At 44.5% G+C, this 222808-nt stretch overlaps 5 protein-coding genes and 1 long non-coding RNA gene across 13 annotated transcripts; 4 read left to right on the top strand and 2 right to left on the bottom strand.

The window, feature by feature from the left end:
• Positions 1 to 2192: 2192 nt before the first annotated feature.
• On the top strand, positions 2193 to 136603 carry HIC2 (HIC ZBTB transcriptional repressor 2). Of its 6 annotated transcripts, XM_089489753.1 has the most exons (5): positions 2193 to 2219; positions 39961 to 39994; positions 66714 to 66762; positions 87854 to 87974; positions 98934 to 110193. In XM_089489753.1, the coding sequence occupies exon 5, from the start codon at positions 98971 to 98973 to the stop codon at positions 100696 to 100698; it is 1728 nt and encodes a 575-aa protein (XP_089345879.1). In that variant the 5' UTR covers positions 2193 to 2219; positions 39961 to 39994; positions 66714 to 66762; positions 87854 to 87974; positions 98934 to 98970; the 3' UTR covers positions 100699 to 110193. The 6 variants fall into 6 exon arrangements, 3 of the variants coding, with proteins under 3 accessions (XP_089345879.1, XP_089345878.1, XP_089345877.1); XR_016277271.1 differs by lacking the exons at positions 2193 to 2219; positions 39961 to 39994; positions 87854 to 87974; positions 98934 to 110193 and adding exons at positions 14041 to 14189; positions 119962 to 120122; positions 136394 to 136603; XR_016277270.1 differs by lacking the exons at positions 2193 to 2219; positions 39961 to 39994; positions 87854 to 87974; positions 98934 to 110193 and adding exons at positions 14041 to 14189; positions 119962 to 120122; positions 136388 to 136603.
• On the bottom strand, positions 8427 to 11418 carry LOC149290003 (uncharacterized). Its single transcript, XR_016277287.1, has 3 exons — positions 11272 to 11418; positions 9949 to 10178; positions 8427 to 8964 (listed from the first exon to the last, which is right to left on the bottom strand). It is a non-coding gene; the product is annotated as an uncharacterized LOC149290003 (long non-coding RNA).
• A 24668-nt stretch (positions 136604 to 161271) lies between the features above and the next one.
• Positions 161272 to 178712, top strand: UBE2L3 (ubiquitin conjugating enzyme E2 L3). Of its 2 annotated transcripts, XM_089490077.1 has the most exons (5): positions 161319 to 161363; positions 170588 to 170811; positions 172107 to 172202; positions 173739 to 173925; positions 175277 to 178712. In XM_089490077.1, the coding sequence occupies exons 2-5, from the start codon at positions 170797 to 170799 to the stop codon at positions 175429 to 175431; spliced, it is 453 nt and encodes a 150-aa protein (XP_089346203.1). In that variant the 5' UTR covers positions 161319 to 161363; positions 170588 to 170796; the 3' UTR covers positions 175432 to 178712. The 2 variants fall into 2 exon arrangements, with proteins under 2 accessions (XP_089346202.1, XP_089346203.1); XM_089490076.1 differs by lacking the exon at positions 170588 to 170811 and having other exon boundaries at positions 161272 to 161363.
• A 147-nt stretch (positions 178713 to 178859) lies between these two features.
• YDJC (YdjC chitooligosaccharide deacetylase homolog) lies at positions 178860 to 195690 on the bottom strand. 2 transcript variants are annotated; one of them, XM_089490073.1, is made up of 6 exons: positions 195626 to 195690; positions 190096 to 190274; positions 186063 to 186222; positions 185557 to 185656; positions 182113 to 182290; positions 178860 to 181409 (listed from the first exon to the last, which is right to left on the bottom strand). In XM_089490073.1, the coding sequence occupies exons 1-6, from the start codon at positions 195656 to 195658 to the stop codon at positions 181055 to 181057; spliced, it is 1005 nt and encodes a 334-aa protein (XP_089346199.1). In that variant the 5' UTR covers positions 195659 to 195690; the 3' UTR covers positions 178860 to 181054. The 2 variants fall into 2 exon arrangements, with proteins under 2 accessions (XP_089346199.1, XP_089346200.1); XM_089490074.1 differs by lacking the exon at positions 195626 to 195690 and adding an exon at positions 190477 to 190528.
• Positions 195691 to 199521: 3831 nt separating this feature from the next.
• Positions 199522 to 207489, top strand: CCDC116 (coiled-coil domain containing 116). Its single transcript, XM_089490048.1, has 4 exons — positions 199522 to 199581; positions 200414 to 201016; positions 203932 to 204783; positions 206542 to 207489. The coding sequence occupies exons 1-4, from the start codon at positions 199522 to 199524 to the stop codon at positions 207487 to 207489; spliced, it is 2463 nt and encodes an 820-aa protein (XP_089346174.1).
• A 2778-nt stretch (positions 207490 to 210267) lies between these two features.
• LOC149289998 (stromal cell-derived factor 2-like protein 1) lies at positions 210268 to 214992 on the top strand. Its single transcript, XM_089489808.1, has 3 exons — positions 210268 to 210555; positions 212222 to 212418; positions 213943 to 214992. Exons 1-3 carry the CDS (start codon positions 210336 to 210338, stop codon positions 214219 to 214221), a joined length of 696 nt encoding a protein of 231 aa, XP_089345934.1. The 5' UTR covers positions 210268 to 210335; the 3' UTR covers positions 214222 to 214992.
• Positions 214993 to 222808: the final 7816 nt, after the last annotated feature.

Genomic DNA, 222808 nt, shown 5'->3' with positions numbered 1-222808 from the left:
TCGGAAATAATTTTGGCCAAATTTGCACGGGGTGGGGGAAGATGTGGGTCATGGAGATGTAGGGAGGGAGAAGCCATTTTGTGGCTTTAGGCAAAGGACCAGATGGTTTCCCCTCCAAATATGGAAGCTGAGTAAACTGGTAGTTGACTCTTAGCAGTGGCACAGGGATTAACAACTCTGGAGGGCACCAGGTTGGGGAAGGTTGCTTTTAATCCAGCATTCATTCAGGAATGCAATAGTGGCATAGTGGAGATAATGCTCGCTGAGGGGTTTATCACCTAAAGAAGATCAGGAGTTTATCCTGTGAATATCCCAGGGAAAAAAACCACGGAATTGCGCGTAACGATTTCACACGACGTCGCACAAAACCCGCCATTAAAGTGGTCACAAAGAAGCATCGATGCCCATCTTTTTACTTTCAGGATTTCAGTGACAATGCATTTCCGATATCCCTTTCTTTGCGCAATTGTGTGTGATAATCATTCGGGCAGTTATTCACCATTTCCGCTTCATTTGCGGAATGCTTGAAATGTGCTTTAATCTCTCTTTAATGCCGAAACCAGCCCCAGTGTGATACCCTCCTCAGGGTGCTTGGATTTAGTTGCAGTTCTGACTTTAGCGTTGGGGTGAGGTGGGATTTCTCTAGCAACAGTATATTGTTATGCACTGCCCCTGTTGGTAAATGAAGGTGAAACAGGGCATTCTTGAATGGGCAACGAAGGCATAGCATACCCACCAACTGCCCCAACCTGGCAGGGACAGTGCCAAGGAATCCCACTTTTTAAGCTACTTTTAAAATATTCCAGTTTCTGTCTCCTCCTCCCCCTTTCCTCTTTTGTCCTGAGCTTACCGTATAGACTCATGTATAAGTCGACCGCATGTATAAGTCAAGGGCAAGTTTTGGAGTCAAAATTATGGATTTGGATATAACCAGTCAAGGGTAAAACATAGGGGGCATGTAACAAAGGATGTAAAGGAGTAAACGAAGGAAAGTAATACCAAAGAACACCACTATTTTCCCACCCAGGCATTCAAAAGGGTCAGAAGCAGTGTTGCAACAGAGCAGTGGTGGAGGCCAAGAGGGGTGTGTGTGTTTGCTACCTTTTGCTTCTTCCCCAGTGCCCTGGCTCCCTTGGTGAAGGGAGATGAAGAGATCCAGGGCAGCAGAGAGACTGGTGGGAGCATGTGGCCTGCCACCTGCACTGTCTTCCCCACTTCTGTGACTCCCTTGGCACCAGGGAGAGCTAGCAGGGATGTGCACCCACCACCGTGCGGGAGCAGCACCCCCGACACACAGCAGGCAGGGTGCCAGACCAGGTGCCACCCTCCTCTGTTGTGTCTCCCAATGTGGGCCACAACCCCTGCATGGCCCTAGTGATGCCACTGCAGTGGAGACAGTAGAGGCAGTAGATGCTCCTTTTAGGTTCTCCCAGGATGGACTAAGCTCTCGCCTTTTGCCACTGTCCTCAGAGAAGGGGTTGGTTCCTATTTCAACAAGGTACAGTACTTACATTGACTTGTGGCTAAGTCGGCCCATGGTTTTGGACTAGATTTTCTGACTAAAATGCCTAGACTTATTCATGAATATATGCAATTCTTTAATTGCTACAAATGGTGTTCAAAGTCGATTCATTCAGCAATGGGGAGAGGAAGAGGTGGAATCTTGCCGTTCCCAGGAGACTCAGGCTGAAGCAGGCTGCTGCAATTTTCTTCTAGCTTGCATTTCACCAGCCTGATCACACTGTCTTGTTGCCTGGTCACACATGTCCTGGTTTTCATTGGTGAAATGGTGGATGCCAGGGTTTTTTTTTTTTGGTCTCATCTTAGGGGCATGTGACTGTGGGGGCTGTCAGGACGGATATCATGATTTGCACTTCGAAATGTACAATTGCATTCAGGAAAATTTCGAGCATTATAGCCACACCACATGATGGGAAGCATGTGCCACCATTTGCAAATACTTCTCTAATTCTCAGTGGTTTTTTTTTTCTGCATGGCTTTCCCATCCACAGCATCTTACTCCTGCTCTATTTCCTCCGCAGGCCTAGAGAGGGCACAGGTCCCACGTGTGCCCGCTTCACACTCTGGTTAGGGTGAGATCCCGCTGAGTTTCCCGTCTGGATAACGGAAAAATCCGCAGCTTAAGAAAGAACAACAACAACCACAACACTTCTCACAATGGGGTGACGTCGTTCTAACGGCAGTGAAACTATGATGAGGTACGTTGGTTGTTCCCCCATGCATTTCTTCATAGATCAGGTTATGTTTGTTTCAACTTTTTCTTACTGTATATGCACCGTATGTACTTCTACCAGGCGACTTGGGAGCGATGGTTTGGGTTTAAAGCACCAATGTCTTGAGAGGGTGCCCCTTGTGCCTTCAGAATGGGAAGGCAACAATGAAGATCAAAAAATATTGGGCCGAGGAGACCTATCCCCCAGAGTTTGGCGCAAAGACCCATAAAATGTTGCTGAACTCCTCTCCAGTCTATAATCGGCCCTCTGTTTGTTGGGGGGGGGGAACCTCACCCCCAACTCTTTTCCTCTTTGTCCCGTCTTCAGTCGTCACCTTGCATTACACGGTGGCAAATAATGTGCTTTTTGGCTGTGATGAATATTCAGTGCAGGAGATGGCTCAAACTGCAGCTTCATGGCGTTTAGACCCTCTTTTAAAGCAGATTGTTCAGCCTCGGCCTAATCCATCACAACTGGAAGCCATGTGGGGGCACAGACTGGGGCTTGCAAGGGAGAACTGGACAATATTTTTAAATACACTTGTCCCACCATATTCGCTAGGGTTAGGGGCACAAGACACCCCCCCCCCCCATGAATATGGGAAAACCGCAAATAACTAAAACAGCCATGTTTATACCTGAGAGGACACCTCTCTAGGAATCTCTAGGTCCTCCAGGGCAACTCTGTGGTCAGACACACAGACCATAGAACTGCGCTGGAGGTGCTACAAAGGCCTAGTAGAGTATTCTCTCTAGGAATCTCTAGGTCTTTCAGTGCAACCTTTGGTTAAATTTGACCACAGAGTTGCACTGGAGGGCCTAGTTATTCCTAAAGAGAACATATTAATCAAAACCGTGAATAATCAAATCCACAAATATTAAAGCCACAAATATGGAGGGATGAGTGTGTATATATATATATATGTATGTATATATTTATATATATATTCAAAGAGGCTGTTTTCCAAGAGCAAACTGAAATCAGATTGAAGTGTAGGAATCCTGCCTTGTAATGGATCAGATCAGAGGGAAGACTTCAGCAAGTATAAATAACTGGTTTCTTCTTCACCTTTCCATTCTCCTCCTCATTCTATTCTTTTATTGCCATCCTTTTCTCACAATGATGGGCTTCAAGGCTGCTGGCAGGTTATCCAAACCAGTACATATTAAAAACATACAAAAAACATCAGTAACATCTATAGGTTTTTTGGGCTACTTGGCCATGTTCTGGAACAGGGGTAGGCAACCTTTTTGAGCCAGGGGCCGGGTTGCTGTCCCTCAGACAACTGGGGGGCCGAAGCCAAAAAATAAATAATTAAATATTTTTTTTAAAAAAAAATTAAATAAATAAATAAATTGGGACAAATGTAGGACAAAATTTTCAAATGGTAGACACTTTTTTTAAAAAAAGTGGAGGACACGGAAAAAAATTTGCTGATTTTTTAAAAAATGTTAACATAAATGCATGTTTCTGAGGCTTCTATAGACAATTGCCCCTGCGCGCGAGAGGCCAAAGGCCCCGGCGGCAATCGGCGGCAGGACCGGGCTGGGGCCGGTCCCAAGGCCTTGCCGGGCCGCATCCGGCCCGCGGGCCGCAGGTTGCCTACCCCTGTTCTGGAAGAATGTATTCCTGATGTTTCGCCTGCATCTGTGGCATCTTGGTTGTGATGCTCTTGACTGAAATGGGTTTCCTTTGCCTCCTTAGAGGTGCATGTGTATGTTAGCAAATGAAGTAATGTGAAGTTGAAGGCTTTCATGGCTGGCATCCATAGTTTTTTGTGGGTTTTGGGGGCTCTGTGGCCATGTTCTAGAAGTGTTTATTCCTGACATTTGGCCAGCATCTGTGGCTGGCATCTCCAGAGATACCAGCCACAGATGCTGAAGATGCCAACCAGAGATGCTGGCGAAACGTCAGGAATAAACTCTTCTAGAACATGGCTACATCGCCTGAAAAACCCATAAAAAACTATAAATGAAGTATTACTGTCTAAAAGGGAAAGTTTCTCTAGCTGATAGATCAGCTCTGACATTTCATGCTTTAAATCTCTTTAAAACTGGTGGCAGGCTGAGTAAGACCACTTACTTTGTGGCTCCTTCCATTCCAAGACTCACCTGCCGCTGTTTTATTTTACTACAGATCACCAGTTTGTAGCATTTAAAGTTTTTGAAAGGTTTTAAAAAACCTATTGAATACAGTTACTTTCGAAAAAAGCAGTCGGGTAACTTTCAAAAATATAACCCTAATGGTAACTGACTACAGAGGAGAGGGTTCTTTGGATCTGTAGTAACTGTAAATAAGGGCTAATCTGCACTGCAGAATTAATGCAGTTTGACACCACTTTAACTGCCATGGCTCAATGCCGTAGAATGCTGGGATCTGGAGTTTTGTGAGAGCTTTAGCCTTGTCTATCAGAGAGCTCTGGTGCCACAACAATCTACAAATCCCAAGACTCCACAGCACTGAGCTGTGGCAGTTGAAGTGGTATCAAACTGCATTATTTCCGCAGTACGGATGCAGCCTAATTGCTTTATGAAAGTAACTTTCCAATCTCAGATGAAAGATCGGCTTTATTTTTTCAGGAGAACCCCAAGATTCGCTAACCAGAACCAGGTTAAAAGGGACCTACTTAGAATTTATTAAAAGGGCAAGGTGCACAGAGTATATGAGCATCAGATGTGACCTGAGCTCACACTTTTTTCAAACCAAAGCCTATTCTCAAGCTTTCTTTGGGTGGGAAAAGTCGTTTTGCTGTTGTTTTTGCTTAATCCCCCCCGCCCTGGAGAATCATGCTTTTCGAAGCCCTTGCTGCACCTATTGCAAATCATCCAGAGATCTAGTAAAACAGATCCCAGTCTGCTTTCTGCCTATTGCTGGTTTAGGCTTCCTGAAAATAAATTCCACCAAAAAAAGGAAGATAGAGGTGAATTCACATGTATAGCAGAATAAATGCGTGTATATGTCATCTTTCCTTCAGTGAAAAATTCATCCCACTGGTTCATTTGCTCATTTTGGATTGCATTCTTTTTCTACCTTAATCTGGCCAATAGATTTTTTTGAGGTCCTTAATCTCGCTGTGCATCTTGGTTCTATCACTACGTTGCTGGATGTCTGCTGCAACCCCCTGAGGCCTTATTAGTGCATGGGCTATGCACTTGCATTCATGTGTGTGTGTTTGTGTACGCTTGCACACGCACAGAGGAATCTGGCTTGTGAGCCTGCTGTCTCTTTGGAATACCTTTTCTGGGGAGGAAAAATGCCATTTCTTCCTTCGCTTGGGGCTGCGTTGGCCAAGGGGCCACCTTGGAATCGACACACCCAAGGCAAGTCTCCAAGCATCATGCGCGGTGTTCCTGAAATTAATTTCTCTCAAAGCGCTCAGCTGGCAAGCTGTTGGCGATTCCCTTGCCAATAATTAATTCTTCCCTTGTAAACTGCTACTGTTGGAATTGGCGCTTTGGAGATCGCAACGATCTTATGTAATCTGGAGGTGGGGAAAGTCAATTTGAGTTCTGGCGCACCGTGGCAAGTCGCTCCCATCTCAGTAGTGTTATCGAACTCGGAGCACTGTTGTTCTGTGAGACGTTTCGCCCTTCTGTGTCGGAGAGGTCCGGTACCCCAGCAAAGTACAATTCCCAGAATCCCCTAATGCTGAGCCAGGGCAGTTAAAGCAGTCTCAAATAGTGTGGTTTTGGATCTGAGAGTAGCATACGCTTTCATAGATTTAGGCCTGGTCTACACTGGAGATATAATGCAGTTTGACACAAGAGAGCTAGGAGTTCTGACAAGCACCGAACCTAGCTTCCTAGGCTGCTGCCACACAGCTGAATTAATGCAATTCGACACCACTTCAGCTGTCACAGCTCCATCCTATGGAATCCTGGGATTTGTAGTCCGTTGTGGCACTCTCTACCTTCCTTTAGCTAGCAGCTGGAAATCGTAATGCTTTTTTTTTTTGGTATTTGCAATGGAAATCTGTCAAGCTGCTGTTTTCTGGGAGGCTGAAGATCTTCTGTTAGAGATCAGTGGGTTTTCCAAGTTCAAGCTCTGAGTAGTCAGAAGTAAACACTGCGGAGCTGTTACAGTAAAGTGAGGCTAAAAAGATATTAAAAGCTGCCATTAGCTCTTATTTTTAGCCTGTAAAAAACATGTTTGTTATGCTAGGGGTGCATCCATGCTGTAGAAATAATGTAGCTTGACACTCCTAGCTCCATCCTACAGAATCCTGGGATTTGTAGTTTGGCCGGGCATCATCCCTCTTTGGCAAAGAAGGCTAAAGACCATGTGAAACTACGAAGCCCAGGATCCCATAGCACTTAAAAGTGGTGTCAAACTGCATTATCTCTCCAGTGTCGATGCACTCTTGGTTACTTCAAACTTGTTCTATTACTCACAGACACTCCTCCTTTCACTTTGAAAAGTTTTTGTTGCCAGTAGCAATGTCTTGATCCTCCTCATGTTGGCTGCTGTTTGATTGTCTTAGTGCCCAAAACACGGTGCCCATTCCAGGGGATTCTGGGGGGGAAAACGTAGCAGCTGCCTGAGAAAAGGTTGGCCCCTGCTGAGGATGGAGACACACCACTTTGTTGTAGTTGCTGAAATGTTTCCCAAACAGGTCGAGTCTCCCTTATGTGAAACACTTAGGACCAGAAGTGTTTGGGATTTTGGATTGTTTTTGTTGTTGTTTGGCTTCTGGAATATTTGCATCTACATCATGCGCTACCTTGGAGATGGGACCCAGGTCTAAACACACAATTTATGTTTCCTATGCACCTTATACACATAGACTGAAGGGAATTGGATACACAGTGTTTTAAATAATGCTCATGAAATAATGTTGGTGTACACTGAACCACCAAAGCAAAGGTGTCATTATCTCAGCCTCTCATGGGGATGATTTTGGAGCATTTCAGATTTTGGAATTCTGAATAAGGGAGACACAACCGGTACGAATGTAGGAGGGACCTTCTGTATGGTCATGCTATCCGTCCATCTATGGCGCCGCCATCAGACAGAAACCTTTCCTATCACCTGCTACCTGATCTTTTTATAAACAGAGATGCTAGGAGATTGGATTTGGGGAAGAGAACATCCTCCATCATTGCTCAGAAAGTTCGGTCCAAAACACAGAAATAATCCGACTTGAGACCGTTTGAACTGCCCAGGCTCAGTGCCAGGGAATCCTGGCAACTAGTTTGGTGAGACATTGAGCCTTCTCTGTCAGAGAGCTCTGGTCCCACAATGAACTACAATTCCTAGGATCTTCTAGCACTGAGCCAGAGCAGTTCAAGTGGTTTCAAGCTGGATGATTTCTGCACTGTGTTTTGGACTTAACTTTTTGGAACTATAGTTCCCTGGGAGATTGGGAGAGGTAACTTCAGCAAACCTCTCAAAGCTGGTTTGGTAGTAGTTCAATTTTTGGCACTTCTGACAGAGGTTATATAAGCAGAATGCCGCCTCCTTGAAATGGAGCTTCCTTTTTCTCCTGCAACACTTTGCTGGCGAAGTGTGAGAAAGGAACTAGAATGCAGAGGGTTACTTTCTAACAGTCAACGGTTACAGTCCAAAAGCCCCTGGTTTGGTGCCATCATTACAATTAGTTGCTTAAAAGCAATTCTTATGGGAAAGCAATGAAAAGAGAGGTGCTTTTTCATTTGTGGATTTTGTTTCTTTTAAACTTTTGCATCACTTTTGAATTATTTTATGGTGTTCAATCTGGGAATTTTTTATTGGTTTTAATTGATTGTAAACGTTTTTAATTTCCCTTTTTTGGAAGCTGCCATCGTGGGAGAAAGATGGCATGGAAATGAAGCACTGTAGAAATAATCTGCTTTAACTGCTCAGTGCTCTAGGATCCCGGGAAATATAAATTTGGTGAGCCATTTAAACTTTGTTCTGGTACTACAACAAACTGCAACTCCCAGAATTTCACAGCATTGAGCCGTGGTGGTTAAAGTGGTGTCAAGCTGGATTATTTTGGCAATGTGGATGCGGCCAATGTGTGCAGGAACCACCAGAACAGAGGCAAAAAAACACTACAGTGGACTCTTGGTATCGGCTGGGTTTTGGTTCCAGGACACCCTCCCCCCCCCCGGGTACCAAAATCTGTGGATGCTCAAGTCCCATTAAATAATAATAATGCATTATTATTATTTATAATAATAATAATATAAATAAATTTATTTATATCTCGCCTCTCCCTACAGATCGAGGTGGGTTACAATACATTTCAGTAAAACACAGAAATATACAAAATATACAGAATGCAAATTATAAAACAAAAACCAACTCTACACAATCCCCTAACCCACTCCCATAAACAAAAACAATAAAAATAGTGGTGTCCCTTATATAAAATGTCAAAATCAAGGTTTGCTTTTGGGAACTTTCCGTTTTTGGAGTGTTTTCAAGCCTTCGGTAGTGGAATCCGTGGACATGAAGGGCCGACTGTATTGTCATCCCAGTTTTAATCCAGTTTTTCCTGGGAGTATAGGAACGTATCCTAGATAGGCCCAAGCTTTGCTTTAAACACAAACACTCCCTGATCTCAGTTTGGTTGTCCTATGTCTGGAGGATTCTTCTTCTCTATGTGGACAGTAAGGCGACTAAAGGTCGGGGCTCTTCGGACACTGTTGGTTTCTCTCTTATCTTTTATTTGTCTGGGCAGACAAAGCAGACTGAGCTTTGTGCTTTCGTTTGGCACAGACTGCCCAGTAACGTCGATGTGTCTCATCTTTCAATTTGTCCAAAAAGGAACAGGGAAAACAAGCAAACAATACATTCAAAATACTTTTAAAACATAAGCCTTAAGGAAATTAAAACAAATACCGAGGCAACTGGGGGGGGGGGGGGTGGAGATGTTGAAAAAGGCTCCTCTCTAAAGGTGTTTCGGTGAGCGCTTCGAAAGGGATTGAAAGCAGCCGCTCGGGAAAAGAGCAGCGCCTGTGCCAACTAAGCTTTGTTTGCCCTTAGCAATTCTGGCCCCATGCCATGTTTAATTGCCTATGCGGCACTGCGATGCCAGCTTCTTCTTTACACATCTCCGAGGTTCAATATTACTTATTAGTTACGTATATTTCTTGCCTGTCTTCCAGAGGCTTCAAAGCAGCATCTCTTCTCCCCTGCTGTTGATCCTTACAACAACCCTGTGAGGTGGGACAGGCTGAGGAACAAAGTGTGTCTGTGTGTGTGAGAGAGGGACTTGTTCAAAGTCGGCCAATGCATTTCCCAGCTGGCCAGGGATTTGAATAGCACATTTTTATCGCTGTACCACACTAAGTCTCTAGTGCGCTGCAAACATTCATGGCACTACTGCCCAGGAACTAACATTCTCACTCCTTGGCTGCATCTGCACTGCAGAATTAATCTGGTTTGACTCTGCTTTAACTGCTATGCCTCTGTGCTATGGAATCCTGGGATTTGTACTAAGTATGTACTAAGAGGGGAAAGGGATGGCATTGGAACAGGAAAGTGTTGTAGTAGTATGCTCTGTTACGCTGTTCTGTAGCCTGTTGAGAATGACACTTCCCTCCTAGGATGCATCCGCACAAACTGGTTTGATACCACTTTGACTGCCAAGGCTCCATGCTAGGGCATTCTGGGAATGGTAGTTATTTCCCCAGTGCAGATGCAGCCTTCGAAGAAGCCTAATATGATTGGTAGTCCTAACTAGAGTAGATGTATTGAATCCACGCTATTTACAGAAGTGTCACTTTACCTTAGTTTATTGTGGGTTTTTCGGGCTCTGTGGCCATGTTCTAGAAGAGTTTCTTCCTGACGTTTCTGTGGCTGGCATCTTGCCCACAAAAAACCCACAAACCCAAAAAAACTATGGATTCCGGCCATGAAAGCCTTTGACTTCACATGTTGCTTTACCATTCTGCAGTGGGTTCTATACGTCTAACTAGGTAGGATTCAGCGCTCTGTTTCTGACCTCAGTGTGGCCACCTTTGAACAAAAGAATTTCAAAGACAGATTTTGGTGCAAAAAACCCGCTGAGCAAAGAATTCACAAAACCTTTCAGTACCATCTCCTATGGCTTGAATGGGGACAAGTTTGCTTTTTTCTGTTAAAAAAATAGCCCGTGCTGCATGTGGGAATCAATTCATCTGAGCAAGGATGTTTATCTTAACACCTGTTTGTTGATGTCCAGTGTTAGGATAACCACCACTTCGTAACTTTTTTGCATTTTGCTTCTCTCTGACCCAATTCTTTAACCCCCCCCCCCCCCCCCCGCAGGCACCCAAGTATGTACACTTGGCCCTCCACATTCGCTGGGGTCGGGCACAGGACCCCTGTGAATGTGGTAAAACAGCAAATAACAAAAACAGTAAGAGTGAATACCTCTCTAGGAACCTCTAGGTCCTCCAGTGCAACTCTGTGGTCAACCTCTGCCAGACATTGACCACTGAATTGCATTGGAGGAACTACAAATGCCTAGTGGAGTGTCCTCTCTAGGAATCCCTAGGCCCTTCATTACAACTTTTGGTTCAAGTTGACTGCAGAGTTGTGCTGGAGGACCTAGAGAGTCCTAGAGAGAACATATCAATAAAATCCATGAATAATCAAATCCGCAAATGTGGAGGGACCAGTGTATATGATTCTGCCAACGGAGGTCCTACTTTGCTGCGATTCATGCCATACAAAACAAGTGTTGGGCCTTCAGGTGTTTGAAAACGGTTGGTTTTGTGTGTGTGTTTTTTAAACTTCTGTATTTTTAATACAGTTTGATATGGTTTTAGCAAAATTTTAATTTTGTTTTCATTGTCAAGTCTTTGGTTGAATTTATTTATTTCACTTCCATGCTGCCTTTCTCCCTCCAAAAAAGACCCAATCCTGAGATTAAACATTATTAATAGTGTTAACTGTATTGTTCCTTTAATGTTGTGAAGCTGCTCTGAGTACCAGTTCTGGGAAAAGAGCAGGATAATCATCATCATCATCATCATCATCATCATCATCATCATCATCACAAGAAAAAATAGTATAAAATGAATACAAAAACATACAAAAAGTTTAAACGATAACTAAAAATACATACCCCGTGTTTTTCACTGATTTTATTATCTGCGAGCCACTTTGGGTTCCTCTCCAGGAGAAAGACGGTCTAGAAGGGAAAGAAACAAAGAATAAGATGTGAAGTCGAAGGCTTTCATTGGTGGCATCCATAGTTTTTTGTGGGTTTTTCGGGCTCTGTGGCCATGTTCTAGAAGAGTTTATTCCTGACGTTTCGCCAGCATCTGTGGCTGGCATCTGCAGAGAATGCTGGCATGGAAGAGAGTGGGGTATATATATACTGTGTGATCCAGATTAACATGGGAATCACTCCTCTTTACCCAGGATCACACAGTGTATACACACACACACACACCTTATTCTCTTCCATGCCAGTATTCTCTGAAGATGCCATCCACAGATGCTGGCAAAACGTCAGGAATAAACTCTTCTAGAACATGGCCACAGAGCCTGAAAAAACTCACAAAAAACAAAGGATAAGATGTTGTTGCCTGTGACTGTTATAAGTACTGCTTTTACAAGTTGTCACCAAACGTTGTGCAAAAATGAGTCCAAAACAAAAAAAAAAACCGAGTCCACCGATGCGAACAAACAAACAAACTCAAAGGTTCCCCTCTTTCCATCTCCTTAAGTGTTTTCAGGGCTGCCCTCCATCATGAACCACTTACCCCGCAATTCTCCCTCCTTCCCTCCATCTCAAGTGTTTTCAGGACCACCTTTCATCTTAAACCACTTTCTCCCCAGTTCTCCCTCCATCTCCTTAGTGTTTTCAGGATTTCCCTCCATTGTGAACCACTTTCCCTCCCCATTCTCTTTCCTTCCCTCCATCTCCTTAAGTGTTTTCAGGATCTCCCTCAACCATGAACCACTCTCCCCTCTTTCCCTTCCCCACCTCCTCCTTCAATGTCTTCAGGATCAGCCCAGCTCCTTGAAGCACTTTCCTCCCAATTCTCCATCCCTGTCTCCACCTCCTCAAGAGTCTTCAGGATTGCCTTTCATCTTGAACCACTTCCCCCCAGTTCTTCATCTCCTTGGTGCTTTCAGGATCGCCTTCCACCATGAACCACTCCCCCCATCCCCAATTCTCCCTCTGCCCTTCATCTTGAACCACTTTCCCCCCAAATGCATCTGCGGAAGTGGGCTGAAGCCTGGGGAAGCCCCTGCTGCCCACTTCTTTCTTCCAGTGAGTCTCAAAGGGGCTCCAAGGCCTCTCTATAGACTCATAAGGCTATAGCTTTGCATTCATTCTTTTGTTGGGTCTCAAAGATCTCCATAGCTTCCATAAACTTCGATGTACCTCCTCAGATACATTTGGAAGTGAACTGATGCCTAGGAAGGCTGCTGCTGCCAACTTCTTTCTTTTGCCGAGTCTCAAAGGGGCTCCAAGGCTTCTCTAGGGACTGATCCCAGAGACTCCCATGGCTAGAGCTTGGGATCCTACGGATACATTTTGGTAGCTTGAAGATGTGGAATGCATCTGAGGAGGTGGGCTGAAGCCTAGGAAGGCTCCTGCTGGCAACTTCTTCCTTTTGGTGAGCCTCAAAGGGGGGCTCCAAGGCCTCTCTACAGACTAAGAAGGCCATAGCTTTGAATGCTTCCTTCCAGGGAGTCTCAAGGGAGCTTATCACACGGGAGGAATGTCTCTGAATTTCGAAGGAAAAGAAAGTGGGGCCAGAACGCATTTATGTGAATTTGCTAGTCCAGCGAATATACGTGAATGTGAATTGCATTTGAAGTGACTTCCCATTGCCTGACAAGAGCTTGCCACTGCCCGAAATTGTGTGTGGCAGTCTATCACGCAATAACACGAAACCCCAGGATTGTGCTTGGATTGCCATTGGATTAGACTTCCAATTTCCCTGGTCTGATAAACTCCAAAGAGGCTCCAAGATCTCTCTGCAGACCGACCCCACAGACCCACAGAGCTTGGCCTTCGACCAGTTTCTCCCCAGTCCTCCCTCCATCTCCTCAAGTGTTTTCAGGATGGCCTTCCACCACCAGGCACCCCTTCCCTTCCTCTGCCGCCTCCTTCAAGCTTTTCAGGATCGCCCCAATCCTGTCTCCTGAGGCGCTTCCAGGATGGCCTTAGCCACTCTCCTTCCCTGGAAGCCCCCTTCCCTCCGGCCCAAAGACACGTGTCGGGGGGGGGGGGGCTACAAGAACAATCCCAACCACCACCATCCCAATGAATGAATGAATGAACTCCTTTCTTCCTTGCCGATCGACCCTCCCTCCCTTTCAAAGGGACGAGGAAGATGTCGGTGTTGATCACACGAAGGCGATCGGGGCTTTCTCCCCTGAATAGAGGCAGATCGCTTCCCCACGACCAAACCCGCCCTGAAAACGCTGGCTGAGAGGCATTAAGGCGCCTCTCGGGACTTTCGGGAGCTCGGAGCGAGCGCACTTTCTTTGCGCGCCAGCCTCCTTGGCGCCACGACGACTTCGTTTGCGGGCTGCTCTCGAGGCGCGTTCATCTCGCTTCGAGGCCGATCCAGTGGGCAGAGGGCCTGAGCCAAAGTCCAAAGGCCCGCTGTTGAAGCGTTGAAACATTGGAGGAGGGAGGGAGGGAGGGAGGGAGGCCTCCTCTGGGGCTGGGAAGCGGGGCCAAGGCGCCCCTTCTTCTTCTTCGCCTCCGCGGGGAGACGCAGGGGCAAAGCTGAGGCGAAGAAGAAGGCGCTCCCGAGGCGGCGGCCATTCTTTGGGGTCAGGGCTGAGGAGGAGGAGGAGGAGGAGGAGGAGGGCGCCTGAGGCCCGGCGGCGGCGGCGGCGACGTCACGCGCGGCCAAGATGGCGCTGGGAGGCCGGCGCTGAGGCGGAGGGAGGGCTATAAACCGGGGCGGCCGAGGGGGCGTCGTCGTGGTGGCGGCGGAGGGAGGCCACGGCAAGCGGGAGCCCGGGAAGAAGGCGCCGCCGGCGGGGAGCAAGCATGCCCTTCTTCCAAAGGTGAGGCCAAGGGGGCGGGAAGAAGAGGCAGCCCCCGGGGCTCTCTCGGAAGCGGACTCGGGCTGCCGCCGCCTCTCTGGACACAAAGAACGGAGGGCGGGCGACAAGGAGAGGGAAGGGGCTCGCCGCTCTCGGGGCAAAGGCTGAGGGGAAAGGAGGCACCCCGAGAAAAGCCCCACAGACCTCAGCTCCCCTTTGAATGAAATGCCTCCCAACTGGTGAGGAAAGAAGCAGCCCCCTCAGCAAAGGCAGCCCTTGGGCGGGCGAAAGCGGGTCCCACGCTCTCCCCCCGAGGGGGGCACGGAGGGAAGGGGCACACACACACCCCTGCCCCCTCCACACCCAGCAGAGAGAGAGAGAGAGAGAGAGAGAGAGAGAGAGAATCAGACACACCCACACCTTTCCCTCCTTGGCTTGGCATGCTGGGCATGGGGCTCTGCCAGGCTCTGGGGCTGAGGGAAAGAAGAGAAAGGGGGCACCGGGGGGGGGAGGAGAAGGACCTGCCCCCCCCCAAGCACCCCTTTGAAGGGTTTCCCCTTTGCCCCCTCGATGCCCCTTGAAGGGGTGGCACAAAGGCAGGAGAAAAGGGGGCATACACGTGGAAGGTGCGGGGGGCATTTGTGTGGGAAAGGGTTAACACGGGTTTGGGTTTAACCCTCCCCCTTCTCCTCCATCAGAGAGTGGTTGGCGAGGCTGGCAAGGCAAGGCAAGGCGAAGGACCCCCTTCCCTCCATCATTTTCTTTTCTTGGACCATCTTTGAAGAGAGCCCCCCCCCCCAATAAGATGGCAAAGGGAGCCATGCCCACGGTCTGGTCCTTTTATTTTTTTGGGGGGGGGCACCATGCCCAAGAGCCAAGTTTGAACTTTTGCCACCCGCCTCCTTCCATCCCTTGTCCCTCTCTGTGTATCTCTCTCTTTCTCTGCCTTCTCTGCCTCCATCTCTATTATAGAGTCAGGGCTTTGTTTGGTTGGGTTTCCCTTTTGTGTGTGTGTGTGTTGTTGTTGTTGTTGTTGTTGTTGTTGGCAAAGGACTCATCGAATCCTGGGAGGCGGCAAAATTCTGCCCCAATTCAAATACAAAGAACTGTATGGTCAGCGCCAGAGAAAAGCATGGCAAAGGAAGGTACTCTGACTAACTGCTCTATAATAAAATGTCTCTTTGGGACTTTTCACTCTCAGCCCAGGCAGAAAATGGCAAGGGTTGGCCTGAGGCTTTGGGAACTTCACATCTTAGCCACTTGCCCATGTGGGCCAGGACTTGGGAAATCTATAGTCACCAAGGGATTCATAGGATCCTAGAGTTGGAAGAGACCCCCCAGGGCCATCCAGTCCAACCCCCTTCTGCCATGCAGGGACTCACCATCAAAGCATCCCCAACAGGGATGCCTTGGCGGTCTCCCACCCAAGTGCCGACCCAAGCTGGACCAGTTTAGCTTCCCAGATCAGTCAGGTGGGACCTGGGGCCATTGAGGCACTCTTTGTGTGCCCCTGGCGTTTCTTGACCCATAGGTTTTTCAGAGGGTTTTCTCAGGCAAGGACTTGGCACCTGGGCAGCCTCCCACCCTAGGACTAGCCAGGGCTGACCTTGCTTAGCTTCCCAGATCAGATGCCTGTTGTGTGTGTGTGTGTGTGTGTGTCGGCCCATAGATTTTCCATAGGGTTTTCGTCGCCAACGAATCCTCAGAGGTGGTTTTGTCTGTTCTTTCCTCCCACACAGAGTCTACTGCACCTGGGATTCCTTGGCGGTCTCCCGTCCCAGTCCTGTCCAGGCCTGACCCTGCTTGGCTTCCAAAATCAGGCAGGATCTGGCGTCTTTAAGGTGTTTGTGTGTGTCGCCTGTCAATGTGTGGCTACCACATACATTTTTCCTTAGGTCAAGTATCTTTAGGAGGTGGGCTTTGCCAGTGCCTGCCTCTGAAACCAAGCCTCCAGCACCTGGGATTCCTTCGCAGTCTTCCTTCCAAGGGCTAACCAGAACTGACCCTGCTTAGCATCCAAGCTCAAAGGGCAATCTGGTGCCTTGAGGTGTCTTGAGGCTAGTCTTCCATTGAAAGGGACTACATATTTTGGCAGTGTTTGCTGTCAGTCTGCTCCTGTGTGCCAGACTCAGCTTTTTCGTTTTGAAACTTGAACACACATTAACTCCACCAGGTATTAAGCCAGCCAGTCTATCTATATGTCTAGTGAAACAGGCATAGTTCCGTGTATGAGAAAAAGAGAAGTTTGCCAACTTTTGACCTGGAGGCTAGCATCCAAACACAGGCTTTCATGGGGAAGATTCATAAGCTGCTACTTCTCTTTCTCTTCTTCTTTCCTCCAGTTGCTTTTGATGCTTTAATGAATGAAATCCCTTTCTGCATGAGAAAAGCCTCCATGGGTCTCTAACTAGAAGACTGATAGTTACAAGTGAAAGCTGCTTCAGTTGTGGGATTTTTTGTTTTTGTGGTCGCTGGGCCAGTTGCTGCTATCCTATCTGCTCTGGTTTAGCCTTCCTTCTGTTGGTGAAGTGGGAAAAGAAGGTAGGAAGGGCTCTCCTTGGGAAGTTACTTCCACATAAATGTGGAGAGGTCTGGCAGCATCTTTGAGACTCACTGAAAGAAAGAAATTGGCAGTGTGAGCTTTCCTAAACTTAAGTCTACTTCCCAAATGCATCTGAGGAAGTAGACTGAAGTCTCGGAAAGCTCTCTGAAAGCTGTACATACTGATTCTATAGACTAACATGGCTATATCATTGAATTCAACATAAATGTGGGCACTGGGATATGCAAAACATGGGTGCCCATTTTCTCTTGCCCACCACCAATGCCGGCTCCATTGTCTCCACACCAAGGGCCATTTTTTTGCCCTCCTTTATCAGTCCTTCCAGCTGGCTTCTTGTTTAGTCCTTTGGCAAAGGCTGTTGTGTCATTGCCTTGGGTGAAAGGGCCACAGAGGGAGCACTGGAAACCTTTAAACATTGCTTTTATAAAAGAGAGGATGAGAACCGAAGCCACTGTTTTGTCCCAGTTAGGGTTGACCCATTGGAATTAATGGAAGTATAGTTGGCCCTTGGTATCCGCTGGGGTTTGGTTCCAGGACCCCCGTGGGTAACAAAATCCGTGCACCCATTCAATACACTGGCATAGAAAATATATAAAATAGCAAAATCAAGGTTTGCTTTCTGGAATTTATATATATTTTAAAGCATTTTCAAGCTGTGGCTACTTCAATCCGTGCATAAAAAAATCTGTGGGTAAGGAGGGCTGACTGTAATGAGTTGTGTTCGTTTTGATGCTGCTGCTTGAGCTGGGAGAGAGCCAGCATAGCATGGTATGATGGTTTGAGTGTTGTACTCTGATGCTAGAGACCAGGGTTCAAATCCCTGCTTGGGTTTGGAAGCCCACTGCGTGACTTTGGGTGAGTTGCACCCTCTTGGCTTCAGAGGCAGGCAAAGACAAAAACCCCTCTGAACAAATCTTGCCAAGAAAATCTTGCCATGGCAAGGTTGCCTTAGAGTTGTCGTAAGTTGGAAACAACTTGAATTCTGTGATTCTATGAAACACAACCAACTGTGCCTGCTTTTTTGTAGATGTGTATTCTCCTAGATGCAATCTGTTGAAAAACCCATGTCCTGATACTTCATGCGCTCCAATAATAGCCAATTGGGGCTATATAGGGGACTGGAATATGTTGGTTGAAGTGGATGGGAAATGTTTGGTGACCAGAAAGCAGATTTTATTAAGTTTACCCAGGTCCAAAGCACACTGCAGAAGTAATCCAGTTTGAGACTGCTTGAACTGCCCTGGCTCAGTGCTAGGGCATCCTGGGAGTTATAGTTTATTATGGCACCAGAGCTCTCTGATGGAGCAGGCTAAATGTCTCAACAAAGCTAGAGTTCCCCGAATTCCCTAGCATTGAGCCAGGGCAATTCAAGCAGTCCCGAACTGGATTGTTTCTCCAGTGAATTTTGGACCTCAGTTTCGTTAAAGTAGTTACTAGCACAAATAATGGTGGGAAAAGTGTGTGTGTGTGTGTGTGTGAGAGAGAGAGAGAGAGAGAGAACAACTTATTTTGAACAGAGTTCAAGTTGGAGTGTGTGCTTTTTTCACACTCAAAACACTAGCTTTTATGGTAACAGGTCAGGTAGGCACTGTAAATGGCTCTTCGGGACCAGGGCTCTTACACTTCTGCCTGCCATAGAAAAGGCAACTGACTTATTTCCACAGTTGTCAATAGCTGCTTCAATGCCTTTTCATTAAATGACTGAGTCCTAAAAGTACTGGAAGCAATTACTTTAGGTTCAATTATTTGAAACCAGTTTCCAAAGAAATAGACATGCTAAATCTGTTGGCAGCAAAAGCAGCAAGAGTTCAATGGTACCTTCAAGACAGATGCATAGTCAGTGTCAGTACATTCTTCATTTAATTTCAGTCTGACATCAATATAATCCCACCCAAACCCTAAATTTCTGGATCGTGCTTCTTGCATCCAGTAAAGTGAGCTAGAGTCCACAAAAGCCCATGCTACAATAAATGCTAAACTTGAAGGTGCCACAGGGCTCATGTGTAGTCTGTAGAATCAGTACATAGAGAGATCTTGTAGCATCTTTGAGACTAAATGAAAGAGAGAAATTGGCAGCGTGAGCTTTCATAGAATGCACCAAATGTATCTGAGGAAGTAGACTGAAGTCTACAAAAGCTCATGCTGCCAATTTTGTTCTTTCAGTTCGTCCCAAAGGTGCTACAGGATCTCTCTACATACTAGTTTTAGACTAGTTTGTCTTCTGAAGTCACAGCTGGAATATGGGGTGGTTGCTGTGTTTCTTTTAAACATGGGCACAAGTCCTGTTACTTTCAGTGGGGTCTACAGGTAGTTCTTATTGAGTGCAGTCTTTGTCTCTTTTTTAAAAAGCACATCCCTGGGCATCTTGCCCCCACCTCCAACTGTATCCTCAACTAGGAATCAAAAATAAATGTAAGAATGACCTACTCTGCATTTGTTAAATGCATAAATGCCTTGTTTTGTTGCATTCTTTACACATGTGTGCATAGCACCCACAGACTTAAATACACCTTCTGATGTGGGCACACCCACTCATTCTTTTAGAAAAATAACCTTAAACATGGACCTTGAGTGCATGGCTACATCATTGCAAAGAATACCAAGAAATGGAGGTGTGTGTACCTACCTTTGTAGTTGCTTTTGTGTCCTGTTTAGGAAAGGAATGCGCATATGCCAACATGGGGGTAAATTCCCTTGGCGGTCTTTTGGGATCTGCATGCCATTGTTCCCATGGGATACTTACTTTTTCAGATGCAGCTGTACCCACCTTTAGTTTTCAAAGGTGGGTGCAGATGCATCTGAAAATGTCTTAGAACAGTTTTAGAACAAGGGTGGCCTGGGTTTGGGGCTTTTTGGCCAAAAGGTCAGCTCATACTCTGATATTTAAAAAAAAATGTAATTGGTGTTTAAAAAGGCGGTCTGAAGTAAAGCAGTCCTTTATAAGGAAGCTGGTATATACAGAACTACTTGTGGTGAAAAGGTGGCTGAAGGCCCCCTGAAATATTGTGATAGCCTGCAATGGGCTGGAGCAAGACAACCTTGGCTTGTTTAGTAAAAGAAATTGTGTGGTAAGGTTGGATGGGATGGGTGGTGGTTTATTGTTTGCTTAAGTCTGGAAAAGGGTTTATACCCAAACTACTCGGCTTTCTGCTTCTCTCAACTTCTCCTAGAGAAATAACGAAATTGTGGAGAAAGAAAGGCAACTAGAAATGCCAGTGTGGTGAGGCGATGGAGTGTGTGTGTGTGTGTGTGTGTGAGAGAGAGAGAGTGAGAGAGAGAGAGAGAGAGAGAGAGAGATACGGCTGATAACAAAGCTCCTTAAAACATAAATTGCCAGTTGCCTATTCATAAAGGAAAATGAGGGAGTGGAAAAGCACATGTAGCTTTGTTCTGACGCCTGGGTGGAAAATGAAATGAGGAGAGCCGACGGAGAAGCCTACTTTGGCTTTCGGGTCAAGATCAAACTCGGGGATGTGAGTTTGCATTGCCAGATGGGTCCTTCCAACCCTGTGCCATCTTGGAGGGGCATCTTCAAAGCTGAATGAGAGACGTAAGGCCTCACTGCCTTTACAAGAAAACGAACATTACCCTCACAACGCACGCATGGGTACATATGTGCATCTTTCCTGCTGTTTGCACTGGTACTTAAATTCTTTTTTTTTTTTTTAAGCATTTTTGCCTAGGCGTCTTCTATTGCCTCGAAGCATTTCTGGGTTTTAGTGAGAACTATGGAAGCTTTTGCCCCTGAGAGTGCCGTGGTTTCAGCAACCCAGTAGCAGATGTTGCCTTGGAAAGGTTTGGTGGGCGCTGTGGGGGGAGGAAGAGGCAGAAACGAATTGCATTTGTGATTCAGCCATTATGTGGGCTCTGTGACAGCTTAAGCTCAATGGGGTCTGAAGAAGAGGGGGAAGGGCTGGAGAGAGTGCGCAAGGGTGGCGGTGGTGGTTGTATTTCAGCCTAGCTGGGCATGCTTCCCTGGTTGGACTTGGTGAAAAATTAACAAGGGGTTCAGCTGTTCCATTTCTTACCAAAGAAGCCAAGCCTAGCTCTGAAGCGGGAGATTTGCCTTTAAAATAACTGCATATTGAAACCTAGCCGTATTCTGTTTGCCTAAAGGAGAAAGCCATGCTCTGAACTGATAGCTGGGATGGAAAAGTGGTTTAAAACCACCTTTTGGAGTTATAATTCAGGCGATTGTATTGCAGTCGGAAGCTGAAGCTTGATTCAAGCCATGCTGGGGCGTTTTTTTAAAAGGGTGCTGGCATTTGTCCCAGTTCTCTATCTTGGGTTGGGGCAATCCAAAACGTGAGCAGTTCTGGGGTGCCTCACATGCTAGATGTGAACCTTTCTTCTCCTTTGCGCTCTCAGTTGCTGGCCAGTGAGAAGTTTCTCTGTATCACGCAGCCCTGATGATATTGATTTAACTGGAGCCGGCTTCGAACAGCCTTGTTGCGGGACAAACTTTCTCATGCCGCCTCAGATTGCCGGTGAGAGATCTCATGCCCCAAGAAAATGAAAGAACTTTTGCCATGCTTCTACAGGCCAATACTATAGTCTTCTGGAATGTAGCTATAGTGCGGTAGATATTTCATGTCATTGTGCTGCAGTTACTATGGCAAAGGAGGTCTCCTGATGTGCTGTATTAACAATATGTCTATTCTCTTTCTCTCTCCCTTCCTGCTCTACGTTTTAGGATCTGAAGTCCCCCAAATCCTTTTCATCATCCTACAAAAACTGACGTAAAAACATTTCTAACTGGTCTGATGGTTGCCTCCTGTTGAAGGAGCTAAACTTCTGGACGTCCAAACTTGTCAAAATTAGTTATGCTTTGAGTGGCAATTCCTAGAGAGAGAGAGAGAGTTATTCTTCTTTTGGTCCCAGGGTTTGGGAGTACAAGGGGGAAACCAAAGTGCACAATAGTCCAGGCTTGGATAGTAAATGGGAAATACACTTGAAAAAGCACTGACTTGCAGTGGGAGAGATGTCCCAGTGCAGCTGTACCTGCAGTGATAGGTGGGCAGAAATACTCATGTTGCTTTGTCAGTCTTTGGATGAGGGCCCAGTGTTGGCTACAATCTCTGACACAGGATTAATCTCCACAATAGTGTTTTCTTTCTATATATCAGATTTCTCATTTTGTTAATAACCAATGCCTAGCTGTGTGCTTGAAGTCAGCTGTTCTGGAGGAGAAGCATCTGTGTGCGCGCGTGTGCATGTGTGCTTGTCGTCATTGGAATGACAGCTCTTGTCATGTTCAGTAGCCCATATTGTCTGCCCCAAGAACTGGGTGGTTTTTGTACTGGGGAGGTTACAAACAAGGAGTTAATTCCTTGAAAACCTTAGTTTGGGGGATGTTTTTGGTGGCTGTGTTTTTGTTTTCATCCACAGAAGAAGGGAGAAAGAAAGAAAAGGGCCAAAGCTTTTGCCCAAAGCATGAGGCATCTAGGACCTGGATGGGTAACACTGGCTTCCCAAGAGTTGTTGAATTTTTGCAACCACCATAATTTCTTGCAGTTGTCTATGCTGGATGGGTGTGCTGGGATTTGCAGTTCTCCAACATCCAGGGGGCCTCATTTACCAACTCCACTTTAAGACCATGTACATGATGATGTCTTGTCAGTGGAAAGAATCCTTGACCCCCTCTTGCTGGAGTACTTAAAACATACATTGTCCATCGCACCTTCATGGAGAAAAGAGAGGGAGTGGAAACGCGCATGTAGCTTTGGTGAGATCAGAAACATTTTAATTTTTCTGCCTAGGAATTGGGGGGGGGGGCAGAATTTCTGGCTTTATATGAAGCTGATACCTAAGGCTCTCTAATCCCCCTCCTACTAATCGTACATTAACAGGCATATGTTAGAGTTAGACTATATAAATTTTCTTTTCTTTTTATACACTTGCCATGCCAGGTTACTTTTTCATTCAGCCCAGTATGGTCTACTTTGATGAGTAGGCAGAGACTTGAACAGAACAGTTTTCCCATTGCCTACTCCAGGGATGAGCATTGGTGTCTATGGATGTGTTGGGACTGCAAATGCCACAATACCTGGCTAAACACTATTAGATTATGAGAGTTGCTGTTCAAAGTGACTAGAGGGCCAAAGTTTCCCCGCTCCTGCTATAGCTGGATAAGGGGACTGAAGTGGGGTCCTGGATGCAAAACATGTGTTCTGCCGCCAAGCTATGGTCTTGGGTGTGAATTCATGGGAGGCCTGTGGTTCGCCTCTTGCCTCATCCAGCCTGTCTTTCAGCTCCCAGTTCTTTGCAACTATGTGAGCTTGCTCAAACCTTCTCATCACCTAGAGCTGCCTGGCTCCTCTGCTCTCGCGTGTCGGTTACACTTCCCAGCTCTGCTCAGCTCCTGTATGCATGGCACACACCACTATCACCCCTTCCACATATTCTTTAGTTTCATCTGAAGTGATGAGGGCCTCATGATTCTATGTTGGCAGGTTCAGAAGACAGGGGACCAAATCCTTGCCACATGTGGTTGGCATTTGACCTCACCCATTTTATGGGTGCAGTTATGGATTTTTCTTTCTTTCAGTGAGGAGACCTGCTGCTTCTGCAAGGTTCCAGGAGCCATGAATTTCCTCTAAAACAAGGTAGAGGCATGTGTAGTGTGCATACGGGGCTTTTCCTGACCCTATAGACATGTTTCCAATAAGATGCACAATGTATATGTGGCACACACTCAGAATGTGCACACCCTCTGAGCTTCGTCCCTGCCCTGTTCCGAGAAGAAGCGAGATAAGAGGAGAGGGCTAGCTTACATCTTTTACTCTTTGCCAAATAGTCAGAGCATATCTGCATACTTTGAGTGTGTGTGTGTGAAAGCGAGAACTATATCATATAGAATAGTAACTATTTCTTGTTTAGAGAGTGTGCAAAGTTGTTTATCTGCAGATGTATCTTCAGTTACCTCAGGCACACAAGCCTTGTGACTGCCAAGGGACTTCAGATGGCTGTAATGTCTGAGGACTTTGAAGGACTTAGGAGACCAGCACTCTTTGACTTGAGATCACAGCTCATGGGTCACCCTTTCATGAGCAGGCTCTTTCAGTATGTTGCTCTGATGCAAACCAAGTAATTCAGTTTGCTGCTTGGCAGTGGCGGGAGGAAGGGGGTAACTGTTTATTGGCCCCCAAGGGGCATCTGTCCAACATCATGCCACCAAAGATGGGCTTCTGATCATGATCCACAGCTGTATGGTTAGTGTAAGGCAGCCTGAGAATCATGCAGCCCTCCAGTTGTTGTACTGTAATTGCCAGCGTTTCATACCATAGGCTATGTTCGCTAGGGCTGTAGGGAGTTGCCATCCAATAGCATCTCTGGTGTAAGGGGAAGAGATTCACTGACCTTTTCCCATGAGCCGTATTCTACTCTAGGCCAGTGATGGGAAACATCTGTGTCAACAGATGTGTTGGCCTACAGTTCCCATCAGCCCCACCCTGCAGGGAGTTGTAGCGCAAAGCAGCTGGAGGACTCAAAGTTCCCTCACTTTTTGCAGCGAGCTTTGTAAGCAGTCTCAGGGTTGGGAATGTGTGCGTTCAGGGCATTACAGTGACCCTGGGTGTTGGCCAGGAGGGAAAGGAGCAAAAAGATATATTTTTTAAAAGGTGATGGAATAGCTCTTTGGCAAAGCCATTGCATTTTTCTTATTTCACTCTCTTGTGCCTCCCAACCTGGAAAACAGGACATTTTGCCACCTTTGCTGCTAAAGCATTCATGGGTGCCTCATGCCTGTTTGAATAGGCTGTGTGTGTCTTTAAGGTTGTGTTTTGTCTGTCTTGCCTTCTTAGTTCCTGTGGAATTACGGTGAAGTGGCTAGATGTGTAGAACTTGTAGCTCTGTTGGTTATCTTACTCAGTTTTCTCCGACCTAGTACACTCTGGGGGCATTGGACTGCAACTACCATAATGCTCAGCCAGCATGGCAACATGGGCTAGGCATGCTAGGACTTTTAGTTCAGCAGATCTGGACATTCCTAGAAGTGGAAGGTTAGTTTTTGACATAGCCATGCCTTGTTTGTGACATGTGAACCAACTCAAGCTAATGTCTCCCTCTTGCTCTTTTAAACTGCTTTCTAGATCTCTCTTCCTATCAGTGTGCTTATGTGAATGATAGAAATGCAGCTGTAATTGTGGCTTCTTAGTTTGATCAATGGCTGTGCAGGAAGGTAGCCTTACAATGCCTGTATCTGTTCTGTTGCTAGTGAATAGATGACTTCTGTATCTTAAGCTGATAGTTCCTTCTCGCCATTCACCTACACACCGGTAGACTTGTACATGTTGAGAATAGTTTCTTACATGATCTATTCTAAGCTCTCCATCATGTATTTTTGTAACAGAGTGCTCCATGCATCTGATGAAGTGGACCCTAGCTCATAAAAGTCTATGCCATAATGGGCATGTTAGTCACAAAGTTTCCACAAAGCTTGCTTATTGTTATTATTTTGTAGTAATAACGGTGGTTCTCTTCCCCAATGCTGTCCTTCTTTCCCCTCCACTTGCTTGATTTCATTCACCATCTCATTCTTTCAACTCCGGTGAAATGGAAAGCATCAAGAGAAAACCTGCTCATGTCATCAGTAGAGATTCCCCTCTCTTCCCTGATTCAAAGGAGTGTGTTGCTGCATCATGGTTATGTTTCAATTAAAGCAGTCAACCCTGAGGAAGAATGGGCGAAACTGATACAACTTTCCCCGACTTCATCAGTTTCACTAGTTTCATTTAGGAAACCAACGGGGAGTGGATGGTGAGGGGGAAACCATGGAGGTATGGTGCGTGTGAGGAGGGCTAAACGCTATCAGACTAACCGGCCACATGTGATGGATTTGCATCCAAGTCTACTCACAGCATGTGAGAAACGTCTTCAGGGTCCTTTCTCGTGCTAGCTTGAAGAGCTGTGGCGATGCAACAAAGAGCATAACTTGTGAATGGTGGTAAATGTGACTAAGTAGAGGAAGGTTGCCAAGAGATTATTCAAGTGATGTGTATGACGGGGTGGGTGGGAATGCATTTTGTTGACTCTTGCTATAGCGCTCTTGGCATGCCTAGTGCCTTACAGAGTACAATTCCCTGCCCTGGAGGGTTTACAATCTGTAATCTGAGGTGTGTGTGGAAGGGAGAAACGGAAGACCTCAGGAAAGTGGAGACAGATCAGCAGGGGAAGAAGAGGTGTTTCTGTTGCTGACCGATAGTAGGGAAGGGCAGAGGTACCAAAGTGTTTCTGAGAATGGTTGTCTTTGAGGAGATGTATCAGCACTAGAGGTGGTGAATGGGGAAGAGATGGCCTTATGTGAATGCTCTGAAAGGCAGGGTCCAGCCTGGGCATAAGAAGGAGCAAGCCGGGAGTCACTTGAGAGAATATGAGTTGGGGGAGCAGATGGGAATGCGTGTGATTTTTGCCCCTCACCTTTTCAACCTATTGAAGAGAAGGTGAACTCGCTGAAGCCCCCAGCTGACTATTGTTTCACTCCTTTTCAAATTTGATATAGGCACTGGTAAGTGGGAGCTACAATAATTTTGCATTGTGAAGTGCTTCTATTCAGAGGCTCAGTGCTTCTGTTCCATTCCCATCCCGTTTTGTTTTTTCCCTCTTTACCCTTTCAGGGTCAAGTAGCATCCTCTGTCCTCATTGACTATTGAGTCTCATTTGACTATTGGGTCTCATCTGTCTTAATAGTTTCTAAAGGTTTTTGGGGGGGAGGAGAGGTACTTGGGTCTGTTGATACCTCCTTTCTAGTTTGCGAGTGGTACAGTTTTGGCTGCATAAAGGCAATGGCATCATATCCTGAGGTCTGGAAATGGAAGGAAATTATAGCTGGAAAGGTATTTATGCCTGGATTTAAAAAATGGGGGCAGAAAAGGACCTTAGTTCAGATAGGTGACAAGAGAGCACATTTCTGTGTGCAACCATACAAACAAGCATGGTTCAATCAATGTTCTGGAGGGCAGGCTGTATAAGCATCAGATTGCAGATGAAATAACAAAGGTGGGAGGGGGGGTTCTTCAAGGTAGCTGCCCATGCCCTTTCTGATTCCATAGGTCCAGCAAAATTCTTCTTTCTGATGGAATATGCAGTACAGTACCTTGTGGGATACTATCTAAGCAGAGCCTGGGGAAGTTACTGTAACTATCTAAGCAGAACCTGGAGAAGTTAACTAAAACTCCCAGATCCCCCAGGTAGCATGTTATTGGAATTATAGCCCAACATTTTATTTTTCCAGGGTCTGCATCTAGGTAAGTCCAAAAAGGCAGGTGGGGGTATTTTCTTTGGCCAGCTTTGAATAAATGTATTGGCTTTCTCTATGATGAGCTTGCCACAATAAAAACATCAGTGCCCTCCGGCTTCTTCCTTTGAGAAAGAAGCTACTTAATGCCACCCGCTTTCCTTGAACATCCCTCCTCCCTTCTGCAAGGGCATCTATCCCTTTTCTGAACCTTTGTGAGAAGCTGTCTGTTTGTGTCTTGTTTGTGTCCCTTCCCCTTGGGTTATGTGGTCTGGTGCCAGCATTCAGCGTGACTCAACACTTTGAGAAAATTCTTGGAAAAGAACTTCCGCTCGCTCTAGGTCAAAATCATTTTGGCAGCCAAGTGGGCTTTGCTGTCTTTTGTCAGACGATAAACTTGCACAGAATTTTTGATGCCCATAACGGTAACAATTAGAGAGCCAGTGCGGCGTAGTGGCTTGAATGTTGGACTATGGCTGTGGAGACCAGGGTTCAAGTCCCTGCTCAGCAAGGGCAAGTCACACTCTCTCAGCCTCAGGGGAAGACCATGACAAACCTCCCCTGAACAGATCATGCCAGGAAAACCCTATGAGAGGGTCGCCCTAAGTCGGAAACAACTTGAAGGCACACAACACACACATACACAACAGTAACAATTACAGCACAAACTATGTGCAACCTTTCTAGATGCCCAAAGGTCCTCATTAGTCAAGAGGAGAAGAGTTCTCAAGATCTTGAAAGTTTGCATGCATTTATTTTTTTTTTTGTGCTTGACCTTCCTTGGCCAAATAATTTGATAAGTTTTCTTATGCCCAACACAGTCACCTCTGCTTTTTGTAAGACGTGTTCATGTGTGTTGCGACCCTGTGTAAGTCACAGAAGTGGTTGTAAGTGCTAGTCTTCTGCGGAATCAAATGTGTGGTTTAAAGACTGTCTGTTCCAAATAACTGCTTAGGATTTGCCATGCTAGGTTGCAGGAGTGGTCTGTTTAACTCCGTCGAGTCCAATAGTAAGCCTTTTCTAGGTGGATGTATTACAAATGTCTGGATTATTTTTTATAAGAAAAATCCTTGACAACTAGTGTATTTTAAAATTGTATGCCCGTGACTTCGAAATTCACTGTTGGGCATTGTGGCTAGATGGTGCGTGCTTATTGTATCAAAAAAGACTTGTACTTGCAAGGCTAAAGAGACAAATGTTGACCATCTATTATTCAATGGATGGAGTACTCTAACGTTTTATCTTTATTTTATTTTTATTTTATTATATTACACTGGACCAGTAACCACCACCTTGAGACTCTTAGTCTCAAAGGTGCTAGAAGGTCTCTACATATTGATTCTACAGACTAACACGGCTATATCTTTGAATTCTACCACTTCGAGTGACAGTGATTTCAATCATTCAGTTCAATCCTTTGGAGAAGGAATTTAAATTGTGCTCACCCCTACTTCATGGATATTCCTTTCTCTGAAGCTCCCTGGTTTATTAATCCCCTAACCTCAAAAGGCAGCCTTTTTTGGCCACTACTATCCTTAGTTTTTGGGACATTTTTGTCTAGCGTTGTTAAAGCAGTTGGAAGTCAAAGAATCTTGCCTGTCTGCTACAGATGAAATCTGTCAATAGATCTTGTTGTACTTTCTGCTCACCCAAGTGTATAGGATAGGGCCTCCTAGTATTCTGCAACCATATCCTCCAATGCTATGTTGCTCCCACTGGTGGGAGACAAAGGAGGGCCCCCTCAAGCCAACCTGGGGCAGGCATGTTTAGGGAGAAGTACTACTTCAAGTATCAAGTGAGCAACCCATTTGAGGCTTTGAATGTCACTACCAGCACCTTGAGTTCAGAAGAGAAATGCACTGTCAACCAACGTAGCCTCTTTAAGACTGGTGTCATACAGTGGACCCTTGGTATCTGCTGGGGTTTGGTTCCAGGGCCCCCGGGGATACCGAAATCTATGGATACTCCAGTTGCGTTAAATACAGTGGCATAGTAAAATGGGTGTCCCTTATATAAAGATGGCAAAATCAAGGTTTAGCTTTTTGGAATTCATATTTTCTGAAATATTTTCAATCTGTGGATATGAAGGGCCAACTGTAGTGTCTCTATACCAGAACTAAAATCTTGAATCTGCCCAGTAGCAAACACAGTCGGTCCTCTGTATCCACATATTTTTTATCCATAGATTCAACCATCCACAGCTTGAAAATAGTTAAAAAATAATACATAAATTCCAAAACTGATTTTGCTATTTTATATAAGAGACACCATTTTACTGTGCTGTTGTAAATAATGAGACTTGAGCATCCATGAATTTTGGTATCCATGGGAGTGGTGGTGTCCTGGTACCAAACCCCAGCAGATACCAAGGGATACCCAGTGTAGGCAACCATGCAGCAGCTCCTGAAAACAGCTGGGCAGCTATCTTTTGTACTAGCTGCAGCCTCAAGAGCATTCCCACACACAGTGCTTTGGAGTAGTTCAGCCTTGTGGTTCCCAGTACCTGCGTCAATGTAACCAAACCATCCCTTATGTATTGATTCAGTTGCAAGTCCCATTGTCTTCGGTGCAACCCAAGTAAGTATACACAAGTCTACAGCTTTGATGTGGCTTAGATTTTACAGTCCAACCAATTCAAAACTTGACTTGGAAGTTATTTTTATTGGAATAATTGTCTGTTTAAAAGCGTGGCTATTTGGAAAGATGCACTTCCCCTTCCATTATATAAATTTTTTGGGTGGCTGGGTGGGTGGGGGAAGCATCATGAAGAATTCGCATTATAATTTGAGCATGCCTCAAAGAGCTGTGCCTTAAGGAGAGGGAGAAATTATAGCTGTTTAAAAAGTAATTTACAATTTTTAAACTGCCCATTTCTGGAAGAGAGCTATCTGGTGTTTTGAACAATTGCCTTGATGCAGATGGGCGTCGGAAGAAAAAGTTTGCACATCCCAAATGTAATGAATATCTTAAGATAAATAATACAGTGGTGAGTAATCGCTTTGACTTCTCTGAGCCTTCCAACCTCCTCTGGGTTTTATGACAATCTCTTTCCTACAGATTTTCTTACACCTGCTTTTTCTACCTATATAGGTGATATTTTTTTTTATTTGTGAGATTTATAATGCTTGGTAGTAATGCTAATTTTGAGATTTAGTTATTTGTGGGTATTGCTCATAATGGGGTAGTTTTGAGACTTACAATCTTATTGGCAGTGTGTATATTTTGAGGTTTATGGTGTTGGGAAAATTAGAAGTGTCTAACTCTGAATCGTTGGCTTAAAGATGCTTTGTAGAGATTGCTTTTTTGGGGGGTGTGAGGGAGAAACTGAGCTGTGTATGTGAACCATCTAAAGCTAAACATTTTCACTGAGTTTATTTCCTTTTTTTTAAAATGGAGACTAGATACAGTCGCAACTTTCTTTCCTCTGTAACAACTAGAAACCATGGGACCTATCAGGAGAAGTTGTAAAATCTTCCCATGATATGCTCTGTGTTGGCTTTTGTTTCCATCTGTATTTTCCCTTTCTTCAGCGACTTCAGGGCAATTGTATGTCGCTCTCTCCTTTTTGCTTCTTTCACAACAGGCTTGTGTAGTAAGTCAGGATGAAAGAAAGTCTCCTGCTGAACTTCCTGACTGGATGGGAATTCAAACCCACATCCGGGAGTCTTCTTCAAGCACTCTTTACTACTGTTCCATACTGGCTCATGAAGTGTTGTGTTCCGTGACACTGTTCACAGAACGGTGACATACTTCTATACCACCATGTTACAGCCATGCCGAAAACACCAATCTCATCTCATTTCAAAAGCGAAGCAGAATCAGGCCTTGTTGGATGGGAGACCATCAGGTAATACCAAGTCTCTCCAGGTAGAGCTAGGAAAGAATCCTTTCTGAAGCCCCAAAGAACTTATAGCGGCCAGTGTTGACAGTACTGGGCTAGATGGACCAATTGTTTGACTTGATATAAGAGAGGTTCATCTTTCTCCTGTCCGGCTGCTCCTTAAGACTTGTTCCTGGTCAGAAATGGGAGAAAATACTACTTGTTACTCTTCTGACAATATTTCAGGAATAGCTCACCTCCTTGCTAACTGCAGTGTTTAAGTATTTGGTGATTGTTGGGTGTCCTTATGAGTGATCTTTCAAAGAACTGCAAGGTTACTGAAGTAATGTGTCCCTTACTCAAAGAAGTAAGATTTATAATCATTTGCTGCCCTGCATTAGTTCCAGTAATACAAGGAAACTAGCTCTTCAGATGTTTTTGGATTGCAGCTCCCATAATCCCTCACCTGAGGAGTAGGCTGGCCAGGCTGATGAAAGTTGTAGCCCCAAAGCATTGGGAGGACCACATTTGACTAACCTGTGACCCATTCATATCTCTGAAATCTGATTTTGAGTAGCTTCATGGCTTTGGTCTAGTGGTCTATTGACTGATGGAAGATTATGACCATATTTCTTGCCAGTGTATTCCAACCAGTCAGATATTCTGTGGATGTAGTATATGGCTTCAGACCCCGCTCTGTGGCTATAGTTTGACCAAGTTGCTTCTGAACCAAATGCATCTGAGGAAGTGGAGTGAAGTCTACAAAGGCTCATGCTGCCAATTTCTTTCTTTCAGTTAATCTCAAAGGTGCTACAAGATCTCTCTACATACTGATTCAACATCTTTGAATTCTACCAGGTTGTCTGAAATCATAGAATTATACACTTAGAAGAGACCACAAGGGCCATCCAATCCAACCCCCTGCCATGCAGGAACTCTCAATCAAAGCATCCCCGACCGATGGCCATCCAGCCTCTGCTTAAAGACCTCCAAGGAAGGAGATTCTACCACTCTCTGAGGGTGTGTTCCATTGTTGAACAGCCCTTACTGTCAGGAGGTTCCTCCTAATGTTGAGGTGGAATCTCTTTTCCTGTAGTTTGCATCCATTGCTCCATGGTGTCCTATTCTCTGGAGCAGCAGAAAACAAGCTTGCTCCCTCCTCAATATGACATCCCTTCAAATATTTAAACAGAGCTATCATATCACCTCTTAACCTTCTGAAGTGAGCTTTACCCTCTACACTATAAATTGCTGCCATACTGTTAAGTTGAAACTGCAGCATGAAAAGCACGACCAAATGAACTCCTAAAGAGTGTGTGTGTCTGAATGGGAGAAGATCTGGCACTATTCCTCCATCTTAAGAAGTATGCCACTGTGTTTTTAAGTATGTGATTTCCCCAAGCATTGCTGACCTATCACTTATGATGGTTGAAGGAGGTCTGAAAAAAGCCAACCCCATAATTATCAGTAAGAAGCAGCAGATAAACCCACACCTCTTCACTTTTGATGGGTTGGCTGCTGGAGTCATGCCTTGGGGTGGTACACTCCCACTCCAGCTTACAATACTCATCGTTTGCTTGTCCAAACCAGGCTCTCGGTTCTGGTAGGTCGAAGTCAAATGATAATTTTTGGAGACCCTTGCCAAGGTAAACAGTATGGTGATGGCAGTGCATTGCATACACAGGGACTTGGATCGTATGGAAAACTCCATGTAGTAATATTACCACTTTTGATAATGGTCTCTGCCTCCAAAACAGTCTCTTCATTGAGTAGCTTAGCTACCTGGATCAGGTCCTGTATTTGCTCTTTTAAAAAGGACAACTAAGTAGATTAAAAAGTATTGAGCATTTTTGACAAGTCTGAATCACTGACTTTTCTCATTCCTCGGTGCCGTGGCGGTAGTGGCAGAGAGGTATCGTTTTACCTGCAGACGCAGCTGGATCTGAAACCGGCCTCTTTGTAGGTCTAGCTTTTAGGAATGCTTGTTTGCTTTCTAAGAACAAGCACAACAAAGGTATTTCTCACAGTCTGTGCCAAAATAAAGGATTTCTGTTCAATGAAAGTGTGTGAGAGAGAAAAGACTAGAGCAGTAGTACTGCACTGTGGCTCTCGGCCCTTCCCTTCGGCTGTTTTAAAATAGAAAACCTATCTATGGGGGTCCTGTATGATAAAATACCTAATGATACTGGGGTGTCACTACACACTTTTGGGGTGTTTTTCATTGTGTTTTGTTATGGCATGCAAGTAGGCTTGGGGTGAGGATTCCTTGGCCTTCCAGATGTTTTGACTTACAGCTCCCATCAACCTCACCTAGCATCATCCGTAGTGAGGACTGTGGGAGTTGTCTCAACCATCTGGAGGGCAAAGGTTTCAAAATTTGAGAGTGTAGCCTCAAAATAAATTTCCTGCACTCAGATTTTTAAATTTTCAGTTAGGTCTTTTCTTAACATCAGGTTCCAGTTGGTATATCTTGGGGTTACTTTTTTTAAAAAAGATAGATCTTAGAATACAGAGCCAGGAGATTTGCCATTGTCTTCCTTTTAGGCTTCAGACTTCTTCTGAATAAATGTTGCTCAGAAAATCCTAGAAACGATGTTGCCATGAGTCAGTAGTAAATCCAAGAGTTTTGACTCTGTCGTGGGTTTGAGCAGATGCAGTCGCATCAGAGGGCATGGCTGTAAATGGTAGATTTGGTAGCGTGCTTTGGGTGGAAACTGGAAACATGTAAGTAAGTACAGTATAGCAATCGGTGGGTTTTCGATAAGAATATGGTCGTGAGAAGTCTGTTGTGCAGTTGCATAGTGTGTCATAAGTCAGAAGCAACTGGAAGGCACATTGTAGCAGCAAAGCTTTTGGGACTCTGAAATTATTCTCTCCCTGAAATAAGATCTTAAGGAACTGGATATGTCCAGGCTTCAGAAAGTAAGGAGATATAAATCCACAGATAGATTATTTTTGCCCCCCTTGCCTGAGAATGGGGAAAGGAGTAATGGAATTCAGTCAGGACTTGGAAAAAGTTTCTGTTAGAATCATAGAATCGTAGAGTTGGAAGAGACCACTAGGGCCATGCAGTCCAACCCCCTGCCATGCAGGAAATCTCAATCAAAGCATCCCCGACAGATGGCCATCCAGCCTCTGTTTGAAGACCTCTAAAGAAGGAGACTCCACTACACTCCGAGGGAGTGTGTTCCACTGTCAAACAGCCCTTACTCTCAGGAAGTTCCTCCTAATGTTGAGGTAGAATCTCTTTTCCTGCAGCTTGCATCCATTGCTCCGGATCCTAGTCTCTGGAGCAGCAGAAAACAAGCTTGCTCCCTCCTCACTATGACATCCCTTCAAATATTTAAACAGAGCTATCATATCACCTCTTAACCTTCTCTTCTCCAGGCTAAACATCCCCAGCTCCCTAAGTCGTTCCTCATAGGGCATGTTGTGAACGTGTATACCCAGAATTTTCCAGCTTAGGTGATTCTGGGGGTTTTGTTCACAAAACGAACTTTTCAAGTTCTGGCTGAATTCGGACTCCTTCCTGGCTCTGGATTCAGCATACAGAGTATAGATTTAAAGTCTGCATCGTGATGGAACAAGGCTGCCAATGGGGCTTGTGGAATCTCATTCTTTGGATGCCTTCTAGACAAGGTTAGACATGTGTTTGTGAGGCTTTGAGTAGAGGGTAAACCTGCCCCAGGACAAAGGGTCGGACCTAAATACCCAGCTGAAGCCTTTTGAATGGTTCATTTTGTATAATTCAGGGTAAGAAGCTGAAAGGGCCTGATGGAAGGGGCAACCTCATAGCTAACATCTCTTTGTGGAGGCAGAGCATAGAAGTGTAGATTTCACGTATGTAATGTTTCCTGGAATAAAGCAGTTTAAGATAGGAGGTGGGAAAGGGTGCATATCTGAAGGTGAGCATGTTAGCCTTCTGAGCTGTTACTCATATCACTGTCTCCATGTACCTGATACTTTTATTTTAAATGAGAAGGCAAGTCCTTGCACCACTAAACTTAAAATCTAGCTCTATGCCATGAGAGAAATGGAGGAAGGGAAGAGAAATGGAGAATGCTTCATAGCTGCTTCACCATTCCTAACAATGTCCAGTCTGTGAGGTGTATGGAACTATATTTGAGAGCTAAAATCCTAAAATTTTAATACAGTGCCATAAATAACCACTTGTACACACACACATAAACCTATGTGTTCTTGTTTGAGCAGATGTGTACCACCGTAAGAATTGTTTTGCTCCCATCCCTCAGATAATGTCACCTCAAAGCACTTAGTTCTCAACCAGCCCTTTTTGGATTCGATACACAAACTAGGTTAAAAAGAGCATAACTGGCATTGGTGAGGAGATACACAATTGTGTTCTACCCGAAGCATTTATCCAGTGTATCTGTATATTCTTTTAACAATATATACACCTGAGCATAGACCTGAGCCAGGTATTGACAGAACAGGACTAACCTGGGGGAAGTTAAAAATGCATATATTTTTCTTTAGAGTTGGCACTTCTGGAGTACAAGTATTGGAGGTTATGTGGCTGTTTCATTTGCACAAGGCTTTTGCTTAAATTTGCCCCATCTTTGAAAAAATAGCTGTCACCAGACCTGTTTGCATGCTGAATTCCATGTTTTTAAAGCATAATAATGTACTTCTTCACAGTATGTTCCTGCACTGTGAGGCTATGCCTGGGACTTGCCTGCCAACTGGAGTGTGGTGGGTGACTGCAAAGAGCAGGGTCTTTTGGGTCGAGATGCCAACAGGGGTTCTATTTGGGCATTTGGTACCCATCATTGTGAAGAGACTCCTATGTGTGTCTACATGGCCCCCTCCAGATTGATTCCAGACACATGTCAGGCTAGTACTTATGTTGGTATCTAGGGAGTGGAATGAGTTTGTGTGCTCCTGCCCAGTGTCTTCAGGTGCTTTGTATCTGAAGGTTTCAAACCCCCAAACAGGTCTCTTGTGGGCTACACTCCTAAGAGTGACCTGTTGAGCAGCACATTTTCAGATGCTGAGTTAAGATGTGGCTTACTACAGATACCTTTGCCAAAGCAGCTTGTTTTTCTCTTAGCACCATTTTGGGAGTTCCCTGTGGTTTGCAGCTGCATCACTTTGCTTGTGACTGGTTGTATCTGCTATTAAACCAGGGCTGGGGAACCTTTGGACCCTTCAGATGACGAGTGACTCCAGCTCCCATTATCCCAAAACTGTTGGCCATCTTTGCAGGGGTAATGGACACTGAAGTCCAGCAACAACTGGATGGCTGCACGCCTGAGTTGCTGACTGCTCTTTCTACTGTTCCTATTTGTTTTATTTTATTGTAATGTAGTTTGTTTCTTTTCATTGAGGTTTGATTTTAGTTTGTTGAAACCTGCTCTGGTTTTATAGTCGAAGAAGAGTGGCACAACTGTCATTTACAATAAACAGCTCACGGTAATCCTATCGCTCACTTAATCCTCACTTCTCTTAAAAATCTAATAGTGTCTCTCATAAACCTAAGTGAGAAGTGATGAGATGCGCAGGGGCAAAAAAAAAAATAAATCAATTTTCCTCTTGGTGTTCAGTGTTAAAAGGCTTCTGGAAGCCGAAAACACAAGAGGCTAATAAACAAAATCAGATCCTGTTCAGTGCCAATGAATGGGGAAGCCCTTGCGGAAGGTGGCATCTGATATTTCTTTACTCGAGAGTTATGCTGGTGTAACACCCCAAGAGGATTCTGATCGTTGCATTGAATGTCTATAGTTTAGAGGGGCAGTTCTGGACAGTTGGAGGGGAGTCAGTTGGTGTAGCTAGCTAAACAAAATAAATAAACCAAAGTGAGAAATAAATGCCTGTTGTTGTTGTGATTTTACTATTGATAGCGGTAAGACATGAAAAGGAAGAGCCTCATTGTGTATGTTCTGCTTTAATTATTTTTTAGGCTCATTAGTTGGAAACATGGGAAGCTGGCATACTTGGAGTAATGCCAAAGAGCACCCAATGCCATTTTTCCTTGATCTCTCCACAAATGAAAAGGCCAAAGAGTCTTGGTTTGGTTTTGGTTTTTAATATGAGTTGTTTTTAACATCAGGTAAAAAAATAAAAGGCAGAGAAGTTTCTGGACCATGATTTCCATGGTTTTCCTGCAGTCCCCCTGTGCCCACCTCTGCCCACCTAGGAATAGCTGCCTTTGCGCATGCGTGCAAGAAAATCTTTAATGACTTCATTTCCCCCTTGCTGTTCTCTTCTAGCTAGAGTTTTGATGCTGGTGAAGAGTCAGAAGTCTCCTGTTGAGTGTTTCTCAGGGCTAGACATAAAAGCTGGCAAAGTGAGGCAACTGCCTCAGGTGACAGTCCCAGAGCTGCTCCACATGAGGCCCTGCCCATCTCCCTCTGTTGGATGACCAGCACCATCTTGTTTGTCTCAGGCAGCAAAATGTCTTTGGCCAGCTGTAGTTTCAAGTCAGAAGATCTGCTGTGGCTTGACTCCTGAGCATCTATTCACACAGTCACCTTCTACAAACCTCTCTTTGACATACCTACATTCTTTACCTTCTTTTTCCTTCTACTTTCACATACCCCCTTATCCTCTCATACAATTTGTCACTACCATCCATTACTTTCTTCACTTTCAACTCTTCCATTTTTTACCTTCCTTCACTCATCTTTGCTCTCACCTTCTCCTTACCATACCTCCCTATTCTCTCATCTCACATTGTTCTTCAGCCATCCAACATCCTCTGTACCCTCTGCTACATACTCAAACCTTCGCTTACTTACCTAATCCTATCTTTCCATTCTCTCCCCTTCCGTTCTTCCCTTCACCCTTCATATCATCACACATACCAACTTCCTCCCTTGCTTTCTTTAGCTATTATTTACATGTGTTTTGTTCCTCTTACACCGCATTTGACATTGATACCCTGATCCTGTTAACAGTGTCTTCAATCCCTCTGGAATTCTCTCTGTTTTCCTAACAAAAATCATATTTGTATTTAATAAATGTTTGATCCACACTGGTACCACAGAGGCAGAGGGGAAGAAAGTCTTGATTCCACTGCCATTGGATAGAAGAGTACACCATTGGCTCTTGGCCATTGGTTTTAAGGTTTATTGATATTGTTTGTATTTTCAAGTTGAAAATCTGCTTTGTTAGAGGATTTACCCTGCAAAAAAGGACTGGGACTATATCTAAGGGTAGAAGTTCCTCTTAGAATTTCTGGCTGATCAAAACAGCCCATTCTTCATTCCTCCATAAGGAGCTTAGACTACTTAAAGTTGGAATTCAGTGGTCACCAGACGATGATGGGCAGTACTGACAAACACATGACTTGCACTGGTTGGCCTTAGGAAAAGTGTATATTTTTCCTATTTTAAAATGCACTTTATGTTTCTTTGCCAATGAGGGTGTCATTAGATGGTGTTTTAGACAAACCATATGGCTGTCTTCAAAAGGCACCATGTAGAATTTCATGCAAAATTGTTTTGGGGAATGAAGTGGTCATGACTTGGAAAGATAGATGCTTCTTTGTGTACCCCCCTCTGCCAGCTCTACCCCCACTCCTCATCCTGGAAACATGACATTTGGTCACATGCATTTAAAACTTGATTTCATAGAGAACGGACAACTTCTTAGCTTGGCTAGTCAAATGAAATGGGCTGGGGGAGGCATGTGATAACTGATAATTTAGCTCTATTCTCTCCATGCTGGCTGGCTCCATTCACCTACCTTTGCGTGTCGACTGAACAGCTGATGTATTTAAAATCTTGTAATGCTTTCTGAGTTACTTGGAAAAAAACCTTAACTGTTTCTCTTACCACAACTTGCCCATAAGAACCAGTGGGAATTAGGCCTGCTTCCATCACTAGGGGCTAAAGCTCCCATCATCCCCAGTTAATGGGACCTCCAACAGGATCTGGAAGGCCACAAGTTTCCTAGCTCTGAAAAACTGTATAAAATATACCCTGAGAGGAAAATAGGTTTGGTAATGGCAAAATGAAACAGAATGATAAGTTGCAGGAAGCGTAAGGAGATGATTTCACCTATTTTTACCATCATTCAGCCTTAACAACAACAAAACCACTTCATTTTTAGTCACTGCATAGCTGGCTGTTTGCAAGAAGAGATAGTTTCATGTAGACCTTGTGTTGAATGGCTAAAATTCAGTGGCTGAAAAGTAATTTACAGGTGAACAATAGCAGTGTATAATTTTTTCTAACCATCTGGATGTACATGACTAGAAAGATCCCACGGTTCAGATATTGCTTGCTGATGCCATGGGCGTTGGAAGTAATGTCTTGTAATTCGTGGATATACATAATGATTTTATTTGCATGTTCCAGCAAACCATGGTTAGTTTATTGGCATTTGTCTTACTGTGGTATGTAAATGCATCTCTGCTAACAAGCCATGGTTTGTTGACCATCTACAAACCACAGTCTGAACCTGCAGTTGAGTTTGTCACTGGCTTACACTGTCTTGTTGAAACAATGGATTTTTTTTACCACTGAACCTAAGAGTGGCTTGTCTCATGCTGGTTTCCCCAGCTGCAGTCCATAAAACAGAAACTGACAAAATGGGTCGGAGAAACAAGCAAAAGTTTAGAAGAGAAGCCATAGCATCTTTGTCTGCCCCACAATATGTTATTGAATCAATATACCATGATTGACATAAATCATGGCTTGTAATGTGAATTTGTACCCATTGATAGGCCAATACAACCTTCCCCCGACCTAACACCCTCCTGTTGTGGTGGACTACAACTCCTTTTATCCCTAGGCAGTATGACTATTTGGGGGGGGGGGGGGGGGGCACTAGGTTGAGCCAGGCCAACTTGTAGATATAGAAAAGGATCGGATGAATGTTTGGTGCAAAGGCTTTTACTATCCATGATAGTTCACTGAAAACTCTGTTTTTGAGATGGGATACAAAATGGGGGCAAAATGTAGTTTTGCCTGCAGCACTTTGTGTTTGTTGTCAGACAGTGTTGACAGTACTGGGCTGGAGGGACCAATGGGTTGACTTCATGTGAGGCAGCCTTGTGTTTCTGTCTTGTCTCCTTAGCAGAGCTTGGGGAATGTGCCTTTTTTGTTTTTTTGGACTGCAACTTCCAGAATCCCCCAGTTTAGTCAAAAGAACCCACCCAAGCTCTGCTTCTTGAGCAATGATCTGACACTCTTCTGTTCTTTGACCGCAGAGCCCTGCCAGAGGAGCTAACCCAACTGTGCAAGGTAAGAGAGGGCTCTTCCTCTTTGCTGTACATTTATTCGGGGAGGGAATGAAGCCAGAGACTTCAGGGCAGATATGCAAAACACAGATTTGCATTGGTGGGAATCCTGGAGTTGAAACCTGGAGAGAAATCCCTCACTGCGTATATTGAGACAGTTGTGCGTTAGAACTGGATCAACATCTTTCCACACGTCTCCCTCTTCTTTCCCTACTCTCTAATGAAAATGGACACTCGGGGTGCAAGTTCTATACATCCCTTCCCAAATATGTGTATATTAAATGATTAGGCATTAATAAACCATGGTGCTTCTCTAACACAGAGAGACACACACACCCTGCATAAATTTATGTGGTTCTGGATAGAACGTATAGGTGGAGAGCGGGTGACCTGCCAGAAGTTGATGGGACGTACGGCCCGTAATGACCAGCGAGAGATGGTGAGAATTGTAGTCCGACACATCTGGAGGGCGCTGCTTTCTAATAGGGTGGGGCAAAGGGCCCAATTCTCCTGGGCAAACAGGAATTGTTGAAGCACACAGGCATTTTGCTGAAGGAGCAGCAGCCAAGATTGCAGGCTTATCAGTCAAGATAAACAAGCTGGGCTTCCAAAAATCTAGTGCCTTGTCCATTTTTCTCTGGGATCCTGTTTCAGAGAACAGAGGGAAAGGCAAGATGTGCTTGGAGATAGGGAGAAGTTTTCCAGGGGAAGATAATTGGCCAACTGACTTGGTCTGTGGTTTGGGCTCAGTGCAGGAGGGTATTGGTTTACCCTGTTACGATTCTTGTAGCCAAGACTCCCTGAGCTTTCCCACCCCAAGCCCCTTCCGTCTTGCTTCGAGTACCGGATAGCTAGGCCAGAGTTGGGGCCTGTGGGGGCAGATGTTTGCGCAACTCCATGGATCCCTTGCCAGCAGACCGAGTAGGGAGTGGTGATGGGAGTTGCAGCCCAACATCTGGACAGCCATGTGTTCCCTATCCCTGGCACTGACAACGTCAGTCCGAGAGTTTTCTCCCCCCTCCTGAGAAAGAGCCTCTTTCTCCATGCTTGGTGCCTTGAATTGTGCCATGGGTCACCATGCCCTGCGTGTTTCTCACTTCCCGAATTTGAAGCCTGTCCAGTCCTGCATCCTGTTTCCTCCTCTGGCCAAGAAGATGCCTCTCACCAGGATGGGGAATTTTTGGCCTGCAGATGTGAGGCCTCCCCTATCTGTCCCGTTCCTTCCCCTCCTCTGTGTAGGGAGTATGTTTGTTTCCAAAGCTGCTCTTGGTACCTCCAGAGGCTTTTTGAGAAGCCTATTCATGTGGTGTAGTGGTGGTTATGAAACCCACTGGGTGACTTGGGCACATCACATATGCTTAGCATCGGGGGAAGGCAATGGCAAGAAAAAACCCATGATAGGTGTGCCATAGGGTCCCCATAAGTTGGGAAAAGGACTTGAAGGTACACAACGACAACCATCACCATTTGGAAGGGAGAAGCAAGTGGAGAGTGCTACAGCTTCACACCAGAATCTGCCTGAATTTGGAATCTAAGTAAGGTCAACCCTGGTTAGTACTTGGATGGGAGACTGCCAATGAATTCTAGATGCTGGTATACCCTAGCTGGTATTTCAGAGAAAGGAACTGGCCAGACTCACCTCTGTGGATGCCTTGCCTAAGAAAACACTACAAAATTCATGGGGTCACTGTATGTCAATGGGTAACACAAAGCCACATACATGCAAAGCTAGTATCCAATGACTGAAGATGGGATTTTAAAAAATATTTGAGATGGCACTAATGGATAAATTCCCCACATTAAGGGAAAACTCAATAGATGACCTTTGGGAATGTTGAGAGCCTTTTAAACAATTTTTAAGAGAGACAACATTTGCAGGTTTTTAAAATTAGTTTTTATCTTGTAAATGAAAAGTTGTAGGGTTTGTAAATCAAGTAGCTTCTGTTTATCTCAAGTCTGTATTTATGCCTGTGGTAAAAAAAGCAGGAATTCCTTTTTTTATTATGTGTTTAGTTTAGTTTAGTTAAGTCTATTATAGGTTTAGTTTTGATAATTATTTGTTTAGTATTGTTGAATAGTTAAATTTTATAGCTTGTAGCTGCCATAGTTTGCATATTTGTATTGTAATGTAGACATTTTAAGCATTTAAACAACACACAAAGCATATGTCAGTTAGACGTGCTTCCCACTGAACTCAGTAGAACATAGTGAATTCTTATATAATTTTAGTCTTTAGACTGAATAGTTTTATGCACACCTGGCTACTTTTAGGAGGCCATATTTATTACTTTAGTTGCGAAGTATATTGCTTAATTTTGTCTCCTCACAAGAAAGAAAACCCCCCTGGCACCCCATGCGTTGCAACGGCTTCTGCTTTTCTGATAAGTTGTTATGTGCCTTCCAAGTCGAGTTATATTATATTTAAAAATTAGCAAAATAATAATGTACTAGTAACGTGCCCCTTTTCTAATGAGGGGTAATGAAGTGCTGTAGTGAGTACCAAGCTACTTTTGAAAAGTAACAAGCCCTGATCAGCATCCTGGAGGGTCGGTGAGCAGGGCCTTGCTCACTGGCACTGGTTTTCCCTCTCGCACCCTGTCCCCTATCTATGTCTTTGAGGGCAAAGTCATAAGTCGGGATCCTATTACATGAAAGAAGACTTTGGTGTAGTGGTAGGAGTGTTGTATCAGGACTCTGGGAGACCAGGATTCAAATCTGCACTTATCCCTGGAAACCCAATGGTGGTCCTTGGGAACATCACACTCTCTCAGCCTAAGAGGAAGGCAATGACATGCCTTCCCTGAATATGTGAAATCGAAGGCTTTCACAGCCGGCATCCATAGTGTTTTGTGGGGTTTTCAGGCTATGTGGCCATGTTCTAGAAGAGTTTATTCCTAACGTTTCGCCAACATCTGTGGCTGGCATCTTCAGAGAATGCTTTCTCTGAAGATGCCATCCACAGATGCCGGTGAAACATCAGGAATAAACTCTTCTAGAACATGGCCACATAGCCCAAAAAACCCACAACCCCCCCCCCCCCCCGAATAAATCTTGCTAAGGATATGCTAGGACAAGCCTATCGTATGTGGGAGTTGACTTGGAGGAACATAACAGCAACAGCTAGCACATGAATATCGGCTCCTTGCACAACTCTGATTTTTCATCCTGTGCCATCCACACCTTCAGCCAACAGCTTTGTGGAAGAGCTTTACTATGGAGGAAAACAATATGCATAGCATGGGCAACTGAGGCCACCTGTGACTTTTTACATGGGAATGCTTTCGCGTAAGTGGCCCAAAGCCGGGTGCCATTTCTGAAATCCATCCTCGGCTCCTGTCCGTTTTGCCCCCGAGGGCTGATTGACAGGAATGTGTGTGCATGTCTCCCTTATACCAGGCTGGAATTAAATTTAAAAATCCTAACATTTTTGGACCGTGACAGCAGCTGGTGTGGCATTTCAGCTTATATTTTAGTTTATTTTTTTTTTTAACTGAGTGGTACAGGGGAAAAAATGGAACAAAAATACAAAACCAGCTTTCAGTCTCGAAGAAACAGTTTACACATCTCTTTTCTGTTTCTGAGACTTAATGTGAATGTGGGAGATTTTAATTAGAAAGAAGAGTTGCCCAGGTTTTAGACACTTTTTACCTTGTTGCGACAGGGATACCTCTATGACCCGTAGGCAAACTAAAGTGCTGTGTAGATGGAATTTTTCATACCTTTGTACTGTGTTGCTGTCTCGAGCATATGTTGAGTGTGGCACTTTTATTTTAATCTCCTTTACTGGCATTTTGTGCTCACATATGGTTTTCTGGAAAGGTTAGAGTTTTTCCTCAAAGTTTTGCCACCTTGATGGAATCTGAATTGTTACCAGTCTGTTTGATCTGAGTTGGTCTATGTAAGGAAGGGTATAAGGGGCAAAAATATTCTAAAGGCATCAGGTCCTGTCTGAACGTGAAAGTTAAACAGGGTCAGTCCTGGTTAGTACTTGGATGAGACCCCACCAACGAATCCCAGGGGCTGTAGGCTCTATTTCAGAGGAAGGAACTGGCAAAACCACCTCTGAGGATTCCTTGCCCAAGAAAAGCTATGAAATTCATGGGGGGCACCACAAGTCATCAGGCGATTTCATAGAATCATAGAATTGGAAGAGACCACAAGGGCCATCCAGTCCAACCCCCTGCCATGCAGGAAATCCAAATCAAAGCATCCCCAACAGATGGCCATCCAGCCTCTGCTTAAAGACCTTCAGGGAAGGAGACTCCACTACACTCCGAGGGAGTGTGTTCCACTGTTGAACAGCCCTTACTGTCAGGAATTCCCCCCTAATGTTGAGGTGGAATCTCTTTTCCTGTAGCTTGCATCCATTGCTCCGGGTCCTGTTCTCTGGAGCAGCAGAAAACAAGCTTGCTCCCTCCTCAATATGACATCCCTTCAAATATTTAAACAGGGCTATCATATCACCTCTTAATCTTCTTTTCTCCAGGCTAAACATCCCCAGCTCCCTAAGTCGTTCCTCATAGGGCATGATTTCCAGACCCTTCACCATCTTAGTCACCCCCTTTTGGACACGCTCCAGTTTCTCAATGTCCTTTTTGAATTGTGGTGCCCAGAACTGGACACAATATTCCAGGTGGGGCCTGACCAGAGCAGAATACAGTGGCACTGTTACTTCTCTTGATCTGGACACTACACTTTTATTGATGCAGCCTAAAATTGCATTGGCCTTTTTAGCTGCCGCATCACACTGTTCACTCATGTTCAACTTGTGGTCTACTTGGACTCCTAGATCCCTTTCACATGTTGTCTCCTTAAGCTAGGTGTCCCCCATCCTATATCTGTGCATTTCATTTTTCCGCCCTAAGTGCAGTACCTTAGATTTCTCCCTGTTGAATTTCATTTTGTTAGCTTTGGCCCAGCTTTCAAGTCTATTCAGGTCATTTTGAATTTTGATCCTGTCCTCTGGAGTATTAGCTATTCCTCCTTATTTGGTGTCATCAGCAAATTTGATAAGTATGCTCCCAATTCTGTCATCCAGGCCATTGATAAAGATGTTGAATAAGGCACATATACACACAAGATGAAGGCATATATACACACAAGATGAAGGCATATATACACACAAGATGAATAAGCTTTAGAGAACGGAGTAGCTAGAGCATTGGAGTGGGACTTGGGAGATCTAAGTTCACATCCCAGCTCAGCCTTGCAGCTCAGTCGGGCTTGAGTTTAATTTACTTGCTTAATTTACACCTGTGTGGTACCCAATGTTGTTGCTGTGTGTCTTGAAATCATTTCCAAGCTATGGCAACCTATCCTGAGGTTTTCTTGGCAAGATTTGTTCCGAGGAGGTTTGCCATTGCCTTCCCCTGAGGCTGAGAGAGTGTGACTTGCCCAAGGTCCCCCAGTGGGTTTCATGGCTGAGCTGGGGATCGAACTCTGGCCTCCAGAGTTGTGGTCTACCACTCAAACCACTATGCCAGGTGGCATCCAAAGCGGCTTTCAATATAAGTGAAAACAAAATAGCTAAAACAGTGTATAGTACAAAACATCTTTTAAAAATTTAAACAATCCAGCTAAAACTTTGGTAAGTTGATCAGTCCTTGAGAACATTAGAAGAAAGACAGGGTAGAAAAGTAACATATAAGAATGGCCTTCTAGTGTGCAGACTAACCTTATCATTTTCCACGTCACACTACCATCCCCACACCGCCTCCTGACACTTTAGAGCAACGCACACACAAAAGGCGGAAGAAGTTTGGGGCTATCTCCTTTCAGGGGAACACAAACTTGGAAGCACGAATGCTGTGCTTGATTTGCCCCTAACCTATCTGCCCTTTTTTCCCTTCTGCTTTCTTTAAAATAAAAAGCTGATCTGTGCATCGCCTCCGAATGTGCAAGCCTTGCAGTTAAAACTGGGAGACTGGTAGCCTTGCAGTCCCGACCCCCTTACAAAATGCCGTGTCTTACATTTGGAGCAAGCAAGACCCATTCCTTCCCAATTTCATGTTTTCAGAAAGAGATCACCTAACTATCCCTCTGCCTGTTTTTATAGTTATTGTAGAGTTGGGTGAGAATGCCATTCTAAAAAGTGTGGGTCTTTTAGTTCTGCAAAAGCAGAGAGGTGCCAAGAGTAGCTCTGAGGTGGTTCAAGAAGCCATTTCTTTATACATTCCATCTTGTAACAAGAGGGGAAATGCCTATAAAACTACCACAAAATTGTGATAAGCTGCCATCGATAAGTGCAGCAAAGTAGAACCAGAATATGCCCATTCTGTGCAGCCTGGAATGCTTTGCTTGCACATGAGATAGCTAAGTTTAGCCTGCTTAGGATGTTGATAGTATACATACGGAGACTGGAGTTCCTCCACTTTCAGCTTTCGCCTCTATCTAGAAGTTTAATCTCAGAGTAATAAGCATAAATACCTCTTGATTGGATAAAAGGCTTGGATAAACTCTGTGCATTTCGAAATTTATTAAAATCTCTTCTTTCTCATCCCCGTAATTTGAGCATCATTGTCGACTGCAGGCTGTTGTTGCCCAGTCAAAATACCTTGGCCCTTTCAGAGACATCCAAGTTGGCTGCCGATGCCATCACTTTTTTTTTTAGTTTTAAATTCTGAATTGTTTTGAATGGATTTGTACGCTCGCCCCTCCACATTTGCAGCTTTGACTTTTGCAGATTTGATTATTCACGGATTTTATTAATATTCTCTCTAGGAATATCTAGGTCCTCCAGTGCAACTCTGTGGTCAACTTGAACCAAAAGTCACACTGAAGGACATAGAACATTTGTAGCTCCTCCAGCACAATTCTATAGTCAATTTCTGGCAGATGTTGACCACAGAGTTGCACTGAAAGACCTAGAGATTCCTAGAGGGATGTTCTCTCTGGTAAAAACATCGTGTTTTTGTTATTGGCAGCGTTTCCACATTCACAGGGGTCCTGTGCCCCTAACCCCGGCGAATGTGGAGGGACAAGTGTACTCTGATCCAAGATCCTATGATAGAGGATGGGATATACATATTTTAATATCGCCAGATCACCATTATTATTATCGATGATGATGATGATGATGATGATGATGATGATGATGATGATGATGATGATAGCAATAGTTTATATACAATAACTCCAGTGTTGCTTCACATATCTGTAAGTCAGTACTGGACTTTTTCTAGATCAGAAAATGCCCAGTTCTAGGCAACCTTAGTAAGAATTGGTGGCTAAGTGAAAGGGCAAAAGACTGTCTTTGACTAGAGGTGCATCTACACTATAGAAATGATGCAGTTTGACACTGCTTTAACTGCCATGGCTCCATGTTATGTAATCCTGGGATTTGTAGTTTTGTGAGATATTTGTCCTTCTCTGTCAGAAAGCCCTGGTGCCACAACAGACTTCCAGGATTCCATAGGATGGAGCCATGACAATTAAAGTGGTGTTGAACTACATTAATTCAGCAGTGTGACAGCAGCCTAGGAAGCTAGATTCAGTGTTTTACTGCTGGCTTGTCAGAATTCCTTGCTCTCTCTGTCTACCTGTTAAAGAAAATCCTCAAACCATGCTAGGAAGGACACTTTTATTTCTCTCTATTATCTGGAAGCTATGCAGATTGTTCTTCAAATGCCATCTCTGAGACAAGGGGAAGGAATAGACCAGAGTCCTTTGGCACAAAGTTGAGGCTGCCTATCTCCTTTCTGCCCCTGCAAAGTCTCCTTTCCTAAGGGAGGGCCGAGGTGAGCAAGATAAAGCAAGACTGGCTCCCTGGTGCAGTTATGGACTTGTTTGCTTTTAAACACCCCTGTTTCACAACTGGTCAAAAACCTTGATCCTCGTAGTCTTTGTCTCCCCCCCCCCGCCCCTTGTTTCTTTCCTTCCCTTTCTGCTGTTGTGGAAACTGAAAAACTGGGAGGCCGTGAAACATGCCCTGAGTCACAAACAGATGAGGTGGATGTTACCCAAACCCAGCTGTGAGCTATCTGATCAAACCGTGTGGTTCTCTCCCCCAGCCCATGCCCTCAGGGCTGCGCAATCTGTTATCTTACCCCTGGACTCTAGTTTTTTCCACTCTTCTTGCCTTGAACTGCAGCTCTGAAACATCTCAGTGTTCTTGGGTGGGTGAGTTGGGGTTAAGGTCTGAGATACTTTCATGTGCTTGTCTACATGGAGACCACACCTGTGCCCTTAACCCTCCGTGCGCTTGGAGATTGATTTTATTTTCCCCCCAAACTTGCTTTGTATTCTTTTGTATGAATTGTGGAATGTTTTTTGACCCTGATGAGAATCGTCGTCCTCCAGACTGCCAAGTATTAAAATGCCCTGTGTCCAAAGGAGTGTTTCTCCATGCAAAATTGAGTGCGTTCCACCCCGAGTACACAGAGCCAGAAAACACAAGCAAGGATAGAAGTCAAATAAAATTGGATAAATTAATCAAATGAAATGTACACTTCATTTATTGTGGAGTATTTCTTAATCCCAATGAATAGCATCCACTGCATTTGGAAGAAATTTCTTGTCTAATTGGCAAATAGGCAACATACTGACAACCAGGGTCCAATGCTTCTGTTTTGTTGCATTGAGGTTTCCTGGAAAATGACATGGGGTTTGTTGTTGTTTTTTATAATGTCCCAATACATTATATTGGCTGAGACAACAAGAGAGTCCACTGTCAAAAATGAGTTGATTTGTTGGGATATTTTTCATCTGAGACAAGTTTTGTTCACAGGAGGGGGAAAACGCTGTGTGTCAGGTGGCTGTAGTTTAGGGACATTTGTAACCATTGCACAGGTGACACTGTTTCAGGTAGAATGCCAACATCGTAGAGCTTGTTCTGTATGGATTCTGCAACAAAATGGGTCTAAAATATCCTGTGCTGCTGCGAAAGGGTTAAAGATGGGCAGCAAGAAAGGAGCAGGATGGGAGGAAAGAGGATGGCCAGGGAGAGATATAGCTGGATAAGTAATCACCTATTTGCTTTGCCCAGTCATGCCCAAAGGGCCGCAGGAAGCCACATGAATCACTAGTATGGTATTTATAGCTTTGCCCTCTGTAAATGACCTTGCCGGGTGCCCTGTGGCACTAGGTCTCCTTTTAATGGTGAGGCAGCACGTGAATTCTCGGAATGGGGAGTTGGCCAAGATAAGGGGCATCTTGCGGCATTTGCAAATCACTCCTACGTTTTCTGGCCAGTCACCTTGGTGAAGGAGAGGGCTTAACCTTTTTATCCATTCCCCCCCCCCCCCCCACTCCTTACTGAGATGCCAATCTGTTGCCTGAGAGTTGCCCTCTGCCCTTCCTTTTCAACAGTACCCTACCTTTTTTCTGGTTTCACTCACCTAGCATTAAGTTGTGGGCTTGGTGTTGGGGGATGCCTGTTCAAGGCTGCCTTGGTAAGATTTGTAAGCGGCTGGGCATTTGTGATCTAGTGACGTATAATTTGGAGAGGAAGGAGGAAAACCAGGGTGGTGTTGTGGTTAGAGAGTTGGACGAAGGTTTGGGAAATCCACACTCTTGTCCACCGTGAGCTTTGAAACTCACTTGGCTGACCTTGCTCTCACTCACTCTGACCTACCTTACAAAGTTGTTTTGAGGATGGAGGAGGACAGCCTTGAGCTCATTGAAGCAATGGGAGGATATAAATATAAATAAATAAAATAGCTGAAGGCAGGATTTGGAAGCATTTGGTCCTCCAGATGTTCTTGGAGTGGAACTTGCATCCACCTTAGGTAGCATTGTCGGTGGTGAAGAACAGAAGTTGCAGTTGAGCATTTGGAGGGCCCCACATCTCCACCTCCCTGGTTTAAAATGGCCATTGGCTATAAATACAGCTTGTCTGAAATAGCTTAAGATTCAAGTGCTTAGCCTCCCATTTCATTAGCCAACATGAAAGATGGATAAGTCTCCTTTTGCACAGTTCTCCCTTGATGTGTCTCTTGTCAAGATATCTCCATTATGACTGTCAACAAGAATTCAGCCTGGCTGTATAAGGTATACTTGGGCACATGAAACGAAGACTGCTGCACTTGATGTGGGGACGGGGTTGGAACTGTTTGGAAGCTGTGGCCTATTGCAAGACTTTGGGCTGTTCTGAAAAGCCTGCAAATGGCTGTTTTAATTTATTATTCCTTCATTTTTGTTTCCACGGCCTGGGAAGGGTGCTTGTGGCCTCTTCTGCCTCTTTGTACCAAAATAACCTGACTGGCTTTTGGTACTATTCACTTATGGTGGCAGCAAGGAGCATAGGAATGGGTGGCTCCTTTTGCTCTTCCCTCTCCCAGGCAGCAAACCATCTTGGGTTGATCTGCATCATCCAGCAAATGCTGGTTTAGAAAGTTCTTCTTCCTTCTTTAACCCAATTTGGCTGTGCACATTTGGTCACCCGTGCCATCCCAATGAAAAGCCAGTTCCAAACAAGCTAGTTCTTGGAAGCTGGAAGGAATTTGTTCCAACAAAGAGCTCAGCTTTTCAACGTTTCCTACATTTCGTTTTTGAATGAAAGCTAACCTCCTGAATTCTGCATCCCTATGTTTGATTGTGTGCATTGGAAGATATATATGTGTACCTTCAATACTGGAAATTGGAAAGGTTGGTACTTTCTCGACTCCTAAACGCTGGAATATCCTACCAAAGCAATCTAGGGCCTAAATCCAATTGTTAGTCTTATCTACAGTAGACCCGTTGAATCAATATGTAAACGTTGGAACCATTTAATACCTAGATTACTTTAGCGGGGAGTTCCAAAGGTTCACTGATCTGAAGGAGATCTAACTGGTTGCAGACTGATTATGTCTCTTATTTTTGGATCTTTAACCGAGTTGTCTTTATGTTACATTTGAATCAGCATTTGCTCTTCATCTGTACTTTATTGTTATCTGCCTTGAGTGCCTTTTTTGGGTGGAAAGGTGGGGTCTAAATTGAATAGATGGCTGAAATTAAATTGTGTGTGGGCACTGGTGTCTTTTTAAATGGCCTGTATGCAAGAGCTTGGATGGTCGCTTCTCCCTCCATCCATAGCGCTGCTGTGTTAAGGCCAGGAGGTCACCCCTGCTGCAAGCTGTACCCGCCATGTGTCCATAGCGGTACAATGGTGCACGATGTAGCTTTGTGCTGTTGCCAGGGGTCTTTGTATACATTTTCTCCTCCTTATGAATGGCTACCTTCCATACTGGGCCTTCTGGTTTGGGTCAGAAGATGGGTATCAGCCAATTGAAGGAAAGGGGTGTGTTGGAGAGGTTTTCCTCTACCCTTCGAAAGGGAAGTGGTTGGGTAGCAGTGCCCTTTTCTCTTTTGTATTGCAGCATCTTTCCACATCTCATTCATTGCAGTGGAACGGGCAGGGCCGGATCGACTGTACAGGCTGGCTAGGCAGCTGCCTGGGGTGGTGTGGTTCACAGGGGCATGTGCTGCGAGTGGCAGGCAGAAATGGGCGTTCGGGTTGCTTTCTTTGCCCTTGGCTCCCCCCTGGGGATAATCTGAACAGGTATGATATAAATAAGATTATTGTTATTTTCAGTACGTAGAGAGATCTAGTAACACCTTTGAGACTAACCGAAACAAAGAAATTGGCAGCATGAGCTTTCGTAGACTCTAGTCTACAGTACTTCCTCAGATGCATTTGGTGGAGTGAAAGCCAGGCACAGACATATGTATGCCATTGGTATGTGAGGATGTTAATTCGAATTACAAATCCTTATTCCATTTTATCTTTCCTGCCAATGGACCTGAGTCAGTTTAGGGTTAAATCACTGAAATACAGTTAGCATATAAAATGATTAAAACCCATTTTTACAAGCACCAGTAGCAGAAAATGCAACACCGACCCACCTAAAAGCCACTTTCGTGACAAGCGAGGACAATTTGCCGAAGGCCCACCTGAATAGAAAGGGCTTTGTTTGTGCGGGGAAAGACAACTAAGCAAGAACCAGCCTAGCCTGTCCTGGAAAGGAGGAGGTCCAGGTAGTGGATGCTGGGGGTGGTGGTGATAAAGGTAATAGTAATAGTGAGGTTTTCTTGGTTTTATCACATTTCTTCGAATACCTGTTCTAAAAAGGGAGAGAGTGAGAGAGAAAAGACACCAAGGGTCTTACATTTAAAAGATGTGAAAGCTAGAAAGAAAAGCTGTGTGTCCTATGCAGTAGCATCTCCCTCCCCAAACAAATGATCTGTTGGCATAAGGGCAACGTTTAAAAATGGGCCAGTGACATTTTGTGAAATACCCCTGTGAATGTGGAAAAACTGCAAGTAAAAAAAAACACACTATTCTTTTCACCTCTTTTGGAATCTCCAGGTCCTCCAGGGCAACTCTGTGGTCAACATCTGCCAGAGGTTGACCATAGACTCATGCTGGAAGACCTAGAAATGCCTAAGGGACTTGTAGGTTTTCCAGCACAATTCTATGGTCAACTTCCAGCAGAATTGTGTGAAGACTTAGAGATCCAAAACCGCAAATAGTCAATTCTGCAAAAGTCAATGCCGCAAACGTGGAGGGCCAGCTGTAGTTTTCTCTATGAAGACCCTGCCCTGTGTCCATCTAAAAGCTCACAGGTTATGCTTTGAGAATCTTTAGCTCTGTGACTGTTTCTCCTCACAGTACTTCTTTCTTCCATCTACTTCAGATAAGATTGTTCATTTAGTCCAGGATTGGGTGGTGTGTGGCCCTCCAGATATTGTTGGACCGTAACACCCATCATCCCTATGTAACATGTTAATAGTGGGGGATGGGTGTTGCAGTCCAGCAACATCTGAAAGTCCACCACTAATTTAGTGTGAAATTTATCTCTCAGGCGTTTGACAGTTGCCTTGAACAGAGTGGAAGGAGTTATTTGCTTATCCCCGACTGCTCCCAAGGTTTGATATGCAATTGCAATTTGAGTTTTCTCTTTGTACCTTTACAGCTAAAATGATGGGGACTGTCTGTCTGTGTATCTTCTGTTTATTGCTTTTAGCCGGCTTGTTAATGAGTCCACAAACTAGCCTGCAAAATGTTTTTACTAGCCTGATGGAGAGCAAGCAAAGGAGGGAGAAAGAGGGTTGTGTCGCTTTTCTTGTGCTGCAGCCTTTCGCACTGGGGTTGGGGCAAGGTGCTTCGTTCCTCTGCAGTAGTTTTCAAATAAATAGTGGCCTTAGTTTGTTTTGGCATAAAAAGACATAAAGGAGTCCAGTGGCCCCTTTTGAGATTGATTGGGAAAAAGACGTTCCTAGCATAAGTCTAAGTCTAAGTTCACAAAAACGTCTCTTTCCTAGAAATATTTTTCCCCAGTTAGTCTCTGAAATGCTTTTAATTGTTTATAAATTTATGTTGGTAAGTGTTTAACAAATTGTACCTGTGAGCCACTTTGGGTACCACTCTGGGAGAAAGGTGGCATAGAAAATAAAATGAATGAATAAGGGAGGAAGGAAGGTAGGAAGGAAGGAAGGAAGGAAGGAAGGAAGGAAGGAAGGAAGGAAGGGACTCTGGGAGTTGTAATCGAAAGACGTTAATTTTCTGGGCTCTGATGCTTCCCCAAGCAGTCATTTGGGCTTCTTTAGAGAGCCAGGTTTTTCTTCTCCTCCCCCACTACCACCTTTCAGGAATATGCATTTTCAGCCCATTTGACCTGCCATCCTGTGAGTTTTGCCTTTCTCAGTCTGTTTGCTGAAATTAATTTTGGAAGACTATGGCTTGCCCAACCGTAGGGTGGAGTTGGAGTCAGACAGAGAGAGAAGCCAGCGAGGAAGAGGGAAGTTCTCAGTCCATTTGTTGAGCCACCTCCACCTCATGTTCTGGCAGCCAGCTAATTTTGGAGATGCTTACACAGCTATACACTTAACTGTAGCCTTGGTTCTTTTAATATTTTGAGGATGTTGGGTGGACTGTCATTTCATAATATCGCCATGAAATGTGAAGATTGGTGATGTGTTGACATTCCAGAGGCATTGGAAGTAGGTAGTGAGACGCTTGGAAGTGACAGAGCTAATATGCTGTTACCAGCAATTTCTCTAACTTCTTATTCTATTGTATTAATTTATATCCCACCTTTCCCAATAGATCCCAGTCTTCCTCAATAGATCAGATTGTGAAAGAGTAACTGATCCAAGGTTACCCAAGGAGTTTCATCAGGGAGTGGGGACTAAAACCAGATCTCCCAAGTTCCCATTCCAACACTTCAAACTATACATCATGCTAGCTCTCTAATAATCACTGAGGCAGTTAGTTGAGCAAAACTCGCACAGGTGATCCGCAAAGATTTCTTTTCATTTTGATGACAGCCCCGGTTTTGCTTCTGAGCAAATGTTTTTCAAAAGAAAAGTTGTTGATGATAGAGGTTCTGGGGCTGTCTGCCCCGACTTTTTGCCCACAATACTCTGTAGGTGCGTGTGTGTGTATGCACATACATGTGCAGTATTGTATGAATTCTGCAAATAAAGCCTGAAAGCCTAAAAGTGCATTGAATGTGCAGGAGTGTTCACCAGCACTGCTGAGAGCTATTTGGTTGTGTTAAGACACACACAGACACACACAGACACACACAGACACACACACTTGAGCTTGTTTTTGCATTTGTCATTTCCTTTGGTGAGAAAAAATGGATGCATAATTGGCTGTGTGCTTTCTAAAAGATGAATGCAACGTCATCTTTCACACTTCTTAGAGATGATAAAAGTCCTGTACTTTTAATACTAGTGACCTGTAGATGCTGAGACTTTTCTTTCCCCACAGCAACCTCTTGGTCTCCTTTGTCGGAGCAAAACTAACTAACTGCTGTATGTGCTAGATGACATGATCCTCATCCAATTTATTGTGCGTTTGTGTGATGAAGGGCAAGTGATTTGTTATCTCATCGACACAGCTACTGTCCAAACTTCCCTAGTCTCTTTGGCCATTTCGAGGTATCACGTTTTGACTTTGTCTTGGGTGTCTTCTCCTTGTACTTTTCCCTTTTGTCTTTGAAGATGTAGGAACAAAGGTGAATTCTGTGCAGCCTGCAATTGTGCTGCCAGAATTTGAACACTATGTGGGTCAATGGAAGTGTTTTCTGCCTTGGTCTATGCCCTCGGTGTGACTGGCAATGTCAGCAGAAATGGAAGCAGAGTGCCTCCTTTTCTGCTAGATCAAAGGTTAGGCACCTTAGTACCCTCCAGATTTTTGGACTATAGGCCCCATATGGCTATGCACCAGGGCTACTGGGAACTGCTGCTCATAGCAGTACATGGCCAACACAGGGGACTGTGATTTTGATTTTCATAGAGAGGATGGCACTGTGCAGGGCTGATATGAATTCTAGTTAAAGAAAATAAACTGTGGTGAACTCGGTTGGCTGACAAATGAGGCTGTCAGTGTCCTAAAGCAGTATTCCCAAACGTTGGTCCTCCAGTTGTTTTGAACGTCAACTCCCAGAAGCCCCAACCATTTGGCCAACAGTCGGGAATTCTGGGCGCTGAAGTCCGAAAGACTTGGACGACCAAACTTTAGGAACCACGGTCCTAAAGGAATAATTCTGGCACGTACAGTATGTGGATAAGTTACCTTTTTGTACTCCATTCAGTCTGGGGGACTCTGGAAGTCGTAGTCCACAAAAGTAACTCTTCACAAGCTCTGGTCCTGCTTCTGGAAACAAATCCTTATCACACACTGAAATAGCTGGCAGCTGAAGACTTTTTGCTCAGGCAGGCTATGGGCAAATAGTTTATTTTCTGTGGATGTGGGTGGTGTTCTCTAATTGGTTTTAATTGGTTTTTCTGTTTGGATAACATTTATTTCATTTGACTGTACCATGTTTTAACCACCTTGAGTGCCATTCTTTGGACGAAAGGCATGATATATCTCAGTGTCTTGTGCCAAAGCTTGGGAAAATAGTTGGACTACAGCTGGCCTTGCTGGCTAGGGTATCTTGGAAATTATAGTCCATAAAAGTGACTTTTCCAGGCTCTGTTTAGTGCCAGCTGAGCACAGGGAATGGGGGGAGGAGAAGAAGAAAGAGCCTAACTTTCCCGAAGACTGTTCTTCGGGAAATTGCGCAACGGGATTGGCAAGAGGCACCATTGCAAAAAGATGTCTTGGGGTTGACCACCCTCTTGTTGAAACATGCACGCCAAGCCAGTGGCTGGAGATTAAAATCTAGTGCTTCGTTTGCCTCATTCTCTCTCTCTTTTCTCCTCTCCCTTCTGCACAAATCCAGGGGTTAAATCCAGATCTAGGCATGTACCCACTGGACTGGCAGAAGGAGGCTCTCTTGTGCCTCCAGACAGCAGTGACTCCAGCCCTTGAAAAAGCTGCACAGAGGGTCTGGACCGTCTTGGGAAGAAAAAGATTCCCCCAAAATCAGATGGAGGCCCCTTCCATGAGCAGCGGAGCCCTTCTACCATTGGAAAGCAGCTCCATGAGCCAACCCCAGGCTTCTCAATAGGGGGAGAGAGGTGGAACAAGGTAGAGAAAGAGTTGCCTCCCCCCTTCCTCATTGAGTCTGACTTTTAGTGTGTTGCTTTTTTCACGGTGCCCTTGTTCAGGGGTGTGTGGAAAGAGGCCTCCACTCCTTGCCGTGCCCATGTTGCTGACTCCGAAGAATCTCCCGGTACCCACCCTCCAGAGGAGGAGGGGGGGTGGGAGCCAAAGAGAGCCGAGGTGTTGCAACCCTTGAGAAATTGGTTCTCTTTTATCTCTTGCAGCTGCAGCGTTGTCTCTTCCCCACCCCCAAAATGTGGCTGGTATGTCTGAGCCATATCCTTCAAAACCAGTTTTCTAAGGAGATTAGATGGGCAGCAGAGACAGCTATGCAATCGGGAAAGTATGTGTCCTCCTGCCTGCCTTTTTGTGAAATGGGGTTGAAGTAGCCAGCCTTTACCCACCTGGGTGGGGTTGGTGTGTATGTTCATATTTCTCCTCCACAAAACGCCAACATGGTGTCCATCCAGTGCTGGGCCAGAGCCTCCAAGTAACTAATGGCAAATATTGCCGCATGATTTTTTCCCCCTCTATAACAAAGGTGTTACAGCATCACACTATATTTATGATGCGGGATAACTTGACTCCTTTTGAGATCCAACTCACTTTTCAGTTAGCTCTGGAGGGTCTGGTGTGCCTCACCCAATGGTGGTGGTGGAGTACAACATGGTTCAAGTGCTGGCTCATGCTATACTTGTGTACTTTGTTGTGGGTGTTGAGGCAGACAGGAGGATAGTGCTGTGTATATTTCAAAGATATAGCCATGTTTGTAGAATCAGTATGTAGAGAGATCTTGTAGCACCTTTGAGACTAACTGAAAAAAAGAATTTGACAGCAGGATCCAAATGTATCTGAGGAAGTAGACTGAAGTCTACAAAAGCTCCTGCTGCCAACTTCTTTCTTTAAGTTAGTCTCAAAGGTGCTGCAAGATCTCTTTACAGTGTTGTGTAGAGTCAGCCCTCCATATCCATGGATTCTTTATGCACGATTTATCCATCCATGGCTTGGAAATATTCAAAAAAGATATAAATTCCAGAAAGCAAACCTTGATTTTGCTCTTTTATGTAAGGGACACCATCTCACTCTGCTATTGCATTTAATGGGACTTGAGCATCCAGGGATTTTGGTATGCAGGGGAGGTCCTGGAACCAAACCCTTGCGGATACCAAGGGCTCACCATACTATAGTCCAGTTGCTTGTAGGTTTCCGGTTTTTTCAAAATAAGGAAAGCTATTTCAGTTCCTTTTGTGCGATTATGATGGTACCCAACTACTGGGTGTGTCAGCATGCCAGAAGTGTAACCAGTTAGTATTAAGAAATAACTTTCCAAGCTCAGGGCTGGACAGATGGGCAAACAGGGATTTATTTTATTTACTTCTTTACTGTATTTATACCCCACTCAGCAGCTGGGCAAGCTATCAGAGCAGCTTAGGTAGCCATAAAAACGTGATGACCCATGCCCCTAAGCTTCCAGTCTAAAAACACATAACAGAAAAGAAAAGGAGGTGAGGAGGGAGAAGGAAAACAAGAAGACTCATGCACAAGTTCTCCATGTTTTCAGATAATGCCCTGGTATGGCAGGCCCACGGCTAAGGGTGGTTGAAGGAGGTATGTCTTGGTTGTCTGTGAAGCAAGATTTATGTACGTATTTAGTGAATGTAGCACCATCTGTGTGCATGGCGCTTTACAGGGTGCAAGAGGGCAGCTTCCTCCCCCAAAGAGCCTTCAGTCTAAAATTTAAACACAGGAAACAGCAGCAGACTAAGAGGGAAGCAGAGGCAAAGGAAAACAGGGAAGGAATATGCCATTTATTTTAAACACTATGCGCTTAGGCCTACGTACAGAAAGATTTTTGGAAGACTGTTTTTGACTGAAGACTATTCCAGACTGATGTGGATAGGAAGGACCAGTCAGAGGAAAAAGTAGTGAAAATATTGAGGTAGCTTTTTGGAGAGGTAAAGATTCCAGAGGACACCACACTGACCTGAGTTCATTTTCCCTTTGTGGGCTTTTTGAATGTTTGGATAGCTCTGAGGCTTAGGAAGAAGTACTCCCATTGCTCTGAGCAGCGTCCTACACAAGTCTTGTAACTCCAACCCCACAGGCAGTTTGCTCACAACTGGCCTGTGCATACTCATTTGTTGTTTGTTGTAAGACCCAAACTGGATGAGTTAACTTTTATGGACTCCAGTTTCCAGGATCTTCAGCCATTCTGGAAACTGGGATCTAAATCTTCTGGAATTCTGCAGTCTGGAATTTTGGATTCTGGTAACTAGTGTCCAAAAAAGGAACACCTCCATGCTCTGAAAGACCAGTGAAGACCAAAATATGTAGTTAGCGAATGTGTTATTTTCCTTTTTTAAAAACCTGAGGTGTCAAACTCTTCCTCAGCTCCACATCTCAGGCACTTGTTTCTGCAGGAGTTCTTCCAGCATGGTTCTTGACTGCTTAGATAGGTTGGATTTTTACGGGTCAAGGGTAGACTGCTGATGAAGAGAAAACTGTTATGACCTGCTTAAACAAATATAAAACAGTGATAAAGCAATGAAGTTTTTAAAAAAGTTTATTATGGTTAGCACTAGAATAGTTGGGTGGACTTCAATTTTGACCTCCAGGATCTGGTCTTCAAAAACATCATTGAGTCTTTGTATCCTCTATGGGACTGTAGCCCTCCAGATGCTGTTTGACTAATTTTCCATTATCCCTGACCACTGACCATGCTAGCTGAGCCTAATGGGAGTTGTAGTTCAACAGCTTCATGGGCTACATGTTCCTCACTCTTTTTCTGTGGAAATTTGAATGCTTGAGGAATTCACTCTTTGCAAACTCTGATGGGAGCTCACCTATTCTGCTCCTCCGGATCTAATGTGTGGATTGGAATGTAATTCTCATTCAGCTTTTGCTCTTCTCCAAATTTTCTGGTGCATTTCTCAGCTTAAATGTACCAAAATGCAATTTGGATTTGCATCCTTTGAGATTAAAGTACCTTCAGGAAATGTGTGCATTTAGATAAAATAATTGTATAAGTACATTTTGTAAGGAATTACAGTCAAAACCTATATATTTAATATGCTGATTTTTGTCCTGCTTTTTACAAACAAAACACACTAATGCAAAAACAATGTGAAAAGGCCAGAAATAGACAGATCCGTCCATCTTTAGTAGGAATCTGGCCCAAAAGCAGAGAGTGTTTGGCCTTCCAGATGTTGTTGGACCTCAACTGTCGCCATGCCTGAATGGTGGCCATGCTGGATGGGAATGAGGGAAGCTAGAAACCTACAATACCTGGAGGGTTACAGATTTCCCATCCCTGGTGGTGAGATGTTTCTCTTCCATTACATGTAGTCCCTGTTCTTCTATGTGGCGGTGTTGGCGTTGGTTGGGTGGTTCAAAGGCTCCTCGCCTGTCACCATTGGTGTTGAGAATTATGCACATCTGTCTGTCTGTCTCTAGCTTTTCTTGGAGTTTTCTATTTATATACCACATTCAATACCTTGCCTCAATCCCTAGTGCCCTCCAGGGATGCAGGGTGCTGATTAAAGGGAGGATTGTGTAGGGAAAAAAACCCAAACAGGCCTTGGTTCCCCCTCGGAGCAGGTTCTGCCAGTGGCACTGCCTCTACATGACTGACTGTGTTTCCTTGTCAGTAATTATTGGGTGGATGGCAGTGGCTCAGTCATTAAGGGAACCTAGCATGTAAATATCACCAATGGAAAAATGTCCCTCTTTTGCTTTTCAGTGTGTGCACGCGCGTGTGAGTATTTCTGGGCAGGGTCCCAGGCAGATGTGTCGCAAAGACAGTACAGTTGCTGTGTTTGGGAATTTTGAGGGCTATGGGTGGGGCATTGAATGGCGCTCAATCCATTGCTCCACATGTTTTCAAGTTTTTCAAACGTGGCACATGTGGGATTATCACTCCTGCCATCCCCTAACAATGTGACCAAAGGATGGAGTGATAGGTATTGTAGTCCAAAGTATCTGGCTGATGTCAGGTTGGTTGAATATTTCTTTCATCAAAGGCACGCGTGTACAGGACCATGTGATGAACGAGCAAATGGCCAGAAGAGAGAGATCAATCTTTCTGCCCCCTTACTGCCAGTCCACTTGGCTTTTCTGCTGGAGACCTGGTGGCTGTACAGATAATGTCAGACTACAACTTCCATCATTCCCATCCTTGGGCTGGGCTGATGGGAGGTAAAGTCCGACAACATCTGGAGCATCTGGCCTGGTGCCTCTACAGACAGCATGTTAATTCAGGATACTAAAAGAATCTTTAAGCTGCTGAGTTTCTTTGTGACCGTTATTGCTGGCTTACCCTGACTGCGAGCATCTTCCACGGTTCCAGACTTTCAGCCCCACTTGGAAATGCCAGCGATTTGAAAACTTGGGCCTTCTGAATGCAAAGCATGCGCTATAACACTGAGCTACAAGGCTACCTCTAGTTAGATTGTAGGTTCCTTGGGGGCAGGGGGGCAGTCTACACTCCATGTATCAGTTGGCCATGTGCACTGGCACAATATAAATGACAAAAACCTGTGGCTCAATTTGACACGTGCGCCATTGGCTCAGTCTCAGTCTCTGCACTGCTTAAGCTGGCTAAGGAGCGTTTCACGCTCCTCCAGTTGGCCCAGTTTTGAAAATGAAATGAAGTGGCAATAAAAACCCACAACTTCTTCCGTGCTTTAAAGCAATTTCTTGGACACAAAACGTACGTGGTGTCGAGGTAAACGGCATTTAAGGAACTATGTGTTTCTTTCCATTTGTGGAGGCTTTAGCACAGTGGATGCAGAGTTCTGAAGGCAGTTGTGTTACTTATTGTAGACTCTGCTATACATGTTGCCCTCTGACTTTCCTCCCTCCCTTCTCCTAAGCCAGTCACTCTAATTTTGGGGTTGATGGCTATGTGTTTGTGTGGTTTGCCTTAAATCTTGGTTTGAATCCACAGGCTCTCTTGTAACAGCAGCCTACTCAAACTGGATCTTCTTTGTGAGTATCCTGATTCTGTGTGGTCTCCCTTTGTTAGGTTGGTTTATGGTCTCTGAATGCTCAGGAAACAAGGCATGGTGTGCCACCTGCTCCTTCTTCCTGCAAGAAAATATTTTGCATGTGGCAATGGGCTTAAAAAAGCCAAATGCGGTGTAAGGCCCCCCCCCCCCCAATTAATATCTGTCACCATCATTTTTTAATTCTTTTCCTCATACCTTTAATGTGTATTTCCTCATGCCCTTTTGAAAAAATAAATTTGAAGCCATATTCTCTGAAGGCTGAGTGGCGTCCTCCGACATAGAACAGCAGCCTAGTGTTAGGAAATAATTTTAACAATAGACCATATGGGAGTCCTAAACTAGCAGGCTTTTATTATTCAGAAGGCGGAAAATGTGGTTTGATATTCAATTCATATACGGCATAAACGAGAGCCACAAGCCAGCTTTGCTTGAGCTGGGGGGATTCAGATGGTCTTTTGACTATAATAACTTAACGTTTTGGCCCGGGTCCATAGAATGCATCCCAGCTGCTGGTTGTAAGCCAAGAAATAGTACTTGGTGGTTTTGGCTACTTGCTCAGTCACTCTTAATGTTGTGCTCACCCCATCCTCAGTCCCCACTTTCATAAATGTATTTTTTTATTCCCTCCCTCTGGCTTTTTTTCTCTCTCTTCTTCTCTCTTCCACTTTCCTTCTCCCTTGCTCTCACACATTCTTTCTCTTTTCTCCCTTTCTCTCTCTTGAACCCAGTCTTTCTCTCTCTTTCCTCTTTCTGTTCTTGATCAGAAGATACCTTTTGCATTTGCTGCAACGCAGACACAAGGCCTACTTTTCCATGCCAATGCTTTGTCCTTAAGCTTTCGGCAACATGTTTTCCTCCTGTACAGTTCTGTATTGGAGAGCTCTGCTGTGGTGTAGCAGGTAGGAACTAAAACCCATATTGAAACAGGATTTGCATAGCCCTAACTTTACATTTCAGTTGTTGCTCACAATAGGATCTTTATAATGATAGATTTGCTCAGTACTTCACTGTTAGTACACGTGCACTACATCTCTAAAACGTCCTACAATCTTTCCTGTATTTTCTTTCGTGGGGTCATTGTTTTCTTTTTTGCCATGGCCTTGTCTCAGGGATGGGCTCTTTGAGGTATGTGCAGATGTCCCCACACATAGGTTGAATGTGTGGGTGAGGAGATGGGAATGGACTGCAGCCACTGTCCACACCCCTAAGCACCCATGCGCTTGCTGGCCACACAGCTCAAGAGCTGGTACAAATGGGAAAGGGCCCTGTGGATGCTGGAGGGCAAAACTGGGCACAGGACCAGCTGGCATAGGCCTGCTTCCACCTCATGTATTCAGTGGCTACTTGTTGTCTTGTGCTTCCACATATTAGTCTACACAGTTAGCCCCCTGTATCCATGGATCCAAGCATCCACAGCTTGAAAATATGTTTTGAAAAACATACATTCCCCAAAGCAAACCTTGATTTTGTCATTTTATACAAGGGATGCTATTTTACTATGCCATTGTGTTTAATGGAACTTGCACATTCATGGATTTTGGTATCCTTGGGGGGGTCTTAGAACCAAACCCCAGCAGATACCAAAAGCCCACTGTACTAGTGCAAAGCCTATTCCATAACGTTTAGAAGGTGAAGTGGGTAACAACACAGTTTCGGTGAGGGGAAGGTGACAACCTTTCTGCTGGTGTTGATGGGAATCACTGGTAATCGCTGAGATTTCTGTCACTGCTGAAGCTCACCAGCCGCTCCAATGTCTTCCTGTGGTGCAGGAGGGTGCAAGGGAACGAAGGGAGGGAACAATTGTCACTGCCAAAGTTTTGGTAACTAATTTTCAGCTACCAAGAGAAGTCATGGCCACAAAAATGGACGGGAAGGATGACAAATGTGGCCCCTGTGCCATGTGTTCCCCACCCCATTGACCAGATTTAGTCAAGGAGCTAGGCCAGTGGTTCCCAAATTTTGGTCCTCTAGGTGTTTTGTACCTCAACTCCCAGAGGTCCCAGCCAGCTTGGCCAACAGTTGAGAATGTTGAGAGCTGAAGTCCAAAACATCTGAAGGACCAAAGTTTGGGAATCGCTGAGCTAGGTCTTTCCCTTCCCCTCCAGTGATAGTGGTCTCTTTTGTGACTTGACATCCATCTGAAGAGCCTGGGGGCTTAGTTCTTTCTGTCATCCATATGAATAGCAAAAGGCACCAGATCCCATCTGATCTTGGATGCTAAGAGAGGTCAGCCCTGGTTAGTACTTGGATGAGAGACCACCAACAAAGACCAGGTGCTGGAGGCTCTAGGAAGGAACTGACAAAACCACCTTTGAATATTCCTTGCCTAAGAAAATGGAAATGGGTGATGTACAGTCATAAGCACTCTGAATTGCAAAGGCAGGGCACCAAAAACAAAATAGTTAGCGGCCAGAACAATAAAAAAACAGAGAGGCAACACACAGTAAAAGTATACAGCCCGTCAAAGCAGGGGTGAGTTTCTTCCCATCGTACCCATCTTTGCTGTGGGTCCAGCAGCAGCCCAAAGTCCTTTCCCTGCTCTGGTTTCTTTTATAGCATCCAAACACTTTACAAAGTTCCCAAATAAGCCGGTTTGGCCTGTGTTTTGAACCCTGCTCCAAAGTGATTTATCTAGTTATATTTATGTCCTGCAGGTGGGCTTGTGTGGGAAGCAGGATATTTAGGAACAGATAGATGTTTGGGTCTGAACCAGCAGGGTTTATTCCAGTAGAATAAACATTAAAGCCTAGTGGTCAAAACATGCTGGGAGAAAAATGCCACTTGGTTTGAAGATGAAAAATACAACCCGAGATCGCCAAAGTTCCAGTCCACCACTCTAACCACATGGGTTCTTCATATTAGTGCAATACCTTTATGACACCAGACCAAAAGCAAATAAAACACATGTGTATTTTCAGGCTCTCCGGCTCTATTTGTCAAGCAAGGTTTTCTTTTTTAAGGTGGAGAGTAATAGAGAGAAGCTGACTTCATTGAGTCATGGTATTTGCATGATGTCCTGGTAGGGAATGAGACAGGATGCCATATTGTAATGGAGCTTTCAGGGCCAGTGCGTGACATCTCTTGTAGAAAGTGACTGTCCTATTTCAGGCTGCTGTTAGCAGTGTCATTTTTGAATATTCACTCTTTGGGGAGTAGTGGATGAAATTGTCTTCAGCCTAAAACTCAGCAGAAAAGACAGCTTTGCCTGCTCCCTGCTGTGCTAGCTTTCTGCATGCAGGGAGTGCTTGGGATTGTTATTTGCGAGCTTGGAAAAATTACTTTTTGGAGCAGTCATGTTGACTTGAGGCTTTTAGGAGCAGTCATCCAGAAAGTAACTTTTTCAAGGTCTGATTTTTTTCCTCCAGACCAGAGCATTCAAAAGGAATTGTTCCTTCCTGCATCCTAAACTGGTATAGTTCAGTTTGCTTTGCCACTCCTGCTTGCATATACAGTTGGCCCTCCATATTTGTGGCTTTGACTTTTGCGGATTTGATTATTTGTGGTTTTGAGTAATATGTTCTCCCTAGGAATCTCTTAAGTCCTCCAGCGCAAATCTGCTGGAAATTGATCATAGAGTTATGCTGGAGAACCTAAAAGTTCCTAAAGAAAACCCTTCTCTGGGCATTTGTAGGTCCTCTGGCATGATTCTATGATCAACCTCTGGCAGATATTGACCATAGAGTTGCACTGGAAGACTGGCGATTGCTAGAGAGGTGTTCTCTTAGGTAAAAAGTGTAAGGGTTTTTTTTATTTGCGGATTTTCCATGTTCGCGGGAGTCCTTCACCCCTAACCCCAGCGAATGTGGAGGGACCACTGTATACCAATCCTAATGGGGCCAGGTCTTTACCAGGCAGAGCTCAATTGAATATTCTAGTATAACAGGGACTGTTTGCTACTATATATGAGCAAGCGAGAAGGAGTCTTTTGTGTGTAAGTTTTGTTCAGGGAGCATTATATGTTTTTCTGCCACCATGGGATAGGAACGGTGGTATGAGACCTTCAGCTTGTTGGATAAACATTTGAAATCTGTGTGCAAGCTTTATATTTCTTAAAAGGTTTTCAAGCTGCTCTCTTGGATCAGTAGTACATGACTCCCCAAAAGTCTCTCTGCTTTCAAATGGCATAAGGGAATCCAGCCACACCTTTGAGACTAAGAAGAAATTTCGAGCAGAAGATTTTACGGAATCAGTCCACTGCATCCATTGCATCTGAGATCAAAGAAACTCATCCCCTCCTTTAAAAAAAAAAATCCTAGATTTGTGAAGTGTGTGTGTGTGTGTGTATCTGGAATTGTGAAGTGTATGTGTGTATCTGGAATATATAGAAAGGAGCTTTCACTCTCCCCCTCAACAGTTGCAAACCTAATGTCCCTTAAGAACAATTAACTTTGGTTACTTTTCACTGCCATTACTTTTAAAGGATTCATTACAACAAAACCCCAAAGATAGGGCCCTACGGTCTTTATTGACGTAAAGGTGGAGGCAAGTTGAGTCTGAATTTGCGGGGGGGGGGGGGAATCTTAGGATATATTAGCAAAATGGGGCTTCAGTTTGCTTACTTTGGAAACCGTGCTCCCCATGGGATTTTCAACGGACCTTTGGGTCTTCATTTACAAAGGAGTAGGCCTAAAAGAAGTTCCATTTTTAGCCTGTTTAGTGTAGCCTTTTCTTTTTCTTTTTTTAAAGAAAAGACAATTACCCGGGCATGGCACATTGCATGCAAACTTGTTATGCTAGAACTGTGTTTGAAATGGGGATGGTAATGTCATCTTTGGGTTTTTCTCCCCCCCCCCCCACCAAAAAAGCTGGTTAGCAAAGCGAAAAGCAAGCAGGACTCAGATGGCTTATCGGCGGCTGAGGGTGTGCGGCATTGCCACTTAGTAGTGAGAAACTTGGTGGGCAAGGGCTGGGCTGTAATCTAGTCAGGATCCTTTGTGACCCTCACCCCACCCCCTTTGCATACCATCCGCCTGACACTCTTGCAGGGAAGACAAAAGGCGCTGGTTTCCAAATAGGTCTGGCTCGCTGGCTGGCGCTCTCTCTCTCTCTCTCTGTGTCTCTATTCTTAGCACTTGAGTCCAGAGGTGGGAAGCTGTGGCCTTCCAGGTGATGGGAAATTCTACCTGTGGTTGGGGATGGTGAGAGTTATAGTCCAACAGTGGGACACAGTGTCACCTACCACTGCTTTTTGGGGGTGCTAGTGAGAAAGAGGTGGGAAGGCTTTGACTGATTTGCGGTGTTTGTGCATGAGTAAAATCAATGGAAAGTTGACTTCTCTCTCTTTTTTTCCCCTACAGGTAATGTTGCATGTTGCCCCAGGGAAAATTCCCCCTGTTGGTAGCTGAGGTAAGAAAAATGTGTGTTGTGTGTGTCTTGTGTGTTTAAAATTGCTTGTGAATAGTTTCTCACACTCGCCTGAGATGGAGCTGCTGTGTGCCATGCTCCCGAAGTTACTCTGATCTATTACTCAATGATACTCTCCAGCCGCCCCTTTTGTACCTTTTAGCACAGCAGCCTTGCCAGCCGATAGTGGAATGTAATGTTTTTCCCCATTTCAACTGGGTGCCCTGAGTGGGCAGAAATGTGTAGCTTAGTCTCCATGCTCCCAGCTTCCTGTATACTACTTAGACTGGCATTCCTATCATCCCCAGCTGACATAATGATTTGGGATTGCAAATGGTCGACCCGCAACATGTGCCAGACTACAGCACCCACCGGGAGTGCTAGGAGTTGTAGCCCACCTCTGGACATCAGTAGCCTAGGAACTGCATAGTGTTGCTGTGTTTTCCTTTGATAATCATATATTAAAACATAGGAAAATGCCATGTATCTGGTAGGATCATGGTCACAGCCTGGCTGGTGGTGCTCCAAGTGTCACAACACCTGCTACCCGATCCTTTTTAATTGGACAGACTAGTAATTGACTGTAGGGCTCATCTTCTGCCCGCACAGCAAGTATGCTTATCAGTGAGTTATAGTCTCTTCTTATGTATATATTTATATGAAACATCATGCACAAAGTGCGTTTCAGTCTAGATGATGGGAACTGCAGTATGGTTGCCAGTGGAGGTGCTGGGTTGCCAGGAATTGAATTCTGGTGTCTAGCAAGGAAAGCCTCTGTTACACTTCACAGAAGTGGTAGGTGGGTGAGGGTCTGAAAAGTTTCTGGTCTGGTAGCACATGGAGTGAGAAGATGGTCTCCTTCAGAATCCCTGTTTGTTATGTATGAGCTGGAATGCAGTATTTGTGTCATGGCTTGGAGGGGGACGTTCCTATATGCGCATACATCTTCTGCTGCTTTTAATAGCTTCTAAAGAAAACTCTTCATTAGATAACATATACATGGTGGTTACATTTTCCCTGCAGTTCAAGAAGTGAAAAAGTTTGAACCTTACCTGCACCTCAGTACACTGACAGGCTACCAAGCTCAGCCAGAACTTGTGACTTTCTGAATACAGCCTTTCTTTATTTTTACTTTTATTTTATTTTTCTTAAATGTTTGTTTCAGTATATTTTAAGAAAACTCTCTGTTACTTTTTTTTTTTTTACTGTTCCACTTTTGAAGGATAAAATTAAACATTACAAGTATCCGGTAGAAAAGATGGTTTGTGCATTAATAATGTAGTGCATAATTGTAGGTTATGATCTTTTTTTAATTTACAGCAGAAGTGGGCAAAGCGCATCTCTCCAGGTGTTGTTGGACTCCAGCTCCCAGCAGCTGTAGCCAGCGTAGTCGGTGATGAGGAATGCTGGGAACTGTAGTGCAGCAACATCTGCAGTACCCAACCAAATTAAAAGCAGGAGAGTTGCACCTTGTTTAAAATAAAAAAGGAAATTTTTGAAGCCTTTAAAGGACAGTGATGAGACAACCAGCCAAATCGCCACTGGTGGGTGTTCCAGAACCACTGAAAGGCCATATGCACCCGTTTTGTGGCCAATAATTAAGTTGCAATTAAAATCTAAAGAAGCAACAGCTCTTTTAATGTGTGTATTATTTGCATATAGTTACAAACATATATGAACAGGTTACATATTCAGTAAATTTCACTCCAAAAATCAACATGGCAGAATACAATGCTTAAACGACCCCAGTGAGAAGTCTCTTTTTAGACTAGGGTGTTTGAAAGGCTACCTTTGCTTATATGAGCTTGACTCTCTTGACTATATTTTCAGTCGAACATCTAAAATACTAGGGCCTTATCCCATCTGACTCCTGTAGTCCCATTGCTTGCACAAGTAGCATCCTTTTAGATGGGCTCCCATGTCAAAATAAGGATTCTGCTTCCAGGATTCAGTCTCTGGAAAAGTTGTGCACATACAGTAGGTAGCATCACTCAGCCTTCCAACATGTGTCTCACTCAGTGATGACAGAAATGACCACTGGTCACGTCAAAATCTTGTCTCCGTGTCCTTCAGTCCCATAACGTATTTTGTCTGTTGCCACTTCTGGCGTACAGTTGAAGCCTCAGTCTTTGTGATCGTTTTGCTGCAAAAAGCATTTGCAGCCAGTGAAAACATGGGGCAAGAGAAAGCTGCACAGTTGATGCAGGGGCCCCGTAATTCAGGTGAGGGAGCCCATATGTGAAATCCATAACCAAGATGTTATTTAGTGCTGGTTGCCATAGGAATGTTTTTGGCCAGTGTCGACTCGTCCTCTTGGGCTCTTTCCTGTACATTTCCTGCAGAGAGCATGTGTTACATCTTTCTATCCAAGAGACACATGTTTCATATTTTCCCATAACCTTCTCCTGACCCTTTTGGCTGAGGAAAGGAAATGCAAGATGGGACTCTCCCCCCCCCCCCCGTGATTGTGATTACTTACACGGAATGGAAAAATCCTGTGCTGCTCTCTTATCCGTGTCCCCCCCCCCCACCGCTTTTGTGTGTGTGTAATATTCCCTGAATCCATAAACTCTAGTGAAGGGTCAGCCAAGTTACAGAGTAGTTCCTACACCACTCCTGAGATGATTGTGTGTGGTTTCCCATTTGAGGCCTGTTTCTCTTTTCCTAGACCTTCGTATGAAAAACGTAATGGGCAAGTGGTTCTCAGGTCAGAGGAGCAAAATTAAAATGATCATTCCCCAAAGGTCAGAGACACAGACCCTGGAAGGACCTAGAGGTAGAGAGATCTTGTAGCACCTTTGAGACTAACTATAGCAAGACATTGGCAGCGTGAGCATTCGTAGACTTCAGTCTGCTTCCTCCAGTGCATTTGGAAGAACCTATTAGCTCCTTTCTTTTATGGATGCTTTAATGTTTTGTAGCAGCGGCCGAGCTGTACGCAAAGTAACAGCCCATTGACAAGATGTCCTGCAAGGTCTGTAGCTGTGCCGTAGGGACAAAAAGTGGCTAGCACGTCACACAGCATGAAGTATTTCCATTTTTGGAATTTCTAGTATTTGAGACATTTTTATTCCACCTTTCTATCTCACTGACACTCATGAAATCTTACCAGAACATTTCACCTGGTAAAAATGTTGGTAGTGTTTTCCATAAAAATGGAAAGTCGCCACTGTCTGTGTGTAGATACAGAGGGAGTTGCATTATCCCTTGGCATCTCTGTGGGGAAAACACTACCTGCCTTGCGTTAGAGCTCAGTTTAGCATATACAGTTCATATCCACAGATTCTTTTACCCACAGATTCAAGCATCCACGGCTTGAAAATATCTTTAAAATGTATACATTTCAAAAAAGCAAACCTTGATTTTGCCATTTCCTAGAAGGGTACCGTTTTACTATGCCGTTGTATTTAATGGGACCTAAGCATCCACGGATTTTGGTTTCTACGGGGGTTCCTGGAACCAAACTCCATCAGATACCAAGGGTGCACTGTAGTAGGAACTGTCCTAATACATGGCTAATCTTTGCCTGTGAGAGGGCTGTGCCATCTAAGCCATGTGAGCCTCAGCCTAATTTCAGTTCTCCTCCAAAAGGGATCATTTTGCACCTCTGACAGGAGAGATCTATTCCATCAACCTGTTTTAGGAGGAGGAGGAAGGGCAGGGAAAGAAAAATGAGGAAACTGCAGGGGGAGGGAAGTTTCGCAGTCGCCCCACCATTCGCCAGCATGTAGTCCCTGGCAGTTTATTTAGCCCCCAAGTGATTCAGCCTTCCTCATGTTAGTGCCTTCTAGCAGTGCTGCAACAACTGACACCAGTCAGCATGCGGATGCCTAATCGACATCATCCAAGGGAATCATGTGATCCTGGGACTGTGTGATTTACAGTATTTAGACAGGGAATCACACCACAGTGAATGCATCTCTTTTCTTATTTGAAAAGAATCCTTTCAGTGGGGAAAGTAGGTCATAAAGTTAAAGGACTTGTGGCCAGCTTTCCCCCTCTACTTCTATTCCAAGTACAGAGATTATTCTTCTTAGGATGAGGAGCATTCCACTGAGCAATTCTTTGCTGTCTGTTTAGTGGAAGAGGTAGTATTGGTACTATGTAGGACATATAATGCGTTTCTTCCACATCTGACATGTTGCATTTAGGGCAGAGCTTCAGAAAATAACATTTTTGAATTACAACGCTCATATTCCCTTAGCCAGCATAGCAACTGGCTTGGAGTTATGAGAGTTGCGTTCCAGAAATGTCATTTTCCCAAACTCTGGAAAAACTGTATTCAGGAGCTACACATCTTAGGAGTAGAGAGGTAAAGACTACCCACCATAGCTTGTTTCTGGTCCTCAGCAAACTGCAGCATCATGAATATTGTGAGGAAGCCTGTGGCTTATGGTTGAATCCTGGTCTAAGAAGAAGCCTGCCCTCCACAGGTTAAATGCAAAAGACTGGGAACATAGTTTTTTTAAAACTACAATTCCCAGAATCCCCCAGATAATTAGAGATAGAACAGGACTTACTTCACATACAGGCCCTGCTTTCAATCTGGATCTCTAAGGAACAGACAAAAGGTCATGGGGAAGATCATGTCTTCTGAGATCCAGATGATTTGCTACGATCAGCCGGACTGGGCAAAAATCTGATGTTTCTTCAGCTTTGTATGTGCATGCCCATATAACATTACATTTGTCTGGAGTAACCATCCTGCAAAGAGCAACCTTGGAAATAGTGTATAAGACTGAGTGATAGAGGAATTTTTCCCCAATTGGAGAGAATCTCATGTTGCAGAACATGGAAAAGAGTTACTTGTGTGGACTGCAATTCTTGGAGTCCCACAGCCAGCGTAACAAATAACGTTTCCAAGCTCTTATCTTATTGTAGTAATGCTTTTTCTTCTGTGTGCTAGGTTTAATCCCATTCTGCACCTCTTTCTCCTTTTCTGCTGTTTGTGCCTATGGCCAGATTCGGACACAAACATTTCCAAGGCAACATTATTGGCCACCCCCCCCTTTTTTTTTATTTCCTTTTTTCTTCTTTTCACGTTTTCATTGATCCAGAATTCCACCGGACTTTAAAAACCCCTGGCATACACACAGCTTGAGCCATCTTGTTTACCTAAAAGCTTCTGCCCTGGGCAGTATTTGTGTGCCTCTTCCTTGTAAAAATATTCATTTTGGCAACTTTGTTTGAAATGATGTTTCCTTTTCACATCACACCCCACACTTGTTTCCAAAGACGCTCATCACTGCGCCAGAATTTTTCTTCATTTCGCTTGTATTTTAACTTCCCTCCCGGTTCCAGTTCACCCTTTGTCTTAGTGCATCATGTACGCCAGGGTTGTGTGTTCCAGTCAACCTTTCCTTCCCGGAAATGGGCATCAGCAGAAGCAGGGGGATAATTTAGTGCCTTTTTTGGCTTACAACTCTTATCAGCCCTTTCGGCCCAAGCAACACTTGTGTCCAAAATATCAACCCTTCCTTGACTTGTTGCCCTCCAGATTTTTGTACAACTTCCACCACTCTGATACTTTTCACTGCTCTTTTTGTCCTCATGAGCTTGTTAGAGAGGTCTGTGCATCGCTGTTGTGTACCACATAACTATCACACCTTGCCACTGCACCATGCTGACCACACCAGATCCCATCCGATTTCGGAAGCTAAGCAAAGCTGGTCCTGGTGCTTGGATGGAGACCATCAGGGATCTACAGAGGTGTGTACATGTTCCAGTCATGTATTGACTTATGGCGACCCCATGAATTTCATAGGGTTTTCTTAGGCAAGGAATATTCAGAGGTGGTTTTGCCAATAGGGCTAGGGGAAAAAATCCTGCATGGCCCTTTTGGGAGCCACTGCTAGTCGGAGTTGACAATACTGGACCGCATGAATCATTGAAGTCTGACTATATATATATAGTCATATATATACTCAACTATAAGTCGAGGTCAGGTTTTGGGGCCAAAATTATGGATTTTGATCTGACCCGTGAATAAGTCAAGGGTAAAACTTAGAGGCATGTAACAAAGAATATAAAGGATGAAGCTAAGGAAAATGATGCCAAAAAACGTACAAAATTCTGGCAGGCGTAACTGTTTCTACTTTTCCAAATCGAGCATTCAAAAAGGTCAGAGGTGGAGCCATGGGGGACAGAGTAGAAGGGGTTGGGGCTTCTTTCAGGTGCTCTTGGAATGGACTAAGGTCTCGTCTTTCACCATTCTACTCAGAGAAAGAGAGTGGTTCCTTTTGGGGGGGGGGTCAATTTTTTGATTACAATTTCTAGACTTATACATGAGTACATACAGTATGTGTGCTTGTGTATATATACAGTGGACCCTCCACATTCCCTGGGGTTAGGGGCACAGGACCCCCATCACAATGGAAAAACCGCAAATAAAAAAACACTACTTTTTTAACTGCAGGAAACACCTCTCTAGGAATCTCTATGTCCTCCCCCACAACTCTGTGGTCAGCATCTTGAGAGGTTGGCCATAGAATCATGCTAGATGACCTACAAATGCCTAGAGAAGTGTTTTGGCTAGAAATTCTTAGAGAGAACATATTAATCAAATCTGCAAAAGTCAAAGCCGTAAATGTGGAGGGCTGACTGTCTATCGCACACCCCTGTCCTATCTTATGTAGCTTTTGGTTGTGAATGCTTCCTTTTTGCACATCACACCCCACCATTGCTCCTATGGTGGTTGTATCTCAAGCCGGCCATTTGCTTTCTCTCGCGTGGGTGTGGGGAGGGGTGGCGGTGGGTGAGGAAAAAAGACTGTGCACATTCTTGCACACTTTTGGAGCACAAATGTTCCCTTGCTTCAAACATTCCCTGAGGTCATAGGCCAAGGGGGTGCTGTGTGCTTTTGAAAATAACTTCCCTTTTGAGGGCAGTTATCAGATACCCCTATGGGGTGAGCTACAGCTGGTGTGCCTTGGTACTAACATAATCCTTAGAATGGTGTCTACGGGACACAAATGCTGCCTCTCAGTATATTTAAAGGGACACACCTGTTTGGTGACAGCTATGAGATGCCTTGGGAAGGGAAAGAGATTTGATTGGGGAAATGAAAAGGGTTTGTTCCTTTTTAACCCATACTTTGTGGGTCGTCTTCTTCCTCTTCCTTCACATTTCTGGTCAGAGTCGAGCAAAAGTAATCTCCCCAAATCCTCCTCATTTTTTGCAGTTGGCAAAGGTGAAGAAGAAAGTTGGGAAGTAAAGTTTCTGTAAATTCTTGGAAGAGAATTGAAGGGATGGACAATGGACCTCTTCAACAGTTTTGGGTCACCATAGTCCAAAACTGTATGGTCACCATAGTCCACTGTATTAGGAGAGCACTGGGTTGGGAAGGCCATGCTTGAGGCAACTCATTCTCAAATTACTCCCCTCGCTCCAGGATTATTTGAACCTATGCTTTCAGTTAGTGACATTTAACTCCAAGTGCACATCTTTAGTGATTTGCTCACAAAATATCTCCTTGTCCTTTACTGTAGCTGGAGAAAATATTTGGGGTGAAAATAATTGACAGATTGTATTCCCATGGGGATAGCTATCCAGCTGTGTTGCTCCAGGGAGAGATGCTGACTACGTTTTGTCCTGACCAAGGATAAGCTTCCATTAGATCTGCGTTTGGATTTGTGTTAGGGTACAAATGTGTACAAATTAGCGTAAAACAGTGCATTTCTGAGCATGTTCAGACCTCAGGCCTCTCACATATGACAATGCATGGATTTGTTTGAATTTTATCCCACTTTTCAGTGAAGACAGGGGTGCAAAACAGTATTAAAATCCATCCCAAGAGTTTTAATATTAGAAATGAAAGATACTGTAATGGTACTGCAATGGCAGTTTTGTCTGGCCTTTGACAGTTACTGAGCTTAATCCAGGGCTCTTTTTTCCAGAAGTCATGGACATGGAAGGAGATTTGATGGTAAAAGATGCCAGGCAGCAGCATGCATTCAGTGGTTGCGCTTCTGGAGCCCAGCCATTGTTAACTTCTGCAAACAAGGGAAAATAAGTGAAAAAGGATATGAGCACATACATCCATGCACAAAAGTCAGTCTCTTTTTTTCTGTGTATGGATGCATTGATAAGAAAAAGAAACCATGTAATTTAATTTCAGATCTTTTTTAGTTTTAGTTCCTGCAAAAATCCTGATAACATCTGAGCAGAGTTTGATGAATATTGCCCTCATTAACATACATAGAATATGGAAGACTACTCAAAACATCCAGATTAACTGAATTCACGGTAACTTAAACACGAGCCATTTTTGAGCTGCCTTGGTCCTCTTAATCCTGATTTTAAATAAATCCAGATGCTCTTCGGTCATTTGATTTTGTTGGATGGGATTTTCACCTTCACTGATTGATTGGTTTGTTTAAAATATTTGAGGCCACCCTTCAGCAAAACCTATTGGGTCAGCATATGAAAAAAGATGATAAACACCAGTCTAACATGATAAAATCTGAGGAGTGCAGTGCCCTGTATGGTGAACATAAACTTAAATCCTATTGTCCTCATGAAATGAGTGAGATTAACCAGCGTGTTGAGTCACCATTCAACATTTAATTCAGGACTAACTTGAGTAGGTTCAAAGTACTTAGGCTTATATTGTGGCTGGATTATTTCATTTTGTTGACTATATCTTTCCTTCCATGAACCCAAGGCTTGTGTAGAAGTCGGCTTTCCTCCTCTAACTGTATTTTCATGAAAGCTCCATAAGAAGTTCAAGCCACCTGGGGCTGATCCTGAAAGGAGGTGTACTTGTAGATGTCACTTGCTGGGGAAGAATGGGGAGACTTTGTATTGTCCTCAGAAGCTTCTGGTGGGCACCAGTGGGAGACGGGAGTCATGCTTGACTTGGTGGCACCTGTGGTCCAAGCCACAGACCTGCTTTCTGGTTCTCATGTATCAAGGCAGCTCCAGTGTTGAAGCTTTCAATTATGGCATCCTGCTAAGTTTCAAACTTTTTCTACCTCCAGTGAAAAGTGCTTTAAAAACAAAATATGCTTTCTTCAACTTTTGCATGGAAGAGCAAGTGGACTTCGTAAAGCAGAAAATTGCTACCGTTTTGTAAGTTGTGTCTCATGGGCATCTTCATTTAGGCTGGCATCCATCCTCATGGTTGGTCCCAAATAGAGTAGACCCATTTAGTCGGTCATTGAATGATGAGTCCACATATTTAGTGGGTCTACTCTAGGCAGGACTAATAACAGGATTTGGGCCTTGGTGTGTGTGAAAAATCCTTTCAGATGTTTTGATCTAGCGCATTTTGTATCTGTATAATCTTGCCATCATGGTAGAATTCAAAGGTATAGCCATGTTAGTCTGCCAACTTCTTTCTTTCCGTTAGTCTGAAAGGTGCCACGAGAGCTCTCTAAATCTTGCTTTGACTTTATTCCCATCCAAAGTCTGGAGAAGTTACGTGTTTCAACTACAGAATCCCCAGCCAGTGGCCATGCCAGTAGTTCAGAAAATTACCTTTCACAGCATCTACTTCGGTCCCACCCTGCTGAAACATAACCGAGATCAGTCCCAGTTTCTGTTTACTCATTTCTGCCATTCCCCTGCCCCCTGCACTATTATGTGGGAGTCCGTGACTTCTGTTTTTTGGGAAAAGCCCGCAATGGGATAGCTAATCAGTTTGATATAAGGAGCTTAGCTAGTGTTTACCGGAATCATGGGACTCAAAAGCCCTAAAAAGTCAACTCCTAAATACCGTCACAGAAACTAGATGCCATCTGTAAGCCTGCCCCTGCTTTGCCATGGAGGTCAAACTGGTTTAGCTTGCCTGTTGACTCGGCCGCAACCCTAAACATGCCACTGGGAAAATTTTAAAAAGGTCCCCCCTTGACTCAATTGTGTAACTGCTTTAGAAGCCTCAACCTGCATTTGCTGCCATTTTAGGTCATAAGGTATATGCCACAATATTTAGATTTAAAACAGGCTGCATTAATAACCCAAAGAGCCTCAAGGTGGCCTAATTCCCCCATCCCCTCAAAAAGCACAGCTTACATACAAAAACCTTATACCAATTTCATATTCTTTCGTATACATGTGCAACAGCTCTTCCCAGCATGTACAGAGAATGGAAGATTGAGATCAGTTTGATTCATACCATGCTTTCTCCCTGAGAAGCTCGAAACAACGTACATGCTCCCTGCCCAGTATTGTTATCCTCACACAGTTCCTGAGGTCTCATGCTAAGCAAGACATAGATGTCCCCTTCCAATATATTTCCCTTGTTTTCATGGACGCAAAGCTCAGTGTAGATCAGTGATTCCCAAACTTTGGTCCTCCAGATGTTTTGGACTCCAGCTCCCAGAATTCCTGACGGTTGCCCAACCTGGCTCAGGCTTCTGGGAGTTGAAGTCAAAACACCTGGAAGACCATGTGGGAACCACTGGTGTAGATCAACTGAGCCAGTGTGGTGTAGTGGTTTTAGCGCTGGACTACGGCTCTGGAGACCAACAGAAAGATAGAAGTTGGCAGCATGAGCTTTCCTAGACTGAAGTCAACTTCTCGGATGGTTTTGATGTTAATTCAGATTCAAAATTCTCACATACCTATGACATATATATGTCTGTCCCTGGCTTCCACTCCACCAAAAGCTTCTGAGGCAGTAGACTTAAGTCTACGAAAGCTCATGCTGCCGATTTCTTTCTTTCCGTTGGTCTCAAAGGTGTTAAAAGATCTCCCTACATACTGATTCTACAGACTAACATGGCTATATCTTTGAATTCTACCACTCTGTAGACTAGGATTCAAATCCCCACTCAGCCATGGAAACCCACTGAGTGGCCTTGGGCAAGTCACACTCTCTCAACCAGAGAGGAAGGCAAAGGCAACCCCCCCTCTGAAAAAACCTTTCCAAAAGAACCCCATGATAGTTTCACTGTAGGGTTGCCATAAGTCAGAAATGACTTGAAGGCCCTCAACAACAACCAAGACCAACTTCTCTCCTTAGTGTCTGTGCCATGGTGGAGTCAAAGGCAGATGGGAGCATAGCTTTGGGATGTCATGTTCCTCCCCTCCAGAAGAATTTATGGCATCTGCTGGAGTGCCAGGGGAACAAAGGTGCCCTGCTTTGGAGTGTGGTGATAATGAAGCTTTCAAGTTTGACTATTGCGAACAGATCAGCGTGGAGGAAATCAGAAAATGAAGGAGACCTGCAAGAAGATCAAGCAGAGGCTAGATTTTTTCCCCTTCTCTTTTGTTTGACTGAGTTCTTGCTTCATCCTAATTGGTAGTTTGAGTGTTAATTAGACATGCAAGGCATGCATGTCAACGAAACATGCAAGATTGCTTGTATTCCTAATTACAAATGGAAGGTTGCATTTCAGTTGGCTGAATGGGCCTTCCAAGTTTGAATCTCAGCTGGAAGAAGTCAGCGCTGTTGAGTCCAAAGAAGTTTACTCCAAGTTAACTTCACATGGGTTCATAGACACCCCCTGTAAACTTAAATTGTACAATATTATTAATGGTTTGAAGGGGGGTTGGATGTGTGTCTTACAGTGGAGTTTTGTGTTGGCTTCTTTGACGTAAATAATAGAAAGCAGGCTGTGGGTTCTCCTTAGGGCTTTGGGGCTATGACAGTGGGGGACTACTAGCAAATCCATGCCTTATATATTTGACTGCATTGTCCCCTGTTGCCACATGTCCCATAAGGACTGCTAGCGATTTGTAGGAAAGGTATTTTGAGACCTCACCCGAGGATTTTAGAACTCTGTCAATGCTTCATCCTCCACTGTATCACCCAGGACTGCGTTCAAGGAGAGCCTTTGTGAATTATTTCATTATAAGTTCTAAATGTAATTATAACTTCAAAAAAATCTTACTTGTCAGACACAATGTTGCTTTACAAGCTGGGTTTGCCGAGATTTCCCCATGAGCCAGCATAGAATTACCATATATAGGTGATGGTGATGATGATGATGATAACAATCTTTTATTTATATCCCACCTACTCCAATTAGGACCAAGGTGGCTTGCAGTAAAATGATAATATGATAATATAAGGTGAGGGTTGAGATGGTGGCTTTTTCTTCTTTGCCCCCTTTTTGCGTGCTTTCCTCTTCTCTTTCCCTTAGCAAATTAATCTCAGAACACGGTTCTATTTTTAAGCCCTAAAAAGAGGTCTAAAATAGCTGGATCTGATATCAGCCCAGTTGGGGGTCATGGCCTTTATCAACAGTTGGGCTCTCCATCACAACTAAGGAAATAATGCTTGATTTTCTTCCCGTCCTTGTGACCGGAAATAGACATTTTTTTCCCTCTTTTTCTTTTTCTTTTTTCTTTTGAGCTGCCTGCTTTTGAATGCCAAGTATTTCTCAGCGTTTTGAGCCTGTGAAAGAAGTCCTTCTTGCTTGTTCAGCCCTCGGGGTGTGCAGGTGTACCTGGGTAGAAGTTTTCCTTATTAATCCTGGAGCCGTGGGAAGGGGCTGTATTGGGGTGGGGTGGGTGGGGGTTGTCTGCGCATACCTAGGCACCAGTACTGCACCCCCCTCCTCCATTTCTCTTCTGGTGTATTCATTTAGGAGGAACCACCAAGAGGAGAGCAGATACAAAAAGAAGACATAAATTTCCCTTTATTTGTTTTCTACAAGTATAGCAGCTGCAGTCTGTGGGGCAAGGGGTGAGAAATTTGTATTCCTCCCTTTCAGGCCCAGAGCATAGTGGTTCTCACTCCGTGGGTCTCCAGATCTTGTTAAACTGGGACTCCCATAATCTAATCAGTTTGCCAAGCTGACTAGGGCTTCTGGGAGTTGAAATTGGAAAAGATTTCAAGGGCCTCATTCCCACTTACAAACCAGTTTGCGATCCGAATCGATGGATCGATTCGACAGCAGAGCGTGGTTCACACTACATTTGCCCCGATCGCATTTTTCCCTTGTAAAATAACCCACTTGTGGTTCACATTCACGAATGAATTTGTTCAAAATGGACCCGCTCCAGCCGGTCGAAGGGCAAATTTAAATCGATTCCAATCTGCATCTGGTTCACACTTGCGCTGAATCGATTTATCCAAAAAGACATGGAAAATATCAGCGTCAAAAAGACGCAGGTTAAATGGGTCTAGCACATCCCCCCCCCCCCCCCCCAGAATCGCTTCAGCGATTCATTTCAAGTGGTAACCAGGGTCATTTGAACCGGTTCAGACTGATTTGCGATACGGTTTAAAAGGTAGTGGGAATCAGGCCAAGGTTGGGAGCCACTGATTTCAGCTGAATATGGTTAAGGTTGAGGATACGGTGGCTTTAGTGGTTAAGATGTCAATTCTGATGATCAGAAGATCGGAAGGTTGGCAGTTTGAGGCCTGAGTGCTGCATGATTGGGTAAGCTCCTGTCACTAGTCCCAGCTTCTGCCAAGCTAGCAGTTCGAAAGCATACAAATGCAAGTAAATAGATTGGTACCACTGGTGCAGTCATGTTGGCCACATTACCCCCAGAGCAGTCCTCAGACAACACTGGCTCTTCAGCATAGAAACAGAGATGAGCACCACTCCTTATAGTCAGTTAGGACTAGACATTCATGTCAAGGGACTACCTTTACCTTTTTCTATGGTTAAGGTTGGTTAGGAACGAGCACGGTGCATTGGTTGGAGTGTTGGACTAGGGCTCCAGAAGACCCGAGTTTCAATCCCTGCTCATCCACTGGGTGTTCTTGAACAAGTCACACTCTCTCAGCCTGGTAGAGGAAGGCGGTGGCAAATCTTTGAAAAAATCCTGTCGAGAGAACCCTAGGATAAGGTTGCTATAAGTTGGAGTCAGCATAGAGACACATTACTGCTGCTGCTACTACTACTGCATGGCTGAAGAACCTTTGACCCTCTAGTTCAGGGATTCCCGAACACTGGCCTTCCAAGTGTTTTGGACTTCAGCTCCCAGAATTTCAGACCATTGGCCAAGATTGCTAAGGCTTCTGGGAGCTGCAGTCTAAAACCCTTGGAGGAGCAGCGTTTGGGAATCACTGCTCTAGGTGAACGCAAATTCCCACCAGCCCCCACCAGCCTGGTTAAGGGTTGAAGGATAAATGTGAGTAATAACTCATCATTATCTTGAGAAGCACCAGTTCTCCACCCATGCCCTATCATCTAGGGCAAGGCTGGATAACCTCTAGGACAATATTAGAAATCCCTTTGTAAATAGTTAATTCAGAGCACTGGCAAGATCTTTCTGCCCCTTTTATAGCAAGATCCACTGGGTGGGGGGGGGAGGAGAGTCCCGGTCCCCTTTTGGTTCCCCTTATTTCTCAGCCGATTACTCCAAGGGCTTGCAACCCTCATTGGAAAAAAAAGGGTTCAATAGCCCCGGTCTAGGATCTAGATCAGGGTGGGCAACCTTATGCTGAATTTGCCCTCCTGAGACCACAATCTGGCTTTGCTCCTTTCCCTATGACTCTGTTGTTTGATGGTTTCCTATCTTTTCTAACGTTCTGCTCTCCCCATTCTAAAACCTCGATAGGCCTCTCCTAAGATGTAGTTGGTGGCAGCAAGCGTTTTATCCAAATGGGAGGCTGGTGTGTTTTTTTGTTTGTTTGTTTGTTTTGTTTTGTTTTGTCTTTGGCCCTGCCTACTGCTGGAATGTAGCCCCCTGAGAATTTCTTTGAAATTAGATTTGGACCGTGGGCTGAAAGAGGTTCCCCAAGCTGGGCTCAAAAAAGGAGTGGAAATCGTGCGGCACATCTCACACATTCAGCTCCCAGTCTGTTTTTGTGCTTTCCTAACCTCCTCTCCCCTGATAAATTTTACTTAAAAATGAGAGTCCCTGCACACACAAGCCTCTGGGAGCAAAGATTCTCCTCTGCAGCAAGGTGTACCCCTGTACACATGACATGCCACTCCATAATATATTCCCCCCCCCCCGCCAAGTTAGAAATTTCTTTTATTTTTTCACATGGTTCCTGTGCAGGGGCTGGTGTTGCTTACGTGTTGTGCACCGCCTTGAGTCCCTATGTTGGGAGAAAGGTGGGATATAAGAAAATAATAATACTCTACATCTCTCCCTCGATCCTGCTTTACATCCTCTGGAAAGCCAGAGAGGGTCAGAAACAAAATCTGCAAGCTGTGTCCCATTTCCATTTCTGAAAATATCAAGGCCAGCTGCAACTCAGTGTTTTCAGACTAAATTGGGAGACATCTTTCCCCACATTTGGAAGCCTTGGTCCATGCCCTGTTGCTTTCCAGGTCATGCTTGACTGGAGTGTGGCAGAGCAGGGCCTTTTTGGTTTTAGCACTCAGATTATGGATTTTCCTAAAGAGATCATGCCCTCTCCAAGCTTTTGGGAAGATGTGAAGATTAACACATACACCCAATTGGACTTTGGGCTTGTGCTAAATTTATTTTTCTTTTTTTCCCCTTGGGTAGGTTCATTTGTGTTTTAGGTGGTCTCCCTTGTCGGGTTCAAGTGTATTTTGTAAAACCTGATTTTAATTTTGAATTACTTTACCTTGTACATTTGTTTTGGAAAGTTCCCTTTATAAAGAGTGAATGCTGAAGCCGAACATAACTGAGCCAATGATAGGACAATTAGAAATGTGAAGGCCGGGTGGGCTAATAGTGATGGTTTCTTCTGGTTTTTTATGGGTTTTTTATTTTTGTCATTGTTGCTTTGTTTTTGGCCAAAGAGGTTCCTTATAGTTCAGGTCTAGTTTACAGTTCAGGACCTTGTAGCTCCATTTGTAACCACAATAAAATAATAGCTTTGTTTTCTTTAAAATGGCAGTTAAATTTGTAATTGTCTTCTGAATAAACTGTACTTCTAATGTATCAGCATGACAAATTGATGCCAAACCAAATTACGTATAATGCAGTTTATGTTCCTGAAGTAACAAAGTGACTTTCAGTCTGTAAAGAATGCTAATGTATTTTTCAGGCTTTCAAAAAAAAAAAAAAAATTCCAGGGCAGGGGTCCTTTTTTTTTCCTCCAAAGGTTTACAAATTTCTGGAAATTTTACATCTGGAAGGATGATGCTTTGAATTCTGTCCTACCATGAGTAAATGAAAGGGTCAGCAGCTCATCATATCTTTATTTTTTATGAAGGACACGTTGCAAGCTATGTTCTGAGACCCTACGTCCAAAGAGCTGGATCTAGATATTTTTATTACTAAGTAAACTTTCCACTCTGTAGCAAAGGTTGCCGAGAAACCCTGTGGTCACCTTAACATATATTTCAGGGCTGTTCAGCAAAAGTATGGGCAAAGGAGTGGTGTAGTGAAGGCGGATTGTGTAGCAAGTATGGCAATGCTGCAAGGATGACGTCTGGCGAGGTGGGCATGACAGTGGTTAAGGCCATGTGAGTTCTTCAAAACTGGCAAGTGGAGAAGTGGCAAGAGTGGCACTGGGCATCCTCATCCTAAGCGTTGAAGCCACAAGGGCAAGAGCTCCCACAAACACACCCACCAATAGCTGCTCTCCTCAAGCCTTGAGATTACAGGGAAAAAACATACAAAATCCACAGTGAAGCCTGCGATTGGCACCTCATTTTCCCTTGGCAGTTGTCTAGTACCCCTTAGGGGTCACCCATTTGCCCTGGGTCCTCACACCAACCTTGGCCCAAGGGCATCTACATCTGACTAGGCTCCCTGAACCCTCACTACTAGATCAGTACTACATACCCAAGGGCCAAGCCACTGCAGGAGGAAACTATGTACATTTTCTGCATCCTTCCAACCTTTGATACCATTATGGTCATGCACAGATGTGGAGCATTAAATCTGAAACCACTAGAACATAGGAGCCATGCTGGAAGAGACCAAATGCCATGGTCTGGCGTTGTGCTTGCAAAGTTGTTAGCCCACCAGCTGAACATCAGGGTAATAGCACCTTTCACCCTGTGTTCCCCAGCCACTGTTGTTCAGAGACACACTGTTTCTGGTACTAGAGAGAGCATACTGTATATACTCATGTATAAGTCTAGAAATTTTAGTCAAAAAATTGACCCAAAAAACCTGAGTTGACTTATCCATGGGTCAATGTAAGTACTGCGCTTTAACTCATATAAAAGAATGAATTATCCCTTGGTGAAAGGCAATCTGTACTGGAAGCACTGACCATCCTCTGTTCTCTCATCCATCTAACCTTAAGTGTCAGCACAAACAGTTATGCATGCTAGAATCTTATAAATTCTTTGGCATTGTTTTCCTTGCTCCATCCTTTAGATCCTGTTACCTGCCCTTAAGTTTTACCCTTGACTTATCCATGGGTCTTATCAAAATCCATAATTTTGGCCCCCAAACCTGCCCTCGACTTATACATGCAGTTGACTTATAGTCGAGTATATACGGTATATTTCTCAGGAATAGTGGCCACTGGTAGCTGCATCCTCCATGAATTCTTTGAAAGAGCCTGAATGGTGAAACAAATTATGATATAGCTTAGTGAAGTGGTTCTTAACCTTTTTTTTTTTTTTGGGGGGGGGGGTGTTCTGTAATCTGGACCCCTCCATTGAAAAACGCAAGTAGACAAATATACTGTACACAGTCTTTTGCATGCCATTTATTTTATCGCACTGGAGATTGATTCCCTTTGTATAGACTAGTCAAGAAAGAAAGAAAGACAAATCACAGAAAACACACTCATTATTTTACTGTAAAATCCACCATAGCAGGAGAAAAAATCCAAAGTAACAGGAAGAAAATGGAAAGAAAACCAGTCATTGTGCCTGGTTCATGGATCCCTTAAGCACATCCATCCATGGGTCCCAGGTTAAGAACTCTGACTTAGTGGGAAGATATGTAATGCCAAGGTAGAAGTTCCTACCCTGGTTTTCTGATGGGAATTCTCCCTTTCCCTTAAGTTCCCACAAGAGCAGGAGACTTGCAAATGTCTCTGAAGCCACGGCCATATTTTTAAGAGCTCAAAGCCCACTCCTCAGCCGCCTGTGAGAACTTTGCTACGAAGAGAAGAGAAGGCCCAAGCAAGGATTTCTCTTAAACTCTGACCTACAGAGAGCATATTGCCAATGTTTGGCTTTGGCAAGTAGGTGATTGTTGCACAAACAGTCCAATAAAAACACCATCCGTTGACTCTGTACAGGTTTTATGAGTCTAACAAGTTGTCCAAGTCTGGAGATCTCGTGTCGTGTTTGCATAGTACAGTTTTCACACACTGATCTAGTGCCATCTCCTCTATAGGTGTTCGCTGAAGCTGTTCTCTAGGCCTTGGAAGCGAGGAAGGGAGAGCAAAACTACTGTGGGTTAGGATCTAGCTAATGTACATGTGTGTCCAGTCTCTGGTCAGTTAACGAACCTGACATATGTAGACCAAGCAAACATGTTACCATTAGTCTTTAAGAAAGAGATTTGGGTAGAAATTCTCTCTTGTCAGGTTTACAATTGGTTATTTTTTTTAATGTGAAGTTGAAGGCTTTCGTGGCCAGCATGCATAGTTTTTGGTGGGTTTTTCGGGCTCTGTGGCCATGTTCTAGAAGAGTTTATTCCTGACGTTTCGCCAGCATTTGTGGCAAGCGTCTTCAGAGAGGCATCTTTCTCTGAAGACGCCAGCTACAAATGCTGGCAAAACGTCAGGAATAAACTCTTCTAGAACATCGCCACAGAGCCCGAAAAACCCACCAAAAACTATAGTTATTTTTTGTGTGTCTGTATCCAAAAATGCCACAGTTACCTCTTTCACTGAAACATTTCCTGGGTATTCTATTTATCATCATCATCATCATCATCATCATCATCATCATCATCATCATCATCATCATCATCATGTTAATGTTTATTTATATCCCACCTTCCTCCTAGTACAGGGATTCTACAAAATTCATTCTTCTGGCTTGGCTTGGCCTGTCCTAAAGCTTCCCCCTATCCTAGTCCAGAGGCTCCTACTTTGAGCATAAATGTCCTGAAAGTTAGTCTAGAAATACTTTAAAACAAATAGACAAGTTTGCTTTAATTTTAGTCTTTGCTAGCCTCTTTCTTTCCTTTTGTCCAGCATTCTTCTTAAAAAGACCTATATTTAGGTGTTTTCCGCCCAGTCTTCCTCTTCTGTAATCCCAAGAACGTGTGCCTGCGTTTTCTTCTTTTCCTTTTCCCTCAATATCCCTTTTTCCTTTCGTATCACACCCTTTTAAGATTATAGGCCTGGGGGAAGGGATTGTCTTGTCTTGTTTTTATTGATATAGAAGCCGCTCAGAGAGCTTTTTTCAAGTGTTCAGCAGCACCCAAATGCTATAAAATCCTTTATTGGTTTTTAATAGAAATTCTTAGGCCAGGGCTTTTCATTGAGGGGGTAAACGTGTGTTTAGGCTTTATTACCTCAAATTATAGTATAGGGGTTCACCACAGTTGGGGGTAATAAAAGCTAAATACAGGTTTATTGAAGCCCTTCCTGTTAAAAATTAATTGAAAATTGAAAATAATTTAATTTTAAAAAAAAATAAGGAATGGTCCTCCATTTAAAAATTGCTGCAGATGGAAGAGATGAGCCAAACTAAAGCTCAGTTATTTGCCACACTGTTGTTGTAATTGCAGGGATAGCTTTCTGTAGAGCAGTGGTTGTTCCCAAACTTTGGTCCTCCAGGTGTTTTGGACTTCAACTCCCAGAGCCCCCAGCTAGTTTAGCCAGTAGTAAGGCATTATGGGAGATGAAGTCCAAAACTTATGGAGAACCAAAGGTTGGGAACGACTGCTGTAGAGAGACACCATCATCTGAGTCCCCACTTGCAGGAGGAAAGGGGTACAGCCTGTGAGGACCAAGCTTGGATCCTTCAGATATTCTGGATTTGAGCTCCCACAGTCCCTGACTATGTTGGGGAGGACTGACTGAAGTTGTAGGCCAAAGTATGCGGGGGGGGGGGGACACAAAATTTCCCTGTCCGTGATAAAAGTAGTGATGGAGATTATAGATGATGAGATATGGAAATGCCAAGAGAAAAGAAATTCAAAGTACAGTCTGCCCTCCACATTTGCAGCTTTGACTTGTGCGGATTTTATTAACACATTCTCTCTAGGAATCTCTAGGTCTTCCAATGCAACTCTGCCAGAAGTTGGCCATGGAGTTGCACTGGAGGACCTAGAGATTACTAAAGAGAACAGTTGTCTAGGCATTTGACGGTCCACCGGTACGATTCCATGGTCAACCTCTGGCCGGTTGTGCTGAAGGACCTAGAGATTCCTAGAGAGATGTTCTTTCAGGTAAAAATATTTTCAGTTTTTCCACTTTCATGGGGGTCCTGTGCCCCTAACCACAGTGAATGTGGAAGGCCCACTGTAAATTTAAATGAGGTGACGAGAGGAAGAAAGCGCAAAACTTGCATCTTTAGTTTATTTAAAAGCATAACCTGTTTTTCAGCAAAACATTAATGTTGAATATTTCCAAGAAAACCTGAAGAGTGTGGGGTTTGGTTTTTTGGGGTGTGTGTGTGTATATGTTTAGTTTTGAAAGATGCTGAAAAAGATCCTTCTTGAAATGGCTGGTGTCTCTTTGTAGAATGGGGGCTGAGGTGTGCCGATCCATTGGTGGGAGAGTTGAAGCTAGGGGTCCTGCCTTCTGATTTTTGAAACTTGGCATACTTTCATTCTCGAACACGAAGACGTTTGCAAGTCTGATCAATTATTCAGAAGTGAGCTACGGGGAGATTCTTGCCTATCCCTAGTTGAGACAGAAGGCGGTAGTAGAGACTTGAGGACCATTGTCAGATAAAAGGCTTGTGTAGCATTTGAGCATCTTAAGACCGTGGCCTGAAGTTCTGATTTGTACATATAAGACGGCTTGCTAGTCTCTCCAGTGATATATCTGAATGGCAGATTTTAGTGACCATACCCCTGTATGTTTCTTTGTTCTGTGTATTGACGCGTTTTTCAGGGTCTGCAGGGTCAAGAGTTTCATTAAATATATGGCTGGAGATGGGCAAAAGCCCTTCCCTCTCAATTCCTTTTCAATTCCTAAAGCTTGAGAGGGGTTTGCTAAATTTATAGCAACGATTTGACTGGTGTCTTAGATCATCATTTCTTTTATTTTATATAAAAAAAGTCTCTCTTCTTTCTTTCTTTCTCTCTCTCTTTCTTTTTCTTTTTTTAATGGATATTTCAATTGTGATTGCGATTAATTGCATTTAACAGTGATCCCTGCTGGTGGTTCTTTCAGCATCTGTGCAAGCCCCGTTCTATTGATGGCCTGTTGTGATTTCAATGGAACATCATGGGATATCCCTGGCCCGTCAGGCAGCACTGGATGGAGGTGCCTTTAGCCCCATGTACCTGGCATGGTAAGCGGCAACAAAGTGGGGTTAACCTGCATTCCTAACGCTTAGGGTCTCCCCTCATGCAGTAGGGCCACCTTCATCCTCTCCACCTTCCCTTCTTCCTCCTTCATCCCCTCCACCCCCGCTTTGATGCAGCTTGTGCACCAGTTAATTTTGCTGCTTCTTTTTGTGACTCTGTGTGTGCGTGTATGTCTTGGTCTTGCTTGCTTTTCCCGGACAAAAGTTCAAGGCTTCATTGAGTTGCTGCCTTTCTCCCCCCCCCCCACTCCCCAAGCTGCCTTTGTGGGCTGTTTTTTTATTATTAGCTAATCTTTCCATGGTTATGTCGCACCTTTGTACGTTGGGGTTTTGCTGTGCTCGAGAGCTGGAGGTGGGACGTCTTTTCCAACCCAGGAGCCAAATTCCAATTTGGGAACAGGTCCCTGGTTAGCGCTTCAGCAATGGCTGGAGCCAGGTGTCAAACTGTTCAATTTGGACATTCCCCCCCCCCCCCCCCGGCATCAAGCCTATTAAGACCAGCTCAATTATATATTCAATTCTACATATTCTGTATTGCACTAGGGATTACTAGCGCAGCAATTTCTGGGGCTGCAGACTGGAGGTCTACACAGTAGAATCCTGAGTTGCACACAAGCTTTTATCTCCAAACACTGACTGGACCTTGTGGATGGGCAATCCCTGTGCGCCAGATAGGGAACATCTGTGGGGCACATGACGCCTGCAAGATGGAGGTTTCCCTGGGAAGAGAAACTTGTTTGAAGAGCTGAGCTTGCAACTCTCCCTGAGGTTGCTGTCAGTGCTGTCCTCCATTGCTTCCTTTGATAGAGCAACCTCATCTAGGGGAGAGGGGTTGAAAGATGGTTAGTTTTGGCTATTGTCAAATGGAATCAGAATCTCTTCAAGAGGACACCACCCAGACCTCTTCCATCAGATCCAAATCTACCTCTTCGGCTGTCCCAGCTAGGGATCAGTGCCAAATATTTCATAGAATCAGTCCCATACATTGGTACTCTCATGTGGCCAATTGTCAAAAGTCAAGATGGCTTCCAGTCTGCCTCACTCTGTGGCACTTTGTAGTCCTCAGTGACAAACTCTCTTTGGGGACCTTGTTATCTAGGTGTAGGAGATACTTCAGTGCGAAAGGGATGGTGCTCCATCAGGCTTATTACTATCCTCCCTGTAGTGTCATTGCATCAGGGACCTTAATGGCACCTTATCCTAGAAAGGAGGGGGGACATACTCTACAATTCAGACCTGTGTGAGGTTTTCTCCCTGTCTTCCTCACATAATGTTGGCAAGAGGCACATGGGAGGGGGCTTTTGACACACCCTGCAACACTACAGATTCCTGCCACCCCTTTCCCCTCCATTTCTTCTTCTCAACAGAACTTGACAGTGTTACTTTTTGGTGTTGCAACTCCCAGAATTTCCCACCACCATGGATTCTAGCCATGCTGGTGAACAGATTTTGGGCAGTCCAAAGTAAAGGGAACCTTTACAAGCTTACTTTCTGAGCATCTTCTGCCTTAGACTTGGTAATGTGCTAGCCATTGGTGCAAGTGTAGGAGAAGGGGAGGATGCAAGCAATGTGAAGTCAGAGCCAAATCAATTTGGCAGAGAAAGAGCGAGCTCCTGCCTTTTTTTCCTACAGTCAGCAAATCCCACAGCAGCCATCTGCTTTCCTCCCACCCCCACCCTCACCACTTCTTAAAATGGTTGTCACTGTTGGGTTTCACTCACCCTGTGGATGCCACTGAGCCTGTGGTTTTTCGCTGCCCAGCATCATTATGTTGCATGCCCTGCTGGCTTTAAATGGTTTTCTGTGATGAGTGAAGGCAGCCTTAGTTTCTGGCTCTGTTTCTGACTATGACTTCCTTTTCAGTAAAGCTCCCATGGTCAGGAGGTTATTTTGCCTTGACTTGAAGATTCTGCAAATTTTTCCTGTGTCTTTCAGTGTCTGGCTCCTTGGATGTGTAGCTGTGAGAGCCAGGAAGCTACACCTTGTTGCTCTGTTCATTTCTTTAAGCACTTTTAACCCTGGCTGTTCAGTCCAAACATCTGTCAAGAGTGGCTTCCATCACATCAGTTCTGCCCTCTGAGCTAATCCCACCTGGCCTCGAAATAGAGAGAGATAGCTCACTGTGGAGCATGTCCTTGGCATCTGCCATTGAAAGGATCTTGGGGGGAAACCCTTCTCTGACTACCCTGGAGAGCCACTGCCAGTTAAAGATGAAGAAGGGCAGAAGACCTCATGCCCTTGAGATATTTTGGGCTACAACTGTACAGCATGTTGGCTGGAGCTTGTGGGAGCTGGAATTTAAAACGTCATACCCAGTAAACAGACAATATTGAGTACAATTGTTCAACCCTAATAAAAAGCAGCTTACTTTGTTCTCAGGATGAGGGACTGGCACCCTACATGTGCACATAAACTGTACATTATTGTTAGGATGCAGCTATTGTTTTGCTGTATTTTGGATTTCCACTCAGCCTCAGTTCTTGTTGAGGCATATAGTCTTCTAATATGTTCCCATGTCATCTGAAGAGGAGATATACTGACTGACCACACTCCCTGCTGCTGTGTTCCTGGTTCTATCACCCGCCACACAGTGAGGCCAAAGTTTTGGTGTGGGGAGCCTACTATGTTTGTATGATTTAAAGTGCTGCATGATAGGAGAAGCAGCTAAACAGGGCCAAAGAGAACAGGTTCAGTTACTTGGATCCTTTGTATTCTCTCCGCTTGCCCACTCCAGGTTACCAGTGTGCAGTGGTAACAGCACCAAGAAGCAGTCTTGGTGGATTTCTCAACCGATTGTACGAACATGCTTTTTCTGTAGCATTTTACTGATGCACAGCTGTCCCTAGGCAAAAGTGCACAAAGATAATCTCAAAATATATGTATGGCAATTTGGTTTCCCTTAAAAGTTACTGTGTAGTTTTCATTGTTCACAATAGTATTGTTGGGACTGGGGTCGGCACCATCAAACTGAAAGCTGCAGTGGACTGTAGGTGCACAACAGTTTGTGCTACATTTGGAAATGAAGAAACAGCCATGACAAAATTCCACAATGTCAGTTGTGCTTCGGGAGCGTGGCAACATAATCGGCGCTCCCAATTCCAATACAGAGAAATTCAGATGAAGAGAACTATTTGGTACCAGAACTGATATTGCTCCTAGCATTACTGTGGCAAATGCTCTCAGCGTTTGCTGCTGTGTCTCCTTACTGCCAACATGGCAAAGGCTCCCGCACTCACTGTGCTGCACTTAGAGAAAGGACCTTTCCTGCAAAGTGGGGCTTAAGTATTCCTGTGTGCCCTGCCACAGCTCTTCCGCAGTAGCAAATGCTGTTTAAAGTTAAACAATATTTGCACAGCAGTAAAAGCTTCAGGGCTCTACTGTGAGGATGTGGACAGTAGCAGCAGCTGGGTGGTGGTAGCATGGCGGTGGCAGCAGATGGGAGGCATAGTTTGCCACCTGAGCCTCATGTCTCATGATAGGGCCAGCCCTGTTTAGTACCCATTGATCGATATTTTGTATGGCTGAGGGGGGAAAGCTTCCTTAGGCCTGATTTTTTTTTAAAAAAATTCAGAGTGGGGTATGCCTGCACCACTGGCACTCTCCTAAGCATGCTGATACCTCTGTTTTTGCCTTAGTGCGCTGTTTTTAATTTCCCTCCTGTTGGCACTCTCACCAACTGAGTTTGCTTTTAGAGGAACTGGTTGTGTGTGCGATATTATTAGCATTTTTATGATCGTTTCTTTGCTTATGTGGTTGTTCAACCACTTTGAGTGATGTGGTTGAAAAGCACTGGACAGGTAAATAAAATTAGGTGGGGGGGAAATCCAGATCTAGGGGAGAGCATGGGATGCGCTTGGCGAAAATTGCCCCCACCAGCTCGCTGACTTTCACCTAAACTCAGTCTGTCTTGGCTCTGCTGTAATCTTAAGAGACAGGCATTCTCTGCTTCTGCCTTGAGGTCCAGCGTTTTGCCTGCGCTTGCAGAAGAAACCTCTTTGCTATAGCAACGTCAGCACAAGTGGGCCGATGCTCCTGCTTGCTTGTCTGTTCTGTTAATTGCTTTGCCTTTGCTGCTGATCAGGGCCTTGGGGAAGCAATGGCAACATCTGCACGAGTGCTGAGGCCTGGCAAGACGTACAAAGAGCCCTGCTAGCTCAGACCAAAGTCCTGTCTACTCCAGCATCCTGTTTCCCATCGGGGCCAACGAAAAACCTCTGTAAAGCCCACAAGGGGAACATGAAGGCAATAGCCACTGGTGCCTCCTTCTTTCCCAGCTGTTGGTATTTGGTAGCACGAAAATTTGGAGGTTCCATTGAATAACAGCTATAATAGGAGCAGGGAACCTTTTGCTGTTGTTTTGGACTTCAGTTCCCAAAAGCCCCAGCCGTCATGGCCAACAGTAAAGGATTAGGGGAACTGCAATCTAAAATATCTGTTGGGCCAAAGATTCTCCCCTCCCTCCCTTCTTTCTTGTACAGCGGGTCCTTGGCATCCGCTGGAGTTTGGTCCCAGGATCCTCCATGGATACCCAAATCCGTGGGTGCTCAAATGCTGTTAAATATAATGGCATAATAAAATGGTGCCCTTTCTATAAAACAACAAAATCAAAGTTTGCTTTTGCAAGTTGGATTATTTTTTGAATGAAAAAAAACCACAGATATGGAAAGCCAACTGTATTTATGCATCATTTCTCAAACTACCAGGGCCTCTAAGGCGATGCACAGAGAATAGAAAACATTAAATATAAGAATAAAAATAGTTAAGGAGAGACCCTGGTCATGGTTGACTTGAAACATTTTGCTGCTTGAAGCAAAGGACAAGATGGCACCCGCAGCATTCCAGAAGAGAACAGGACTGGCAACTGTGCTTTTTTCAATCCTGGCAAGGGGGCAGAGAGGATCCACTATGCCTGAGGGTAGTTGAGGGGCCATCCCTAAAGGGATGCCGGTCTACTTAACTGAAATTTACAAAGCTATAAAGAGAGGGGTGGATTCAATTCTGCCACCACCACTGCCTCAGTGCTAATCCATTTCTAAAAGCGGTGGCTCTTACAAATCTTATTGAGTGATCGTGGGGTGGAGTGTGCTTCCTGCTTTGAGAGAAAATGAAATACAATACAACACGTATAAGTTTAATGAAATCTTCAAAATGGTCATGTCTGTTTCGTTTATAGGAAACTGCCTAAAACAAGGTGAGGTTTATGGCCAAGCCAGTCTTGTATTGTCTACTCTGATGAACAGCCGGGGCCGTTCACATCACATACTACCGGCCAGTTTAAAGTGGAGATGCTGAAAGACTGGACCTGGGCTTGTGGAGGTTCAGTCCTCACTCTTCTTTCTCCTTGCTTTTGGTCTCAAATGGAACTTGATCACCTCCCATTTGATGATGTGGCTTCCCTCTCTCGATATTAGATTTTTATCTTGAGCAAAGCCAGCTAGGGATGGTAGCTTTCTTAGCATCCAGCCGCTGCTCCCACCCACATGCGTGCTTTCTTAAATGAAACTGTCAGCTTTACCTAACTTTCTGATGATAGCTTGTTCATTGCTTCACTCAGTTGCCCTTTTGATGTAACGCTTAGGCTTAGACTTGCACCTTGACCAACAGAGCTTCTAAAGTTGTCTCTCTTATATCTGATTAGACTGGCAGAGTCCTTTGTGCCCCATTCCAAAAACATTCAAAATTCCAGACCAGGGGAATGCCTGGATTTTAAATACAGTTCCTTGGTGTAAAATAAGCACATAAAGATGCTTACCTTGGGTTAAAGATTTGTGTGCTTTTGTTTAGATCCTTTCAAAGAATTTGGAACTGGGGACAGGGAGGGATAATGTGAAGGCGGGGAGATCTAGGAATTGATATTTTATTTTATTCCCACCTTTCTGCCCACACAAGACCCAGAGTGGCTTGTAACAAGTTTAAAAAGCCAGGGAACATGGTTTGTGTGGAAGAAACATGACCAGGGTGTATTTGTTTCAGAGCTTGGGAAATCTGCTTTGGGGGGATTACAACTGCCAGAATTGTCCAACCATCACTGACCAGGTTTGTCAAGGGATCTGGGGAGCTGTAGTCCAAAAAAGTGTAGTTTCTAAGCTCTGGTTTCTTCTGGATTTTTATTCTTAAAAGGCAAGGACAATAGCTGAGTGACAGTGGCTGCGTCTGCACTGCAAATATAATCCTGTTTGACACGGCTTTAACTGCCATGGCTCAATGCTATGGAATTCTGAGAATTGTATTTTGCTGTGGCACCGGAACTCTCTGACAGAGAAGGCTAAATGTCTCACAGAACTACAATTCTCAGACCTCTATAACATTGAGCCATGACAGTTAATGTGGTGTCAAACTGGATTGTATTTGCAGTGTGGATGCAGCCAGAGCAGGGCATTTAATGTAGCGGGTCCTGCTATGTGGCATGCTCTTCCTTCTGAACTTTGGCATGTTCCAAGCATACTTAATTTTCAAAGCATGTAAAAAGCATGCTTATTTGAGCAAAACATCCCTGTTTAGTCCAACACAATGTTTTTATGGGACTTCAGAAGAATTTCTGTGGGTGCATTTTGTTCATTATGTAAATTTTACTTTTTATTGATGTATATTACTTAGGAATATTTTTGGGTAGAAATATTTGTGGAGATGTGTTTCCTCCATTCTGCGTGATGGATGTTGAAGGAGTGCTATCATGTCTCTCCCCACCTTCTCCAGACTAAAAATACCCAATTCCATCAATCCTATTCTCTTTGGAGTTTGTTTCTCCAGGCATTCATCTCCCAGCTCACGTCTGGTACTTCAGTCAGGTTAGACAGAAACTGAGTTTGAGCGATGGTCAATGAAGAGGTAAAGTATCAGAAGTGGGGGGAATTTCATGATCCATGGTGAGTAGGTCATGAACATACATGGCATTCAACACCATACTAAGGAAGCATGAAATTTTGTACTGGGCACAGCATTCAGCAAGTTGTGCATTCATTTTCTGTTTTGTTTTGTTTCACTTTTCTAAGAAAGTTTCTTTTTTTTCCCCAAAAACTTTTTGTCCTACTCTTCTACTTTTCCAAATCAAGACTCCATTTTGACTTCATTCAGTTGAACCATAAAACAACTGTGACCCAGAGAAGCTTCAAAATCTAAATAAGCCTAAAAACAGAGTAGGCGATCGCTGCTGGAATTTTGGAATTTTGCCTCAGCAAAACTTACAGATGCTCAAAGGCAGTTCATACCTGTTGGCTTGTATTAAAAGATTTCAGGACTCCAGAGAATAGTGAGAGGAGTCTATAGTAGTTTTTTGTGGGTTTTTCAGGCTCTGTGGCCATGTTCTAGAAGAGTTTATTCCTGACGTTTCGCCAGCATCTGTGGCTGGCATCTTCAGAGAATGTCAGGAATAACCTCATCTAGAACATGGCCACACAGCCTGAAAAACCCACAAAAAACTATGGGGGTGTTCCCACTCGCTTATACACCAGTTTACAAATCGAATCCAAGGTGTATCGTTCCCACTCAATCCTGAATTAACTCTAGAACAGTTCTAGATTAACCCGCAATCGTTCCCACTGCGATTCGAATCTGATTCGAATAGTAACATTTAACCCGGATTAGACGCCTATAAACCAGCGTAAAAAAATACTAGGGTCTACCCTAGTATTATCCCTTGATCCGAGATAGGAATCGCTGTATTTAAATGGGAACGTTTCGGCGTCTGATTCAGGTTCCACAGGATGGGAGGGGCAGCGCTCAAGGGGCTGGCCTGGGGGTGTCACCCTCTTTGGTTTCTTTCTGCATTGCCGGCACCATTTTCTTCCATTCACATAATAGCCTTTCCTCCGGTGGATTGCAACCTCCCCTCTGCTCCTCTTTCATAGACCGATGTGTGAGGAGAGCCATTGAACACCATTTTTAGCTATTCTTTTTTTCTTTTTCACCTCTGCCTGAGCACCAGATGGGCTTTGGAGGACAGCCCAGAGATCAATGGGGTAGGCAAAGCGAATTTGGGGAACCGAGGCTCTTTCCAGAGGAACTATGGGATGGGTTTTGCAGGACATCCCCACTTCATGGCTCCCAAGACAGCCCAGGGAGCAATCTTCCCCAAAGATTCTGTCCCCATGGGGCGGCCAAAGCGAATTTGGGGAACCGAGGCTCTTTCCAGAGGAACTATGGGATGGTTGTGTTTGTTGTGTTTGTGAGACATTTATCCTCCTCTGCCAGAGAGTGCTGGTGCCATAATAAACTACCATTCCCAGGATTCCCTAGCACTGAGTTATGGCAGTTAATATGGGGAGACACAGAAGAGGACGAATAAGTGCCTCCTGATTGGCTCTTTTAAAAAAAACCCACGAAATTTATAACGAATTAAAAACGGCCAGGTAGTGGGAACGCAGGTACAGGCTACATCGGTGTATGTTCCTTCGAATTAATGTGATGTCATGATGATGTCGCTTTGATTGACAGCCGAAACAAGTGAATGTGAACGAAAAAGTAACAAAACCGGTTTAAATATACACCGATTCATCCTTGAATGGGAACGAAACAGGGTCAATTACAGCGAATTAAAATAAAACGTTACGTAAATGGGAACGATACAAATAAAGCGATTTGAAAAGCGAGATAATACTCGCTTTATTTTGAATCGCTTTAAAACGAACCGCTGTATTTAAATTCATTTTAAATTGCAAGTGGGAACGCCTCCTATGGATGCCATCCATGAAAGCCTCTGACTTCACATAGTCTTGGGCATACAAGTTGCAAGCAGTTACCAATGCAGTAGTGTGTAAATAGTAAACTTTTAAAAATGGGAAGGGGCAAGATTTGAGATTCTACTGGGCATTTCTTCTCATATTCTCCCATTTATCCCCAGCTTTGGGAATGGAGGTGTTCTGGAGCTTATCTTTATGGCTGTATCAATGTTTGTTAGGTGTTTTGCGTTTTATCTTGCCTTCTAATTATTGCATGCTACCTTGGGGAGTCATTTATTACATTATTGAATTTTTAAAAAAGAATTGCAGTTGCCTTGGTGGATCAAGGTGGTCCTGCAAATCAGTCAAGGCATGCTCCCTAAAACTATTGGGAGATATTTTTCTTTTATTGGCTGCCTTCAGTTTGGATCAGTTGGAAGGACAGGCACAGAGCACCATCATATTCCTGTTGTAATGGTGGGCTGCCCCTCTACCAGGCAAGTTTATGATCCACAAGCAATGACGGCCTTCCATCTTGGAACGTAAGCCTTTCATGTAGAGCTCCTAGGCTGCCTTTCATACACTGAACAAACCCCAAATCCATTCCCTTTCAGCTTTAGCCATATCATCTCCTCTCACCCTCTGGTTAAGAACCCCAATGTAGATGTCTGCCTAGTTGTTTAGAGCCATGGCCTGAAACCTTTCATCTTGCCTGTTAGTAGTCTATTTGTTCTTATTTCTGGCTTCATTGTCATGTTCCCATTTGGCAATGGTGTTTCTTTTTAAAGCTGGGCACTTATGCTAACACCTCGCTTCTGTTCTTTTTTTCTTCTTCTTTCCTTTCATATTTCATTTGCGCATCGCCCTTTTGGCAAAGGGCCAGTGCTTTGGTGTGCGTCTAATGCAAATGCAGCAAGTCTTGTAGGGCCATTAATGCAGCAGGCAGCCTGGCTGTACATACTCCCTCTCTGGCTCCATTTTGTCCAATGTAATGGCTCTGTTTGCAACACAGATGCTTTGATGGCTGTCTATTTACCGGCTGTCCAGTACAGAAAGCAGTACAAACAAACAAGCTTCATTTATATACCGCTTCATACTGCCTAAGCAGTGTCTAAGCGGTTTACAACTGTAAGCTAATTTGCCCCCAACAATCTGGGTACTCATTTTAGCGACCTCAGAAGGATGCAAGCCTGAGTCAAGCTTGAGACCTTTTGCTGGTCTTGAACTCGCAACCTTATGTTAAAGTCTTTCCCAGAGGCCTTGCTCCAGCTAGCCTTGACTTATGTGGCCCAGTGGGTGCCCACCCTCACAACAAGGGAACCAATGCTACCTCTCTAAGGAGTTCTGCCTTGCTCCTTCCCGGTTGTCCTGCCCTTCACATACTTGGATGTTTTCGAGAACGCATTCTTGCATTCTGTGACATACTGGTTTATATTCTCATTTTTAAATGGAAGGGCATTCACAAACTGTTAGTTATACAAATAGTTGCAAAATAAACCAAGTGGGAGTAAAGGGAATTATAAGGGCCCTTTTAGAAATTTGGAACCACAATACGTACAGTTTCTGATGGAATTGTCTGCCCGCACATTTTGTACTGCAGTACCCATGATCTCTAATGGCAAGCTCTGACCAGGCTGGCCAAGGCTGATGGGAGCTGTAGTTCAAAAGATCTGGAGGAAACTGTATTTCAGGTATAGGATCCACCTTTTTAAATGTCACATGCTCCAACTTCCTGCTGTTCTCTGTTCTGTTCCTCTGTTCTCTGTTCTTTTGATAAATAATCATCCCTGTTTGGGGATCTTTGTTTGGGAATCCCTGACAATTGGGTTACAATTAGATGAGATTCTGGTAATTGTAGTCCATTCTAGGCTGAGTTCAGTCTTGAACAGAAGGTTACTGCAACATTTTATTGCAGGCCCCACTTGTTATTTATCTATCTATTCACTAGATTTATAGCCTGCCTTTCTCCCAGGATGGGCTCCAAGGTGTGATATCAGACTGTGATTAGGTCTGTTGTGAGACTGACATTACATTTAACAAACTTAAGTTTTCTCTTTCAAAGGCAATTTTTGAAAAATCATAGTCATGCAATTGATTTATTAAGTAGCTGTGGAGTATATGCAAGAATGGGAAATTTGCAGGTACTGTTTATTACTAAGAGAACAGGGCCCCAGTTGTATCTAGTTGTGTCTGTTTTTAGCTAAGCAATGTTTGGAGTATATGGAAGCAGATGTTGGCACAGATGGAAAATGTTCACTATTTCTGTACTTTCCGTCTTTTTCTCCAGGTGATAAGGTGAACAGTGAAAGGAAGAGAAGGTGGAGATGGAACTGCCAAATCATGCCAAACAACTGCTGCTGCAGCTAAACCAGCAACGAGCCAAAGGTTTCCTCTGTGATGTGATCATTGTTGTAGAAAATGCCCTCTTTCGTGCCCACAAGAATATCCTGGCTGCCAGCAGCATGTATTTCAAATCCCTTGTCCTGCACGACAACCTGATCAACTTAGATACAGACATGGTCAACCCAACCGTGTTCCGGCAAATCTTGGACTTTATTTATACTGGCAAGCTCTTAATGACCGACCAGCCTGGTGAACAGAACTTCAATGCTCTCCTCACCGCCGCAAGCTACCTCCAACTACCTGACCTGGCAGCCCTTTGCCGAAAGAAGCTGAAACGCAATGGGCGGTCTTTCGCTGGCAGGGCTGGCGGTGCCCCCAGCCTTGGAAGACCTCCTCGTAGCCAGAGACTTTCTACTGCTTCAGTCATCACTCGTTATTCAGGGTCAACTGAGGGGATGAAGGGCTCTCACTCAAAGGAGATGCCAAAGGGAAAGATCTCAGATGATGAGGTCTTCATTAGCAGCTCCAACCAAGAGAATTCTCATGCCTTCAATAGGGGAATTAGTAAGAATGGCGGAGACGGAAGCAGCAGCAGTGCAAATGGGAGTAGCGGGGACCAAGAACTTGGCCTCGACCTGTCCAAGAAGAGCCCCTCGCTTCCTCCAGCACCATCCCAGGATGACACACAATACAGCGAAAGCCTGCGTGGTTCCCCGCAACCTCCCTCAGCCCCTGCAGCCAACAGTGCCTCACCATTTGAAGAATCCATCGCCGGAGCTCCCCCTAGCCTAGCTGACAACTGCGAACCCATGGACATGGACTTGAGCGAGGACCGCCAGTCTCTTCTGGAAGGCAGCCAGCGAAAAAGCCTGCGCCACTCATCGCGCAAGAAAGAGTGGATCAAGAAGGACAGCATCTTTGACAGGAAGGAGGGTGGTGGCAAAGGCAGTGAGGAGAGCGAGGGCCTCCCCAATGGTATCCTTGTGGGCCCCTTGTGTAAGTCAGCGGAGCGGAGCCTCAGCCTGGGTGCCTATGGGTCAGAGCTGCCATTTGGGTGCAAAGATGATGTGGAGAATGGCAAGGAGAACAGTGACGACAGTGGGCAGAGTGAGAGTGAAAGCGGTGGGCACACCAGCGCCAACTACGTCTACCGGCAGGAAGGCTATGAGCCAGTGGCCTTTGGGGACAACCTTTACGTCTGCATCCCCTGTGGGAAGGGCTTCCCCAGCTCAGAGCAGCTTAATGCCCACGTAGAGAAACATACGGAGGAAGACCTCTACATCAAGGAGGAAGGGACATATGATGATGAGAAGGAGGAGGAAGCAGAGGATTTGTCCAACCCCAACCAGCCCTACACAACAGAATCCCGCCCCTTCAAGTGCTCTGTGTGCGAGAAGAGCTACAAAGATCCGGCCACCCTACGGCAGCATGAGAAGACTCACTGGCTGACACGGCCTTTCCCTTGCAATATCTGTGGCAAGATGTTCACGCAGCGGGGCACCATGACGCGACACATGCGCAGCCACCTGGGCCTCAAGCCCTTTGCTTGCGAGGAGTGTGGCATGCGCTTTACCCGGCAGTATCGACTGACGGAGCATATGCGCGTCCACTCAGGGGAAAAGCCCTACGAATGTCAACTGTGTGGCGGGAAGTTCACCCAGCAACGCAACCTCATCAGCCACCTGCGAATGCATACCTCTCCTACATAAGCCAAAGACTCTGCAATGAGCTCGGAGCCCACTCGCCATAAACATAACCTTTTTCTAGACTTGCTGCTTTAAAACAAAACAAAACAAAACAAAAAACAAGGGTCATTCTGTTCCCTGTTCAGTCATAGGAGGTCTCAACCAAACAAACTTTCTCTTTCTTTCTTTCTTTCCTTCCTTCCTTACCCTCCTGGTTGTTCCCCTTTTTCCATATTTTTTTAATATATCCTAGTTAACAGTTAAGCTCCCTCACCCTATTTTTTTAAAGAGTTCTTTCCCCCCACTTTTCATCTCTTAGGTCACATTGTATCACGAAATGCCACAGCCCTCCCTTGGCTTTCTTAGCACTTTGGAATTGCAACGAGAAAACTCAGCCACAGGTCCTCATCTCTTTTTGCCCCTGGGCCACCTTTAGTTCTCACTGACTGTACGCCTTCACATTCTTCATGACAGTTGTCCTTACGAGTTATTTTTTTTAAAAAAATTAGTGTTTTTTTCCCCCTAAATTGATAGACAACATATAGCTCCTCTGAGAAAGACTGAGGCTACGGTTGAGTCCCGAGAAGGACATGGTTTGGAAAGATTCTGCCTGAAGAGTCTTTGGATGCCATGCAGGGAGAACTGTCAAACCTTGGAAGGCAACGTTTTGCAGGCATACATTCACATTCACACACACACCTCTTTGGCAGTCTTGGTGTTCATGCTTTGTAACTCCCATCTTCTCTCCTTTTCTCTGCTTTTCTTTCCTTCAACCTCTCTAGCTTTTTCCATGGCTGAACAGGGGCAGGGTGTCCTCCCCGGAATTTCTTTCAAGCGAGCAGGGGTCATCTTTATGTTTTGTTTTGTTTATTTTCCTACTAGTTTCGTATGAATACACTTTGCTTACAGGTACTTGTGTTATTAAGAGGAAAAAAAACCCATACACACAAACACATGGTTAACATTTATGTAATTGTTGGAACTGGAATGCATGAGGTTACTACGGAGTGGGCAGGGAGTGGGTTTGCTGTAGGCTGGAATTGCTACGAGTTCCTTTTGGTACTTTTAAAAACAAAATTATTTTGTTTGTGTGCGTGTGTGTGTGCGTGCAGGGTGTGTGCGTGTGTGTGCGCATTTTCGCCTTTTTTATTTGTTTGTTTTCTCCCTCACTAACGGACGGGTCAGTATGGATGGCCCGTTCCCTTTGCTACCTCTTGAATTCATGAGAACAATAAGATGGTTAGTGAAATATTAGGTGTGGTGTTTTTTGTCCTTCTCCCCCCCCCCCCCCCCCCATTGTAAGTAAGTGTACAGAGTAGAAACTAAATTAAATGTTAAGGGATTTTTACCACCTCGTCCTTCCATCAAGAAGTCAGCTAAAATAAAGATAGAAGCAAAAACTTGGCCAAAGAAAATAGGTAGATTATAAGCCAAAGGCCCAAGTGAATAGCCCTATAGTGGCCACTGGCTTTCACCAAATTACCATTTTTTCCCCTATCCATTGAGGAAACGTTTTGTTTTTTGTTTTAAATAAAAAAAGAGCTTTTGGGCTCTTTCCAGCCTTGTTTATTGAACCTGGATGCTATGGGAGGAAGATGTCTCTTCGTCCGCTGCTTTCTGGCCACGTCTGGGTTAGGAGGTGATACATCAGACCGGAGAAGAGCGCAATGATGTAGCAGGCGATATCTTAACTAGGATCCAGAGTGCAATAAGAATGTGGGGGAAGCCCAACCAAAGTGTTTTCATACCCTCCCTTTCTGGGGAGGGTGTGGGTGTGTGGTTTTCTTCTTCTTTTTATTATTATTATTGTTGTTGTTGTCGTTGTCGTTGTTGTTGTTGTTACGGAAATCTTAATGCATGCACACAAAGAAGTTGGATAAATGGAAGAGAAAATGCTCACTGCGTCTGTAGAAGACATCACCGCCAACAGCTGCTATAGGTTTAGGAGGAGAGGACAGGGTATCGCCTGCTATTTTATGGCCCCTCAACTTCGTTGGCGTGACCTTTCATAAAAAAATAATAATAATGGCTCCCCCCCCCCCTTTTGCTCCCTGCGGGTGGAGTGCGGTGGTAAAAATTTCGTAGTCCCTTTAGAAACGATCCTGTCTAAATTGAGTAAGGTTTACATATTTTTTGTTGTTTCCTCTTTAACTTTCTTGCTCAAAACCATTGTTCTTTTTATTATTATTATTATATTATTATTATGATTAATATTATTATTATTATTATTATTATTATTGGCAGGGCTCGCCAAAGGCCTGCATCTTTTTTTTTCTTAAAAAAAGAAAAAAGAAAAAAAACTTTTTGTCTTTAAGTTTAGACCAAAAATAAATAAAGTAAATAAAAGTGAGCGCGTTTCAACTAAAACAAAGATAACCTTTCATTCCCCCCCACCACTATAATTTCCCCCCCTAAAAAGCCGATCCTGTTAAGAAATAGTCTTTTTGTAAAATATTTGGAAAAAATAACTCAGTTCCAGAATTTCGTACAGTTCAGATGAAATATCACCACGTTGAGCCTGATCACGTTGCAGGGAATCTGCCCCGCCATATAATCCTTCATAACTTTACCTCACTTTTCATGAGGCTGGGTGCTGCTTCTGAACTCCATACAGCCCCCTGTTGTAGTGCCACCCTTTAGTTTTCCTCTCGGTTTTGTAGGCCGCTCTCAGAGCGCTCATCTGAAACCGCTTTCTCCTAGCTTATCCTAAAATGCTCTCTCTTTTAGGGAAAAAAATCACTCTTTTTAAAAATACGATTTGCTTTTGTGGGAAGCAATGAAGTCTAAACCTTTGCCTTGAGTTCTATGCATAGTACACACAGAGTTCCCAAATGGCGGTGGGGATTCGGCCCTTCTTTTTCCAGTGCAAGGGGAGAAGCCCATCTCTTACTATTTTCTAAGATGTTCCCATCCCCATGAGCTGCAGGTGAACATCCTTGCTGGCAATAGAGTCCCATGCCCTTACCCACAAAACTCAGAACTGGCACAACTGTTGTGCATGTGCATACTCAGCCGCTGGTGCTTGCACCTATTTCTGTGGTCAGATTGTGGGGAAATCACATTGCACCACCATTATTCACCGCTTGTGGGTGTTGCTGTGGCAACATCCTTGGTTGGGTTGGTCCATTGTGTGCCAAAATAAGAAAACCCCACATCAGCTAATCTGTGACTGAGGATCATGGGATGGAAACCTTCCACTGCCAGCATTTTGCCAGGAGCCCAAAAGGAGAAGCGTGAAATGTCAGTTTCTCAACAGCATAGACCATCAGAATTTGGTTTGATCCAGCCCCAACCTTCTCAGATAATGCAGATCTTTTCTGCCTCTTGAGATGCCTTCAGAGCAGAGTCCTGAGCCAGAAATCTGGGGGCTGAAGTCAAGCGTGGCGGTTCCTACCTCCCTCCAAAGTGACAGTGACCGTCTTCATTCCATGCCATAGTTTTTTGTGAAGACACACTACCTCCATACTTTCTCAGTTTTTCCAACTGGGATTAACCATGCATTAGTTACAACCAAGCTGAAGAGCTGGTGTTAAGGCCTGATCAGTAGACCTGCTGCTGAGCCAGGATAGCAGATGAATTCCAAGTGGTAGCTTAGAGACATAGTTGCCTCCAGAGCTGGCCATAGGTAGCATCTACCCACTTACTTGGTGGCAAAGCCGACACCATGGGACCCATGTCCTTGTGCGGTTGTATGCCCATCAGAATAGGTTGCTGCTTGGTAAACGTCCATCATTTGTTATCCAAAGAGGAGCCCCCAGGTGTAGCTACTGCAGAAGTATACTTCATTCCCTCCGAATTGTATTAGACTTAACAATAGTTGTGTGTGGTGACGGGTGGGTGAAGGTATTAGGGTTGGTTTGGAGTTTGTTTTGCTTAAGGTTTGAAGTTTGGGGATCTTGGCGTTTCAGGATCCGATTTTTGTTGGGGGGGTTGTTCATTTTTTAAAAAAAATATCAAAGCAGCCTCCTTTTTTATTATTTCTCCCCTCAGCACTTAAAAAATGCGACAAAAAGTCTGTGTACAGCGCGAGTATTGTACAAAAAATGAGAAAAGTGTCTCCTTTTTTCTCCCTCCCCCCCTTTTGCGAACATAGTTGTGTAGAGTTGTGTTCTGTATGCCGAACTGATGACTTTCCCCCCCAAATTGTGACAATAATAATGAAAAAAAAAAACCTAATAATACTCAAAACTTCAGGGACTGTTCAGGGCTCATTTGAAAGGGTCCGGGCACTCAAAACTGCATTTGTACGACATAGTATTGTATCAAGCATTTTCTGTATTTTAATGAGAAAGCAAAACACTAGTTTCATATTTAAGATTTTAAGAGTTCTAGGGTTAGGGTGGGGAGGGAATTGCATTTTTTTGTTCTTTTGGTTCTGTTTCTTTTCTTTTTTGTTCTGTTTTTGAGATACAAAAAGAGCCTCCTGGGGGGATTTTTTTTTTTAAATGTAAAGTTTCAGAGGCCTGGCAGCTTAACTATATGTTTTAGTCAGTTTAGATCCAGAATGTTTTCGGAGTAACAGGAGAGGATAATAAAGAATAAAGTTAGGGGGGGAAAAGTTGTATTAAAAAGATAGCTCATACCCAAATTCACAAAAAAAAAACCTATTTTTTAAACCAAAGCACATTTGAATGAGTATGGAACCTCACTTGGCTCAGAAAAAAAAAAAGAATTAATATATTTATCTCATTGTTTACATAAACTTTTACAGTTACAGACCTCAACAGATCTTAGGGGCCAGTCAAAATTAATCTTTGCTTTTTCCATTGGTTTAGCTGTCGGGACAATTGGGTCCGGGGAGGGAGTTGATCAAAAATGGGAAACACCTCGCAATTCTACCGGAAGTCGTATTTGTATTCTGGCACATTTTGATGTGTGATTTCCGTTTAGAGATGGACTGGATTGCGTCATGGGTGGAGGGCCTTTTGCAAAAGTGGGCTTGCATTTACTAAGACACCATTGTGCTGGAAAGAATGGTACCTCTTTTCGGGTTAGTTATATAAGGTACCAGGTGAAGAGGTGGTCGAGGAATGCAGAAAGTTGATGGATGTTTCATCCAGCAATCGGACCTCAGAGAGGACTAGTGGGAATGGCAAACGGTAGATAAAAACCAACAGGAAGGCATCTTTAGAGGGGAAGATGTGGGCACTTAACACCGGCTATAACAGCTGGACTGTCCTTTCTAGCCCCCTGCTAATGGGGGAATTGCCAAAAAACCAGCCATGGGCTACTCAGGAGCCACACGGCATTTGCAGAAGGCACCAAAGAGCTTCTGAGAAGTAGCTTTATCTTGGGCATGAGTCACCAAAAGGAGCGCGGGCCTCCTGGCTGGTCCTCTGTGCCACCCTGAACTGCTTGCCAGTAGGAAAGGGCTTGGCAATCCAAATGAGATCTGATCTTGGATAGCTGGTGCCCTCCTTGGGTTTGGAGGCCTGGGTTCTTATACCAAATTGGTTAGATTCTGTCACCCTTTGACTCACGGGGACGGACACACACTCCGATGGGACGCTTCTTATTGTTGGTGGGGCTTTTACGTGGAAATCTTGGAAACCGGAGGCCTGCCCAACCCAGTTCACAGTCTGGCACACGCTCCCCAAGGTGAACCTCACTCTCCAAGCAAGGCCTTGTGTGTGGCGGGGTTCTGGACAACCTAGCGCACAACAAAAGACTTGAAGGCCATTGAGAGCCATGCCTTACCCTGCGACGGCAGTACGTTTCTCCTCTGACGGCTTTATCAGACTGTGACCTGGGTTGGGTGGATCTCAGGTTTGGAGTCCTTTTATGTGTGGAAGCATTCCTTGTGTATTCTTTTTTTTTCCCCTAAAGGAAAAAAAAAAAGAAGAATCCAACAGACGTACAAAGTATTTCTGTGTTAAAACGGCATGCTTGGTTTTGCATTGTTTCGGTAAAAGTAAGAATGAGCATTGAAGTTTCCGAAGCACCTGCTCCCCCAAGTCATACAGGATTCCCAAAGCGGCAGCTCTTGTTTAAGTGAGCGCTGTTTTTATCCTACATGTTTAATGCCAAAGCCACCCCATCTGTCTATAAAAATCTATGGGGTGAGAAGCGTCGGGGAGAGGCTTGATGGAAAACAAACGCATTAATTTTGCCTGGTCTTGAATATCTTAACAAAGAATGGTGCAAACACTATTTGACAGTGTTGTTTTTTGTATCAATATGTATGTGCAGTAATGAATGTATTTATTTCTCAAGATTCTGTATGCACAGTTTTGCAAGGAGAAGAAAAGAAGAAGAAGAAGAAAATAAACTCAGAGCATTTGCAAAAGGAAAAAAAAAAGATGTGTCCGCAGGGTCTTTGCTACAGGATTTAAAAAAAAAAACACAAAAACGAAAAAACAAAAAAAGTGTTTAAAAAAGTTTTAAAACTTAAAAAAAAAAGAATCTCAGAGACTCTCAGCATAGCCATAAACCATAACCTGTGAAGACAATACAAAGACTGGACTTTTGTAGCTTTTTTTTTTTTTTTTTTGCATAGAAGACAAATTTGTTTTTGCTGTATTTAAATGTTTCCAGTTACGGTGTCACTCTTATACAATTTCTTGTCTTCTTTTTTTCCCTCTCATATGTCCGTATGTGTGCGCGTGTGTCTATGTGTGTGGGTGGGTGTGAGCAAGCGTGACAAAAGAAAAAAGCACTGATTTTGAGCGGTGCAGGTCAAAGTCTGGGTTAGCAGTATTTTTTATTTTTCACCATGTCACTTCTGTTCTGAAACACAGGAATGTCAGACCTGAAGCGGGAAATGCCTTGGGATGTTCTGTAAACGAAGGGGAAAACATGAGATCTGGTGGAGGTTTTTTCCCCGCCCGTTTTCTGTTTGGTTGTTCAATGGAAGTGTGGCAAAACTGGAGGAGAGAACAAGCCGGCACAGGCCTCATTTGCCTTGGCTCTTTTTCTTTTTTGGCGTCTGAATGAGGGAAAGGTCCGAATGCCTTCCAACCTGCTCCTACCATTTTCTTAAGCCTTCTCAAATGTTTACAGCGCAAGCAATAATGGTCAAATGTTTTGACAGATAGATGGGGCTCCTTAGAGATTAGCGGTGAAAAAAAGTTTTTCGTTTTTACAGTGGTTGTGCGTTGAGTTGATCCTCTTCCGCAGGGCTTCCCATCCTACCCATCTGCTCAGGGGCTGTATCTGGCTTTGCGTCATCGGACAACATTTGTCCAGTTTCCCCCATAATTCACTATAGCTATTGTAAGTGTCAGTGGACCGCACCACATATCAGCCTGCCTGGCTAAAGCTGGGTGGGCCTTGGTTGTCGGTCTTTCAACTCAGAGGTCTTGTGTGGGATGCGCAGTCTGCAAAGCGACCCTGCGTTGCATCTAGATGCTGTGCTCTTCTGAGAAGAACCAAGCCGATCCTAACCTCAAACTGGAAATGGGGCTGCTTACGGCCAAGCAAACGTTTTGGTCAGTGTTCTGCTTTAGACGTTACGTTGAAAAGATCCTAGGTAAACGTTAGACACAAAGATGCAGGTGACTATCAAGGTGGCTCCCCTTTCCTCCAGCAAAACAATCCCTGTCTTGGGGATTAATAGGGAACAGAGAAGGCTATGTGTTTAGGACTGGCCTGCCCTTACCCTGCTCTGAATTCGAGTCTGCAAAGGGATGTTGTAGCACCTTTGAGAGTTACTGAAAGAAGTTGGTAGCACGACTTATAGACTTGAGTCTACCCGAGCGTTCGTAGACTTGAGTCTACTCAACCTTTCATAGACTTCAGCCTACTCAAGCTTTCGTAGACTTCAGCCTACTCAACCTTTCGTAGACTTCAGCCTACTCAAGCTTTCGTAGACTTAAGCCTATTCAAGCTTTTGTAGACTTGACTCTACTCAAGCTTTCATAGACTTGATTCTATAGGGAGCTATGCATCTGAGGAAGTAGGCTCAAGTCTATGAAAGGTCATGCTACCAACGTCTTCCAGTTTGTCTCAAAGGTGCTACAAGATTCCTTTGCAGACTGATTTTTCCAGACTAGCCCGGCTATGTCTGGGTTGAATCCTGCTCTGAATTGTCCACCTATTCTTTCTGGACAGGGTTCCCAAGACATCTTTGCTTGGCAGGGAGAAACAGCCAGATGGGAAATGTCCCTCCTCTCATGTTTCTCAGCAGGCAGCTCTTGGCTTTTTACAAGGCCATCATGATCACGTCCTAAACGTCGGCCCAGAAGAAATCAGCCCTTGGCCCATCTCCATGGTGGGCCTAAAGGCAATAAAACAATCCAAGGAAATTAAGGGAATATTTATGCAAAAACTCTTGTCCGAGGAGCCTCCATCCCCCAAACTTCTAAGGGGGGGGGGGGACTGTTTACTGCAGAGATTTTTAAACTTAATAGATGACTTTGCAAGGAGGGCAAAAGAGCCTTTTCATGTTCCTCTGCTAGTTTACATTGCTACCGCTGATAAGGGCCAAAACTCTTGATGCGATGTAACGCAAGCTGATCTCGGGTCACTCCGTCTCTTTGGTCTCCGTGTTAGCAACCTCTGTCTTGGCCCGATTTTGGGTCCCAGGCCATCATTACGGCTGGCTCCTTTCTCCAATTCTGGAACAGCTTCCAAAAAAACCCACTCCCTTCTGGGAAGGAAGAGGCTACTAGGCTCTGGAGGGAGATTTCGATACTGTGGCAAGCTTCCTTTCTGTGAGCATGTAGCTTCATGTGTTATGGGGAGGAATCCCCTGTTCTACCTCACTTTACCTCCAGTGGATGTTGCAATACTTTATTGTTATTCCTCTTCTTCTTCTTCTTCTCTTCTTCTTCTTCTTCTCGTTTTAAAACTCAGAGTTCTCGGAAAGGACCTGGAGAATGGGAACCCCTTTTTGTAAGCGTCCGACTCTTCCTTTCGGAATGCCCTCCTTTTCCTTCCCAGCGACATTGATTCGTCGACTGGCATATCTCAGTTCATGCAGGAATAACATGGATAACCCTCCATTTAAAGAAAGGCAGGTTGGGGAAAGTCATAGTTAGTCGTTTTGTAGCATTTGCTTTTACTCCCAGATAAGTGATTATATATATATGGCTTTTTTATATCAATTACCTATAATTTGACCAGTCACAAGGTATTGGCAGTAACTGCATGGGCCCCGTTTTGACTGTGAAATTGTGCATATATATGTATTTTTCTCCTTCAGGGAGGAGAGAGCAAAGGCCTCATTCGGATTATTGCATTATTATTTTTATTTTATTTTTAAAGTTCAGCTGGAAGAACAACGATGTGCTCCCCCCCCCCCCCCCGTCTCTCCTTTTTAAGCCTTAACTCTCTCTGTCAAACCCAGAGCCCCAGATGTTTCCTCAAGCATGGCTGACATTCCTGTTCCAATGTTCTGTTCATTTCCTTCAAGAGCTTGAATTCAGGTCAAGAGTTGCAGGACGCTGTGGCTGCAACTCGAGTGTCATACGGGGAGGGGGGGTTTAAGAAAGAAAAAATACAGAAATTATAAGATGATCTCAGCATTCAGTAATTTGCAGTCTTAATGTACAGTGATGAGAAACTGTTATTTTATGAACTTTTCATTAAAAGGTTGATTGAAAATTGCAATCTTGGCTTTGCGCATCTCTTTAAACTCTGTGGTGGGATGAAAGGTGGGATTTGGGCATTTGCCTTTATATTATATGCTGCTTGCAGGCTTCTCAGAAGCATCATGCTAGCCATTGGGCAAGGCAAAGGAGATGCTGTTCTAGAGAGCCTTTAGGATCAAACCATGTTTGTGTTACAAACCATGTTACAGATCTCTCCCTACCACTGCCATCCTCAGTCTCAACATGGCATATACCAGTAATTTCCTAAGAGATTTCCCATCCCAGCAAGAACCAGGTGTAGACTCGAGGCTAAATCCAGTTTCAGTCCCAATTAAAAAAGAATCATTTATTTACTTGCAGGCACCAGATCCCACCTGATCTTGGAAGCTAAGCAGGGTCAACCCTGGTTAGTCCTCAGACAGGAGACTGTCAAGGAATGCCAGGTGCTGGGGGCTCCATTTCAGAGGAAGGAACTGTCAAAACCATGTCTTGAGTATTAATTGCCTGAGAAAAGCCTATGAAACTTATGGGGGTCACCACAAGTTGGCAAGTGACTTGGCGGTGGCAGGTATACACACAGAGGAATGGGGAGCAAGCGTTGCATGCAGCCCCAGGCCCACACTTTGCTTGCCTCCATTTTATAGGGAACTCGGCAATATTATGAAAAGGAGAATGGTGGGGAGAGGAAGCTTGCACATTTCCTATTAAATCCTCTCCCCATTTCCACTCTGCGGAGTGTAACTAACTATTTTGGGCTTCCCCTCTAGTTGCATGTAAATATGGCTAAATCTATGATTTAGCAGTAATAATGCCTGGGCATGTTTCCAAAAGATCTCCCCAGCATCCAAGTGTTGGAAAGGCGGCCAAGAGCAGCCTCACTCTATATATCTCCATCTCCAAACCAGAACAGTTCCTGTCCTGTCCTGAAGTTCCATTCCCTACAAGGTCATGCGACCCAAACACAATATTTAGAGATGATTTCCGGTGTTGTAATATTGCCTCAATGCAACGCTTCCCCACCAGCCCCTTTCGCTTTTACTCCAGCTGCCTCTAACAATCCCCAACAAGCCGTCTTCCAGCCCTCTTTCTTTAAGATGCATTCATTTCCCTCCCCCTCCAAGGCATCTGCAGGGCCGACTATATATTTTCAAGTGAGTATAGGAGCTTTGCATGTAGTCAGTTAAGTTCCCCCTCCCTCCTCCCCATTCCTGGCAGGTTGCAAAGTCAGCAGTGCCTGGTTTGAAAATCCACTTTATCTGTCCTTGGAGATGTGCTTCACCCAACAAGGTTAAAGAGAAGGACAGGGGGAATAAGATGAGGAGCCATTGCAGGGTTAAGGGGAGGAAAGCAAACAGAGGAGTTGGGCTGAGACCCTTGAAGACTGTGTGCATGTACCCACATGCACCCCTTCGTTGTATAATGGGAACAAATCTTGTAAATCCCACAGTGGTTGTGATGTTACCCATTATTGAAACATAGGTGGGGTTGGAGGTAAATCCCCCCCTCCGCCCTTTCCATCCCTTGCAAAGCCATTTTGAAATATCTGCATCTTTGTTGCGTAAGGACAGTAGATCCGTTCAGACAAGCCCCATTACTCATAAATGTCAATGCTGGGGCAGTAGGGTAGGCTTGAACCTGCTCTTACCAATAGGCCTGCAATTGGCAATTATGGGCCCAAACAGACTGGCCAAAATAAAACTGCTTTGGGTCACCTTGGAGGTATGCTGTTTAAATGACACACGTATCTTAAGAGGCCAGAAGCTGTGCCAAAGCTGCGCTCTAGTCCTTAGGACTGGAGCATGGCTTTGGCATGGCTTCTGGCTTCTTAGGACTCATGCAGCATTTAAACAGCATACCTGCAAAGTGACCCGAAGCAGCTTTATTTTGGCCTGTCTGTTCGGGCCCTATGAGATGGGACCCTACGTGTGGCCATCAGCACTGTCCACACACAACCTGGTGTACAGTGATGCTGCAGTCACAGCATTGTGAGTTCGATCCCAGAGGGCTCCAAGGTTGACTCAACCTTCCATCCTTTCGTAGGTCGGTCAACTGAGGACCCAGCTTGTTGAAGACAATTGGCTAGCACACTATAAACTGCTTGGAGAGTGCTGAGTTCACGATGAAGCGGTATAGAAATGTAGATGCTAAATGCTACAGTGGGGAACCTTTGGCTCTCCAGATGGTTTGGACTTCAGCTCTCAGAAGCCTCAGCCAACATGGTCTGTGGCACTGGTTTGGTAGGAATTATATCCCTCTCTCTTCTGGAGACCTAAAGGTTCCCAACCTCGCGAATTAAGTATTTAAACTCCAGGATTTGCCACCCTGCAATGTTGTGATGACCACTAACTTGGATAGATGGCCTTCATGGAGGTGGACCAATCCATGGAGGAAAGCTCTGCCCAGAATAACTGAAAAGATTGAGATTCCCCTCTAGTTGTTGTTTTTTTCCTTGTTGCGTGCTTCATTTTGGACGAATGGTGCTCCCAAGGCATACCTGGGTTTTCTTGGTGAGATTTGTTTAGAGCAGAAGGGGATTTGAACCCTGGTCTCTCAGGGTCCTAGTCCAATGCTCAAACCACTACACGACACTGACTCTTTTCCTCCAGTATGCCAGTTGCTGAGAAGTACAAGCAGAAGGGTGTTGTGATGCTCGTGGGCTTCCCTGGGGAATTTGTTGGCTACTGTATGAACAGAATGATCAATGGGCTTTAACCTGGCACAGAGTGAGGCCCATTCATACCTCCCTTGGAGTCCAGAATCTGAGCACAACCATGGCAAGGCCACTTCTTTTGTACCTATATGAAGTATTTCTTACTGGGGGAACTCCCAAGAAGGGCATTTTTCCCTCTCACAATCTTAATGGGCAAATGGGTTGGTACGGAAGGAGGTGGCCTTTCAGATATTCGGATGCCAACCTGTTCAGGGCTTTAAAAGATCAGTAGCAGCACCCTGAACTGGGCAACTAGGCAGCCAATTTCATCTTTTCAGAACTGATGTGATATGAAACCCATTGGAATTCAAGTCCTGGATCGGACTTCCAAATCATCTCCAAGGGTAATCCCACCTATAATGCATTACCTTTCGCAGTGGTTCCCAAACTGGCCTTCCAGCAGTTTTCAACTTCAACTCCCAGAAGCCCCAGCCAGCTTGGCCAACAGTCAGGAATTCTGGGAGCTGGGCCCCAAACATCTGGAGGGCCAAAGTTTGGGAATCACTGCATTACGGCAATCCAGTCAAATAATCCGTCACTTTTACATGTGCAGAGCTGCCTTATATTGTGTGATGCCAGCTGCCAAATTGATACTACTTAATGCTGGCATGTCTACTTTCTAGCACCGCATTAAAAAAATGTTGCTGTCTTTTACAGAATGTTCTTGATCATGCCCCTCAACTTGGCTTTTGCTTTGCTTTTGCAAAACCCATGTCAGCATTTCCACAAAGGGCAAAAGTGTGCCAGTTGTTGCTTGGCACTGAGTTGCCAGCTTTGCTTTAAGGAGAAGCCATTCATTATGTTTCTTTTAGATACAGTGTACCAGGGCTTGCTTTCTTCTTAGACTTGTTTAATTTCATTTTCCGCTGCATCAGAGCTGAGCATCAGCCTTTTCCCCATGTGTGTGCGCATGCTCTTTCAAGTCGCCTGTGGACTTAGGGCAAACTCATGAATTTCCTAGGGTTTTCTTAGTCAAGAAATACTTGAGAGATGGTTTTGACAGTTCCTTCCCCTGAAATATAGCCTATAGCACGTGCGAATCATTGGCTGTCTCCCATCCAAGTACTAACCAGGGCTGAGCTTCGCTTCTGCGATCGGACAGAATCTGGTGCCTTTAAGTGTGTGTGTATATGCCTTCAAGTCTCCTGTTGACTTACGGCAACACCATAAGTTTTTCATAGGGTTTTCTTAGGCAAGGAATATTCCAAGGTGCCAATTCCTTCCTCCCAAATGTAGCCTACAGTCCCTGGGATTCCTTGGCAGTTTCCCATCTAAGTATTAACCAAGGATGATCCTGCTTAGCTTCCAAGACCAGGCGGGATCTGGTGCCTTTCGGGAATTTGGGCCTTAAGATTTTCTCAGGCAAGGGAATACTCGAAGGTGATTTTGCCAGTTCCTTCCTCCCAAATGTAGCCTACAGCCCCTGGCATTCCTTGGTGGTCATCCATCTAAGTACTAGCCAGGGATGACCCAGCTTAGCTCCCAAGATCAGATGGGATCTGGTGTCTTTCCCTATCCTTCCACACAGCGATTCACATCCCTCCATCAGATAAGTCTTGGTCCCAAGGCTTCTCCGCTTGGCCTTGCTGGTACTTTTCCTTCCCTCTTGAGCAACAGCCTGTGGCTTCTTCATCTCAAGCATCCCATCTTTTACAACCCTCCTTTTACAAGCCTCTTTGGTACATTCACCGGCTGCATTTTTTCTTCCCCCTTGCCCTCTTCCCAGCATCAGCATAAGATCACATTTTTGGCGCCTGGCGTGGCAGTACCTTCGGATGCTCTGGATGCTTTGGAAGGCCTTTCTCTTATTGAGATGGAGCCTTATCGAGATGGAGCTGTACATGTTGGGCCCTGGAAGGACAGCAAGAGCACCACGCATGCCTGCCATGTGGCCCAGGGTGGGGGCCATCCGGACGGGGATCATCTGGAATGTGATACTTTTATTGGACCAACCAAAATGCACAAAAGACATGATCCCCAAACAGTGATCACTTTATTTGACCAACCTTGGGGTTGTTCCCACTAGGTGAAACCCCGTGTTCTGAATCGAATCCAAGGAGTGGCGTTCCTATTAGGATCCGATTTAAACCTAGAACGGTTCTAGAGCAACCCGCAATCGTCCCCACTACAAATCGAATCGTAGAGCGGAATAAAATTTTGAATCGAGTTTTTGTCATTTAACGCGCGTTAAAAAAGATGTAGGGTCTGACCTTCGTTTTTCCCTTGATTCGAGTTAGGAATCGGAGCATTTAAATAGGAACGACAGCCTTTGAAATCGGGTTAGCTGGATGGGAGGAGCGGAGTGCGATGGGGCTGGCCTTGGGGGAGTTGCCCTTTCTGTCCCCATCCGTCGTGGCTGTCACCATTTTTGCTTCCCTCACCCCTTTGTCCGCTGTGGTCTTTCAATAAGAGATAAGGATTATTTTTATTTTTTATTTTAATGGTTTACAGGCGCTTAATCTCTTCAGCGCTTTAAGCGCCTGAAGTCCCGGCTGCTCAAGCGCCTGCATCTGCCAAAGGAGTACAAGGCTTCCCCCGGTGGATTGCAACCTCCCCTCTGTGTGGGGAGAGCCCATTTCTAACGGAGGAGAGGCAGGAAGGCAAGCCTCCTCTCGAAGAGGCATCCCCTGCCCGCTTGGGCTCTGATCTCGCCCAGGCAGGGAAGGGAAGGCTCCTCGCGAGGAGGCATCTGATCTCGCCCAGGCAGGGAAGGGCTCTGATCAATGGGGGGGGGGGGGAATAGAGCCTTTCTCCCTCTCTTTCTCAAACGGAATCTGCCTTCTCCTCCAACCCTGGAAAGAGAATCTTTGGGAAGAGTGCTCCCTCCCTGCTTTTCCAGCAGCCTCCTTCATTGATCTCTGTGCTCTCTGAAGGGATTCTCCCTGGCTGTCTTGGGAGACATCAAGAGGGGATGCTGTCCTGCAAAACCCATCCCCATAGTTTCTCTGGAAACAGCTTGGGCTCCCCAAATTCGCTTTGCCAGAAGCCTCTCCCATTGATCTCTGGGCTCTCTGAAGGGATTATCCCTGGCTGTCTTGGGAGACATCAAGAGGGGATGCTGTCCTGCAAAACCTATCCCCATAGTTTCTCTGGAAACAGCTTGGGCTCCTCAAATTCGCTTTGCCAGAAGCCTCTCCCATTGATCTCTGGGCTCTCTGAAGGGATTCTCCCTGGCTGTCTTGGGAAATGAAATGGAAACGATGCCAAAAGTTAAATCGCTTCCAAATATTCCGGATTAACGTTACGTCATTCTGACGTACTATTGATTGACAGCCCCAAATAAGGCATGGAGGAGAAGAATCGATTTATTTAAACACCGATTTCATGCCAAGTAGGAACGCTTGCAGGTAAAAACTTAGATTTAAATAACCAGATGGGAACGAAGAATAACGTGTTTTGGAACGCGAGATAACACCAGGGTTATTTTGAATCGGTTTTATTAAAAACGTTGTATTTTAAATCGTTTCAAATATTAAGTGGGAACAACCCCCTAGAGTCCCTATATTGGGAGAAAGGCAGGATATAAGATAATGATGATGATGATGATGATGATGATGATGATGATAATAATAATAAACAACAGTAACCAAAATGCGCAGAAGACATGATCCCCAAACTGTAATATCTTTAATTGACCAAACAAATGATGTGTCGTGTATTTTGTGCATTTTGATCAGTCAAATAAAGGTATAACTGTTTGGGGGATTTGGGATGTTATTGTACTCAACATTCCCAAGATGCCCACAGGTCCCAAAAGGCGAGGGAGCCTGAAGATAGCATACAGTCTTTGACATGGCATTTCCTCCTCACATCTGGCGCTCCAAGAGGCCAAAGGTGGGACCCTTTTGAAGCAGAGAGCATTTTTCCAGAGACGTTTGTTACCTCCCCAACCTCTCGCTTTAGGACTCTGTGACCTTTTTCCAAGACTTTTTGTGGTCACCAGATCCTTCGGGGTGGAACTGGATCTGTTTGACTGGCAGTGGCTGGTGGCCAGCCGCAGCTGCTCTGCCTTCCACCCCCTTCGCCAAAGGCCGACACAGTGGAATTGCACAACCCAAACCTGATCTGTATTTTCCACTGTTTTTGCCTGGCAAAATAGGCCTCCCTCCCCCCCACTCCTCTGACCAGCTGTTTTCCATCTTTACGCAGGAAACATGCATCTTTTTTAAAACACACACACACAAATCCACTTTATTTTCCTCCCAAAGCTCTTGGCTTTATGAGAAAAGTTCTCCTCCAGGATGCTGGGGGCAGGCCATGGCACGGGGAGATAGCTGTGGAATAAGGTGCCATGCCAAGCCTTGGCACTGCCTCCAAAAGTTCAGGTGAGCCTATGGTCTGGGCTCCAGGAGCAAAGGCCCCGAGAGGAGTTGCCATGTGTGTTTCTGCTTCCATCTCGAAACCATCTCTCAACAGCAGCTCATCATAAGTGGCGCAAACTGGCATGTTTTCCTAATCCCCTCTTTTTCAGCCACAGAACCAAGAACACTTGGAAGACAGCTGGCATCATAGCGTGCCCTGCTCTCCTTGGTCCATTTGCCACTTGGCTCTGTCCTTGAGTGCAGTGGCCAACCTGGGTCAGGGCTTGAAGGGCTTCCAGTCGGTTGTGAAATTCGCTGCTGCTGTGGGTCCAAAGTGCCCGCCATATGGAAGGCATGGTTGGCAACCCTTCCTTTGCGGCAAGACTGTCATCATCATCAGAAGTGGGGCAGAGGAGCCCTAGGTGCACCAAGGCAGGCTGGTCAACCTTTTGAGATGAAGGAGGCCATGCTATTATCCTATCAACTGGGGTGGGGAAGCTCAGGCCCTTGGGCCCAGGGGCATCATTAGAGGAGGGCAGGTGGTGCGGGCCACACTGGGTGGCACCCCAGAGAGGGGTGTTTGCTTTCTGATTTGGACTATATTGCCATGGCTCTCCATGGGGACTGCCAGAGACTGAAGGTCCTGGGAAGGACCCAATCTACCCACCCAGAGGCACCTGGGATGCTGTTGGCATGCCATGGCAAACTTCTGGTGGCCTCTCCCATTGCTGAATGGTTCTTAGACCCCCCCTTTGAGACCTGCAAACAAGACAGGTAGATCAGAACAACCTGGGACACAGATAATCCCTTCGGGTCCCCCGGTCCCCCAGCCATTGGTGGCAAGTAAACCAGAGACCTCCTTTTGGATAGGTGTCATCCATCCTGTATCTGAGCCTTTCATTGATTTTTATTTTATTTTTCTCTACCCGGATGTAATACCTTACATTTCTCCCTGTTGAAATTCATTGGGTGAGTTTGGGCCCAGTTCCCCGATCTGTGAAGGTCATTTGGAATCCTGATCCTGTCCTCTGGGGGATTGGCGATCCTTCCAAACTTGGTGTCAGTGGCAAATGTGAGAGGCGGGCACCTTCTCCGAGAGAAATCATCTGTCCAGACCAAAATGACAACGCGTCGAGAGAGAGACTGGCTGACTCTGGGAAGCAGCCTCACTTGGGGACCAGCCTTCTGTGGGTAGCTTGGCTCACTCTAGGACTCTTCCTTTGCATACTTTGGTGTGGCCAACCCTCCCTTGGAAAGCTGGCTCTTTTCACACTTTAGGCGAGTGGCGCAGCAACATTCCTAAGCGAGAAGACATCACAAGTTGCCCTCTCAGTGAATGGACCACCACATTGTGCCCAAGGTTGTGCCACATGCCACTTGTCCTCGTGGCTGAATCTTCAGGATCTTTAGAGACTGTCGGCATTTTCTTTCAAGGCAAAGATGCATTTTTTTAAATTTAATATTAAATAAGGAAAAGGTGAGTGTTTTTTTTAAGTGGGGGGATAGTTTCACAAGGGTTCCCCATTCCCGGAAAGCATACATTTCCAGAAATCTCATGACTTCGAAAGCAGCTCTACTTGGTGTTTGGCTCAGCCTCTGCCAGCCTTGTTGTTGTTGTCGTCGTCGTCGTTGTGTGCTTCAAGTTGTTTCTGACTTATGGTGACCCTAAGAGGGTTCTCTTTAGCAAATTTCTTCACAGGGGGGCAGGTATGGGGCAAGCCTCATCCCAGAGGGGAAGCAGCTGGCACGCCTGGCTCAGAAGAAACCAGCCCGGGTGGAAATGCGGCGGATTGCATCATTGTCTTGCACGGAAGGTTATTTCCTAATGGTTCTCTGGCAGCATCTCTCCTTTAGCCCAGAGGGAAACAAAATGGGCCATTGTTCATCTGCATCTTTTATATATATATATATATATATATATATATATGGATACACCTGTGGAAATTGCTTGAGTGCCAAGCTCCGGCGCTTGCAAATAAATTGTGCTTAACACAAACCGGAGCTGCACCCAAATGTTGCTGAGCAGAGTGATGCCCGTGCAGAATGCCAGCCATCCCCTTTCCAAAATGCTCCATCACATTCCCATGCCCTCCCAAACAGTATTTCTGTATTTGTGCAGCCACAAGGTTGTGAGTTCAATCCTGCAGGGCTCCAGGATTGACTCAGCCTTCCATCCTTTCGTAGATCGGTCAAATGAGGACTCAGCTTGTCAAGGGCAATTGGCGTGCAGATTGCCAACCGCTTAGAGCAGTGGTTCTCAACCTTTGGGCCTCCAGATGTTTTGGACTTCAATTCCCAGAAGTCCCAGTCTGTATGCTCATTGCTCAGGAACTCTGGGAGTTGAAGTCTCAAAAATCTAGAGGACCAAAGGTTGAGACTATGAAGCAGTATAGAAATGTAAATGTTATTTCATTCCCACTGAGCAAGAGTTTTCATTGAGCTGCTGGTTCTTATCTCCTTGCTGTTTCAGTTTTTCCAAGAAACCTCATGATAGTTTCACCTTCAGATCTCCAGAAGTGGGAAATTACTTGAAGGCACACCACCACAACATCTCTTTCAGATATTTCTCTGGCTATTTGGACAGAGATTTGCGGAGTGTGGGACCCAATTTTGCAGTATCGCCCAGAGTGGTGGACTTCCCCAAGGTCACTTTTTGGTTTCCAAAGGAGAATGCACTGTGCGCATGATGTGCTTTCTTTCCCTGGTTTGTCTCTGGATATCTTTCATTCTCTTTTGTCATTCAAAGAGCCCAGCCTGAGAAACTGAAGGAGGTCGGGAAGATCCTTGGAAGGAAAAAAAGGGACAGAGAAGAGGAGATGAACTGCAGAGAGAAATGTCGGCAAGGAAAAGAGTAGAGATTGCAAGCAACGCCGATACCGGAACGGTGTGTTGCAGAGAGTACCTTTGGTGAGTTGTTATTGTTTTCAAAAAAGTATCAATTATGTATGTAAGATTCAGATTTTTTATCATGGGGCATTGTTGATGGGAACGGATGGTTGTAATGGTCTGAGTGTTGGACTAGGACCAGGGTTTGAATCCCCACTCAGCCACAGAAACCCACTGAGTGGCTTTAGGTAAGTCACACACTCTCAGCCTCAGAGGGAGGCAAAAGGCAACTCTCTCTGAGCAAATCGTGCCAAGAAAACCCTGTGACAGGCGCACCATAGAGTTGCCATAAGTTGACTTGAAGGCACGCAACAACCATTGTTGACAGGGAGAGCAGGATGGCTTTGGCTTCATATAAAGGGGTTTATTTATTTATATTTATATTATTTTATTTTTATCCTGCCTTTCTCCCAAAGTGGGACCCAAGGCGGCTGACAACATACGTAAAACACATTAAGACAACAATTCAAATTGTACAATTCAAATCAAAAAAATATTTTTAAAAATTACAAATATAAAAATTGAAAACATACCAAGCTAAAAATAATAATCTAAAACCAACCCTCTGTATCCTTTCTTTTTTAATTCATAGAATTACAGTTTTAAAAATGAAAATTGACACCCCCCTTTTGAACGTAACATGATTAATATAAGGGGGTTTTTTTGGCCCGTAAATGTCACATCGCAGAACTTGTGATCTCTGGAAAGAAGCGCACTCAAAGAAAGTGGCATCAGTGTGCAACGGGTGAGGAACACATGTGCATGGATTGCACCTGGATTGTGAAAAAACCTGCCTTGCTCCCTTTGCGCAGTCCCTCGAGCGCCGTCGCAGTGAGACATTTGTTTGTTGCCAAGTTTCTGCAGTTGCTCAGGCCATCTGCATCTCTCTTGTCGAACTGGCTTGGTTCTCCTCACCTCCGACACACACACACACACCTTCGGTCCACACCTGAGCGCAATGCTTGTTTGCCAAGCTTCACGCCTGGGGTGAATTTTTTCGCCGTCAAATTGTCATGCTCCTTTCCCCCATTTCCTCCCTTTGCTCCCTCAAGTCATTTATCTGACTGTGACGCTCTCTTAGATGTGTTTCATTCAAGAAAGGGAAGTAGGAAAAACAGTGGGCTCTCCACGTTCGCTGGGGTTAGGAACACAGGACCCTCATGTAAGTGGAAAAACCGCAAACAAAAAACCTGTGATAACACCTCTCTAGGAATCTCTAAGTCCTCTAGAGCAACATCTGCTGGACGTTGACCATAGGATTGCACTGGAGGACTTATAAATGCCAAGAGAAATGGTCTCTCTAGGAATCTCTGGGTCCTCCAGATCAACATCTGCTGGAAGGTGACCATAGAATTGCACTGGAGGACTTACAAACACCAAGAGAAATGTTCTCTCTAGGAATCTCTGGGTCCTCCAGATCAACATCTGCTGGAGGTTGACCATAGGATTGCACTGGAGGACTTACAAATGCCAAGAGAAATGTTCTCTCTAGGAATCTCTAGGTCCTCTAGAGCAACATCTGCTGGAGGTTGACCATAGGATTGCACTGGAGGACTTACAAATGCCAAGAGAAATGTTCTCTCTAGGAATCTCTAGGTCCTCCAGAGCAACATCTGCTGGAGGTGGACCATAGGATTGCACTGGAGGACTTACAAACGCCAAGAGAAATGTACTCTCTAGGAATCTCTAGGTCCTCCAACACAACTCGATAGGTCAACATCTGGACGTTGACCATCGAATTGCATTGGAGGACTTATACATGCTTAGAGAAGTTTTCTCACTAGAAAGCTCTGGGTCCTCCACACAACTCTATAGCAAATACCCTTCAGTACAAAACCTGTCCTGAAAAAAGAGACAGCATGGCACAGTGGTTTGAGTGTTGGACTATGACTCTGGAGATCAGGATTCGATATCTGGCTCAGCCACTGGGTGAACTTGGGCAAGTCACACTGTCTGAGCCTCAGAGCAAGACAACGGCAACCCTCCTCTGCATGAACCTTACCAAGAAAACCCTGTGATAGGAATGACTTAAAGGCGGCCACCATCACCATCACCAAGTGTATGCTATACCTTGGACCCACAGTCACTCCGGATCTGAGCTGCAAAAACCTCTGTGTGATAAGGGCCATTGGCATGGGCAAATATACTCAGAGGGGAGCCAATGTTCACTAAGGATACCTATCCATAAATGGGTGGCAGTGGCACATCCAGGTGCGCCAGAAGTAATATCCTGTGACATCCTCTGACTTCACTCGGTCACCCGCTGACTTGGTCCCCATACGGAATACTCTATGCGCCCATCTCTCTGGGTTCTTTGATTGATTTGATCATTTTTATAATGGGATGGTCTTTATTGTTATAAGGGAATTTTAACTGTTGTGTCGGCGTGAGGGACAACGGGTTTATTTTATATTGTTGTATATTGATGCATATTGTACACCACCTCGATCCTGGTGGAGAGGGGGATAGAATCATAGAATCATAGAGTTGGAAGAGACCACTAGGGCCATCCAGTCCAACCCCCTGCCATGCAGGAAATCCAAATCAAAGCATCCCTGACAGATGGCCATCCAGCCTCTGTTTAAAGACCTCCAAGGAAGGAGACTCTATCACCCTCCGAGGAAGAGCATTCCACTGTCGAACAGCCCTTACTGTCAGGAAGTTCCTCCTAATGTTGAGGTGGAATCTCTTTTCCTGTAGCTTGCATCCATTGTTCCGGGTTCTGTTCTCTGGAGCTGAAGAAAACAAGCTTGTTCCCTCCTCAATATGACATCCCTTCAAATATTTAAATAGCGCTATCATATCACCTCTTAACCTTCTTTTCTCCAGGCTAAACATCCCCAGCTCCCTAAGTCGTTCCTCATAGGGCATGGTTTCCAGACTCTTCGCCATTTTTGTCGCCCTCCTTTGGACACGCTCCAGTTTCTCAATGTCCTTTCTGAATTGTGGCACCCAGAACTGGACACAATATTCTAGGTGGGGCCTGACCAAAGCAGAATACAGTGGCACTATTACTTCTCTTGATCTAGACACTATACTTTTATTGATGCAGCCTAAAATTGCATTGGCCTTTTTAGCTGCCACATCACACTGTTATAAAGAAATTATTATTATTATTATTATTATTATTATTATTATTATCATCATCATCATCATCATCATCATCATCATCATGCTGTCGCATCCTATACCATAGTCAACATTTATTGATTAGCCCGTAGGCCATCTCAAAGTACCACAATACAGAATACAAAATATAAAATAGATAAAATTCTATATAATTCTATATAAAACTCTGTGTAAAACTCTAAATAAAAGAGTTATATAAGAGAATATACAAGTAAAATATATGGGAATAAGAATAAAAATATAATAAAACTATATAGCTCCCTATTACCATTTTCAGGTGAACCAATGGTTGGGTGGTGGACTGTTTGGAGTGGAGGCAAACCGCCATGTTTGGGGTCATTTGGTTAGAAATTTGTCCCCAAATTGTGCTGGAAATGGTATTTTGCAAACTAGAGGGGGGCTTTGAGGGATGGCAAAGGCCACAATGTTGGGTTGGGGGGTCAAATGGTGGCCACATGTCTCCCTAGCTCTTATCCAACGCTGGATCTCGGTCAACCATGGCTTCCTCCCGAATGAAGAAGGCCCTTGGCACCCACCAACCAATCTCACAGCAAATGCTTTATTTCAAAGGCGGATGCCACCGGACAATCTGCAACCCATGCAGTTTGCAGGGCTCCAGAGGGGAGTCAGAGCAGAGCCTCCATCGCTTTCACAACAGTTTCCTGGAAATCTCTTGAGTTCCGGGAGCATTGCCCAGTTTCTGCGGTTTCTCTGCCTCGAAGCTGGATCTGCAGTGCTGGCGGGCTGTGTATTTCAGGAATGTGAAAACCTGGCACGCCAAAAGGCTTCAAGACGCGGCCAAGATGATGTGTCGGGGCAGGGCTGATGTTAATTAAAAGAAGAAGAAAGATGCACGCCACAAAAGGAACAGAAAGAGAGAAAAAGCGGGCCTTGTAAACATTTAAAGAGGCAATTAGTTTTCCTTGTCGATGAGGCGCCCGTGCCAGAACCTATGAGCCAATGCAGCCGTCCGTGGGGGGGGGGGACTTGGGAAAGTGACTACAACTCCCAGAATCCCCTAGCCAACAAGTCCAAAAAGGCCACAGCTGCACTGTGCAAATAATCCGGTTTGTCGTCACATTAACTGCTGTGGCTCAGTGTTACAGAATCCTGGGAAAGGCTGAAGGCACATGACAACATAACAAACATTGACTGGGCATGATCATCCAGAAAGAGAATTTGAGGCATGAGTGCATGTGTCAGAACCAGTTAAGATCAAGTATAATATTAGAACTATCCATTTATTTAATATATATATTGATCTAGATAGTTCTGTGTGTTGAGATATTGCATAGTGTGGGGGGGTTGGGAAGATAAGGGTGAATATTAAGGGTGAGGTTTGGCTTGTGGATGGGATGTTATTGCCCTGTTCTCGCCGCCGTCGCACTTGTTAAAATGCAATGGTGCCCTCCTTGTAAGAAAGGCAATTCAATTAGATTTTGTAGCTATTCGCTAAACACATCGACCGTTTCCTCCTGACTTGCCTCCCTGATCTAGAGAATCATTTAATCCTTTTTTTCAAAAATCATTTTGCTTTTCTTTTCTTTACATTTAATGCCTGTTCAAGATTGTTAGGATGCTCTTTATAACTTGTTTTTATTCCTTAGGTTTGAGAGAACGGATAGCGTAGCAGCGGGGAGCCAGAGGTACACCTTTTTCAGCCCCATTGGCTGAAAAATAGGTGATAGTACCGCTTTCGATGGTTATTCTTCAGATTGCAAATTGTTCGCACAAAGCGCCTAGATCAGTTAAAAGTGCTGTATATACGTGTGTGTGTGTGTGTGTGTGTGTGTGTGTGTGTATCTGTGTCTTCGACCCGCCTGTTCACTTATGGCGAACCCATGAATTTCACAGGGTTTTCTTGGGCAAAGAATCCTCAAAGGTGGTTTTGCCAGTTCCTCCCTCTGAAATATCACTTACAGCACTTGAAATCTGTTGGTGATCTCCCATCCAAGTACTCACCAGGCCCAACCCTCCTGTATACATGTGAAAGTATTCTTTTTCTATTCTGGAGCTTAAGATAACATGTAGAGAGAAGTCTCATCAGGGGTTGATTCAGAAGGTGTGAGCTGTTTGATGGTAGAACATGTTCCCTTGGAGTATGATGGAGTCTCCTTCTTTGGAAGTTTTCAAACAGAGGCTGGATGGCATGTCCCTGGAGTGCTTTGAGTGTGCATTCCTGTATGGCAGGGGGTTTAGACTCGATGGCCCTTGAGGTCTCTTCCAACCCTGTGATTCTATTTTTATTTTATTTTTGAGACTATCAGCTTGAGAGCACTGACTGCGTTGTTGCTGATCTTTGCAAGCTAGCATGAGCAAGCTAAGAAGCGAGTGGGGCAAAAAATGAAATAAATCGATCTGTTTGGGAAGACGCTCTCAAGTGGTCTCTGGAAGGTTCAAAAGGTTTTTCTTTACTTACGCAAGACTTGCCTGGCCTGGTTGTTTCATTTCACATGTGCCTGTTGTTTACTGAAACGCTTACACTCTTTGGTCTACTTTCAAAGTAGTGTTTCCAGAGGGCCTTGTTGTTGTTGTTGTCCACCCTTGAGTCGATCGCAACCCATGGTGACCCTGTGGATGAGACATCTCCAAGACCACCTCTCTTTCATTGCTCTGCTCAGGTCCTGCAAACTCATACCTGTGACCTCTTTTATAGAGTCCATCCATCTTACATGCGGCCTTCCTCTCTTTCTGCTTCCCTCCACTTTTTGTAGCATTAATGTTTTCTCCATTGAGTCATGCCTTTCCCTGATGTGGCCAAAATACGGCAGCCTTCGTCTAGTCATCTTGGCTTCCAGAGAGATTTCTGGTTTGATCTGTTCTAGTATCCATTTATTTGTCTTTTTGGCCATCCATGCTATCCTCAGCAAGCTTCTCGAGCACCGCATTTCAAATGAATTGGTTTTCTTCCTAGCCGCTTTCTTAACTGTCCAGCTCTCGCATGGTAATAGGGAATACAGTGGCTTGTATGATTCTCACTTGCATGCTCAGTTGTATATCTTTACATTTTAGGATTTTTTTCTAGTTCTTTCATAGCTGCCCTCCCCATTCTTAGGGCCCAAACAGCAAGGCCAAAATAAAGCTGCTTCGGGTCACTTTGGAGGTATGGGGTTTAAATGACACATGCATCTTAAGAGGCCAGGAGCTGCACCAAAGCTGCGCTCCAATCCTTAAGACTCGAACATGGCTTTGGCACGGCTTCTGACCTCTTAGGACCCATGCATACCTGCAAAGTGACCTGAAGCAGCTTTATTTTGGCCTGTCTGTTCGGGCCCTTTGTCTTCTTACGGTTTCTTGACTGCAATCCCTACTCTGATCAATAGGTATGAGAACTCTTTTACTATTTCTATTTCCTCATTGTCTAGGTTGAATTTGTGTAGATGATCCATGGTCATTATCTCTGTTTTCTTTATGTTCAACCGTAAGCCTGCTTTTGTACTTTCTTCCTTGATCTTCCTTAGTAGGTCTGTGATGCTTTCTGCTAGTAGTATGGTGTCTAGGGAAGAGTTAATCGAGGGCCGTTTCCATGCTTGTGCTCTGTCAGCCTAGAGAAGGGCACGGCAGTTGCCGCTTGCTAGCATGTGCGTGAGAGAGAAGGCAAGCGCTTGGCACCGAGAGCCCCCCTGCCCAGGCCCTGGAGGCATCTCCCTGCTGCAGGCCCCACACCTGTTCACACAGCCCTTCCCAACCATGCACCTCACTGAGGTCTCCCCATTGTAGGTCTCGACAGGGTGGGGTGGGAAGCCTGCCCTGGTGCATCGCTTGCCGGCTCAACTGAGCCGAGGCACTCAAAAAGAGCATTTGGGGAAGGGTGGTGGTGGTAGTGGTGATGGGCTGCCCTGCAATCTTGCTCTATCTACCCTTTAAAAACAGCTTCACTCTTGTGAAGTTGAAGGCTTTCACAGCTGGCATCCATCACTTTTTGTGAGTTTTTCGGGCTAGGAGGCCATGTTCTAGAAGAGTTTGTTCCTGACGTTTCGCCAGCAGCAGTGGCTGGCATCAACATCTTGCAAACGTCAGGAATAAACTCTTCTAGAACACGGCCTCCTAGCCCGAAAAAACCCACCAAAAACTATCTTCACTCTTCTTTTGCAAAGGCTTTGGGAGTGAATGGCAGATGGTAGGAGATGAAACAGGCTTTGGGTTCTTCTGGAATAACCCTCCTTGGTCTCAGAGCACGTGCAGAATTACAGCCTTCATATCCATGGATTCCTCATCCACAGATTTAAGCATTCACAGTTTGGAAATATTCAAACAAGATAGAAATTCCAGAAAGCAAACTTTGATTTTGCTCTTTTATATACACAATTTCACTGTGCCATTGTATGTAACGGGACTTGAGCATCCACAGATTTTGATATCCACAAGGGGCCCTGGAACCAAACCTCAGCAGATATCAAGGACCCACTGTACAGAATGTACACTGGCAATGCCATCTGCTCTCCCCTCCTCACCCCCCAACTCCAAGGATCCCTCTTTTCCGCTCCTATAAAAACTATTTAAATGAGCAGCTATGCTGGGATGTGTGGGACAGTGTGGGTTCAATCCTATGCTGGCTGCTGAGGCTTTTACCAATGCAAACTGGGAGACGGGTGGCCAAACAGCATCTTAGTGTGGTCAAGAGGACAAATGCTATTAATAATAATAATAATAAATTATTTATATCCCACCTCTCCCTTGGATCCCTATTAATGCAGAAGAACAGACAAGCTAGAAGAGGCTGCAGCCATTTGCTTGGCTGTCCCACTTTCTCAGATGCTATTAAAATGTCCTGGTTTCTCTCTCCTTCTTCCACTTTCCTCCATTGTCTCATCACTGCAAACTGCGTTCAAAGTGCACAAGAAGTTTGCACTCCATGAATTCACCAGGAGGGAGAGGAAACAGTAGAGTTTGACCCTTTCCAATAAGCTAAGGTTGGGTTGTCTAGATCGGAGATTGGAAATGGCCTTCCAAATCCTGTGGGGCTGCAGCCTTAACAGCATATAGGGATGTATGATGGGAGTTGCAGTCCGACAAAATCTCAAACATCACATGTTCCCCATCCCCACGGCCAGTCCTTTGTGAAAGAGCCTGGAGGTTGTCCATCATTGGCCACACTCGTTGGGGATGATGGGGTTTGTACAAGGGCAGCAAAGGCCAACTTGTGCCAAAGGTCTCCGGTTCAGCCTTCAGACCCAGCAGGTATAAAGCTTCAGGATATTGTTAAGATTTTGGTGTGACAGAAGAAAAGGATGTTAGCCAGGAAGGAAGTAGAGACCACAGAAGTGAAGCGCAAGTTGTGGAAAAGGTGAGGCGATGGTCTATAAACCTTTCCTCTGCTTGACTTTAAGGCATCTTTTTTTTTTACAACACACACACACACACTTCCCAGTCTCTCATTCCATCTATTTTATATTTTGTAATTGGTCCCAGGTGTAACATTTATCACCACATCTGGCTTGCCCCCCCCCCCAGCCTCCCCTTTCCAATATACAAATCGCGAGGAAGCCAACAATTTGCGTCTCAAATATTTCACACTCCGCCGTGTGCCAGAAATACAAGACAAATGTGTCTTACATCTGTCTCTCGGTTAAGCAGCAACATATTATCCGCTGGCCCTGGAAAGCAAAAGCCAAGCATTTCGTTACCAATGCTTTTGCCATTTTCTCTCTTCTAAACCGAACCCTGATAAGGAGGGTTGGAAGCGCGTTTTAGAGATCATTCCCACAAGGAGTGGGGAAATGAGGATCAAAAGAACAAATAAAATTGGGGTCAAGAAATTAGCTGAATGGAGCAAGAATCCTCCGGTCCTTGGAAAGGCATCCCTGAGGCTGTGAGACAGAAAGGATCTCATTCTCTGCTAGAATTGGACATTTTCAGTTATTTCGCCCATGCTGCCCAGAATAAATCATCTCAGCCATTTTCCTTCCTGCTCCGGGAGAATATACCTTTTTGTGAATACCCCCAAAAATTGTGCACAATTTTTTAGCACTATTCCATACTTGGGACTGTGTTTGTGCAAGATGTCTGGGTGCAGGGGAGATGTGTGGTTTTACGCAAAATACACGAATCCTTGCTCAAAAACCCTGGCTGGCATTTTTTGTTGCAGCAACAAATCCACAACCTCAGGGTTATGCAGACGGCGAAAAAAATCCCAGATGAACGTGGGCTGAATCTGCGTTGTTCACATTCATTTCAAATGCGTCCGCTGAAGATTTGGGGGGGAGGCTACTCAAAAACTCTTCTCATTGGCCAAGCTGCTGTGATGTAGTCATGCCTTCCTTTGGAAAAGGAGCCTTGCATGAAGAGTAGAATTGTTAGGCAATGGTGGCTAGATGGACTCTGAAGAAACTTTGCAGTTCTGAAGGCCAGGGTAGGACTCTTGTGAAGGCATGGGGGAAAGAGGGGAGATATCAAAGATGGATTGATCCAGCCAAGGAAGCCATGGATGCCCTGAGTGTGCAAGACCTGAGCAGGAAGGCAGTTGATGGGTGGGGCTCTTAGACATCTCTCATTTACAAATCAAAGCCAAACAAGATGACCAATAACAACCGCCATTAAGGAATCATCTTGCCCTAGAGAGGTTGCGGGATGGCAACTTCCGACATTCAACATTTGAAAAGTTCTGGGCCCTGCACAGAGAAGTAGCACATGAAGCTGCCTAGAGGCCCGGTAGAGAACTAACTCTCCCAAGCCTTCCTCCAGTCTTGCCTCTAGTATAGATTACCGCTGCCTTGTGTCTGACAACAGTATTGCAGACCAGCTTTAATTAAGTCAAGTTTATCCATTCATTTTGAAAACCAAACAATCCCAAGATGCCAAAGGGTCCCTTGAATAGCTGTGCCATGTTTTTCAAGGGGTTAGATTTCACGGAGTTGCAGCTATTCCGGAGACAGACGGCACATGCACTTTCTCTTCTATTCATACAGATAAAGCCTTAGCCTGCAGTTCTCTGGATTGGGACTGGAGAAACCCATCTATATGCAAAAGAAGAGACCGATCTATCCTGGGGCTGCAAGGGTTCAGGAGAGTAGGAGGAAGGAATTAAATGAGACACAAGTGCTGATACAGACATCGCCCTTTGAGTCCAGGGGCCCATCACAACTCAACTCCATATCATTATCTCCCAAGGGTTAGCAAATACCGCATTATTCACCCGGCCGGGCTCTTGGCTGGGCTTCGCACTGTTTTTATTACAAAACATGAAAGCAGCCCTTTCCAGCTCCAGAAAGAAAAATTCTGACAAAAGAGCCAGGCTCGCGATGCCAAAAAACGATCGCTGCTTTGGCAGGAGTTGCGCACATTGGGGTTGTGTGTGTGTGTGTGTGTGTGTGTGCGTTTTATCGCTTGCAAATGCATTCCAGATGTTGGCTGCAGAAGGCAGGGCTGGCGACTTGGCTCTTGGCCACAGTCACTTTGTTAAACTCTTGACCTGCTGCGGGTTAAAAGCAGCAAAGGAACAGGACTGAGTCACCAGAAGGGCAGTCGCCTTGCACTGCAAAGGAGGGAAGAGGCCCAGCTCAGCCATTTTTGGCACGGCCACAGAAATGTTTAAGGTAGACCCTCCATGATAGCCACACCAAACCGCCTCTGGAACCATCAGCGCTACGGTCTGAAATGCTCTGTTAACAAGGGATATGCCATTTTGAATTCAGGAACTGGTTGGATGAATCAATATAAAAGTGAGGGTCCCTTTGGACCATTCAGACGCCATTTTTTAGTGCAACAATGCGAACAATCTCACTCACTCACGCATCCTGGATTTGTTATCCACACCATGCAACCGCATCTCTGCATGTTCAGGTTACTCAGTGCTCAAATAAAGATAGCGGCGATGATGCGAATGTATTCAAAATGCTTTCAAGGCATGCAGAGTTTTATCCCGGTATATTCTGGGTCTATTCGCATCCGTTATTCACACTACTGACAATGCGGATCTTTTTTACAAATTAATATATTAATTTTATCTATATGTCTGTGGTTTTTTTTTTCTCCTCCACTTTGTTATTTGTGTTTTAAAAAATTTGTTTTAATGTAGCAATTGCTGCTTTTGAATCTGGTTGGTCGAATCTGTGGATCCAGATATTTGGTGGGATCAAAGTGCTATAAATGTGTAGAGTGTGGGGTGAAAGGAATACTGGAAGGATGGGAGACTTTAAAGTCCCATATATTTTTAACCTACAGTTCCTGCACTTCTTTACCTTTGGCCATACAGAGTAGGACTGATGGTAGTCTTTCCCCAACACCTTTCATTGCTCACTCATGACATCTACACAGTAGAAATAATGCAGTTTGGTACCACTTTAAGCACTGTAGCCCCATCCTATGGCATCCTGAAATTTGTAGATTTACACGGTCATTAGCCTTCTCTCCCAAAGAGTGCTGGAGCCTCATCAAACTACAAATCCCAGGATGCTGGAGGATGGAGCGACGTCAGGCTGCATTATTTCTACAGTGTAGATGCACTCCCAATGACTTTTCCTCCCTAAATGGCAATACTGCCGAAATGTCCGTTGCCCAAGGAATGGACTTTTGTGTGAGCTCAGTGCAACTTTTGGAACCAAAACAAATTTCTTCGGTCGGCACAGAGCTCGGAAAAGTGACTTTTTGGACTACAACTGTAGAAGTTATAGTTGCCAAGCTCTGGCTCACAGGCGTCCCCTATCCTCAAATTTTCCGACTGTGTCTTTTGTATTTGGCTCAGGCTGATAAATCTTAGGGCAGGAGATGGATCCCGCAAACCTAAAGTGTCCCCATCTCTGCTTTAAAGAACAGGACTCTGCTCTTTCTGATCGGCATCCTTCCATTTTGCAATCTTGGAAAGCCCATCCAAACTGAGCTATAAGCAAATTTTCTGACTGTATACCTATCCATACCCTTGGAAGCCTAGCTTGAAATCACATCCCAAGTGCCTGGATTTTTCCCTTTACCTGCCAACCAGTCAGATGTTTGCAGCTTTTGTCTGAAGAGTTCAAATATGCCTCTTTGCCCCACCTTCTATCCTTGCTGTCTCACATACCAGACTTATATAGTCTGGGCAACTAACCAGAGTTGTGGGCAGTACAGGAATCAAAGACCTGCAGCCAGGAATCTTTGCATCCATCATTTCCGCTTTCATGCCAAACCTGAAGTCAAAATGCAGTCCATCCGATAGAAGCAGCAAATACTTTTGGAAAGGTTGCAAAGTGCTCCATCTGTTCCTTGTCCATGTGGGTCAAATGCGTTTTAGGCAAGGAGACCAATAATCAATTATTTTGGGGTTGCTAATTAATATTATTTATTTATTTACTTATTTATTAACTGTACACCTATCCACAATCATATAGGTGTACCATTAATAAATGAGTCTATTCTGACATATTATATTATTATTATCATTATATTTATTTCTAACCTGCCTTTTCCCCAGATCGGGACTCCGAGCAGCTTAGAATTTAAAAAAAGACATTGTTAAAAATCCACAAAGTACAGAAGTTAAAATGCAACGAAACAATCAGAAAAGAGACAAGGGCCTCTCCAGAATATATGAAAGCATGGGCCGCTTCGAAAGAGAGAATACGGTCCTTCAGAGAGTTTTTTGTGGGTTTTTTGGGCTCTGTGGCCATGTTCTAGAAGACATTGTTCCTGATGTTTCGCCAGCAGCTGTAGCTGGCATCTTCAGAGAATGCTGGCATGGAAGAGAGTGGGGTATATATTGCCATTCAACAACAGAACAATACACATATTAACGTGTGTGTGTGTGTGTGTGTGTGTGTGTGTGTGTGTGTATGTATGTGTGTATATATATATATATATATATATATATATATATATATCTCCCACCCTTTCTGCCAGCCACAGATGCTGGCGAAACATCAGGAATAAACTCTTCTAGAACATGGCTGGAAAACCCAATAAAAACAATGGATGCCAGCCATGAACTCCTTCGACTTCACATTGGTCCTTCAAATAGTTACTCACTGGCTCCTGTGGTTTCATATTTGCTTCGTCTTTCCTTCCTCCACTTGGTACCTGTCAGATGTGTTTGACTATGCCTCCCATCAGCCCCAACCAGAATGGCTGGGGAGTTCTGGGATCTATGTGCCAACCCATCGGGAAGGCAAAAGTTGGTTTAATCCAGCGCGGGACACATTGGGTCGTCCAGATATTCTGGGCACCAACTTCTATAAGACGTAGATCTGGTAATCCCTCACATCCGGGCATCTGATTCACTTATTATGCAGATTATTATGATTATGCATGTTATTAATTTGCATTCTAATTCTGCAAATTCAACACATTAGTCGTTGCAATTTTTCTCCCGTTATGTTTTAACCTCAACCAGCCGGGACATTTTTAGTCCCTTCAATCCGGGATTTTCCAGGTTTTCCAGGACAAATAGCAACCCTAATCCATAAGCAATCCCAAAGCAATAAGGAAGCGGTTAAGATCTCAAACCTAGAGAAGTTACCCATTCTAAAACATCAGGTTCCTCCAGATGGTCAAACCTTTCAGAGAGTTGCTTGATCGGTTGCTATAATTCCTCGGGAATTTTTTTTTAACCCCCTTCTTTTAAACCGAAATGATATTTTCTGTTGTCCTGGACTCTTTTCTGGCAAGTCTCAACACCAGCTGCAATAGTTTATTCCCACTCCGGGAGTTTCTTTTTAATACCAAGACACAACAGAACAAAAAAAGGCTCTTTTCTCATCCTCTCTTCCTCTCTCTCTTTCAAAAAAGCAAAACCCTTTTTAGCTTTTGTACTTGTTTTGTAAATGCTTTGGGGGCTTGCGGCCCAGAAATGTTTGCATTTTGATTCTAAACGGCTGCATCCACACCACAGAAAGAATCCAGTTTGACACCACTTTAACAGCCGTGGCTCAAGGGTATGGAATTCTGGGAGCTATAGTTTGTCGGGGCACAAGAGCAGGACACAAGTGGCCAGGCAATATCAGTGTATGCTCGAAATGGGGGAAAATATATTAATGAAAAAGAATGCATAACCTAGAAAAGGCTACAGTTGTTTAGACTCGTCATATTTGCAGCTTTGATATTTGCGGGTTTGACTATTCACGGATTTGATATGTTCTCTCTAGGAATCTCTAGGTCCTCCAGTGCAACTCTATGGTCAACCTTAACCAAAGGTTGCACTGAAAGACCTAGAGTTTCCTAGAGAATACTCTACTACGCATTTGTAGCTCCTCCAGTGCAACTCTATGGTCAGTGTCTGTCGGACGTTGACCACAGAGTTGCACTGGAAGACCTAGAGTTTCCTAGAGAGGTGTCCTCTCAGGTTAAAAACATAGCATTTTTGTTATATGCAATTTTTCCATATTCACAGGGGCCCCTAACCCTAGCGAATATGGAGGAACAAGTGTACTTTTGCCTGAGCTTCCTGGGAAGGGCATAACATGGCCTTTTCCACTCCTCTCTCCCTGACTGACATAGTAGAATCCCAGCTTTCGCACTCAGGAGCAATTGAAGCAAATTGAATTGAAAAGTAAGGGCAAAGGCGGGAGGAGGAGAGAGAAACCAGGACATTTGAACAGCAGCTAGAAAAGTGGGATGACAGAGGATTAATCAAGACAATCCTGCCAAACTGGGACAGTTGGAGGTTATGGAGGACAATTCAGGCAAAAGAAGACCACATGTTTTCAGTCAAAGGATCGGTTGGTTCCAGAAAAATGGTATGTGACATTGGCCAATGTTGTTGCATGAAGATGCACCCATTTCCCCTCCTGTAAGGTTGTCCTTCGAGAGCCAGCGTGGTGCAATGGTCTGAGCATTGGACTATGACCCTAAAGTCCAGGGTTCGAGTCCCCACTTGGTCATGGAAACCCACTGTGTTCCATGAGTCACACACTCTCAGCCCCATAAAACCTCATGATAGGTTTGCCTTGCTGTTGTTTGTGTGTGCTTTTGGGTTGCTCCCAACTTAGGACGATCCTATGGCGGACCTATCCAGGGGCTTTCTTGGCAGGTTTCTCAGCCACATCAAACAACGAATCCCAGGATTCCGTAGCATGGCACCATGGCAGTTCAAAGTGGCGTCAAACCGGATGATCTCTGTAGTGTGGATGCTGCACTGGTCCAGATACATACACATACATATATATTTATATATATGTATACGTGTGTGTATGTGTGTATGAAAGGATCATATTGTTGGGGAAGTTTCAGGATCCAGCATGAACAACACCCAACACCAAGGCTGCGATTTGCCTCCTGAGCCCCACATTGCTCCACCAAGCCATATTTTAGCTCCTGACACGAGTGCTGATTCCACCACAACCTCAGGGGTTTTGTCGGAGGGGGACAAAAGGGCCTTGTGAAGAAATATCAAGCAAACCCGAAACTCTGACAATTCAACCAGAGTGGAAATGCCAGTCTGTCTTCCCCACCCGAAAGCAAACAAGAGCTCTTCTCTTTTTTTGCCTTTTCGGTTGGGAACCGGCTGCAGGTTGTCGGATGGAAGACAGAGAAACCTTTTTGTCATCCTTTCCAGGTCCCAGCCCACAAGATTTGGCAATGGGCATTAGGCAACATTTAACAACTTCAATCTGAATCGATGGATTGATTTGACAGCGGAGTGTGGTTCCTGCTCCATTTGCCCCGATTGCATTTTTCTCTGTAAAATAACCCACTTGTGGTTCACATTCACGAATGAATCGATTCAAAATGGACCCGCTCCAGCCAGCTGATGGGCCAATTTAAATCAATTCTGATCAACATCTGGTTCACACGTGCGCTGAATCGATTTATCGAAAAAGACGCAGAAAAAATCAGCATCAAAAAGACGCAAGTTAAATGGGTCTAGCACATGGCCCCCCTCTCCGAATTGTTTCAGCGATTCGGTTCATGTGGGAACCATAGTAATTTGAACCAGTTCAAACCGATTTGCGATCTGGATTAAAAGGTAGTGGGAATCAGACCACTGTGATTCGAACTCTGGCCTCCAGAGTCATAGTCCAACACTCAAATCACTACTCCACTCTGGCTTTCATAGACACCAGTTAAACACTGTTCCTCAAGTATTGGTATTGTTGAACATTTTTCAAAGGCAACCGATTATATTCTTGCACTTGCATTGTAACAGCATCCCACCGCTGCCTCCAGCAACTACTTACCTTCCGTTTATTTCCCAGGTTATATGAATGACGTATTGATAAAATCCATCCGTTTCTTTTTCATTTCTCCAGACACAGAACTGGTCTTCCAGATTTGTTCCATAACAAATTTCAAAAAGATATACTCAACTCAAAGTCCGTAAGTCATCCTCATGCATAAGTCGAGGGCAGGTTTAACTGCTTGAACTGCCGGGGCTCCAAATCCTGGGATGCACTGTTTGTTGTGGCCCCAGAGCTCTCTGACAGAGGAGGCAACATGTCTCATAAAACTACAATTCTCAGAGAAAAAACAACAATTTTAAATAAATTTTAATTGACAAATTTTAAATGTGGATTGTTTTAATATGTGCACGCCTTATTTGTCCTTTTAAATTGATGTGTGTTTCAACTGATGTGTTTTACCTGATGATGTTTGTTCACTGTTGTTGTCCATTGGGAGAGACAGGTAATAAATTATTATTATTATTATTATTATTATTATTATTAGTTTTTTGTGGGTTTTTTGCGCTATGTGGCCATGTTCTACAAGAGTTTATTCCTGATGTTTTGCCAGCATCTGTGACTGGCATCTTCAGAGAATGCTGGCATCGAACAGCCCACTCTCTTCCATGCCAGCATTCTCTGAAGATGCCAGCCACAGATGCAGGCAAAACATTGGGAATAAACTCTTCTAGAACACGGCCACATAGCCCAAAAAATCCACAAAAAACTATGGATGCTGGCCATGAAAGCCTTCGACTTCACAGTATTATCATCATCATCATCATCATCATCATCATCATCATTGCATAGCATAGAGCCATGCCAGTTAAAGCGGTGTCAAACTGGATTATTTCTGCGGTGCAGCCACAGCCGTAAGCAGCAGTAAAGAATTCCAGCCTCCTTCCACCTCCTCTTTTCTATCATCAACATTATCATCATCATTATCATTATTATGAATAATAAAATTATGGCTTAACTCTCCTCAGTTTGCACAATGGAAGGATACTTTTTTAAAAATACAGCTTCCATTGCCTCTGCCCCCAAAATTGATGGTTTTCTGGGGAGAGAGAAAAATCCACAGATGTGCAATTTTATCAGATCAGGGCACCGAAGTTTAGTGCTTCTGGGCTTCTGCCTCTTGCTCATAATGTCTTGGGTTCTCATGATTTTCTTCAAGGAGCGACACACACCCTATTGCTGCATCGTGAAATCAAACCTTCTTTTTATTTTTGGTAACAAAAGCTTGCAGCATCTTGATGCTCGCTCGCTTCATTCCCGATGCCCCTTTGCTCACGCTCGCCGTACCAAAGGCGAGTCCGTTGTTTTCGCCTGTGCCAGCAACCTGTCCCTTTGCAGGTATTGGGAAATTCAAAATGGGCTTGCAAGGCCGCTTGCCGGTCAGGGCTTAGCGAAAATTAGGTAAGATCCCATTACACGGGAACACAAGTCGGGCTGCAATCCTATCCCGACTTATCCAGGAGTAAACCCCAATTAATTCAGCGGCATTTACTTCCGAGTTGATACGGATAGAGTTGCAGTGCTTAAGACTGTAATCCCATGCAACAAAACATTTGCATTAGGACTAACCGGTGAACCCAAGTGGTAGAATTCAAAGCTATAGCCATGTTAATCTGTAGAATCAGTCTGGAGAGAGATCTTGTAGCACCTTTGAGACTAACTAAAGAAAGACTTTGGCAGCAGCAGCTTTCCTAGACTTAAATCTACTTTCAAACGCATCTAAGGAAGTAGACTTACTGTACATACTCGACTATAATTCGGACTCATATATAATTCGAGGCCAGGCTTTGAGGCCAAAATTAGGGATTTTTTAAAAAATCATTTAAAAAAATTATGAAACAAATTAAAATTAAAAAATGCTACATCCATTCCATCACGTTTTAAATAGATTTGTACATCAAAATACGTCATAATCATGTCAAAAGACGAGAAGAAATAAGGTGAAGAGAAAGATACAAAAGAATACATCATAAACCGATTCTATGGTGAGAAGAGTTTCTTGCATTATTACATTTCAGCTATAATTCTCCATCATAATAAAATGATAATCACATCTTTTTCCAACTGTTCTCATTCAAACCTTATCCTCTTTCTTTACCTCCACAGTCTCTCCATCCTTTCTCACTGTAACCAACTCCTTTCCAAAATTATTTTGATTAAACTTGTCAAGGGTAAAACTTAGGGACATGTAATGAAAGATGGAAAGGATGAAGCAAAGGAAAACAATCCCAAGGAACTTATAAAATTACAGCAGGCACAACTATTATTGTTTGTTTGTTTGTTTGTTTGTTTGTTTGTTTGTATCCCGCCCTTCTCCCAAGGCTGGGACTCGGGGTGGCTTATAACATCAAAAAACACCATGCAGTTCAAAACATAGAAAAATAGCTAAAGTTGAACCACAGCTCCCAGAATCCCCCATCTGGATGGATTTGGGGAGTTGCTGGCCAAGATCCCGCATCAAACAATCTGTTCGTTCCATTTGCCTATACTGTACATTACAAATTTTATCCATATGTTGCGCATGGGTCGAAACAAGATTTGGAAAGCAGGGAGCATCTGCTCTTTGTTTTCAATGTGCATGTCTGTGTCATGTGTTACCTTAGAAGAGGCATTCTTTCCCATTTGTGAGGAATGCTTCTTTTAAGATGGTGCTGGCTGCATGCTTTTATTAATAATCATACTTTCTCTGCCTCCAAAAAATCTGCTGCTTGGTCCAAGGTTCCTTTTAGTGGATTAAATCAGTTTGTTTCATCAAATCATCTCATTGCTGAATCCATGAAACATTGGCACCGTTGTGAAAAAAAACAAAGCTCCTTCCAGAAAAGGGAAATTTAGAACCAGTAAAATGGGGCGGGGGAATCTTTCATTCTTTTGTCATCCTCCACTTCTTGACTACATCTTTGATGAAAGATCTTGGCCAGCGACTCCCAGTATCCATTTGGATGGGGATCCTGGGAGCTACTAGCTGACAGAGTTTGGACAAGGAGTTAGCTACAACCTATAGTTTGGATGGAGAGTTTGGATAGGGAGTTGGCTACAAGCATAGCTACAACCTCACAGCTATGTGTCTGATGCAGGATCTTGGCCAGAGACTCCCAGAATCCATCCGGATGGGGGATGTTAGGAGCTGCTATCCAATTCTAACTCTTTTTAAAGGGTTGGCAGCAAAGACCTAGGTCTTGTCTGCATGGTGGATGTAACGCAGCTTGATACAGCTTCCATGGTATGGAATCCTAGGATTTGTAATTTGTGGAGGCCCCAGCACACTTGGACAGAGAAAGCAAAACAGCTTGCCAAACTAGAAATCCCAGGATTCCATAGCATGGTGCCATAGCAGTTAAAGCGGCATCGTTTTTGCAACATGGATTCGACCCTAGTCGTGGAGTGCCCTTGGCTGAAGCACTGTTCAGAAGCAAAAGGAAGAAAGGAGGCTTTGTGTCAGACACCAGCCCTTGTCCGCAGCCATCTGGGGCTGCATCCCCACTGGAAAAATAATCCAGTTTGATGCCTCTTTAACTGCCATGGCTCAAAGCTATGGGATTCTGAGAACTGTAGTTTGTTGTGGCAGCAGAGCTCCCTGGCAGAGAAGGCGAAATGTCTCGCAAAGCTACAGTCCCTATAATCCCGTCGCATGGAGCCATGGCAGCTTAAGTGGTGTCAAACTGGATTATTTCTGCAGTGCAGATGTAGCCTAGGATGAATCCTGGTACTGCAGACTCCATCACTCTCCTTTGGTATTTTTTGCAGATGGCCAAGGCTCTGGGACTTTGGATTTGAACCCTAAAGCCTGACTCTGGTAGATGGCACACCTCCATGTGGGGAGAGGGCAACGTTTCTGTTTCCACATCACGAAATGGGCTGATCGCGCATGAAAACCATGCCTTAGCCCTGTAGCGCTGGGGCCCACATATTAATTATAAGTCTGCATCCATCATCCCCCATCATTTTTTTGCTGGGTGGCAACAGCCTTTTCGGCTGAGAAAAAAAAGGAGGGTTTCTCTTCAAATGAATGCAAAATGCCAAGAAACTTCACACCCGAGCCAATGCAGGCAAAAAGCCAGCGATGTGGCTGGTTTCGCTTGGGGCGTGCATAGGTTTGATGATCTGCAATGCAAACTGGTGTGTGTGTGTTGAAGGGAAGCGGGGGGGGGATTAATACTAGACAACATGTTGCAATGCACCTTGTGGCCATAAATATCAAGGGTGTCATTTCTTTCCCAAAAGGGGTTTTCCCACACTTGCGAGGGAAAGGAGAAGTTCAAAAGGCTACCTTGAGCTTGATGGAGGTATGTGCCTTTTTGATTAAAAAAAAAATTAAATTAAAATAAAGCAGCAACGAAGAAACCATTTTGGTGGATCAGACGGCATGCGTCGGAGTGTCCCTGCACATGCATCTATCCGAAATTCCCAGCCTGACTTGAGAGACTTTGTCCTTGAAATTCAAAAGCAGATCCTTCAGTAAACTAGCAAATGTTCAGGGCGACCATTCCCAAAATTTTACCAGCTTTCAGATTTGCTGCCTGTATTATTATTTATGCAGAAGCTGCCTTTCAAGGGATAACAGAAATATCGGGAAACTGCAGTGAAATGCAATTTTGGGCCCCTGGAACCCCCTGATTTCCACCCGGCTCAAAACATCGAGGAGAAAAATGGCTGAAAACTGCCCAAAAACAAAAAGCAGATTTGAAAAATATGGTCTGCCCCATATGGTTTGTTATGCTATCCAAATTCCTATCCTAGTCACCAAACTTGGGGGTTATTCAGACTTTTTTTTAGCGCCACTTTGTGAAAAATTGCATTCCGGTTTTGTGGTTCACGCTATTTTTTCATTGGAATCGCATCTCTGCGCATATCACGCATGTTAGTACTCATATAAAGGTTAAGTCAATGATGCCGATGCATTCGAAGCACATTCAAGGCACGGAGAGTTTTATCTTAGTTTATCCCAAGTTTATTCGCATTGGTTAGTCACATAGCTGACAATGCAAATCTTTTCAGAAAAAGACCTCCTGATCACACTTTTGCAGTATTTCTTGCACTAGGAAACCCATTTCTGAAACAAATTTGGCCCAACTTGATATTTACATTTAGGGTGACATCCCAGTTCTTTTTGTGCACGTTTGGCACTAACTGGCGGTGGTTTTTTAATAATAATAATAATAATAATAATAATAATAAATATGCCGGGTGGTCCATTTTGCATGGTACTTGGTGCGAAATTAATTTTAAGGATTGCAAGTGCTGCTGTTCGAAACGTTTGTTTCCTTCAAATTAGAAGTGAAAACATCATCCCAGACAATGCTGGGTCCATTTCCTAGTACTGTATTATAGTTTATTCGGGACAACCATATACAGGTTATAGCCATCAAATTACCAAAAATGATTTAAACCCTTTAAGACTTTTACAGTCACAGTTTGGTCTGTAACATATACAAAACAAAAAGTGTAAACTGGAATTACAAAAAGGTACTATATACAGTCGGCCCTCGCTATCCACTGATTTTTTTATCCACAGCTTCAAGCATCTACAGCTTTAAAGTATTTATAAAAATACATAAATTCATCAGCAAACCTTGGTTTTGTCATTTTATATAAGAGACACCATTTCACCATGCCGCCTTGATCTCATGGGAGAGGTGGGGTATAAATAAATGTATTATTATTATTATTATTATTATTATTATTATTATTATTATTAATCAGACTTGAGCATCCATGGATTTTGGTATCCATGGGGGTCCTGGAACCAAACCTCAGCTGATAACAAAGGGCCCACTGTATATATATTGGGGGGGAAATACTATACCTGATTTTCTGCATCAGCTACTTCGGCTGCATCCACGCTGCAGAAATAATTCAGTTTGACACTGCTTTAACTGCCAAGTCTCCATCTTATGGAATCCTGGGATTTGACATTTGGTGGCGCACCAGCACTCTCTGACAGAGAAGGCTAAATAGCTCACAAAACTACACACTGTAGGATGCCATAATATGGAGCCACGGCCATTAAAGTGGGGTCAAACTGGATTATTTCTGCAGTGCAGATGCAAGCAAGAGACACATCCCCTGATGGGAGGGATGAAGCTTCTCATCCAAGAGGCCCCTATCACCCGAAAGATTTAGCATTCCTAATCCTAACATAGAGCTATTCCGTCTCTGTGTTTGGACTAGCAAGGCCCAGCTTGGGTATACTTCAAGCACCCAAGACATATGGCCCACGGATGGCTAATAAAACTCGCTTTCATTACACTGGCTCTCTTCCAGGGTACTCAAAAATGCTCTCAAATGCCAGGACTGGCGCAAAGAACGTCAGCAAGGCCTCCGGTTGCACAATCCCAGAATCTTGTGAAACCCATGGAAATGTCACCATCTAAGAAGAGGCCGCAACGATTTTTCTTCCTTCCCTGTCCACCAAGGATTCTGAGGTCTAGGTCTAACCCTTAGCATTTGACATTGAATGGTGGGTGATCGGAGAACCAAATATTTCCCAAGACAAGGAAATCTATCCTTTGCACGGGAGGGTCGTTCATGGCCTGTGCAACACATGACTGCACTTCACAAATGACCCTCACGTGCAAAAGGTCGATTTTCTTGCCTTGAAAAATATTTTGTTCTCTGATCACCCTGCATTCGACAACAAATGCTAAGGCTTGGATCTAGATTTGGGGTGCGTGTGTGTGCAAGTGAACGTCCCCGATTCTTTCTGGCACCCTGAAAATGCAGCACTTTAAAGAATGGCCTGAGCTGCGGAAGGAGAGGGGAACCCCAAAATGCTACATGGAGACACTTTCGAGTATATAGAAGACAGATCCTAGATCTGGACTTCCATCTCAGCCTGCAGCAAAGACAAATGCACAAACATTACCCTGTCGGTTGCAAAAATGTTGTCTCTAGCCATTAAAATGAGAGAGATCTTTCAAAAACGGATCTTTCACTGATGGATTTTTGTTTGGATTCATCAAAAAAGGGGTCTGACATTATTATTATTATTATGTTTATTTTATACCCCGCCTTCCTCCCAGTACAGGGACTCAAGGCGACTTGCAAATTTAAAACAGTCCAAGTTAAAACACTATGAATATGCAAAACGCTAATGGCAATATGCCCTATACCTATCACTATATAATCAATAATAATCTCCAGTGTTGTAACTCAATCTGATAGTCCAGTTTTACGTAAACTATTTGCATCTTTGATGTAGCCTTTCTATTTTATATGGTTTTAAGTTATAGTGTGTGTTGCTGAGTCATCAGAGATCCAGCCACAGATGCTGGCAAAACATCAGGAATAAACTCTTCGAGAACATGGCCAAATCACCTGAAAACCCCACAAAAAAATATGGATCTTGAGATACAGGGCCAGCGGAAAGGAATTAGGGGTCTGCCAGCAATCCCACAAATGCATGGACCAAAATGAAGGACTGTTGGATGTGTGTGTATAAACTTAAAATATAATTTCCATTCATAAACTCCAGATCAAGATCGTAGACAAGAAGGCATATAGCAAGAGTGAAGGTATATAGGTTAATTTCTTGGGTTCTGCTCCCATCTAGTGGTGCACTCTATCATTGCCGAATGACATGAAGATGAAGAGCCCACTTTATGAAGAGCGCACAATGTTTACAGTCCCTATTTGAGTAGACTGTGAAATCAATTGTATTTAAGTGGACACTTTTCGGGATTGGGGTCAGAACAGACATGTCCTTCGTAAGTGGTACTTTATAGATCTGATGTAGATTTCTCCAATGCCGGCCATGACTATTGGTCACGCTGTCCAAGGCCGAGGGAAACTGTACTCCAAAACGTCTGGAAGGCACCATGTGGGGAGAGAATAAAATAAGACTGTTTGCTAACAACAGTGATGTAAATTTGAAGGCTTTCATGGCCGGCATCCATGGGTTTTTGTGGGTTTTTTGGGCTATGTGGCCATTTTCTAGAAGAGTGTCTTCCTGATGTTTCGCCAGCAGCTGTGGCTGGCATCTTCAGAGAATGCTGGCATGGAAGAAAGTGGGGTATATATTGCCATTCAACAATAGAACGATACACAGATTAACATGTAAATTGCATGCATATATATATATATATATATATATATATATATATATATATATATCACACAGTATATATCTCCCACTCTCTTCCATGCCAGCATTCTCTGAAGATGCCAGCCACAGCTGCTGGGGAAATGTCAGGAATAAACTCTTATAGAACATGGCCACATACCCGAAAAACCCACAAAAACCAACAGCGATGTCCCTAAACTAAGATGCGTGTGAACCTTCTGTCATTTGTAGTTTGTCGGATGGTATACCAACCTGCTTAAAGGTCCAGCAGAACCACGAGGAACACACTCTCCCATCCAGTTTCCAGCAGAGGATATCCACCAAAGTGATCACAGCTATCTCTATCCCATGGCTTCAATGTCCATGGCTCCGTCCTATGGGATCCTGGGACTTGGAATATGTGGTGGTACCAGAGCGCTCTGGTTAAATAGCTCAGAGAACTACAAATCCCGGGGTTCCATAGCACAAAGCAATGACAGTTAAAGTGGTGTCAAGGTGCATGAATCCTGCAGTGTAGCTGTGGCCCCAGTAGCTCAGGAAAGGAGCCTGTTGAGCCTCAAGATGGTCCAGTTGTTAGGAAGGATCGAATTAGGGGAATTTTAATTAGCTCAAATGTTATGAGAGGTGTGTCCTAACAATGCACACAGTGGGGTCGGGTCCCTATGTGTATACCAGAGGTCATCTAGTCCAACCCCAAGAGAGAAAGAGACTCAAAATGCCAATGGGTTGCAATTAAAATATAAACATTTATTAAAGCCACACAACAAAAGGGATCTCACACACACACACACACACACACACACACACACACACTCAATGCTAAAGCAAGGGAGGGGTGAGTTTGGGAGTAAAGGAGAAAGGATAGAGGCACCGTTGGGATAATTACCTTAGGAGTCTTCTCCAAAGCAACAGAGGTGAGGGATGGTGGATGATGACACACAGCCGCAGGAACGGGAAAGTAAGCGGCGACTGCGGTGGCTAGGAGCTGAGTTCCAGCGGGCAAAGCTAACCAGAGGCCCGAGAGACAGTGAGCATTGGCTTAGCTCTAGTGATTCCAGTAGAGCCCAAGGCTCAGGGAACTCAAGCCTGGAGTGACAGCTCAACAAGCAATGTTTCAGGTTTGGAACTCAAAGCTCAACAAGCCCACTGGAGGCTGGAATCGGGGTTCCTTTTATACCCCTGAACGTATCCTCAGGCTATGGCTACCTAGTGAACAAAGGTCTTGACTGTTATCTTTTGTCTAAGCTGAAACCTACACAATGGATACACAAAGAGGAGGTCTGGCACTTTTCAGGGGAAGACAAATATCTAGATGGCAGAGCTGTTAAGATAATCACTCGCTCATTGAGAAGGAGGCTACCTCTACTGTCTTCTCTTCTTTGGGGTAGCCTGCGAAACTTGTAGGGCAACTCCCAAAACTGCTTGCTTAAGGTTTAAAATGTACCTTTTTTCCTGTGACCAAGCCTAGCAAGCTTGCTGGCTACGTGGTCAGCTCACTCTTAGGGTAATGGCGGCTTGCGATGGGGTCAGTCAGGGGTCATGATTTTTAATCGCTTGGCACCCAAAATTTATATAAAACCAAACTTGGTAACACAGTACACCAAAATAATTCCTCATCTCTTTTGGCCAGCCACCGTAAAATGCACACACCGAAATCAGGGTTCGAATCTTGGCTCTGCCATGTAAACCCACTGGGTAACCTTGGGCAAGCCCCACTCTCTGTCTCTCAGGAAGGCAACAGCAAATCCCCTCTGAAGAACCTTGCCAAGAAAACCCTATAATCGGTTTGCCTTAGGATCACCATAAGTCAAAAAAGACTTGGAGGCACACAATTATTGTTACAACAGTGCCCCCCTCTAGCTTACTTCCCCTCCCAATTTCTCCAAGTTGCACTCCCCCCCACCTTCTGCTGGAAAGAAAGATTACCATTTGCATGTAAAACCAGTCACCTCCTGTCTCTACCACTTGATCTTAGCTAAAAGGTCAAGCATCTCAAGTCCCCCAAATTCAGATCAGAATTGTATTTGCAGCCAGTGCAATGCCTTTGAAACGAGCCTCTTATAGTTTTGATATGATGATCCGGTCAGCCATTTAGTGGTAGAATTTGGCACGCCTTGCAACTTCTGAGCAGTCTTCAAGGGGAGCCCAGGTAAAGTGCATTGCAGTAGTCTAAGCAAGAAGTTACCAATGCATGAGCAATTGTTGCTAGATTATCCCTGTTCAGGAAAGGATGTAGCTGGTGGACCAGCCAATGCTGGCTCCAGGTGCTCTGAGCCACAAAGTCCAACTGGACCTCTAGTGGCAGAGATGGATCTCCAAGTACTCTAAGGCTCCTTCACAAGAACATAACTCCATTTAGGAAAGGGTGCTTACCCAGTTCCTAAACCATCCATCCACAGAGCTTCTGTTTTATCAGGATTCAACTTCAGGATTATTCAGTATTGTGCCCTCACTGATTCCCTTACAACATCCAAGCACTGGCCTGGCATCTCCACTACCCCTGTCGATTCCAACAAGGAGACGTTCCAATCCCACAAATTTGGTTCCCAAACTTTGGTCCTCCAGGTGTTTTGGACTTCAACCTCCAGAGGTCCCAGCCAACTTAGCCAACAGTCAGGAATTCTGGGAGCCAAAATCCAAAACATTTGGAGGACCAAAGTTTGGGGACCACCATCATAACACCTTCCCTTCACAGCTTTATAAAAATATCCTGAACCGCAAGTGGGAAAGGATGCCACCCCACAGCTATCTGGTGAAACAGGGTTTCCCCAATACCACTCTCTGGAACTAGCTCTGTAGATATGACCGGAACCACTGTAACCCAGTGCTTCCAAGCTCCCATTCCACAGAACTGGTCCAGTAACCCAGGATCGACAATATCCAGAGTTGCTAAGGGATCCAGGAAGATGAAGAGGGTACCACTCCCCCATATTTCACTATGATTTTTTAGGATCAAATCTTCACTTGAAATCAATGGGTGCCGATAGTCTGTTTCCTCTAGGAACATCCAAAGTGGCCTAACCACTACGCCTTGCCCAAAAGGGAATATTAGACATGAAACTATAGTTACGTCTAAGTTCAAGAAGGTCCTGTTTTGGAAAGGGTGCCCTGTGGGCTGCTTTCAAAATGGCAGGCCTCAGCCTCTAACAAAATTGGGCATTCATCCTAATCCTGGATCAGCATCTTCTCAACCAAGAGGGGCATGGGTGAAATTTACATGTGATGGGATGGACTGATCCAAGCGCCTGGTCCACAACATGGGATGCTTCACCAGACCTGGCAATGACTTTGGCTTCCAGTTCTAAGCGAGCAGAGGGCACCTGTTGGATGCTATGGAGCCACAGCAGCCCCACAGGGGGCACTGGAGAACCATGTATATGTGCATGCGCCTTCCAGTTGCCTGTCGACTTATGGCCACCCCATGAATTTTCCATCAGGTTTCCTATGGAAGGAATCCCCGGAGGTGGTTCTGCCAGTTCCTTCTTCTGAAATATAGCCTACAGCACCTGCGATTTGTTGGCAGTCTCCCATCTGAGTATTAACCAAGACAAGTTTCCAAGATCAGAGGGGATCTGGTGCCTTTAGGGCATTTAGGCCTTGGCAAGCCCTACAAAAAAAACCCCAAGAACATTTTTCTTTGGCTCCAAACGCCCACTAGAGGGTGTGTGGGACATTTCTGCCGCATCTTTAGGCATCCCTGAACCATCCCCGCAAGAGGCCCTTTTTTTACAACAAAAGTGAGTGGGAAGTCATTTCCCAATAACTTCCTGTTCACATTTCGTCTTAAAATAGCCTGTCTCCCCTCAAAAGCATGGTAAAAAAAGACCCATATACCCCCTTGAGGACATTTGGGGGCATTTCGACCCCTGGTCAAACCACAGAACTCACTTTCCCATCTGTGCTAAGCAAATACAGTGGACCCTTGTTATACGCTGGGGTTTGGTTCCAAGATCCCCCGTGTATAACAAAATCTGTGTGTGCTCAAGTCCCATTAAATACAATGGCATAGCAAAATGGTGTCTCTTATATAAAAATGGGAAAATGAAGGTTTGATATTTGAAATTTATACTTTTTAAAAAATATTTTCAAACCGTGGATGCTTGACTCTGTGTATAAAAAATTCATGTATAAGAAGGGCCGACTGTACAAGCATTTTTCCTCCTCGAAGGTCTTTAAATTCTTGAGAGACTACATTTTTGGAAGCCACTCCATTAATAGAAGAGAGTAGTTTTTCAGATCCCTGTTTGGCAAGTTCTTCCTTGGTTTTTAGGCACAGTAATCCCCTGTCTTTAAATCCTTCAGTTTAACTATCTTGCCACTAAGAATTTGGCTCACTGCATGGACTGTACACTTGGAGCCAGTGGTGGTACAAGGGTTTGAGTGTTGGACTACAACACTGAGAGACCAGGGTTCAGATCTCCTCTCAGCCATGGAAACCCACTAGGTGACCTTGGACAAAGCATACTCTCTCAGCCTCGGAGGAAGGCAATGGCAGACTTTCACAGAATACCTTGTCCCAAGAAAACCTTAGGATAGCATTATCAGTCAGACCTGAAGGAACAGAAAAACAACACTTCAAAATTGCAAAGAATATTACATTTATTCTTTTTACATTCATCTCTATAAAAAGCATATCTGTCACCTTTAGAATCTGGCCTAAGCAAACCTATAAATAAATCATGTGAGGTGCAACCTTATACAGTATGACCAACCTCCAAAGTGAAAAAGGTTTCTCAGGAGATTTGCTTGGTTATCTTTACTGATGAAAGCTGGTGAGACTTCTTTCCTGCCATAATGCATGGTAAATACTAATTTTTATTAGTACCATTAGCACCATTTTATTATTGCCATTCTAATGCATGGTAAATATTAGGGGCCTTATCTAATGGCAAGGCTTCTCCATGTTAACTAAATAGTAGGTTGGTAGCCTGTATTCACTTTGTCTGTAATAGGTCATTCTTCCCTAGCTGCTTCAGACTTAGATGACATAGGCTGCATCTACACTGAAGAACGAATGCAGATTAACATCACTTTAACTGCCATGGCTCAATGCCATGGAATCCTGGGATCTGTAGTTTTGTGAGATGTTTAGCCTTCTCTGTCGGAGTTCAGGTGCTACAACAAACTACAAATTCCACAGCATGGAGCCATGACAATTAAATTGGTTACATGCATTCTGAAGTGTGGCAACAGCCAGAATAACATCTTGCTAGATCATAAGTACCCAAATCTCCTGAAATAAATGTTAAGGAGCTGGAAAGGAGCTTGTAACTTGTGCGCTAAGAGTAGTGAAGCCAATCTAACAGTGGTTTTTTTCCCCTCCACTGGTGGCAATCCAACCTCAGAGAGCTGACTGAGACAACAGTCTTTGACAATAAAAAAACTAGGGATTTTCAAGAGGGTTGAGGCTGGCGTGGAATTCTCAGATTTCCGAAAGAGGGGCATGTTCTTATTAAAACCTTCTAAGACCCTTGGGATATATGTGGTTGAAACACCATCAGTGAAACATTCCCAGCTGGTGGTGAGGTGTTTTTGTCTTGTTACTTGTGTCCACAATATATCTGTAGACATAGCCAATGACCTTCACCAAACAGAATGATTGTGTTGCATCGAGTGTTACTGATAACACTGAATAACTCAAATGTTTGCCAAGGAGCCAGGTTGTGCTTGTACACCAAGGGAAGCATCAGCGGCTCCTGCCGATGGCATAGTCAATGTACTGTATATACCCATGTATAAGTCTAGAAATTTTAGACCAAAAATTGGCCCAAAAAACCTGAGTCGACTTATCCACGGGTCAGTGTAAATACTGTACTTTAACTCTTATTTTAAAAAGGGACCATCCCTTGGTGAAAGACAAGAAGGTAATCTGTCATGAAAGCACTGAATCCTGTCTATTCTCTCATCCATCCAGTCTTTAGTATGAGCACAGTTATGCCTGCTGGAATTTTGTAAGTTCTTTGGCATTGTTTTCCTTTGCTTCATTCTTTCGCTCCTTTGTTACATGCTCCTAAGTTTTACCCTCGATTTATCTACGGGTCATATCAAAATCCATAATTCTGGCTCCCAAACCTGACCTCGACTTATACATGAGGTCGAGTATATACTGTAATTGTCACTGATTTCTGCTCCAAAATCTCCATAGGAAATACTGAGTCTAACTTACGAAGCAGTGTTTCCACCTTTGTACTAACGCAGAGTGCTGGATCCGGGGTTTGCAGGGTATCTCAACTGACTCCTGGCTTTGTTGTGTTGTATTCCTCCTCAACAAGGTACACTGGATGGGTAGAGTCACTATTGCTTGGTTACCAAGGGATTTCTGCTGATGTTGCAGCAATGCGTGGAAGATCCAGGAACGATGGTGCAATATGGAAGACATTTCCTAAAAGACAAGTACATTGTATCACATCAGACTTTCCGTTCTCTGTCACGTTCTTAATCGAAATCTGAAAACAAGACAAGTGTAAATCCAGGCTCTTAGTCACTGCTTCCAACTGCTTCACACAGTGACAAGAACCCACACAGAATTTTAAGTGTATGCCTTTTATTACATTGTTGTTGTTGTATGCCTTCAAACTGTTTCCAACTTATGGCAACTCTAAGGTGAAGCAATCATGGGACTGTCTCAGGCTGAGAGAGTGTGACTTGCCCAAGGTCACCCAATGGGTTTCTATGGCTGAGCAGGAATATATATACAGTGGACCCTTGTTATATGCTGGGGTTTGGTTCCATGATTCCCCATGGATAACAAAATCCGTGGATGCTGAAGTCTCATTAAATATGACATAGCAAAATGGTGTTCCTTATAAAAATGGAAAATCAAGGTTTGATATTGGAAATTTATACCTTTTTTTTAACATTTTCAAACTGTGGATGCTTGAATCTGTGTATTAAAAAATCGTGTGTAAGGGCCGACTGTACACACACACACACACGTGTGTGTGCACGCGCGCACACACACACAGTGCCCTGCATGTAAAAAAAGTTTTGGGCCAGACAGGAGTCAATGCCAACTCATAGAAAAGTGCCTTCTGGATTTAACAGGGTATGATTTGGGGTATCCTACACCTTATTTTGGGTGCAAAAGCCTAGTCCCTGGTTGGTTGGTTGGTTGATTCTGTCATACTGGGCCCTCTTCATGCATTGAGCGAAGATGGTTAGGTTGACTGGACAGAATTATCTTTTATCTTGAAAGGAAGTAATAATAATAATAATAATAATAATAATTATTATTATTATTATTATTATTATTTATTTATAACCTGCCCAATCACCAGGAATCTAGGCAGGTTACAGTAATAAAAGTTTCTGGTTAACATGTGATGTGGGGTAACAGAAGCACAATTTACAGCGCAAGGGCACAAACCTTATGTCCCAATGCAGCTGAACGAGTTGTGTTTCAATGTATTGCATAAAGAAGGAACTTGGTATAAGGAACTGACTGCAGCCGCCTGTTGTATAAATGGTAAAGATTTTTTAGGGAGCTTCCATATTATTCTGGACGAGCAGAATGAACAAAAATGATGGTGGCACTCTAAAGGCTATCAAATTTTATTTGGCATCGGCTTCCTTGCAACCCGCACACGCTGACGCCAAATAAAACCTGCTCGCCTTTAAGGTGCCACAAGAAAACAGGTTTTAGACAGGCAAGGTACCAGGAAGTGATTCTTTTTTTTGTTAAAAATCATTCTACAGTGTTTCTAATTTAAAGAATCCCTAAAGAGCCTTACTACACCTCCATAAGAAAAACTCAATAATCCAACACACTGAGCAAGTTCACTGCTGAGGAAAGGAAGTGTTAAAGACACCTTTTCCCAAAAGGCATGCACAGGTTGCCAGTTCTGCTGGATTAGGACTTGTAAATTTAAGAGATAATATTTTTCTCTCTCTAGCAGAGTAACTAATAGCAAACGGAAATGAACAAGGTAACCTGCCCCTTCCCCAACGGCACTTGAGAAAAACAGTCTCGTTTCAGTAACGTATATATAAAGTAATTTGTTCAACATCTCATCCACGCGTACAAAGACACAGGCTTGGTTTGTGGGGGGAACAGACAAGACTTGGGTTCCCAAGTTTCAGTTACTATAAGGGAGCAGCTGCTGGTCCAGATGGCAGCTCAGAGCCATGCAGAGATCAGAACTGCCAAGACAAAAGGAGAGCAGGGAAAGCAAAGTAGAAAACCCGACTCTGCCTGCAAACCTAGCCTGCAAAGTGGCTTACTTCAATATCCCTTTTCGAATGTGTCTTAGCTTTTCCTCTGCCCCGAGGTCTTAAAAAAGTCAGAGGGCTAGCTAACCAGGCACTCCTCCACTCCTACTCACTACCTACACATTCCCTGTGCCCTCTTCATCCCCCCCCCCCTTTACCCAGGAGGGAGACAGAGTGAGGGAAGAGCCCTGTGTGCCAAACAGCCAAAAAGCACCATGAGGTTTAACAGAGGGAAAGAAAGCTTTATTCTCAAACAAGAAGGATCAAACCAGGTTTTAAGGTATCATGCAGCTTGGTGCACCTTTCTCCTACTTACAGCTTAAGAATTTGCAACGCTACATGAAACAAATTATATTAAACGCCACCTCGGAAGTGAAAACCAACACGAGGAACACACAACAAATATCCCTGCACGCTCCCCAAGGGAAAATGGGTCTCTGGCCACTTGCACAGCAGTCAGTGCCGACTGGTAACACTTTGGATTACTATCTGCCGGCAATTTTATCTTAAGGTCTGTTGTTCTCTTGGTTTGTGTAGCTAGCTACTCTTTTGACAGCACTCCAGACTGAACAAATCTTGCCAAGCTAGTTTTCCTACACAGAAATCCTATAGCAGCTGCTATGCTAGCTCTAGCGTTTAGAGAAGTACAGTAGCTTCCCTAATGCTGTTCTGTAGAGGTCATTTGGCAAAATAAGCCCAACATCTTTATTTCTTGTTTTTAGGGAAGTATGTCACCATGGGTATTGCTACAGGGTTGGTATCGTGCAATCCTTCTGGGGCAATGTCTCTAAGAGGTCAATAACCATAGTTTTTTGGGGGGGATTTCAAGCTATGTGGCCATGTTCTAGAAGTTTATTCCTGACGTTTCACCAGCATCTGTGATTGGCATCTTCAGAGAATGCTGGCATGGAAGAGAGTGGGCTCTTTGATGCTAGCATTCTCTGAAGATGCCAGTCACAAATGCTGGCAAAATGTCAGGAATAAACTCTTCTAGAACATGGTCACATAGCCTGAAAAAACCCACAAAAACTATGGATGCTGGCCATGAAAGCCTTCAACTTCACACAGGTCAATAACCTTTTATTTTGGGCTTAGCAGGAAGGAGTTGGAGCTTTCTCCTTTCAGTTTGAATGCCTAGGTAGGGTGCATGTGTGTGTTGTGTGCCTTCATTTTCTGACATACGGCAACCCTAAACTGATCATGGGGTTTTCTTGGCAAGATTCACACGTTTGCCCCGTCTTCCCCTGAGGCTGAGAGCATGTGACTTGCCCAAGTGGGTTTCACGCCCAAACAAGAACCAAATCCTGGTCCTCAGAGTTGTAGTATAGCTAGTATGAAGCGACACACAAATGATGCCATCATCAGCTAAGCAGTGTATGTAAAATTAGGAAGCTATAGCATTCTGTAATTCCATAACACCCATAACATCCACTGTTTTGTTGATGGGGCACCATTTGTGTGTAGCCTTCAGCTCTTTGTACTGCCACAAACCATCACTACAGGCCAGAATAAAGTTGTGTCTATCTGTGTATCTGGTGTACGGCATTCGTCTGCTTCACCTTGCCTGAAGCCTTGCTCTTTAACCATTTTTCGCACACAAAAGCAATCAATGAGAAATCATCAAAAAGTGGTCTCATTAAAAACACCTTTCAGACAAGTTGTATTTTAAATTTTACAATGGGTCCTTGAGATCTGCTGGGCTTTGGTTCCAGGACTCCCAGTGGATACCAAAATCCATGGATGCTCCAGTCCCATTAAATACAATGGTGTAGGGAAATGGTGTCCCTTATATAAAATGGGGAAATCAAAATTGGCTTTCTGGAATTTATATAACCTTTTTCAGTATTTTCAAGACGTGGATGGTTGAATCCATGAATATGGAGGACTGACTGTATTTTGTTTCTCACAACATTCGACTTTCCAGTGTCTTTCCCCTTCTATTAATAATCTCAGGTAGTGTTCACAATGTGTTTTGTATACTGGCACAACCCAGACCACTTCCCCTTGAAATCCCTTTCCCTCAGTCTCCCTCAGTCTCCAAACAGCCTCGCCTTCAAGCTGTCTGTCGTATGGTGGCCCCATGAATTTCATAGGCAAGGAATCCTCAAGGGGTGGTTTGGCCAGTCTCTTTCTCTGCAATAGAACCTGCAGCATCTTTATTTGTTGGTGTTGTTTCCCATCCAAATATTAACTAGGGCTAATCCTGCTTAGCTTTAAAGATCAGATGTAATCTGGCACCTTTAGGGTATTTAGGCCAGACATCAGTTGCTTTTCATTTGTGTGGAAACCTAAATTAAATGGTACCCAGCAGAGGGCACTGCATCCAATAGGTCATAAATCAATTTTTTGTATTGGAACTACTGAACAGGTCTGCTTCAAAGAAACAGCTACATTTCCAAACTAGAGCAACACGTAATTCATTGAATTCACACTGTTTTCCCATTTTGCCTCCGACGGTGTTATGTCACGATGTATGTATCTATGTTCAGAAAATCTGGGCTGCCTTTGAAGCTGTGGCTATTGTTGTTTTTAACATTTCTCGCTGTTGTGGGCCTTCAAGTCCTTGCCAACTTATGGCGACCCTAAGACAAACCTATCACAGGCTTTTCTTGGCAAGAGTTGTCCATTGCCATGCTCTTGAGGCTGAGAGAGTGGTACTTGCCCAAGGTCCTCCAATGGGATTCGAACCCTGGTCTCCAGAGTCGTAGTGCAACATGCAAACCGATACACCACGCTGGCTTCAAGTTTTGTTTTGACTTGAACACATATTACTATAATTCACTGTAGAAGGGAAAGACGGTTATTTAGAAGAAATACAACTGTGCTATATTGGGATGCAAAGAAAAAGGTGGCAGGCAGCGGTCCTTCCCATCACCTGCTAAAGTGAACCTTTATCAGAAACACAGATTGTAGGTACGTGTGCAGTAAGCCCAATTGTGTTCAATGGTTTTAATCCTGCTTTCATACTCCCAGGTTAGCATATGTATCAGAACGTAGGCGGCCACTTTTGCCAAAGGATGCTCTGCAAGGGACAAACTCTTTCCCAGCTCCTTACTTGGGGGAGAGAAGGGGAGGGAAAGATTTCAAAATTGATAACCTGGGAGTATGAAAGCAGCATTACAACCACTGCACGCCATCAGACTTGCCACAACAAACTACAATTCCCAGGAAAGCATCTAAGGAAATAGTCTTTAGTCTAGGAAAGCTCCTGCTGCCAATTTCTTTCTTCCAGTGAGTCTCAAAGGTGCTGCAAGATTTCTCTGCAGACTGATTCTACAGACTAACATGGCTACATCTTTGAATTCTCTAAAGACTGTATGTAGTGAGGGTTTGGGACCGTCATGGCTGGACCTACTCAAACAAAGAAACCATACTTACCCATAGGGAATCACCGGGAATACTTTTCCACAGGGAAACCATATTTGTCCATAGGGAATCATAGGAGAATACTTGCCACACAGGGAAACCATACTTGCCCATAGGTAATCACTGGAGAATACTTGCCCATAGGGAAACTATACTTGCCCATAGGGAATCATAGGAGGATACTTGCCCATAGGGAAACCATACTTGCCCATAATGAATCATTGGAGAATACTTGCCCATAGAGAAACCATACTTGCCCATAGGGGATCATAGGAGAATACTTGCCCATAGAGAAACCATACTTGCCCATAGTAATCACTGGAGAATACTTGCCCATAGGGAAACTATACTTGTCCATAGGGACTCATTGGAGAATACTTGCCCATAGGGAAACTATACTTGCCCATAGGTAATCACTGGAGAATACTTGCCCATAGGGAAACTATACTTGTCCATAGGGAATCATAGGAAGATATGTGCCCATAGAGAAACCATACTTGCCCATAATGAATCATTGGAGAATACTTTCTCACAAGGAAACTATACTTGTCCATAGGGAATCATAGGAGGATACTTGCCCATAGGGAAACTATACTTGCCCATAGGGAATCATTGGAGAATAGTTTCCCATAGGGAAACCATACTTGCCCATAGGTAATCACTGGAGAATACTTGCCCATAGGGAAACTATACTTGTCCATAGGGAATCATTGGAGAATACTTGCCCATAAGGAAACTATACTTGCCCATAGGGAATCATTTGAGAATACTTTCTCACAGGGAAACTATACTTGTCCATAGGGGATCATAGGAGGATACTTGCCCATAGAGAAACCATACTTGCCCATAGAGAAACTATACTTGTCCATAGGGAATCATAGGAGGATACTTGCCCATAGGGAAACCATACTTGCACATAGGAAATCATTGGAGAATACTTGCCCATAGGGAAACTATACTTGTCTATAGGGGATCATAGGAGGATACTTGCTCATAGAGAAACCATACTTGTCCATAGGTAATCACTGGAGAATACTTGCCCATAGGGAAACTATACTTGTCCATAGGGAATCATAGGAGGATACTTGCCCATAGAGAAACCATACTTGTCCATAGGGAATCATAGGAGGATACTTGCCCATAGAGAAACCATACTTGCCCATAGGAAATCATTAGAGAATACTTTTCCATAGGGAAGCCATACTTGCCCATAGGGAATCATTGGAGAATACTTGCCCATAGGGAAACCATACTTGTCCATAGAGAATCATAGGAGGATACTTGCCCATAGAGAAACCATACTTGCCCATAGGGCATCATAGGAGGATACTTGCCCATAGGGAAACTATACTTGCCCATAGGGAATCATTGGAGAATACTTGCCCATAGAGAAACCATACTTGCCCATAGGGAATCATAGGAGGATACTTGCCCATAGAGAAACCATACTTGCCCATAGGAAATCATAGGAGGATACTTGCCCATAGAGAAACCATACTTGCCCATAGAGAAACCATACTTGTCCATAGGGAATCATAGGAGGATACTTGCCCATAGGGAAACCATACTTGCCCATAGGAAATCATTGGAGAATACTTGCCCATAGGGAAACTATACTTGTCTATAGGGGATCATAGGAGGATACTTGCCCATAGAGAAACCATACTTGCCCATAGGTAATCACTGGAGAATACTTGCCCATAGGGAAACTATACTTGTCCATAGGGAATCATAGGAGGATACTTGCCCATAGAGAAACCATACTTGTCCATAGGGAATCATAGGAGGATACTTGCCCATAGAGAAACCATACTTGCCCATAGGAAATCATTAGAGAATACTTTTCCATAGGGGAGCCATACTTGCCCATAGGGAATCATTGGAGAATACTTGCCCATAGGGAAACTATACTTGTCCATAGAGAATCATAGGAGGATACTTGCCCATAGGGAAACCATACTTGCACATAGGAAATCATTGGAGAATACTTGCCCATAGGGAAACTGTACTTGTCTATAGGGGATCATAGGAGGATACTTGCCCATAGAGAAACCATACTTGTCCATAGGGAATCATAGGAGGATACTTGCCCATAGAGAAACCATACTTGCCCATAGGAAATCATTAGAGAATACTTTTCCATAGGGAAGCCATACTTGCCCATAGGGAATCATTGGAGAATACTTGCCCATAGGGAAACCATACTTGTCCATAGAGAATCATAGGAGGATACTTGCCCATAGAGAAACCATACTTGCCCATAGGGCATCATAGGAGGATACTTGCCCATAGGGAAACTATACTTGCCCATAGGGAATCATTGGAGAATACTTGCCCATAGAGAAACCATACTTGCCCATAGGGAATCATAGGAGGATACTTGCCCATAGAGAAACCATACTTGCCCATAGGAAATCATAGGAGGATACTTGCCCATAGAGAAACCATACTTGCCCATAGAGAAACCATACTTGTCCATAGGGAATCATAGGAGGATACTTGCCCATAGGGAAACCATACTTGCCCATAGGAAATCATTGGAGAATACTTGCCCATAGGGAAACTATACTTGTCTATAGGGGATCATAGGAGGATACTTGCCCATAGAGAAACCATACTTGCCCATAGGTAATCATAGGAGGATACTTGCCCATAGAGAAACCATACTTGCCCATAGGAAATCATTAGAGAATACTTTTCCATAGGGAAGCCATATTTGCCCATAGGGAATCATTGGAGAATACTTGCCCATAGGGAAACTATACTTGTCCATAGGGAATCATAGGAGGATACTTGCCCATAGAGAAACCATACTTGCCCATAGGTAATCATAGGAGGATACTTGCCCATAGAGAAACCATACTTGCCCATAGGAAATCATTAGAGAATACTTTTCCATAGGGAAGCCATACTTGCCCATAGGAAATCATTGGAGAATACTTGCCCATAGGGAAACTATACTTGTCCATAGGGAATCATAGGAGGATACTTGCCCATAGAGAAACCATACTTGCCCATAGGGGATCATAGGAGAATACTTGCCCATAGAGAAACCATACTTGCCCATAGTAATCACTGGAGAATACTTGCCCATAGGGAAACTATACTTGTCCATAGGGACTCATTGGAGAATACTTGCCCATAGGGAAACTATACTTGTCCATAGAGAATCATAGGAGGATACTTGCCCATAGAGAAACCATACTTGCCCATAGGGAATCATAGGAGGATACTTGCCCATAGAGAAACCATACTTGCCCATAGGAAATCATTAGAGAATACTTTTCCATAGGGAAGCCATACTTGCCCATAGGAAATCATTGGAGAATACTTGCCCATAGGGAAACTATACTTGTCCATAGAGAATCATAGGAGGATACTTGCCCATAGAGAAACCATACTTGCCCATAGGGAATCATAGGAGGATACTTGCCCATAGAGAAACCATACTTGCCCATAGGAAATCATTAGAGAATACTTTTCCATAGGGAAGCCATACTTGCCCATAGGAAATCATTGGAGAATACTTGCCCATAGGGAAACTATACTTGTCCATAGGGAATCATAGGAGGATACTTGCCCATAGAGAAACCATACTTGTCCATAGGTAATCACTGGAGAATACTTGCCCATAGGGAAACTATACTTGTCCATAGGGAATCATAGGAGGATACTTGCCCATAGAGAAACCATACTTGTCCATAGGGAATCATAGGAGGATACTTGCCCATAGAGAAACCATACTTGCCCATAGGAAATCATTAGAGAATACTTTTCCATAGGGAAGCCATACTTGCCCATAGGGAATCATTGGAGAATACTTGCCCATAGGGAAACTATACTTGTCCATAGGGAATCATAGGAGGATACTTGCCCATAGAGAAACCATACTTGTCCATAGGGAATCATAGGAGGATACTTGCCCATAGAGAAACCATACTTGCCCATAGGAAATCATTAGAGAATACTTTTCCATAGGGAAGCCATACTTGCCCATAGGAAATCATTGGAGAATACTTGCCCATAGGGAAACTATACTTGTCCATAGGGAATCATAGGAGGATACTTGCCCATAGAGAAACCATACTTGTCCATAGGTAATCACTGGAGAATACTTGCCCATAGGGAAACTATACTTGCCCATAGGGGATCATAGGAGGATACTTGCCCATAGAGAAACCATACTTGTCCATAGGGAATCATTGGAGAATACTTGCCCATAGGGAAACTATACTTGTCCATAGGGAATCATTGGAGAATACTTGCCCATAGGGAAACTATACTTGTCCATAGGGAATCATTGGAGAATACTTGCCCATAGGGAAACTATACTTGTCCATAGGGTATCATAGGAGGATACTTGCCCATAGAGAAACCATACTTGTCCATAGGGAATCATAGGAGGATACTTGCCCATAGAGAAACCATACTTGCCCATAGGAAATCATTAGAGAATACTTTTCCATAGGGAAGCCATACTTGCCCATAGGAAATCATTGGAGAATACTTGCCCATAGGGAAACTATACTTGTCCATAGAGAATCATAGGAGGATACTTGCCCATAGAGAAACCATACTTGTCCATAGGTAATCACTGGAGAATACTTGCCCATAGGGAAACTATACTTGCCCATAGGGGATCATAGGAGGATACTTGCCCATAGAGAAACCATACTTGTCCATAGGGAATCATTGGAGAATACTTGCCCATAGGGAAACTATACTTGCCCATAGGGGATCATAGGAGGATACTTGCCCATAGAGAAACCATACTTGTCCATAGGGAATCATTGGAGAATACTTGCCCATAGGGAAACTATACTTGCCCATAGGGGATCATAGGAGGATACTTGCCCATAGAGAAACCATACTTGTCCATAGGGAATCATTGGAGAATACTTGCCCATAGGGAAACTATACTTGTCCATAGGGAATCATTGGAGAATACTTGCCCATAAGGAAACTATACTTGCCCATAGGGGATCATAGGAGGATACTTTCCCATAGGGGAATACAGTACTTGCCGATAGGGAAGGCATCCCTGTCCCTAGGGAATGATGTATAGCTCCATGGTTTGGGGTGTCTCCCTGCCCTTCCTTCTCCCTGGGCCCTGGCTGCCTGGGGCCAGTCTCCTTGCCCTGGCTGGCCTTCCCTCGGGCTCTCTGCCAGGGCCGCGCGGGGCTGCCTCACCCGGCCTCCGCCTCCTCCTCCGCCTCCTCCTCCTCCTGCTGCTGCTGCTGAGGCGCCGCCTGGGCCTTCCCTCCTTGGCCTTTTCCTGGGGCCTCCAGGAAGCGCCGGCTCGGCCATCATCATCGCCATCATCATCATCATCGCCGCCGCCGCCGCCGCCGCGAAGGATTGTGGGGCAGCGGCAGCAGATCCAAGATGGCGGCCAGCAGGAGGCTGATGAAGGTAAGGGCAGGCGGAGGCGCCCCAGCTGGGCCTGGCTGAGCGGCGGAGGCCCGGCCAGAGGCCCAAGGGCTGCCGAGGGGCCTGGCCTCGGCCTTTGCTGGGCCCCGGCTCCCTCCGCCGCTTGGCCTTGGCTTCCTAGGCGCCCCTCGGGGGACTAGGCCGCGCCGACGGCGGGGCGCCTCCGGAGAGGCGGCCGAGGAGGCGGAGGGGGCTCGCCCGGGAGTGACTCGGCAAAGGCGGGAAGGGAGGCAGGAAGGAAGGAAGGAAGGGCACCCCGTCCTCGGCTCTCTCCGGGGGAAAGGGCGGCGGCGGCGGCGGCGGCGAGGAGGGCGGCTTCCGAAGCCACAAAAGAGCCCCGAGCGGCCGCCTCTTGGCTCCTCCATCCCCACCCGCCTTGGCTGCGTCCGCCTCGGAGACACGATTCCGGTTCGAGCCCGCTTTAAGAGCCTTCTGGGAAACGGGAGCCACAGCGGCCTCGACGCGGATCGTGTCTCCAGTGTGGACGCACCCCTCGAGGCTCCTTGGCTCTCTTGTGGGGTGGCTTTTCCGGCCCCGTTGGATAGTCCTTCGGAGCCTTTGGGGGCTCCAGAGGGGCTTCTCCCTCCATCCCTCCCCCCCCCCCCGGGATTGGAAGAGAGTGAGGATGAGTCCAGCCCTCCATATCCGCGGATCCAAGCATCCACGGCTTGAAACTAGTATGTATGTATCACACACACACATATTCCAAAGAGCAAACCTTGACTTCCCCATTGATAACAGACACTATGTTACCATTGGGTCAAATGGGACTTGCTGGGATGGGAAGTTGGATACAGTCTTGAGCCTGAGAGGGCTGGCACCTCAAAACTACCAATCCCAGGCTTCCCTAGGGCTTGGAGTCAAAGCAGGGCTGACAAGCGGTGTCACTCCTCCAGTGCCGATGCAGGTTGACCCCACTTGAACTGCCCCGGTGCCATCCTAAATCCCAGAGGATAGACTCTAGAAGTTATGCCGGTTTGACACTACTTTAAGTGCTGTCGCTTCATCCTGTGGGATCCTGGGATTTATAGTTTGACGGGGCCTCGGACCTCTGCCTCACAAAACAACAAGGCCCAGGGTTCTGCAGGTAGTGGAAGATGTGTCAAACTGCATTGTATTGACAGCCCCAAGTGTTGCATAGATTCCTAAAACCTTGCACCTATAGGACACAAGTCCTATAAGGAAAAAGACGCAAGCTCTATTGAATGTGGGGAATGAGCAGCTATAGGACACAAGGCTTATAAGGAAAAGAAGGTATGCCCTACTGAATGCAGAGAGTGAACACTTTAGGACACAAATCCTATAGGTCTTCACTCTCTGCATTCAGTAGGGCTTGCTTTCCTTTCCCTGCCAGTCTCTTAAGTGTGGTTTTGCTTGAGGACTCTTTCCCCTGCTCTTATATATACAGTCGGCTCTCTTTATCCACAGATTGCTTTATTCAGGCATCAACGGCTTGAAAATATTCCCCAAAAAGTGCACATTCCAACTAGCAAGGGACAACATTTTACTGTGTCATTGTATCTCATAGGACTTGAGCATCCACGGATTTTGTTATCCACGGGGGGATCTTGGAACCAAACTCCAGCGGATACCAAGGGCCCACTGTATATAGGAATAAGAACATGACAAGCAAAAAGTGTGTATGTGTGTGAATATATACATACATATGTATTATATATTAATTATATGAGATTAGATGACAGACCTAGTTAGGATCCTGAAAATACTCCCTGAATACGGTTTACTTGCCCAGGCGTCAGGAAATTCTGAATTCAATAATGGTGTTATTGAAATGGGTTTATTTCTTAGGGAGCAGGCTTCACTTGAGTTTGGAAACTGAACATTTCCCCATCCTTGGGGTAGGCTAGAGTACACAAAAAGGGACTGAGCTCCTCCAGAAAGGACCGGGCAAAATTGGACCGCCGATCTCGACCGTAGTTGAGCCTCTTCAGGAATGATCGACCCGAAGGGTACTAAATGATCAAGCATGAAGCAATATTGAAACAGTTGTTGTCACTGATCCTTCTCAGGAATGGTAAAGGCTGCCTGGACGCTTCTACATATAGATTACACTGAACACATGGAGGATACATCTCAGTAGACATTGTACTTGTAAGAGTATTTCTAAGGATATTTCAATGCTAATGGCTAGGGAAAGTAATTTGCCCTCCTCCTGCAAGTAGGTGACTTATTTAAGCCTTGCTTGTTTCTTGCAAAATAAAAATGACAGCGGTTGTGTTTTTAGGAAAACAGCCTGTCCTAGCTTATTTTGTCTTTACCCCTTTATTTCAAGTCACTCGCTGTGGTGTTGGTATGCCATAAGGACAGTCTAGTCATTTTGGAGGGCAACAGTAATTCTCAGGAACAACAGAGAGTATTGTTTCGTAAAGAACACTGCCTTTCCGTTCTTAATCTCTGTATGCAGTCCTTTGCATCTTTTAAAACAAATGGCATGCATTCTTTGCAACAGTTACAACAAAGTTGCCTACAGATCGTAGTTACACTGCAAACCAAAGTGTGCAGGACTGTTAACCCAAAACAGACAGACTTAAGGCGGTCGCTTTGACACCCGTTATAGGACCAGTATTAGACTTTGCTATGTGAATACTAAGTAAGTTATTTGAAGGGTCTCCAACTAAATGTGTGGCAGTTCAGTGAGTGATGCTGCCCCTGGTGCTAATCACGTAAGGTACAAAATACTCCTGCTTCTTGTGTGTAAAGTTTTTGTGTTGTGTCTCTGCCCATGGATACCCATTTGCTACAGTGAAGGAGTTGGTGTAGCCAGCATTTGCTTTCAGATTGGGAGACAACCAAGAAAGAAGGTTGCTCTTCATGGGAAAGGAAAGTGAAACTTAAAACTCTTGCCTGCTACTAACTAGAGGAAGAGTTGCTCCCCAAGGTTTGCCCTTTGCTTGGTACTTTAATATCTTCTAGTTATAGAACAGATACATACAGCTATCGCTTTGAAGCTGTGCACTATTATTTGCAGTTATTCAATTGCCAGTTATATTTCTCAGTGCTTCTATGGCTTAAGGCTGTCTTCTTTTAGTAGTTATTTCATTGGGATCTTCAAGGGATAATAAACACCAGGGCCTGTGTCGCCTTTTTGAGTCATGTGCCCATAAGGAACTTATGTGTCAGCTTGAGTCTTACTCTTCTGAACATCTTTGGGCTCGGGTTAGGTTTTGATCTGTAAATGAACAGTTGGCATCACATAAACAGAGGAGCATCACTATGTCTTTCCTCAAATGTATGCCTTTAAGTTGTTTCCAACTTAACAACTATCATGGGATTTTCTTGGCAAGAGTTCTTTAGAGGAGGTTTGCTATTGCCTTCCCCTGAGGCTGAGAGAGTGTGACTTGCCTAAGGTCACCCAGTGGGTTTCTGTGGCTGAGTTGGGGTTCACATCTTGGTCTCCCAGAGTCCTACTCAAACCACTACACCATCTTTTCATTGAATAGCAACTTTGCTTTCTCATTCTCATCCTCTTATTTACATAGGTGCAAAATACACTGCAGAAATATCCAGTTTGAGGCTGCTTTAACTGCCCTGGAGGATCCTGGGAACTGTAGTTCATTGTGGCCCCAGAGCTCTCTGCCAGAGGAGGCGTGATAGCTCCTAAAGCTACAGTTCCCAGAATTCCCTAACATTGAACCAAGGCAGTTCAAACTGGATTATTTCTGCAGTGTGTTTTGGACCTTAGACATTTAAGTGAAGGTTAGGATAACCTTCGAGTTGAATACATCTGCTACAAGGGAAATCTTAAATCTTGATTTCTGTTGTATGAAATAAACATAGTTGGTTTTGGTAGTTAAGAACAAGTGCTTCTGGTCCTTTTGTCCATGGCCTGACATAGCTGGTATTTATTGTGAAGCTAAGTTTCTCAAACAACCTGTCATAAGATGCTTTCCTTTGTCTGGATTTGGAGACTGTGTAATACTGAAGGAATATAAATGATTATTATTCCCACCCCGCGTGACCAGTAGTTGCAGAGTATGGAAATCATAGCCCAATACCATTTGGGCCACCACAGATTCCTCACCCCCGCCTTATGGTAAAATATATTTTAAGATGCTCCATTATTTGCATATCGTGGTTACTTACGGGAATGGCGAGGCACCTGGCAGAAATAAGTAAAGGATGTCTGTGCTGTAAAGCCGCTTTCCCCCAAGATTGCATTTTTGCTGAGAGGTTATCTTGCCGTCCTAACAATATGCATGAATGATCACTAGTGCTTGGGAGATTAGTGTTTGTTTTTCTTGGAGGCTTTTGCCTCTGATTCTCTGTAACATCCAGCTCAAACGTGCCAAACAAGGTTATTGCTACCACTCTGCAGCACTGACCTGGTATTTTAAACGGCCTGTTTTTATTTTGTTTCCGGGTTGTTGCTTTCCTGATAAGAAGTAAAAAGCGATAGGAACTTTTGCGTGCAGTTTTGGCAGCCATTTTGCCATTACTTTTCCTGAAGGCCTGTATCCAGTCAGCCCTCCATAGCCACTGATTCTTTATCCACGGATTCAACTAGCCACAGCTTAGAAATATTCCAAAGAGATATAAATTCCCAAAAGCAGACCTTGATGTTGGCATTTTATGTAAGGGACACCATTTTGCTCTGCCATTGTATATAATGGGAGTTGAGCATCCATGAATGTTCTTATCCATGGGGGGTCCTGGAATCAAACCCAGCAAATACTAAGGACCCAGTATATTTTATTTAGCCATTTGATGGCTGTGTTTTTTCCTTTACCAGCAGTGGAGTGTTTGTATATCCTGATTTCAACTAAACAGCCATATATATATGGTATTGCTGTGTCATGTATTTGTGCTTATGGATCTGTGCTTGCAGCCTGTGCTGTGTTATATCAGGGATGGGAATCGTGTGGTCCTCCAATTGTTGGACTACTACAAGTCCCAGCAACCTAGCCAGCATGCCTAATGCTGGGAATTGTAGTCCGGCAATTACCTCAAGAGTTGTCATGATTCCCACCCCTGCACTATACAAATAATGTTTTCTGTTTGTATTTTGGGTGTAATCTCAGGTCTCAGTACGAGCTGCTCTCTGTGCCGCATCTATGAAAGACTTGTCATCTGAATGCTGTGGAGGCAGAGCATGGGAGAAGAAGATATAGGCCACCTAGTTCTTTTGCAAAATGCAGGCCCTTCCTTTGGAAAGGTAGCGGCAGCCTCGGTTGCCCCACTGTTATGTTAGAGGACATCCCGCCATAGGCTTTTATACGATTCAGAGCAAGTGAAGAGCAGGGTGGCATCAACATCTTGTGATCCATCTTCACAGTAGCCAGGTAGTCTTCTACTCCTGATGGTCACACAACACCATAGGAAGAGGGATCCCCTTCTTTTCTGGAGCAAGTGGGCCAGAAATACTTGAGTCTAGCATTTTTTGTTTCACCTGGGTCCAGGTGACTTTCAGCAGCCTCATGTATTTCCAAGCCCCTTGCATGAGGGCCACCACATGTCCAAATGATTCTGTAAAATGTTCTTTTGAATTGCTTTTCCGTTCACAATGGAAGCAACAGCCCATGTTACAATGAAAGAACCTTTGGAGCATATGTGCTTTGTGCTTTTACATTATTAGTAGAGGTTGGTGCATTAAAAATGATGGTCTGATTACTATTAATGGACACATTGGCGTGCTTTGCTTTTTATTGATAAGAACCAGGCTCAGTAAGGACCAGGACTCCGGAAGGCCAGGGTTCAAATATCCATTCAGCCATGGAAGCGCACTGGGTGGCCTTGGGCAAGTCGCACACTGCCTCGGAGGAAAAAATCTTGCCAAGAAAACTTTATGATCGTGTTGTCATAAGTCAGAGTCCACTTGAAAACAAATAACTTTCATACGGTGCTGGCTTTTTGAAGATGCATGTGAGCGCTCAGGTCCGGGCACATTGACTGAATCAGTCACTGTTGTTTGTATTTCCTCAATCTGAAGTGCTTAGAAACATTTGACATGTTAATATCATTCCTGTTTGAATTTCTGCCTGAAAGGCAAGAACTAGCAAACCGGTTTATTTTTTAAACCTGCTTGCTTGCGCAGCTACATTGTCAAACATTTACTCAGCTGAACCTCTTCGTAAACTAAAAGCACCAGCCACACCTAGTAACTAGCCTTGAGCATTTACATTCAGATGTGTGCGTCCAGTCATTGAGGAAAGGTTTATTATCGTCTTGATAGAAATGCTCTCCTACTTCCTTGAATCTGATGTGTATGTATTTTGTTGGATGCCCAAATGTGACGGGCAGTGTCCCAAGTGAGTCTGCGTAGGTCATATAGTCTGTAATACTGAGATGTGTTTGGATCACAATTTTACACTTTATCGATTGACTCAAGTAGTGGTGTCCTATATACTTCACCACCTGTTCTTTTATCCAAAGTCCTAGCAGGTCTGACAGGCAAATCTCTGAACACACTGTTTGAAAGTGAATATAACTTTCCCTACGCCATGCTGTGATGGGAGTTTAGGAGTAGTTGCTCTTGGAGCTTAGGTGTAAGAGAACCCTTTAGATTAAACGTTATAATCTGGTTTATGGGAAATGAAATGAGTTTGAAAAGCAAGTATCTAATCCCCGCACCAGTCATTGTACATAAGACTATGTCTTAGTCTAGCCTTAGTGTCAGCTAGTGGACTATTTTTAAATGCACATGCAAGCATGTGTTAATATTCTGATTTATGCAAAATGAGCTAAGTATATGTGTATCTCACAAAACACTGGTGCAGAGTCACTACCGCTTGGGGGCAGTGGAGGTTGCAGTTAAGATCATTGTTCGCATCAGTATTTGCTTGTCTTGGAACTACATGTCACATTCATGCAACATTCAAAACAGGACATAGAAAGATTTCCCCTCAGTCAAAGATAACAATAATTCAATTCTGAAGTCTTTTTGTGGATGGTGAGGGTCTTTTTGCATCACTTCTAAAATCAGGTGCGGCAATACAATCCATACGTTGCACTCGGTTTCCAGTAATTTTTATGTGTCCCACAGTCTAACCGTAGCATTTCACTGCTTTCTTTTACTTTTTGCCAAGCAATCTAGATGGCTTGTGAGTTCATGACTTGGATTTAAAAAGGTAGAATGAGAAATTCAAATGTATTTGTGTTTTAGATTAAATGTGTAACTTTAAATATAGAAGCTTAGTAAAAAAAAAATGCCATCCTAGTTGGCAAAAGGTGATTCATTCCTTGTTTCTTAAAGAGGAAACGGCAGGGAAAGTGCTGAGTAAAAGATGTGTGGCTGTTGTGGACAATAGAACTGAAAAGATTTTCATGGTGAAGGAAACAGTCTTATTCTCTTTCCATGTTGCCATCCGGCAATGTTGAGCTACTGTAGCTAGCATTGCGTAAAAATTACACAAGTTCTCCTAAATGCGCTACATTTCCAGCCATGCTATAATATTCACATTCATTGTTAGCTGGTTACTTCCTTCTGATTTGAAACATATTTTCCATTTATTCATTCGAGAAGAACATGTTGCCCCTGCTGGAATGGTCCCAGTAACAGAGACTCTGTAGAAATAGCTACTAAGCAGTGACAAATGTAGTATTGTGTTTTAACACTACAGGCTGAACCTTATTTGGAATTCTGAAATACTCCAAAGATCCAGACTTTTTTCATGGCTGAGAGAGTGAGACCCTTGCTTTCTGATGGCTCGGTGTACACAAACTTTATTTCATGCACAAAACCATTAAAAATGTTGTATGAAATTACAGTACCTTCAGGTTATGTGTATAAGGTTAGATGAAACATAAATGATTTTTTATGGAGACTTAGGTCCCATCTCCAGGTGAGCTCATTATGTACATAAGTGCAAATACAGGTAGTCCAAAATCCCAAAAAATCCAAACCTCTTCCAGTTACAAGCATTTCGGATAAGGAATGCTCAACCTGTACTAGCTATTATAAGTCTGAAACCTGAACTTCAAAATTGAATTAAATAAAAGTGGGTTCAGCACTCAGTCTCTACTCTTCCAGTGTCTGGGTGACACACCTGTCATTTTATCTGTGAAAAAAATCACTACTGCTGAGTTAAGAGACCCTATTTACTTAAAGCACATTTGTTTTGCAATCTCATTGCTGTCCGTTTGCCTTGCCTGCCAAAATCCATTTACTGTGTCTGGATCTGAGCATCTCCTGTATACCTCTGAACTCTCCATCATGTCAAGACCCCTTCCTATGTGCCACACTGTGCCCCCTTGAATGCCAATGTACAATGTACTCCCACACTGATAGCTTGCATGGTTCTGCCATCCCAGTCTCATTCTTTGTTTGTAATAAATCACTCCCCCTAATTCCAGTCTCTTTCCTTCTTGACTGAAATGAAGCCAGATTTGGTTACTCATCTAGTCATCTGTGCTGTTTAATTTTAATTTAAAGGGAGGGGGCTAGGCTTGGTGGACCAGTGGCCTGACTTAATAGCAGGCAGTGCAAATTGTATGTCGTAGTTCAAACATTTGCATACTGTGAGGCAGGCCTTGCTTGAGAGGCCTGGCACACTCTTGGGGAAAGACTGGACTACACAAGGACACTAATATTTCTTTGGCCAGGGGGGTATCGCAGAGCCAGTGGCCAGTATCTTGGTGGCATACACAGACACAAATTGCACTATACATGTGTGATGTTTTGTGGGGAAAGAGCAGCAATTCACCTGCATCCAGCTGACAGTGGCAGAAGCTCCGATGTGGAACAGTTGTGCATTGACGTTCAGAGAGTCGTGTGCAAGTGTGTATTATGCTACATAATGATGCCCATGCTCAATGGTTTCCAACATGCATTTATTACATTACAATGCCATCCACTGTAGGGACAGTGCATGGGAAGCAGAAAATAATTCTAATGATAGTTATTTATGGTGGATGCCACTTATCATAAGCCGCCTTGAATCCCATTTGCGGAGAAAGACGGGACATATATGCAATAAATAAATCATGAAGGATCTTACTCTGGTTTTGTAACATTTTTGCTTCTTTACAGTCAGCCTGTCAAGATCTTCCATGTGTAGGACTGGAGAACAGTCAAGCTATGATAGCTACAGTGTATCTTGAGAATCTGTTTCTGTCTGTTTGTGCCATTTGTTCGTAATTTGGATGTGATGCCTTTAATGCCTGCTTCTGTTATTTCTACCTATATATTTATTGGCTGGCAGCACTGGATTCTGAGAATAACACTGCTGTTTGCCTCCTCCTTATTTCAGTGAATACACCTTGTGATTCTTGGAGAAATAGTAGAACAGGTTGCCTGTTTATCTTAAATTACCTGTAAATGAGCAAGGAACTACTGTGGAAAGGAATATGCCTTATGAACTACCATGGCTGAGTCAGACACAAACACATTGCTCCATCAAACTGTGCCGCCAGCTTATGCCATAGCTCTGTCTTGATCGTGTGCATCATAAACAGACGGATGTATTGGAACAATGTAAGGATGAAGGAATATGCCTTATGCCAAAAAATAGGGTGGCCATAAGATAGGGTATGCCTTATGCCATAAGATAGACTGGCATTTCGAGTGCCATCCAGCCTCTGCCTTTACTCAGTCTCTCATGATTAGCCAGAGCCTGATATCTGAGACCAGTGATATAAATATGACAATAATATTCACTCTGTCTCAAATGCCTGTTGAAATTAGTCAATCAGATTAATGTGAAGTGCTCCCATTTCAGTCATTTACTTGGAGAGTTAAGCACCTGCTACTATCTTCCACTGAAATCAGTTGGATGTGAGTATACGTGTGTGACGATGTTGGGGTTTTATTAATGCTACTTCTATTTCGTCTGCCAAACTAATGTAAAAAAAAGTTAGCATAACCTCTTTCAGTGTTGTACATGATTCCTTCATATATTAAGATTCAGTTTTTGCTTCAGGGTACTTAAGAAATACAGTTTATACACAGATAAGTGTGTGTGTGTATATGCTCATTTTTCGGTCCCAGTTCACTTGTTGGGCTATTTCAGACAATCATTCCAGGCTTTATAAACCATGGTTTATACATTCATATGATGTATATATTTCATCTAGACTTGAAGTTAAGCATTCTCCCCTCTGCTGAGGTCCTGCCTTCAGCATGAAGAAACTGCCTTATATTAAGCCAGCTTTCTTTGTTATGTGTGAAATGGAGAATGAGTTTAATGTTGGTTAATGAAACACTGGACAAATAAACCAAGAGCTTTGTGTGTGTGTGTTTATCCTGGAGAACGAAGATCGAGAGGAGATACGATAGCCATCTTTTAAGTATTTATGGAAGATGGAGTAAGGTTGGGTAGGACCTGAACCAGTAGATTCACATTACAAGAAAGTAGACTTCAACTACAGTAAATATTAGGAAGAACTTTCTGACAGGAGGAATGGTTTAACAGTGAACACATTGGAAGATGATAGATTTTCCTTTCTTGGAGGCTTCCTTCACTGGAGGTTGGATGACCTTCCATTGAGGGATGCTTTAGCTTTGGGTTTCCTGCATTGGCAAAGATTAGACTAGATTATCTTTAGTATACTTTACAACGCTGCCATTCTGTGTTTGTAGGATGAGGTCTCTGTGACAGTAGGCTGCGAAGGGAGGACCGCACAGGCCCGGTGTTTGTCCTGGGTTGTAGTGATAATCCACACTAGGTCAGTGTGAAAGGAGATAGATCATGCGATGTTTCCTGAACTGTAACAACCATTTGTTCTAGCTGTTCTTGCTAACATGTTCTTTCTGTTGTGCTTCTTTTGCAGGAGCTTGAAGAAATCCGCAAGTGTGGAATGAAGAACTTCCGTAATATCCAAGTTGATGAAGCTAATTTATTGACTTGGCAAGGGCTTATTGTTCCTGTGAGTGAGAAAGTGACCTGTTACCATTTTGATGTACTGCACAGGGCATCTGTACTTGGCGATGCATTTTCTAAAGCAAACTTTTATAAACACATAATTGTAAATCTGGCTGGGTATCTGTATTGTGCTATACGGATAATTTAAAAATATAGACGCTTTTAGCTGGAGGGACGGTAAAAAGGAGTGGGAAGGAAAGAGAAAGCAAGCAAATACGTTTATGTATTTCCTAAAATTAATCTTAGAGTCACCAGCTGGAGTAGCCCCTAAAAGGACTATTCATATGATGTAGGCTTATTTTGAATAACAAGCTGAAAATCTAAAAATTCTGGAATATGAGTACAGTGGGCTTTTGGTATCCGCTGGGGTTTGGTTCCAGGACGCCCTGTGGTTACCAAAATCCGTAGATGCTCAAGTCCCGTTATATACAGTGCGGTCGTAAGGTGGTATCCCTTGTATAAAATGGCAAAATCAAGGATTGCTTAAATCAAAGATTTAAAACAATTTTTTTAAGACATGGATGGTTGTCTCCATGGATGCAGAATCTATGGATAGAGAGAGCTGCCTGTTTATGTCTAAGCTTGAGTTTATTTCAAGAATCTGAATCCTGTTTTCTGCCAGAGATTTCTTGTTTTCCTTTTCTGGTCAGCTGTTCTCTGGCCTAAATCCTTTTGCTAGTCCAAATCACAGTATACCCATTGAATCAGTGGGATTTAGTGGGGCTACTCCAACTGGGATTTGTAAGTCACTTTAGACCTGTGTATCCTTATGTGTTACATAGCAACTATACTTATTGCCAGCATGACTTCCTTTGATTGAGACTAGAAGCCTTTCATAGTTCCCACAGCATCCTCAGTTTTTTATTTGTATTTTGTGTTCCTTGAAGCAGAATGGCAGTTCATAATTAGGTCCTGCCTAATTGACCTGAAACCACATAGAAATGTTTTAGCTGCCCCAGAAAACAGCAAAAATAGTGCCCTTGCATAAGATTCAAAGCATGTCCAATGTATTTAGTATGTATATTTCTAGGAGATTATTCATGTTAAGCTTTAATATATATACTACTATGGCAGCTTTGAGCTGCCATAGTGGCTCTCTGATCCTTCCTCTCCCCCCCCCATGTATGCCCACTCACTTTTCTCCTGCACCATTATAGTGTGCCCACGTCATACGCGGGCGCTCTTTATGCAGCTTTTAGCATATGCTGAAAGCTGTGTGGGGAGGAAGGGGCGGCGTGTCCCATAGGGACTAATGGGGCACGCACACCGCTGCGCTGCCGTGTGCATGAACCCCATTCATTTAAATGGGGCTCAAGCATACTCGAAATTTGCTTTACGCAGGGGAGTCCAGAACAGATTTCCCCCGCATAAAGCAAGGGCCCACTGTACTATTAATTTTGGGATTCTAGTTAAAACAACCACCATCTAGATTCTTACACCCCGTGTGCTTGAAATCTGCTCATCTGCCAGAGATGATCCATCTGAATGCTATCTCTATCAACTGTTGGTGCATTCTTGTTGTCTTCCCTTTTTGTTGCAGGACAATCCTCCATATGACAAGGGTGCGTTCAGAATCGAAATCAACTTTCCAGCAGAGTACCCATTCAAACCTCCTAAGATTACGTTTAAAACAAAGATCTATCACCCTAACATTGATGAAAAGGGGCAGGTTTGTCTGCCAGTAATAAGTGCTGAAAACTGGAAGCCAGCCACCAAAACTGATCAAGGTAAGGCTTTTCAGCAGTGACTACAGTGTCTCCCAAACTAAGACTGGTTACAAGAGGCTCAACAGTTCTTAAGATTGCTGCCCGCACATGCTAGGCTGTTTGGATCTGTGATGAAAAAGAGGAAGAAGAAAAGCAATTGATACATTTGGTGAAATGAGTTTGTTAAAACATCTTCTTTTGTTGTCCTGTCCCCGGTCCCCCCACTGCAGTTTTTTACTTCCCTGCCCAAAGTTAGTCAGGAAAGAATAGTTCTCTTAAGCTTGGAACACTAGACTGTATATTAGAACAGTCATCTTGCATTAAAAATTCCTTTTTAGGCAAATAAATTGAAGTCTATTTGTATAATACCAAAACCCATCCAGACCACTGTGCAGCTTTAACAAATAACCAGCATCTGCCTACAGTGAGCACAGTTCTTTGGGGTGGCTTCTGAACGAGCAGGTTATATAATATCACAGGGGTGTTAATGGGTTTTGTTTTGTTTTGTCTTGAACGGATATTAGATGTGAACAGATATTTACGGTGTCGTTTCACTTGGCCTCCCCACACATACACACACATTATTTGATTTCCTTAAATTGCAAGCCAGGGTCCATCATCAAGAATGGCACTTCATAGCAACAACTGTGCAAGAAGGCTTTATCTTGGTTTACTTTACTGACTAGTAACACTGCTCCGATTCCCTGAGTATAGATGGGGCGAGATATAAATAAATTTTATTATTACTAGTCGACAATAAGACCTGGCTATAGTAGCCACAAAATTAGGTACTCCCATGCTGTAGATTACTGTTGTTCCACAAGCGGTAGCCACAGCTGACTCCAAAATGCAGAAAGACGGCATTTATAGTTTTTTGTGGGGTTTTGGGGCTCTGTGACCATGATCTAGAAGGGCTTATTCTGATGTTTTGCCAGCATCTGTGGCTGGCATCTTCAGAGAATGCCAACATGGAAGAGAGTTGGGTATATATATATGCTGTGTGACCCTGGGTAGGGAGGAGTGATTTCCATGTTAATCTGTGTATCAATACAGAGATGCTGGCAAAACGTCAGGAATAGACTCTTCTAGAACATAGCCACATGACCTGAAAAACCCACAAAAAACTATGGATGCCAACCATGAAAGCCTTCAACTTCACAGATGGCATTCAGTTTAAAACTAACTCTGGTAGATCAAGGAGTCCAGCTTCACCCCATGAAGCATCTTTCTTTTCCCACTGACAACCATTAAGAATTGGCCTTCTTTTCCTTTGGATTGCTATGCAACCTGGCTGAAAGTGCGCAGACTAGGACTTTGTGAAGGACACACACCCGTACTGACATCTTTCTTGCTTTCTTTCCCCCCGTGACAGTAATCCAGTCCCTCATAGCACTGGTGAATGACCCCCAGCCCGAGCACCCACTTCGGGCCGACCTAGCTGAAGAATACTCTAAGGACCGTAAAAAATTCTGTAAGAATGCTGAAGAGTTTACAAAGAAATATGGTGAAAAGCGACCAGTGGACTAAATTAAAAAAAACAAAACCTGATAAAGCTGATGTCAGCAATGTGTGTGAGAAGACCTGGAGCAGTGCATTTCAGACACACCACAAAGCAGGACTCTATGGAAAATTGACAAGTGTCACCTCTTGGTGTTAACTTGTGGCTGTTACTAACTTTCTACAGTTTCTTAATCAAAAGTGGTCTAGGTAACCTGTAAAGAACGGATTAAAAATTAAGATGTTCTAGTTCTGCTTTCTTTGTTTAAAATCACTGCTTCAATATACTTTAAAGGATGCTGTTTCCTTTTTTTTTTTTCTTGTCAGAATTTATCAAAAAATATCTTAGACTTAATCTGCCCTTAAAAGTTCAAAAGGTTGTGGCTGTTATTTCTTATTTTCCCCTGCGACCCCTCCTTCCCATGTAATTTTCTTTTTCTTCTCCTCCCCACCCACAAACCCACACACTTATGTCTTAGCAAAATTATTTTGTCCCGAGGAAAAAAAGAAATGAGAAAGAGTCGAATGTTTTGGCCTTTTGCTTCATTTCCCCCTCTTCAGTGTTGCACTGCGCTTTGTGGAACTTGATCCCAAGTTTCTCTTAACTTCAGTTTGTAACATAATCCGCCACATGTACTCCATACACTTGGGCCCCCATCCTTATATGCATCTTTCTGATGTTACTACAATAATGTTTATTAAATGGGGAACGTCAAGCTTTGTGTGCTTGAGTGAATTACAATACGGCTTATGTCCTTTTTCGGGGAAATTTTTGACACAGGACGTTCTGTAGCAAAGTAATAGTGGGATGTGATTTTTTTTTTTAATTAATTTTTCAATTGTATTCTTAGTATCTATGCAGAGTACCTAGGATAATTACTCAGAATAGCATTGCAAAGCAGTTTGGAAGAATTTAAAATTAGGGACCAAGAGGTACCAAAGTGAGCAAACAAAAGTTCCCCCATCCCTAGCCCTCTTGGGAGGGGAGCCTTGCAGAAGGAGTACTCCTTGAAATCTTCAGTTTTTGAAAAACAAATTTGTAGTCATTGGGATACGTGTATCTTATCTTTTTACCTGTCTCCTGCGGAATGAAAAACATACCTTCCCATTCTAATGGATTGTTGTGAAAACGCAAGGAATTTCCATTAAGCAATAAGTGGCCAGTAGTCAGATGCGGATGCTACTGCTGTTCATAAAATACTTGTATGAAATGCAGCATTCTAGACTTAGATGAGTTAATAGAGTTTCTTTCAATCTGAAGAATTCCTGCTGAAGTAAAGTGACATTCTTCTCATTTAGGACTGAATAGCCTTTGCCTTTTAGAATTGATATTTTAAGTTTAGGATACCAAAACAGTCTAGTTACATTACCAAAGGTGGCTTCCCAGCTTCCTGTTTTAAATCATACATGTTTTTGACCTCATCCCTATGACATCTTAAGAGAGCGAGAAGTACATATCGTTTTATTTTGCAGGAACTTGCATTAGTAAAACTCTCCACACCTAGGTAAGAAATCTGGAACTAGTCATTGCCCTTGCCACGTTTTAGGGCTAATTTCAGGGAAGTGGAAGAATAACCTTTTGGGTTTTTAATGTTTTGTATCCACCCCTCTCTCCTTCCTTCCCTACTCCAGCTTTTGATTTAAAACCGTAAAAGATTGACAGCCAAGTACCTCTGCTGAAAAGTATATTTAAAAAAGCTCTTTCTTTATGGGGTATGAAGCATCTCTGTTTTAAGTGTTCTTAGGGGGGGAAATCTTTGGGAGGCAATTAAAGTTTAAAAAAGAAAAAAACTACCTTTACTTAATATGGACACTTGCATTTCCTAAGTGTGTGTGTTCAGGCTTGGTGACCAGCACTGTCTATTACCAAAATTTTCACATATTTTTTTTTGTGTCCTCATTTGCAGAAAGTTGGTATTGACTTTGTTTCATTCACGCTACGCAGATTCAAAATAAACAGAAAATGCCAAATTTTATCTGTCAAACTGCAGTGTATGTAAATCCTGAATCTCATTGCAATGAACCCATGTTTGTTTGTCCCCTGTCCCATCGCATCTGTTGGCATGGTAGCCTCTTTTTCCATACACAGCCCGTAGACCCATTTATCTGTCACTGTTGTTACTTTGACAAAATCTATATATAGATAGATAGATATCTCTTTTGAATTGTAAACCTCTCAGGTCCAACTGCATATATGTGAACTGGTGCTCTGTGAAAAAGAAATGGAAGAGCCTGGGGGAATTTTAAATCTTTCCCAATCACCTAGCGTGTACCAAAACATAATTATTATTATTATTATTATTATTTTGTCTTTCGTGCAAGGTTTGAATGTTTTGAACATTCTCTGGGCAGTGCCCCTAAAATGCAGGGCTTGTGCCGAGAATCTTATGTGTGATCCGGAGCCTCCACACAAAGCAACTTTTGTAACCCTGGGTGCCCGCTTTAAGCTCCCCTGGTCATTGAAACCACTTCTGTTAGGCCACAGCTCTATTGGGTGACAAGCAAGGTGACCTGACATAGTTGTGGCATGTTGTCCATCCCTAGGACAGTTGAGCCACACCTGACGAAGAAAGTCCTAAAATGTTTCACCCTGACCGCTTCAAATTCTCTTTTATTAAGGGTACTTGCCTTCAGCTTGGCTCCTCAAGACTTCCACTGCCAGTCCCCAAGAGGCGAGGCGTTTCAATTGTGCGGAAGGCATGCGAACGGACAAGCCTTATTCCAAAGATGAAGTTGAAGCAACGTAAAATCTGAAACTGGTAGGGCGCTCCCTAAGAGCTCAGCCTCCATAACCGAGGCAGGTTTCCAGTTCTATACCATAGCTAATTTTCCAACTATTGATACTGATTCTTCCCTCCTTTCCTCCCAGGGTTAGTTGGGGAGCAGACCTTGGGGTCTTCTACTGGTCCTATGGCTTGCGCTCAGACATGAGTGACCCCTTGTTGAAAATCTTGGTCCCCTATATACTGATAGTAAGAGAAACTGGAGAATGAGGGGAGTAAAAGCCCGCAAGTCCCAAGGCCTGTTCTGTTTTGCACACAAAGAGATGTGGATTGGGGAGAAGTCACAGCCAAACAGTCCCTTTAGTACAGCGTATCAGGCATGTGTGAATTAAACAGGAATGCAATGAAGCAGTGTCAACTCAGGCATTCACGCTCCTTCCCCCCTCCTTTGGTTCTGTCTGGTTCCCGAAACAAAGCTGAATTCTAAACATGTAGTTTTGAGATCTCCAAGTCTACACTTATCTTGTACCGATATAGGCTTTCTTGCAATTCCATTCTGCTACCCTGAATAAAAATGCTCTCAAAGGCTTTGTGGCATGGTTTACTTGCATTGTGAGAGGAGGTTGGTTTGACGTGTCGGCTGAGCAAAGGCAGGCCCTTGGTATCAGCTGGGATTTGAATCCAGGGCTCCCTGTGGATACCAAAATCCATGGATGTTCACATCCCATTAAATACCGAGGCACTGTAAAATGGTGACCGTTACATAAAATGGCAAAATCAAGGTTTGTTTTTACCAATTTATTTTTTTTTTAAAAAAAATCTTTTCAAGCTGTGGATGGTTGAATCCATGGATATGAAGGGCCGACTGTAGTCTAAAGGACAAAGACTCCTTTCGTGGGCAGTTAAAGTATATTTTGCAGGGAGGAATGTTCTTCAGACACACTGGCTGCATCTACACATTACATTAATGCCATTGGACCGCTGTTTGACTGCCATGGCTCAGTGCTATGGAATTTGTAGTTTTGTGAGCTATTGACCTTTGTCAGAGAGTTCTGGTGCCCCAACAACCTACAAATCCCAGGATTCCCTAGCATTGAGCTATGGCAGCTAAAGCAGTGTCAGCCTGCGTTATTTCTGCACTGCAAATGCAGCCACTGTCATTTAGTGCTTTCTCCACTGCTTTGGAGTATGCTTGTTGGGGATGGGGTCGAACCTTTCATAGCACATACCTGCACATAGTGTGCAGAATGTCCTGCGTTCAAGCCTTGGTATCTCCATTAAAAAATAAAAAAACAACTGGGTGCATTTCAGAAAGTGTGCTATCCCAGTAGAGCTCTTTGCAAATTCTCCAGCAGAGTTCCTGCATGTCATGACAGTCCTAAGCCAAATGCAAGAGCCATCATGGTGTGGTGCTTTGAGTGTTGGACTATGACTCTGGAAACCAGTGTCTGATTCTCTGCTCAGCCATGGACAATATCACATGTTCACAGTCTTGGGAAGGCATTGGCAAACCCCCTCGGAACAAAATTTGCCAAGAAAACCTCAGTCAGAAACCACTTGAAGGCACACAACAAGCCAAAACTATTGCAAGGTTTTCTTGGCAGAATTTGTTCAAAGGAGGGCCATCCTTTTCTTCCTCTCTGGCTGAGAGCATTTGACTTGCCCAGGATCACCCAGTGGGGCTTCCATGGCCAAGCAAAGGTTTGTATCCTGATCTCCCAGAGTAGTAGTCCAACAGGTAAATCCAGATAATTCAATGGGTCTACTTGAGTCGGACCAAAATAGGATTTAGACCACTCTACAGGTGGACAACATACACCTTTATGAAGGATCAATTTACAAAGTGCGGCTACCTTTTGACTTGTGGATTTTGGACCTTGTGGATCGACAGTCTCTTTTTGCATTGAAACTGTAGATCTCTAGATGCAATCCCAAAATAAAACAGTAACCGCATTATATTTTAGCAGTGTCTAGCGTTGTCCTCATTGTCTTAAGATCTGTGCTGTAAGCTATGGCCCTTTTCAGGCAAGGACATCAAAATGCAACCATGGCAGCTGCCTTGCTGAGTCTCAAAGGAGCAAGACAGAATTACCTTAGAGAGGAATAAATTAGGTCAAAGATTCAAAGAAACCTCTTTTGGGATCCATCTTGTCTCTGTCCTGTGGCCAGCCCAATAAAGGTCTCACTCACTTGTGGATTTTGGGTGTTATTGTGCTTTGCAGTATGCCCAACACAACTACCCCTGGATAGGTTTTCCCAATCTGGGGGTTACTGCTACCACGTTGGCAACGTGGAGCAGTAAAGTAGAGGTGCCCCATAGGGCAAACTGGCTCCAAGACCCACTGAAGTTGCCACCCCTGGAGCAGGATTTCAACTGGTCAAGATGCAGAGTTTTCATCAACGTCTTGCACCTCCAGTATGATGGCCGCACACCTGCGTTCCCATCACTGGTACAGATGGTAGATTCCTCTTGCCACCAGCATGCCACCTTCATGAACTGACATTTTATTTTTGCGTTGAATCGACACAGGCCTCTCTACCCATTCCCCAGTCCTGATGGCTAGAGACTCCTCTAACATGCGGAAATTCATCCACTCCAGCTCATAAAACAGGTTTTTCCAAGCTGGTGTTGACAACAAATAGGAAACCACAACCCTCCCAGAGATCCTTGCTCAGACCCGGGGCTTCACACATGTCAGGTTGACTAGTGGACAAATACAGCATCTTCTCCTCTCTTTTGTGAAGTGGGATGAGCTAAGTAGACCTCCTTGGAGAGGCAAAGACCTGAATAGTACTGACCTCTGCAACAGAAATGGCCATTCCAAGGTCTCTCTATGTGTTTGGGGCTGTAACACCTATGACAGCCCAGGCGTGACGCTGGATCCGGCCCTGCCTCCACCGTCCCAAACCAAAGCATCCACTCCCATAAGTCACATCTCAAGGTGTTGAAATGCGCACAACTCAATGTTCCTTGCTTTGTAATGCCTCTGCAGCTCAGGATTCTTCAGGGTCTCCAGTTCATGCAAGCGTTCCCAGGACTGAGAGAAATCATCCGGTCCTTCGCCACAGCCCCCGACCGGCGGGACGCTAGGGTACCCCGGATGAGTCATCAGTTCAATGGTTATCCTTTTGACTTCCGGATCATAGCCCAAGGAAGAACTCCCTGGAACAGCGGGCTTCTCTTCAGCCAGGTAAGCTGCCATTGCATTATCAATGGCACCAAGGATCTTGACAAGAGACATGTTTTTCCCCATGGTGCTCAGGCCTATATATATATCTGGCCACCTGTCAAGAGAGAAAGAGGAACACTAAACCCCTTGAATACAGTTGATAGGTTTCCTTGGACCTTTTTTATTTCTTTTGTGTCCTCTAAAATGTCAATTCTTTATAAAGATAGAATCCTAGAGTTGGAAGAGACCACAAGGGCCATCCAGTCCATTCCCATTCTGCCATGCAGGAACTCAGAATCAAAGCACCCCTGACAGATGGCCATCCAGCCTTATTTTAAAGAGCTCCAAAGAAGGACTCTGCTGCACTCCAAGGGAGTATGTTCCACTGTAGAACAGCCCTTACTGTCAGGAGGTTCCTCCTAATAATAAAAAGGATCTCTTTTGCTTGCATCCATCGTTCTGGGTCCTAGTCTCTGGAGCAGCAGAAAACAAGCTTATGCCATCCTCAGTATGACATCCCTTCAAATATTTAAGCAAGGCTATCATAGCACCTCTTAATGTTCTCTTCTCCAGAGTATATCTCTACAACTGGGCCTCAGGGGGAAGGAAAGGAGAAAAAAGGGAACTCCCTTTGCATGTGCATGCATTTGTATGTACACATGTCTGCTCATTCCCCTGGACCATCATAGTTTCATTTTTGCTGGTACGCCAACTATACCATCTCTTGGCTGGAAAGCATCTCTTGATGGAAATGATTTTTTAAGGCGAGTCCAGAACTGGCACACCCAACGGTACGTCCAAACCATGGATGCCCTCACCTTATATGATGCTTCCGGAACACATCCACTGTGTCAAGCGAGTCCTTCTCCACGCTCCGATAGAAGGCCATCAAGGGAGGGTCTATCCAGTCGCAGCGGGGAAGGTCCGGTTCTATAGGGATTCGGGTATATGTGATCCCATATTCTTCTAGCACCTGGGCAAATATATGTCTGATCTCTGAAAGGAAGGAGTTAGGAAGGAAGGAAGGAAGGAAGGAAGGAAGGAAGGAAGGAAGGGGAAATAATTACTCGGATCTTAATGCCAGTTCTAAAGTAAGATTCAACAGTGCAGTCAGTTTCTGTACATAAAAACCATAGGCACCTTCTCTTTTGCCTCTGGTGGCAACTTTCCTTACATCAGACCAGACCTTGGTAGGAAAAGGCCTTTCCTTTCTCCAAAATGGGGATCGCCCTTCCATTCCTAGATGCCCCATGGTTCCCAGTCAAAGTGGATAAGATTCATCACATACCCAGTTCTTCTCCAAAATATACACTCAGACTTCACACTGCAGAAAAGAACCAGAGCTGGGGAAAGTTTCATTTGGAGGGGTGAGAGTCAAAAAATAGAAAATTTCCCCAGCGCTTACAACAACAGACACTACATGGCTACACATTTGTGTTGTCTGCAAGATGTGGTCTCACTCAACCCTAGAAAGCCCACAGGCAAGACATAAAACACAAGTTTTATGCATCGATGTGCATCTGAGGACTGAAGCCTAGGAAAGTTTATGTTGCCAACACCTTTCTTTCGATGAGTCTCAAAGGTGTTACAAGATCTCTCTACATGCTGATTCTACAGACTAACAGGGCTATATCTAAATACAAGAATACCTTCAAACTTTCCCTCTAACCATTCACCGGTACTCCACCTTATGCTATGGCAAGTTGGGTACAAGGTGGATCAATATTGACTTATGTTGACCTAAGAGCTGGAGCCTTCCAGAGTTTGGAAGAGTTACTTTGGGTGATACTAACTAGTGGATTTGTGGAGTTGTAGTACAAAAAGGGAACTCCCCCCTCGCGCCTAGTAAAACTGATCATGCAAACCATTTATTTTCAAGCTTAAATGTCTTCATGTGCATTTTTATGCGGCCTGTTATACTTTCATTACCAAACATTTCAGCAGGTTGCAAAGGTGTTAACCCTCCCATCAGCAGGGGCATTCAGCAATAAATAGCAATTTCCCAGATGCACCTTTTGAACATGCACCTTAATTTTTATTAGAAAATGGCCTTTCCTAAGCCCTGATGACCCTCCAAAGAGATCAGAAATGCCCTTCTGTTTCCCTGGCAAGGCCTCTGTGGGTTTAAGGCTTTGCAGGTCCGATGGGTGGATGGAAGAGAAGACCAGACCTTCCCTGCTCCAGTTGTCACTGAAACAGCTGCTCTGGAGCTTGGAAAGCAATAAAAACAAGCCCCTCCAGCAAACCAGCTGGAGGGCAACCTTATCAGGACAGGGAACTTGATTCTAAGCAGCTGCCCCACAGATTTGTGAGTGCCGTACCGTAACCCTTTCCTGGTCCTTTGCTGTGACACAGCCCCTGCTTTCTGGGCCGGTTAAACACCATTTTGCAGCCCCACCGACATGGAGCCCCAGAGTCATGCCATCAAAAGAACCTATAAAAAGTCAGGCAGCTGTGTCAATCCATTACCAACAACCCTGGGCATACACAGACACACACGCACACACACTACCATAAATGGGCAGGATCCTCTTGGTGTTGCCTTCCGTTTGACTCTTGACAACCCTATCCTAGGCTCTTCTTGTCAATATTTCTTGGGAGGAGGTTTGCCATGGCCGAGAGAGTGCGACTTTTACCCAGTGGGCTTCCATGGCCAAAAAGGGATTTGAACCCTTGCGTTCCAAAGTCCTAATCCAACCCTCAAGCCACTACACCACCTACACCTACACAAGTTCTCTGATGTGTGCGTTGTACTCTTTTGGCTGTTGTGAAACAGTCATGCTGAGTGCACAGTTGCACAAGCTCAACTGGTGCCCATTCTTGGGCCATTGCATGATTGCTTATCAAAGCATTCAGTTTACACTTGATTTTTCTGGGATTGCAGAGGCATCCCAAACTGTTGCTTTGTTGCCTCCTGATAGCCATGGCACATTGCCCAATAAGATAACAAGCCAGCACACCGGCAGATGCATTATTGGTTTCATAACCCCAAGAAAAGGGGTGTAACACTATTGCCACAGAAGACCTCGACTAATAAATTCTGCTCTCCATTTCCTACATATTTAATGGTGGCAGTTGGGGTGGGGGGGGATTGACTAAGATGGTGCATCAGAAGATGTTTATGTCTCACATAGCTGTATCTCTTGATGCTACCAGCCTCAAAGCCCACCTTGTAAGCCTGTTCTGCCATGAAACCCCACCGGGTGACACTCTCTCAGCTTCAGCAGAAGGCCACAGCAAACCAAATCTTGCCAAGAAAACCCTGTGATGGGTTCGCTTTAGGGTTGCCATGAGCCAGAAACAAGACACACAACAAGAAGCCATACGCAAACACATCCAAACACGGTGATTTCCAGGTTGTCGGGGAATCAGTGGCAACACTTCCAGCTGTACGTTGTGTGCTTTGGATTTACACAATTGTGAATCACTAACAGGAAACCAGTCCCTGTTTTTTTATCCTCTGTAACTTAGTGTCTCATATTTTCTAATAGAAAAATGGCATAAAAATCAAAATACGTTCTTGGGGGAAAATCTAAGCAGATGACAAATAAGTGTGTGTGAGAGAGAGTGTGTTTCTGGGTGTGGGTGTGTGTGTTGCATGCCTTCAAGTCATTTCCAATGTATGGGGACCCTAAGGCGACCATATCACAGGGTTTTCTTGGCAAGATTTGTTCAGAGGAGATTAGCCATTGGTACTCTCGGAGTCTGAGAGAGTGTGTCTTGCCCAAGGGCACCCAATGGGTTTCCATGGCCAAGTTAAAAATCGAACCCTGTTCTCCAGAATCAGAATCCGACGCTCAAACCACGACACTATGCTGGCTTCCAGACAAAGAAGTGTTCCATGTAAACTATGGTAAAATTAGCTTTTGTGGGTTTTTCAGGCACTGTGATCTCTAGAACATGGCCACAGAGCCCGAAAAACCCACAAAAAACTTTGGATGCCGGCCATGAAAGCCTTTGGTAAAATTGCTCTGGAAAAAAGCAGTAATATGAGTCAAGGTTTCTTCTTCCTCGGATCTGGATGCACACCAATGTTCTGTATCTCCACACCAGACATTCCGTACTCTTCCATCCCTTAAATCTCAGGTACTACTACTACTACTAATACTAATAATATTTATTTGTCAAATGTCAGGCATCCAGTGAAACCAAAGCTGCCTCCCCCTTTCCCTGCTTCATGCCAGAAAAAGAGACACAGCTGCATGCATTACTGAAAATGGAAGGGTTGCAGGAGAGGTGAACACAGGGGAGATCCACCCTACCTGGGAGAACGTGGACATGTTGGTGTCCATCCATATGAAAGGGTAAGTGACCTGTGAGTTCACGGAACAACTCCACTTGGGCTGTTAGCTCTTGTTTCACCTAAGAAGAGAAAACAATGAAGGAAAAGGGTCAAGAGTTGGTGCTTCCCTAAGTTGAGTTCTTCCAAAGCAGCTACTATCAGAAACTGCAATGAGGATGCTGAGTCCTCTGCATTTGTTCGGGATGGACATTGCCAGTTGCGCCCCTCCGTTTCAAGGCAATTTCTCCCCCACAATGATCTGAGCCCATGTGCGGTGTGTGCCTTCAAGTCATTCCCAACTTATGGCGACCCTAAGGTGAACCTATCATTGGGCTTTTTTTGGCAAGAGTTCAGAGGAATTTTTGGTGGGTTTTTCAGGCTACGGGACTGTGTTCTAGAAGAATGTATTCCTGATATTCCACCTACATCTGTGGCTGGCATCTTCTGAGAAATCTTCTGAAGATGCCAACCATTTCTTCTTCTCACCTCAGACAGGTTAAGGCAACCTTCTGCCAATGCTGCCCGGATTCCCATTTTTCCATGCAAGAAGCCGTCTGCGTTGAGTAGCGAGGACTTCTCTTTCAGTGCCGGGCAAACGGGAGAGCCCTCCGAAAGGTTGGCATGAAGTCCTATTGGAATACGATGCCTACGGAACGAGTATGTGAAAACAGTGCTCAGCTTCCAGCTTTTGCCAATGAGCCATGCTCCCCTGAAGGCTGCATCATATTATCTTTCATCGGGAAGGATTATTTATTCGTACATATTCCAAAACAAAAGGCATATCAAGCCAGGGGGTAGAACAGACTTCTACATGGAAAAGAAGTATAACCCACCTTGCTCCCGATCTAGGGACTCCAGGGGGCTAACAAATTTTTAAAAGTACAAGTTAAAAACCACATGAAGGCATTCACAATGTAGAGGCAACGTTTAAAAAGAAACAATTACACAGCTGTAAAATGTTAAAAACACTACACATTAAAAATTATTAAAATATATGAAAAACTAGACAGTGGGCCCTTCTTATCCGTGGATAGCAAAAACCACGGGACCTCAAGCATTCAATGGTGGCGTGCGCATGCGTGGCCACTCTGCTGGGACCACATGCCCATGCAGCCATTGAAGTCAATGGGCCTTATCATCTGCGGATGCTCAATTCCGCGGATGGCAAGCCTGTGGTTGGGGTGGGCGTCCTATACAAACTCTCACAGCACTCAAAAGCCCAACCTACATCAATCTGAAAAAGCTTGACAGCACAAAAATGTTTTTCACTGCTGCCAAAAGGAGAGAGTTCCAGAGTCTGGGAGCAGCCACCAAAAAGGCCCTCTCTCTTGTTCCACCAAGCAAGTTTAAGGCCCTTATGAACAACAGATCTTCCACTATAGGAATCGGCCTCCTCCTCCTCAGCCAGAGTATGGATGTAAAACCAGATCGTGATTCCAATTTAGCCTCTTGCCTTTGGGCCAGGATAGCGGAAAGACCACCCTGTATGCACTTGCTCAGAAATTTGGATCCTCAACTGAAAACCTTAATATGTTCCAACCCGACCTCTAAACTAAGTCGGTGAGTGGTGCTCACCCTCAAAGAAAGTCGGGCTCTATTCCTTTTGAGCTTCCGCTGGGCGGACAAAACTGCATTATTCTGCCTGATCTTTGTTTTTATAAGACTGTTTTTAAATGGCTTTTTAAATGGCTTTTAATCCATTCTTCAATGTGCATGTGTGTGTTGAATATGGCTTTAGGTGCAGTGGGCAGAAAAGCAATAAAATACTTGTTTTTTTTAAAAAAAACTTCCCTGACCCAGGATCATTCAAATTTGTTATACAACAGCTCTGAACAACTCCCACAACCCCCAGTCAGAAGGGCTTTGATGACTGGGAATGATGGGAGCTGCAGTCCAACACATCTGGAGGGCATCTGGGTGAAGAAGGCTGTTCTAATGTATGCAGTGTGTCCTCCGTACATCATCCACAAGTCTGGGAGTATTTATAACATTTGCATTTCTGCTCCAACAACGCCCACGCACAGACAATCCTGTCAGTCCGCAGAGGCGGTTAAAAAGATTAAGGTGTTGGCCACCGCTGTCTATATTTATCGTAGCAGCCAGTTGAGAAAAAGGTTGCCCCAGCGCCATCATTTCTCTCAAAGATGTGAGGTGAGGTGGCTCGTGCTAAAAAATTGGCAGGATCTATCACTGCAAAATAATGAGATTTTCCAAACAGGACAGACGTGTCTTCCGCTTTTTAAAAAGATCTCCCTTTAAAAAGCTCCCAGTCGTGTATAAGGAATGACAGATGGGTCGGTCAATGGATTTAGGAAAAGTCTTCCAAAATCATTCTCTTGATTTTCAATGCCCAGAAGGGCTGATTTTATAAAAAATACAGCCAAAACAAGCCGCACACAGGAAAGAAAGTGCGAGCTCAAGGGAACCCTGAAGTTTTCAGAACTACACAAATTGTTTAGAGGAAAATAAACCCCAGTACGGATGAAGGGAGATTCCCCAAAAACATGTTATGGGGGACTGTGTATGCTCAATAAACTGTGGCTTGCATCCTGTTAGTGGCGCACGCAGTTAAGTCCACCTTATGCCTATGTATGTCTTTATACGTTGTTGCAGAAGTGAGTATATCTTCCTTTGGCAACAACTGAAGCACGGACTTATAATATTATTATTATTAACATTTATTTATATAATGCTGTAAAATTTTACACAGCGCTTTACAAACAAAACAGACATAAACCCTGCCAGACTCTCGAACTCCCTGCCCATTAATCCCAGATGATCCCCTCCTCACTGTCTTTCCATTGGGAAGCAAAGACTATTTTATTCTAACTGGGTTTTAGAACATAAGATTGGTAAAGAAAGGGCTTTTAAGAGGGTGCGGTTCTTCTTTAATTGCTTTTCATCCTTTAAGTCTATGTTTCCAATTTAATTTCCCCTCTGACACCCCTTTAGAGAAAGCCCAAATACCTCCATTGCTCTCTGAAGTTCTTCCCAAAATGGGAATGATGTCATGTCGCACCCTGTCACCATTTTGAGAGGAAACGCAGAGGAAGGTCGGAGGGGTTTTGTGGACTGGTTGGGAAGCTTAGGAGTCAGCAAAGTGGGGTTTGGGGTTTGCCTGTGGCCAGGGGACCGTATTGTGCCCATCTCTGCCATCCTGCCAGGCTGTGCTCCAGATCCCACTTGTGGACAGAACACGCTCCAGCTGCCAGAATAAATGCTCTGACCTGGATTTAAAGAAGCAATGTCAGACGGGAGTCACATGGCCTCCTTTCCAAACCCAGCCGGGCATGTAACCAGAAACTAGGCCAGGTGGTTTCTATATTTGCGAAAGGCAAACCTGGGCATTCCAGAGAGAGAGAAATAACAACCAACGCGCCACCTTAATAATGCTGTTTAGTACATATCTAGGGACTGAAGAATCCTGTCGATTTCCCATGCTACTTTTTCCTAAGCAGGAATATAGCAACTTCTCTTTGTTTAACTTCTATTTATTCAAATAATTGTTTGACCTCATCTGCATGGAACAAATAAACTGGCCTCTTCTCATCCTCTCGGCGGGGAGTCCAGACAACACAGGGCCAAATCCTCAAGTTTGGCATGAACTATAGACCAGACAATGACATTTTGGCCTAAGCAGTTATGAAGAAAGCAACTGAAATAATTTAATCCAAAGATATAACCATGTTAAGTCTGTAGAATCAGTATGCAGAGAGATCTTGTAGCCCCTTTGAGACTCACTGGAAGAAAGAAGTTGGCAGTAGGAGTTTCGCAGAATGCACCAAATGCATCTGAGGAAGTAGACTTAAGCCTACGAAAGCTCATGTGGACAACTTCTTTCTTTCTGTTTGTCTCAAAAGTGCTATAGGATACATCCAGAAATAATTGCTTAGGTGAAAACGCATTGGGCTTGCTGCAAAATAAAAAAATAAAGACCATGATAGTCTGCAAAATCAGTATGTAGAGAGAGATCTTGTGGCACCTTTGAGACTCACTGAAAGAAAGACGTTGGCAGTGTGAGCCTTTGTAGAATGCACCAAATGCGTATGAGGAAGTAGACTTAAGCCAACAAAAGCTCCTGCTGCCAACATCTTTCTTTCAGGGAGTCTCAAAGGTGCTATGAGATCTTGTTACTATGAGTGACAAGATCTTGTAGGGCCTTGAAGACTCACTGAAAGAAAGACGTTGGCGGCAGGAGCTTTCGTAGAAGGCACCAAATGCATCTGAGGAAGTAGACTTGAGTCTACAAAAGCTCACGGCACTAAAGTTTTTCTTTCAGCGAGTCTGAAAAGCGCTACAAGATCGCTCTACATCCATAAATAATAACGTGTTGGGTTTGCTTCAAAATAAAAAAATAAGACCATCTCCAGAGCACTTGGAGACCTAGCTCCCCTTTTTTTCTGGTGCAGCGTTCTGGACTCCTGGAAATTTCCACACCTTCTTCCAAGGCACTTAAGAGTGTATTCCAGGACTCCAGATGGGATGTAACTGGTCCAGGCTTTGGGTGAGGATGCCTCACCTCTTTGCAAGCTGAACGGCGTCGGACACAGCACTGCCGTTGACCAGAAGGGAAACATTGGACACCGCGCCGGCAAGGAAGCACTCCACAATGCCTTGGTTTCTTCTCGGGCAGTAGCCAAAGTCATCCCCCGTTACTATGAGCTTCACCGTCGCCTTGGGCATCATTGGGAGCCAGCCCTAGGAGCACCAATTGAAAGAAAGAGACGGACAAGTCGTGTTAAAAGAGAGGCACAGGAAATGACAAAGAGCAGATAGGATGTGAATCAAAGCGTGAGTCAGCGCCGCCGATTCCAGCCGTTGCTAGGGCTGATCTCTCAGCACATTTGCAAACACACACTGCAGGGCTGCTTCCATGCCTTCTTGCCATTGCGAACCTCACCTCTCGCGCCTGTGTGGGCAGGATTCAAAGCAGCGTTTGCTTTGCTCCTCAAAGACAAAAGGTGTGACCACATCCCAAGTTACTCAACCGGATTAGCGTGGGGCGTTTCTTTCTCCTCCTCCTCCTCCTCCCGGCCACCGAGATTCAAAGGTCAAGGGGTCTCAAAACTTCCAGTGACTCAAAAAGTCCAGGCCGCTTCCTTGTTGCTTGCCTTTTGCTGCAAACCAACAAGGAACTCTGCAACACTTTTAAAACTGAACTGGTTAAGGCAGCATGGTTTTGTGTTTGTGTGGCAAAACCTGGCTTCATCCAACAGTGAAACTTGTGGATGTGATGCAGCAGGGCGAGGGACTCTATGGCTCTCCGGAGGTTACTGGATTATAACCCTTTTAATCCTGGGTGGGGGTATTAGTCCAAAATTGGGAGCAGGTGTGTGCATTCTGTGCACCATAAGTATCTATTGTTGTTGGGTGCCTTCAAAGTCATTTCTGACATTTGGCAACCCTAAGGTGAACCTATCATGGGGTTTTCTTGGCAAGATTTGTTCAGAGGAGGTTTGTCTTTGCTGCGGAGGCGGAGAGCATGGTGTGACTTGGCCAAAGTCCCCCAGTGGGATCTCAGGGCCGTGTGGCGATTTAAACCCTGGTCTCGGGTTATAGTCCAATGCTCAAACCACTATTCCATGCTGGCTCTCTCCCCATAAGTATCTCATACTGTACAATTGTTAGAGAAGTGTTGCAAAACCTGAGGCTTTGGGACTATAACACCTATCATCTTCAGCTGCGGCTGACAGAGTTGGTGGTCCGACCCCATCTAGAGGGTTACATCCCTGGATAAATGGCTTATTTGCTATATTTTGTATTTTGTGGTTTCAGATTGTACGCCATCAGCAAGTTTGATGTTGTTTGGATGATTCTGTAAATCACTGTGCAAAACTTATTGTGCTATATAAACACAAATAATAATAACAACACTGGCATTGTGTTAGTGAAGGTGGGCCAATTTTGCAACTGCATGCGATCCAGGGAACAGCAAGAGAATAGCGATTCTACATCACTGACAGTACAGTCCTATATATTCTTATGCTTCTTCCCTCTTGAATCCGGTGCCAGCCTTTGCCAACCTGCTGCACTCAGGATGTTTGCAGCCCCAGTAGCCCCAGCTGGAATTGCCAATGGCCAGGAACCTTAAGAGGCATAGTCCAAAATTTCTGGGTAGAGACAGGCTGGAATAAACTCCTCTGACATACACAAGAATTGGCCTTTGGCACCACTTTACATTTCGATCATAAATGGAAATATCTGCACACTTGCTTCGATGAGGCCAAAGTCCAGCTCTTGAGCTTGAAGATGGGCTCCTAAGAAATTACTGTACGATTTCGAGAGTGCAATGGCCTGCAGCTGGAAGGAGCATGCCGGAAAACTCCATTCCAGAAGCAGAATGTCACCAACATGACCCACAATGCAAGAAACGGACTGGAAAGAGAACATTGAAAAGAACCCTGCATCTAGAAAGCTAGCACTGCAGGGAGAAAGTTACCCTAGGCTAGTCTTCTCTCCAACCTATTTGCTTTCTGCATGCAGTATTTGTGTGTGTGTGTGTGTGTGTGTGTGTGTGTGTGTGTGTGTGAAGTCGAAGGCTTTCATGGCCGGCACCCATAGTTTTTTGTGGGTTTTTCAGGCTCTGTGGCCGTGTTCTGGAAGAGTTTATTCCTGACGTTTTGCTTGCATCTGCATTTTCAGAGAATGCTGGCATGGAAGTGAGTGGGGTATATACCCTGACAAAACGTCAGGAAGAAACTCTTCAGAACATGGCCACATAGCTCCCAAAACCCACAAAAAAACTATGGTTTTGTGTCTGTGCATACAGTGCATATGCATGTGTGTGGGTGCACATGTGTGTGAACATTCAAGTCTGATCATGGGACAGTCTGAATTGGTATAGTCCAAACAAGACATTCCTCACACTGATGTACTAACTATACTTAGTTACTCCACCGAACGTAGCAGCAGCCTGACTCACATCCCTGAGCAAACATGTCCCACCAGAGAGTCAAACCATGGCAAACACATCCATTTCCTCTACATTACTAACTACTGTAAACTACTAATACTTCCAACTACTTTGCTTAGGGCTGTTACTAATATTATAATGCTCTGTTCCAACCTGTCATTTCCAGAGCTTGTAAAATTCCCTTTTTTGTATATTTTTTTTATTTGGTGTTTGCTATATTTTATTATTTAACATTAATATGTATTACTATGTATTGTGTTAAATTATATTAGTAGAATGTATGCCTTAAGCAGGTTTATTTTATTTTATTCTATTTTTAACTGATTGTATGTACAGCGCTGTGAAAATTTACAGTGCTTAATAATTAATAATTAATATTAATAATAATAAATGGGCTCTGAAGTCTCAAAACATGACTTTTTTCCCCCAAGCATGGCCAATCTTGGCCCAGTTTCGAGGCGTACCTCCATACCCAAATTCTCTGTGCGTCGGAGAGAAGCGGATTGCCATTTGGAAAACTCAAGTCTAAAAGAAACTGGAGAGCTTTAAAGAGGCCACATGCTTCTAGGGTTTTTACATTGATCATAAAAACATTGCCTTGAAGACCGGGGGTTTTCTGCCCGCTTTCTTTCGAACCAGCTTTCCCTCTCGGACTTTCAGAGAGGTTTGGGGTCTGTTTATTCCCTTTTTATCCAAATCCAAGGATCCAGCTGGCATTACTGAGTTGGGGGGGCAGTTTTGCAGCTCCCCACGAAGGGTATATATGCAGGAAACCTTCCTTCATTTAAGGATGAAATGAGCTGTACTCACGGCTTGACTCCGCTTATGCAGCAGAAAGGAAGGCAGCAGCGGCCGATTCCAAACCCGGGTGGTTTAAATGCCTGAAAGAATTTGCCTCCAGAATAAATCCACTATCTGTGGGGTGAAGGGAGGGCTGGGAATGGGTGTTTGCCTAGATGCTTCTTCTGGGCGGTACAAGGAAATAACCATATTAAAAAGTAGAGAGGTATGAAGTCCTTAGGCAAGGAGCAGAGGTTTCTCAACCTTACCCTCTTCTCTTACAAGGCTGTGAGGTCGGCTGCTACTTTTTCTTTCAAGGTTTGTCAGGGTTCGAGTCCCAGCTTGGATGGTGAAACCCACTGGGGACTGATAGTTTGCTGTGGGTTTTTCAGGCTACGAGGCCGTGTTCTGGAAGAGTTTATTCCTGACATTTTGCTGGAATGCTGGCATGGAAGAGAGTGGGGTATATATTGCCATTCAAGGACAGAACAATACACAGATTAATATGTAAATTGCATATATTTACATGTTAATCTGTGTATTGTTCTGTCCTTGAATGGCAATATATACCCCACTCTCTTCCATGCCAGCATTCTCTGAAGATGCCAGCCACAGATGCTGGTGAAACGTCAGGAACAAACTCTTCCAGAACACGGCCTCAAAGCCTGAAAAAACCCACAAAACACTATGAATCCCGGCGGTGAAAGCCTTCGACCTCCCACTGGGGATTATTTCTGCAGTGCAGATGCTGCCTAGGTAGGACATTTCAGGGCCAAGGGGCAGCCACCGAGGAAAAGCAGGATAGAAATGGAATAAATAAAGGCCATGTATAAATACAACAATCTGACATGGCAATAAGATGGCCAGTGTGGCATAGTGCTTGGAGTGTTGGACTGTGACGCTAGAGACCAGAGTTCGATTTCCCCCTTGGCCACGAAGCCCACTAGGTGATCTTGGGCAAGGCACACTGTCTTAGCCTCAGAAGAAGGCAAGGGCCAACCCGCTCAAAACAAACCTCGCCGCGAAAACCCCACCGTCGCTTGGCCTTAGGGTCGCCGTAAATCGGAAATGACTTGAAGGCACCTAACAACCCCAAGAATCACCCCGGCATTGAATCCAGATTTTCCAAGCAACTCTGCACATCTGAGCCCCACAAAGAAAAAAACGATTCAAAGTAAAACTAAAACATTCTGAATATGTCCAACAAGAATTCGGCAAGGCTTGGGCCAAGGAAGAGGGTATAGGATTGTCATGGTTTTGTTGCTGTGGGCCTTCAAGTCGTTTCCGACTTATGGAGACCCTACGATGACCCGACTGTGGGTTTTCTTGGCAACCTTTGCTGAGAGCTGCTTTGCCTTGGCCTTCCCCTGAGGCTGAGAGAGTGTGACATGCCCAAGATCATCTACTGGGTTTCGTGGCCGAGCGAAGAATCGAACTCTGGTCTTCAGAGTCGCAGTCAAACCGCTGCACCATGTTGGCTCTCTTATGTAGGATCGCCATGTAAGATTGTTTTATTTATACATGGCATTTTATTCATTATTATTATTATTATTGTTTTATTTATTTCGTTTTGATACCGCTTTTCCTCTGCGGCTCCCCTGAAATTTCCTACATAGGTTGAATCTACACTGCAGGAATAATCTAGCTGGACATCACTTTAGTGCCCTCAAGGCTGTGGAATTCTGGGAGCTGTAGTTTTGTTGCGGCGCCAGAGCTCTGCAATAGATTATTTCTGCAACGCGTTCTGGACCTTTATGAATATATATGGATCAGGTCTCAAACCGGATGATCTCTGCACTTTCTGTAATAGTTTTTGGACCTTTAATAAGATATATTGATCAGCTCTCAAATTGGATGATCTCTGCACTTTCTGCAATATGTTTTGGACCTTTAAGAAAATATATGGATCAGGTCTCAAATTGGATGAACTCTGCAGTTTCAGCAATGGGTTTTGGACCTCTAAGAATATAGATACCCCCCCCCCCCCCACCCAAGAGTCCCCTAGCCTGGAGCCAGGGCAGTTCAAGCGGGATCAAAGCGGATAGTTTTTGCAGTGTGGAGGGATGCCTATCAGGGGGTTCAGAGGAACAGCCAGGGATCGATCTGGGGGGGGAAGGGGTGCTCCGGGGGGTTCCTACTCCTCTCCAAGGCTGCATCTAGGTCTGCCCCCCACCTTCCCAGGGCCCAATTCTGGCCTCTTTCCCCTCCAGGCTTCCAGCAGGGAGTGCTTGAGACTCCAGGAGGCCGGGCTGGAGCCCTGGATCGGCCTCAGGCTGTCCCCCTCGGGCATACTCCAGCCCGTGGCACCCTCCCTGGGTCTCCCTAGGGCAGCAGGGCAGGGTCCTTCTCTACTCACCCATCCTGAGCCATCCTGATGCAGCACCAGCATCCAGGATCCAGCCTCTGCTTCCTGAGCCCAGAAGAAGGAAGCCAAAGGGCTGGACAGGGATGGCACGCTGGTGCCCTCCCGTGGCCACAGGCGGAACTGCGCCTTGGCAACTGCTCAGCAGAGCAGCAGAACTTGGTCCAGACCACACTGCAGAAACCATCCAGTTTGAGACCGCTTGAACTGCCCTGACTCAGTGCTAGGTAATCCTGGGAATTGTAGTTTATTGTGGCCCCAGAGCTCTCTCTGACACAACACTGCAGTGCCCCGATTTCCCCGGGCGCTCTTTTTCTTGGCGCGCTCTTTTTCCTCGCATCCTCGGAGTTTTTTATCCCACGAAGGCAACCGGGCGTTTATCCCGCGAAATTCCCAGGAAATGACGTGAAATGATTTCACATGACGTCGAAGAAAACCTGCCTTTAAAGCGGGGCCAAAGAAGAGTTAACGCGTCTCTTTTTGTTCCCGGTATCACTTGTGCGTTGTCCCAGCCCAACGCTCAAACCGCTACACCACAAAAGAAGGCATATTACATTCAACGTCCTGTATTTTATTATGCACTCCGCTGGGCTTTTCTGAGGAACCTTTCATCAAACTACCTTGTTGGCGGCTTGCAAGATATCAACGGAGCTCTGAGCAAGACAAATGCTTAAAATTGGACTTTGCAAGCTATAAACCCTTAGCTGAATCGACATTGGAATTATTCCTTTGCATTCAGGTTTTTTTCATAAGTACACTCATCCCTCCATATATGCGGCGTTGATTTTTGCGGATTTGATCATTCACGAATTTTATTTATAAGTCCTCTCTAGGAATCTCTAGGTCCTCCGGCGCAACTCTGTGGTCAACGTGAACCAAAAATCTCACCGAAGGCCCTAGAGACTCCACTAGGCCTTTGTCGCTCCTCCAGCGCAATTCGATGGTCAATGTCTGGCAGATGTGGACCACAGAGTTGCACTGGAGGACCTGGAGATTCCTAGAGAGGTGTTATCTCCAGTAAAAACATTGTTTTTGTTATTTGCGGTTTTTTCACATTCATGGGAGTCCTGTACCCCTAACCCCAGCAAACGCAGAGGGATGTGTGTAACTAAAAGTAACTCTTTTAATTTGTTTTGAGAAAGGGAAGGCGCCAAGAGCTCTCAAAAACAGTAATAGTAATAATAATAATAATAATAATAATATATTTATATTCTGCTTTTTTGCAGATGAATCAAAGGGGATTACAACAGTATAAGGGTAACTAACAGCTTTTGGGACATCTTGGATGGCTTGTGATTGTCGCCGTAGTGCACCTTCGAGTGATTTCCAACATATGGTGACCCTGCGGCAGAGTTTTCTGGGTACGATTTGTTCAGAGGCTGAGGCCGAGAGAGTGTGACTCGCCCAAGGCCACCCAGTGGGGTTGATAGCCATATCTCAAACCTTGGTCAAATGGAGATTCCAAGCTCTGGCAAGGAACATCCCATGCAAATGAAAAGAATGGCACCTTCAAAGGGCCTTGCCGACCTCACAATGGGAAGGGGAAAAAATTCTTGGTGAATTCTGGCCAGTTCTTTTGCATCGACCTGGAGCCAGGTTACTTCCTCACATCGGCGAAATCGGTCAGTTTTGGAAAGCCTGAAGGCAAGAAGATACCAAGCTCACAGAATCTGGAATTTTTTTTTACCCTTGATGAACACAATTGTGAGTAGAATTCAAAGATATAGCCTAGGCTTCAGTCTACCTCCTCAGATGCGTTTGGAAGTAGACTGACGCCTAGGGAAGCTCCTCTTGCCAACTTCTTCCTTCCAGTGAGTCTCAAAGGGGCTACAAGAGCTCTCCACGTACAACTGTGGGTAGTTTCCAAAGTGGCACCTCCGGCCCTTTGGATGGCAGAGTTTGGGTCTGAGGTTGCCCACCAGCCTAAGTCGCACTGAGGGCCGTCTAGGTTAAGAAGCCCGCTTGCCTCACCTGGCAAGGTTTGTTCAGAGGGGTTTGACATTGCCTTCCCTGAGGCTGAAAGAGTGTGACTTGCCTAAGGTCACCCAGTGGGTTTCATGGCCAAGCAGAGAATCGAACCCTGGTCTCCAGAGTTCTAGTCCAGTACTTAAACCACTGTGTCACACTGTCTCCTTATACATACATACATACACCGTATATACTCGACTATAAGTTGATGTCATGTATAAGTCGAGGGCAGGTTTCGGGGCCAAAATTATGGATTTTGATCGGACCCATGGGTAAGTCGAGGGTAAAACTTAGGGGCATGTAACAAAGGATGCAAAGGAAAATGATGCCAAAGAACGTAGAAAATTCTGGCAAGCCTATCTGTTTGTGCTCATCCTAAAGGCTGGATGGATGAGAGAGTAGAGGGGATCCATGCTTCATTTTGCTTCATCCTTAGTCCCAGGATAGGCTAAGCTCTCGCTTTTTACCACTCTCTTCAGAGAAAGGGGATGGTTCTTTTTTAATATATATAAGAGTTAGAGTATAGTACTTACATTGACCTGCCATGGCAACTCTACTGGGTGATCCTGGGCAAGTCACACACTCTCAGCCCCAGAAAACCTTAGGATAGAATCAATTGAGGGTTGCCAAAAGTCAGAAACGACTTGAAGTCCCACAACAACAACCAGCAACAACTTGGAATACGTTGGCGTGTAGCAATGGTTTGAGCAATGGACTGTGACTCTGGAGATCAGGATTTGATTCCCTGCCTGCATAGATAGATAGATAGATAGATAGATAGATAGATAGATAGATAGACAGACAGATTAAAGTCATTAGTAAACCTTTGTTTGAACTACAGGCTACTTGTATTGTTTTTGGAGTCAGTCTCAGTTCTTAGGGAAGCATAGTTAGACAAAGGCACATTCCGACTACTCTGCTGATTTAAAGCTAGACCCAAACAGGCTTGGCTTTGAAATTTTGATATTTAATATTTTTGTTTCCTTACCACTTAAATTGTCCTACAAGAAGAGGGTTGGATGGGATGACCCTTGGGGTCTCTTCCAACTTTTGATTCTATGATTTTATTTGTAGATGTGTGTATGTGTGTACATATATTTACACATATATATTCCTGCATGGCAGGAGGTTGGACTGGCTGACCTTTGAGGTCTCTTCCAACTCCATGATTCTATGGTTCTATTTGTACATTGTGTGTGTATGTTTTTATTTATTTAGGAAGGCCTTTGGTGGGTGAATTTCCTTTGAATAATGTGGTGTGCTGTTTTACTGTTTTAATGGTTTCTCCTGTTTCGAACTATGCTGTTTTTAACCTATGCTTTACGGTTGGGGGGTATTTAATTATTATGTTTTAAAACTTTGCAATCGATGTTTCAGCTCTACCTTTTTAAAATATTGCAACCTGCCTCGAATCCCATTGTGGGAGAAAGGCGGGAGATACATCCTGGAAATAAATAAGTAAATAAATATGGTGACATATATATTCTGTGCTCCTGGATGATTCTCTATGTCTAGATCTGGATCTAGATCAGGGACATAGCCAAGGGGGGTTCTTGGGGTCCAGACCCCCCCTTCTGTTAGAAAAATGAATGGTGCGTGCTGCTGCTGCGCCGCACCCAAGCCCCAATATAATGGTGGCACTTAGTCTGGACCCCCCCCCTTCCTAAAATCCTGGCTATGTCCCTGTCTAGATCGATATATATACGATCACCAAACCCTTTTACTAACTGTTCTATCTTTCCTCCAAGAATGAATCAGAGCACTTTAGAAAGGCAAGTTGCTGACGGATGGGGGAAACCTGGCATCCCACCCTACCGCCTTGGAATCCCCCCATTGAAAATGTATCTTATTTTCTGTGTGTACAGAAAAATTAAGAAGAAGGCTTGAGAAGGCAGGGGTCCAGGTGCTGTCCCTTCAGCACTATGGTGAGTCGCAGATACTCTGGCTATCTGGCCGATGATGAGAGCTTCAGGGGACCACAGGTAAGAGAAAGTGGGGGATCATTGCCCTTGACCCCCCCAATTATAGGAAAGGGAGTCACCCAACTGGCACCCAAGAGGGCCAGGTGGAATCTAGTCAAACCCACAGCCTGAAAAGAAAACTGAGTTTGGCCGTGGCATCTCGGAAGCAGCCACATCTTTTCCATAGCACACATTTACTGCGCTTTTATTCCACTTTGATTCAATACCATGGCTGTAGTCTATGGGATTTGGGGATCTGTAGTTTGGGGACACCCTAGCAGGCAATCGCAGGGCGAGGGTCATCTCTCCTCCGACTGCCCCCAGAGAGCCACACTGTCGTGTTTCGGTGCACTAGGAGCGATGCAACCTCTTTTTGGGTTGCCATTTTGGATGATTTTTTATTTTTTTATTTTTGCACCATTGGAGGGAGATGGAAGGATCCAGGGGCAGAGGAGTTAAATGCATTTTTGGGGTTGCTTTTGTCCAGTTTTGTGGTGAAAAAAATCACCCCCCAAATTCATATGGTTTCCAAAAAAGAAATGGATCGGGGGTTTCAAGAGGCACAACGGGCTCCTGCAACATCAGGAACACGTTGGTTTTGAACACCTTGCCTGCTGAAGAAGCCAGCAGAGCTTCGAAAGCTTGCAACATGTAATTGTTTGTTTTGGTTGTGCCAATGGTTGTGCTTGTGGGTTTTTGAGTTGCTCTGTGGCCAACACGGCTACCCCTACATATATATTTTTTTATGGTTTAATGTTCTCATGCTCTTGTTCTCATGTCCAGTTCCAATGTCACACTTTGTGGTTTCCCAATTCCTTTGTCCATGATGCCTCCTTGTTTGGTTCAATTTCAGGTGAGAAACCCCAGCGTCAGCCGGAGGAGAGGCACTTCTGACTGGAGAAACGTGCCAAGGCCAACTTCTCGCTGTCCCCTTTGGAATCAAGACTCAACCGCCTCTGGCTCCACCTCCACGTCTCCGGCGTTTGCCTCCAGGCGCCGAGGGAGATGTAAACATCACAAAAGCGGTGGCAGTACTGGCGAAAGCAGTCACCTTGCCAATGAATTTTCCGAGTTTGTGGATTTCTTAGCTGACGAGGATGTCTTGGACAGTCTTCAGTGCATCATGGAAGACGCGGTCCGCAAGCTCCGCGACGTGACAACCGAGGATGGAGAGCGTCTATTTGACATCCAAGAAGAGTCTGTCTCCAGCGTAGACAGCGAATCGTGGTCCTTTTCCTACAGTTCAACACGTTCCCAGTCGAAGTATCAAACCACCTCCACCACCTCCATCGCCACCACCTCCTCCAGTTCCGAGGATGACTGGGAACGACGCACCAAGACCAAACGGGGGCCCAAACCCAGAGGCAAGATGTGTCTTTTGGACAAGTATGCAGCTAGACTTCCCAAGCTCGAAAAGAAGAATCTGGATCAAGTGTCGGGAGGATTCCATGCGGAGGTATTTCCAGGCTGTTACTGAAGGATTAGAACTCACAATGGCATTGAGCCAATTCACCTGTATCCAGCCAATGCATCCCATGCATGGCAATAAATTTCTTCCCAAATATCTGGATCTGAAGCATCTGCTATGAAAAGGGCATGATGCGCTGGGAAAGGGAAGTGGGCCACCATCCCTAGCAATGTTACAGGCAATCTATGCACAACTAACCATTGCTTTCTCCATAAACCCAGTAGCATGCGGGTAACCTTCTGGTGCCTGTATGGCCCTCCGGGTTAGAGAGCCAAACATCCCATCAGGTTGCTATTTTATGGCCTTGATATTATCATTTTGTTGTTGTGGCTGCTGCTGTGTAACCACTTAAGCTTTCCAACAATTTGGTGAAGGGTGCAACAAATGCCCAGCGCTCGCTCATTTGCTGGGTCTGATCCAGACGGGTTGCAGCCAGGAAGCCTTTGTCTTGTGAGATGATGATGATGATGATGATGATGATGATGATGATGATGATTTTCTTATATCCCACCTTTCTCGCAATATAGGGACCCAAGGTGGCAAATGACAAGTATAAAACAATACCATTTAAAAACAGGACAGCAATATTAAAATATTTAAATATAATATATATAAATATATAAATGTAAAATATCAGAGTTTTTCAGCATTCCCCAAGTTGTGTGCCTTCCTGGCACTCCAACCACAACGTCTTGTTTCTGGACACATGGGGATTATTTCCAAACCATCCATCATTTGATACCCTTCCTTTTGCCCACCATGGGACCCAAGAGGACTCCAAATGGAACTTAAAACAAAATGCACTAGAAACAATGGATAGTAAGGAAGGTTTGAAGGATTAAATAAGCAAGCACAGGGAAAAAACCTGGGCTGTCATTCTGTCTTGCAGTTACAGATTTGTAACCTAGAGTTATGGACCTGGAACTGCTCCGTATTCAGTAAGTCGCTGATGTAGAAAATCAGAGATGAACTTAAAACAGCTAAAAAGACAATTCGAGCATTTATCGTAATGCTAAAATGCCCCATTTTTTAAAAAAATCTGCAATGGTCAGTTAAGAGCCAAAGGCCTAGCTAAATAAAAACATCTCTGGCTGACAGCAGAAAGAGAGCAGAGAGGGGAATGTAGCCATGGCGCTGCGGTTTAGAATGTGGTTTGCAGCTGCAGGTACAGTGGGCTCTTGGCATCTGCTGGGGTTTTGGTACCAGGAGATCCCTTGTGGATACCAAAATCTATGGACACTCAAATCCCATTAAATAGAATGGCAAAGTAAAATGGTGTCCCTTACATAAAATGGCAAATCAAGCTTTGCTTACGGGAATTTTTTTTGTTTTGGGGATCTTTTCCAACTGTAGATGGTTGGGTCTGTGGATAAAGAATCTGTGGATACGGATAGAGTTGCCATATCCTGCCGGGGGGCGGGACAATCCCGGTTTGGGCGGTGCCAACCCGGTCCCGGTCCGGTTTGGCGCCCAAACCGGGACGGCCCCGCCCACCGCGGCCACCTCAGCCCCCGCAGTGGCTCCAAGGCCTTGCTGAGGCCTGGGAAGGCTCTCCGCGGTTGGAGCTCCAGCCGCGGAGACGCTCCCTCGCGGGCCCCAGCGAGGCCTTCGAGGCGGCTCCGCGGTCGGAACTCCAGCCGCGGGGTCCTCCAAGGCCTGCGCGAGGCCAGGGAGGAGGAGGAGGCCGCTTCCCACCGCGGCAATCGCCGCGATGAGGGGCGGCCCCCGCCTCCTTCCTGGCCTGGGAGCCAGGCCCAGGCTTCCTCCTAAGCCGGGGAGGAAGCAGAGACTGCTCTCATCGTGGCGATCGCCGCGATGAGGAGCAGCCCCCGCCTCCTTCCCGGCCTGGGAGCAGGCCTAGGCTCCCTCCCAGGCCGGGAGGAGGAGGAGGAGGACAAGGTTTAAAAATCTAGGAGGTTTTTTTTTAATTTCCTAGCCAGGAAATTTTTTAAAAAATGTCCTACATTTTCAAACCTTGTCCTACATTTGTCCCGGTTTGGAGGTCCTCCATTATGGCAACCCTAGATATGGAGGGCAGACTGTATCTATTGGACAGCACCGGTGCGATCTTTAATAATTTATGGAAAAAAACCTGCCTTCCTCACCTATTGTGATGTGAGCCTAATACTATTGCTCACAATGTAACTAAGAGTGAAGGCTGTCTACTTTGTCCTAAAGGTCCGACTTTCTCCTGCAGAAACAATCTCTCCTCCTCTTTCCCTTATTCAGAGAAGGATCACACATATGGTTAAACACGTTGTAAAAATGACAGTTTCCATGCTAAAAAGTGGAAATTGTCCAGGGATTCCCATTGGACAGTCTGGTTGGCTGGCCACCTTACATGCTAGTGCATGTAGGATTTTCAGGGTGCAAAAAATCTTGGGTTTGAATCCTAGGCAAGCCAGCGGTACTTTCAGGAGCTGAACAGGAGAGCACAGCCTTCATGTACCCATTGAATTCTGGGCATCTCCAGGTATAGCTGTGAAAGACCCTTGCCTAAGACTCTGGAGAGTCACTGCCCAGAAGTGTACTGTAGAGAAGAGGTGGGCAAATTGTGACCATAGATGTTATTGGGCTGTAACTCAAATCAGACCATGACAGTATAGCCAATGGTGAGGAATGATAGGAGTAAGAGTTGAACAACATCTGGAGGGCCACAGATGGCCTACCCTTGGGATAGATCAGACAGAACTAGATGGACCAACAGCCTAACTTGGAATTAAGCATCTTATTATGTCCCTATTTAATATTCTGGGTTTGTTCTATCTGCCAAAAATGGAATGGGATCAGACTGTTCCCAGCATCGTCTATAATATTCTTATTCTTCCCGTTTGTTACTTGTTAGGCTATAGCTATAATGCACTTTTCTCCTTTCTTTTACTTTCTCCGTTGCTCACTTACAGGCATTTTCCGAACGATCAGGGGACAGTTATTTTTTCCGTCAAGAACACTTACACATTTGGGCCAAACTGGCAGAGTCTTTCGAACAGTTCCAACCGCTGAAAAAAGATTATTTTGCAAAATTTAGAAAAGGGCCACCAGAGCAGTCGCTGTCGGTCGAGTCCCTCCAAAAGGAAATTACCAACGTTTTGAAACGGCCGACGCCAAGCAGCATCCCTTTGTATTATCCAGGACAAGAGCCTTTCCAAAGTCTGGATTTCCTGGAAGAAAACAAAATTCTTGCAGCCCTTCAAGATATTATCAACCAAGCTGTCCACAAAGTCCTGTCGGCAACAGGACCAGATGGAGTCCCTTTGCTGAACCTTTTCGATGATGAAGGCCACCCTTTGATGCTCTGGGAATCTTCGATGGGAGATTCCGATGAAGAAGAGGAGGAAGAGGATGAGGAAGAAGAGGAAGAAGAAGAAGAAGGGAGCTCAGCAGCTTCCGGGAGTGGAGAAGAGACATCAGAGGATGGTGACTCCAAATCGGAGGGAAGCAAGTCAACTGATGGAAAGAAGAGGAAGAAGAAAAAGGGGAAAAAGAAAAAAAAGAGAAAGGCAGAATCACCGAAGGAAGAGAAGGGCAAACCAAAATACACGCCGCCGCCACTGCCGAAAAGCAAGCGGAAGTCTCTTGGCCCCGAAGAGCCTCAACGCAAACCGAAATACGTGCCTCCGCCGCTCCCTAAAACGAAGCCAAGACCACCACCGGAAACCCCCCCACCCAAACCAAAATATGTTCCTCCACCGCTTCCTAAACCGAAACAGAAGAAAAAAGATTCGATTCAGTTGGAAGCCGAGGCACCCAAACAGGTACGGTGTAGAATGTATTTCCAAATTTGCCACGTCAATGGGTAAGGACTGTATCCTTACAGACATGCAGAGACACTGTAGGAAACCCATCTTTGGAGTTCAGCTAGAGCTTGGAAAAGTTACTTTCTGTATTACACATCCTAGATTCCCCCAGCCATCATGACCCCTGGTCTGTCTAAGTTTTGGCCCTAGCTAAAATTAAGCACTGTCATTCAATGGGGAGGGAGGGGAACTCTTTCAGACTCTGTGTTTATTTTAGTAGACCTCTCTGAAGTGTTTCGATTCCACAGTAGTCCGCTTTCCAAACAGTAGCCTCCACAAAACTATGAGCTTCGGCATCAAGAGTGTATCGTGTGCCTTCCAAATATTCCCTAAGGGGATATTTCTATATTCCTAGTGTATACAATTTCTAGTGCATCAAAAATAGTTCATCAGAAAGATTGTTTATTAGACCTTTCCATGAGAGACTTTTTTCTGTGTTCAGGCACTTAATTTACAATGGTTCTGTTGGGGACATAAGTATTTTTATCCCTCATACTGCAGATTTGAGGTTTAGAAAGAGTCACTTATTTAACACCACCTAAAAACAGCAAGAGAAGACTTTTATTTGATTTACCTTATTTTAAGACCACCTTACAGAGAGCCCTTGGTATCACTGGGGTTTGTTTCCAGGACCCCTCCATGGATACCAAAATCCATGGATGCTCAAGTCCCATTTAATACAACAGCAGAGCACAACAATGTCCCTGATATAAAATGGCAAATTCAAGGGTTGCTTTGGGGAATTCATATATATTTTAAAATATATCCAAGCTGTGGATGGTTGAGTCCATGGATAAAGAATCCGTGGATACAGAGGGCCGACCGTATAACAACATATAGGATCACAGAATCTGCCCTGTAGTTCTCAGGACGGATTCCAGGATCCTAAAGGAACACTGTGTGCAAAAAACACTACAGGAGAGATGTACAAAGCAAGTGAGAAGAATGGAGGAGAGCTCTGAAGGAACAGAAACTGGGAGGTTAGCAGGCCATGGATAACTGATTCCAGGCCATCTCTGATCAGATAGGGTTAACTTGCAGCTGGTATATCAAATTAAGAAGAATTTGATACACCTATAAGAAACAGAACACTGCATTACTCAGCCTTTTGGACTGATGCACCAGAGCTCCCCTCCTTTCTTCTCATTCTGTGGCTGCCACCCATGCCAGACCATGGACACACCGCTAGAATGCCTTGAATGGGATCAGGGCCAGCTCTGTCACTAGAAAGAGTAGGGCAACTGCTTCAGGTAAGAATTGTTGGGGGGTGGCAGTGGTAGTGAAAGCCTTCTTGATGTTCCCCCTGAGCCCCCAGCTATTTCTTTCTGTATCTTGTGGCATCACAGTGCTGTAAGTGTGTAGTGTAGAAGAGACCAAACTATTCTGGGTCCCCTAAACTAGCATGCTATCTCAGTTTTGGTGAAGGATACACTATCCCTTTGCTAATGTTCAGATAAGATTCACCTGCCAGTCCACTGAGTTTCTGTACATGTTTGCCTTGGGCAGCAAAATATCAGGGGCTGGGACAGGTAATGGCCCCATGATTCGATAGCCCCATGTGATGCTCTCTTCAAATGTAACAGGAGTGCCAAGAAGAACTGACATGTTGTTGTGTACCTTCAAGTCATTTCCAACTTATGGCAACTCTATTGCTAGGTAAGATACCTCCTGACAAATCTTTTAAAACTTGTTATCCTCTTTTTCTTTTGTTCGCAGCCTGTTCTTACAAAGCATATCATTACTCCCAAAGATATCAAGCGGGCACGCTTGCAGGCCCGGCCTCTCCCAAAGCAATCGGTCATAGATTTTCTGCTTGAAAATGCAGCCAAGCTTATCTTGTATAAGTACAACTACGAAACCCTTCTTTCTTCCAAGCTGGGGCTCATCTCGGTTCCCGTGACAAAAGTGCTCCTGGAGATCATGTTTGGCTACAAGAAAGTCAAGGGCAGCGGGATACGCTTGTCCTCTCAGATTGACTGGACAAAAGTCTACGATGAGATCTATGCGCCCCGTCCGCCGAAGCCTAAGACACCCAAGCTGAAACCAGGGGACAAAAAGAAAGGCAAGGGCAAGAAGAAGAAAGCAGGGGACATATGGAAGAAATCGGCAGACAAAAAATCCGTCTTTTTCAAATCCGAAACACCTGGCGGCAAAGTCATAGCGATGCAGACCCCCACAACTGAGGAAGATCTGGAGTCCATGCAAACGAGAGAGTTAGATTCCGCTACGGAGCAAGAGGAGTATGAAGGCCCAGATATTTTTGAGATCGTTCCTCCACAGTTTCCTGAAGGAGGTGAAACCGATGAATTCTCTGCTGACGAGGAAATCGAGGGTTCTCTCATCCAGGCATCGCACTCTGGCACCAGGGCCTTTGTTACTACCCCCATCGATAGTCCTATGCGATCTGTTGCTTCGGAAGACAAAATGTCTTCCGGGACTCCTCAGGGTTCTGAGGTTCCTTCGCCTGCTTTGTCTCCCAAGAAGTCGGTGTCTTCTCGAAAAGTAAGCGTAGTCCAAGACAGCCCAAGAGGATCACAGGCTCTTTTGCCAGAATTGGCACCCGCAGGTCCGCCATCCAACGAACTTGTGAGGAAGTCCTCATCCCGCAAGTCCAGTTTTGCTGGGGAAGGCAGCAAGATTATTCTCCCGAAAATCTCAAACTAAACTGGTATAGTAACAATAAATAACATTTATTTAGTTATATATTCAGCGTATTTGCTTATTATTCTTTAGCCCACCCGGGTTCCCAAAGTGATGTATGATATGATAGGGTTTCTTTTTTTAAAAAAGCTTTTGAAATCCAAAGGCCATTGTACAGTTTTGGCCACCTGTCAACCACTTAGAAAGTACAGAATCAGCTTGGTTTCTTTCGGGAAGGAGTTCCACATTTGAAGAGCTGCTACAGAGAAAGCACTGTCTCTCATACCTACAAGCATTTCACGGCTTTTGTGGCTTATTCAATGCTACAGTTCTTTTAGTGGACGCTAGGTGCACTTGAAGAGCGTGGGAAAATGGCTCGGGTTTTTTTTATAACAACTCCCAGAATCCCCCTGATGGCATGCTCTCTAGGGGACTCTGGTCATTGCAGTTCATAAACAAGTACACTTGTTCCTCCAAATTCGCTAGGGTAGGGGCACAAAATCCCTGTGAATACGGAAAAAACACAAATAACAAAAACACTATGTTTTTAACTGAGATGATCCCTCTCTAGGAATCTCTGGGTCCTCCAGTGCAACTCTGTGGTCAAACACTGATCAAAGAACTGTGCTGGAGGAGCTACAAAGGTCTAGTAGAGTATTCTCTCTAGAAATCTCTAGGTCTTTCAGTACAAACTTTGGTTAAAGTTGACCATAGAGTTGCACTGGAGGACCTAGATATTCCTAGAGAGAACATATCAATTAAATCCGTGGATAATCAAATCCGCAAATATCAAATCCACAAACATGGAGGGATGGGTGTCGATTATTTCTAAGATGTGGCTACACCTCTTAGTCTCAACTGACCTTCGTAGAATTTAATTTGTTCATAGAACCATAGAGCTGGACTGTCTTCCAGTATCTTCGCATCAGAAACAGCAGCCACCATAGGAACACAGTAAAAAGCTGTAATAATAATAATAATAATAATAATAATAATAATAATAATTTAAAATTAGACAATTTAGAGTCTCCCAGCACCAACGGACCGTGGCCACAGTTTAGGGTAGTTGAATCCCCATTCTATCTCTTTCAATACAACTGAAAAGTCTTGTACTGGAGCAAGATGCTGAAAAATAAAAAACATGGGGACCGGTGACCTCCCAGAAAGACAGACAGATGCCAGCGAAAGCTCCATCATGATTGATTTTCTACGCCTAGACTGGCAGCCTGAGACATCTGTTTTGGCCTCTTGCAGGAAAACAGCAGGAGCCATTGTCGTTCCTAAGAGGAAAGGATAGCCCTTTCTCATGAAAACACAAACACATTGTGCGCAGTGTCAGGCTGTATCAGATTGCTTCCTTTCCCTTGTCGGCTCTTGCATCAAGCATCTTGCTCAACGGCGGGTTTTCGCGTCTTCTAGAAAAGGGAACTTTGTCCATGCTCAGATATTTTTGGACAGAGGGAAGTTACTAATCTCGCACATAGCTATCTAGTGCCTTTTGTTCATTGGGAATAAAATATGAAGTGAACCAAAGATAACAATGGCATGATCTGAACTGGCATCTTTGGGCAACTGGATGGCTCCAGAAGCCAAGCAGGGTCTACCACATGGGTCTCGCACTTGGGTCTTTCTTTCTTTCTAAAGCAGTCAATAAACTCTGCACAAGTCCCATCCATGTTTAGTTTCTCCTGCAACTTGGCTTTCGCAACCCTGGCTGCATCCGCACTGCAGGAATCATCCAGTTTGACACCACTTTAACCGCCATGGCTCCATGCTCTGGCATTCTGGAATTTGTCATTTGTTGTTGTGGCACCAGACAGAGAAGGATAAACGTCTCCCAAAACCACAGTTCTCAGAAACTCATAGCAATAAAACAACACAATACAGTATAAAAATATAGTCAATATCCACACTGGGGAAATAAATCGGTTCTGGCTCAAGGCTATGGAATTCTGGGAGTTGGAGTTTGTGGTGGGGCCCAGAGTGGAGTTTTAACTCTTTTCTGGCTCAAGGCTATGGAATTCTGGGAGCTGGAGTTTGTGGTGGGGCCCAGAGTGGAGTTTTAACTCTTTTCTGGCTCAAGGCTATGGAATTCTGGGAGCTGGAGTTTGTGGTGGGGCCCAGAGCGGAGTTTTAACTCTTTTCTGGCTCAAGGCTATGGAATTCTGGGAGCTGGAATTTGTGGTGGGGCCCAGAGCGGAGTTTTAACTCTTTTCTGGCTCAGGGCTATGGAATTCTGGGAGCTGGAGTTTGTGGTGGGGCCCAGAGCGGATATTTAATTCTTTTCTGGCTCAAGGCTATGGAATTCTGGGAGTTGGAGTATGTTTTGGGGCTCAGAGCGGAGCTTCCGCTCCGCTCTGCGCCCACAACAAACTCCAACTCCCAGAATTCCATAGCCTTGAGCCAGAAAAGAGTTAAAGTGCTGCCAAACCGGGTTATTTCCCCAGTGAGGATGCAGCCCATGTTTTATTGTATTGCTTCGCAGCCCTCTCTGGGGTTTGGCTACACAAACTCCCTCCACCTTGAGGGGAAAAGGCAGGGCTTTTTGGCCGACGTCGGGATTCGAACTCGCGGCCCCCAAGAAAGGCTCTCCCTCTCTCCCTTCGCCACGCCTCAGAACTAAGCCCCGCCCTCTCCCGCTCCTCTTTCATAGGAGGACGCGCGTCGCCACGCCGCCGCCTCTGATTGGCTCCCGCGCCTCACGCCGCCAGCCAATCAGCTCCCCCTTCGTCGCCTTGCCGAGCCCGACGGAGGGCGCGTGGGCGGTGCTGGCAAACTCTGATTGGCTAAGGCCCAGCGCCGGTACCGGAAGTAGGCTCTGAGGCGCCCGGAGTCCCTCGGTGTGGCGGCAGCGAGGGAGGGAGGCGGCGATGCGGCGGGAGGGCGCCGGAGAAGTCTGGGCTTTGCCTCGCCGGCTGGCGTCGCTCCTGCCGCGGCCTCGCTTCCTCCTCCTGGCCCTGGTCCTGGCGTGCGGCTGCGGGCGGGCGAAGGCAGGCGAGGCGGGCGCTGTCACTTGCGGCTCGGTGCTGAAGCTACTCAACACGCGGCACAACGTCCGGCTCCACTCCCACGAGGTCAAATACGGCTCCGGTGAGGAGAAGGGGAAGGAAGGGAAGGGGGGCGCTTGCCCATAGGGAGACACAGGGGAAGCCCTGCCCCGCCCAGGGAGTCAGGGAGGGCTTCCTTTAGGGCGGAATGGTTTAGCAAGCCCCCCTCTCTCTTCCCTGTGGGCAAGGAGTCCCCTATCGTTCTCTATGGGTGAGGCTTCGCCAATGATCCCCTATGGGAGTCTCCCCCTGTGTTTCCCTATGGGCAACTATCCTCCAATGATCCCCTATGGGAGTCTCCCCCTGTGTTTCCCTATGGGCAACTATCCTCCAATGATCCCCTGTGGGAGAGTCTCCCCCTGTGTTTCCCTATGGGCAACTATCCTCCAATGATCCCCTGTGGGAGAGTCTCCCCCTGTGTTTCCCTATGGGCAACTATCCTCCAATGATTCCCTATGGGTAAGTCTTCCCCAATGTTTCTCTATGATCAGGTATTCCCCAATGATTCTCTATGGGCAACTATCCTCCAATGTTTCTCTGTGGGCAAGGATTCTCCTATTATTCCCTATGGCCAAGTATTCTCCAATGCGTCCCTATGGGCAAGGATTCCCCTATGATTCTCTATGGCCTGCTTTGACTGCTGTGGCTCCATCCTGGGATTTGTAGCGTCGGTCGGGCACCAGCGTGCTTTGGTGCAGAGAAGGCAAAAGAGGTTGTGGAACTACAAACCCATGGCTCCCCTAACACTGAGCCAGGGCAGCTCAAGTGGTCCCAAACTGGATGGTTTCTGTAGTGGTTTTTGGACCCTAGTCAGGGATATTTGTTTTACTCCTGACCTTTGCAGGGCCATCATTCACCCAGAGAGCACCTGTAACTCTCCCCAAGGTAAGTGGAAAAATACAGGCAGCTGTGCGCCGCAAGGCGTATACTGTAGCCCTTTGAACCATGGAGGGGCTTGTTGGCCATTCTGGGCTCTGTCATGGCGTAGTGGTTCAGGGGTTGGACTGCGACTCTGGAGGCCAGGGTTTGAATCCCTCCTCAGCCATGTCAGCTCTCTTGGGCAAGTCCCACTCTCTCAGCCTCAGGGGAAGCAATGGCCAACCTCCTCTGAACACCTCTTGCCAAGAAAACCCCAGGATCAGGTCATGGGCCTCCCCTTGTTTCTCTCTGTCACTTCTTCTTAATTATCAAAGGTAGACTGTTTCTGAACAGGAAGGTTTTGGTCTTGGGGCTCATCGGTGATAGCAGTTTAAATGGCATTGCCCAACACGGGTCTCAAACACACTGCAGAAACCATCCAGTCTGAGACTGCTTGAACTGCCTTGGCTCAATGCGAGGGAATTCTGGGAAGTGTAGTGTTTGTGAGGCATTGAGCTTTCTCTGTCACAGAGCTCTGGGGCCACCATGAACTACAATTCCCTAGCGCTGAGCCAGGGCAGTTCAAGCGGCCTCAAACTGGATTATTTCTGCAGGGGGTTTTGGACCACAGATTCATTTATGGGATCGATAATGTGTGACCCTCCAGGAGTTATTGGAAGATATGCCCACCATCTCACCTGTTGTTGTTGTTTTTTAAAACCCTTTGTAAAGAATGCAGGAACATGCCCGCTGTATCAAACCTGGGTCCCAAAATTGTCCAACATCCTAGTTCCGCTTCTTGTCCCTGTGTGTGTTGTCCATTGACAATATAGTGATGATTTTGCTAACAGGGAGCGGTCAACAGTCGGTGACTGGAGTTGAAGCTTCAGATGATGCTAATAGCTATTGGAGGATCAGAGGCAAAACGGATGGGTCCTGCCAGCGAGGAACGCCAGTGAAGTGTGGTCAAACTGTTCGCCTTACCCACGTTAATACAGGGAAAAATCTCCACACCCACCACTTCCCATCACCACTCTCCAACAACCAGGTAAAATCAGAGCTTGCCCTTGGCTCTTTGTCTTCTGGTTATATTATGTGTCTCTAGTTCATGCAGACAAATGCAAATGTATTTAACTCTTAACACTGATTTAGAGCAGCCTTCCTAACTTGAAGCTCTTCCAATGTGCTCGACTCCAGTTCCCATTATCCCCAGCCAACATGGCAACATATGCTGTCTGGGGAACCATGGGAGCTGTAGCCAAGCACATCTGAGAGGCACTAGATTGGACAAGGGTTAAAACGTAAAACGTGTACATGTTTACAAGCAGGTTATGAAAAGGTACAGTTTTCAGTTTTATCATACAAGTTATGCAGTGCACCTCTATGTATGCTTAGTCAGAATTAAATTCTCATGTGTTCACTGGGTTTTACTGTGCTGAGAACTGAAAAATCCTTTTTAAGTATTCAGAACCTGTTGTTTCTGTGGCTTAGGTTGCATTAATACAGACATGCAGATACTAACATGTTCCTAATCCAGATGAGGTAGGTTGGTTCGTAGTTCTACAGTCAGCCTTTCTTATACACGGATTCCAGCATCCACAGTTTGAAAATGTTCAAAAAAGTGTAAAATTCAAATACCAAACCTTGAGTTTCCATTTTTTATAAGGGGCACCATTTTGCTATGCCATTATATTTAATGGGACTTGAGCATCTATGGATTTTGTTATCCACAGAGGATCTTGGAACCAAACCCCAGTGTATAACAAGGGTCCACTTTACAACAGAAGGCAACTTTGTCATGCTGTGTAATCTATGATATGTTTTGTTACACTTGCTGCTGATAGTAGTAGTTGCCCTGGAACATGTAATATATGGGCAGGGGGGAAATGTGAATGGCAACTCTGTAGTTCTTCAGTAAGAAGCCTCCATGACATTAGCACATGTTTAATCATAGTATCATTAAGTACTTTGAAAAGCCTAAACCCGGTTGTTAGACCTGACTAAAGTAGACCCACTGAATCAGCAGGAACCTGGTAAGTCAATATGGAAGCAAAATCTGTTGAGGCACTGCATCATTGCTTTGGTTAGGGCTAACAATTGGATTTAGGCCAGGGGTGAAAATCATGTAGCCCTCCAGATGTTATTAGACTATAAATCAAAATATTTTTCATCATTTGTTTTACTGGCTAGGATGGCAGGGCTGTGCCATTCCCTCCCCTGAGGTAGGCCAGAATGCTTTAGGGTGGTCTGCAGATTGGGACCAGTCTGGGGTGAAGTCCCAAAAAGCTAGGCACATAACGATCATAATATGGCACACTGAAGGGGAATTTGCTGCTCTGCCCCATCAGATAGCTTGAGAAACACTGCTTTAGGGGATTTAGATATTATTCTGTAATAAATTTTTCATTTTTTCACAGTAGTTAACTGACAGTAAGTGATTATCGAAGGCTACTTAATAGGTTCAGGGCACTCATTCCATGTACCGTTCCTGTCTGTTTCTATAGGTCAGTTTTTAATATTGAGCTCTCTGTGAACATCTATATTTAAAGCCTTTTCTCCCTGGATCTAACAGGAAGTAAGCGCCTTTGGCGACGATGGTGAAGGAGACGACTTAGATGTGTGGACAGTACAGTGCAGCGGGATGTACTGGGACCGGGATGATGCCGTTCGCTTCAAGCACATAGGAACTGATGTCTTCCTTTCAGTGACTGGGGAACAGTATGGTCACCCCATCAGGGGCCAGCGAGAAGTCCATGGCATGCATTCCCCTAACCATCACAACTACTGGAAAGCAATGGAAGGGGTTTTCATTAAACCTAGCTTGGACTCGACAAAGCATGATGAGCTCTAAACATGTGAAAGAATTCTTAGGTAGAACCTCTCCACCAAAGCATACAAGCTGGTCCTATTCTGTAAATACCATTCTGCATCACAAACACCTGAAAGGCATTGAGCTAGATTTGGAGGGCAATGTTTTCATGGGTACCTGTACTCTTGGGGCATTGAGAGTGACAAGATGTTAGCTTGGTTGTCTGGCTCCCTTCCATTTTTGGAAGCCATTTCCTTTTCTTCTCTCATCTGTCCTCATTTTTGTAAAACTCAGAGAAAATGGTGAATTGCCGTGTAAACAATCTGATCCAAAGTGCAATAAAACTTTCTTAAGTTTTAAGTAAATTCATGAAAAACATTTGCCTTGAAAACATGTCTTTGGCAAAGGAGATGTGTGTGGTGGTTTGGGCCTTGCAAATCTGGGGTTTGGTAGATAAAACACCTCTATAATCCGACTAAAAAACATCTGCAGTTGCGTCCTCTTCTTTTACTTTTAAGTGCCTGTTGCACGTAATTATTTGCTGTTAGTGTTTGTATCCCATGGGGGAAATGTAGATTTAAGTATTTTAGAATAAAGACCGTTTTTAAAAGTAACATTTCAGTAGTGAGAGGGAGATTTGCTACATTCCTTTTGCTACAAAGAGCAGCACACGCTCATGCTGTTCATGATACACTTCTTTGTACATGTCACACTATCACCTACAACTGTTTTATTTCCTTCTGAGCACAGACAGCAATCTAGATACAGAGTCTGGAGGTTCTCTTGAGAGTGAGCCTTTGGTAAGGAACTTATGGAACAATTCCCAGCTCAGCCACGAAACCCACTGGTGACTTTGGACAGGTCCATGATAGGTTCCCTTAGGGTCGCCATGAGTCAGAAATGACTTATAGGCACACAACACCAACAGAGCATCTCAGAACATGTCAGCCAGCTTCCAAATTCTATACACCTCTTCACCAGGCAGCAAGGGAGAGAAAAACTGGATTTCATGCAACCCATCACCCAAGCCCACTGCTTATAATGCTTCTGAAATGCAAAGTAGAGATTTTGCAGAGAGAACCAGGGTGGCATCTGAATTGGAGACTTAATGCTGGTTGTCACTGTTTTAATGGCTACGGCTCAATGCTGTGGAATTCTGGGATTTGTAGGTTGGGGAGATATTTAGCCTCCCCTTTTGTAGAGCTCTAATGCCACCACAAATGACAAATCACAAGATTCCACAGCACTGAGCCGTGGCAGCCAAAGCAATGTCAAGCTGCATTAATTATGCAATTTTGTAGCCACAGCATTAGCTTACCAAGGAGTAAGAGGGATAGTATCATGAATACGGGGCTCCTGGGATCCCTAAAATACTTCCTCTGTGTTTAAAAGTATAAAATCTAATAACTAATTCGGGTGTAACTCGGACAGCTGAGACTATACTGTGCACATGACACAGCCAGTGCTAGTGGGGAGGAAAAATACTCCACTTGCCTCAAATATGTTCTTTACTTCACCAAAATGCGTGGGGTCACTTTTACTTGTCCCACAGTGATGGGCAAAGTGTGGTCCTGGGAATGCATGCTGTTTTTTGCAAAAACACACAGAGGTGGAACTGAATTGTGTTGCCAGGAAGCCTTGAGGATCAGGAAGTCTCCTTTTATTTAAGTAAAATAATACTAATAAAATGTGCAAAAAACATTTTGAACAGCCCATGCACATATACACATCCATTATGTAGTTCCTTGGTGTGGCCACTAGTTAGCACTGCTCGATTTTATTTAGGTCCCATCTGTCTCAGGGACAGTGTGTGTGTGTGTGCGCGCGCATTCATACGGGGGGGGGGGGGGGGCAAACATCTGCCTTTGGGCCAAAATAGGTTGTGGTGTTTGCTTGTGTCCCTTTAAAATGCTGTAAAGATAGTGTGAGTCGTGGGAGGAGAAAGGAGAGGTCCCAGGCTTTAAAAAATTAAATGAACTCCCAGCTTACCAAATTTTCACTTTAAACCCACGAAGCTATGTGCCTCTAAATACATTTAGGCTGTGTGTATGATATTATAAATTAAAAGTATAATTTTAATTTTGCTAGTTGTTTAGGTCTCATTGGAGAGGCGGGGTATAAATAAATTATTATTATTACCATCATGTTCAGTGATATGCGGGAATTATGAACTATGAGTAACAGCACAAAAACACACAACGAAGGATTCTGTCTGGTGTGGTATGGGAGGAGGTCAGTGGTGGGGGGGTGATGCCATGAGTTGCCGCACTGGGTGACACCAACCCCAGTGAAGATGCCTTCAATGTATGGCGCCCCCATTAATTTCATAGGGTTTTCTTAGGCACGAAATATTTGGGAGATGGCTTTGCTAGTTCCATCCTCTGAAATATTGCCTACAACACCTGGCAGTCTCCCATTCACTTGAACTAACCGGGGCTGATTCTGCTTAGCTTCCAAGCGCCTTTAGGATATTTAGGCCAGTGAGCACAGTATTTTAACATAATTGACTACCTCTGCAAATCACAAAAATACTGTTTGTGTTGTTATGTGCATTCATGAGATTGTTACAAATTTGGTGGCACCCGTCAGCATTTTAGCAGATTGTCTGCAAATGTATATGCTGGAGGGACTTGACTTCTCTCTTTCTTTCTCGTTCCCTTACGGCTGCCAAAAGTCATAGCCAACTGCAGCTGTTTAACAGCAAAGTTCAAAATGTTGGGAGCCAGCTTTTCAAATTAGGCATCAGGCCTCTCTGATTTCTGCCTTTCCCTAGAACCGGGCCCAAGGAAAACAAGAAGCCTGCAGCCAAAACCTGGAAGAGTCTGGCTTGCTGAAAAGTCATTTCGTTTGCATCCTTTCCCAGTGCTTATAGACACACGAGGCTGTAATCTAGCATACGCTTCCTTGGAAGAAAGCCTCACGGAGCTCAACAGGGCTTCCGAACAGAAGCACACAACAAGAAGCCAGAAAAGATTTGGGAGTTTCGTCAAGTCGGGTTTATTTAGATTCGTCTTTTTCTGTAATTGCTGCACTCGCCGTGGGTTCACAAAATGTACAGATCAGATGGCACAACATCCTAACCCACCCACCTGGGAAAGAAAGGTGGCATAAAACAGACAGTTTCGGGGATAAATGCAACACTTAGCTGCAGGGAAACTGACAAAAAGACACAATCACAGTTCATCTCCCTTACCTGGGGGAAAAAAGGCATCAGCAGAACTCAGTAGTGACCAAACATGTGAAAAAGCCAACTGCAACTGAAGGTGTCTAAAGCTGCATCTGAACTGCAGAAATAATCCACTTTGACCCTGCTTTAACTGCCCTGGCTCAGTGCTAGGGAATTCTAGGAACTATAGTTTTGTAAGACACTTAGCCTCCTCTGTCAGAGAGTTCTGACCAACAACAATTCCCAGAATTGGACCTTACTTGCTTTTTTACCAGAAATGGCCCCTTTGCATAGCCATGCAGTGGGCAGTGGAGAGCTGGGCCAGGTCGAGGGTACATCCCCAGAAAAAGGTAAAGGTAGTCCATTGACATGAATGTCTAGTCGTAACCAACTGTACGGGGCGGTACTCATCTCCGTTACTAAACCAAAGAGCCAGCGTTGTCTGAAGATGAATCTGGGGGTCATGGGACTAGTATAACTGCACCAAACACTTCCCACTGAAGTGGTCCGTATCTATCTACTTGCATTTGCATGCTTTCGAACTGCTAGGTTGGCAGACACCGGGACTCGTGACGGGAGCTCACCCCATCCAGCGGCCTCGAACTGCCAACCTCCTAGTCTTCCCATCATCAGAATTGGCATCTTAAGCACTTAGCCACCGCATCTCTGTCCCTGTAGCCAGATGCAAAAGAATTCCATCATCCACCAAGATCTCCAGCCAAGCCTGCCAAATCTCAGAGGATGAAGCCATGAGTCTGTGTCTGGTGACGGACACCTCTCCGAATGGCCACGGAGGGGATCCATAGGGTTGTTCTGCCTGTCAGACTTTGATTCTGCGCTCAGAGATGTTGGATCTCAGCCGAGGTCTCCTTCTGTCTTCTGCTTTCTCCCCGACATCTCATCACATACTCGAATAGTACTTCCTCCATCAGGTCCTGTCAGGTGATACCCTGCCTTCCTCCTCCCATGCTGAGTGAAATCCATGGGAGTTCTGCTGCTGAAGATCAATGGCAGGATGCGCGCCCTTGAAGTTTGGAAAGTGGGCTCCCTACTGGGAGAAAGCCAATAATTTTTTTTTAAATGGCTGTCTTGTGCAAATGGATGTGTCTTCCACATGCAGGAGAAAGTGAAGGAGCAGCCCAGGCCAGAAAAAACACATAAAAACCTCCGCTAGGCCTGGGTCATTGAATTTGGCACCCAGGTTCCTTCCTAAAAACAGACAAAGCAATGGTAAAGAGAAGGGTTTTTCACTAAACTGGGATCATGGTTCTTTGCTTATGAGTGACAATTGGGGGTATAGCTATGGAAAATGCAAAATGACGGCATTGAAATAAGGATACAGGATTGCTATCCCATGTTCTTTTAATTTGTTGTCTGCTCTATTTTATTCTTTGAATGTTCAGACCTATTAATATGTGTTATGTTTAATTATTTTTGTAGAACATATGCCATAGGCTGGTTTATTTTATCTATTTTAATTTATTGTATGTACAGTGCTGAGTAAATTTACAGCGCTTTATAAATAAAGCTTAATAATAATAATAATAATAATAATAATAATAATAATAATAACTCCCCATCAATAAGAGTTTCGTTCAGTTCCTAAATTCTAGCATCCAAGGAATGTGTAATTTCAACCGAGTCTTTAGAAGTAGAGTTTAGGCAATAAAGAAAAGCGGAAATCTGCTCATCGTAATGGCTGCCTAAACCCTTTTCAGCAAGGTGAATAGAAGGGGCAAGGCCCTTCTAAAATGCTGTCTGCAACATTTCTACAAGAGGGATAAAGAGCTTTCATAGACTTCAGCCTACTTCCTCAGATGCATCTGGAAAGACTGCGAAAGCTCATGGGGAGCTAATTTGGCTTTTAGGTAGTGCTTTCTGTATGAATTTCATCATTCTAATGTGTTTTTTATCCAGTGGGATTGCCACAAAAATGGATATGCTGTGCAGTTTAAGCTTCTTTCTCTTATTTAGTCATGAAAAGTGGTTGGAATGCTCTGCATTTCTTTTTGGTCCTATACTAGGTAAGTTACGAATAACTGTATTATCACTTAATGTCAAAGGATTTGGGTGTCCATAACAAGGACTTACATGTACACTACACCTTTCTGGCCTTATTAAAAGGAGTGGGTGAAGGGAGTAGTGATGATGATGATGATGATGTCGGCCCTTCATATCCAGATTCTTTATCCACAGATTTAATCATCCATGGCTTGAAAACATGATATAAATTCCAGAAAGCAAAACTTGATTTTTCCATTTTATATAAAGGACACCATTTTACTATCTATTGTATTTAATGGGACTTGAGCACCCATGGATTTTGGTACCCAAGGGTCGCCCTGGAACCAAACCTCAATGGATACCAAGGGATCACTATAATAACAAGAACATCAAAGATAAGAATGATGATGGTGGTGGTGATGGTCTAACAGTCAAGATCATCCAAGTTATTTGAAAACATCCATCCAAACTAATATTCCTGCAGGAAACCTACTGCCATAACCAAACAAACCAAAAGCATTGGTGAGCAGTATTGTGCCAACTGAGTTTTCCACCGTCAGGGGAGTCACAATAATACTCACTGAGGCATGTTTTCTTACAGACAAACAGGACCCTAAAAGACCCAAATGGAAGTTTTATCTTTATAAAAGGAAAACTGGCAAACAAGACATTGATCATATTTTGTGCCAAACTCCTCTCCATTGCAATTTATGTTAAATACGCTCATAGCAGAAAGAAGACTGTTTCTGCAAAGAACAAATGATCCTTGCGGGAAAAACAAATATGCTCTTTGACAGAAACCTGGATAGGTAGTCTCCTGGCTCTCTAAGCATCACAAAACCGTGCGTGAATTATTTGAACTGCTTCGCCAGAATGGAATAATTGAAATCTAGACATATAAAAACTCTCAAAGCTGACAATGTTTTTTTAAAACTTAATTCAGTAAGGCACTCGTGGTATTTTTGGAAGAGACCACATTTTCACCTCCAAGTTACTTTAACCTCCTAGGAGATACCTGAAGCGTCAATAAATCCGCTCCTGGTTTCAGTTTATGTGCCCAATGTGTCTCCAGTCTCCTGACATGGGAATTTGCTGATCATTAAAGATGTTTGGATGCAGACATGGGAAATTCACCCGCAAGCAAGAAAGGTGCAAATGTAGAGCCTTAATTCATAAATATACATTTAATTCTCTATTTCATGGCGTAGGACTCTGGAGAGCAGGGTTCATATTCCTGTTCAGCCATGAAAACCCACTGGGTGACTTTGGGCAAGTCACACTCTCTCAGCCTCAGAGGATCGCAATAGCCAACTCCTTCTGAAGGAACTTGCCAAGAAAACCCTACCACAGGTTCGCCTTAGGGTTGCCATAAATCCAAAACAACCCAAAGGCACACAACACACACACTAGTTATATTTCTATTTCATGCAAGATTCATAGCTTTTGGAAAGGTTGGCTGTTTCGGTTTCAAGTTGCAAATTCTAAATCAGTTTCAAGTTGAAGATTTCTTACACAAAAGGTGTAGGAACTGTTATCGCAATGAAAGGTACTTCCTTTCACTGAGCAATGCGGATGATTTTTCTGCAGTGGTATCATACCTTTCCAGCCACATTTATGGGAGAGGGCTAAAGCCTCCATGTTCACATACCTCTATGGGCCAGGCTTTGGTGGGGACACAACGGCCTTAGAATAGCAAGACTTCTACAAAAATATGGGTACGATATACCCTCTGCCAAGGGTCTAAATGCCCCAAAGGTATCAGATCCTGTTGGCTCATGGAAGCTACGCAAGATCAACCCTGGTTAATACATGGATGGGAGGACTGCCACCAAATACCAGATACTGTGGGCTATATTTCAGAAAAAGGAACTGGCAAAATCCCCCCTAAGGATTCCTTGCCTAAGAAAACCCTATGAATTTCATGGGGTTGCCACAAGTCAGCAGGCAACTCAAAGGCACATACATAGAGCCTTAATGCCACCCTGCTGATCTATGAACTGTCAGGGACAAACATCAAATAATGTATCCACTTATTTTTAAAAGAGAATCCCACGCAGGGTATTCCAAAGTGGCTATTTGAGACACTTTCAAGACAGTTGTGTGGGAGTGTCATATACAAAAGGTTTTGGAAAAAGACAAAGTTAAAGGAACCCTCAAGAGAGCTTTCTCACCTGTCAAACATGCAAAAAAGAGGGAGTAAAAATACTCCTTTGAGTTTGCCCACAAAAGGGCAGAGCTGAAGCCTCCAGTTATTAGGAAAAGTGAGACATCCCTCATCTATTTAAAAGGCCCTATTATGAATTTGGAGCCAGCGTGGTGTAGTCGCTTGAGCGTTGGACTCTGGAGGCCAGGGTTCAAGTCCCTACTTGGCCATGAAACCCACTGGGCGGCCTTGGGCTTATATTTAACGCAATAGAATGCATTTGATGCCAATACATTCATCTCCTCTTATTCCTCCTTTTATTCCTATCCTCTTATTCACTAGGTTGAAAATTTTAAAGGGTCTTTTGGACCACCAGCCTACTGCAATCCAGCACCCTCCAGATGGGTTGGACTAGAACTCCCGTCATCTCCAGCCAGGATGACTGAGGCTGTGGTCCAACACATTTGGCAGGTGCCAGGTTAGAGTAAGTCATTCTAAAGCAGCGGTGCCCAACTGCTGCTTCCCAGATGTTGGGCTTTCAGTCAATAGCAGGCACAGTCAGCATGGTTAATGTTTATGGATTCTGGGAACTGAGGTCCACCGTCATTTAGGACCCCATATTTGGGGACCACTGCTCTAGAGACGAAAGCCACTTTGGATATGTTGGGGTCACTATTTGGGGGCATCTCATCATTCTCCAAATAAGCCAAGACACACCGGTGCCCTTTTAACCACCTCTAGGAGTGTATATATCCTAGTTCTTTTGGGGACTCTGGACTGCAGAGCCCACCAGGGGCTGCCAGGACTTCTGGATGACTTCACGGAAGAGAGAACAAACATCTTCCTGGGGATGCGAGCAGATTCGTGACTTCTCTGCTTTGGCAAGCCTTTGGCTCGTCATCCCCAGAAAGGTGAAGCAAATTAACACTGTCAAACGTAATAGATACTTCTTCCCACACAGACACACACCCATTCCACAACCCAGCTTGCACTGATGCTCTGGAGTGCATAAAACCCAGAACCGGTTGCCAAGGTCTCTGTGACCTTGCCTTTCTGAGCATCATTTCATGACGGGCATCCTTTTTAAAATAATAGAAACACCCAAAGCAGTTCTATCTCCAAAGGAGTGGGGATAGGGCAGAGCAGGAGGAGAACTCCAGGGAGCTTTTAATGCTGGGTTTTTAAAAAATGGTCATCCCACCCCCCCACCCCCCGCCTTCCCTTGTCCCCAGAGGGGCTGCTAAATCCACCCAGTGGAAGCCAGGGCTCCTTGTCCTTCCTTCCTCCCCGGTCTTCCATTTGTCCTGTTCCATGCA

The sequence above is a fragment of the Sceloporus occidentalis genome, unplaced genomic scaffold, assembly GCF_023333645.1.
Source record: "Sceloporus occidentalis isolate IW3139 unplaced genomic scaffold, rSceOcc1.0.p SCAF_41, whole genome shotgun sequence".
NCBI lineage: Eukaryota > Metazoa > Chordata > Lepidosauria > Squamata > Phrynosomatidae > Sceloporus > Sceloporus occidentalis.
Note: the sequence above shows the minus strand (reverse complement) of the source record. Positions and strands in the feature narration are given on the sequence as shown.

Coding starts and splice junctions, on each gene's coding strand:
- YDJC (XM_089490073.1), bottom strand. CDS start 195,658: ATGCTGGTGCTGCATCAGGATGGCTCAGGATGG. Junction 190,275..195,625: donor ATCAGGATGGCTCAGGATGG/GTGAGTAGAGAA, acceptor TGGTGCTCCTAG/GGCTGGCTCCCAATGATGCC. Junction 181,410..182,112: donor TTCCGGAAGCATCATATAAG/GTGAGGGCATCC, acceptor CTCTCTTGACAG/GTGGCCAGATATATATATAG.
- UBE2L3 (XM_089490076.1), top strand. CDS start 161,337: ATGGCGGCCAGCAGGAGGCTGATGAAG. Junction 161,364..172,106: donor CCAGCAGGAGGCTGATGAAG/GTAAGGGCAGGC, acceptor CTTCTTTTGCAG/GAGCTTGAAGAAATCCGCAA. Junction 173,926..175,276: donor AGCCACCAAAACTGATCAAG/GTAAGGCTTTTC, acceptor CCCCCGTGACAG/TAATCCAGTCCCTCATAGCA.
- CCDC116 (XM_089490048.1), top strand. CDS start 199,522: ATGGTGAGTCGCAGATACTCTGGCTATCTGGCCGATGATGAGAGCTTC. Junction 201,017..203,931: donor CGGGAGGATTCCATGCGGAG/GTATTTCCAGGC, acceptor GCTCACTTACAG/GCATTTTCCGAACGATCAGG. Junction 204,784..206,541: donor AAGCCGAGGCACCCAAACAG/GTACGGTGTAGA, acceptor TTTTGTTCGCAG/CCTGTTCTTACAAAGCATAT.
- LOC149289998 (XM_089489808.1), top strand. CDS start 210,336: ATGCGGCGGGAGGGCGCCGGAGAAGTCTGGGCTTTGCCTCGCCGGCTG. Junction 210,556..212,221: donor CGAGGTCAAATACGGCTCCG/GTGAGGAGAAGG, acceptor TTTTGCTAACAG/GGAGCGGTCAACAGTCGGTG. Junction 212,419..213,942: donor CACCACTCTCCAACAACCAG/GTAAAATCAGAG, acceptor TGGATCTAACAG/GAAGTAAGCGCCTTTGGCGA.
- HIC2 (XM_089489753.1), top strand. CDS start 98,971: ATGGAACTGCCAAATCATGCCAAACAACTGCTGCTGCAGCTAAACCAG.